Below are 260,899 nucleotides of genomic sequence, written 5' to 3' on the forward strand. Positions count from 1 at the left end.
AGAAAAATGGTAGATCCTTAATGAAGAACCATTCAGTTTGTTTTAGGTTAAGCTTTGCAATGATCCTGTGGCCTACACCCTCCCAACTAAGGACAGTCCTAATCTCAGCAGCAAGAGATGACACTTTTGAGAACACCAGAAGCCTCGTGCACAAATCAAATTTGCTGTGGTTCTCCTTAGCTCTTTGATGAGCACTGTTCATCTGACCTCCTCTACACACCTGTATCTTTCATCTTAAATGGGCACTAAAGTTGTAGTGGGACCAGTTAATGTAGATATTGAGCAAGTAAGAATAAGTAGTTTGTTCCACTGAATGATAGGAACCATGATAAGCTGTGTCAGTTCCACTGCAGTAGCCTCAGCACCGACTGCTATTAACCATGGATGCATGCCATAAGCAATGAGATCACCAACTGTACTTCTACACCATCTTCATTGGATGAAAGATACTATAACAGCTGCCAGGAAACAGGCCCCAGAAAGATCTTAAAGCTTTAAAAGGAACAATTTACCAGCAGGTGTGTGCAGGAAAATATTATTTTTGAATCTGCCCACCTCAAAATCTGCTTTATTATCGATTCGACTAGTCAATTCTTCTAATCTTAGATTTAGTTTGTCAGGATTTGTTATACTACTCTTTCTAATGAGAATCAAAACAATTGACAGTTTATCAATAATAAAAACAACAAAACATAGCATCACACTTTCAACATGAATGTTTCAGGCTCACTAGCAGGAAGTGGAGACAAAAGCAAGAACAAGTTGGAAATACAAAAACCACTTATAACCATAGGGGGAATTAAAGAGAAAAATGATCCATCAGCCTTCTGGATTCCAAGGCTCATCAAGTGCCTTGGCAAATTAATTCAAATGAGGGTTGAAAACCCTTCTACCCTTCATGTTCAAGTGTACAGCGCTGCGTATGTCCAGTAGTGCTATAGAAATGATAAGTAGTAGTAGAGAGAGCATTCCAAAGATGAGGAGCCAGTCGAAAAAGAAGCATCGTAGTGGTAAAGGTGCACCTAAGCACAATAGCTGCAAACCCCCCCCCCCCCCCCCCCCAAGTGCTGCTGCCCCCAAAACAGGATTAAAATACCTTGGCTGGCGGGGATACCTTCCTGAGGTGTGTATTCCAAAGCTGTGCAATAGCTTGTAGAAGCTGCCCCTGAAAGATCCCATCAAATGGGTTACTTTTGTGCATACCATGACAGTAATGAACCTCATTCTTAAGTCAGGACATGTGGTTTCTCAAATTTACTGCTAAAGCTCACTGTAGGACTTGCATTGTACCAAAGAGAGCTTCTTGCTGGAGTTGATAAAAGTAGTATGGTACTGGCTGTGCAATAAGCCCCACATTTAGAGAGCTAGTCCAATGATGACATAACACTCATCTGCTTTATCTTGTTGTCTACTGCTAACCTCTCCATTAAATAAATGCAGGCTAGAAGTAGCTTATTGTATTGTACTGCTGAAGATAAGACCTTCATTTGGAAGAGCAGTTTGTGTAAATACTGCACCCCCCCCCCTTTTTTTTTTTTTTAACAGACTGTTGTAAGCCACATTGAGCCTGCCCATGGGTGGGAAATTGTGGGATATAAATGCTATAAATAAATAAACCCAGCTCTCTAGAAAGGTAGAGTATAGCTTAAAGGGATCAGCTGCACCTTCTGTTTTAAGGCCCCTGTATAACAAGATTGGAGGTTCTGCGTTTGCCCTATTCTACAAACAATGGAGATGTTATAAAGGGATAGATGTACTGAAGTGTAATAATTTTTCTAGGTTACTGGGGGTGACTTGCCAAAATTACTATGCAAAACAAATTATGGCTACTATCACCATGTACTAATGTAAAAACATCACATGTAAATTCCAGATAACACAGTACGTATACTACATTGCTGACTAATCACCAGAGGAAAGTTATTTTGAAGGTGTCACTATGCTCCCCAAGCCTGCCCCCCACCCCAGCTCCACGGTTGATACCAGGACTCTGCTGTTGGGCTCTGCACTGCTCGGCCCCAATTCCTTTTCTTTTTAAATAACACACAGTGCTCCCTTACATCCAACAGGTGCCTAAAGGAACTCCTCCCAGGCAAGGGTGCAGGGACAAAGAGACCAGGCTCCTTCACTTGGTTTTAAGCAAAAAAAACAAAAACCCTGAAAAGTCTGTAAACCAGTTCCTGTAGATTTTTTTTTTAATGGGACCAAAAGCCAGACCACCTACTGCTGCTGGGAGACAGAAATACTGAGGTTTCGGGGGGGGGGGGGGGGGGGGGTTGCACAGCTCCTTTATAAGGTCACTATTCAGTAGTTCTCAGTCACCCTCTGCTGGTAGGAGTGCATATTACCCACTCATCGAGTATGCTCTGGAGTAGATAAGGGAGCAGTTTATAAATTTAACATATGTCCCCGTGCAGTCCACTCTCCCCCTTACTTGTAGAAACAACCCCATATAAAGAGGGTATAGTAAGAACAGTAAAAATTGGATATAAAATTAGCCATGTAGTTTAAAGAGATGAGTGGTTTTACTTATTCTATGTTGACTGCCTCTGTCCTGCCAGACAAGGCCAGTTGTGTGGTTTGTGCCCGTCAGGAAAGAAAAAAAAAAGGCTTTGGCTGGCTATTCCTCACCGCTGAGAGGTGCTGCAATAGAACCGCTCATCACTGGGTGGGGGGGGGGGGGGGGTAAGCAGATAAGTATTAAGCATTTGAATTGGTACAGCAATAGTTTTCCTGAAGGGAGCTCTTGCATCACTAGACTTGGGACTGCATTTACACAGTAATTTTTATCTTTGAGGAGCAATTTCTTTTATTCTTTCCAGATTCTGTTATTTATATTTGTTTTATTTATTTCTGCATTTGTACCCCACATTTTCCAACCTGGTGGTAAGTTCTATGTGGCTTACAGTAACTCAGTTGTTTGAGATTGACGCAAGCCTGGTGCAGTGAGATGGCCAAGATCTCCTTAGTTATGTGGTTGCATCATAAACAACTTTCCTAAATAAGTGGGCTATGAGATGTTTTCAGAATGCGAGATAGTTGTTCATGGATTTTAATTCTTTTGATAGAGAGTTCCAAGTTTTGGTGCAGACATATGTGAAACTGGTTGTAAGTGTAGATTTGTAACTTGGGCCTTGGTAGTTGGGATAGTGGAGTGAGGTAGGTTCTTGTGTTTTTGACGTGTGTGAATTGTTTGCCTAATACTAACCTTACCACACAATACCAATGTGTTTTTTCCCCGATTCAATGCTGATGTCCAGGTGTTTGTGCAATCCAAGATCCAGGTAGTGATTTCAGACAAGTTCTGCTTGAAAGGGATGACTATTGTCACGTCATCGGCATATAGGAAAGGGTTGAAGCCTTGTTTGGACAGTGATCAGGTAAGGGATACCCTCAGATTGAGTAATATTGGAGAGAGCAGTGAACCCTGAGGGACTCTGCCGTCTGCTTTCCAAGGGGAAGAGGTTGTGGTATTCATTGTTACTTGATAAGACCAAGTAGTCAGGTATCCATTGAACATTCAATCACCTTTCCTCTGATTCTGATTTTATCAAGTATTCTTTGTAAAATTTGGTAATCAACCATGTTGAATGCACTGGACATTTCAAACTGTACTAAAAGATTGCTTTTCCCAATTGAGATTTCCTTTTTAAATTTCACTAGAAATGTAATCTGAACCATTTCTGTACTGTAGTGAGTTCTGAAGCCCGATCATCGTGTAATATAGAAATTTTATTTATGCAGTTAACTAGCTGATTGGCCACTATGCCTTCCATTACTTTGGTACGTAGATGTATGGATGCCACTTTGCTGTGGTTAGAGGTGTCTGATATTTTTCTTGGTATCCTTTGGAATAGGTGTAAGTAGTATGTCACCCTTTTTCATTGGAAATCATCCTTCCTGGAATATAAAGTTCAGGTAAGGTGGTCGATAAATCGGTCAGGGGCTATTTTCTAGATGTAATTGGGGCATAGATCGAGCATGCAGTAGGCGGTGGAGAATTTGCTTACTATGTGTGCAACTGTCTCTTTCGTGAGCTGTGAGAAAGCTGTCCATGTCCTGTCTACTGGTGATTCTTCTGGGGGGGGGGGGGGGGGGGTAGTCCATTTCGTCTATGAAAATTTCAAGCTTGGCATCATCTTAGGTTAAGGATTTACTGATGAGTGTTGTTTGTTATTGTCAGTGGTTTGGTGTTGAGTCTTAAGAGCTTGTATAGTTTTTTTTTTTTTTTCATGTCTCTATAGTCTGTGCCTACTTGGTTTAGTATTGTGTTTTAGCCCGTCTTATTTTGACCTTGTACGTGTTTCTTGCTTCCCTCGATGTAGCTCTGTTGGTTTTGTTTGTTTTTCCATCCAGGATCGTTCTTTTAGTTTTCAGCTCCTCATCGTACCAAGCTGTTTTGTGCCTTCATTCAAGTTTACTTTTCTTGGGGGCTATTTCATTCAGTATGGTAGTACTTCTGCTGTCCCACTCTGAAAGGAATTCTTCAGAATTGGTGACTATCATATATATAGCTGTCCAAATTTTAGTTGGATCAACCTTACCCCAGGATTCGTATTGTTTTCTTGTTTGTGGTGGTTGGGGCCCATGTTCTTTCCAGTAGAGGGTCATGTTTAAAGTGGTTGGTCCAAGGACTTTCAGCCCAGCTTAGATTCTGTATTTTGAAGTCTATGTCCGGTGAAAAGCTATATGCAAATAGATCTATGGTATGGTCTTTGAGATGGGTTACAGTCACTGATGGTCATTGGAAGTCCCACAACTGAAGGAATTTGTAACACTGTTTGGTGCTGACTGTGCTCTGGTCTTTTAAGTGTAGGTTAATGTCTCCTATAACCATCGTATTGGAATTAGCTACACATGTGTACGAGATGAAGTTGGGTTGAGCCAATTTCCTGGGGGTCTGTAGAATATTATGCAGCATAGGTGGTTGTGGAAAGTAGGTGGTAGTTGTGGTGTTCTAGATTCTGGCGTGGCTTCTGCTATTAGAAAGGATCTATATATCAGGTCGATGCCTCTGCCTTTCTTCCCTTTTCTGGTCCAGTGCAGGATTTTGTAGGCGGGAGGGTATAGGTCCAAACACCAACCCTGTGTCTCGGCCCCACATGGTCAACATGGGGAATGTGTGGCACCTCCTCCTGCTGGGCTGGAAGGGCAGCTGATTCCGCCTGTGGAATGTGTCCCTCAACCTTTTCTTCCCAATGGCTCAGGAAGCAAGGTGAGCAAGCAGAGCTGGTCCACAAGCGTCCCCCTCTCACTCAGCTATCTTGTTTCTGCAATTGGTTGTAGTTCATGAACACTAACCTTCCCCCTTCCCCCCCCCCCCCCCCCCCCCCCCCAATTTTCAGCTACTACTTTTGAAAATGACCTCTTTCTCTACCAGATAAACTTGTTAAAAGAAAATTTAAACAGAAGCTTACTGTAGAGAGGGTAAGTCATAGCAAAAACTTTTTCAGGTACAGTAGAAGCCTGTATGGGAGTGAAAGAAGTACTTAGGAATGGATGGCAAGGCCAAAACACAAACTATGGGGTGGTGAAATCTGGGCTTAGCCCCTTCTGAAGTAGAACGTTTGTGCCTGCTAAGCCCAGATTTACTGCAGCAAAAAAGTCAGGCATTTATTTTTTGGAGACAGTGCTCTTTTTTTGCTGTCTCCTAAGCAGTAAGTGTTTCAGCATACGATAATCCTAAAGCATCAGCTGGATAATGCAGGAACACCCACTCTCTACCACTAATGCCCCCTCAAAACAATATTAAAAAAAAAAGTTAATGCATGTTTAGCCTTTGAAAACAAATTGTTATAAAAAGTGCTTTAATGTGTTTTGCTGTAAGCCTTTTCTCACATGCTAACTGTGCATCAGCGTTTAATGCCTCTTTACTAAAACAGCCCTATAATTCATTCTTTGCTTCAGTCTCTACTGAGAAAGATGTAAGGGTGCTTCCTATGCCAAAAAGATTACTTAAAGGTGATGAAATGGAGGAACTGTCACATCTTGGTGAACCTGGAATATGTAAAAAATAAAAACGCAAACTGACAAGTTAAACAGCAGCAAAGCACCAGAACCCGATAGTATATGCCCATCGGTTGAAATTGCTGATTTACTATTGGCATTAAAATGATACACAGTATCTGAAGATTGGAAGGTGGCCACTATCACACCACTTTCAAAAAGGAGACCAGGAGTGATCTGGGAAACTACAGATCAGCAAAGCCTGATATCAATGCTGGGCAAAAATGGTAAAAACTATTAAAAAAGTAAGGGGCCCTTCAACTAAGCTGTGTTAGCTACTAATGCACACCTAACAGCAAAAGATGGAGTACTGCAGGTTGCGCTCAGGCATCTTGTGGTAACTGAAATCTGCACAGATTTTTTTTTTTGCATTTCTACGCTAGGCGGTTAGCTCATTCACATTACTATAATTAGGTGGCAGGAAGTGCTCACACAGTAATCTAAATAAATGGCTGCATGCTAACAACAGTAGTATACCAAATGCAATAACAGAAAACCAAAAAAGTGGATTTAAATTCTTTGCAAGAGAAGGCTTGTAACTGAATTTGAATTTTGAAGGCCGATTATATTTGAGCTAAATATGATGTATTCCATTGCATGTTTATCATATAGCAAGCACATCTTGAATATTGATTTAAAACTGTTCGTGTCTGGTACATGTAAGTACCTAGTCAACAATAAGTGGACATTTTGAGAATAAAATTTTTTAATGTTTTGCAATGTTAAGTGAAGGGGTTTTTTTTTTCCCACCGTTTGGAATTTATTGTGCATTGTTGTCTGGTCTTGTATGCCTTATAGAAGCAATTTGAACATTAGTACATGGCTATTAATGCAAAAAAAAAAAAAAGGCAAATTGGTTTTTACAGTCATGGTAAAAAATAGTGTGCGGGAAAGACTCACTCACATAAGGGTGTTCGAAGGACTATTTTTCCTGCATCTTAGTAAAAGGACCCCTAAATAAATAACAGATAAAAATCAACATGGCTTCAGGCAAGGAAACCTTGCTCACCAATTTGCTACATTTTTGTGAAACATGAACAAACATGGCTGAAGGTGAGCCAGTTGATGTCAAAAGCCTTCTGAAAATCTGGGTACACTAAGGCCATCCTGAGGAAATTAAAATGTCTTGGGATAGGAGACCATGTTCTGTTATGGATTGAGAACTGGTTAAAGGATAGAAATGGAGAGCAGAGATAGCCAGTTCTATAAGGAGAAATGTGAATAGTAGAGTACCACAAGGCTCATGTGCTAGGACTAGTGCATTTTAATATTTATAAATGATCTGGAAATGGCAACTGAGTGAGGTGATCAAATTTGCAGATGAGACAAAACTATTCAAAGTTGTAAAATTTCATGCTATGAGAAATTGCAGGAGGACCTTAGGAAGCTGGAAGACTAAGAGGGGCATTTTTGAATGGGGGTGCCCATCGCTAAAGGCGTGGCCAACCATATTTTCAAATGAGATGTGCATCCATCGTTCATTTTGAAAATACGGTTGGCCACGCCCAAATCTCAACCTAAATACCGAGATTGCCGGATTTAGAAATGGGCGCCCTTGGTTTTCTCCCATAATGGAAATCGATGGTGCCCATCTCAAAAACGAACCAAACCAAGGCATTTGGTTGTGGGAGGGGCCAGGATTCGTAGTGCACTGGTCCCCCTCACATGCCAGGGCACCAACCGGGCACCCTAGGGGGCACTACAGTGGACTTGGCAAATTGGTCCCAGGTGCATAGCTCCCTTACCTTGGGTGCTGAGCCCCCCAAAACCCACTCCCCACAACTATACACCACTACCATCGCCCTAAGGTGTGAAGGGGGGCACCCACATGTGGGTACAGTGGGTTTCGAAGGGCTCCCATTTTCCACCACAAGTGTAACAGGTGGGGGGGGGGGGGGGCATGGGCCTGGGCTGCCTGAGGTATACTGCACCCACTAAACCTGCTCCAGGGACCTGCATACTGCTGTCATGGACCGGAGTATGACATTTGAGGCTGGCATAGAGGCTGGAAAAAAAAAGTCTTAGTTATTTTTTTGAGGGTGGGAGGGGGTTAGTGACCACTGGGGGAGTCAGGGGAAGTGATCCCCGATTCCCTCTGGTGGTCATCTGGGCAGTTCGGGCACTTGTGACTTGGACCAAAAAAAAAAACGGACCAAATTTTCGCCAGGTACACCCATTTTTTTCCAGTATCGGCCGCAGCCGGCCATCTCTTAACCACACCCCTGCACGCCCCTGTCCCACCTTCGCTACCCTTCCGACACGCCCCCAGGAACTTCATTGGGGACGCCCAAAATCGGCTTTCGATTATGCCGATTCTGGTGCCCCTGAGAGAAGGGCGCCCATCTCCCGGTTTGTGTCGAAAGATGGGCGCACTTCTCTTTCGAAAATGAGCTGGTAAGTATCCAAACGGCACATGAAATTTAATGTGGTCAAGTCCAAAGTGATGCATATTGGGGAAGAATGACCCAAATTATATGATGCTAAGTTCCACATTGGGGGTCACCACCAAGGAAAAGTAGTTAGTTGTCACTGACTATACATGAAAGTCTAAAGAGGTTAGGGCTCTTCAGCTTGGAAAAGAGATTACTGAGAGGATATGTGCTACAGGTCTATAAAATGCTGAGTGGAGGGGAACAAGTAAAAGCAAAATCAATTGTTTACTCTTTCAAAAGTACAAAGGCTCCATGAAGTTACATAGTAGCACATTTAAAACAAATAAGAGAAAATGTTTTCACTCAACATCTAGGGCCTGTTTACTAAGCAGCGCTAAGGGCAAACTGGCATTTTTAGCACATGCTAAAGCCACCCATAGGAATATATGGGTATCTCTAGTGTTTAGCGAATGCTAATTTTAGGCACCTGCTAAAAACACTAGCACGTCTTAGTAAACAGGGCCCATAGTTAAGCTCTGCATCTACAAGTGGTAAAAGCAGTTAATGTCGCTTGAGGGGGAAAAAAAAAAGGTTTGGTCAAAATTCCTGAAGAAAACATCCATAAACTATTATTAAAGGTAGACCCAGGGGAAGCCACTGCTTATCCCTGGGGTTTAGTAGTATGGAATCTTGTTTTTTTGGAGATCATTTACTTGTAACCTGAATTGGCCACTGGTTGAGACAGGATACTGGGCTAGATACTGGTAAAATTTAGTTAAAAAAAGGGAAAGGGGATGGGACTTGATATACCGCCTTTCTGTGGTTACAATCAAAGCAGTTTACATATTAAATATGTAATTATTTTGTACCGGGGCAATGGCGGGTTAAGTGACTTGTGCACAGTTGCAAGGCGCTGCAGTGGGGAATCGAACCCAGTTCCCCAGAATCAAAGTCCGCTGCATTAACCACTAGGCTGCTCCTCCACTTAGGACTTGTCTCAAATTCCCACTAATTGACAGTAGTGTCAAAAGGAGGACTATTCAAGGGTGTTGGGAACCACTACCCTATCCAAATGTGTTAGAAGGTAATTTGGAGTGAATCTCTTCACCAGCCTGTTTATAGTATATTTTTATTTTGCTTTCAGCCACATAAGAAATATAAATTTGTAAGAAAATCTGCAATTAAAGTACAAGTTAATATATTACATGATATGAAGCTACTGTACAAGAGATACAACAGCAAAAGCTGGCACCCAGCTAGAGAAATTATTGGTTATTTGACCATATGCACATAAGCAGGAGGATAAAGAAAATGTCAACATGAACACAAGGGCTTTATTGCCCACCTCACTGTAGGGAATTCTGTCCACCTTCATGACAGAGCCATTCCAAAAAAAAAATGCATGTAGATCTGTATATATCAAAACTACATACATCATTCAACCAAAAAAAGAATAAAAATTACCCACAGAAAAAAGCAGGCACAGATCTCTGCAGGTAATTTCTCCAGTGGTAATAAAATTCATCCATTTAGTTTTGCTTTGAATTATAGTAAAACCCTGGCTGTTAAGTTTGCCCCAATTCTTGATTGCCTCAGAAACTTTCAGTTGGCTGGTGTTAATGGTGTCTTCCTTGAAGACCGTCTGGTTGGTGCTGGGTGGATCTTTCTTCCAACTGGAGATTCCACCTTCCACTTCTGAGGCTTTGAGGCACTGAAAGGAACCAAAACATTGAGAGAGAAGACAATGAAGGGAGTCATTCAGCTTTACAAAACAGTGATTTTAATATACATGAGAGGCCAAACCAAGCTATACTACTACTACTCCTATTTAGCATTTCTATAGCGCTACAAGGCGTACGCAGCGCTGCACAAACATAATAGATAATGCTTGTTAAGAAATGTAGTAACCTATTCCAAAAAAGGAGTTACTGATACCCTCTCTTCCTTACATTAAAATATTTTAATGACCTGTACACTTGTTGTTAGTAGATGCGTGTGGTTTTTTAGTCATGTATATAAAAATGGCACTTCTTGTACATCATGGATACTCATGTTCACTGTCCTGACCTACAGTGAGCTGTATTTACACTAGTACCTTTTAAAGCGCTTAGCCATTCTTTCATAAAGTAGGATGGAAAACTCCATTTTTTATTAACACTATTCAAAGTATCCACATTTTCCTTCTGTTACCTAAAATGCATTAACCCTATCACATAAAGATAGTTCATGGTTGAAAATTAAAACGGGCATCACTACTGGTTTATTTTCGGTGTTTAGAAACAGCATCTCAAAAATCAGTCCCTTCCTCAATCAGGTATTTGCTTTCCATGGAGCACTTGTAATATACTGCTGTGGTATTGCAACAACAGGCATGAAAAGGTTAAGCCCCAACTATCATAGTTATATTAAAAACAAACAGAGCATTCTGAAAGTAGATGTTGCTTCCAAAATCAGCAATTGGGTTCATTTGCTTTTCTTTTTTTTAAATAAAAAACAGTCCTGAAGCAGGAGTGATTTCGGCAGGGGAGACAAGATGGCAACAGAGAGGAGGCATGTTTTAGAGTTCTCAATCTCTTGAACAATTCCGAAGGAGAAGTACTTCTTCCTACCTTAATGGGGAAGTGGAAAGGGAAAACCAGGGCAAAAGCCTCCTCTAACCTCGGTGGAAGTCTCGCTATTCGGCACATGACTTTGGAGTCCAAACACTGGGAACACAGGCACCTGCTTTGATTGGATCCTCTGTTTCGCACGAGGATCACAGTTTTGAGGCAGTCTCGTTAAGCCTGCCTCTCCACACAGCTCCCACGCAACCAGGAAGCAGAATGGTGTCGGCAGTAGAGCAACGGAGTGACTCCCCTGAAGTGGGAACGATCACTCAGGCAACTAGAGGAGGTCCTGCCGGTTCCTCAACCCCAGAAGAGGTAACAACTATTGGTAATGTGAGGGTTGATAACTCTACACTTTCCCCCACTGTGGGAACTGCTTCCAAGGGACACGGAGGGAAACAAAGACCAGCGGTGGTAACTGTGGAAGTCCTGCGGGAGGCCATTCAAGGTTTGAATACATCACTACTCCAGGTAACGAATTAATTTAAGGAAGGAATTGCTGATCTGAAACAGTCTCAACAATTCCTGTCTGGGAGAGTTCAAGTGCAAGAAGAAAAATCTGAATTGCAGGGAGAAGATATTAAAAAATTACAAAGTTCCATAGGAACAGTTATTCATGAGAGAGCTATTCTGGTTAGGAAACTGGAATATCTAGATAATCAAATGAGGGGAAACAATTTAAGATTTCTCAGTTTTCCAAAATCACCTTTGATTCCTGCACTAGATATGTTGAAAAAATATTTTGCTGAAGTACTGGGGGTTCCTAAAGAAGGGTTGCCACCCATTGTAAAAGCTCAATATATTTCTGGAATTAAAGCCTTGTCCACGGAACCTCAGTCAGAATTAAATTTAACAGAATTCTTGGAAAGTTCTTTAGAAGTAATAACTGAAAGAACAACCCTCCTTGTAATATATTTCGATTGTTCTTCAGATATATAACTGCACAATTCTTGGGAGCTAAGAATATTTCCTGATTTAAATAACATGTTAATGTTTAATTTTGAGAGTTTTTAACAATGATACATATTAAGTAGAATTATAGTTAACCCACTGTTGTTGTGTTTAGAATTCAAGACCCCTGATGACGCTTTTATAGCGAAACATGAGCATGTTGGGTCCTGGTCGTATGGTGGAATACTATAAGAACAGGAGAGATTGAAACTCTAATACAAATGTAACAACATTTTCAAAATATATATATATCTGGAACATATGATACTGCTAATAGTGAAAATGGATAGTTTTGGATGTTACTGACTGACATCATCAATGGTTGTTCAAGATTTATCACTAACGTTACAACGGTTTGTTGGAAAAAAGGACAGAACTATTTTACAAGTTGGTGATTCAATGAGTCTGATTTGAAGCAAGGCTGAATCTTGTGGGAGACTCTGGAGCAGTGGATTAACACATGACTAAAGAGCTATGATCACACATTGATGTAAAAGATTGCCAGATATATGCTATTTGAATGTGTATTGAAAGAGTATTGTGGAGAATTGTTTGGTTTTAAATGTATTGGTGTATGGATTGGTTAATAACTATGGGTTAAGAGAATGGATTTTATTTTAGGATAATTGTATTGATCTATTAATAAAGAAATATATTTTAAAATGTTAAACAGTTACTAGTGAGTAGTTTGTAATATAATGTGTAACTAATTATAGAGTTGAGACCTAGATTGTAATTCTGATTTAAATAAGGATACACAAAAAAGAAGGGAGTTCATGGGATTGAAACCAATAATTCTCGCTTTAGGCGGAACTTTTCTATTAAAATTTGCGTGTAGATGCTTAGTATCCTTAAATTTGATTATGTTTTTTTTTTTGATCCAAAGAAAATGCAGGAATTTATTGTATCTAAAGAAGGGGGTAGTGGTCTTACTCTGAATGCTCCAACAGGTTAATAATGCTGAAAAACGTTAGCAGATGTTAGGTGCCTCCCATCGCTGATTGAATTTTTTTTTAGAAGTTCCTTAATTATTATTTCCTTGTACCTGGTCTCAGAAATGTGGACAAAATTAGAAGTTTAATTTCTTCACCTTGGTTAAAGGGTAAATCTATCTTATTCAATTGTATATTTATTTCAATGCATTTATGTAATATGAATGTAAATAATGAAACTCATAAATAAATAAATCTTAGTCCTGCGGGTAGAAAGATTAAGATAAACACGGCTTAGCTCACTCATTTTAACAAGCAATTTTAAGACATTTCCATAGGAAAAATACAGTGCTTAACATTCAAAAAAAGTGTTTTTTTTTTTTTTTTAGAAATTATCCCTGATATGCAGGTAAACTTATGCACATAAACCCCCAAATTCTATAAAAGTCACTAAAAATCGTGCATGCAATTTAGTTGAACAAGCCAATTAGTGCTGATAATTTGGATTTTAACAAGCAATTATTGGTGCTAATCAGAATTAAAATTTACACACGGATCCATAAAGGGGGCACAGCAACTTGGGGATTGGAGTATTCCTTTAATTTATGCATCGTGTTATAGAATAAAGGGGATACCTGCCTAATTTAGAGATTTACAGCAAGGTTTCATTGGTATAAAGGGTTGTGCCTAAATGCAGTTGTGATTCCTAGCTTTAAGTGCTGTTTAAAGAATAGTGTCCAGCATTATTATTTTTGTGCTGATTTTTTAGGCACCAAAAGAGTATACAAAAATTTACCCAGAGGGGATAGGATTATGGTTAGCTTTTTATGGGCAGACATTGGTAAATTAACCTAGAAAATGTGTGCAAAAAGCGGGTATAAATATACACAAATTCTCTGGGCTTGATGTCCAAAGCACAAGGACACTTTTGAAAATTTGCCAGTACCTAGTTATGGCAAAGTATACACATACTCTGTTTTTCCACAGTTAAGAAGTCATTTTGCCTACTCCACCTGGCTCACAGTATGGAAGGCATGTGGGCTAAAAGCTGAAAGTACTGCAGGTGCTTTGTGACCAATGTGATCTAGCAGCAACAAGAAAACTGAAGTGAAGCATTAAAGAAGAAAATGAGGGGACTTCCAGTGACATCACTGTCCTCGATGGAAGCCTGATTTTGTAGCTCCCGAACAATCCAGCTAAAATAGCGAACTTTAGCAGTAAATACGACGTATTTTGACTCTTTCCCGCTGATAGAACCTCGACCGAAAGGTAGGAAGGGAGCATGACGCAAAAATTAAAGAATTTAGAGGCGAAAAGCGCGATGCGCAGTAGCCAGCGTACATCTAAAACACCCTCGCGCCATGTCTCACCACACCTCGAGGAGGCCTCAGATTTTGAGTCGGAAAGATCGGAAGAAGACACAGGCAGTGTGAGGAAGTCGCATTCTGCTCGTTTGCTAATGGATTTAAGAAAGGACTTAGCTCATATGAAAGCGGACATAGTAGAGCGCATTGATAATTTAAGAGGTGAACTTAAAGAAGTAGGTACCCGTATTGAAGATTTAGAAGTGCGGATGGATGAACACGTGGAAGTAGTACAACAAATGCATCAGCGTGAGGAAGGAATTACAACGCAGATGTCTGAATTACAATATAAGCTAGACGACATTGAAAATCGCAGTAGACGTAAAAATTTGCGATTTCGCGGGGTACCAGAAGGAGAGACCCAGGAAGAGGTCCTGAAAATTGTACAAGAGGTCTGTGGACAACTCCTAGCAGCACAGCCAGAGACGCCTTTACCAGAGGTTGAGAGGGCCCACAGAGCACTGGGTAAACCGCAAACTAACAGACCAAGAGACATTATTGTTCGGTTTTGGAAATTCTCTGAAAAAGAGCAATTACTTGCCTTAGCATGCCAGCAGAAAGAACTGATGTATAATGATACTTTGATAACAGTATATCAAGATCTATCAGCAAATACGTTGCAATGGCGTAGAGAGATGAAACCAATACTGGGCACTTTGAACAAACATAACATTAAATATCGATGGGCCTTCCCATTTGCCCTTTGCTTTGTTATAGCAGGCAAATCACACCGAGCACGCACTGTAGCAGATGCGAAACAACTTCTTCAACTGGCAGGCTTAATGGAGATGGAAGCTGAGGAGACAACAGCGGCCAACAAGGCGCGGGATAAAGTTCATCAATGGAAACAAGTCTTCAATAAAGCAAAGAAACCGCGAAAGACGACAACACGATCTGTGACATGATCTGGGACAATACTAAGGTTTTGTTATTCATGATAAGAGTGCACCCAGAGAAGTGAAAGGGAAGATGCACTTGTATTGAATTGGAGGGTCGTATTTCAGGGATGAAGGGAAGTCAGGGAATCGGGCTGGGAGAGAGGCTGTTGACCTTGTTGGGAGTTTAATGTGGGTAAGTGTGGGAAGTTTTCTTTTTTCTGTTTTCTGCATTTCCCACATGGAATACATTGTTGGGGTAGGGGAAGGGGAAGGTGGGTGGGGGGAGTTATTCTTCTTCTATGTCGATAAGAGGGAAAGATTCTATTATAGGTGCTGGTATATGCTGGTATATGCTGTCTCTACTTGAAGGAGTTAAATGTTATCAGATTTATAAATAATTACCTGGAATGTTAAGGGTTTGAATTCTCCGAGAAAGAGACAGTTGATATACCAAGAGTTAGCCAGATTGCATCCACAGGTGGTAATGTTACAAGAAACACATTTGAAACGAGCGCATGAACATTTGTTTCACCCTGCCTCATATTCAAAAATTTACTTTGCCTCTGATATTGCAAATAGTAAGAAGCGAGGAGTGGCTTTACTCTTTCATGATAGTATACCCATACAAGTTCAGCAAATTAAGAGAGACCCAGCAGGGAGATATCTTCTCATTCGGGGAACGTTGGAATCTAAGGAATATACTTGGGGATCCATATATGGGCCAAATGCAAGCCAAACCTCCTTTTTAAAAACATTAAAGAGAAATATTAGACCTATAGTAGGAGGCCAACTCATATTGGGAGGTGATTTTAATGTTACCATGGACCCGAACTTAGATCGATCGGGATCTGTCTCCCGAGTGGATAGAACACTGGCGGGTCAGATGGCTACATGGGTGGAAGAGATGGGTCTCTTTGATACATGGAGGGATGGACACCCCCTGGACAGGGATTACTCATTCTACTCCTCAGTACATGCCACATACTCCCGTATAGATTTTCTCTTCCTAGATAAACTACTGGGGGGACAAGTGAAAGACACACAAATTGGAAATATCACTATTTCAGATCATGCTCCTTGTGAGGTACTACTGTCCTTCTCTGGGATAGCAGATGGACAGAAAAGGTGGACCTTTAATAACACTATGCTAAAAAATGAACACATCTGTGCAGATTATGTGAAACTGCTTAAAGAATATTTAAACTTTAATCTGGATTCAGGCCCTTCTATTGCTGTTGTCTGGGATGCTTTGAAAGCGGTATCACGTGGCCACTTTATGACAGTGGCGGGTCACCTTAAGCGACATCGGGAATCGCTGAAGCGGTACTGGAGGGGCAAGATTGAGGAGTTTGAGATTATCCATAAGCAAACAGGCTCATCTAGGATATATAGATCTCTTCAGGAAGCGAGGCTCCAATTAGACGAGCTGCTTCTTAGAGATCTTGATTTTATTAATGAGAAACTCCGTCTCCATGCATACAATGGAAGAAATAAAATTAATCGTCAACTGGCACTTCGTTTACGTAAACTTAGGATGGACAGAAACATATTCCGGGTTAAAGATAAAAGGGGCACGACTCTTTCCACATCTCAGGCTATCGGGGAGCGATTTAGGGAATTTTATGCTGAATTATATACTAAAGATCCCTCTATACAAACTACTGCTATCCAGGCATACCTAGAGGAAATAAATCTTCCAGCTCTGCTCCCGGAGCATTGGAGCAAATTGGAGGCTCCGATAGAGGTTAAGGAGGTACTTAAAGCTATCAAGACTCTGAAGACAGGCAAATCTCCGGGGGTGGATGGATATACTGGAGAATATTACAAAACATTTGCTCCATATCTCGCACCTATATTGACAGAGGTTTTGAATTTTGTTAGGGAAGGAGGGAATTTGCCTCCAACCATGAAGGATGCATGGATAGCAGTTATTCCCAAACCCAATAAGGAGGTAACTGAATGTGCTTCATACCGTCCAATTTCTATATTAAATGTGGATGTACGAATCCTAGCTAAAGTAATGGCCACTAGGTTAGTAGATATTTTACCAACTCTAATACACTCTGATCAGGTAGGCTTTATAATGGGCAGACAAGCCTCTGATAATATTAGGAGGACGATGGATGTCATATACTTGGCGCAACAACAAAAGTCCTCATGCTGTTTGCTAAGTATAGACGCGGAGAAGGCCTTTGACCGGGTGCATTGGTCTTTTTTGCATTCGGTCTTACAAAAGTTTGGGTTTGGACCTATGTTTAGAGGGTTAATACAAGAATTATACACTGCACCTAGGGCATGCGTCAAGATTAATGGTAACTCTTCCCCCTTTTTTGAGTTATCTCGAGGAACTCGTCAGGGTTGCCCTCTTTCCCCCTTATTATTTGCTCTTGTACTGGAACCTTTAGCTCATAATATAAGATCCAATCCTGCAGTCCAAGGATTGAAGGTGGGGAGGTGGGAGTCAAAAATTGCTCTCTTTGCAGATGACATTCTGTTGACCTTAACCTCTCCCTTAACATCTCTACCAGCAGTGTTTGCTGAGATTGAGTCATATAGCCAAGTATCAGGCTTTAAAATTAACTATGCAAAGACTGAGGCCATGGCAGTGGAAATGGAGGAAAGAGACTATCAGACCTGCTGTCAGACTTACCCGCTGACCTGGGTCAAGCAGGGATTGCGGTATTTGGGGGTGGTACTTACCTGTAAATTGAATGACATGAGTGCAGCCAATTATTTGCCCTTAATTAAGGAAATTAGGAGAGATTTAGATAGATGGGACCCATTACATCTCTCCTGGTTTGGGAGAGTGGCAACTGTGAAGATGAATATTCTCCCACGTCTGCTTTATCTATTTCAGTCTATACCACTTCCAATTAATAACCATATGCTTCACTTGCTTCAAACCAGAATAGAGCACTTTATATGGCAGGGTCGTAGGGCTCGTCTCCCTAGGTCCCTTTTATATGCAGCTAGGAAAAGTAAGGGTGGATTAGGGGTACCACACTTGGGGTTATATCACAGAGCTGCCCAAGCGAAAGCTGCGATCGAGTGGTTCCATGAGTCAGACCATAAGCTTTGGATTAGGATAGAGCAGTATATGATACAGAACCCACTAAGGTTGGGACAAATATTGTGGCTGGCGCCTAGATATCGGTATTTACCTCAACCCTTAAATCCGATCATTCAGTACACCTTTTCTTGTTGGGACAAATTAGAGAGAATGAAAGGATTCTATGAATCACGCCTAACACCCATAGCCTATAATGCAGCATTCCCTCCTGGATGCACATTGTCTCCTTTTATTAAATGGCGGAAAAATAGATTGATATGGTGGGGGCAGTTAATGAAAGATGAGCGCTTCATTACATTTGGGGAGTTGGCTAGTGAATATGATTTACCTCAGCAAGATCAATATGCATATAATCAGATCATTCATTTCCTTCAGACAGCAGGTTTGAAGCGCAAGCTAAGTGGGGAAGTTACATTTTTAGAGCAACTATGTGTAGAAACTGAAGAGTCCAAGGGACTGATCTCCAAGTTATACAGACATTTGAGGGACTCCCTGGGGGTTAGTTGTAGACACCGGGATAAGTGGGAAAGCGAATTGGGAGTGACATATACCCCTGAAGTATGGCAACAGATGGAGCGAGCCTCAGTCCACAGCTCTCGAGCAGTCAATATCCAAGAAAATTGTACAAAAGTAATATATCGGTGGTACCTCACTCCGGCGAGGTTACATCATATGTATCCTGGGACATCGAAATTATGCTGGAGAGGATGTGGGCAGATTGGCACAATGGGACACATTTGGTGGTCCTGTAGAAAAGTACAAGCCTTTTGGAAATCAGTACGAGGCAGGTTGCATGGATGGGTGGAGGGTACCATACCATGGGATCCGGCAGTGTTTTTATTTAATAAACCGATCAGGGGGCTCACTAATCAAGGGAGCCAGCTGGCAAAACACTGCTTCAATGCAGCTCGATTGCTGATAGCACGGATGTGGAAACAGAATGGATGTCCTTCAATACGGAGATGGTGCAATTTGGTGTGGTACATAAGTAGTATGGAAAAATTAATGGCTAAGGAGAATAAAACCCTAGCAAAATGGGAACAGATTTGGGCACCAGTGACCAAATCGTTATCGTAGACATGGATCTTGGAATCTTCTTTAGGGATGAGACATGGAGAAGAGGGGGGAGGGGGGTGGAGTTCTTTGGGGGCAATGGGGATATATAAAAGGTTTAAATGTTACAAGAAATGTTATTGCTTTTTATGAAAATTGCATTAGGAGTCTTTATGTACTATGCAAATTATTATGAGAGGAACCTGTATGATAAATGTCTGTAAAGTTTTGAGTTGTACTTTGTGGTTTCACTCAATAAAGATTCTTGTTAAAAATTAAAAAAAAAAAAGAAGAAAATGAGGAAAGGAATAACTCACAGCTTATCAGGGGATGTCATACAGAGAACTTCTTGTTGCTGAGCTTGGGATTGATCTATAAAATAAACCAAAAAGCAAAGGAATTAGAAAATGCTGAACTGAACAGTAGATGTGAAACCCAGTTACCACCCTTTTTACCTTTTGCTGAAGAAGGGGTGCGTGTCATGCTGATGTAACTGACCCCTGCACCAAAAGTCACATTACTAATGGTCTCTAAAAGAAAGAATAGGTTTTTACTATTACTTACGACAACATTTATTTATATATTGTCTTCTACCTTTAGCTCAAGGTGGTTTACAAAGGGAAAGCATTACAAAGAGACATTGCATTCCTAAAAAATAGCAAACCTATAACATAAAACTGAAGTTATGAAATCAATTTTGGGGGTTACTTGATTAGTATCATTTTGAGTATCACAATGGCGGAATTAGGTCTTGCTTGATCATTTCCTTTCTGTGGGTCCCTTCAAACCACTCCAGAAGCATGGGTATATGCTCTCCTGTCAACAGATGGTGGAACCACCAACTTAATGATGTCACACTATAAGTAATCTACGCAGCTCCTAACCAATCAGTATGTCGATAAAGCAAGAGGTGATTTAAAAGAAAAAAAAAACTTTAAAACCAGGGCACAAAACAACTGAAAACTAATTTACAACCTGCAGTCAATTGTAAACCCCTACAGCGGCCCACCACAGATGGACTAACAGCATTATACCACCTCTACTTTAGTTCCACATTCTCTTTTTTACATTCTAGAAGAACTACAGGTGGGTTCTAGAGTAGTCTGGAGTGGCTCAAGGAAAGACAATTAGCAGACTAAGACCTAAATTTATCCTCATCATTCCTCCAGACTAGTCCATACATGTGGGAAATATTAAAGCAGCATGCTGAGGGTGGGATCCAGCCAAGTCTGCTACTAACACCTCAGCTCTAAAGACTGCATCCTGGCAAGCCTATACATACATCCAACCCAGTTGGGTCAACCACCACAAATGCAATGACAAATGGCCACCCTCTCTATTTCTAACATGTTTGATTTCTAGTAGAAATTGCTTTCAACACTGTGGGTACCGAGCCAATACATATGGATGCTATGGCCTGCTGGATTAAGGAGGCCAACGTCATTTTATACACTGCTTCCCCTTTCTTAGGCCCTCCAATCAAAACAAAAAGGCGGTCTGAACAAAACTTTTCCCATGCTCTGCAAACAGCACAAGACTCTTTGAACGTCCAACCTGTGAAGCCTGCATTCTGGTCATTATCTGCTTCCCTAAATACTGACTTGGCACCACACCACCTACAGATGGAAGGATGGAACTGGCCTAAGCACCACCTTCTCTTTGGCCATCACCAAAAAGAACTCCTTGCAGGACAGGGCCTGCAACTCTGAAATCCTCCTAGCTGAACTGACAGCCCCCAGAAACAGTCTCCAAAGTAGCAGCTTTCAGTGAAATATCTCCAAGGGACTCAAAAAGTAGCTATACCACCACCAACAGGCCCGAACTCAAATCCCATCACTGCGTGCTGAGGAGGGTGCACTACTACTACTACTACTATTTAGCATTTCTATAGCGCTACAAGGCGTACGCAGCGCTGCACAAACATAGAAGAAAGACAGTCCCTGCTCAAAGAGCTTACAATCTAATAGAGTTTGAAATCATTTTCCCAAAAAACTTTATTAAAATATCACCAATACATCCAAAGACGGGAAAAAGTATGTCTTACCTGATAATTTTCTTTCCTTTAATAGCAGCAGATGAATCCAGAAACTGGTGGGTTGTATCCGTCTACCAGCAGGTGGAGACAGAGAACAGTGAAAGAAGCCAGTGATCCTGGATGTCCAGACCCTTCTTCCTTCAGTATATTTCACATCACAATGCAGAAAACAGACAACAGAAGTGCAAACCTTCCTCTTGAATGAAACATCAGTCTTGAACTATGACTAGAACATGTCTGTCCCATCTGATTTTTTTCTTTCCCCAATATGGGTTTGGTCATTTTTTTTTTTTAATACTGCACCTGAACCTCAACAGGAGAAAAACACAGAGCACGGCAGAATGATAGGGAGGTATTCTGGATTCATCTGCTGCTACTAAAGGAAAGAAAATTATCAGGTAAGACATCATTTTTCCTTCCACAGCGTCAGCAGCAGATGAATCCAGAAACTGGTGGGATTTACCAAAGCAATTCCCTATCGAGGGTGGGAAAGCCGCCACCACTACCTGGGACCAAACCATCGATCCAATCCGCACATCACCCCACACAATCACATCGACTCCAGAAAGCTTTGAAAAAGAAAGCCAGGAAAGCCACAAAGCTGCTCTCCAAATCTTCCCCAGGGAAAGGAGCCCATCTCCACCCAGGAAGCAGCCTGCAACTGAGTTGCACAAGCTTGCAACCCTGCAGGCAGAGACCGCCCCACCAAGAGGGACATGAAATTCACCACCTCAGTCAGCCATCGAACTAAAGATGCTTTAGCCACCACAAAACCCCGCCAGAAGAAAGAAGGAAGCCCAAAGAGGTGAGCTGAACGGACCTTAAACCTCGACAATAACCGCAGGATGTCTACATGCACATCCAACAGTCGAAGCTGAGAGAAGAAAAGGAGGCTGATGTACAAGGCCTGCAAAAACAACACTATCTGCACCATCACTCCGGACTCCGAAATCTGCAAAAGAGGAACTCTAACGCCAATGCCCGGATCAGTGAACCCTGACGATCTGAAGCCATAGCACCAAAACCACCGCCGCCAAGGGAAGATCCTCATTGGAAGCGAGCCACAGCGGCTCAAGCAGCACAGAACCCCCCCACATCCGAATGGTCCGCCAAGGAAGGGCTGAAGACTCGACCCCTGAAACATGCCAATGCTGCAACCTGAACCAAAGAAAATTGCAGGCTAATTCCTTCTGCAACTCTTCCTGCAGAAAAAACAATATTAGTGCCACTGACGCCCGAAAGAGTGACCAAATGTGACCTGTACACCTCCCTACAGTGGTTCGCCTTAGAGGTATCTCTCAGATTCCTCTTGCCAGTGATAAGAAACTGAGCGCTATCTAGCTCGAACCAAGGTGGCAAACATCGCATCAAAATAGCTCTTCAACAATCTCAACCTGTCAAGAGCCAAGCTGTACAACCAAAATGGAAGGGAACCTTCAACAGCACTGGCCTTTGTTGCAGGAGACTCTGCACCACTGGAATCCGAAAGAGCTGGTCCACAAGGAGCCGCATGAAAGCCACGTACCAAGACAACGTGGACAACCCGGAGCAACCAAAAGCACTACACATCGGAGCCAACTGACGCGGAGGACTTTCAGGACTGTGCCACCTTCCATCAGAATAGAAGTCTTCTTAATGATGCAAATACTAGCTTGTCTACCTTTGGAAGGCATACCTTTTCTGCAACTGAACTGGATATAGCCTAGCCATAAAGCTTGCCTCCTACAAGTAGTTCCATTCTACTGCTATTATCGCCTGTGAACGGGAAGGCCTTGGATGGCTTCTTAATACCCTGTAACAGAGAGTCCTCCACTGGCTGATCTTTGGAGATTCTCAAGGCTGAAAACAGCTGGGCATTAAGGAAGAGCAACTCATCTCTACAAGATTCTTACCACAAAGAATCACTCCCATCAACCTTCCTGGGGGTTTGTCTGAGGCCCATCCAGAAGCCCCATAGGTCCCAGGGACTCCTGTGATCATAGCAACTTCAAGTCATCCAAAGTTTCTTCAGATGCAATGTGGGCTCTCCCCCTTTACATTTGAGAGGGTCTCTGTGGGCCTGATGGCCAACTCTTCTATGCATGCACAGGGTCTTCTGTCTAAAGAATAAATTTTGGGCCAAAGACCTGCCCCAGAGCCAGATCCACTTCCTGTCTGCTGGACCCCTGCACTCTGTCAAATCTCCGTGTGGCTGAGCACCAGGGGCCTTTCCTGCCCAAACCTCAACACCTGCTGATCCCAAACTGGTGCCAATACCTGTCTGTCATGATTGTGGCCGTGACCCCCCACCCCAGATTTACCTTATTTCTGGGGGGGTCAGCTTCTTAGCTGGCTTCTGTTTCTTCTGTCTGTCCTTTCTGAGCTAGCTCTGTCTCTGTGTGCTGGTTGCTTCCAGCAGCATGGCTCTAATTGCTTCACTATACTGCACCTGAGTGTGTTGCCTGAGTTAGCTCTGTCTCTGTATGCTGGCTGCTCTCAGCATAGCTCTAATTGCTTCACTATACTGCAGCTGTGGGGGTTAAGCCTCTCTGTGTTTCCGTATGCTGGCTGCCTGTGTCTGGTAGTTGTGACATCATCAGGCAGGGCCTTGATAAGGAAGTGGTATTCCTTCCTTCAGGGCCTTTGCAACATTTGCTTGTCGTTTGCTTTAGATAGGGGTGGTGCAGTGTGCACTTCTGACTTTGTGTCTAGCTTCCCTGCTTGCATTTGCTAAAGGTCCAGGTTAGTGTGGGTGCAGTGTATACTTTTGACTTGTGTTTAGCTTTCCTGCTTTTCCCTTGTGGCTCCCCTGCTTTCCCTTTTGAAGCACTTCTGTTGGTTTGGTGCTTAGGAAGCACCTTTGGTAGGTTAGTGCTGTGGCGCACTGCTTTAGCTTGGTGCTTAGGAGCACCTGTGTTAGTTTATGTGTTTTGCTTCCCTGCTTTCTCCCTGTGACTCCCCTGTTTCCCCTTGGTTAGTTTAGTACTGTGGGGCACTGCTGTAGTTCAGTGCATAGGTGCACTGTGTTTAGGAGCACTTCTGTTAGTATGGCTTAGGAATTCTTCTGTTGGTTTACTGTTAGGAGCACCCCTGTTAGTTTAGGGCATTGGAGCACTTGTTTCCAGCTTGTTCTAGTATCCTGTCCTGGGGTTATCCTGTATCCAGTAAGTCCTGCTGGCCGATCGAACCCAGGAGCAACTCCTGGGGGGGGGGGGGGGGTTTAGTGGATAAGTGCAGGTGAAGCAGTGCAGACCAGTCCGGGGTGTTCCGGTCCAGTGTGTTCCAGTCCGGTGCGGACCAGTCCGGTGTATTCCAGTCTGTGTGTTCCGGCTCGCTGGGCGGCGCCTGCAGTCCTTGCCTGTGCCAGTGTGCTAGCCCAGTGTTGGTTGGTGGGTTTTGCCTGCTGCTGTCACTCCTCGTCAGCAGCCCAAGGGCTCACGTTTGCTCCAGAGCCCATCCCCGCGGGCTCTGAACCTGAGAACCTGACACTGTCAAAACCAGGTCCTTTACTATTTCAGGAAACTCAACACTACTCTGATTGCAGACTGCCTCATTGACACATGGCTGTTCATCTGCAGCTTTGCCAAGTTTGGCAGCCACACCCAGGTGACTTATTGTAAACACATCACCAGCCGCTTGAAGAGACAGCAGTGTGGCGAGTGCCACAGATCATACAGCACCAACCACAGACTCCCAAGGAAGCCATACTGCAAAGGAAGCTAAATGCTGGCTGCTCTACTCTCGAATCTGCTGCACCTAACGAGCCTTAAGACGAATTGTCTCCCCTCCCAATTCCCCCGTACCGAATCTCCGAACTACCCTCGGTTGCTGCAGTAGACAGCAATCATCTCTTGCTTTCTGCTTGCTCTTTTCTTCTTGTTAAGACTTGTCCCTGGGATAAATGCAGCCCATGTTCCTCCTAAGGGGAACCACCTCCTTCTCAGGATGGGGGTGGGGGACACAGACAACAGGGTTTGGCACTCCTAGTCAAAACTGGGGCAGCCTCACCAGACCACACCCTCAACCTCTTAGAATTTTTTTTCCCTTCTTCCTTACTCAAGAGGAACTTTTCAATCCTGGATATAGGGGTCTACCAGCTAAGGCCTACCAGACCAATTGAGACTGCACAAGATGCTCATCTGCTGAAGACTAAGAAATACTGACTGGTTAGGGATAGCACAAGATACTTACAGTGTTCCATTAAATCAGTGGTTCTCAATCTCTATCTGCTGGCAGAAAATCATATACCCATGTGTCTAGACTGGTCTGGAAGGAGGGTGAGGAAACACTTTTTAGTTTGTGTTGCAGACACACAGAGGTTGACATTCAGCATGATTTAACTGAATAGGAGGGCTCTTACCTGGTTAAATCATGCTGACCGGCTCCAATATTCTGTGGCACTTAACCAGATAGTGCCACTGAATTTATCACGTATGACCACCATATCATCCAGTTAGCCAGGAGTCTAGGCACAGAGCAGAAGTGGAGCTGGAAGTTAGCCAGGCACCACTGATATTAGGTACCAATGCCCAGAGAACTACGTATACAGCAGCCCTAACTTGCTCCGAGGGCTATCCATGTACAGGAGCCAGCAATGATACAGATATGTGACCGTCTCTGGGAAAACATGACTAAAGTCACAAATCCATTCTGAACTTTAGTAATTTTTGAGAAATTGAGCATTAAACAGCCATATATTTGAACTTCTGAAACTTATTTTTTCGCACAAAAGATGGGTATGAACTGTTGTGTTACAAATTGTTTGCTCTAATAGAATTAATTACAACCTCATGCTTTCTTTCTGGTGACTTTAGTCATGTTTTCCCAGTACTGGTTCTGAATATTTGGTCTCAGTTCTGTCTGCAGTGATCAGTGCTTCAAAAAGAAATGCTGACTGCTACAGGCGGAATATCAACCGGTAGTAGTTTAACAAGTTATAGTGACCAGGCTTGTGACTACAGAACAAAAAGCAAAAGCTTGGGCAATAACTATGTGAATCTTAAACCAAGAGAGAAAAGCTCAGACGAATTGAGTGGATACATCTGAAGATGGACATTAGGGGCGAAAGAGTAAAAATAATGACTGAACCCTGATCAGTGAAAATTAAAGCTCCTGAGAGGTCTAGGAACTGATGTTTTTAGCCAAACTGAAGTCAATCAGGAAAAGTGAACTGCACTTAATCAGAGAAGTTTATGGTTTGTGTGTTCAATGCACAGGTCCAGAGAGTAAACAAAATAAGGTCTACCATGCGTTCACAATACATGCTATAGCCCCCCCCCCCCCCCCCCCCGAACATGAGAATAGACAGGCTATCACATCACACCTAGCTTTCAAATTGTAGTCTCTTCAACAAGAGATAATGGGTCTCACAACTGGCTAGTGTTCCTCTTCCAGGCCGGTAAAAGAGGAACTCAGTGGGAAGTGAACCTGTGATTTATAGGCCATGTTTAAGTATTTTTACTATTTGGAAATGGATGAAACAAGAGCAAGCAGAAAACAGTGCTTTTAGCCTGAAGAAAGTACCTAGCCCATGCAACAAGCAATGGCTCAGTTATACCTTTCACAAAGTCAAAGCATAAGAAAACAAAAGTGCTGCAGATATGGTGAATAGGGAACCTGAGGAGGTAACACTGATATTCTGTTACTTACGGTCAGGAGTGCTTATTGCTCGACCCCCCTCTGAAATCCTGGATCCATTAGACTGCTGGAGGTCTAAGCTGTGTGTGGATCCTGGAACACACAAGACAGCAAAAAGAAGTTGAAAGCAAAGATATAGTCTCCCCTAGACAATTCTGCACACAGCTCCTGAACTTGTAGCATTCTCCACCTTGTATATTTGCCTGCTGAAGCACCAAAGACTGTACCTTGTTTGCTGCTGGCTCCAGCTTCTGAAAATGGGAGGGCAGGTTGTGCTCCAAAGCTCTTACTGCGATGTTTTTTAGTGCACTCTACAGCCTTCTTCGCAGAGTTCAGGATGGCTATTGTGCTCAGAGACATCTGTCTGATAAAGAAAGAAAAGGTCATGTCATGTCTGAACAATTACAATGCAAGATAGAAAGATCTCTTCCTAAGCACCTCATGCATACTAACTGCTAGAGTTGTGGAAGGAAGACCAGCACCTGAAGATTGCATGTAGAACAGTTAAGACTCTGCTACATTATTCCTTCTTTCTCATCGAGGAAGGAAATGAAACACAACTTCCACTCACTCACATACCTAGGTCTAAATACTGGTGTTTTCAGTATGCCAATCTGAAGTGTAGCCAGTGCCATATGAGGTAGTGTCCTCTGGCGTGGGGTAGAAGGCTCAGCTGCTGGGGAAAGCCTTCTTGTAGGACAAGGCTGAGGAGGTTGGTTCACACCAGTAGCAGAACTTACTGCATTCAAACTATGTGGGGACACCTAAGGAAAAGGAGACATACAACTTTTCTGTTTTGTTTTGCATGTGGAAGATAATTTTGTTTAAAAAAAAATAACTATTTTCTGTACTCTGTATGGATTAAATAGTAGGGATCTCTGTTTTCCCCACACTGAATGAAATATAAATAAAATGCATCTAAATTGTGTCATAAAACATCATATTTTCCATACTCAAATACAGCTTCTGGTCCTGTAAGAAAAGAACTCAGCTGGGGAAGAATTCATTTTACTTGGAGTGGGTATATAATGGAGAATGCGATATTCCCTGCTAATTCCCTTCCCTTTAGTCCTTCCAGACCAGTGGATTTATGCTCCTCTATCAACAGATGGAGACAGAACACCCTATATAGGGATCTATGCAGCACTCATTTCAGCATAAACAGATTACTAAACTAAGATTCCCTACCCAACAAGGGGGTTACAATTAATCAGTTACCAATTCAGCCAATTTCTGCAACAACTTGAACAGTCAGTTCCCCCTCCACAAAAGGGTCCTCAGAGGAATCCTTCCAACCCTGTAACAAGGAGCTAAGACAGAGCAGGGAAGAACAGACTAATATGAGTCTGGATTGAGTTGGAAGGACTCAAGGAAATTAGCAAGTAAGATCTAAATTTATCCTTCCTTATTATCCCTCTGAACAAGTTCATATATGAGAAGTTTCCAAGATCTAGCTATTTAGGAAGCAATCCTGCTAGGCCAGCATTCAACATACTGGCACCGAAAGCTGTATCCTCCCTTACATGCACATCCAGCCTGCAAAGTGATGAGTAAGTGGCTTCAGTACAAATATTCTGTGGGGAAACCAATCTACTCTGCCCAGACAACTGCCTTAGCTTGGATAGTGTGCACCTGGATATTCTCAGGTGCTTCTTAAAATGCACATCAGCACAATACCCTGGCTTAAGCCAACAGCCTATCACAGCCTCTGAAGATGTTTGTCTCTTCATGAATCTGCCAAATAGCACAAAAGAGTGGAATACCCTCCTGAGGTTGGTGGTGGAGACAAAAACGATGATTGAATTTCCAAAAGGTATGGCATGAAAACAAAGTATCCCTAATTAGAAAGAGGATGGTATTAAAACAAAACTTAAATGACTGCATGCATGTTGATGTGTTGAGTGGTGCTAGACTGACTCTAGCGGTGAAGAACAAAGACCATAACTAGGCAGACTTCTATGGCCTGTGTCCCATGTATGGCAAGACAGATTAGAATATACTGGAGGGGGCTTTGCTCAGCACTGTCCTTAAATCCCAAATACTGAAGTTGCTGTCAGACATCTATGATTTGTGTCCCTAAAATACTACATCATTAATTAATCATGAATTGATAACTGAGTGTGACTGTTGAGCAGACTGTTGTATTTTGTTTTAAATGGCAGTGAAGATTCTAGGGAACTCCATCTGCTGGACATGGGTTGGGTCTTGCATCAATATATGAAGCCTATTTTGGCCTTTTGCATGTCATAGTAAATGATGTCAGATGAAGACCTAAATGGTCCATCCAAACAGATCAATTGGTTAACTTTATAAGAAGAAACCAACTTAACAAATGAACATTAACAGGTAAGACCTATAATGCTTCCTTTTTGACTTGAGTCCCTTCAAACTAGTTCAGACACTCCAGTTTATTCACTCCTACCAGGAAGACTGCGAACCACTGACTTGTAACATCCTCCCATAAGTATCCTATGCAGCCCTCTATCAGCCAGTTTCAAAGTAGTAGCAAAGAACTTCCCCTCTTAAGAAACAACTGACAGACAAAACCACAATATGCCCCTTTAAACTCTACCTCCTCTGCTTCTCTGAGAAAACAGACCAACTGTTCACCTGTAGGTTTACGTTTAATAAAATTTGCTAAAACTGCCTTTTTTACAAAATGGCATTGTTTCCCTACCAATGAGCTGTGTTCCAAATCTCTGGGAATTGTCACAACCACAGCAACTACCAAAATGCTATCCCTTTCCAAGATACTTCCTCAACTCAACTGCTGCTCTCCTTTGAATACACCTGCAACACTGCTGCTACTCCTGCAGCCATAGGCTACACAGCACTTGATGCACTTGACTGGCCTCAACGTGCTCTGGCACACCACCCACATTGCTCTCACCTCATTTGCCAACCACAGAATGTCAAACCAGGTTTTTTTTTTTTTTTAAATAAAATACAAGAGAGAAAGTAGGAAGGGAGGACAAGAGCAAATCCCCAGGTCGAGGACGGCTGGGGAGGAGGGAGAGTTTTGCACCCCTAAAGCCCCAAAACCCAGATTTCACCTGATCTTGGCCTTCTTGTTTGGTCCATATTACTCCTCAGCCTTCTTCACCAAGACCAACCGCACAGATATGCTCATCCACCATTTGCTGGAGACAGAATACTGGAGTGGTGAGGGCTGCAAGGTCTCTATATAGGGTATCAAATCAATTCTGTCTCCATTTGCTAGTAGAAGAGCATAAGCTCATGCTTGTGGGCTGATCTGGTGGGACTATAAGTTTTTTTCCCCCTATTAAAATACCTGAGGTGTTCCAAGCGTAGCATGAACCTCTGTACTTGGCTCTGTATCTGCCTGCTTTTCCAGCTCTTGTTCCCTCACCAGCTGCTCTTCGTATTTCTTCATATCATATTCTAGCTCAGCTGCTAACTGTTTGTCCACAGCAAAGAAGTCCTTAATTTCATTTCGATAGTCCTGCATCACCTCCTGGAAAACATTTATTTCACATAAAATATTCAAATATTTCAGCCTAGAACACCAGGTTTCTAAAAGGAGTAATGCAAGCCACCTCCTTTGTGTTCCTGACCTCAATCCTCAACAAACTTAAGATTTATAGTTCCCTTCCACTATTGAAATAAGAGGAATAGAATCTCCTCCTCCTCTCTCACCCGCAGACAATTCATTAGGTCTCTTAGAGCTGGAATCCTTTTCTGCTCCAGGAAACTCTTCAAGGAGGTGATGATAGGAATAATATTCTCAATGAAGTTCTTCTTTTGAACCTGTATTTTGCAACAAAAGCAGAGAAAGCATTTGGATTGGGTTTACTGGCCATTTATGATAAAGAGTTTGGAGAAGGTGGGCCTTTGTTTGGAAAGTAATAAGAAACTGGAAGCCTTTACCCAGTGGAAACTGTATATGGGCTGCAGGAAGCACCTCTTGCATAGAACTACTTAGTTTTTGATTCTTAAGGATTATGGCAGCCTCTGGCCTGTTAATAAGGACCTTAGGTACAAGAAGAGTCTGTTGACCCTGCTGCATTTTGAAATGGAAGTGTGAAAAGGGCTTGAATAACCACATTCTCCTTTTGGCTATTTGTAATAGAAACTGCAGAAGTCAGCAATACTTTGAAGTTGCAGCAGGTGCTACTTGGAATTGCTGCTTTGTGACCAACCATTCCATTCTTCACATCTATTGAAAGTAATAACATGGGCACACTGTCCTGGGCCTCCATATCATATTGAGGACTCATTATCAGAAGCCTGCCTACACAATACAAAACTCAATTGATGGGGATGAGTCGAACATGGGATTCTGTCCATTAGAAAATTTGTCAGTATTCTAAATTTGGTATCAATCTCCAAGAGAGACTCTCACCTGTAGGATCCACCCTGTGTGATATCCTTAACTGGATTCAAGTTATCCCCATTAAATGCACAAAGTAGGGTAATCTAGGTTAAAAGAATTTTTCTTCTAAATTTTCCTTAAACACACCCTCATATTTGTGCCTTCCAGACATCAAAAGCAAAGGAAATACTCCTCCATATTTACTTTTTTGATGTTTGTGTTTAGTAGGAGGCATCTGTTATACCACAACAATGTAGTCAGTTATGTTTTTTAATTATAATAGCCTTTCAATTAAATTGCTATACAATTAAAGTCACAAATTGAAAATACTTCTCATGATTTTATAATGAAGACATGTCTTGGACTCAAAAGCAATAGCAGAATTGACAGAAATTCACCTGGGAAATAAGTTTCTTCTGTGCAACCTGCATGACAGCATTGGCCATGGCCATTTCATCATCATCATCTGGCTGGATATCCTCGCTCAGCTTTGATCTCATAGCTGATAGTTTGATCTCCTTGCAGCTTAGGACTTCAAAAGTGTCAGACAGCAAATCATTGGCTTCCATATCCAAGGGAAGAATTCCATCCACGAAGCAGGCTATGAGGAAAATGGGGAAAAAAGAAGCCCTTCTACTAATCAATACAGAGTTCTAACTAGTCTTAATACTGCCCTAATCAGGAATCTACAGGTTAGGCCCCAGAAGTGCAGCTCATACTCAGTATTACTAAAGTTGTGATTTCCTTATGTTGGACCAACATTAAGGTCTATCAAAAGCCAAGGACGCATGTGAAGTTTCAGGACAAAAGAGGTAGTTTTTTCAGATATCATACAGCACTGGTTCTCAAACCTGTCCTGTGGGACCATCAGCCAGTCAGGTTTTCAGGATATCCCTAATGAATATGCACGAGACAAATTAGCATGCCTATCACCTCCATTATATGCAAATCTCTCTCATGCATATCCATTAGGGATATCGTGAAAACCTGACTAGCTAGTGGTCCCCTAGTACAGGTTTGACAACCACAGGTATAGAGGGTAATTTTATAACAGGATGACGACCAGGCAAGAAAGGCAAAGATCTTAGTATCTGTTTTATAAAAAAGAAAATATACATGCCCATGTGTTTTTATAAAACACCCTTCCTAAAATTTCCAGTACAAAAGTACTCTTTCCTCAGAGCAGCTATACCTGTGCACAAATACGCCAGTAAGACTTGGCATCTTTGTTTTATAAAATATGCACGCAAGTGTTGATCCCAGCTCTCTGCCCCCAGGAATGCCTATGTATGTAAAAGGTAATTAGACATCCTCATTTACATGTCCCTTGCATGAAAAAATGTCGTACTAGCACTTACACACGTATATGTACACTTACCTGTGAAAGTGCTAGTAGGGGGCCCCCACACTATTCTATAAATACCACTTTACTTGCATAGCATATATTTGCAAGGACACATGCAAGGGCAAGACTCCTGTAACACACATAATTTACAGAGTACTGCAAATTATCTGCAGTCCTGCCACATTTAGGTGCCCACACTGAGGCCAGCTTTATGGGTGATTTAACTTTGGTTGCCTAAATGTTAGGTGTACTGAAATCAAGCTACACCACTATTCTATATTAGAACCTGGGCACCCAAGTTCCATCATCAAATAGGTCTCAGCACACATCATTGGGTATCTACTTTTGTGTGTATATGCCAAGGCAATTGTATATGCATTCTACTGCATAAAATGCTGTTCTATACAAGTCTCTTATTAAAAAATATATATATCACCTTTGGAACTGCATGGAGCTGTGCTTGGGACAAAACAACCAAAACTGCTTAAAAGAAGCTTCAGTGACTGGGACAAAATAACCAAAAGAACTGCTTAAAAGAAATAAAACACAATGCAAGGCTTTACTCTAGCCTTGGAGAATGGTAAAATTTGGACTTACAGGTTAATCCTCCCCGCCACCTCCTACCAGACTGATCCAAGATAGATGGGTTATGCTTGTCTACCGTCTGATTGAGACAGAGAAATACTGATACAGCATGGTGCCCTATAAAAAGCAGTGTTTACAAGCTTTTATTCTGTCTTCAGCAGATGGTAGACAGGCATAACATATCCATTCTGGACTGGTCTGATGGATGAAAAGGAAACCAAATTCTCAAGCTGGAACAGTTCTGGGAGGAAAGTATTCAAATGATGTAAAGATGTAGTGATACAGCACAAGTTAAATATACTATAAAGAAAGGACTAAGAGACTAATGCTGCTTAAAGCAAAGAAGTCTTTAATATGGAGACCTAGAACAGGTTCAAAGTGCATCACCATCATCTTTCAGACTGCTGTGAGAAAAGCTGAGAGGTCAGACTAACACTGCCCAAGTGCAAAGGCCCAAGTGCAAAGCCATAAGTCTCCTGCCAGACATTCTTTTAACTATCTAATACATTAAAAGTGGTGGATTCTCTCTATTCAGACACATAGGGTTTTTTTAAACGTGTTTTGTCGGTCACTGCTCCTGTGATTACCTAGGACATTTTGACTGATCTTGGTGGTGATGCTAAACCTCTGCTCATCTGTGAAATGCTCCAGCAAAAACTTATAGATCTTCATTCGCTTCTCTTTATTGGTCTTCCCTTTCAAGGAAAAAAGATTCTCCTCCCTGTTAAGAAGATCAAGATGTTAGCAAACCAGATTGCTGCCAGGACTGAGACCAGCATATTATGCCAGGATCACTGGAATGAACCATTAGTCAAATGCACAAAACCAAAACCACCTTTAAGTGACATAATGAGCTCTGCAACATCTGTATGCCAAGGCTTAAGATCACTTGTGATGATTTTATACTCACCGTTCAGACTGCGGAAATTTATTGTACTTCTCATGTTTCTCATAGCTGTTAAAGTGGAAAATGCACTCTATGAAATGCTGAGAGAACATGACTGGATTTCTCTTCAACAGCAAGTGTACCAGGCAAAATTCCCCAAACCTGTAATCACAAAGAATGGAGGCATAAACTCAGAGTACATTCACTTTCATGGTGATTTTGGGAAGAGCAGAATAGAATGCCAGAAATAAGAGACCCAACCAACATTTACTCAATAGGCTAGAGCTGGTTATTCAAGAGGACAACAATCCAAACCCTTTCTACAGGTAAAATACTGCTTTACCCATCAATATAGGCCTTTTTATTACTGCTCACCCTGTACGTGGGTTAAAATATACGTTTTTAAATTTTTACCAGAGGTTCCCTGGGCAGGAAGTATGAGCATAGCTTTGATTTGCCTTAACTGGCTTTCAAGTATGTTCTTTAGGCAAAGAAAATTAACACATACATTTCTTTTACTATGGCTGCTCCATGGGTAGTTTCATTATCTCAACATAAAGTCTCAAAGAGCCAATCCCACAATCAGGTTTCACCACACTGAAAAATCTCCCACCGAACAATATAAACTGAAAACAGTATTTAAAAAAAAAAAAAAACCAAAACATCTATACCATGCCAGTTTTCACTTGGGGGAGTGTGTGGGGGGGGGGGGGGGGGGGGGGGGGGGGGGGGGGGGGGAGACGCAACATGTCAAGCAATCCTCAAACTAACAATACTACAAAGGCCATTCAGAAACTGGCAGCTCTGCATCAAACAAATCTGCCCATGCCCAATTTATAGGTCATTCTTAACATTCCACAGAATATTCTGCTTTAGTGTTTAAAACCAGCAACTGTGATGGAAAAAGAAGCCGAAAGGTTTTATGAAGTCACACTGGATAGGAAGGAATTTATTTTACTATGTGTTATTCTTACCTAGAGATGTCAGAGTCTGGATCTACCACCACACTGATGAACCTAAAGAACAGAGAACCTTTCCACTTCACAAAATCTTCCTGTAAGCAAAGCACATAAGTCCCATCATAAATCATTGTTAAAACCTGAAATCATAAAAAAATGCCCCTAGAGAAGTAAAACAGGTTCAGCCCAAACTATTTACTAGACAAGGTCAAATCTCTACAACTCAGTGGGTAACTGAGCACACAGAACTTACATAAAGATGAATGTGTGCTATCCCATTCATGTTGCGTTCTGCCAAAATGCATATTTAGCGGCTGCAAAATTGCTATAGCTTGTGCAAAATTTAGTTTTGCCTCAAGGGTCACTGTCTCCTCACCTGCAGAAGGTTCGTCAGCATGATGAGAGTTTGCTTCCGGATGAAAGGATCCTTATCCCGCAGGCACACAGAAATATTGGGGATGTACCTGTCCACCATGGTGGTGTACCGGATGCATAGATCACACATCACAATGACGACATTATTACGAATAGCCACATCTTCACACACCTCCAGCTCCCGCGCAAATGCTGCAATACATTTCTTTGCCAGTTCTTCATGCTGTAAGCACAGTTTTCCTATTGTAGAACAACCAGCACTTGAATAGACAGTTTCTTTACAGGCCCTCGATTCCCCCTTTTCTCCTTGGCGCTCTTCTGTATGCCTTTAAGTCACCTACTAGCCTGAGAGTATGGGGGTGGGGGGGAAAGGGACAGAAATACCTTTTCCCAGCTAACATATCTTACCCAGTGTAATAACGGCATGTGCTCTGATAAGTGGAGACATAGTGGATCCTCTGAACTGAGATAATGGCTGAGAAGCTAAGACATCATCATCTGATGGAGGGTTAGTTACTGCCAAAAGAAAAAAAGAAAATTGTGACAACCTAGAACACAGAATATCCGAGTGTTTTACGAAAGGCTGAAGGACACTTACACTGTGAAGAGGCCAGGATGGATTGGACCAGAAGGAAGACTTGCTTCTCCACTCTGGCTGGGCACAGTTGGGCGGCCTCCCCAAGCATGAAGAGATGCCGCACCTAGAGCAAAGAAAGCAATAGCATAGTTCTCTGAATGTGCTTAGAGGGAGATGAATGCATAGAGCCACTACACACTAATTTAATTTATTTATAAGTGTTTGATATTACTGCACATCTCATTGACTGTACACTGCTCAGCTGCACAATGGTCAAAAAGGAGGAGGAGGAAAATGCAAACAAGAAAGGGAGAAGAAAAAAAGGAGGGAGCAAAATCTTGATATCTGGAATGGCAGGTTAAGGAGAGGAAAGAGGTTTAGGAAGGATCATAAGCACTCAAACAGCCATGCATATCGACAGGCTAGTTTTCCTCTGTTTCTGCTCCATCCTATATTTAAACAGGTAGGGATCACCTAACAGCCAAGCTGTTCCTTTAGATCAGTGGATGAGCGATTTGGGGCACAGACAGTTCCAAAGATCAAATCTTTAGCTCTCCAGATTACAAAATATAAAGTGGAGAATAGAATCCTCATGATGCACATTCATGAAACATATATGAAAGGCATCAGGGCTTACCAACAGTTCCTCATCCAGTTGGCCACCTCCATTTTCTGTCAGGATAATGGGGGAGATGTACTTCTCACAGGCAGACACGAGATCCCCACACACTTGGTTCAGAAGCACCTATGCACATGTGAAAAAACTGCATTCAGACCTCTGTACCTTTACAACATCACTATTGCAGCAAAATAACCTCTAAGGAGAAATTAGATCTTACCTACTAATTTATTTACTTTCCTTGAGTCTCTCCAGACCATTCCCGACAAGTGGGTAATATGCTCTCCTACCAGCAGAGGGGGAAAGGGAAATGGGACTTGATACCGCCTTTCTGAGGTTTTTTTTTTTTTTGCAACTACATTCAAAGGGTTTACGTATATTCAGGTACTTATTTTGTACCAGGGGCAATGGAGGGTTAAGTGACTTGCCCAGAGTCACAAGGAGCTGCAGCGGGAATCGAACTCAGTCTCCCAGGATCAAAGTCCACTGCACTAACCACTAGGCTACTCCTCCACTCGTTAGGGAGACTGAGAACTATTGAATAGTGACACCTGTATAAGGGACTGTGCAACCCTGACATGCTCAGTATTTCGCATAGCTAAGCAGTAATAAAGAGTAGGAAACAACCTAAAACAGAAAGTGTAACAATCAACAGAACCCTAGGAAAAGAAGTGAGCACCAAAAATAAATACATAAATATATATCTGTACTATGACACTGCAGCTCCCGCTACCCCCCCCCCCCCCCCCCCCAACACACACTCTTCCAGGACGGGGATCGGGAATGGTCTGGAGAGACTCAAAGAAAGTAAATTAGCAGTTATAAATTTCTCTTTCCTTATCGTCTACGCCAGACCATTACCGAGTGGGAAGTACCAAAGCAGTACTCACCAAGGGTGGGAAAGCCCATGATCAACACAGAAATGCCAAAAGAAGCATCCTGCTGAGACTGAACGTCCACCTTATAATGTTGGATGAAAGTGCAGAGAAGACCAGTAGCAGCCCTGCAAATATTGGAGAGGGATAAGCGAATGCTCCACCCATGAGGCGGCTTGTGCCCTTGAAGAATGTGCCCACAACACTGGCAGCACAGTCTTACCATACAGCAAGTAAGCAGACAAAACCACCTCGTTAATCCATCGAGTGATCGAGGCCTTAGATGCTGTCTGTACTCTGCATGGCCATGCAAACACAAACAGACGGTCTGCGGACAAATTCCTCCGTTTGGCGCACATAGCAATCCAGTGCCCTACAAACATCTAGCTTATGCAAGGAGGAAGAAGCCGTTTCCTCCCTCGAAAAGGAAGGCAAGGAAATCGACTGATTAACATGAAAAGGGGAAAGTACTGGCCTCAATAACACCTTCTTCTTGGAGAACACCAGAAAGGGCTCTCTACACGACAAAGCATGCAACTCCGAAATACGCAGTGCCGAAGTGATCGCCACCAAACACACCACTGAGAGAAAGATCCTTAATAGTGGCCTGCCAAAGAGGCTCAAACGGAGCCTTAGTTAAGGCAGACAGCACCAAATTCAAATCCTAATGGGGAACGACCAGACGGATAGGTTGGGGGGGGGGGGGGGGTAATCTCTTGACCCCCTGGAAAAACAAAGACATCTGGCTGGAGTGAAAAGGAACACCCATGCAACAGGCTCCGAAAACAAGATAGAGCTGCCAAATGCACCCGAAGGGAAGACGACAAATCCTTTTCCAAACCACACAGAATCTGCGTGACTGAGGCCTGAAGGGGGGGGGGGGGGGGGGGCACCTGTTTGTCCTCACACCAGTCTTCAAAAATATGCCAGACTTGAACATAGGCCAGAGAGGTGGACTTGTGAGAACTTAAAAGGATATGAATCACCCCCAAGAACTAACCCTTTTCCAGCAACTGTGCTCACTCAACAGCTAAGCCGTAAGCGTGAATCGACCCAGGTCGGGCATTAGAATAGGACCCTGCTTCCAAAGTCCGTCCTGCAGAGGAAGACGAAGTGGACCGTCCACTTGCATCTGCACCAGGTCTGCATACCAGGGACGGCGACCCCAGTCAAGAGCGACTAAGACCACCAGACTGCTATGTCCTTGAATGCACTGAAGAACACAACCGATGAACAGCTACGAAGGAAACGCAAACAGCAGACCCTGTACAGACTAGGGTGACCCAAACCATCCAGCCCCTCCGACAACTATCCCTTTCTGCGACTCAAAAAAATGGAGCCTTGGCGTGCTCGGCCATGGCCATGAGATCCATGACTGGAGGACCCCACCGGTCGACTGAGTTGTTAAGCCACAGGAACCAGATTCCACTCTCCCTATCAAAACGATGCCAACTGAGGAAATCAGTCTCCTGATTGTTGACCCCTGCCATATGCGCCACGGACAGCAATCACAAATTCTGTTCCACCCAGGTCACGAGAAGGGCTGACCTGTGCCAACCAAGGGCTCTTCATAATTGACATACGTCACTGCCGTCGCACAGTCCGACAGGACCTGCACATCCCGGCAGCGTACCAGTCGTTTTTTTTTTTGTTGTTGTTACATTTGTACCCCGCGCTTTTCCCACTCATGGCGGGCTCAATGCAGCTTACATGGGGCAATGGAGGGTTAAGTGACTTGCCCAGAGTCACAAGGAGCTGCCTGTGCCTGAAGTGGGAATAAGAAGCCCCTTAGGACTTACACCCTGTAATAGAGATCCAAGTGTGGGTTCTCTAACATTTACAACCCAACCTAGAAATCCCAAATGGGCCTACCAGACTGAGTACACTGCACAGGCTGCACACATCTATCCTCTGCTGACACTGAGAAAATACTGGTTAGTAGAAGGTCTGCACAGGCTACTTGTATAAGAAGTTTTAGTGTTCTCAGTCTCCCTCTGCTGGTAGGAGTGCATAACCCAAGCGTCTTGAATGGTCTGGAGGATTGCTGAAGAACAATCATTTAGCATGGCAACTTATTTTGTATCACAGCAGAAATGTCTTATAACTTTCTGCATGAATATGATGCAAAACTATTCTGTAGAGAGAGCTTCTGAACTACACATCTTGATAAAAGGCCTAGTGAGAGGCTCATCAGGTATCAAGATGGCCACAGTACTTGTTGTGGTGAGCTCAGTCACTGTTAGAAGCTTTACCTGGACATTCTCCAGGGTATCAGCATGCGCATGACACAGTTTCTGCAACGACTCCACTGCAGGACTGATTACCTCTGGGGGTGATGAGAACTCCATCAGCCAGTTCTTTACATCATCTGGAAAAAGTCAGGCAGTCATATACATTTTCCAGGCAAAGGGAAAAAAACAAAATGAGACAGCAGTGCAAAATGAAAACGTTTACCAATCAGCCTCCCTCTGTGGTTCTGGGGCAAGTGCACAGCCACATGGCCTATTACACACAGGATATGGCCAGTGGTATTGGTACTGCCATTTTTCTGCCTGCAAAAACAGCAGAGAGAGAGGGGGGGTGGTTATAGCTCTAAAAACAAGGGCAAACAAGGAAGGTGAGACTTCATGTACAAGAACAGCATTTATGCCTAATTATACCTAATTTGTCAGTACTGAGAGAATAAGTACATGCAGAATAATAAAAATGTTCTGTGCACAGAATGTGCTCTACGGGATACCGATGCCTCAATCCCACTCTCCAACTGTGATGTATTTAATGTGAAGAATTATATTTATATGGGAGGACTGCTATGCCAGAACAGAGAGGAGGACATTGGGGGTGGGGGTGGTGGTGGGGACCTCAGTGCCCCCTTACCTCGAAAGCTTCTAAATGAAAGCTACTTTTGCAGCTCCATTTCCAAGTTTTTACTTCAGTCTTATGGCATAGGACAGAGGTTCCCAAACTTCCCAGGCAAAGGCCACGTACGTCATTTCAAATAACCAAAAATGCTGTGGGTCCCACTAGGTGTTTTACCGAGCAGCAAAGGCCCCCATTAAAATCTGTCCTTTTTAGCAAGCTGAAATGCGAAGGAGAAGGGGAAGCAATGTTACCAAAGGTATCTAAAAAAGGTAGATGGACCCTGCCATACCTTAGGCAACCTTACCATCTGCCTCCCTCAGTGAATAGCAGGGTGGTGTGTGCGCGCATACATCTTTCCTACATTCCTCCCGAACACTCTTGCTCAGTCTACTTCCCCATCCCCCATGAGTTTTCTTGTCAGCAGGACTGGGAAACCCTCTAGCACTGCAGTTTTCTCCTAGCTGCTGTAGTGGGCCACAAAAAAGAAAGGTAAACTTTGTTCCAAGCTGATCTGTCCATAAGCAGGGAAACTGTTGGACCAGAAAGACATGCTCTGTGGGTTCTAGTTGAGGAACTCCTGGAATAGGTTATCACTAAAAGCCCACTCTAGATAGGTGCATGAACATTGCGGGTGCTGAAATCTGCACTTTAGAATCAGACTCCTGTTTTAGGATGTTACAAAATGCAGTAAATCACACTGGGTATGGTAGGAAGAATTTTATAGCAAAGCCCTAGGTCTGTTTGAAGAGATGGGGTAAAACTAAATCAACCACCGGAAGTTAAATGCTGTCCTATACAACAAAACCCCTCATGAATTATTTTAAATTTAAGAAAACAAACTGCACAAAGACTCTCAGATGGATGTTCAGTGAGGTACTATAACATGAGACCTTAACTACAGACATTCAGTTTTAACAGTTTTAATATATTTGAAAGTGATATGCTATGGAAAATTCATGAAGACAGTGAAGACAGGGGTCTTATACCTTCGGATGCTGTCCCAGGTGTCCAGGATCTTGGTGAAGTCTAGTTTGGGTGAAGATCCTGCAACCTTGGCCAAAAGCATCCAAGCTGGTACAGTATGCTCCGTTTCCGTGTGAGAGATCAAATTACTGATGAACGTAGAAGAAAATCGGTCTTGTTTTGACCATATGTGAAAAGCCTTGGTTAAGTAGCGACTGCAAACAAAGAAAAGGAGATATTTTAAAAAGAAACTTTCCATAGTCTGATTTCTAATCATCAATAGTATGAGTCAAGCAATGACGGAATAAATTTTATCTTCCTATTCATTACTTGTTAATTTCCTTTCCTTGAGTACAGCTAGACCAGTTTAAACCAGTGTGTTATATCCCCTGACCAGCAGAAGGAGGTAGAGAAACACAGCTTCCAGCGACATCACCGATATAAACAGCAGGTGCAGCCTACAGCTATTCAGTATAGACCAGGGGTTCTCAACCCATTGCTCGAGACATACCCAGCTAGTCAAGTTTTCAGGATATTCAAAATAGATATAAATGAACATCCTCAACTGTATGCAAATCTACCTCAATTTAAAAAAAAAAAAAAGAAGTGGCAAATTAACACATTAAGTCTCAAGATATTCTCCCATATGTTTAGCTGAAGTACTTTCCCCAAACTTCAAAACAACTTGTGGCGTACAAAAAAAAAATCTTAAAATGGAAAAAGCCACAGTTCCCTCACCTCCACCTGTTGCAAAAAGCTTACAGGGTGAAAAGGATCCTCGTGCCTTGGAAAATATTTGTGTCTGAAAAATGCTGAAGTTTAGTCATACCTTCAGAAAGCTTTACAGCGAAACTTTGCCCACAGTCAGTGTGATTAAAGTTGAATAGTACTCCGTTCCTTGAAAGCTAAGTCATTAGACTTTTTTTCCTTTATCGTTAAAAGTATGTTGATCCAGAAATTGCATACAAGTAGAGTACTAAATAACCCTTCTGAAATGGCTTTTTATGCCTATGAGTGTTTACCCTCATTAAAATCCTTTTAACTCTGTAAGGTTTTTACAACAGCTGGAGATGAGGGAACTGAGGGTTTTTTCCCTTTTAGGATTTTTTGTACTCCACAAGTTGTTTTGAAGCTTGGGAAAGTACATCAGCTAAACATAAGGGAGAGGATCTTTGAGATTTAAGGTAAAATTATGTATCATACCTGATAATTTTCTTTCCATTAATCATAGCTGATCAATCCATAGACTGGTGGGTTGTGTCCATCTACCAGCAGGTGGAGATAGAGAGCAAACTTTTGCCTCCCTATATGTGGTCATGTGCTGCCGGAAACTCCTCAGTATGTCGATATCAAAGCTCCATCCGCAGGACTCAGCACTTAGAGAATTACACCCACAAAGGGACACTCTGCCCAGCTCACCACCGCCGAAACGGGGGAGGGGAATTAACCCAGCTCATCCCCACACAAGTGGGGGAGGGGAATCCGTCCAGCTCATCCCCGCGAAGCGGGGGAGGGACACCACACCCGCCGATGCGGGGGGATCTGGCTTATCCTGCAACCGCAACCGCGGGAGGAGCTGACTGACCCTAACACCGCTGAAGCGGGAAGGGTACAAAGCTGCCCTACAGCCGCACGAAGCGGGAGGGAGTGCCGGCAGAATTTAAGTCTCAATCCAGCCCCGTAAAACGGAGGGGAGAGGAATGCAGCAGCTCACTGTAACACAAATTCGTCTCAACTCTTGAAGAATTCATTGACAAACTTGAACACGAAGTCCTCCTGAACAGGAACTGAAGACTAAACTTGAACCTGAAATGCAACCAGAATATAAACAATACAGATATCTGGGAGGGACTATGGATTGATCAGCTATGATTAATGGAAAGAAAATTATCAGGTATGATACATAATTTTACCTTCCATATCATCATGCTGATCAATCCATAGACTGGTGGGATGTACCGAAGCAGTACTCACCCAGGGCGGGACATTGAAATCCCTGACCTCAACACTGAAGCTCCAAACCGGGCCTCCGCCCGTGCCGCCACAGTCAAGCGGTAATGCTTGGAGAATGTATGGGCCGATGCCCAAGTTGCCGCCTTGCATATCTCTTCCAAGGAGACGGAGCCGGCCTCTGCCATCGAGGTCGCCTGAGCTCTAGTGGAGTGAGCCTTCAGCTGGATAGGCGGCACCTTCCCCGCGGCCACATAAGCCACTGCAATGGCTTCCTTGACCCATCTTGCCACTGTAGGCTTAGCAGCCTGCAGACCCTTACGAGGACCTGCAAACAGGACAAACAGATGATCCGACTTCCGGAAATCATTGGTCACTTCCAAATATCTGATGATGACTCGTCTCACATCCAGATATTTAAGAGCAGAGTATTCCTCTGTGTAGTCCTCCCTACGAAAGGAAGGGAGACAGAGCTGCTGATTCACATGGAAGCGAGAAACAATCTTGGGCAGGAAGGAAGGCACTGTGCGAATAGTCACTCCTGCCTCAGTGAACTGCAGAAAAGGCTCTCGACATGAGAATGCCTGGAGCTCGGAAACTCTTCTGGCTGAAGTGATAGCCACCAAAAAGACTGCTTTCAACGTCAGGTCTTTCAGAGATGCCCTCGACAAGGGTTCAAAAGGCGGCTTCTGTAATGCTCTTAGCACCAGGTTGAGATTCCACGCAGGCACCACCGAGTGCAGAGGAGGGCGCAGGTGATTAACTCCCTTGAGAAAAGGCACCACATCTGGCTGCGAAGCCAGGGAAGCACCCTTCAGGCGGCCCCTGAAGCAAGCCAGGGCCGCTACCTGGACTTTAAGGGAACTGAGCGACAGGCCTTTCTCCAGACCTTCTTGCAGGAATGCCAACACTGAAGAAATTGGAGCAGTGAATGGAGAACATGAGCCTGCTTCACACCACGCTGCAAAGGTACGCCAAACCCTGGCGTAAGCAGTAGAAGTAGAGCGCTTCCTCGCTCTCAGCATAGTGGCGATGACCTTGTCTGAGAAGCCCTTCTTCCTCAGACGCTGCCGCTCAATAGCCAGGCCGTAAGACCAAAGGGGGAGGGATCCTCCATCACCACGGGACCCTGATGTAACAGACCCTGCTCCACTGGCAGCCGCAGAGGATCGTCGACTGAGAGCCTGATCAAGTCCGCATACCAGGGACGTCTGGGCCAATCCGGACCCACCAGGATTACCCGGCCCGGATGCTTTGCCACCCGGTCTAGCACCCTGCCCAACATGGGCCAGGACGGGAACACATAGAGGAGCTCTTGTGTCGGCCACTGTTGGAGAAGAGCATCTACTCCCAGGGATCGAGGGTCCCGTCCTCTGCTGAAAAAGCGCGGCACTTGGCAATTGGCCGATGACGCCATCAGATCTAGGCTCGGCTGGCCCCAGCGCTTCGTGATGCCCAAGAACGCCTGAGCAGATAGCTGCCACTCTCCGGGCTCCAAGGTATGGCGACTGAGAAAGTCCGCCTTGACATTCATGACTCCGGCAATGTGGGCCGCTGACAGCTGTTCCAGGTTCGCTTCCGCCCACTGGCATAGATTCATGGCCTCCTTGGCTAGAGGGGCGCTCTTGGTACCTCCCTGGCGGTTGACATAGGCCACAGCCGTGGCATTGTCCGACAGGACCCGTACTGGCTTCAACGCCAGTACCGGGATGAACTCCAAAAGCGCCAACCGAATGGCTCTGAGTTCCAGGAGGTTGATAGACCACTTTGCCTCTGCAGGAGACCAGAGCCCCTGCGCTGTCCTTCACAAGCAGTGGGCTCCCCAGCCCGACAAAGAGGCGTCCATCGTGACGACAATCCACTCCGGGGTCACCAGAGGCATTCCTGCAGACAACTTGTCTGTCTGCGTCCACCAGCTCAGCGCCTTGCGCACTGCTGGGTCCAAGGGAAGGCGCACAGCATAATCCTCCGACATCGGAGTCCAGCGCTGCAGCAGAGAGTGTTGTAGTGGTCTCATATGAGCCCTGGCCCAGGGCACTACTTCCATCGTGGCCGTCATAGAGCCCAACAGCTGCACATAGTCCCAAGCCCGAAGAGGAGAGGCTACTAGGAACTGGTCCACCTGAGCCTGAAGCTTGACAATCCGATTGTCTGGCAGGAACACTCTGCCCACTTGGGTGTCGAATCGAACTCCCAGATACTCCAGGGACTGAGTTGGGCGCAGCTGGCTTTTCTCCCAGTTGATGATCCACCCCAGGGAGCTCAAAAGAGCAACCACCCGGTTCACAGCTTTGCCGCACTCTGCATAAGAGGGGGCTCGGATCAACCAGTCGTCCAGATAAGGATGGACTTGTACTCCTTCCTTCCTCAGGAAGGCCGCGATGACCACCATTACTTTGGAGAAGGTCCGCGGAGCAGTAGCCAACCCGAACGGGAGGGCTCTGAACTGGAAGTGTCGGCCCAGTACTGCAAAACGCAGAAAGCGTTGATGAGGAGGCCAGATGGGAATATGCAAGTACGCTTCCTTGATGTCCAAGGATGCCAGGTACTCCCCTGCCTTCACTGCCGCTATAACAGAGCGGAGAGTCTCCATGCGAAAGTGCCGAACTTTCAAGGCCCGATTGACCCCTTTGAGGTCGAGGATAGGCCGTACAGAACCTCCTTTCTTTGGTACCACAAAGTAAATGGAGTAACGTCCCTTGCCAAGCTGATTTTCTGGCACCGGAACGACCGCACCCAGGCAGATCAGATTGTCCAAGGTCTGCTGCACTGCCACAGCTTTGGCCGGAGACTTGCAGGGAGAGAGTACAAACCCGTCTCTTAAGGGTCGGCAGAACTCTAGCTTGTAGCCGTCTCTGATGACTTCCAGCACCCAAGCGTCTGAAGTTATTGTGGTCCATTCGCCCAGAAACGAGGACAGCCGTCCTCCAATCTGCACTGGGGGGTGGACCAAGGCCCCGTCATTGGGTACGAGACCCTGGGGGAGGACCGGAGGGAGCACCTCCGGGACGGCGGTCTCTGCGAAAGGAATGCTGCTTGGGGGAGAAGTTCCTCTTGAAGGAAGAGGAGGCAGAAGAGCCCGACCTGCCCGGGCGGTACCGACGTGCTTCCTGAAACCGTCCTCTGGAGGTACCGGGGCGAGTACTAGCCCGAGCCCTGACCTCTGGTAACTTCTTGCCCTTAGACGTGCCGAGATCGGTCACGATTTTGTCCAGCTCGACCCCAAAGAGCAGCTTGCCTTTAAAAGGCAATTTAGCCAGGCGGGATTTAGAGTCGTGGTCAGCAGACCAATGCTTCAGCCAAAGCCACCGCCGCGCAGAGATTGTCTGAGCCATGCCTTTAGCTGAGGCCCTCAAGACATCATACAGCAAGTCTGCCAAATAGGCCAAGCCTGATTCCAGGGCCGGCCAATCAGCCCTCAAGGAATGATCCGAGGGGGAAGCCCGCTGCACCATAGTCAGGCACGCCCTGGCCACATAGGAGCCGCAAACTGAGGCCAGCAAACTTAAAGCAGCCGCCTCAAAGGACGACCTTAAGGCCGCCTCCAATCTTCTGTCTTGGGCGTCCTTTAGGGCCGTGCCACCTTCCACCGGCAACGCCGTTTTCTTAGTCACCGCAGTGATTAAAGAAGCCACGGTAGGCCACAGATAGGCCTCACGTTCACTTTCAGGCAAAGGATAGAGGCGGGACATAGCCCTAGCCACTTTAAGGCTCGCTTCCAGGACATCCCACTGAGCCGAAATTAAGGTGTGCATAGCATCATGCACGTGGAAGGTTCTAGGCGGGCGCTTCGTCCCCAGCATAATGGCAGAACCAACAGGGGCTGAGGGAGAGACGTCCTCCGGAGAGGAAATCTTCAAAATGCCCATGGCCTGCACTAACAGGTTGGGCAAATCCTCTGAGCTAAAGAGCCGCGCTGCAGAGGGGTCGTCCGCTCCATCCGAGCGGGGATCCGTCTCCTCCAAGGAATCCGCAAAGGACCGTTGGGAGAACTCAGAAACGCTGCCCTCATCTACATCGGAGGAGACAAAGCCCTCCAAGGCCTGGGAATCAACCCGAGGGCGTTTACCTCCGGGGGCCTCAACCTCTTTACCAGACGAGGGAGCAGGGGCAGCGTTTTGCATAAGGAAGGCCTGATGCAGCAGCAAAACAAACTCGGGGGAGAAACCCCCCAGACTGTGCACTTCCGCAGCCTGGGCTACAGCCCTAGACGCACTCTCAACCGGCGCTCGCACGAGCGGGGGAGAGACATGCTGCGCATCCAAAATGGCGTCCGGCGCGACACTCCGCGAAGGAGCCGCGCGGGAAGAACGGCGCTTAAGTTTAGCCGCTTTTGTGCCGTCGCCCAAATTAAGGACGTTCATAGCATTAACGTCTCCCACCTCAAGGGCGGCCCAAGAAGAAGCCGTCCGAGCAGAGTGGCCGGCCAAGATGGCGGAGGCGAGCAGCGGGGGATGGGCGTTTATGGCGGGAAAAACCGCCACACCGGAGGAAGGACCGGGACACTCATCGGTCACGAAACTGTCACCCAACAAGGGCGAATCAGACTTTAAGACCCCCGCATCCCCTCTAGAAGCGCACAAGCGATCCGGGGAGCGACTCTTTGCGCCCTCGCCCTCCGACGCCATAGGCCACGTGGAGATCAATCGGGGAACCCCCTGCCCGCTATAAAAAGGTAAAAATTACCTGCTTTCCGCTCCGAGCTGTAACGACCTGGTGTCCCAGTGAGTAGCTGCAATAAACGTTTAAATAAACGTCGAAATAAACGCCTTTAAGGACGTTCAAAATTTTTTTTTTTTTTTTTTTTTTTTTTAACGGAGCCAGCGGGAGGGGGGAGAAAAGGAGGGACCTGGCGCCACCAGGTTTGCACTTGCTCAAGAAGAGCCCTGAACCCCAGGCACTCAACAAAACCTAAAAATTAGGCTTGGAGGCCTAGCCAGAGCTGCTGCTGTGTGTGACCACCACCTGCTGAGATAGAGAACATACTGAGGAGTTTCCGGCAGCACATGACCACATATAGGGAGGCAAAAGTTTGCTCTCTATCTCCACCTGCTGGTAGATGGACACAACCCACCAGTCTATGGATTGATCAGCATGATGATATGGAATGTGCAAATGTACCTCATACATACTCATCATGGGTATCCTAAAAACCTAACTAGACAGGTGTGTCCCGAGGACTGGGTTGAGAACCACTGGTATAAACTAATGAAGCTCATAAGACAAGAGAAAACTCAAAAGGATTCTCTGAACCTCTGTAGATAAAACTCAAACCACACTTAAGTAGTCTTCAGCTATAAACCAGCTCTGAAGGAAGTACTGCACGGAAGCAGCATAGCCCAACAGTGAGGTACTCCCCAACCCCCCCCCCCCCCCCCCCCCCCCCATCTTCCAGGGCAGGATGGTGGAGTGGTCTAGCTGGGACTCAAAGAAAGGAAATTAGCAAGTAAGCATAACATTTCACCTTCCTCATCCATCCAGATAGAAAGTGAAACTGCTTAAGCTGGAGAGGGTAACGGTGTGTCAGCCTGACTAGCATCACTGTGTGGAGAGAAGGTAGGGGGCTCTAGCTCTCCCTCATCCTGTTAGAGGAGACACCAGGTGAGTGCCTGTGGGAGATCACTGCCATGCCCACTCAGCGTTGCAGCTGCCCAAGTTTCAAACACTGACTGGTCCCAAGTCCCCCAATTGTGGGGCAGGACCATTGAGGGTGAGTCAGACAGGCTCTGGAAGTGGCTGCTTGGGCTGCCTCATGACCAGGGCGGCTGACTGATGCCAACCTATCAACCACAGATTTGTGATTTTAGGTGGGAACCATGGCCATTTTGGAGCCTGGCTGCATAGCTCCCTCTTCAGAACAGACTCCTGGTGGATAAGGACTGGGAGGGCTCTGCAGAGACTGCTTGGTGGTCCACTTGGGCCCCCTGAAGGCCAATCTGGCCAACTTGGGATTTGGGCTTTATGCTAGCTGCAGCCATTTTCAAGGGGCTTGGCAGCATGGAAGGAGGGAGAGATTCTTGGTCTTTTCCCCGAGGGGTGTGTTGGGACCACAAAGCCAACCTCCCTCCCTGGGTCCTAGAACCTCTGCCCCCACCTCCATCACAACCACCACCACCACCGCTGCCCCCCCCCACAACAAGCAAGCACAAGGGCAAGTCAGTGGGGGTGGGGGTGTCAGACAAAATGGAGGGCAGCACGACTCTTAAGGACCCCCTGTAATCAGAAGATTTGGGGGGGAGGGGAGATATTGAGGCAGCTCTTCAGTTCAGGCGTATCTGTGGGGGATATGTGGCCCAGTGATTACAGCAGCTCCCCTCTCCCTAGATTCAGCTTGGCTGGAAGGGCAGCCTTCCTGGCAGACTTCCTTTATAATCTAACCCACGTGTGTTTTGAGCTGGGTTGCCTCTTTGGTGGGAGCTCATTGTCTCTGGCTGCACATATTGCCTTTTTACTCTGTCCTTTAAGGGTCACTTGTTATTTCAGAAGTGTATATCACAGAGACCATTGCAAGGCGCAAACCCTCTATATTTCTAGTTTATTTTAGTATAGCTATAATGCATTTCTCAGCTGGGAGCAGACATAAAATTGCAAGACAGCTAGAAATGTATTTTTTTCTAGTAACTACCCTTCTAAGGCAGTAGAAATTTGTGGTTTGACATTTGGCCTATGCTAATGTGATAAGTTGCAGGTCAGCAACCAAGAGCCAGAGACTCCTATGACTAAGGACACCTGCAGTATCCAGATAAACAATCAGAAGGAGAATCATGGGATAGGAGGTAGTGCTCTATTGTGGATTAAAAACTGGTTAAAAGATACAAAACAGAGAGTAGGGTTAAATGGTCAGTACTCTCAATGGAGAAGGGTAGTCAGTGGGGCTCCCCAGGGATCTGTGCTGGGACCACTGCTGTTTAACATATTTATAAATGACCTAAAGATGAGAGTAACTAGTGAGGTAATTAAATTTGCTGACGACACAAAGTTATTCAGTCGTTAAATCGCGGGAGGATTGTGAATTACAAGAGGACCATACGAGACTGGGAGACTAGGCGTCTAAATGGCAGATGACGTTTAATATGAGCAACTGCAAAGTGTTGCATGTGGGAAAGAGGAACCTGAATTATAGCTACATCATGCAAGGTTCCACGTTAGGAGTCCCGACCAAAAAAGGGATCTAGGTGTCATCGTTGATACGTTGAAACTTTCTGCTCAGTGTACTGCTGTGGCTAAGAAAGCAAATAGAATGTTAGGTATTAGAAAAGGAATGGAAAACAAAAATGAGGATGTTATAATGCCTTTGTATCGCTCCATGGGGCAACTGCACCTCAAATATTGTGTTCAATTCTGGTCGCCGCCTCAAAAAGATATAGTGGAATTAGAAAAGGTGCAGATAAGGGCGACGAAAATGATAAAGGGGATGGGACGACTAACTTATGAAGAAAGGCGAAAGCGGCTAGGGCTCTTCAGCTTGGAGAAAAGACGGCTGAGGGGAGATATGATAGAGGTCTATAAAATAATGAGTGGAGTTGAAAGGTAGACGTGAAGAGTCTGTTTACGCTTTCCAAAAATACTAGAACTAGGGGGCATGATATGAAGCTACAAAGTAGTAAATTTAAAACAAATCGGAGAAAATATTTCTTCACTCGACGTGTAATTAAACTCTGGAATTTGTTGCCAGAGAATGTGGTAAAGGCGGTTAGCTTGGCGGAGTTTAAAAAAAGGTTTGGACAGCTTCCTAAAGGAAAAGTCCATAGATCATTATTAAATTGGAAAATCCACTATTTCTGGGATAAGCAGTATAGTGAATGATACATACCTGTAGCAGGTGTTCTCCGAGGACAGCAGGCTGATTGTTCTCACGACTGGGTGACGTCCGCGGCAGTCCCCACCAACCGGAAAAGGCTTCGCGGGACGGTCGGCACGCAGGGCACGCCCACCGCGCATGCGCGGCCGTCTTCCCGCCCGTGCGCGACCGCTCCCGCCAGTTGAATGACAAGCAATAAAATATGAAACACAACTCCAAAGGGGAGGAAGGAGGGTAGGTGAGAACAATCAGCCTGCTGTCCTCGGAGAACACCTGCTACAGGTATGTATCATTCACTTTCTCCGAGGACAAGCAGGCTGCTTGTTCTCACGACTGGGGTATCCCTAGCTCTCAGGCTCACTCAAAACAAGAACCCAGGTCAATTGAACCTCGCAGCGGCGAGGGTATAACAGAAATTGACCTACGAAGAACAACTAACTGAGAGTGCAGCCTGACCAGAATAAATTCGGGTCCTGGAGGGTGGAGTTGGATTTACACCCCAAACAGATTCTGCAGCACTGACTGCCCGAACCGACTGTCGCGTCGGGAATCCTGCTGGAGGCAGTAATGAGATGTGAATGTGTGGACAGATGACCACGTCGCAGCTTTGCAAATTTCTTCAATAGTGGCTGACTTCAGGTGGGCCACTGACGCTGCCATGGCTCTAACACTATGAGCCGTGACATGACCCTCAAGAGCCAGCCCAGCCTGGGCGTAAGTGAAGGAAATGCAATCTGCTAGCCAATTGGAGATGGTGCGTTTCCCGACAGCAACCCCTAGCCTGTTAGGGTCGAAAGAAACAAACAATTGGGCGGACTGTCTGTGGGGCTGTGTCCGCTCCAAGTAGAAGGCCAATGCTCTCTTGCAGTCCAATGTGTGCAACTGACGTTCAGCAGGGCGGGTATGCGGCCTGGGGAAGAATGTTGGCAAGACAATTGACTGGTTAAGATGGAACTCCGACACCACCTTCGGCAGGAACTTTGGGTGGGTGCGGAGCACTACTCTGTTGTGATGAAATTTGGTATATGGAGCATGAGCTACTAGGGCTTGAAGCTCACTGACCCTACGAGCTGAAGTAACTGCCACCAAGAAAATGACCTTCCAGGTCAAGTACTTCAGATGGCAGGTATTCAGTGGCTCAAAAGGAGGTTTCATCAGCTGGGTGAGGACGACGTTGAGATCCCATGACACTGTAGGAGGCTTGATAGGGGGCTTTGACAAAAGCAAGCCTCTCATGAATCGAACGACTAAAGGCTCTCCAGAGATGGCTTTACCTTCCACACGATAATGGTAAGCACTAATCGCACTAAGGTGATTCCTTACTGAGTTGGTCTTGAGGCCAGACTCTGATAAGTGTAGAAGGTATTCAAGCAGGTTCTGTGCAGGGCAAGAACGAGGTTCTAGGGCCTTGCTCTCACACCAAACGACAAACCTCCTCCACTTGAAAAAGTAACTCTTTTTAGTGGAATCCTTCCTGGAGGCAAGCAAGACCCGGGAGACACCCTCCGACAGACCCAACGCAGCGAAGTCTACGCCCTCAACATCCAGGCCGTGAGAGCCAGAGACTGAAGGTTGGGGTGCAGTAACGCTCCGTCGTTCTGCGAAATGAGAGTCGGAAAACACTCCAATCTCCACGGTTCTTCTGAGGACAACTCCAGAAGAAGAGGGAACCAGATCTGACGGGGCCAAAAGGGCGCTATCAGAATCATGGTGCCGCGGTCGTGCTTGAGCTTCAGTAAGGTCTTCCCCACCAAAGGTATGGGAGGATAAGCATACAGGAGGCCGGTCCCCCAATGGAGGAGAAAGGCGTCCGACGCTAGCCTGCCGTGTGTCTGAAGTCTGGAACAGAACAGAGGCAGCTTGTGGTTGGTCTGAGAGGCGAAAAGGTCCACCGAGGGGGTGCCCCACTCTCGGAAGATCTTGCGTACCACTCTGGAATGGAGCGACCACTCGTGCGGTTGCATGACTCTGCTCAGTCTGTCGGCCAGACTGTTGTTTACGCCTGCCAGGTATGTGGCTTGGAGGAGCATGCCAAACTGGCACGCCCAGCGCCACAGCCCGACGGCTTCCTGACACAGGGGGCGAGATCCGGTGCCCCCCTGCTTGTTGACGTAATACATTGCAACCTGATTGTCTGTCCAAATTTGGATAATTTGGCAGGACAGCCGATCTCTGAAAGCCTTCAGCGCGTTCCAGATCGCTCGGAGCTCCAGGAGGTTGATCTGCAGATCCTTTTCCTGGAGGGACCACAGACCCTGGGTGTGAAGCCCATCGACATGAGCTCCCCAACCCAGGCGAGATGCATCCGTCGTCAGCACCTTCGTGGGCTGCGGTATTTGGAATGGACGTCCCAGGGTCAAATTGGTCCGGATGGTCCACCAGAGCAGTGAAGTGCGGCAACTGGTGGAGAGGCGGATGACATCTTCTAGATTCCCGGTGGCTTGGAACCACTGGGAAGCTAGGGTCCATTGAGCAGATCTCATGTGAAGACGAGCCATGGGAGTCACATGAACTGTGGAGGCCATATGACCCAGAAGTCTCAACATCTGCCGAGCTGTGACCTGCTGAGACGCTCTGGTCTGCTAAGCGAGGGACAGGAGGTTGTTGGCCCTCGCTTCGGGAAGGAAGGCCTGAGCCGTCTGGGTATTCAGCAAAGCTCCTATGAATTCCAGAGACTGGGTTGGCTGGAGATGGGACTTTGGGTAATTTATCACAAACCCCAGCAGCTCCAGGAGTTGAATAGTGCACTGCATGGACCGGAGGGCTCCTGCCTCCGAGGTGTTCTTGACCAGCCAATCGTCGAGATATGGGAACACGTGCACTCCCAGTCTGCGTAGGTATGCCGCCACCACCACGAGGCACTTTGTAAACACTCGTGGGGCGGAGGCGAGCCCAAAGGGCAGCACACAATACTGAAAGTGCCGTGCGCCCAGGCGGAATCTGAGATACTGTCTGTGAGCTGGCAGTATCGGGATGTGAGTATATGCATCCTTTAAATCCAGGGAACATAGCCAATCGTTTTTCTGAATCATTGGCAGAAGGGTGCCCAAGGAAAGCATCCTGAACTTTTCTTTGACCAGGAATTTGTTCAGGCCTCTCAGGTCTAGGATGGGACGCATCCCCCCTGTTTTCTTTTCCACAAGGAAGTACCTGGAATAGAATCCCTGCCCTTCCTGCCCGGGTGGTACGGGCTCGACCGCATTGGCGCTGAGAAGGGCGGAGAGTTCCTCTGCAAGTACCTGCTTGTGATGGGAGCTGAAGGATTGAGCTCCCGGAGGACAATTTGGAGGCAGGGAGGCCAAATTCAGGGCGTATCCGCACCGCACTATTTGGAGAACCCACTGGTCGGAGGTTATGAGAGGCCACCTTTGGTGAAAAAATTTTAACCTCCCCCCGACCGGCAGATCGTCCGGTACGGACACTTTGAGGGCGGCTATGTTCCCGTGGATCCAGTCAAAAGCCCGTCCCTGGCTTTTGCTGTGGAGGCGCAGGGGGCTGCTTAGGCGCACGCTGTTGACGGGAACGAGCGCGCTGGGGCTGTCCCTGTGCCTGACGAGGCCTTCGGGCCGGCTGGTTGTACCTACGCTTTGCAAAAGAATAGGGTGCAGCCTGCCGGGCCCGGGAAAAACGTCCACCTGCTGAGGTGGATGCTGAAGGCGCCCGGTGGGAGAGCTTGTCGAGAGCGGTTTCCCGCTGATGCAGTTGGTCCACCATCTGCTCGACCTTCTCACCAAAAATGTTATCCCCCCGGCAAGGGACGTCGGCCAGTCTCTGCTGGGTGCGGTTGTCCAGGTCAGAAGCACGCAGCCATGAGAGCCTGCGCATCACTATACCTTGGGCCGCAGCACGAGATGCCACGTCCCATGTGTCATAGATACCCCTGGACAGGAACTTTCTGCACGCCTTCAGCTGCCTGACCACCTCCTGATAAGGCCTGGACTGCTCCGGCGGGAGCTTATCGACCAGGTTCGCCAGTTGTTGCACATTAGTCCGCATGTGGATGCTCATATAGAGCAGGTATGACTGGATGCGGGTCACGAGCATGGAGGATTGGTAGGCCTTCCTCCCAAACGAGTCCAGAGTGCGAGACTCCCGCCCCGGGGGCGCCGAGGCGGTATCCCTCGAACTCCGTGCCCTCTTGAGAGCAGAATCCACGACCGCCGAGTCATGGGGCAACTGGGGCCGCATTAACTCTGGGTCAGAGTGGATCCTGTACTGGGACTCTGCTTTCTTGGGAATGGTGGGGTTAGTTAACGGTCGCACCCAGTTCCGAAGCAGTGTCTCCTTGAGGACATTGTGCAGCGGTACCGTGGAGGACTCTCTAGGTGGTGATGGATAGTCGAGGACCTCGAGCATCTCGGCCCTCGGCTCTTCCACAGAGACCACGGGAAAGGGAATGCTAATAGACATATCCCGCACAAAGGAGGCAAAGGAGAGACTCTCAGGAGGTGAGAGCTTCCTCTCCGGTGAAGGCGTGGGGTCCGAGGGAAGGCCCGTAGACTCCTCTGAGGAGAAATATCTAGGGTCCTCTTCTTCCCCCCACGAGGCCTCATCCTCGGTATCGGACATAAGCTCGTGGAGCTGAGTCCTGAACCGGGCCCGGCTCGACGTCGAGGCACCGAGGTCTCGGTGTCGTCGAGCGGTGGATTCCCGCGCCGGCGGGGACGGAGCTCCCTCCATCGACGGGGACTCCACCTGCGTGGCGGTCGAGACCGGCGCCGCAAGCGGCGGCGGTGTCGACGGCCCCGGCGCCGGGCTAGAGCTCGCCGGCGCCACAGACATCGGCGCCGAGGGTGCAAGCACCCCCGGCGCCGGCACAGCCTGGCGCATCAGCCCTTCCAAGATCCCCGGAAGGATGGCTCTGAGGCACTCGTCCAGGCCCGCTGCCGGGAAAGGCGGTGGGGCCGGTAAGGGTGTCGGTGCCAGAAGCTGATGGGGGCCAGGAGACGGCACCGAGGTGCCGGAACCCTGACGCGTCGGTACCTCCACAACCGATGGGGACCTCTCCTCTCGCACCGAGGGCGACCGGTGACGACGCTTCTTGTTTTTCTTTCGATGCGCGTCACCGGCGCCGGGAGGTATGGAGGAGGAGGAGGACGATCCCCCTCGGTCCCGAGGAGCCGGGTCAGACAGGGTTCGGTCCCGTGGGCCACGGGCTGAGGGAGTGACCAGGGCCGACTGCCCACGCGGCCGCTCACCTCTACCCTCGCCGGCGGACCGGCGGGCCGACGGGACCTGTTCTCCTGGGGTCGATGCCATCGGTGCCGATGTCTCGGGCATCGATACCGGTACCGAAGGACCGGGCGTCGATACCGATGCCGTCGAGGTCGACGTCGAGGTCGACGTCGAGGGGCCGGCGCAAGTTCCAAAAAGACGGTCCAGCAGAACTTGCCTCGCAACCTGAGTCCGTTTCCGGAGACCGAGACACAGGGAACACGACTTGATATTGTGCTCCGGCCCGAGGCACTGGAGGCACCAAGCATGGGTGTCGGTCTGCGAGATCGGCCGGCCGCAGCGACCACACTTTTTAAATCCACTCGGGACCTTCGAGGACATCGACGGAAAAATCGCGTCGGCGAAGTCAAAGTCGTCAATGGTGGCTGAAATCACACCTCGAAAAAAGAAAACGACCGTGCGGCCACTAGGCCGCAACGCGGCGTCCCCGCTGGAAACGAGGGAAAAAAGGGAGCGCGTGCTCCACACGCTCAGGTTTTTTTTTTTTTTTTTTTTGAAAAAGAAACCGGTAACAAAACGAAGAGAAAAAGCAACGATCCGCGTAAACGCGATCGAAAATCCGGCGGCTGAAAACAGAGAGAGCGGCAAAGCACAACTCTCTCCAGACGCGGGAAAAAAAGGAACTGGCGGGAGCGGTCGCGCACGGGCGGGAAGACGGCCGCGCATGCGCGGTGGGCGTGCCCTGCGTGCCGACCGTCCCGCGAAGCCTTTTCCGGTTGGTGAGGGCTGCCGCGGACGTCACCCAGTCGTGAGAACAAGCAGCCTGCTTGTCCTCGGAGAATAAATGTTTTGTACTTTTTTGGGGATCTTACCAGGTATTCGTGACCTGGATTGGCCACTGCTGGAAACAGGATGCTGGGCTTGATGGACCTTTGGTCTGTCCCAGTATGGCAATACTTACGTACTTATGTAAGCTGGTGTGGGTGAAATTGTAGGCTCAGCAAGAGGGTGTGTGTGGGGGGGGGGGGGGGCTAGCATAATGACTATGCTTAACAAGGACATAGGTCAAACCATTCTCTAATGAAAACTTATGCTTATGTGAATGACAGGCCCTAGCTGTACATGCTATGAGGGAATAAATGATAGAAGTTGGAAGATGGTAGAAAGTGCTAGAACAAGATTCACTATAAAAGGAAATAGAATATTCTGGAAAGATGCATATTTATTAGGTAGGAAGGATAATTATAATTAAGATAATGAAGAAAGGAAGAAAAAAAGTATTTAAGAGGAAACAGAACTGAGGATGGCGAGCCTCAATGTGCCTACACTAGTAGGTGGACATACTGACAGCTCCCAGGGAAAATTCTGTTCGTTATTTACTACATATTATACTCTATTGGGATTTTATTTGTTGATATTTCAATAACTACTGATTGGCTTGACTATTTGAATGAACATTTATTATGTCTAATACTTATTTAGGAGCCAGAGTTTTTCTTGCCTGGGGTTCTGCCTGGGGAGCAAGGGTCCACTACTGTATCAGAGGCAAAGACAGTAGTACAGAAGCTCATCAAGGACCTTGGTGAGGCTCAGCGTAGCTTCTTCCCAAGGCGTCTGCGGGCCTGGACCAGGATCACTTCCATGGCTGGGAGATTCTGATGACTCAGATGTCTTTTGCTGGGGGGGAGGGGGCGCTCTGCCTTTTTTTTTTTTTTTTAAATAGGGCCCCAAGGACAGCACAACCAGAACTCCCACTGCCACCCAAGAACAATCTTCCAGTTTCTCTCACTCCTATAGGGTCAGATGGACTTCACAAGCTTCCTCACCTACCATCTGCTGCAAACTGATAAATACTGGCTGGCTGTAGACTGAAACATGAAGATGGAGGACCACAGTTCACTAAGAAGTGCCAAAAGTAAAGAGGTTAAATGCACTGTTAATCAGAGATAAGGGTGTATAGAGAACCCCCCTATTGCTTCTAAAGGGAGAGGGGGAAGCTGAACAACTTCAGAAGAGACAAAGAAAGCCCTTCTGGCAAAAGAAAAACACTTTAGAGTTCAGTTCTTCTCTTTTATAATAATGCTAAAATTTATTAGCGTAAATAAATGGTTACAATAAAAACTCCCAGTATTACAGAAAATTGAATTCTTATTTATAATCAGTTCAAATTTCAGTATAAGGAAAATAAAATCTCTCTGTTTCTTTTGGAAGCTTAACAAAATCTGACTGCCACAAGATGTGCTTGTCAGATTACCGAAGCCTAATTTTGTCCAATCACTTAATGCCTTTTGGTGTTCTTCAACTCTGACCTCTAAGGTCACCTTCACATAATTCTGCTTCTTTGGTATTTTTCCCAATTATCCATCATTTGCCCTTTGTAACATCCTTCCCTCGAATACTTATCACTCATATTTGTCCTCCACTGAGAATGTCCCTGTGTTATGTTTAGAGCCTGTTTGACGCAAACAGACACGTTAAAGTTTATGGCCCATTACTAGGTGTCTGAGAAGACCAAGAAGACACAAGCTAGCTAATTGCCCAACTAGATCATAAATAAGGGATAAGTTATATATACAAAGCTGGCTGATCTGCAAAACCAGACAGCTCTACACTAAACAAAGGTGAGAAGGGCAAACAAAAGGGTAGGAGACATCTGAAGGTGAAAGTTGGACATTGAGAGAGGAGGGGTATGAAATGAGGTTGAAACATATGCACAATGGACAGCAGAAGGAGGTGGAGAAAAGTGAAGCAAAAGATGGGAATGAAGGAAGTGATGGAGAAAAAGAGATACAAGGAAAGGTAAAATGGAAATAAAGCCAAAACCATGCCAGCCACATCTATGGTTATTTGGATATAGAACATAGGCAATGCCATGCCACTTTGTCCTGTGCTGAAGAAGGCATTCCATTCCTATGTCTAGTCAATCCAGAGATTGCACTTTTAGATGATCATGACAGTAATACAACCAAAATAGACCATAGTTGGATTCATTTCACTTTACTATCTATCTGAGAGGTATTGCATGGCGTCTCTCCTACTGATCCCTGTGCTTATAAATACTCAATGGGGAAAAAACGTTTATTTATAAAAGGAATTCTTGGGGCAACTGTTCTATACACCAGTCAGATGCTTATGAAGTTATTGCAAAACTAGCAGCTCACAAAATGGACAGCCGTCTGCTCTCCCTTCCAGTATACTTTTCCAGTGCCAGGCAGTGACACTTCAGAAAAGAAACCCAATATATTAGTATTGATGGGGCAAATGTTCAGAATGTCAATCCAAGTAAACAGGAGGTGGCTCAGAAGAATAGTCAGTATACATTTAATTTCATGAATTGTCTGCATGTTTAGCAAAAACCGTGAAATCTTAACTCAAAATTTCCTGCTTTGCCACCTCATCCACACACTGTATCATACATTTTATCCACCTACCTAAGCTCGTATTTCTCTGTAGTTAAGAGAGTAAGCAAGTCCCAAGCCAGCTTCTGGCTGCTGTCATCCTGGCTGAACTTCTTATAGTGCTTAACATGCTGTAGAATGAGCTGATCCAAGCATTCCAGAGCCTTCTCCTGAACAGAGTTTTCAGAGTCAATCACCACAGGAACCACACCTGTCAGCCAGGTCTTCTGTATCATGATGTTGTGTGACTGAGCCTATCGAGGTAGAGAGAGGATCCAGACATATGCTTGAGTACAGACAGCAGCCATAGATTCTGCCATAGCACTAACCTTATAAACTCGTGTTTGGTTGTTCTATAAGGATGGACAAGCCTGCTGCCTACTCATAACAGAAAACAAATGGGGGAAAGCATGCAGAGCAAGGCTCTTAGAATTCTTTCCAACCTCTCTGCATACGTTGTGTTTTCTGGTGAATATTTTAGGGATAGGATGGTGTGCAACTTACGGGCATATTTTGTGGGTGTAGGAGCGTTATGCCAAGTAGTGGAGCAGCTGCAGGGACTAGTTATTGGATGTAGGGTAGTTTGCTGTGTGATGGATTTTGGATTGTAGGGACAGTTTGGGAGAGTAACACAGTAACATAGTAGATGACGGCAGAAAAAGACCTGGACGGTCCATCCAGTCTGCCCAACAAGATAACTCATATGTGCTAATTTTGTGTATACCCTACTTTGATTTGTACCTGTGTTCTTCAGGGCACAGACCGTATAAGTCACTATCCCCGCCTCCCAACAACCAGCCCCACCTCCCAACCACCGGCTCTGGCACAGACCGTATAAGTCTGCCCAGCACTATGCCTGCCTCCCACCACCGGCTCTGGCACAGACCGTATAAGTCTGTTTGGGAGAGTAGAGAATGAGTCAAGAACTTTGAAAAGGTATAATTCTCTAACTGCTTGGTTTCACACTATGTGCATTTCTATGCTACAGAAGTTGAAAGTCCTTTTCACTTAAAAATGCACTGGACAATTTGTTTTTTGAGTGGGGGTGTTCTCTAAAACCCCTGGAACAATTTAGTCCATTTTCAGACTCAATGTATCTTAATACCTCTTCCTTCATGCCAAGTTTCACCCATTCTGTCAACATTTTCAGAGAGTTATTTTAACCCCAGACTAGAAGAATGCATGAGAAATTTCCAATATATGCAAAATGTCTCAAGTAAATTCAATGAATTTGAAAATTCCTCCCAAGACTTAAGTTGTCAGGAACAAAATGCACTCAAGAAGCCCATCCCTTATGCTCCAACAGTTCATTAATGGGAAGGATTGGTAGCCGCAGCATAGTATATAGTGCATTTTCTTCTTTCTTCACACCCACACACCCATACAGCCTTCTTTCCCCTCCTAAAATCCACACTCCCTTCTTCACCAGCCCATCCAAGTACAATCTTCTTCCCATTTTTTCCATCCTACCTGCTCGCCTTTACACATTTTCTCCTCACCCTCCTTTTTATTTTTTCTAGCCTAATGGAAGTCAGAATTATGCAAAAGGGGTCAAGAATATTTTTCTGTATGGGGCCATTCAACAGAATGGAATGAAAACTTGGCATGATGGGGAAAACCGGTAAAAAGACAAATCAAGTTTGAAAATTGACTAAATTCAATTGGGGGATTCAGGGAATAAAGCGTGGGATGAACACAGAGTATCTCTAATTAGAAAATGAAAGTTAAAACCTAAATGGCTGCATGTATGTGGATGTATCAAGTGATGCTTAGATGGCGATTACAGCTATGATGAATTAGGCCGATACCGGGCAGCAACTTTAGTGGCTGGAACATGAGGAAAGTGCTGGACAGACTTTTACGATGTGTCCCACAAATGAGAAGACACATAGGCTGAAGTGGGCTTCAACAGCAACTCCAGCAGTTGGAACATTAAGGATAGGGCCAGACAGACTTCTATGGTCTGTGTCCTAGAAATGCCAAAGAAAGACCATGCTCAAGTATATAATATCACATTCACTGTTGATTTAATTATTTATTTGCACATTTATACCCCACGTTTTTCCCATAGTTTGCGGGCTCAAAGTGGCTTACAATGCACTGAATGGCTATTGCCAAATCAGAGGTGATATGGTTACAATCAAATTAGATAGAATAGAAGATACAGGGAAAGTAGATAGTAGGGAAAGGTTAAAAGAGACTAAAATGGACCGTAGATATGTTAATCCGTGGAGTAGGCTCAACCTCTTATGACTGGAAGAGAGGTAAATCAACTGGACACATCAAGATGACCCTGCAAGATGGAAATGGAGTCGAAATCCACTCTAATAACCGACCACTCCTGCTCCCATGGCAACTGGTGCAGTGACCCACACACTCTCCGACATCTGCAATGATAAACAGCTGAGAGATAAGTGGAAGCCGATATTCAAATCATGCCGTCTTCGCAGCTGGAATCCGAAGGGCAGCACTTTCCAAGAGGTCCCAACGGCGACGAGATGATACAGGGCCACAGCACTAAAGCCCAGGCTGATAAGAGTATGGAAGCCATTCACTCCTTCCTTCCTCCTCTTCTTACTCTCATGCTCCTTGGAGCGGCCACTATCTGATGGCCGCTTAGAGCCTCCATGTTGTTTGGCTTCTTCTAAGAACTTATCCAGCCCAAAGGGATCTTCCTCAAACTGAACAGGTGCCTCCCGGTGTTGCTTAAGTTCAGAGCCAGAAAACTCCTTGTCAGGACAAACCTGTTTGTCTTCATCAGAGTGTCTAGGTCATCGCCAAACGTGTCTTTATCTGCATTTTTGCTGGGTCTGTAGATATTCTGAGCCATTTCTTTACCACTTCTCCATGGCTGGTCATAGACATAGTCCTCATCTTCCCCTCCAGCAAATCCACTGTCCATGCCCTTACTCTGGTTGAAGAGCCTTTGATCATACTGAACTTCATTGGATGTTCGGGGATTAGGTACTCCTAGAGCAACAAGTCAATGACATCTCGTTCTTCATTTCGCTGTAGCCTTGACCTTTTATCAGGGGCAGCTCTAGAAAGATTGCGGTCATGCTATCTCTCTTTCCGACGATCAAGGCAGATTTCATCTCGCTCCCGCACTTCGCCATCCTCTTTCTCTACATGAGCTTTGATTACAGCTCTTCTGTCCCTAGCAATCTGAGCCAACTCGCACAGCTTCTCCTCTTTTTTCTCTTTTCCCTTTTGAGACATTTTTCTTTCCACCTGAGCACACATTTCCACTGCTTCTCGAGCCTTCCTGTCAGCAATATAAAGAGCCTCGGCAAGTTTAACAAAGTTTTCATTGATGTGCACCGTCTGAAGGCCTCTGTCATCTGCAGCCAGACACTTATCCAGTGGAATGGTGTATCCCTTTGCATTTTTCCAGTTTGAAATACAGGGAGGAATCTTCCACTCCTGTTGCTCCTTCACTGTCATCTTTCTGCTGGGTGAATGCATGACTGGTGCAGGGGGTGAGGGGGGCCCACGAGGTATTTTCTTGTTAATCTCGAATCTGGGTGGTTCCATTGGGTCTTTCTGCATCTCCACCATATGAATCACCCTCTGTTTGGCTCCTGAATTAAATGCGACACCCTACTGAGATGGTGTATACCTGATGTATTGGACTGGGGCTAATTTGTCTGCTGCCCGAACTGGCATGGCCGCAGCCACCTTCTGACACACAGACTTCTCTAGGGCCTGCCTTGTTTTTTCAGTCAACTCCTTGATCATCTGGCCTCTGCAGGTCCGGATCATCTTCATTCATAACTTCTTTAGGAACCAGATCAGTGTACATGCTGTAAATCACCTTGTCTTTAGATTGTCCTTGACGCACGATGGATTCATATTTAATTTTTCCCTCTGCATCCACCTGGACAGCCAGAGCATTGGACATTTTCTTCTTCCTCCCCATAGCTAGGGGGTATTGTGCCAGATGAATCTCTGGGAAAGCACCCCCATCTCCAAACTCCTCCAGGGAGCGGGGGATCCAACCATATGAATTGATAATGTGACTATTGGGCAGACTGGATGGACTGTTCATGTTTTTATCTGCCATCACTTACTATGTTACTGTTAATCCTCTCTGCTCCCGGGCTGATGCGCAGACCTCAGCTCTGACACAGACACAAGCATCAGATGTCACCTGACCTACTGGCATGTGCATGTGGCGACCTCTCAGCTTACAGTGCCAGTGAATCAGGACACGTCTTACATGTGCACACCAGTGTTCCAAGTTCCAGCTTCCTTTCCTTCCTTGCCTGCAGTGCTGCGGCTCAAACCCAGAAAGAGACAGAGCGCCGACTGGAAATTTTTTTTAATGTACCACTAAATTCTTGTGGGACTGAGTGGAGCCAGGTTAAATTATTGCGAGGACGGGTGGGGACAAGTTAAATTCTGGCAGGGACAGGTGGAGATGGATAAAATTTCTAAGATTTCTGTTCCCGGGCAACTCTCTTCTCAGGACTCAGGTGGTTAGGATTGCCAACTGTCAGACTTTAAAAAAAAAAAAAAAAAAAGGTGGTCAGCAGAATGTTACATTAATATTCAGAAAGAAGGAGGTTGGGTAATATATCTGGACATTTATCCGTGTTTAAAATCTCTATCTACAGTGCTCTATGGTACAGAGTTGCATGGGAACAGAAATCTAACCCATCCCCACCTCAAGTAATCTTCTCCATCCCAGCCCCCAGCCCGCCCTGCCGCAGTCACCTTGATCCCTCCCAAGAAAGCCCGATTCTATAAGCAGCAAAAATACTAGTAAAAGTTAAATCTGTATTCTGCTAACATACAAAATTAAGACACACATATCCATGAGCAGCATATGTCTCCCTCTTCTCTCCATCCCCTTCTATCCCATGTGTTCTAGTTCTCCATTTCCCTTCTCCACTCATTCATGTACGTTACCAATCTTTTTTTTTTCTCTTCCCTGCACCCGCACTCCCTCCACCCTTTTTACCAAGGAGGTTAGATAAAACAGGAGACAGGGTGAGACTATTCAGCCTGTTATATGGGCTGAAACCAGTAGGCAGAAATTGCTGCCACACTGGTTCACTCAAAACAATAGCAAATGGTATTGAAAACAACAGCAAAAAAATTAGAAATAAGGGACTTTTTTTTTACATTTATATCACACATTATCCCAAGCAAACTCTGGTTTAATGTAGTTTACGTTGGAAAACACAGTGAGACAGAACAGAATTTAGTCATATCATAGGAGCAAGTAGATGGATATGTCTGAAACATTTAACAAAGTTGAGATTAGCATATCATACCCAACTGGGCATTAAAAAAAAAAAAAGGCAAGTGTATTTTATAATATACCACTGCAATCCACAAAACAAAGTAGTTCCCACATGCTTTTTATTTCTTTTGATGATTTAGGCACAGGGAAAAAAATTAGATTTTAAATGCTCCCAGGTTTCAACCCAATTCATGTTTAATGTGGGATATAAGTGTCATAAATAAGTAAACAGATAAATAGAAATGCTGAATATTGAGCACCTGATTCTCATAACATGATGTCTGTTTTAGTGGCCCTTTGCCAGGGAAAAAAAAATCTCTGAATGAATATAACAGTGCTAGGGTGTCCCTTTAACCAGTCCCCAACAAATGACACACTGATTACAATTTATAACAAGTTACAACTCCACCTATGAAAAGTTATTCCATTATTATGCTTCCTCTGTGTACATTTTATTTTATTTATTTTTGTTACATTTGTACCCCATGCTTTCCCACTCATGGCAGGCTCAATACGGCTTACATATTGTATACAGGTACTTATTGTATACAGGTACTGGAGCAATGGAGGGTTAAGTGACTTGCCCAGAGTCACAAGGAGCTGCCTGTGCCTGAAGTGGGAATCGAACTTAGTTCCTCAGTTCCCCAGGACCAAAGTCCACCACCCTAACCACTAGGCCACTCCTCCAGAAGCCGGCATGTTTGAAAATATTAGTGAAATTAAATAAAAATGCTGCCAACAATAAAGAATGAGAACATGGATGCCGCAGCTCATAGGTTTGCTTGCTTTGTTTTGAGTGTACAGTGATGACAGCTGCGCGAGGAAGGGGAAACAGATACTACAGATTAACACTGTTGTAATGTTGTGTGCTAAAGAATGGGCATGTGGTTTATTTGCTGTTTATTTTGCATTTTTCTAATAAAAATTATACATTAAAAAAAGCGGCAACAGCGAGAATCAGTGGCAACTGGCAGGAAAGAGTGGGGATCTTTTCTGCCACAAAGAATCCACTAGACCACCAGGTCTGCTTGAGGTATGCGCTGGAAGGGCACCCTGTGGCTCAAGAGAGGGGCAGCAAAGCTCGGATCGCCATGCATTTCTGCGGGGACCCTGCAAGGCCTGGGTCCATCCCTGCGGGAATCCCACCATCCCCGCTCCCGTGCAGCATTATGGCACATGGAAGCAACAGTGCAGGTAGTTCTTTTCCCACATCTCCATATGATAGAGATACCGTGGCAGTTAAAATTCCAATTGAACCAGCACACTCAGCTGTGCTCTCATTCTTACTCTAAGTGGTACATTTCTATATAATTTTAAGGCACCATGGTGCTGCAGCTCTGAAGGCCCAACTGGATCCTCTCAGCTAAATACCAACCCCGACTACACACGCTTATATGACTGGGAAGATGTGGACTGTGCAGTGTATTATAAGTTCACTCTGAAGTCAGTAGTTCTCAGTCTCCATCTGCTGGTATGATTGCATAAAACCAAACATCTGAACTGGTCTAGAGGGATGCTAAGGAATAGTTTAAACAGGATGTTTCTCACTTCATAGAAACATATTCTATGGCAATATTCATCTCATATTAAAACTAAGGCATTAATCATTAATCGAGATTTTAAAAAATGAATCGCATTGCATTGTCTCCTATTTCCTCCAATCATCTCTTCTGCTCTCTTCTACTCCCAACCCCTTTCCTCGGCGCAATCCGATATTTTCCCCAATCCACGATTCAAAATCACCCCTCCCCCCCAGGTGCCAGTGTATCTTAAAGGTGTTCTTCTATTGATCTTTGCCAGCGGTGCATATGCTGCCTGCAGCCTGGTCCAAAGTTCTCTTTGACCTATCCCGCCCATGCAGAAACAGGAAGTGAACTAATCCAAATTAACATAATCTGGGCATTTATATTCCGCTTTACATACAAGACTCAAGGTGGATCCCATAGCTAAAAGACAAGTGAGTAGATCCCACCAAATTACATCCGGGCATTTATATTCCGCTTTACATACAAGACTCAAAGTGGATCCCATAGCTAAAAGACAAGTGAGCAGATCCCTGCAAATTACAATAGATTAGCCAAACTAAACCTATCAGCTGATGGGTCCATTAAGTATTGGTGAAACAGAAAAGTTTTTATTACCTTTCCAAAACTATAATAACTAGTAATCTCAATAAGCTTGTTGGGTAGCTTATTCCAGATCCCAAGACCCCGGTTGATAATAGATCTATTTCTGGTAGACATCCAACGACATTTTGACACAGGTGGCACAGTCAGTCTAATCTCCTGCAAGGACTGAAGATTTCTAGCCGCAGAAAACACAGAGATGGCCTTGGAAAGATAGTCTGGGATCAGACTATATAAAATTTTTAAACACAAACATTAAAAGTTTAAAATGAATTCTAGCTTGTACCAGAAGCCAGTGCAATATGATTAAATAGGAGGTAACATGATTCATAGGTCTGCCACCAAGAATAAGCTAGCAGCTGCGTTGTGCACATCATGCAGACGACGAATTTGAGCAAAAGGCAAGCATAACAGGACCATACTGCAGTAATCCAATTGGCTAGTAATGGTGGCCTGCAAAATTGTTTGTTATATGAGATAACTCCAGGAATGGTTTTAATCTCTGAAGAAGCTTTAACTTAAAGCTTTTCCTAACTACATTAATATGCAATTCCATACTCAAATTAGAGTCTAAGGTCACCCCGAGAATCTCAATACTAGACTGAGTGAAATATCTACACCTGACAACCTAACAGGTGCAGTGGGGGTCACCCCATCACATCCCCCTACCGACAAAAGATTAGTTTTACTTGATCTTCAAATAATTCATTTACATCCAATATGAAATTTTATCAAATATAAAAAAGACATTCGCTTGGCAGTTTCAAAAAAAATTGAGCGAGACTGGAAAAAAACAAGGTGATTTAATTGGCATGAGAAAGAAGCAATCTTAAGTGATCTCAAGAGCTGATGGAATTCACTCCAACATAAAATGGGACAACAGGGAGCCCTGAGGAACTTCCCGTTCCATTATTGAAAGAAGAACCAGTTCCAGACCACTTGCATACTACAATGTTGCAAAAATCCCATAAACCATTTAAGAAGCTGTTCCCCTATGCCCATATTGGACAATTTCTTCAAAAAGATATCATGGTTGACCAAATCAAAGGCCACTGACACGCCCAACTGCATGATCACTTGTTGGCATCCCCTTATCCAAATTCTGTCTAAGTTCAGTCATTGTTGCCAAAAGCACAGTCTCAGTACTAAAGCCAGGATGAAAACCGGACTGGCATCCATCCAAAATATTAAACCGAGGAGATGGGACAGGCCAGCGGGAAAGCTTTGCAGCAAGCACAGGCAGCATATGTGCAATGCCTCTACTTCCAGGGACCAACATACCACCTTTAAAGTAGGCTGGAGGGGGGGAAGGGGGGAGGAAGTGAGCTGCAGATCCATGCGCAGAACTGGAGAAGCCGCTAATGGAAACTATGGCCAAGGCAGTGAGCTCCAGCAGTCACAAGAAGAGCTTGATGCTGCTCACCACCAAGTCTGTGTCGCTGCTTACAGGGGAGGGGAATGGGATTTCACATATCGCTTTTCTGTGGTTACAATCAAAGTGATTTACATATTATATATAGGTATTTATTTTGTACCTGAGGCAATGGCAGGTTAAGTGACTTTGGAAGGCTAAGTGCTTTGAAAATGAGCCCCTTAAACAACTTTAAATGTGTGATTAATCGTGATTAAAAATGTTAAGTGAAATGCAGCCATAATTAAAACAACCTTCCCTTGATCAACTCTCAACAGCAAACTTATGTCCTATTTCTACCCTCTCATTTGCTTTCAAATTTATAGAAAAAGTTATACATTTACAACTGTAAACCTTTCTAGTGGGGGGGGGGGGGTGGGAAGCCCAATGCACTTCATCCAAGACAGTCAGGATTTTGCTCTTATGTTCCACATAAACCTTCCTCCTTTGATATATAAGCTCAGTTTGAATCAGGCAGAAATTATTTCCCTTCAACCTACTGCAACCTTTGATCTGGTTGATTCATCTTTACCACTGAACCACATGTCTGCACTAGGAATAAAGAGAGTCCAGTACCAGACAGGTTTTCTTATCTCCAAGACTGCAGTACAATAAAGCTTGGCCCTCACTGACACATGTTCTTCCTCATGGAGTTCCCAGGAACAATACTTTCCTCCTACTTTTTTCAATTTATTCTTAATGTCTCTAACTTCTATTTTCCAGAGTCTAGGACTTTACGGATATATTTTGCAGACTACATACAGACTTTTTTTTTTCCACAGAGATCAGTTCAGCCCAGACCTCACTTAATCTTAAAATATATGTCTAAACAGCGGCCCTCTGGTTCTCCCAACATAGGATGAAATTAAATCCTTCAAAGTCTAAAGCCCTACTTGCCCCTACTGTTACCTTTATGTCAAGGTGGCGAATTTTAGGGCAAATGGTCAGCTCTTGAGGGTCAGATCACAGTAACAAAAAGAAATACAGCTCTCAATCCAACAAGATAAAAGTCCTTTTCTTTACCGGGCAACCTGGTCTAGTTGGGTTAAATATTAAGAGTTGAGATGGTTTTTTTCTCGTACTGTCCCATAGGTAAATAGTGACAGCTATTTTCCAGACTAAAATATGTAGTTTTTACTCAGTGCTATTAGACCAAGGTGACAGTTTCTTGGTGTACCTCTTTCAGCCTTGAACATGGATGCAAAGTGATTTACAACAAAATATTGGCAAAAAAAGGAGGGGGAGAATAAGTGCTAGTGCTTTCCCGATTCCTCCAGGCCAGTCTCATGCTTCTCCAAAGGTAAATAGGTGTGTGCATTTATAGCTGGTGCTCTCTCTAAAGAAGAGGTAGGCGTTCAATAGAATAAAACTAACCTCATCTTGAGTCTTCAAAGGAAATTGGAGAAAAAAATGGTTTCTAAGTTAAATATTGCTTTTATAGAAAAGATGTTACCAATAAACTGTTGAACAAAATGCCTCTTGAATTACACATCTTTCATAAAGCACTTAAAAGCTTGGCTTTACCCATAATGTCAGTATAGTAGATATACTGATGTAGGTGCATGGATTTTCATTAGGTTTTATTTGACAATCAAGGGGTTAGGTCGAGATAGGGAAAATGTCTAACTAGAAAATGTTAAAATGTTTTGTTAAGGATGATGGGAAAGGGAAGAGTTTAAATGGTGATTTCATTTGTAAATTGCTTTGTTTTCATTAATATGTAGATGGTATATAAAATCTTTGTATAAAATAAATTATTTATAAACAAAGGCCTAAGATGACAAAAAGTAACTGAATATATATTATGACAAAATTCAAATTTTAAATTGAAGAAGTTCTAAATAAAATATGCTATTAGAATAAATTCAGTGAAGTTTTGCAAAATAGTACAACTTCAACAATATTTCACCTTAAACCAAGTTCTAAGATAACATATTCCTGTAAATAGAAACTATAAACTTCAAATCAGCAATGCTGTAGTGCAAACATCAGGTAAGTATTTTTCTAGTCTCTCCAATAATGTGACATTTTTCATACAAATCTTCTTCTGTCACGGATCTAGATCATGTGTCTTTCAAAAGGCACCCTTTTTATGGATGTCTTCAGCTTGTTCTCTCCCCCTTACTTTGGGAACTTACTAGCCTAACTTGAAAAACAAAACAAAAAAAAACAATAAAGACCACTTTGTGTGTATAAGTCTTTCCTATGTGTTCCTCAGAATCTGCTTTTCTAGTACAGTGGGAAACCTAACCCTAGAAATAAAAAGTAAAATTGAAAGTCTCTAGATAAACCCCTTCAAGCAGAGTTTGCTCATTCACTCCAGTCCACAATGCACAAAGCATAGCACTACTTCAGTTCTACTGCATCACACTTCAGGTTAAATGGTACAGGAACTTCTGTGACTTAATTCAAAATTTCCCTCTTCAGTCCAATTCTCCTGTACATAGCCTCTAATGTCTGCTAGGCTATCCCTTTGCAGGACTACTCAGTCTACCAATACTGCCAGGTTTAATTAAATTTTGGTTCTTAAACCAAGCACAGCACTTCTAAATTTTCTCTGGTTTTACTTAAGGGCCCTTTTACTAAGGTGCGCTGAAAAATGGCCTGCGGTAGCGTAGACGTGTATTTTGGGCATGCGCATAATCATTTTTCAGCACACCTGTAAAAAATGCCTTTTTTAAATTTTTGCTGAAAATGGATATGCGGCAAATTGAAAATTGCCATGCGTCCATTTTGGGTCTGAGACCTTACCACCAGCCACTGACCTAGCAGTAAGGTCTCGTGCGTAACCGGATGGTAATGATCTATGCATGTATAATGCCAAATTACCGCCCAATTACTGCTCGTGCCCAGAAAATAAAAGTATTTTCCAGTGTGTAGCGGACACGTGTCAAAAATGAAATTACCACAAGGACCACGCGGTAACTCAAAATTGATGCAACTTAGTAAAAGGGTCCCTCAGACTAAAATCCAACATACAACTGAAAAGCCAATATATTTTATTTTGTGAGAAAATTATTAGCTTCCTCTCACAAACTCCATGCCTCTTCACATGGATCATACCACCTCTTTCTTTTGAGATGCAGCACCCCCCCAAAAAAAATAAAATACTGATGTTTCGCAAACCTCTTTCAGTCATTGCCTTTTCAAGCAGAGAATTCCAGTCTCATCCCCCTGCACTCAATACTTTTATTTTTCTTAAACACGCTTTAAAATTCTCCTTTTCACTAAAAAGAATCAAATAAGAGTACTGCTGTTTCAAATGCCAGTCCAAACTTTCAGCAATTAAAATATGTTTCCTTTCTCTGTCCTTAAAATGCTTTTCTATGCAGGTCAGGTCACCTCTCAAACACAGCCATTTCCTGTCTGCACTGCTCTGTGTCATGAGATTAAAAAACAGCTCTCTCAGCAGCCAATCAGAGCCACGCATTTTCTCTTTTCTTTTTTTCCCTGGTCTTTCAGTGCAGGCAGAGAGTTACACAATTTAAGTCTCTTCTAAAACTACTGCTCTCCCCAGTATCAGGGTCATGTCTCCCTTAGACCAAGGAAGAGTAGTAATTTTAAAAGACCTACATTTATAGCATAAACCAGGTTTTTTTTTTGTTTGTTTTTACAGGTTTCTTAACAAGAACAGTTATGTTTTGCTTGTAACTACCAAAACATGTGCTATTTATTTTCCCTTTCACCATCACCACATTTTTTATTTTAGGAAAGCAGAGAAGCTAAGGCACTGAGAAATTTCTCAAACTTATACACCAGAGCTTCCCAAACTGTGGGTCAGGACCCCAAATGGGGTCACAAAAACTGCATTTGGAGTTATGACTTGGGTGAGCTCACCAGATGAATCACTAGACTGCATCTCTGATGGCCACATTTGACCATCCCCATAGAGGTAAGCACTGTTCTATGTTTTCTTCCTTACCTTAAGGAGGTCAGTCAATGACTGCAATGCTTGTTTTCGGACCGAGATCGCAGGGTCCCGACAGCGATCCTGTAGGACAGATAAATCCTCCGATGTGCATGAGATCAAATTGTACTTTAAAATATTCATCAACACCTGGAAACAAGTAATAAAGCAAAAAAAGTTATATACAAGAGAAAATCAGAGAATAATATTGTGCATGTGGTAGGTCAGTAGGAACTTTTTCACACTCTACAGAACCAATTTGGCAGACATGAAATGTCAGATGGTCTCATCTGTGTTCATATTATAAACATGATTATTTATAAATACTTATGAAAGACCCAGGACTAATATGGGCAGAAGTTATAAGTCTGAACTAACATGCAGATTACTATTGTTTTGGCAATTAGATCATACTGCATCAGAGAATAACCTATCTATTTTGGGGGGAGCAATGTAGAGTTCTGAAGAAGCATGGACGTTGCAGGCCAAGCCCCTGATGTATTAACAGAACTGCATGTGGAGTTGGGAACTACAGTATACTGGAATGTCATGGTAAGTAAGAGGGAAAAAAATAGTTACTTGTCCACAGTTAAGTGTTTCAAGGACAGCAGTTCAGTCATAACTGGGTGATGTTTAGAAATGGAAAGACCTACACTCCAATCTTATGCAAGAAGCGTGCACTATCACCATTACCTTGGTGAAGGTTCTTAGCATAGTGGCTAGCATAAACAGGTAGTGATAGACCATCACTGCAAACAGAGAAATCACTAGAGTTCTTCTTTTATTGAGACATGCAAATAGGCTTCCGTGAGGTTGGAGGGAACTGAGGAAGTCTCCTCATAAAAGATGACAATGAAATGTAATGTCTCCACTTGGAAATGGGGAATCTTGAAGAAACTGTTGACCTTTTTGGAGATCCAAATGTGCCAGAAGGGGTCCCCTTTATTTGGCACCACAAAATAGAAGGAATACCTGTCCAGTCCTCATTCCTTTTAGGGCACTGGCATTATGGTCTCCAGATACAGATGGGCCAATGTTTCCTGGACTATGGCCCTTTTGACCTGAGACCCACTCAGGGTTCTACAAAGGTCTTCAGGAACAGGTTCCCAGAGAACTCCCAGGCATAGCTTTTCTTGAATAATTTCCAGAACCCAAAGGTGGGATGTGACACCAGCCCACTGAAAATAATAGACTGGCTGAATTTTGGAGCAGACCAGCTGATCTTCGTGGCAAGTGCCCCTTGCGGACCTGATCCTTCCTCGCAGGTTGCTTTCTTGCTCCCCCCAAAAAGAGAAACCGGGTGATGCTAGATCAGGTCAACCTTTTAGCCTCCCTACCCCTACCCTTATTCGTTGAGGCCCTTGGCATTCTTGAATGATTCTCCAAGAGCTGCAGGACTCGGGACTTCCCAAGGTCCTTCATCAACTTTTTGAGCTCCTCTCCAAAGAGAAACAGCCCCCCCCCCCCAAACCCCTAAGAGGCAGCTTGTACAGATGTGCTTTAGAGGCCAAAAGAATTTTGGTTTTGGTGGCCTGAAATTCGGATTCGGGCTTGTTTCAGTTTTGTCTAGGAATCAAACTGCTGTGCTGTAAGCCCCATTCTTCCCGCCCCACCCCTCCCGGAACCACATGTAGGCCCTCTTCAGAGGGGGCATGCTCAATCCCCAGTTGCTCCTACCCATGTCGGCTCCACTGAACAGAAATAGCTGGAGGATGAGTCTGGAGCCAGCATGGGAAGCCGCAACTGTGAAATCGCTCCTATCCCGATTAGCCACTAGACCAGCCAAAGCGGGGGGGGGGGGGGGGGGGGGGAGGGGGGCAGGGCAGGGGAAGAGTTGTTTTGGTTGCCTTCTAGCATGCTTTGGAGGTTGTACCCATTGCTTAAAAGCTGAGACACGGGAACGGACACTGCAAATGCTACCGCCAAGATGGCTACTTCTAGGTGCTTCAGTAAGGCCCAATTGCTGTTGAAGTTGCTGCAATTGCCCAGATACCATTGCCCAGGTTCCTAGTTTTGAAATCCTGCTTCAGCGACACCTCTATCTTACAATATTAAGGATCTTTCAGCACTGTTCCCTCTTCCACCAGAAGAGTGATCTTATCTACCACTGTCACCAAGGCATTGGTCTTAGCGAGCTTCAGCAGACTGCCATGCAATTGCTGGGAGAGGAGGGTAGAGTTTGGCCATCACACCAAATGAATTAAAAATAACATTTTTTAAAAAGGTAGCATATGGCACATTCTACTCTACAGTCAATCTCCCAAGTGAGCTGAGAGAACAAACTCCCTTGATCATTTCCAAATGTGTCAAAATGGGGGTCCGACTCCAGCGTTAATGGTGACTAATCTTCAACGTCCAGGCAACTCACCATCTGCGAGATAAAGGGGGTAGCTATTCTCTGAAGAATAAAACACATTCCTGAGGATGACTCCTTCAAGATCTGACTCCAGATGTACTCCCCATGACAGACTTTTTCCTCTATCAACTACCAAGACAGACAAGATCGAGTCTTGCCCCAAACGGGAAGAATTACCCCCAGATTCTGGGACTGTATAAACCAATGGAACAGGAGAACTCTGTACCAAAAGACCACCACCATTATCAACACTTGGAGATAGTCCCAGGCTTTGGACTGTCTTGCTGCCAGAAGTCCCAGATCTGCGACTGCAACTTCAGACTTCTCTCCTGTTGAGTGTTGAATCAAGCACCCAAGTAACTTCAGGGTCTGAGGTGGGACCAAGTGAATCTTGGAAAACTGGATTATCCATCTCAAGTCATGCAACAATCACATGATCTGTGCAGCTTTTGCCTTGACCTCCTCAAAGGAATTTTCCTGGTTCAGCCAATGTCCAAACAGGGATGAACCAACATCCCTCACCTTGAAGTGTGGCAGCTACCACCACGATCACTTTGGATAAAGGTCCTTGGTAAAGTGGACAGCCCAAATGACATAGCCTAGAACTGAAAGTGCTGCCCCAATACCATAAAACATACCTCCAGTGTTCTGGACAAATAGGAACATGCAGATGGCCTTAGTGAGATCCAAGAAGTTAAATTCTCCTCACCAACCTCAGAGTCTCCATCTAAAATCCAGGCACCCGCAAGGTAGCGAATGATACATACCTGTAGCAGGTGTTCTCCGAGGACAGCAGGCTGATTGTTCTCACAACTGGGTTGACGTCCACGGCAGCCCCCACCAACCGGAAGAAAACTTTGCAGGCGGTCCCGCACGCAAAGCACGCCCACCGCGCATGCGCGGCCGTCTTCCCGCCCGTGTGCGACCGTTCCCGCTCAGTTGAATGACAAGCAAAGGAATGAGTAAAACGCAATTCCAAAGAGGAGGAGGGAGAGTAGGTGAGAACAATCAGCCTGTTGTCCTCGGAGAACATCTGCTACAGGTATGTATCATTCGCTTTCTCCGAGGACAAGCAGGCTGCTTGTTCTCACGACTGGGGTATCCCTAGCTCTCAGGCTCACTCAAAACAAGAACCCAGGTCAATTGAACCTCGCAATGGCGAGGGCATAACAGAAATTGACCTACGAAGAACAACTGAGAGTGCAGCCTGAACAGAATAAAATCGGGTCCTGGAGGGTGCAGTTGGATTCAAACCCCAAACAGATTCTGCAGCACCGACTGCCCGAACCAACTGTCGCGTCGGGTATCCTGCTGGAGGCAGTAATGTGATGTGAATGTGTGGACAGATGACCACGTCACAGCCTTGCAAATCTCTTCAATAGTGGCTGACTTCAAGTGGGCCACTGACGCTGCCATGGCTCTAACACTATGAGCCGTGACATGACCCTCAAGAGCAAGCCCAGCCTGGGCGTAAGTGAAGGAAATGCAATCTGCTAGCCAATTGGAGATAGTGCGTTTCCCGACAGCGATCCCCTTCCTATTGGGGTCGAAAGAAATAAACAATTGGGCGGACTGTCTGTGGGGCTGTGTCCGCTCCAGATAGAAGGCCAACTCTCACTTGCAGTCCAATGTGTGCAACTGACGTTCAGCAGGGCGGGTATGCGGTCTGGGAAAGAATGTTGGCAAGACAATTGACTGGTTAAGATGGAACTCCGACACCACCTTTGGCAGGAACTTAGGGTGAGTGCGGAGTACTACTCTGTTATGATGAAATTTGGTATAAGGAGCATGAGCTACCAGGGCTTGCAGCTCACTGACTCTACGAGCTGAAGTAACTGCCACCAAGAAAATGACCTTCCAGGTCAAGTACTTCAGATGGCATGAATTCAGTGGCTCAAAAGGAAATTTCATCAGCTGGGTGAGGACGACATTGAGATCCCATGACACTGCAGGAAGCTTGACAGGGGGCCTTGACAAAAGCAAGCCTCTCATGAATCGAACGACTAAAGGCTCTCTAGAGATGGCTTTACCCTCTACACGATAATGGTAAGCACTAATTGCACTAAGGTGATTCCTTACTGAGTTGGTCTTGAGACCAGACTCTGATAAGTGCAGAAGGTATTCAAGCAGGTTCTGTGCAGGGCAAGAACGAGGTTCTAGGGCCTTGCTCTCACACCAAACAACTCTTTTTAGTGGAATCCTTTCTAGAGGCAAGCAAGACACGGGAGACACCCTCAGACAAACCCAACGAAGCAAAATCTACATCCTCAACATCCAGGCCGTGAGAGCCAGAGACTGAAGGTTGGCGTGCAGAAGCGCTCCGTCGTTCTGCGAAATGAGAGTCGGAAAACACGCCAATCTCCACGGTTCTTCGGAGGACAACTCCAGAAGTAGAGGGAACCAAATCTGACGGGGCCAAAAAGGCGCTATCAGAATCATGGTGCTGTGGTCTTGCTTGAGCTTCAGCAAAGTCTTCCCCACCAAAGATATGGGAGGATAAGCATACAGGAGGCCGTTCCCCCAATGGAGGAGAAAGGCATCCGACGCCAGTCTGCCGTGCGCCTGTAGTCTGGAACAGAACAGAGGCAGCTTGTGGTTGGTCTGAGAGGCAAAAAGGTCCACCGAGGGGGTGTCCCACTCTCGGAAGATCTTGCGTACCACTCTGGAATGGAGCGACCACTCGTGCGGTTGCATGACTCTGCTCAGCCTGTCGGCCACACTGTTGTTTACGCCTGCCAGGTATGTGGCTTGGAGAAGCATGTCGAACTGGCAAGCCCAACGCCACATCCTGACGGCTTCCTGACACAGGGGGCGAGATCCGGTGCCCCCCCTGCTTGTTGATATAATACATTGCAACCTGATTGTCTGTCCGAATTTGGATGATTTGGTAGGACAGCCGATCTTTGATGGCCTTCAGTGCATTCCAGACCGCTCGGAGCTCCAGGAGGTTGATCTGAAGATCTTGTTCCTGGAGGGACTGCACTCCCTGGGTGTGGAGCCCATCGACATGAGCTCCCCACCCCAGGCGAGACGCATCCATCGTCAGCACCTTCGTGGGCTGCGGAATTTGGAATGGACGTTCCAGGGTCAAATTGGTCCGAATCGTCCACCAGTGCAGCGAATTGCGGCAACTGACGGACAGGCGGATGACATCTTCTAGATTCCTGGTGGCTTGGCACCACTGGGAAGCTAGGGTCCATTGAGCAGTTCTCATGTGAAGGCGAGCCATGGGAGTCACATGAACCGTAGAGGCCATAAGGCCCAGGAGTCTCAACATCTGCCGAGCTGTGACCTGCTGAGACGCTCTGGTCTGGGAAGCGAGGAACAGGAGATTGTGCGCCCTTGCTTCGGGAAGAAAGGCTTGAGCCGTCTGAGAATTCAGCAGAGCTCCTATCAATTCCAGAGATTGGACTGGCTGAAGATGGGACTTCGGGTAATTTATCACAAACCCCAGTAGCTCCAGAAGTTGAATAGTGCACTGCATGGACCGAAGAGCCCCTGCCTCTGAGGTGCTCTTGACCAGCCAATCGTCGAGATACGGGAACACGTGCACCCCCAGTTTGCGTAGATACGCCGCAACCACCACGAGACACTTCGTGAACACCCGTGGTGCAGAGGCGACCCCAAAGGGCAGCACACAATACTGAAAGTGCCGTGTCCCCAGATGGAATCGGAGATACTGTCTGTGAGCTGGCAGTATCGGGATGTGAGTGTAAGCGTCCTTTAAATCCAGGGAACATAGCCAATCGTCTTTCTGAATCATGAGTAGAAGGGTGCCCAAGGAAAGCATCCTGAACTTTTCTCGGACCAGATATTTGTTCAGGCCTCTCAAGTCTAGGATGGGGCGCATCCCCCCTGTTTTCTTTTCCACAAGGAAGTACCTGGAATAGAATCCCTGCCCTTCCTGCCCGGGTGGTACGGGCTCGACCGCATTGGCGCTGAGAAGGGCGGAGAGTTCCTCTGCAAGTACCTGCTTGTGATGGGAGCTGAAGGATTGGGCTCCCGGTGGGCAATTTGGCGGCGTGGAGACCAAATTCAGGGTGTATCCGCACCGCACTATTTGGAGAACCCACTGGTCGGAGGTTATGAGAGGCCACCTTTGGTGAAAAACTTTCAACCTCCCCCACCCCCCGACTGGCAGGTCGTCCGGTACGGATACTTTGATGGCAGCTATGTTCCCATGGATCCAGTCAAAAGCCCGTCCCCTGCTTTTGCTGTGGAGGCGCAGGGGGCTGCTTAGGCGCACGCTGTTGACGGGAACAAGCACGCTGGGACTGTCCCTGTGCCTGATGAGGCCTTCGGGCCGGCTGGGTGTACCTGCGCTTGCTGTAGGCGTAGGGTGGAGCCTGCCGGGCCCGGGAAAAACGTCCACCTGCAGAGGTGGATACTGAAGGCACCCGGTGGGAGAGCTTGTCGAGAGCGGTTTCCCGCTGGTGTAGTTGGTCCACCAATTGCTCGACCTTCTCGCCAAAAATGTTATCCCCCCGGCAAGGGACATCTGCCAGTCGTTGCTGGGTGCGGTTGTCCAGGTCAGAGGCACGCAGCCAGAAGAGTCTGCACATCACTATACCTTGGGCCGCAGCTCGAGATGCCACATCACAGGTGTCATAGATACCCCTGGACAGGAACTTTCTGCACGCCTTCAGCTGCTTGACCACCTCCTGAAAAGACCTGGACTGCTCCGGGGGAGCTTGTCGACCAGGTCCGCCAGTTGCCTCACATTGTTCCGCATGTGAATGCTCGTGTAGAGCTGGTATGATTGGATGCGGGTCACGAGCATGGAAGACTGGTAGGCCTTCCTCCCAAACGAGTCCAGAGTGCGAGACTCCCGCCCAGGGGGCGCCGAGGCGGTATCCCTCAAACTCCGTGCTCTCTTGAGAGCAGAGTCCACGACCGCCAAGTCATGAGGCAATTGAGGCCGCATCAACTCTGGGAATGAGTGGATCCTGTACTGGGACTCCGCTTTCTTTGGGATAGTGGGATTAGATAATGGCTTCAGCCAGTTCCGAAGCAGTGTCTCCTTAAGGACATTGTGCAACGGCACCGTGGAAGACTCTCTAGGTGGTGATGGATAGTCGAGGACTTCGAGCATCTCCGCCCTCGGCTCATCCACAGTAACCACGGGAAAGGGAATGCAGATAGACATATCCCCGACAAAGGAGGCAAAGGAGAGGCTCTCAGGAGGCGAGAGCTTCCTCTCCGGTGAAGGTGTAGGGTCAGGGGGAAGGCCCACAGACTCCTCTGAGGAGAAATATCTGGGATCCTCCTCCTCCCCCCACGAGGCCTCCTCCTCGGTGTTGGACATGAGCTCTCTCAGCTCAGACCTCAACCGGGCCCATCTCGACTGCGAGGAACCACATCCTCGATGATGGCGTTGAGCGGTAGACTCCCACGCCGGTGGGGACAAAGCTTCCCCCATCGACGTCGACTCCACCTGCGTGGCGGTCGACACCGGTGCCGCAAGCGACGTCGGCGTCGGAGGCCTCGGCATCGGGCCAGAGCACAACGGCGCCGGGGGCGCAAGCACCCCCCCCCCCCCCCCGGTGCCAGTAGAGCCTGGTGCATCAGCCCTTCCAGGATTCCAGGAAGGATGGCTCGGAGGCACTCGTCAAGGCCCGCTGTCGGGAAGGACAGGGGGGCCGGTGTGGGTGTCGGTGCCGGAAGCTGCTCGGGTCCAGGAGACGGTACCGAGGTACCCGCGGACTGACACAGCGACACCTCTTCAACCGAGGGGGAACGCACCTCCCGGAACTGCCGCTTCCTGGGCGTCGAGTCGTCCCTTGAAGTACCGGCGCTGGCAGTCCCGTGCGCCGTGGGCGACTGATGACGGTGCTTCTTTGCTTTCTTTCGATGCCCGTCATCGGCGCTCGGCGGAAGAGACGAGGAGGTGGAACCCCCCAGCCTCGAGGAATCGGATCCGACAGGGTTCGGTCCCGATGGCCCTGGGCAGAGGGAGTGGCCAGGGCAGACTGCCCGCGCGGCCTCTCACCCCCGCCGTCACCGGCAGGCCACAGGTACCTGTACTCTTGGGGTCGGTGCCAGAGTCGGCGCCGATTTCATCGACATCGGTACCAGTACCGAAGACCCGGCCGTCGACACCGATGCCGTAGAAGTCAACATCGAAGGGCCGGCGCAAGTTCCAAAAAGACAGTCCCGTAGAACTTGCCTCGCCACCTGTGTCCGCTTCCTTAAGCCGAGACACAAGGTGCACGTCTTGGAATTATGCTCCGGGCCGAGGCACTGGAGACATCAAGTGTGGGTATCGGTCTGCGAGATCTGCCGGCCGCACCGACCACACTTTTTGAATCCGCTCGGGACCTTTGAGGACATCAACGGAAAAATCGCGTCGGCGAAGTCAAAATCGTCGATGGTGGCGGTGAAAAGCACATCCGAAAAAGAAACGACCTTGGCCGCGACAAAGCGCCCTCGCGGCTAAGAACGACGAGGACAACTCCTTCTTTTCTTTTTTTTACGAAGAAAAAACACACGGAACGCGTACTCGAAACAAAGAAAAAGCACAGCTAGGCCGCAATCTGGTTTCCGGGGCTGACAAAGAGAGAGACGGGTAACACATCTCTCTCCAGCGCGGAATAGAAAAAAACTGAGCGGGAACGGTCACGCACGGGCGGGAAGACGGCCGCGCATGCGCGGTGGGCGTGCCCTGCGTGTGGGACCGCCCGCGATGTTTTCTTCCGGTTGGTGGGGGCTGTCGTGGACGTCAACCCAGTCGTGAGAACAAGCAGCCTGCTTGTCCTCGGATAACTTGTTGATTTCCTTCAAGTCCAATATTGATCTAAACATTTCCTCCTCCCCTGGAACCACAAAACAGGTTAAGTACCTGCTCATGTCCCACTCCTCTTGTGGCACCATAACTATGGCTTTCAGCCGCAGCAAAGGGAGATTCTATAAAAGCACTGGAAAGGGAACAAGCCAACTCGAGAGAATATCTCTCATAAATGACCTCAAGGACCCACTGGTCCAATGTAATCTGGACCCATCCCTGAAAAACTACTTTAGCTGACCGCCCACCGGTGGTACTAGAGCATAAGCCCTCCAAAACTTATTGGGAACCACAAGCACCTCCTGTGCCCCCCCCCCCCCTCCACTTTCCCTTTAACCTTCTCTTTGGCCAACCTGAAAGGACTAATCCCTGGAAAGAAACAGACTTCATTGAGAAGCCCCTGACTTTCATGGGCAATGCTTCCAAGCTTCCCAGAAATGGCCCTTTAACAAAAGATGACTCAAATCTTCAGCCTATTCTCCAGGAGCCTGAGGACCCTGGACTCTCCAACATCCTTCACCAGTTTTTCCAATTCCTCTCCAAACAGCAGTTTCCTTTTAAAGGGAAGCTTACTGAGCCATATCTTTGATGCCACATTGGCCAACCAATTTTGGATCTAGAGAAGATAGCACACTGTCACGACTGTAGCCATGTTTTAACCAAACCTTATATCAAATTATATAGAGCCCCTGCCGCCAAACAAGCTGGCTCTAACAGTCCTCTCAAGGACTCCAGCAGGTGTAGAGCCCAGCACAAACAGAAACACACAATGTAACTTCTGCAAATTGCCACTTGTAGAGACAGGAGACACCTCAAAGACTATTCAAAAGTCTAATGGATCCTTAAGTACTGCACCTCATTCTACCAGAATGGTTGTCCTGGTAGAATGTGACTTAGGGCATCCACTTGAAAGCTATGTATATCCTCCTCCTCTAAAACCACTGGATAGTGCCTAGCCATAGATCTACCCACCTTCAGGCCTGTATCTGGCATTTCCCACTCTCCCATCCACAGAGAAATCAAGGACATGATCATGGCAAAGACCTTGGCCAGCTTCCTAATGCCCTCAAGCAAGGGGTCAGCAGTGGTGCTGCCCTCTGCTAGCTACTCTTCCAAGACCTTCAGTACTGATATAACATGAAATATTAAAGATGCAAGCTCATCTTTTTAGAAAATACTATTATAGCATCCTCCTGCAGTGGGACTTCTCCCTCCTTCCTCTGCAAAGCTTGAGAGATCTCCTGTGGTTCCTCCAGCTGCGCCAAGGAATCTGCTGACTCTAAGGATTGTCTCCTCTGTGCCCTCTTCCAGCATCAGTTTAGGTCTTTTAATGGATGAAAGGCCATTCCTGAGCTGCCACTAGTCTGAAGTGTAGCTACTTAGCAGGTCCCCTGCTATCAAGCCCTTCTGAAGGCAAAGGCCTTGTGCATCAACAAAACAAATTCTGAAAGAAAGCCTACCCCAGAGCTAAGGCCCTGCCCTACCCTGCAGCCAAAAGACAAGGAGCCCTTCCTCTGGAACCCAGAGAGCTTAACACTGTGGAACCCTCCTCTGGACCCTGTACTACTGTATTCAGACAAAATGGTGGCTGCTTTTGCAAAAAATGCTGGTTCATCAGCTCCTCTGGTCCGCCAATGTGGGTGGAGTCAGCTACACATACTGCAACAGTAGTATTCTCCCCCAGGACCAAGATTCTGTCTGCCTGGCGCTCATCACAAGTGCAGCAGATGCTAGTAGTGACAGCTGCCTCAGGCCTCATTGATTATGCTGTACTCAGCCTGTGCCACCATTACTTGCTCTCTTAAGTCTTCATGGTCCATTGTCATTCAACAAGTGTTTACTACATTTAAGAAATAACCAAATTGTCAGAATGGAAAGTTAAACTAAAGAATGTTTTTTTTATCAGACTAGTTATTAATAGAACAAAAAATATAAGCTGGCCTGATGTACCACTGGTAGTACTGTGAGCTACCATGAGGAGGAACTTTGGTTTCATTTCCAACTCAGGTCTTCCACAATGGAGGTCAGTTAGGGCTGGGGATCCTGCAAATGCCAAATGTATTGTACCACAGTGAAAGGAAGTATCAGTCCTAAACCAATGGTGGTACCTAGTAGTACCAGGATCTTAGCTCAGACATGAGCCCAGGCTGAGAACTGCCATTCTGGTTTTCCAGAAATCCACAATGAAGTATGCATATGACATATGCATAAATGGAGGCAGTATATGCAAATGTGTCACATGCATATTCTTTACAGACATCCTGAAAACCCCTGGCTGGATGTATCCCATTAGCTAGGTTGCAAATTACTGAACTAGAATAAACTTAGGAAGGAACATAAAATTTGGAAGGGGAAGGGAAGAATCCCCAGATACTAGCACATTGAGTCTTACAGTGCCAGATCTGTTAGGTCTACGTAGGTCTATATCTGAAATGACCCATGTTTGAAGAAAAGTGGTGGCTAATTTTACCAATATCATTCAAAACTGGCACAAATATTTGAACTTTAAAAAAAAAAAAAAGATTTTCTGTTCAGTAGATATGCACCATCCCCAAACATCAGTCTTCAAAAGTGATAGGCGAAGCAGGGAACAAACATCAAGGGATTTGAAACCACAAACAAGTTAGTAAAGAGAAGGCTGACCTGGAGTGCAGCCTTTCTCACATTTGTCTTTTCATCACCTGCTCTCAGGTGCAGCATAGTCACAATTTCCTTCCCTGTACAAAGAATGACAGAAAAAAAATTTTTTTCAGAAAAAAACCTCACCCAAAGACTAGGTTTGCTCTGCTTCCTATTCTGTGTGTTAGGCTAGAACAGCATGTACATGGCTTATCAGGCCTAGCAGGCATTCCCACACTGGTTCAAACTGTACAAAACACCTAAAACATTGTAGGCCTGGACAACAGCAAGCTGGCCCAGAAAGTCTACCTGTGATACTGACAGAGAAACCTAAAATGAGGACATCTAATCTGGCCAGTATATTTCTTTTTACAATGCTTTAATCACCAGATGATCTTTGGCAAACTGTAATACTTTACAATTGACTTCTATACTTGTTATTATTTTGGCCTTCATTTTTAAGGTCTATTTCCCCAAGGGTTTTCCAATTTGGAGTCTGTGGGGGCCAAGCTTTGTAAACAGCACCCTATATAAGAAATCAAAACTTTTTAAAAATGTTACTCAAGTTGTGGAACATAGAAAATTACAGCTACAAAGCAGTGTGGTAGCCAAGCTAGTCCAACTTTTGTTGAAGATGATGTTAAACAATTGAAGAATTTTAACAGAGACTATGGTAAAGGATAAAGAAATTCACGAAAGAAAAATAGAATATTTGGAGAACAATGGAAGGAGGAATAACCTTAGGTTTTTGAAATTTCCTAAATCTCTCTTAATTTCAGCTACGGATATGTTAAAAAAGTATTTTAATGAGATATTGGGGATTCCTATGGAGGGTTATCCCCCCATAACGAGGACTCAATATATTTCAGGGACTGTGAAAGATCAAAAAATACAACCACAGGTTCCTACAGATTTAAATCTCACTGAATTTCTTGAAAACTCTCTGGAGATAGTTACAGAGAGAACTACGCTGATTGGGTCTTTCGTCCTTGAATTGGACAGAAACAACATTTTAAGACTATTTTCGCCATTTAAATGATTTATTCCTGGGGCAAAAAATTCAAATTTTTCCAGCAAGAAGCACTCAAAAAAGAAGGAAAGAATTTATATTGTATAAAACTAGAGTACTTAACATGGGTGCCACTTTCCTGCTAAAATTTCCTTGTAAATGCTTCATAACCTATGAAGCGAATAACTATATATTTCCCCCCCTGAAACTATTACAATTCATTTCATCTAAGGAAACTGTTAGTTCACCTGTAGTTTCGCTTCCCTAATAAGAGTGCTGTAACGTTGGCTGTAGAAATTCGAGTTGCCCCTTCCATTATATTCTTTTTTGCTTATTGATTGTAATATTTCCTAGTATCTTGATCCTATTATTGGGGACAAATGTAAATCTAGTATTTTATACTTTAACCATAGGGTTGTAAGTATTGTTGTTGTTTTTTTTTACCTTTAAGTTTAATTCTGATATTTCTATGTCTATGTGTATGGATGTAAAAATTAATTACTAAATAAATAAATAAAAAAGTAATAAATAAAAATAAAATAAAACAATATATGTTAGCTAGTCCAATTAGAAAAAAAGGTGTCATCTTATCTTTTTTTTATTTCTATTTATTAGCTACAAAGCAGAAACTAGGTACAAGGCTAAGCTAGCCTGTGATTGCTCCCTACAAATACCAGCCAATCTTTGCAGGAAGCCAAGTTCCACAACATTCCAGAGCGACTAAGGAAAACCATTCTGTTCCCCAGATAGGAATGTTCACATAGTCTTCAACTATAATGAAACCTTGAGGCTTGCTAGCACCAATAACTAAGCCAACTGAAAAAGTTATCAAAAGAGGGAAGGTGGCACAGATGCTCCAGTTTGAGTTACCAGCCATCAGCTCCTTAAGTGAAGCTGCCAGAGTCCCCCCCCCAGTAGAAATTACAAGAATGCCATGTCACAGTGTGGTGCAATATTGAATGTTATTTCTAGCCTGCTTATAATCGAACGAGAAAAACGCCCAAGTTCCGACCTAAATCGGGAGATGGACGTTTATCTCACAAAAACGAATAACGTGGTATAATCGAAAGCCGAACTTGGACGTTTTCAACTGCACTCCATCGCGGAAGCGTACAAAGTTGACGGGGGCATGTCGGAGGCGTGGTGAAGGCAGGACTGGGGCATGGTTATCACCCGAACAGAGATGGGCTAGAATTTAGGGCACTTTTCCTGGACCCTGTTTTTTCACGAATAAGGCCCCAAAAAGTGCCCTAAATGACCAGATTACCACCAGAGAGAATCGAGGATGACTTCCCCTGACTCCCCCAGTGGTCACTAACCCCCTCCCACCACAAAAAATGATGTTTCACAACTTTTTATTTTCACCCTCAAATGTCATACCCACCTTCCTGGCAGCAGTATGCAGGTCCCTGGAGCAGTTGTTAAGGGGGGGCAGTGGACTTCAGGAAGGTGGACCCAGGCCCACCCCCCCCCTACCTGTTACAATTGTGCTGCTTAATGCTTAGTCGTCCAACCCCCCAAACCCACTGTACCCACATGTAGGTGCCCCCCTTCACCCCTTAGGGCTATAGTAATGGTGTAGACTTGTGGGCAGTGGGTTTTGAGGGGGATTTGGGGGGCTCAACACACAAGGGAAGGGTGCTATGCACCTGGGAGCTCTTTTACCATTTTTTTTGTTTTTGTAAAAGTGCCCCCTAGGGTGACCGGTTGGTGTCCTGGCATGTGAGGGGGACCAGTGCACTATGAATCCTGGCCCCTCCCACGAACAAATGCCTTGGATTTATTCGTTTTTGAGCTAGGCGCTTTCATTTTCCATTATTGCTGAAAAACAAAAACACCCAGCTCACAAATTGTCGAATAAAACATGGACGTCTATTTTTTTCGAAAATACGGTTCAGTCCGCCCCTTCACGGACCCGTTCTCGGAGATAAACGCCCATGGAGATAGACGTTTTCGTTCGATTATGCCCCTCTATATGTGCTACTTGCAGTATTGTTCTGCTATTTTTACTGTTATTGAAATAGGGATTATAAAATTCTCTCATTCCACAAATCAGTATCCAGACTTTATTTCAACTAATATTTATCAGTGACCTGTTGCAATAAAAGTCTAGTGCACGCATAGTGACTGAATTAAAGAAGATATGAAATCATGGTGATTTAAGGTGCAGCTAGTACTGCTTAAACAGGTTCAGTGCAAAACCTTTGGGAGAAAGATTTTGTTTTTTTTAATAATTTTCTGGATGAATATTTGATAGTAATTTTGAGAAGTTTTTTTTTTCCCCTTGACCTATGATTGAAAATGCTCCCACCTGTTGAGCTTTGTGCACTATGGAGCCCTTTTACTAATCTGCGCAAGTGTCTACGTCCGCCAAAATGGAGTTACCACCCGGCTACCATGTGGCTGTTGCAGTAATTTTCTATTTGGGGGTGTGTCCGATACTTGCATCTGAAAAATAATTTTTATTTTCGGACGCACACCAAGTGGCATTTGACGCGTGTAGGTCATTACCGCTCGGTTACCACATGAGACTTTACCACCAGGTCAATGGATGGCGGTAAGGTCTCAGACCCAAAATGGACTTGCGCCAATTTTAATTTTTCCACACATCCATTTTTGGCAAAAATTTTAAAAAGGCCTTTTTTTACAGGCGCGCTGAAAAATGGATTGGCGCACGCTCAAAACCCACACCTACACTACCACAAGCCATTTTTCAGCGTGCCTTAGTAAAAGGGCCCCTAAATGACTGGTGAGCGTCTGTATGGCAAGACCTTTTTTCTCCACTTATTTTTAAGATGGTTTCCATTACAGTATTCCCTTTAAGTTGTGCATTTGATTTTCTTGATTTCAATTACCTCAACACTGACTGGATAAATGTGATATCAGGGCACGCTAGGGAGGTAAAGTTCCTAGATGAAAAGGACTGCATTATGGAGCAGTTGGTTCAGCAAGAAAGGGAACAATTCTAGATCACATGACCTGGTACAAGAGGTAACAGTGCCAGGGCTACTTGACAATGATCATAACATGATCAGATTTGATTTAATAACTGGAATAATTACACACAGGCAATCCAATACATTGGCATTTAACTTTCAAAAAGGGGACTAAGATAAAGAGGAAAAATGGTAAAAAAAAAAAAAAAAAAAAAAAAACTTAGAGGAACATCTGCAAAGGTCAAAAATTTACATCAGGCATAGATGCTCAAAAATACCATCCTGGACGCCCAGACCAGATACATTCCATAAATTTTAAAAGGCAAAAGGCAGGCCAAAAAGCCGGCATGGTTAAAGCGAGGTGAAGGAGGTTATTTGAGCTAAAAGAACAACCTTTAGAATATAGAAGGAACCAACATAAGGAAAGTCAAGTGCAAAGCACTGATATGGAAGGCAAAGAGGTTTTGAAAAGAAGCTTGCCTTGGAGACAAAAAATATATATTTATTACTTTTTCTTTTTTTTAGATAAAGTGGAAGCAAGAAACAGATAAAAGGATCAGTTGAACTATTATATGATCAAGGGTTAAAAGGGGCACTCAGGTGGCAGAAGGCCACAGCAGAGAAACTAAATAAATTCATTGTTTTGGTCTTCAGAGAATGATGTAACGGGAGATACTGTGCCAGAAACGGTATTTAATTGTGGTGACAAGCAAAGAGGTGGAAGACACCAAATGCTAATCCAAGGATGACCAAAAGAGTCCAAAGTCTCCAATAACTTTCCAAAAGCAACAGTTTATTCTCCAAAAATGAAATACAGGATACGTAGACATCCATGGCCCAAGCACGGGCCATGTTTTGGCTATTGGTCTTCCTCAGGGGTCCTGCCAACAATGCACTGAACCATGAAAAAAACTGCCAAATATAAGAAGCAACCTTTCCTTTAAAAAGCAGTGTAAACTTCCGATGAGGGCTCCAGATGAACAGAGTCTTACCTGCTGGTAGGCGTGCACAACCCATCAGTCATTTCTGGGCCGGTCCAGAGGGATGATAAGAAGGAAAAATTAGTTCTCACCTGATTTTCCATTAGTACCAACAGATCAATCCAGAGACTTGTGGGTTATGTTCCTCTACCAGCAGATGGAGATAGAGAGAACCTCAGAGGTTTGCTATATGTGGTCCTGTGCACCACCTCAACCTCAGTATGAACAGTACCAAAGCAGTGGAAGAAAGAAAAAACTCAAAAGTAAAACTCTCCTGCCTCTATGAGATGACATCACAAACCTCAACCACAAAAGTGGGAGAAAAGACGATCGATAAACCGCCATCGCTGCTCAACTATCACTAAACATATCTTTTTTTCTTTTTTAAATAAACCACATGAAGAAATACTTCCCCGACAATCGAAAATCCAAAACCGAAATCCCGTGGAAACAAACAGGGTGGGCATTTGGATTGATCTGTTGGGACTAATGGAAAGAAAGTTAGCAGGTAAGAGCTAATTTTTCCTTCCATAGCGCCCAACATATCAATCCAGAGAGACTTGTGGGATATACCAAAGCAGTCCTCAAGTAGGGCTGGAGAATCCCAACCCTGCGGAAAGCACAGAGGCCCCAAAGACCATGTCCTGTCCGGCCGCAACGTCCACCCTATAATGCCAAGTGAAGGTATGAGCTGACGCCCACGTAGCGGCCCTGCAGATATCATCCAAAAGAAACCAATTGTGACTCTGCATATGAGGACGCCCGAGTCTGTGTAGAATGTGTCCAAACCTGTAACGGGGGCGATTTTCCGGAACAAATGTATACCAAAATTATGGCCTCCTGCAGCCAACAGGCTATTGTGGCTTTGGAGGCCATACCTCCTTTCTTGTGACCCCCAAAGAGCACAAAAAGATGGTCTGAATGTTGAAAATTAATATAACCTCCAAAATACCTAAGAAGAATATGCTTCACATGCAGGCAGCTCAAGGTCTGGGAAGTGTTCAGGGTAGTCTTCCTGGCGAAAGGTCGGTAAATAAAACTTTTTTTTAAAAATTATTTCTTTATTCATATATTTCAATATATCATCACAATACGTGAATATGTAATCGGCATTTATACAAGAGGCAAAAATAAAAAATAAAAGGAAATATCATTAACAGCCTTTCTGTCCACAAGTTTAGGAAATTTAGAATCCAAGAATTTAGAATTTAAAGTAAAACATATAGCAATAATTACGGACTAGTGGTTGCAACCTCTGGTTCAGACCCCAGCCTGCATTTAGGGAGGGCACACAACATTCAATTCCACTCTAGCATCTAGAAATTGTTTTAACTGTTTTGGGTCTACAAATTGAAACTGTTTACCCTCAAGCATTACATTACAATAACAAGGAAAACGTAATATAAAAGTTGCTCCCAGTGCCACCACCCTAGGGCGGAGTTCCAAAAAGGCCCTCTGTCTCATCTGTGTAGGCCTTGAGAGATCAGGGAAAATACGAATTTTTGAGCCCAAAAACAGATTTTCTAAGTGTCTCAAGGAAAGCCTTAATACGGCATTCCTATCAGGCTCCAGCACAAAAGTAACAAGCAGAGTCAACCTCTGAGTAATTATCTCCAATGACCTTTCAAGGAAAGAAGTAAGATCCATTCCTTCCCCTGCTATCGGGGGATTTTCTTCCACCACTCCACCACTCCTGATGTAATAAGCCCGAGTAAGGGGAGGCAGTGAGTCCTTATCCATTCCAAGAATAATCAATCATATATTTTTTAACCATGTCCAAAGGGGAAATTAAAGGCGATTTGAGAAAATTAAGAAACCTGAGATTAAGTCTTCTAGCCTGGCTTTCCAGGTACTCCAATCTTTTATGTAGGAAATTATTATCCTTAACAAAAGCCATTTCTACAGATCCCATTTCTTGAATTTTAATATTCACAGTCTCCAAATCTAAGGTTTGCTGTGCAGTCTTTTGCGCCTGAAGCAGGGCAGCCTCAGAAAGAGACTTTAAGTCAGAAGTATTCATTTTTATAGTAGTTTTCATAGAAGTGTGAATGCTGTAAACCATATCCCATAGTGACTCTAATGTCACAGTTGCTGGTCTATTCACACCACTAATGGCTGGAGAAGGGTGAGGTTGATCTTCAACACGAGCAAGTTTAGAAACTAAATCCTGGGGCAATACCTTTGAAGCTGATTGTAGCAATAGTTCTCGGCGTTGAGATTCAGCCTCCGTTACTGCAGACACTCCCTCAAACAGGTCGAGCTGAGCCCTTTCGGCTTCCTTCCCTGTCAGAGCTGCCAGTAACTCCCCTCCAGGCTGGGGTGGAGCAACTCGTTCCACGGGGCTCAGGGAAGCCCCGTTTCCATTCTCAATCGACGCCGAAGCGCCGAGAGTTGCAGAGGGGGGTCGAAAAGCCCTGAGGACCTGGTTGCTGTCTGAAAAATTGCAAAGTTGTCTGCCTCGTCGCTGAAGAAGTCACAGGATCTGAGGGATGTTCCTTCACTTTTCCCCTCCATTTCCCCATGCTTGATGAGGCGACAGAGGCACTGAAGAGGACCTACAAACAGACCAACTTCCAGGAGCTAACACAGGTGCGTCCATTGGATCCCGGCAGTAAATAAAACTATTGACCCAGGTGAAAGCGAGAAACCACTTTGGGCATGACCAAAGGAACTGTCCTAATAGACACACCTGCTTCAGTGAACAGAAGAAAAGGGTCTCTGCAAGAGAGTGCCCGTAACTTCGAAATTCTCCCAGCTGAAGCAATCGCCACCAAGAAAACCATGTATAAGTGTTGCTTTTCATAATTGAATAATAAACCTAACGTTACTGATGCAAACTCAAGTCTAATCGATAATCAAAACAGAGAGTGCTTAGTGTGTCTTTCCAGTAGAGTAGGTTTCAAAGGAAAACATACAGATCAACGGCACAGCAGGGCCGCCTCACGAATTAAGGGAGAACTTCTGGTGCCCCCTTGCCTGTTCACATACGCCACTGCCGTCGCATTGTCTGAGAGAACTCGAACAGAGTAGCCTCTTAACAGGAAAAGGAACTCCCAAAGGGCTAGGTGAATTGCCCGCAGGTCCAGACAGTTGATGGATCAAGCCAAAACCGTCCGGGACTGTCTGAGGCAGTGGGCTCCCCAGTCAGAGAGCAACGCATCCGTAGTCACTATTCTCCACTCTGGAGCCATCAGAAGCGACACCCTTCAGGAGGTTCCCCTGAACCAACCACCAGAGCATTGCTTGGCTGAGACAAGAGGACCACAGCACCCTGATCGCGTAAACCTCTGAAAGCGGAGACCAACGTCTGAGCACATGCTATTGTAGCGGTCGCATGTGGTTTCTGGCCCATGCAACCACCTCCAATGTGGATGCCATGGACCCCAACACTTGCACGTAATCCCATGCCCGAGGGGCCGGTGTCCGGAACAGCACAACTGGGTTTGCAACTGCAGTGCGCGAGCAGGAGAGAAACCGTCCCCGCCCAGGTATCGAAACACAACTAGATATTCCAGGGTCTGCAAGGGTTGCATTTTGGGAAGTTGATCACCCATCCAAGCTTTTGCAGGAGGCTGACCACTCTGACGGTAGCTCATTGACTCTCCTCGTAAGATGCCCGAACGAGCCAGTTGTCTAAATAGGGATGTGCCTGAATCCCTTCCTTTCTGAGGAAGGCCACTACCACCACCAAGGCCTTGGAGAATATTCGAGGCATAGCCTTGAACTGGAAATGACGTCAAGCACTGCAAACCAAAGAAACCGTTGATGAGGTCATATCAGAATGTGCAGATATGCTTCCTTGAGATAGAGTGATGTCAAAAACTCTCCTGGTTGCACCGCTTCAATAACGGAGCGAAGAGTCTCCATATGAAAGTAGAGGACCTGCAAGGCCCTGTTGACGAACTTGAGATCTAGAACTGGCCTCAGGGAGCCACCCTTTTTTGGAACTACAAAATAAATAGAGTAGTAATCAAGACCTACCTCTGCCGGAGGCACTGACTGAACCACCCCAAGGTGATGCAAACTTAAAAGGGTTTGTTGAACTGCCCGAACTTTGGCGGAGCACTTGCAAGGAGACTTGAGAAAGGAGTTTGCTAGATTACGAGCAAATTCCAGTTTGTATCCGTCTCAGATAACCTCCAAGACTCACTCATCTGATGTTACCCTGGTCCACTCAGCCAGGAAGAGAGAGACAGTCATCCCCCGATGACCGGCGGGAGATGGACCAGGGCCCCATCATTGGGAATTTCTGGCAGCAGGTTGGCTCCTTGATCCGGCAGCAGTGACCCGCCGGTCACTGCAAAAGGGCTGTGGTCTTTGGACAAACCAGGTCTTCTCGAAGGAGCCTCCACAGCCAGGGCAGTAATGCCTGGCATCCCTAAATCTAGCCCATGGAACTGCCGCTGTAGCTGGTCTAGGCTTATCCGCTGGGAGGCGCTGGCCCTTGGATTCACCCAGGGCTTTCACAATTTTGTCTAGATCCTCACCAAAAAGCAACCTACCCGGAAGGGCAACCTCGCTAAACACTACTTGGAAGCTATGTCCGCTGCCCAATGCCAAGGGTGTGCTGCGACAGAGGAACGTGCCTGAGAAAAAAATGGCACCTGCCGATGCACTGCCTACACTGAGGCTCCCACCGAAAAGTTCCCCGGTGCTTCAGCAGGTTCGAGGCAGCTTGCTGCCAACAGGCCTCGCAATCTCCTGACGCTGCTTCTCCAGCTCCCACACCAGGAGCAGCGTTTTGCCGCTTCAGAGGGAACAGACATAATCAGACAAAACACCTCCACACAGTCCCTCACACACCCACGACATGCCGATTAGAGACGCTGCTCAGTACTCCTGTCTGATCAATTCAAAGGAGAAATTAAAGGCACAGCCTACCTTTTTATTTTTTCCTTCTAGGCAGGAGAGAAAGAAATCCGCACACGGATGGGCTAACGGCCCTGGACAGACTGAGGCCATGTCAGCGGGGGACCAAGAGGGACCTGGCACCACCAGGTGTACATCAGTGGCCTGCGGACAGACCCTCAACCCCTATCCAGGCTCGACCAGGCCCCTAAGGACACCAGGAGCCAGATCAATCCAGAGCTGCACAGGTACGACCCTCCACCTACTAGAGAATACCAAGGTTGAAACGGCTGCACAGGACCACAAACAGCAAACCTCTGAGGTTCTCTCTATCTGCACCTGCTGGTAGAGGGACATAACCCAGAAGTCTCTGGATTGATCTGTGAGACAGTATGGAACACCAATTTTTTTTTTTTTTAAGGGTTACAGAGGTGACCCAAGAAATTATAGAGTGGTGAACCTGACACTGATGCCAGGCAAAATGGTAGACTATAAAGAACAAAACGTAGACATGGGGATTGGTGAGGCAAGATTTCCCTTGTCTAAATACATGTTTGCTTTGTATCTGCTACATTTCTTTGAAGAGGTGAACCAACATAATGATAAAGGTAAGCCATTGACAAAGTACCTCACAAAAGACTCCTGAAGAAATTAGAAAGTCATGGAAGAGGATGTAGTGTCCTATGGTGGATTAAGAACTGGTTAAAAGACAGAAACAGTAGGGTTAAATGGCAATATTCTCAATGGAGAAGGGTAAATAGTGGGGTTTCTCAGGTACCTGTGCTAGGACCACTGCTTTTTAAGATATTTATAAATGATATGGAAATGGAACAATGAGTGAGGAATAAATTTGCTGATCACACAAACTTATTCAAAGTTGTTAACTCACAAGGGAAAGGGGATGGGAATTGACATATCGCCTTTGTATGGTTACTGTCAAAGCAATTTACATATTATACAGGTACTTACTTTGTACCCTGGGGCAAAGGACAGTTAAGTGACTTGCCCAAGTCACAAGAAGCCCCCCTTAGGCCATTAAACCAACCATTAGGCTTACGAGACTGGGCATCCAAATGACAGATGACATTTAATGTTAGGGGTGATATTAAGGATGTATTATGAAAATGATAGCACCCCCAGTTCAGGAGGGAATATCAAGAGTTAAGCATTAAAAATGTGAAACAGATAATTTTAAGACAGAGCAGGACAGATGCATTTAACCTAGTTACAGACTGCTGACACTTGCTGAATTAACAGTTTCAACAAGTTTAAGTAATGAATGTTTTGTTTAGATGCTGGGAACTGTCACTAAGAACCCGCATGTTTAGAAGGGAATAGGAAAGTAAGAAAGAAATATGCAGATGTCTGAGCATGCAGATGCAATATGGAATAATGTGTAAGTTCCGTATTCCTATAAATGTTAATCTTTGCCGGAATGATAATGATTTACCAAAATAGAGAAGCTGTCTGACCTTTGCTCTTTAGAATGCTGATAAAAGCATTTATTTCATCAAAGTTTGTGTCCCATGATTTGTGATGTAGCCAGTTAATTTATGACTTAATGCATTCTTAATAAAAGAGCAGAGGACCTGAGGGATTATGAGACAGTTCTGGGTGGCCTCACTGCCATTTTGTGAGGCCCTCAGTTCTCTTTCCCAAAGCCCTTTGATCTGCACTTTTTTTATTGGTGGTGTGCGTGCATTTCTTTCCCTTGGTCTCCTAGAGATTGAAGTAAAAGAGCCGGATATTTGTCCTGCTCCGATGGGGTCTTAGGCAAACAATAGCAAGTGCAAAGCGATGCATGTAGGGAAGAGGAACCCAAACTACAGCAATGTGACACAAGGTGTCATCATCAATTTATTGAAACCCCCTGTTCAGCATGCAGTGGCAGCTAAGAAAGCAAATAGGATGTCAGGAATTATTTGAAAAGGAACTGAAAACAAAACATTATTATGCCTTTGTATCATTCCATGGTGCAACAGTATCTAGAACACTGTGTGCAATTTTGGTCACTCCATCTCAAAAATATATATATAATGGAATTAGAAAAGGTACAGAGAAGGGTAACAAAAGTGATACAGGGGATGGGATTACTTTTCTACAAGGAAAGGCTAAAAAAGCTATGGCTATTCAGCTTGGAGAAGAGATGGCTGAGGGGAGATATGATAGAAGTCTATAAAATACTGAGTGGAGTGGGTAGACATGAATTGCTTGTTTACTCTTTCCAAAGATACAAGGATTAAGGGGCACACAATGATTTGTATTAAATTTACTACTTTGTTGCTTCAAAGAAAATATTTCTTCACTCAACATGTAATTAAATTCTGGGATTCACTGCTAGAGAATGTGATAAAAGCAGTTAGCTTAGAAGGGTTTAAAAAAAAAAGATTTGGACAATTTCCTAAGAGAGAAGTCCATAAGCCATTAAGATGGACTTCGGAAAATCCTCTGCTTATGCCTAGGATAAGCAGCATTTGGGATCTTGGCAGGTACTTGTGACCTGGATTGACCACTTTTAGAAAAAGAATACTGGGCCCCAGTATGGCGATGCCTATGTTCTTATGATGCCAATGAGCAACATTTCTGAGAAAGAGTGTAAGGACAGATTAGAAAACAGGTAATGAGGCACTACAGAATGAATGCATTTCTATTTAAGAGAAGCCTAAACACATATTTAGAAATAAATATAGAACCAATGAAGAGGGTTTAGGGAAGTGTAATGACACTGGCAGAAGAGTCCTGCAACTGAACTTTGAATACAATTAATGCCTGGCAACCCGTGTAAAGGTAGAAAACTAGATCCTGTGCCATCAATATGCAAATCAGTCCAAACTGGTTAAACTCAACCTTAAAAACGCACCATCAGACATGGAGCTGTCACTGGGATCCGTCACCTCCAACGTTTTGAATGTTCCCTGCGACTTCTGCGGGAGAGTGGAGGAAGTGGCTACAACACAGACAAAACAAGCAAGTAAAATATCAAGTTATACACTATTTCCTGGGACCTGCATCTATTACTGTTTCTGACGCAAGACATTAGTTCGCACACAAAAAGGGAAATAACCAGTCTGAGAAATATATCGCTATAATCAGGGACCCCATCTTCCCATTTCCTCTATTTGCAGAGCAATATTTCAAATCACAGTCCTAACAAAAGTTACATAAGTATGTTTTAAACAAACTTGCAGCATCTTCATCCTTTATTTGGAATATCCTTGGAGCAGAAACATTTTGCATATTCTAATTATAAGAAAGAAAAACTCTTTACCTTCATTACTGGCAAGCGAGTTTTCTGGAGAGGTGCCTGTTCCTCCTAAGACTGTAAAAATAGAATCTGAAAAATCAAGAGGACCCAGAATCAAAAGGGGGTTCAAGGCAGCTTCTGTCTCTGCCCCGGGGTATCTAGTCTAAAGTGGTGAGACATCTTAACCTTGCTTCATCTATAGCACTAATTCTGCAGGACTTTAAAAAGTGTCTAAAGTATTTGATATTAGCTCAATTGTTCTACAAGTTTGGGGTGAACTATGCTTTAATTTCTTCATCCACATTTCATTCCCTGAATACCATCCCATTTACTAATCTAGAGAACCCCCAGTCAAATTGTATTTTAAATGTCATTTTATACTGATGGGTTGATAGGCATTCACATGAAGGCTCCTTATTCTCTGCTCCTCAGATACTTACTTCCTTGCAAGACCATTGTCCTGCCCTCTACAGAGGACATTTTCATTTCCAGGCACTGAGCAAAGCAGGAAAGGGCTTTACTGCGGACAGTGGGTGCCTTGTCCGAGCAGCGGCCCAGCACCATAGACTGAATCAGGAACTTATGCTGTAAAAATTTCTGATGTTCTGGAGGAACAGAACCATCCAGTTGTCTCTCAGATAAATCCAACAGAGCCATTACAACTTCCAAGGCAAACACTCTGTATGAGATCTGTGAAATGAGAACCAAGATTAACTAAATTTGTGCATTTAGAGCAGATTTTTTTTTAATACACACAATGACTAGAAATGTGAACTAGTTCTGGTCTTATTTAGGCTCTTGCAATAGCAATATACAGCATGTATCCCATAACAATAGAGGGCCCTCCTCAGATGAAATGAGCCTATTTTACAGGTTAGACACTAGGTGGGGCCCTTTAACTAAAAGGCAGTCAGGTTTTGCAGTTATTGCACTTTAACAGCAACAATATGTAGTAAGTGCAAAGGCTGTGCAGTAATTGTCAGGTGTGTGCTCAGTATGTTCTCTGCAGTTACCACAGTGAAATGTTTTCTCCAGTGATAAGCAGGATCTAAAGTTGAAGTAATGCATCTTTACCTTGGAGGAAATCAAAGGAAACCAATAAGGTAGACCTGCAAATAACTGTCTATTGAACTTTCTAATATCTCAGTTAAAGTCCAAACTGTCCACAGAAACTTCCTCAAGTAAACATTCTCCTTCTGTGACCATGTCTTCTGCAATTTTTGTGATTATTATAAAAAAAGTGTCAAATTAACACTGAAGAGCTATTTAAAAAAAAAAAAATGGGGGGGGGGGGGGTAGACATTACCTGGGTAAAACTGAGAATCCTCGTTGAAATATCCAACAGTGTTCAAAATTCTCAGGTTTTTTTAATAGTATACATTTATGTTTAACTTGTATACCGCCTTTCAGACGAGAGTCAAAGTGGTTCACAATGCAAAGAAAATCAAAAGGAAAAGGAACTACATTAATAAATAGGATAGTGGAAGGATAGGACATGCATACAAAAGGGAGGGGAAGAAAAAAAAAAAAAAAAACACCACTGCCAAGTCCAAACCAAACTGAACTGCACACAGCTGGGAGGCTAACCAGGGAATGCTTGCCCAAACAAATGAGTTTTCCTGGGTGCCCGGAATCGAAGGTAGGAGAGTTCACAGTGGACCTCCAGAGGGAGGGAGTTCCAAGGGTGGGGGCCAAAAAAAGAAGGCTGAATGACATGCGTCTTCAAGTCTAGTCACATGTAGAGGAGTGGCTAGATGGTACCCCAGAGAAGTCCGAAAAGACTATAGGGCATAATAAGAGCAGCAAGGTAAAGGGGGGTGCCCTGATGGAGAGTTTTGAATGTCAGGCTAAGGATCTTATGAATAACACGATAATGAATGGGAAGCCAGTGGTACTGCTTAAGAAGTGGTGACACCTGATCAGAACAGTGAGTGTGGGCAAGTATGCAAATGGCCAGGTTCTGAATGGTTTGAAGTTTCTTGAGAGTGAGTACAGGAAGGCCAGTGTAAACCACATTGTAATAGTCTAGCTTGGAGGCAACTAAGGCATAAAGAAGAGTAGCGGAGCTACCACCACCTAGATAAGAGCGAATCGACCAGATCAAATGTAGGGAGTGAAAACAAGATTTGGTAACTGCAGAGATATGCAGACAAAAGGTAGAGGCAGGGTCCAAATGAACCCAGAGATATATCGAAGAATCAATTACGTGAATAGGGGAACCCTGGAGAAAGAGCACCGCAGAGGGGAAGGACTGATGACCAGACTAACCAAATCAGCAATCTTATCTAAACAGGCTTGAAGTAAGGAAAAATCTAGGCTAGCGGGATCCTGCGAAGAAACAAGACTTCATCCACACAGATATAAACACCAGACCTGAGACTCTTAAATCAGAAGGGCAAGCAGACTAAGGAAAACGTTAAAAAGCAGGGGGATAAAACCGAACCCTGGGGAACACCACAAGTCAAAGGAAACGTGGTGGAGGCTGCATCTGGAAGAGAAACATGGAAAGTCCTATGACTGAGAAAAGATGAAAACCATGTCAGCATTGGCCCAGTAATCCCCAGAGAGAGGAGTACAGTGACTCACAAGGTCAAACATTGCAGAAAGGTCTAAAGAAATCAGTAGAACAGCCTTACCTAAATCGAGAGAGGAATAGCAATCGTTCAGCAGCAAAAGCATGACAGTTTCAGTAGTGTAAGATTTACGGAAACCTGCTTGAAAAGGGTGTAACATTAGTAGCCGTGACATGTTGAATGAAGTGCATAAACACAAATCTTTCCATAAGTTTAGCCAGGAATGATAAGTTAGAAACAGGATGAAAATTGGCAGCCAGCAACTTATCCAACGATCTATTCTTCAAAATGGGATGGACACTCACAGACCCTAAGGAAAGATTGTTGATGACTACAGACCTTGCCAGAGGACTCAAACCATATCTGGATTCCAAGAGCCACTTTATCCTGTAGAGGGACTTGAGCACAGATCAGATGGAATCCAATGTCACTTTCTTGGATTTTACCAGTGAGAACACAATAATGTCCATGGCTAATGCCTGGGTTACGGCCATACCATCCAGTGTCAGCGTTGAGCCCAAAGCCATTTCAACTGAAAGCAACAAGGGAGAAAATGGGAACAGACCACCCACAGAGTGTAGTGCTTCCACTTCCAGAACACCCAAAGTTCCAACTGTGCCATCCCTTGACCCACCAGAGAACTGCAGGGCCAGTGGAACTGAGCTAGAGGGAAACCAAAAACAAAATCAGCACCTCCCCTCACCTCCAACAGAGATCCGGTTTTCCCAGCCCCCACCCCCCAGCGTTACCCTCGCATCTGTGAGCGCCACCTTCCATTACAGTGCTGTCAACAGAGTCCCCTTCTGAAGATGGGCTAAGTGCAGCCACCTTGTTTGAAGCATCCAAAGCAAACATCATAGTTCTGGTACATTGGGGACCAGCGAGACAAGATCAACTGCTGCAGGGGATGCATGTGAACCCTAGCCCAGAGGAACACATCTGGCATTGCTGCCATGGATCCCAGACCTGCAAATAATCCCATGTGTGAGGATTTGCAAAATCGAAGGAGGTGGCGAATCTGCTCCTGAAGCTTTAGTCTCCTATGACCGGGAAGAAAAAAACAGACTTGGCAAATGTTGAAACAAACTCCCAGATATTCCAAGGACTGAGGGACGCAACTGACTCTTGGCCAGGTTGGGCACCCAACCCAGAGACTGAAGGAATGTGATCATCCGCACAGTGGCCGACACTGTCTGACAAGGAAGCGGCCCAGATCAGCTAGTCCTTCGGATACGGATGAACCCCAATACTTTCCATCTGGAGGAACACTGAAATCGTTATCACAACCATAGAGAAGGTTCTGGGTGGCGTCGAAAGCCCAAAGGGTATTGCCCAAAACTGAGGGGTCGATGTTCAAAGCTTACCGGGCTAGCAATGTCTGATTTAACCTAGTTCTAGCCAGTCTAGTGATCATGTTATTCAGCATTTAATTCACAAAGGTGTTCTGCGTGTTTTTTAATAGTCAGGGTAGCAGCTAACAAAAATCCTATGCAAATGTATTACAAAGAACTCATTAGTATTAAAATGAGCATTCCGAGCAATGCACAGAAAAGAACACCTTCCTTTAACATGCAAAATTTTCCATCAGGTCTGGAGCTGTCGATGTGTGAGGGAAACTTCTGGGAAGAGCGGTACGCTTGCATTTTTCAAAAGCAAAACTTTTCGGAGAGCAAAGAACAGAGAAACAGTCAGGGATTGGGCGGTGGGGGGGGGGGGGGCTTTCAGCAAGGAGGAGAATTTTTTCAATAGCAAACAGAATCGGAGAGGAGAACAGCTTAGGGGTGGAGAAACAAGCAGATAGACAATCAGCTGGGGAAAACCCCTGTGATGTCAGCTGGCTTGGGAACGCTTGTGTCAGCTGCAGGGGCTTTCAGCAAGAAGGAGATTCCCCAATGAAATCATCATGGGGGGGGGGGTCACAGGGAAGGCAAGTAAGCTGCAGGAGGAAGGTGGAGCCAGCACCAGAGCACTGCAAGGGAAAAGAGACAGGACGAGAGTGACACCAGCAAACACTGCAGGGGAAAGAAAAGAAAAGAGTAAACCAGCCCTAGCACAAGTGCAGAACAGGGACACTTACTGAGAAAATGTTCTCTGCACACGCTAGGTGCTTTCCCTACTGAGCAGCTTGCTGAAATTGTATGAAGCTCATTTGAATTTGATTTCTTTCGAGCATCACTTGCTATTTCCAAATCGGTAAGTTCTACCAAGGATTAAACACACACAGTTTTTAACAGGGACTTTCAGAGCCCGATTAACTAAAAAGTGTTAGCCTAGCACCACAAACCTTAAGAAATGCTGGTATGGTGGCCAAATGGGAAATATGAAAATAGGCCTCGAGATCCAGTGAAGTAAGAAATTCCCCTGGTCTCACCGCTGCTATCACCGAGCGCATGTATGAAGCTGGTAAACCCAGAACAAACCATTACAATAATCAAAATATGATATAACAATGTTGCAAGCGTTAATCTACCATAATATAATGTTTCAAGCATCTAAAAGAATGCAATTTGAAGAAAGCTCTTTGAACAACTGCCTTGATATAAGATTGCATTAAAAGCTTTGAATCTACAAATATACCCAAGCTCAACTTATATTGAGATAAGAATCTACCACCTATTCTGCAAAAGCTGGAATTAAATTGAAACTATACAGTTTTTAAGGGATTCAATATTTGTTATGTGCTATCCAATTCTGTATCACTGAAACACAGTAAGCAACATGATCTAAAGTTTCAGATAGTGAATCAACCAGAATTTAAGAAAAAATGGCAAATTATTGGCATAGAGTCTGCAATATATAGATGGGAACATATAAATATTAAACAAAAGATAATGCTTCACAACAAGGTACGCCCGTATTCAAAGAAAATCAAATGGAACAATTTCCATTAGCGACAAACTTGCTGATTTACTAGGAATGCACAATCAGCAAAAATTTGTTTCTATTCTGTTCATTTCAACTTTATGATTTTCAGATTTTTTTTGTTTACTTTCAAACACTTGTTTTAATAAACATTTAAATGCATGCTATTTAACTTAATGTACGTTTAGGCACAAAACATAGCTTGTGAGTCCACTAGGGATAAAGTGTTTTGGTTATACCACAGAAAGGCAGGGTATCAAAACTATGACCCTTTACCTTCATTGGTTAAAAGCATATTTAAAACAATTTAGAATGCCCTGAATTTAAGGTGCACTAACAAAACATGCATCCCTATCACTTACCCATGCTGGAAATTGTTTTCTTTTTTTTTTTAAGGAAAGTTTTCCCCAAATCTAGTTACCATTACAGCTATCTTTCATGGATTTAGATGGCCAAACTACTGCACACATTGATCTCTCTGAATCAGAGAAGACCAAAGATATGCTTAAGAAGGTACCAAGGGTTTCTCACCTTTGTATTCTTTGAGTACTTATACAGCCAAGCAAGGAATCCAGCGTATTCAACACAAGGCAGCTTACATAAGAGCTTCACCAAGGCATGAGCTGCATGAGTACGATATTCTGACTTATCTGAGGACTGAAACAGAAAAGCAATATATATAGTGTTATTTTTCTCTGCTAACAGGCTGTTTTCTAGAACATACTACTTGACCTAGACAAGATGATTAGATAAAGACTATCAAGCAGCCTGATTCAGGCCAAGTCTTAATTCTTCCTTCTTTGCAATGAAATAAGGAGAAATTAGGTCTTACCTGATCATTTTCTTTCCATTGCTCCTTCCCACTATTCCAGAACATGTGGGACAGTTGTGTCCATCAACCAGCAAGTAAAGATAGAGACTGAAAATTCAGCCGAGACATCGCTCTCTTGGCATCCAGTCCAGCTCCTCAGTATTTATGTAGGCAAGCAGTTAAATGAGAAACTCAGAATAAACACAAACAACCTTAAACAACTCGCTAACCTAATACTAACCAGACAAGCAAACATGTGCAGATCTCTCTTCTCTGGACAACTTGCAGATGACAAGAGATATGCAGGAAGCAGCATGCAAGGTGATAGTCGTTATTTGACCCATTACTTCACACTGACTAAACATCTCAGAAACCTTGGGCGGTCCTCTGTAACAGTGGGAAGGACTAATCAAAAGAAAATTATCACGCAAGACCAAATTTCTCTTTTCATTACTTAGCTTCCCACTATTCCAGAACTTGTGGGATGTTCAAAAGCAATCCCTAGAGTGGGTGGGATCCTGGCACTACTGCCTTGAGGACTGAAGCCCCCAAACTGGCTTCCGAGCATGCTACAACATCCACCTTGTAAGTGCTTGCAAAGGTATGCAGTATTGACCACGTCACCAACTTGCAAATATCTGCCAGAAACAGTAAGTTAGTCTCCACCCAGGATGTTGCTGTACGCCTCTAAGAATGAGCCCACAAGGTCCGAGAAGCCTGCAAGCAAATAAACTGCCACGATAGTCTCCTTCAGCCATCTAGTAAGTGTGGGCTTGGAAACCGTAAGGCCAAGCCTCTATTTACCAAAAAACACAGTTTGTCCGATTTGTGAAACTCACTGCGACTTCCAGATATCTAACGAGGACTCTATGCACACAGAGAAGCTACAAGGAAGAAAACTGAGTCTCTTCACCCTCTCTACGAAAGAATATAAGCTCCACAGATTTGTTGAGATCAAAAGTTGAAACCACTTTCGGAAGAAAGGAAGGAACCAGGCACAGAGCGACCCCCCACCGCCGAAAAGCAAAGAAAGAGATCCCAATGAGAGCTTGAAGCTCTGAAACCGTATGTGCCAATGCAACAGCCTCCAAGAACGCTGTTCTTAACTTAAGATCTTTCAAGGAGACCTCCTGAAATGGCTCAAAAGGAGGCTTCTGAAGAGCCCAAAGGACTAAATTAAGGTTGTACTCTGGACACGGCACATGAACGGGAGGCCATAAGCAGTCCCGCTCCCCCCCCCCCCCCCCCCCCCAAGAATAGAACGATATTGCAGTGAGCCACAAGAGATGACTTCTGTAGCCGGCACTGGTAACAGGTCAAAGCCGCAGCCTGAACTTTTAGAGAACCTAACGCCAATCCTTTCTGAAGACCTGCCTGGAAAACGCTAGGATGTACGTGATCTGAGCAGAGAAGAAAAAGTCCACACTCAGAACACCAGCCCTTGAACATCCTCCACACCCCCACATATGCCATGGATACAGAGCACTTCCTAGCCTGAAGCAAAGTAGCAATGACTGAATCAGAATAATCTTGTCTCAATTAAGCCCTTTCAATAGCTAAGTCATAAGACCAAAGGGGCACGTATCCTCCATGAGCACCGGACCTTGCTTCAGTAGGCCATGTACCTGAAAAAGACAGAGACCCCTGTCCAGCAAGTCAGATCAAGTCAGCATACCAGGCCTCTGCAGCTAAAAGAATTATTCAACCCTGGTGCAACGCGATCCTTTTCAATACTTGGCCTACCATGGGCCAAGGAGGGAACACATACAGCAGATGTGCCTCTGGCCAGGGATGCAGTAGGGCATTGATCCCCATCAAGCCTGGTTCTTTGCAAAGGCCAATGAACTTGGGCACTTTGGCATTCCTTTTTGTCGCCATCAAATCCAGAAGCAGACAACCCTCATCGGTCCACCATCAGCCCTGACCGGATAGCTCCCATTCTTCCAGGTCCAAGGACTGCCTTCTGAGAAAGTCTGCCTCCACATTCAAGGACTAAACGATGTGAGCAACTAAAGTCACTTAACCCTCCATTGCCCCAGGTACAAATAAGTACCTATATACAATATGTAAGCCGCATTGAGCCTGCCATGAGTGGGAAAGTGTGGGGTACAAATGTAACAAAAATAAAATAAATAAACCGAAACTTTGACTGCTCTTATTGTCTCCATGTGAAAGCGGGCCACTCGGAGGCAGCAGTTTAGACCTTTGAGATCTAAGACCAATTGAAATGTGCCTTCCTTCTTTGGGACAATGATATAGAAGTATCTGCCTTATCCCTGTTCAGCCTGGGGAACTGGAACAATGGCCTGAAGACCCAGCAAGGAATCTACGGTGGACTGAACCCTCAACAGCCTTGGATCCCTTTCAACAAGAAGACTACAAAACAGAAGAGTGACCAGGCAGGAGAACTCCAACTTGTAATATCCAGAACCCATGGGTTTGTGATTTTGGCCCACTCCTCCCAAAACTCCTGAAGACATCCTCCCACTGGAGAAAGCAAGACTGGACCAGCCTCGCATCATTGCAAAGCTCGGGAGACATTGGGCACTCTAAGAAGACTTCCTGTCCACATGAAAAGACTGGCATCCCTGAAAGCGTAATTTCTGACCATATTGCTGAAGACCATGCCAGTACTGTCTGCTGTCTTGAAATCAAGAGCCCCTGAAGATGGATAACCAGAAGCTTTTGGCTTATCCTCTGGCAACCACTATGGCTTAGTTTCACCAAGTTACTGAGACCTTCTCCAAATAGCCTTGCTCCAAACTTTGATGCTGCATCCGCTACCCAATGCCGCAACTAGAGTTGCCAATGTGCCATGACAGGCAAAAGGCATACTGTGGGCCATAACTCATAACATTTCATAAATAGCATCCACCAAGTAGGCCAATCCGTTTCCAGCTGTACGTCTTGTGTTACCAACTGCTGATGCCACTTCAGGCATGCTCTTGCCACAAACGAGCTGCACACTATCACTTGAAGACCCAAAGAGGCCATTTCAAAGGCTTGTTTCAGCGAGCCGTCTAGCTTCCTATCCTGTAGGTAAGGCAATGCCCCCTTTCACCGGCAAGGTGGTCTTCTTAGTCAGCCACTGCCGTAACTAGGGAAGCCCACTCTGGGAAGCTCCAAATTTCTCTCTCTCTTCTGGGAACCAGCAGGTTGAAGCGAGGCATGGCCTTCCCACTCTCAGTGCTGCGTCTGGCAAGACCCATTCTGTTGTAATCAGATCCTGAATGTCTGGATGCATCGGGAAGGCCCGAGGACCTCCAAGCCCCCTCAAGATCGACGAAAATGGAACTCTTTGACACTGAAGCAGAAGGCTCCTTAATGAAAAGCACTGCCGATGATTCCGAAATAAGAGTACTGAGCTCCTCTTTATGAAACTGCCACAGTACTTGCAGATCTTCTCCCTCCTCAGACAGCTCCTTCAACAATGGCTCATCTGAGTAGGCCAAGACCACATCAGATAAGGAGGGAGAAGCAGAGATAGCCTCATCTACCCCACTCCTGGAGATCTAAACGATATCCCTCAGGAGCTGGAGGAGCAGAGGGGCAAAAAGCTGAAGAACCTTGCAGCAACTTTGACTGTCCCTTCTTCAGTAAATAGGCCTAGTATAAAAGCAATATGAACTCTCATGAAAACAAAGATCCTGATGCAGCTGAATGCTCTGTCAGGCCCTGAGGTTGCAAAGCGGCAGCTGTGCTCAGTACGTGGTCAGCCAGAGGCTGCTCCTCACTGCCACTTAGACCTGACAAAATAACACCCACACTGCACATCAAATTACGCACCGGCCCTATCGGAGAGCCCGAAGACCCCGGCATATTTGGATGAAGTGCCAAATCCTACGATGTGCTACCACCAACTGTTTCCTCTGCATCCTACAGAATTCCTGGCTTGCACCGACGCCAGCCAGCAGGTCCCACAGCGGGAACACCGCTTAACTGTCATCTTCACTCACCTGTCACCAGCACAGCACGTGTCTCCCATGCAGTGAGTCAAGATCCCTCTCCTGCACAAAGTAGAAATTGCAGCCCTCCAAGCGGTTCCAAGTCAAACTTTAGTCGGACCTACCATTGCCAGCTTCTCCAAATCTTACCACAGATGAGAACATCTCAGCATTAATACTCTGTCTCACGCTTTCCAGCAAACATCTTTCCTTTTTTCTTTTTTTAAGGTTGTGCTGGAAAAGGAGAGCTCCATAGGAAATAGGGGAGAGGTGAAGGGAGAGAAGTACATTTGAAGGGCACCACAGACAGGGATCTGGAGACCTCCAGATATGACTCTGCAGACCAAGTCACCCGCAAAGCTCAACTGGGGACCAGTTGACCAACTGGACCATTGGCAAAATCACTCAGAACCAGAGGCTGAAAACTGTGTCCACACACCTGCTTTAAGATCGATCTCTACCTGCTGGTTGATGGACACAACTGTCCCATAGGTTGTGGAATAGTGGGAAGCTATGGAAACAGAATTTAAAGACAGTGATACATGATGGAATGTGGTTTAACAGGAAGAAATAGCATTTTGTGTATTCAGTGACAGTTGTCATCCCCAATGGAGAAAAAGCTAGCTCTGGGCATAAAACTAGAAAAAGCTTACTGTGATTGATAAGGACTGAGCTTTACAATAGAGAAGTACAGTACCTTGGCACAGATGTGCTGCAGCAAGATGCGAAGCAGGGGAAAGATAGCTTCCTTCAGGTCATCTACCAGATAACTTAAACAAAAAAAGAATATGCTGTCAATGTAAACACTAGGTTCAACAGTTGAAGGCTCAGAAACAAAATCCAACTACTCTAAAGAACAGTGATCCATGTACAAAAGGTGTTTAAAACTTTATAAATGGGTTCCCAACACCAAGAAAGATCTTAGTCATCCACTCAAAAGTAAGGCAACATGAAGTCAGTGAAAGTAACTAAGCAAAACACTGATGCTGTAGAGTTCCTACAAAACAATGAAAGGAATTTAAGGTGCCTTCTACGAGAAGAGACAAAACATTTCCAGAACACAGGTAATGACTTCATAACAAAAGTAAAATATTTTCCGGCAACAGTCCACAGTATACTGACTCATCTTATTCAGGGCACTACTCAGACAGTTGTAGTGGAGGAGTGGCCTAGTGGTTAGAGCACCAGTCTTGCAATCCAGAGGTGGTCAGTTCAAATCCCACTGCTGCTCCTTGTGATCTTGGGCAAGTCACTTAACCCTCCACTGCCTCAGGTACAAACTTAAATTGTGAGCCCTCCTGGGACAGAGAAATATCCAGTGTACCTTAATGTAACTCACCTTGAGCTACTACTGAAAAAGGTGTGAGCTAAATGTAAATAAATAAATACTACATTGCAGTGTTCTCTGTACTATGCTAAGCATCTCTCAGACAAGGTGCTTTGAGTCAGGCTGGTCTAATTTTCTGTAGATTACTGCTCAGTTTGTGTTGGGGAGCTTTGATTGCCCTAGAACACATTCCACCACATATGATATTGGGGACACTAAATAATTAAAGCTTCTAGTAATAGTTTTACAGATTCTGTTTCATAAAGTTCTTTCTTGCATGGTATGTGGCATTGTAGACATATCAAGGTATTCTGGTCAGCTCTCTCTCATTTTTTACAATTGGTGCTAGGACGCCAAGTAGTCCTCTCTTTTCAAAGGGTGATGTTCAGCTCCATCAGTTTATGGAGATCTGGCACACAAGGAGAAAAATATTTCCTAAATAAGTCATGTGTTTTGGGGAAGAAATGCATTCTTAATCATTGGGTATCGGACAGACCTCCCTCCTACTGGTACTGGAGGAATAAAGTTGCACAAGCTCATATTATGGGAATCCTGTGGGGCACATCAATCTCCTAATAGGCAACAGAGATTTCTTGCGGTATAGGGGGTCATATTTGAAGAGGATTTCGCCATTGGCACGCAGCCAAGTTCTGAATAGTTTTCGTTGGTAAAGACAGATGGTACACACAGGAACCTGGGAGGAGAGGGATGGGCGGTTCGGGTGCAGGGAGGAGGGAAAGATTGTATGAGGTGCTCTATAACCTTGATGGTGAGAATACGACTTTGCTGATAATAGGTTGTTTATGATTTCAAATTACTGACTATTGAATATGTTAATGATCAGTTTTGTTGATTCATCAATAAAAATGCTGTAACAAAATAAATGCAGAAGCGCCAAATAGTAAGAGTGCTTTAGATTTACAGCTTATTCAGTAAGTTAAATGCAGTTGGTCTGTTATATAAATGTTCTCTATGAATAGAAAGGGAGGGGGGAACAGATATTTACAAATCTGGAAACAGCTTATTGCAGTTGCTCTTTAATGAGTACAGACTATAATTACCTCTTTGTAGATTCATTTGTAAAAGCTTTATCTTTGTACTGTTTTCAATAAAAAACGTTGAAACATAAAAACAAATAGGAGGTTTTCACTCAATGAATAGTTAAGCTCTGGAGCTCTTTGCCAGAGGAAGTAGTAATAGTGGTTAGCGTAAAGATTTGGACAAATTCCTGGAGGAAAAGTCCATAGTCTGCTACTGAGACAGACGTGGCGAAGCAACTGCTTGCCATAGGATTTGTAGTATGGAATGTTGCCACGATTTGGGTTTCTGCCAGGTACTTGTGAGCTGGCTTGGCCGCTATTTGGAAAACATGATACTGGGCTAGATGGACCACTGGTCTGACCCAGTATGGCTACTCTTATCCTATATAATAATCCTCACCGTCAACATTCTAAAGTAGCTGCCTGTGTCCGTGGCTCCGTAGCCAGGCTGACATCACTCACAGCAACACGACAAGCATGGCACCGCAGACAACCCCCCCCCCCCCCCGGCACATCACCCAAGCCCCTCCCCCCCAGGCGCATCAACACCCCCCCCCCAGGGCACATCAACCCCCTCGCCACCCGCAGCTGCCAGTTCAAGACCCCAACTCCCTCCCTCCGATTTGCAAAGACCCCCCTCCTTCCGATTTCCAGACCCCCCCTCAAAGTTCCTGACCCCCCTGCCGCAACCCTCTCGAGCCCCCCTTCCCGCCGCCAACCCTCGCATACCTGTGCTGGCGGGGGACCCCAACCCCCGCCAGCCGCACGAATGTCAGACGCACGAACACAAACTGATTCAAACTTAATCACATCATTCGTCCATGCCACGCGGCCAAGAAAAGGACTTCGGTTGGCGGGGGTTGGGGATCCCCCGCCAACACAGGTACGCGAGGGTTGGCGGCGGGAAGGGGGGCCCAGGGGTCTGCAAATCGGAGGGAGGAAGGCAGGGAGGTGGGGTCTGGAACTCACAGAGAGGGAGGGAGGGGTCTGGAATTCGGAGGAGGGGATGAGAGGGGAGGAATGCACCACCTATACAAAAACTTTTTTTTAAAAAAAACAGATGGACGACCCTGGAACTCGGAGGAAGGGAGGGACGATGACCCTGGAACTCGGAGGGAGGGATGACGACCCTGGAACTCGGAGGGAGGGATAACAACCCTGGAACTGGGTGGGAGGGAGGGGTCCCAGGCACACACACTCTCTCTCTCTCAAAAACACACACTCAACTGATAAGGGATGGGGTGGGGGGGGTAATTCATTAACCATATACTCTTAAAAAAATTCATGAAGTTTACTGCGAAACAAATTTGGATGTCTTCAGAAAAGAAATGTGCGAGAATCTGGTGCTTCTGTTTGACTTGAAAGTTCTGTATTTGTACACTGTTGACCTGGTTTCAGAGTCCATTGTATTTTATTACTGTTTAATAAAGACTTCATATAAATAAATAAATAAAAAAAAGACACACACTCGCACACAGTCTCACTCACTCTGTCATGCACACACACTCGCAAATTCACTCTCTCTCTCTCTCTCACACAGTCACTCTCACACACACTCTCTCAAACATACACACTCCGAGGAAAACCTTGCTAGCGCCTGTTTCATTTGTGTCTGAAACGGGCCTTTTCTACTAGTGTTCTTATATTTCACCCTAAATCCTTCTCTCCTCTTCCCTAATTTTTATTTCTGTGGATATCTCTCATATCCTCCCCGTCTCCTCAGCTCGTAGCCTTGGGGGTCATCTTTCTCTATCATCTCACCAATTTCATCCCTTCCTTTCTGAACACACTACCAAAACCCTTATCCACACATCACCTCACACTTAAATTACTGCAACTTGTTTCCTCATTATGTCTCCCACTAAACCATCTCTCTTCCCTTCAGTCTTTTCAAAATTCTGCTGCAAACTTATCTTTCACCAGTGAAACTACTAAACTAGTATAACCCCTCTCTTCGTTACTTCATTAGCTCCCCTATCCATCTGTATACAGTTCAAATTCTTCTTACTTACAAATGTATTCATTTTCAAGTTTCTCAGTAACGCTAGTCTCTTTTCTCCCGCTAAACCCCTTCCCAGCAACTCCTTTCATCAGGTAAATCACTCATCTACTACTACTTATCATTTCTATAGCACTACAAGGCATATGCATCCACTGCCAACTCCAGATTCCATTCCCTCCATCTTGCTACATGGAACAAACTTTCCAAGTTGGTATCTGTTTCAGGCTCTATTCAAATTCAAGATAAAGTCCAACTTTGTTGAGACTACTTTTAGCTCTTAACTCCTTATTCACCTGTTCAGGGCCCATGTTGTAATCTTTCCCATGATAAATTTTAACTCTTTAATCCCTTTTTGTTCTGTTTGTCTGTCTCTCTTGAATTGTACTCTGTTGAGCAGGAACCATATCTTACATGTTTGTGTACAGTGCCGCGTACATCTACTAGTGCTACAGAAATCAGTAGTAGTAGTAGAACACAACAGCATTCAAATTATGCAGACTAGAAGAGCTTTTGAGTTCACCTGATAAATCGGATCGCCTGGTTTCTGGCACTGATCACCTGGGGTGAAATAGTAAGAAGAGTTTGGCTGGATCCTTCTCCCCCTCTTATCATCAAGATGACACTTAATATCCGTTGAAATAGGCGGCGGATGGTCTGGATGGAAAAATATGGTTTTAAGTAAATATGTCCATTCTAAACACTCAGGACTTTGCATTCATAGGAAACAGTACAGTAACACTTCACTGTGTGCAAAAAAAGAGAACATAACCAAATTGTGGCATATCTTGGATAATGACTAATTATATCTGGTAAATTTCCTTTCCTCAAGTACAGCCAGACATATGGTTTTGCTCCCATGCCAGCAGATGGCGGCAGTTAACACAAAATGGTCGGATCACGCCATATAGGGTGCCCTTGCACTGCTGGATGTTGATTTTAGGTTATATGTGGATGACAGGCTCTCTTTTTCATTAATAGGGTATGTGCAGTCATTGAAACTGATTTGCTTATTTGAGATGACCGCCAAATTATTTTCCACCAACCAGTTAACTATCAATTGGTGTTAAGACAGAAGTCATTTTTTTTCCATTTTCAAAAAAAAAAACGTATTGAAAGTTATCAATAATACATCCAATAGAATCTAAAGATCAACAGCTATAAAACACAAAATCTTCCAAACCCCCATTCCCCAAAATGCCCCAGTAAGGTCTCTCTCCTAAGACAAAAGCACTCAAAGTCTCATGTATTGCTCCAGTGAATATAATACAGGCAAGCAGTGTTTCAATAATCCTCAGTTCTGTGGATTGGACCTCCATGTTCGATAACAGTCCCAGATCTGTAAGTTGGCCATTCTTAACCACTGTTAACTCAGACATTAAGCAAAGATAATCCAATTTACGTAGATATAGTGAGCAGGCTGGTATTGTCGTACTCTTCCAGGCCGCTGCCAACCCTAGGAGTGCTGAAGACTTTTCTTTTTTTTTTATACGAGGCCACATATTCTTCTAGTTCAGTTCTTACAGAAGGGCACACTGTGTTAATATAGAGTAAGATACATTTGGAGGTCATTCTAGATTCTAGTCATGTCTTAATGTCAGCCATCAAGTGACTAAAATTTTCCAAGGTGTATTTTTAAAGTTAAGATGGGTTCAGTAATTGAGGGCCTTGTTGGAGGTGAAAGATTTTACAGAAGTAATTAAGACCCCTGTCTTCCCATATTTGTATTAAATATGATTTATATGGCCTTCCTACAATAACACAAACCATTGCAGCTAGCACAAAATGCTGCAGTCTGCACTGCTAGTGGTTTGGGCAGAATTAAGCACATTACTCATGTGTTGAAGGAGCTTCACTGGCTCCCTTTTACTACGTTCAGTTTAAACACTTTTACTTAATAGGCTGGGGAGAGGGAAGCCAAGGGTTCTGCCTGGTGAGGAAGTAGGACAGAGTTTTGCATCTCTTGCTTGAGCTTAAGTTGGGACAAAAATGGTTAAAAAAAAACAAGTTTTTACCTTTCTGGTATTTTGGAAGGTCGTGTCCAGTGGTATCTAAAGCCACCCCGACTGATTTGCATTGGAGCTTTATTACAACTGGATCCTAAGATAATCATAAAGTTCAAATAACGAAAATATTAAGGAAATCTCTATTTCCTGACCTCTGTGGGACTACTCTGGTTAGATGTCCTCAGTCTGTTCTTTAAGAGCCTGATTCTGTTCCCGCTTGGTAGCGCAGAAACCACAGACGCCCATTTTAGTTTCAACTCCAACCTCTAACTTGATCCAATCGTCTCTCTTGCTTTGATAACATTAGCTTGATATTAAGACATTTTTCCTTTTACTGTAGTTTAAGTCTCTCGCTAATTAGAGATGTTATAGCCCCTCCCCCTCTTAATATAATGGAGAAATTAGACCTTACCTGCTAATTTGCTTTCCTTTAATCCCTCCGGACCGGCCCAGGAAGGCGAGCACAACCCATCAGTCCAATCCTGGGCCGGTCCGGAGGGATGCTAAGGAATGTGATTTTACTCATTTCTTGAGTATTGTGGTTTAATATTCCTTGTCGTGATTTGTTTTTTTGTATGATTTCTATAATAAATATTTACTGTAAAAGTTAGAAATATAAAAATAAAGGAGAAATTAGGTCTTACCTGCTAATTTGCTTTCTTTGAGTCGCTCCAGACCATTCCTGACTAACAGGTTTATGCACTCCTACCAGCAGAGGGAGACTGAGAACTACCGAATACTAATACTGTATAAGGAACTGTGCAACCCTGACCCCCTCAGTATTTCCATAACAAAGCAAACCAGGTAGAACCCAAACAGGGAACCGGAACTAGAACAAGAGCCCCCAAAAATTTCAGGGGAGAAAGGAGCACCAAGATGTCCCATCGTGAACATGTTCACAAGGCAGCTCCTTGTGACTCTGGGCAAGTCACTTAACCCTCCATTGCCCCATGTAAGCCGCATTGAGCCTGCCATAAGTGGGAAAGCGCGGGGTACAAATGTAACAAACAAAAAAAAACAAGTAGAGACCTGTCCAAATGCAGCTCCAAAGCCACCACACCACTCCTATGCTACCTGGGTGGGTTGTGGGAATGGTCTGGAGTGACTCAAGGAAAGCAAATTAGCAAGTAAGACCTAATTTCTTCTCCCTTATCGTCTGCCCCAGACCATTCCCAACTAGCGGGAAGTACCAGAGTAGTACTCATGATGGTGGGGAAAGGCCCTGGACTAAACACTGAAGACCCAAAGGATTCACCTTGCTTCACCTGAATATCCAGCCTGTAATGCTTCACAAAGGAATGAAACAACAATCAAGTTGCTGCCCTGCAAATATCCTGTGGAGAAATAAGCGAATGCTCAGCCCATGTGGAGTGAGCCTTCAAAGCTTGCGGCATACACCTACCACTGAGCAAGCTGAAGAAATGGCCTCCTTGACCCAGCAGGCAATTGATGCTTTAGACCCTAATTCATCTCTCCAAGGACCACCAAACAGCAGAAAGAGCCGGTCTTCTTCCAAAATTCCTCCATCAGGCGAAAAAAGCACAGCAGGGCCCTGCAGACATCCAGCTTAGAAAGAGACTTGGGTGACTCGTCCGGGACAGCAAGGACACAGACTGATTTACATGAAAAGGTAAAATCAGCTTAAGCAGGAATGAAGGGATTGGACGTAAGGACACCTCCCTTGAAAAAAAACGAGGGAAGTGTACATAAGTTTTAGCTATAATGTTCTACTTCAGGTACGCTGCACTATTTCCCAACCCCCATCTCTCTTTTTCTATCAGCCACATGAAGAAATTTCTGGCTGGTCACAAACTCTGATGGGACCTCCCGTTGCTAGGGCAACTCACCTACCTGGTATAACTTGTTACAAATGTAATTTACTGAGAAGAGGTATGGCAAGGACACCAATTGCAAGTCTCCAGCACATATGCAGCACCTATGATTAGTCCAGGGTAGAGGAGAGGTGGATGCTCACACCACAGCCTATAAAACCATGCTGCAGACAAAAACTCTGAAAAACTGGCCATGCTTGGAAAGAGAGTTTCAGATCCGTCCAGTGGCCTATTTTTTCCCGAAGGGGGTGCTCTCCCCCCTTCATAGAAACTAATTCTTTACAGCTAAGAATCTTTCATTTGTTCTTTCTTTATGTTCTGTGACCTTTGTATGAGGAATAAACTGCTGCCTGTAGGACCAATACTGAGATATCAAAGGCCTGGCTCAATATGAGAATCCACCACAATCGTGGTCTTTTTTGTCACTTCCAAGACAACCACTTCCACTAAGGCAGTGCTTCTCCACCCAGTCCTTGAAGAACACCTAGTCTCACCAGGTTTTCAGGATATCCACAATGAATATGCATGAGATATATTTGCATGGTATGTACATCTCATGCATATTCATTGTGGATATCCTAAAAACCTGATGGGATTAGGTGTGCATTAAGGACCGAGTGAGAAGCCCTGCTCTAGCGGGTTGCAAAGCTTTGTTGTCCTCCTGAAGGACTGGATAGTGCCTCACCATGAACACCACATCTGGAGCTTTCTGTTCCTCTGAGATCATGTCCCTGATCACTTAGCGCATGGGGAAGGACTAGACCTGCTTCCGTATACCCTGCAATGAAAGATCCACCTTCTGGGAGTTGCCTTCCTTACACTTCTTCAAAGGTTGAGGACCAAGGTCAACCATGCAATGAGGTCCTGCTGTTCATCTCTATGGAAAATACACACGATGGAGGGGTCCTCCCCAGGAGGCAACTCCTCTAACCAACTATCCACCAAGGTATCTTCTAGACACTCCATCATCTCCTCAGTCTTGTAAGGCACCTCTTCAGACTGCACCAAGCCTTCATCCTAGAGTCATCTAGTCCAGCCTCTGCCTCTTAGGCTCACCAAGACCTTCTGGACCATGTGGCCATCAGCCTTCTTTAAACAGAAGGCTTTATACATCACCAAGAAGAATTCTGGGGAAAGCCCCTCTCCATACAAGGGTCTCCCTCCTTACTGCCTAATGACCTGGGAATAGCTCCACAGCATTTAACCTTGGCATTTCCTCAGCTGAGCGAGCCATCTTCAAGATGGTGACACCTGGGTTTGGCGGGAATTGACACCATCTCCAGAGTTGCGTCATTAGCAGCACTCACTGTTACCACGCAGTCCTCCACATTAGCAGTCTCTACTACTGACACTGTACTCCGATGTATGTCACAGAAGCAGTAGCCAGATCCTTCAACCCCCAGGAACATTAGCACCAGGACTTACTACTCATCTCTGCAAAGCTGCCTGCCCAAAACACCCAAGTCACACTTGCTCCTCCCTCCACAGCCCGCAGACTAACAGACTTCTCCAGACCAAAGCCAGATGCCCCCCTTCCCCCCCCCCCCCAAAAAAAAAAAAGTAGCAGCTGTATAGGTACAGGTGCTTTTTTATTTTTAACTGCTCATCTGTTAACAGCTGTATCTGATGGAGCACTCGCAGTCACACCCCTCCCCCCCCCCCAACACCAGGGAGAGGGAAACTGAGGTACAAAGACTCCTTGGTCTGGCTAGCCCCAGGAGGGGAAGGGTGGGGGGAGGAAAGCACCAGGCCGTCCAGGTATAATCCCACAGGCAGGAACTGGGCTACATAGACTTCTGTCCTGAGCCCAATCAGGGAATTCAAACCCCAAAGATCTACACTTTTTTTTTTTTTTTTTTAAAGGCTGCCCCCAAAGTGCCCAACCAGACACCATTAACTAACCAGCCTACCTGGAATAGATCTAGACTGCACAGGTTTACCCACGCCTACCACCTACTGGAGACTGAGAAATAATGACTAGTCGTGGACTGCACAAGCGGATAAGATCACTCAAGTCAGCAGTTCTCAGTCTTAATTTGCTGGTAGGAGTGCATAAACCCAAGTGTCTGGATCAGTCTGGAAGAATGCTAAGTTAAAAATTCTACATTAGGCAGTCATTTGCCTATTTTGTTTCAATGTCCAAGTCAAAGAAGTGCAATATATAAAACCTTGTTGAATGGAACATTTTCCTATCCATCAACACATTGTTGGAACTTACTACCATTATCCATTTGGCAAATCTTCCATTACTCCTCTTTTAAAAGAGCTATCAAAAATTATTATAATTTTTAAAAATATTTGTGGACTGTTTAATCTTTTATCGATTATAAACTGATGTATTTTCAACAGTTGTCCTGCTTCTTTGCACTGTTCACCACATAGAACTCTTCAGGGCTTTGCAGTATAGAAGTGTTAATGTAAGTTCCATAGTAACCTATGGAACTTTGTAAGGCTAAGTGTAAGTCCTAGAATTCTGTATCAGATAGGCAAGATACAAATACTAATAAAATAAAAAAAAACGTATTTCCTACCAGAATCATATTTTAAAAGCTGTCAAACACAAAAAAATTAAGGTACCAGCAGATCATGGAATCAATTACCACCTACCTGGTCTCCTTCCCCATGAAGTGGTGAACACAGTAATCTGAGCCCAAGGTATGCCAGTTCTGGTACATACTTCATTTGGTTCACGTTTCTAAATTAAATTAAAATCCAAAAAGCAAATAAGCAATTACTTTTAAAATATGTTCTCCTAAATTAGTGCTAAAAACTAATCCTCTGCAGACATAAGTTTAGTGAACCCTGCTCAAATGTGAGCAGATCTCCAGTGCTAATTAGAATCATCAGTTTTTGCTGTGCAAATGACAAAAGGAAAGACTCACAGAGATTCTGATAAATCAAATTCTCGCTCAACAGGCTCAAAACTCGTTAGCTCGATGAAAATCTGTTGGAACAAGAAAGAAGAGTGTGAGGCTACTTTTAGTGGCAATTGCTAGGATCATTCCAAGTCCCACTAACCTCTATATCCTGCAAACAGCAATACAGTCCATCTTAGAACACCAAATCAAAGAACATTCACCTATCCCTCTCCAGCCATGACATCAATATACATTGCTTATGGCCTCTATTGTTTTTCTTGTAGAACTGGTTATTAGAACATCTCTCTCAGGACGCCATCTTCCATATACCTGTATACAGTGCTGCACACTCTGGGGTTTCTCTTTCAAAGCGAATTTGGGAAGAAGTTGCAAGAAAATTTTCAGCAAAAATAAAATAGCATCTCGAATTTCAAGGAGATCCCTGGCTGAAAAATATGTTTCACCTTGGTTCTCATCTTCTTCAAAAATGTCTTCCATCTAGATTAATCAAGGAAGAGGGGGGGAAAAAAAAGTGTGTGTGTAATTATTTAAAAAAAAAAAAACAAATTTAGCCACATGGGGGGGAAAACATCAGACATTCATACATGATGATGTTAACTTTTCTTCTTCCTTAAGTTTTGAATAAAAATGATGGAAACATAAAAAAAACAAAAAAAAAACTTGCCAACATTTTTTACTTCTACATAAAGCAAAAATACTTACCTGTAGCAAGTATTCTCCGAGGACAGCAGGCTGATAATTCTCACAAGTGGGTCGACGTGATTTAAAAGCAAAAATGTTTTGCTAGAGCCTTCCACTGAACGCCAAACCGCGCATATGCAGAGTACCTTCCCGCCCACTGCGCATCAACCAATTAAGATAAAAAGCAAAAAGTAAAAAGGACAACTCCAAGGGGAGGTGGGTGGGTTTGTGAGAATAATCAGCCTGCTGCCCTCGGAGAATACCTGCTACAGGTAAGTATCTTCACTTTCTCTGAGGACAAGCAAGCTATATAATCTCATAAGTGGGGTATCCCTAGCATCCAGGCTCACCCAAAACAACAAACATTGGTCAATTGGGCCTCGCAACGGTGAGGACATAACAGATTAACCTGAAACTATATACAAACTACCTGAGAGTGCAGCTTGGAACAGAACAAAAAAACGGGCCTGGCGGGGTGAAGTTGGATTCTAAACCCCAAACAGATTCTGCAGCACCGATTGCCCAAACTGACTGTCATGTTGGGTATCCTGCTCAAGGCAGTAGTGTGATGTGAATGTGTGGACTGAAGATCATGTTGCAGCTTTGCAAATCTCTTCAATGGAGGCTAAGCGAGCCACCGATGAAGCCATGGCTCTGACGTTATGAGCCCCTCCAGAGTCAGCCCAGCTTGGGCATAAGCGAAGGAAATGCAATCTGCTAGCCAATTGGAGACTGTGCGTTTTCCAATGGCGACTCCCCTCCTGTTGGGATCAAAAGCAACAAACAACTGGGCGGACTGTCTGAAGGGCTTCATCTGCTCCACGTAAAAAGCCAATGCAGTCTTGCAGTCCAAGGTGTGCAAGCTGCTTTCGCCAGGGTGGGCATGAGGACAGGGGAAAAAAATGTTGAAAAGACAATTGACTGGTTTAGATGGAACTCTGACATCACCTTCGGCAGCAACTTAGGGTGCGTGCGGAGGACTACTCTGTTGTGACAAAACTTAGTATAAAGGTGCATCCACTACTAGAGCCTGAAGCTCACTGACCCTACGAGCTGAAGTAACAGCCACTAAGAAAATGACCTTCCAGATCAAGTACTTCAGATGGCAGGAATTCAGTGGCTCAAAAGGAGCTTTCATCAGCTGAGTGAGAACGACGTTGAGATCCCATGACACTGGCGGAGGTTTGACAAGAGCCTTTGATAGAATCAAACCTCTCATGAAGCGTACAACTAAAGGCTGTCCAGATATAGGCTTACCTTCTACACGTTGATGATAAGCACTGATTGCACTAAGGTGAACCCTTACAGAGTTGGTTTTGAGACCAGAGTCTGATAAGTGTAGAAGGTATTCAAGCAGGGTCTGTGTAGGACAAGAAAGGGGATCTATGGCATTGCTGTCACACCATACAGCAAACCTCCATTTGAACGATTAGCACCTCTAAGTAAAATCTTTCCTGGAAGCAAGCAAGACCCGGGAGACACCCTCCAAGATTCCCAAGGAAGCGAATTCTAGGTTCTCAACATCCAGGTCGTGAAAGCCAGAGAATGGTGGTTTGGATGCAGAAGTGACCCCTTGTTCTGAGTGATGAGGGTTGGGAAACACTCCAATCTCTATGGTTCTTCGGAGGACAACTCCAGAAGAAGAGGGAACCAAATCTGACGCAGCCAGTAGGGCGCAATCAGGATCATAGTCTTATTTGAGTTTCAGCAAAGTCTTCCCCACTAGAGATATGGGAGGATACACATACAGAAGGCCTGCTCCCCAATGTAAGAGAAAGGCATCTGACGCTAGTCTGTCGTGGGCCTGAAGCCTGGAACAGTATTGACGGACCATGTGATTGATTTGAGTGGCAAAAAGATCCAGCAAGGGGGTGCCCCACGCTCAGATCTTGCAGACTACATCTATATTCAGCAACCACTCGTGAGGTTGCACTACCCTGCTCAGTCTGTCGGCCAGAATCCCTCGGCACCCCAGCACCATGTGACGAAGGAAAACGGTGCTGATGCTTCTTAGCCTTCGCTTGATGCACCTCACCGAGACTCCTGCATGCCGTCGAGGACGACATCGAATCCCCATGTCTCCTCGGGGTCGGGTCCCAGGTGGACTGCAAAGTAGGAGACCTCGAGGCGGGTGGAGACCCACTCGATGCCTCACTACTCACAGCGTGTTGTGGCCTCTCAGCAGCCATGCCTGCCTCTACTCTACATTGATGCGTCCCTCAATGCCGACGCCCTCGATGCAGATTCCGACGTCGAAGGACTGGACCGAGCCCCAAAAGGTTTCTCTTTGGGCTTCTCAAGCCCTTTTCTTCATACAAAGACAAAGGACACAACGAGCCGGGCTATGGTCGGGCCCAAGGCACTGGATACACCACGAATGGGTATCTGCTGGAGATGGTCCGGTTGCACTGAATACAGCGTTTGAAACCACTAGGAGTCTTCAATGACATAGAAGGGAAGACTGCCCTAGCGAAATCAAAAAAACGCGATGGTGCCAAAAAAAAGGACATACAAAGGGGAAAAGAAACGACCGAGCAGGCGTAAGGACAGCCGCAGTAAAAAGAAAGGAAACTTAATGCGGGCCAAAAATAACTAAGGAAATAAAGAAATTTTTTTTTTTAACAAGGGAAAAAAACAAAATATAAAAATAAATGATAAATGGAAAGGCGTAAATAACCCCGAATGAGGCACAAAAAGAAGGCTTTTGCCGGGCAAACACGGAGCAGCAGTGGATCCTGCTACTCCTGACGCAGAAAAAGAGAAACTGGTTGATGCAGTTGCGCAGTGGGTGGAAAGACACTCTGCAAATGCGCAGCGGAAGGCTCTAGCAAAACATTTTTGCTTTTAAATCATGCCAGTTCCTGGGCCAACGCAGACTTCGACCCACTTGTGAGATTATAGAGCCTGCTTGTCCTCAGAGAAAAATACATACTATTATGTAAGAAGATATGCAAAACTGGGTCCGATTGAAAGGCTCATCAAGTTCAGTACTGCTATCTACAGTGGCCCATCCAGGTCACATGTACCTGCAAAAATCTCAAAATACACAGATTCTATGTTGCTTACACCCAGGGAAAAGCAATACATTTCTCCAAGTCTATCTTAATATTTGACTTTTCTCCAAAATCTAAATCATTTTTCAACCCAGTTACACTAACAAATTTTACCACATCCTCTAGAAATGCATTGCAGAGTTTAAGTGGGAAAAAAACCCCTCCGTTTTAAATGTACTACTTGGCAATTTTATGGCACGCTCCCCAGTCTGTTTTTTTTTAAAGAGTAACCCACCAATTTTCATTTACCTGTTTCACTCCATTCATGATTTTACAGACCTCAAATTACAACCTCCTCTCAGCTGTCTCTTCTCCAAGCTAAAGACACTTAAACCATTGCAGCTTTCCTCAGAGGAGCCTTTCCATCCCACTTATTTTGGTCAACCTTTTCTGTATCTTTTCTAATTTCACTATAGTGTTTGAGACAAACTAGAACTGCACACAATTCTCAAGATGTTATTGCACCATAGAACAAGAGACACATGAAATTTTGTTTTATTCTCTATTCCTTTCCTAATAACTTGTTAACATTCCATTTTCTTTTTTTGGCCACTGCCAAGCAATAAGCAGAAGACTTCAAAGTATTGTCTTTTATGACACTTAGATTTTTTTTCCCATGGTTGTGACACCTATTGAACCTAGCATCGTCTTGCTATAGTTTGAGTTATTCTTCCCTCTATCACTTTATTTGTCTATGTTAAATTTAATGTGCCATCTAGAGGCCCAGTCTCCCAATCTGCTTTAAATGAGTGTGTCTTCAATTACTCACTCCTTATCACTTTTTTCCCCCTATTTCTAGAAATGGTTCATTTTTGATAGCCCTGAAGAAAATCTCATTAACACGACTTACCTCTAGGTTTTCTCTCCTAGTTGGCCTTGCCTTCTTCCTGCCTCCATGTTGGTCATTCTGAGAGCTCTTAAGTAAATCTTTCTTCCTTTTCCGATTTGAGTCAGACTCCACAGGCCAGCTCTCTCTCAGAACACTGAGAGATTTATCAAACAGCACTGGATGGAATACCTGGTTGGCTACACTGCCTGTAGAAAACCAGAATGGTTTTAGACACAACTTTTACTGGCTCTCTAATTAGTCCAGTTTAATAAAAAGAATAAGTACAACACACTGGAAAAACAGGACTCACAGAGAAACTGTGTCCTCTTATACAATCAGCTTGTACAGTTGCAGCTAGCCATGAAGCAGAGGATTCCAGGGTTAAAAGGGAAAAATAAGTGTATCCAAGAAAGAATAGGAAGATACAATTTGCCATACTAGGTTAGACCAAAAGGTCATCTAGCCCAATATCTTGTTTCCAACAGTGCCCAATCCAGGTCACAGGTACTTGGTTGAGTCCCAAAAGGTAGACAGGACTCTATACTGCTTATCCAATGGATAAGCAATGGGATTTCCTCAAGTCTATCCCAATAATCTTTTGCCAATTAAGTCCAAGAGCTTTATTATGCATGGAGTGCTTACGAGTAGTGTGCTTCAAAAGAACTAACTGTAGAATACCTATAAAAACAGCAAAATAAAATAAGTCTCCTCCCTCCTGATTTTAGTCAAATTACCTTTCTTCATTCTCTTTACTTCCCTTTTTCAGCCTGTTCAGATAAGATGTTCCTAAACAGTTGATTACTGGGTTCGAAACACTTACACGCAAGTTAAAAGATAACCTTTGTTATGAGCAAAGCAAGAAAACCAAAAGCACTGAGTGGGACAGTACGAATGTAGCATGTTAAATGATTTTAAAAAACAAAAACACATAGCTAAAACAAAATTGCATAAAAACTATCCAAACCTCTCCGATCTCTTTGCCAACATTGATGGAAACCTTTGTGGAATATGGTGATTAATCAGTCTTAAAGTTAAATTTTGCAAAATCTTTGGCACTGGCCTCTCAAGAACAGGTTCATAATTAATGACAAGGTGTTTTCCCCCTTAGATGGGCAGGTCACTCTTCTGCTACCTAGGTGTCCAGCTGGCCATGAGACCGGAGCAGATTTACCGCATCAATGTAGACCGTATGCTGCAGAATGCCTCTAAAATGCTGTTAGGGTGGAGACACCTTCCCCTTAGCTTATATGATAAGATTCAGTCATTTAAGATGACAGAAGTTCCTCACTGGGTTGTACATCCTGCAGATGTTACCTATAAAACTTTTACAAAAAAAGATGTTTGCAGTCCTTATAAACTGATCTCTAAATTTTGCTTGGGGGGAGGGGGGGTACCTTTAAACCAAAACTACCTTTTCAACAGCTTTTCAGATCTTTGTCTGAAGGAGAGCTTGGGTTGCCGGATATTAAAAAGTACAGAGGCGTGTTTGCTCAATCATCTTAGTGACTGGCTTTTAGATCAGCAGGAATATATGCCTTTAATACTGGAGAAATATTTCTTTCATCCTTGGCACTTGAGATATTTACTGCATGCCCCTCTCCAATTACTTTCCCTGATGATGCAGAGCAGTGGTTTACTTCGACCACTGTGTGCCTTGTGGAGAGATATGCAGAAATTAGGTTTTACCCTGCTGCTCTTAAGACTGCCGCCCCAAAGGATGCATCTGACCGCGCAGCAACATCCACCCTATAATGCTTGCTGAAAGAATGCAACGACGACCACGTCACCGCCCTGCAAATGTCTACCAGAGAAGACAAAGATGTCTCTGCCCACAACGTCGCCACACGTCGCCTAGTCGAGAGGGCCTTCAAACTCAAAGACGAAGCCTTCCCTGCCAGGAGGTAGGCAGGCACCGCCTCCTTCAACCAGCAAGCAATGGACGCATTGGAGGCCATTAGGCCCAGCTTCTGTTTACCGAACAAAACAAAATCTATCCGAGCAACAAAACTCGTTAGTCGCCTCCAGATACCAGATAAGAACTCTTCGAACATCCAGAAGCCACAAGGACGCATACCGGTTCCCCACATTCTGCCGACGAAAGGAAGGCAGCTCTACCAACTGATTAAGATGAAATTCCATGAGCTTGAGCCCAAGGGACTACCTCCATGGCCGCTGTCATGGACCCTAGAAGCTGGACGTAGTCCCAAACCCGTGGCCTGGCGGCCAACAGAAGGGAATGTACCTGCCTCAACAGCTTCACCCGCTGCGGGTCGGTCAGAAAGACCAGCGCCCGCTGGGTATTGAATAGAGCACTTAAGTAGTCCAGGCGCTGAGAGGGGATCAGCCAGCTCTTCTCGAAATTGATCACCCATCCCAAGGACTGAAGCAGCCTGACAACCGTGGAAGTTGCTTCCAAGCTGTCCTGGTAGGACGACGCGTGAATTAGCCAGTCGTCCAGGTAAGGGTGCTCTCGAACATGCTTCCGGAGGAAGGCTGCCACCACTACCATCACTTTGGAGAAGGTCCGTGGGGCCGTAGCAAGGCCAAAAGGGAACGCCCAAAACTGGAAGTGCTGACCCAGTACCGCAAAACGAAGAAACTGCTGATGGAGGCCCCAAATTGGAATATGAAGGTACGCTTCTTTGAGATCGAGAGAGGTGAGAAACTCGCCCTCCCGCACGGAGGCAATGACGGACCTGAGGGTTTCCATCCGAAAGTGCTTAACCCACAGGCACCTGTTGACACTCTTGAGGTCCAGAATGGGCCGGACCGTGATTCCCTTCTTAGGGACCACGAAATAGATGGATTACCTCCCCTGTCCACACTCATCGAGCGGCACAGGCACAATGGCCTGAAGAGACAGTAACGCCTGAACGGTGGACTTGACTTGTGCCTCTCGGACAGAACCTCGACACGGAGACTGTAAGAAGAGAGGAGCAACCAAGCAGCAGAATTCTAATCAGTAACCGTTGCGCAGGATGTCCAGCACCCACTGATCTGAGGTGATGGAGGCCCACGCGTCCTGGAACGCCTGAAGACGTCCCCCAATCGGACTGAACACGTGGACCAACGGACCATCATTGTGACAGTCAGGCAGGAAGACCTGTCTGACTTGACTTGCTGGTCCCCTTCCTGTCCCCCCGAAAGGACGACTGACGCGGCTGAAACTTAGGCCGTTGCCCAAAGGCCAGGTGACCTGGTCTGTATTTCTTACTGTCCTGAAACCGAGGACGAGAGAACCCAGACTGCTGACCAAACGACCTAGGCCGGTCCTCAGACAGCCGCTAGTGTCTAGACTCTCCGAGCTCTTTCACCAGATTACTCAAGTCCTCGCCAAACAGTAACTTCCCCGAAAGGGCAGCTTGACCAACTGGGCTTTGGACGCCGTATCTGCAGACCACACCCGGAGCCACAATTGTCACCTTGCGGAGACCGCCAACGACATACTCTTGGCCGAAGCCCTAAGTATGTCGTACACTGCGTCCACTAGATAAGCGAGACCTGCCTCCATCCTAGCCGCCCGCGAGCCACTCCTGGCCCCCGACCTTTGATGCCATTGCAGATACTTCCACTACAATGCAGTACTTGCAGGTACCGCTAATCCCGACCCCCCTGCGCAACAACGGAGTTTCTCTGCCATCGCGCTGCACTGTTATGTGGAAGTACCGATGCTACCCTCTCCCCCCCCCCCAGCAGGAATTCACACTAAGGCAGACCCAATCCCAGAGCCACGAACCAAAACAAAGCCGCCACATGCAAAGGCGGAGACAAAGCTGCCCTGCACATTCACTCAATTTATTTTTTATAAGATGCGGCTGCCTCTCCTGGTCCTCAAACTCCTCTTCCCTTGAAGAGGTAAACTGTCCAACATGCGGCAGGACGCAGCACTACCAGGAGACAACAGGAGGACTTGGGGGAGGGACCTGGCCACCCGAGTGTGACACCACTGAGGTTGTTAGAGACCCCAGCAGGCCTCAGCCTCCAGAACAAGGCAAAGAGATACCAGTGCACAGAAAGAAAAAACTAAAAGTACCCCATAGCCTGCCAAAGACACATTGCACTCAAAACTTTTTTTTAACTATAAAGAAAGAAAGAGAGCAGAAAGCAAAGTGACTAAAGGACTCACCACCTTCCACCTGCAGGAGACTAAGGATACTGAATCTATCTCTATCTAGCCAGGGCTCTTACTAGCTCTCTAGTCAGAGTTCTCAATCTCCACCTGCTGGTAGGTGTGCATAACCCAATCAATCACATTTTGGACAGGTCCAGAGGGACGCTAAGGAAACATTATTTAACATAAAAACTGTTCAAACCACATTTTGATACATATTCTACAGGGATTTAATTCTGTGACAATTTCCAAGTTATCATATTACCTAAACAGGATTATATGCATCTAAACAAAACCTTCAGTCAGTTTAGGAACCCCAAGAGGCATCTAGCTCTCACCTGGAATCCCCAGCAACTGGAAATAGAGGGCAGCTGAATGCAGAGCATAGAGTCGCTGTACCACACTGGCCTTTTTATTCCCAACCATCTGGATAAAGTGGTGTAATACTGCAACAAGCGCCTTGTGGGTAATATTACTTTCTGCAAAAAGGGTCCAAATACTCTGGGGGGGGGGGGGGGGAAGAAAGAAAACAAAAAAAAACAGTGAAGCGGGTATAAGTTTAGCAAGTAAGGTCTGGAGCATGAGAAAGGAATGGACTACTAAGGATGGGGAAAGCAGTGGCGAGAGTGCAGAGGCTAACAAAGGTTAAAATGAAAGAGTTAAGATGCTACTGCATGAGGCCCCCCCCCCCTTCCTGTGAGACCCATGGCATGCATTTTTAACTTTAGATCAACAAGAGGACAAGAGAGTATATGACTCGCAAAACACAAAGGCAAAACTTCTCTTGTATAAACTAATAATATGCCCGTTTGAAGATGTACGTGGGGGAGACTACAGGACCCCTGCGCATACGTTTGACAGCTTAAAAGCTGCCTCAAAAGACTGAGGAGGGAGGCACCAATTGTAGAGCACTGTCTAGAACATGGACGTACTTTTGATTCACCTCATGTCTGTGCTGTAGACCATATACCGGAGGGCTCCCCAGACAGAATGAAAAGATTACTACAAAGGGAACAATGGTAAAATTATGTATCATATCTGATAATTTTCTTTCCATTAATCATAGCTGATCAATCCATAGACTGGTGGGTTGTGTCCATCTACCAGCAGGTGGAGATAGAGAGCAATCCTTTTGCCTCCCTATATGTGGTCATGTGCTGCCGGAAACCCCTCAGTATGTCAATATCAAAGCTCCATCCGCAGGACTCAGCACTTAGAGAATTACACCCACAAAGGGACACTCTGCCCAGCTCACCACAGCCAAAACGGGGGAGGGGAATCAACCCAGCTCATCCCCACACAAGTGGGGGAGGGGAATCTGTCCAGCTCATCCCCGCGGAGCGGGGAAGGGACACCACACCCGCCGATGCGGGGGGGATCTGGCTTATCCTGCAACCGCAACCGCGGGAGGAGCTGGCTGACCCTAACACCGCCGAAGCGGGAGGGATATAAGGCTGCCCTACTGCCGCACGAAGCGGGAGGGAGCGCCGGCAGAATTTAGTCTCAATCCAGCCCCGTAAAACGGAGGGGAGAAGAATGCAGCAGCTCACTGTAACACAAAATCGTCTCAACTCCAGAAGAATTCAATCAAAAAAACTTGAACACGAAGACTCCTGAACAGGAACTGAAGACTAAACTTGAACCTGAAATGCAACCATAATATAAAGAGTACAGATATCTGGGAGGGGCTATGGATTGATCAGCTATGATTAATGGAAAGAAAATTATCAGGTATGATACATAATTTTACCTTCCATATCATCATGCTGATCAATCCATAGACTGGTGGGATGTACCGAAGCAGTACTCACCCAGGGCGGGACATTGAAATCCCTGACCGCAACACTGACGCTCCAAACCGGGCCTCCGCCCAAGCAGCCACCGTCAAGCGGTAATGACTGGAGAAGGTATGAGCCGATGCCCAAGTTGCCGCCTTACAAATCTCTTCCAAGGAGACGGATCCGGCCTCTACCATCGAGGCCGCCTGTGCTCTAGTGGAGTGAGCCTTCAGCTGGATAGGCGGCACCTTCCCCGCGGCCACATAAGCCGCTGCAATGGTTTCCTTGACCCATCGTGCCACTGTAGGCTTGGATGCCTGCAGACCCTTACGAGGACCTGCGAACAGCACAAACAGATGATCCGACTTCCGGAAATCATTGGTCACTTCCAAGTATCTGATGATGACTCGTCTCACATCTAGATATTTGAGAGCAGAGTACTCCTCTGGGTAGTCCTCCCTACGAAAGGAGGGTAGACAGAGCTGCTGATTCACATGGAAACGAGAAACAATCTTGGGCAGGAAGGAAGGCACCGTGCAAATAGACACTCCTGCCTCAGTGAACCGCAGGAAGGGCTCTCGACATGATAGCGCCTGGAGCTCGGAAACTCGTCTGGCTGAAGTGATAGCAACCAAAAAGACTGCTTTCAACGTCAGGTCTTTCAGAGATGCCCTCAGAAGGGTTCAAAAGGCGGCTTCTGCAAAGCTCTTAGCACTAGATTGAGATTCCACGCAGGCACCACCGAGTACGGGCGTAGGTGATTAACTCCCTTGAGAAAGCGCACCACATCTGGCTGCGAGGCCAGGGAAGCACCCTTCAGGCGACCCCTGAAGCAAGCCAGAGCCACTACCTGGTCTTTAAGGGAACTGAGCGACAGGCCTCTCTCCAGACCTTCTTGCAGGAACACCAACACTGAAGAAATTGGAGCAGTGAAGGGAGAAAGAGAGCCTGCCTCACACCACTATGCAAAGGTACGCCAAACCCTGGCGTAAGCAGTAGAAGTAGAGCGCTTCCTCGCTCTCAGCATAGTGGCGATGACCTTGTCTGAGAAGCCTTTCTTCCTCAGACGCTGCCGCTCAATAGCCAGGCCGTAAGACCAAAGGGGGAGGGATCCTCCATCACCACGGGACCCTGATGCAACAGGCCCCGCTCCGCTGGCAGCCGCAGAGGGCCGTGAGAGCCTGATCAAGTCCGCATACCAGGGACGTCTGGGCCAGTCCGGACCCACCAGGATTATCCGGCCCGGATGCTTTGCCACCCGGCCTAGCACCCTGCCCAACATGGGCCAGGACGGGAACACATAGAGAAGCTCCTGTGTCGGCCACTGTTGGAGAAGAGCATCTACTCCCAGAGATCGAGGGTCCCGTCCTCTGCTGAAAAAACGCGGCACTTGGCCAATGACGCCATCAGATCTAGGCTCGGCTGGCCCCAGCGCTTCGTGATGTCCAAGAACGCCTGAACAGATAGCTGCCACTCTCCAGGATCCAAGGTATGGCGACTGAGAAAGTCCGCCTTGACATTCATGACTCCTGCAATGTGGGCCGCTGACAGCTGTTCCAGGTTCGCTTCCGCCCACTGGCATAGATTCATGGCCTCCTTGGCTAGAGGGGCGCTCTTGGTACCTCCCTGACGATTGACATAGGCCACAGCCGTGGCATTGTCCGACAGGACCCGTACTGGCTTCAGCGCCAGTACCGGGAGAAACTCCAAAAGCGCCAACCGAATGGCTCTGAGTTCCAAGAGGTTGATAGGCCACTTTGCCTCTGCAGGAGACCAGAGCCCCTGCGCTGTCCTTCCCAAGCAGTGGGCTCCTCAGACCGTCAAAGAGGCATCTGTCGTGACGACAACCCACTCCGGGGTGAAAAGAGGCATTCCTGCGGATAGCTTGTCTGGCCTCAGCCACCAGCTCAGCGCCTTGCGCACCGCTGGATCCAAGGGAAGGCGCACAGCGTAATTCTCCGACACTGGAGTCCATCGCTGCAGCAGAGAGTGCTGTAGAGGTCTCATATGGGCCCTGGCCCAGGGCACTACTTCCATCATGGCCGTCATAGAGCCCAACAGCTGCACATAGTCCCAAGCCCGAAGAGGAGAGGCTACTAGGAACTGGTCCACCTGAGCCTGAAGCTTGACAATCCGATTGTCTGGCAGGAACACTCTGCCCACTTGGGTGTCGAAACGAACTCCCAGATACTCCAGGGACTGAGTCGGGCGCAGCTGGCTTTTCTCCCAGTTCATGATCCACCCCAGGGAGCTCAAAAGAGCAATCACCCGGTCTGAAGCTTTGCCGCACTCTGCATAAGAGGGGGCTCGGATCAACCAGTCGTCCAGATAAGGATGGACTTGTACTCCTGCTTTGCATAGGAAGGCCGCAATGACCACCATTACTTTGGAGAAGGTCCGCGGAGCAGTAGCCAACCCGAACGGGAGGGCTCTGAACTGGAAGTGTCGGCCCAGGACTGCAAAACGCAGAAAGCGTTGATGAGGAGGCCAGATGGGAATATGCAAGTAAGCTTCCTTGATGTCCAAGGATGCCAGGACTCCCCTGCCTTCACTGCCGCTATAACAGAGCGGAGGGTCTCCATTCAAAAGTGTTGAACTTTCAAGGCCCAATTGACCCCTTTGAGGTCGAGGATAGGCCGTACAGAACCTCCTTTCTTTGGTACCACAAAGTAAATGGAGTAACGTCCCTTGCCAAGCTGATCTTCTGGCACCAGAACGACCGCACCCAGGCGGATCAGATTGTCTAAAGACTGCTGCACTGCCACAGCTTTGACCGGAGACTTGCAGGGAGAGTGCACAAACCCGTCTCTTAAGGGTCGGCAGAACTCTAGCTTGTAGCCGTCTCCAATGACTTCCAGCACCCAGGCGTCTGAAGTTACCCTGGTCCACTCGCCCAGAAATGAGGATAGGCGTCCTCCAATCTGCTCTGGGCCATGGACCAGTGCCTCGTCATTGGATACGAGACCCTGGGGGAGGACCGAAGGACGCACCTCCGGGATGGCGGTCTCTGCGAAAGGAATGCTGCTTGGGGGAGAAGTTCCTTTTGAAGGAAGAGGGGGCAGAGGAGCCTGACTTGCCCGGGCGATACCGACGGGCTTCCTGAAACCGTCCTTTGGAGGAACCGGGGCGGGCACCACTGGCCCGAGCCCTGACCTCCGATAACCTCTTGCCCTTAGACGTGCCGAGATCGGTCACAATCTTGTCCAGCTCGACCCCCAAAGAGCAGCTTGCCTTTAAAAGGCAACTTAGCCAGGCAAGACTTAGAGGCATGGTCAGCAGACCAATGCTTCAGCCAAAGCCAGCGCCGTGCACAGACTGTCTGAGCCATACCTTTAGCCGAGGCTCTCAAGACATCATACCGCAAGTCTGCCAAGTAGGCCAAACCCGATTCCAGGGCCGGCCAATCAGCCCTCAAGGAAGGATCCGAGGGGGAAGCCCGCTGCACAATCGTTAGGCACGCCCTGGCCACATAGGAGCCGCAAACTGAGGCCTGCAAACTTAAAGCAGCCGCCTCGAAGGACAACTTTAAAGCCGCCTCCAATCTTCTGTCTTGGGCGTCCTTTAGGGCCGTGCCACCTTCCACCGGCAACGCCGTTTTCTTAGTCACCGCAGTGATTAAAGAATCCACGGTAGGCCAAAGAAAGGCCTCCCGTTCACCTTCAGGCAGAGGATAGAGGCGGGACATAGCCCTAGCCACTTTAAGGCTCGCCTCTGGGAAATCCCATTGAGCCGAAATCAAGGTGTGCATGGCTTCATGCACGTAGAAGGTTCTAGGCGGGCGCTTCGTCCCCAGCATAATGGCAGAGCCAGCAGAGGCTGAGGGAGAGACGTCCTCCAGAGAGGAAATCTTCAAAATGCTCATGGCCTGCACTAACAGGTTGGGCAAATCCTCTGAGCAAAAGATCCGCGCTGCAGAGGGGTCATCCGCTCCATCCGAGCGGGAATCCGTCTCCTCCAAGGAATCCCCAAAGGACCGTTGGGAGAACTCAGATACGCTGCCCTCATCTACATCAGAGGATTCAGAGTCCTCTAGGGCCTGGAAATCCACCCAAGGGTGCTTACTTCCGGAGGCCTCAACCCCTTTATCATACAGGGGAGCAGGGGCAGCGTTTTGCATAAGAAAAGCCTGATGCAGCAGCAAAATGAACTCAGAGGAGAAACCCCCCAGACTGTGCACTTCTGCAGCCTGGGCCACAGCCCTAGACGCACCCTCAACCGGCGCTCGCAAGAGCGGGGAAGAAACATGCTGCGCATCCAAAATGGCGTCCGTCGCGAAACTCCGAGAAGGAGCCACGCGGGAAGAACGGTGCTTAACTTTTGCCGCTTTCTTGCCGTCGCCCGAATCAAGGGCAACCATAGCATTAACGTCTCCCACCTCGAGGGCGGCCCAAGAAGCCATCCGAGCAGAGTGGCCGGCCAAATTTGGGAGGGGGGGGGAGCAGCAGGGGATGGGCGCTTATGGCGGGAAAAACTGCCGCACCGGAGGAAGAACCGGGACACTGACCGGACTCCAAACTGACGCCCAAAAAGGGCGATTCAGGCTTTGAAACCCCTGCATCCCCGCTAGACGCGCACATGCAGTCCGGGGAGCGATTCTTCGCGCCCTCGCCCTCCGACGCTATAAGCCACATGGAGACCGATCGGGGAACCCCCTGTCCGCTACAAAAGGTAAAAATTACCTGCTTCTCGCTCTGAGCTGTAACGAACTGGTGTCCCAGTGAGCAGCTGCAATAAACGCTGATATAAACATTGAAATAAACGCCCTTAAAGGACGTTCAAATTTTTTTTTTTTTTAACGGAGCCAGCAGGAGGGGGGAGAAAAGGAGGGACCTGGCACCACCAGGTTTGCACTTGCTCAAGAAGAGCCCTCAACCCCAGGTACTCAACAAAACCTAAGAATTAGGCTTGGAGACCTAGCCAGAGCTGCTGTTGTGTGTAACCACCACCTGCTGAGATAGAGAACATACTGAGGAGTTTCCGGCAGCAGATGACCACATATAGGGAGCCAAAATGATTGCTCTCTATCTCCACCTGCTGGTAGATGGACACAACCCACCAGTCTATGGATTGATCAGCATGATGATATGGAAACTGGGATTTTCACTTTAAAAACTGAGGAACCATCGGGATTGAATTTTAGAATAGACTGGAGAAGTTTCTTTTAACATTTGATTTTCTATATATCATAAAGAAGAGACTCCGTGGCCATGTTTGTAGAGATCCTGGTGGTTTCAAGACAAGATAAGCTCAGTGTTACTGGCAAGTACTTTGTTGTTTGTTTGTTTGTTTGTTTTTTTTTAACTATATTGTTTCAGTGTTAATTCTTGGATCTTTTTGCTTTGCACATCTTGTCACTAGAGATTTTTTATTGTTTGTACTTTGCTCGTCTGAGATGTATGGTTTGAGGTTTTTTTTAATTGTTTAAACAAAAATTATAGATGGTCATGCACCTTGATACAGCCCACAGTAGTGAAACTTTGGCCAGTCGGTGTGACTGACTCTTTGCACGTTTGTGTCTACCACTAACTCAAAAGCTAAGTGCCTTTTTTCACATTTTTGGGATGGATTCATGAAAAATTAGAACTTCCTGTGGAGTTTTCAGCAAGATTTAAAAAGAAAGATTTTTTACGCCAATGAAGAAAGTTTTGACCCAATTTATTTCTTCTTTACCTTGTCAACATATACTGGGTGGAGGTTTGGGCAGAGGCTTTTTCCCTCTCTCATATTTTGTTTGCACTCCACAGAAATATAGCATTATATTAAGTATCTTGCAGTTTATACAAGAAAGGTTTTGCCTTTGTGTTGTGTGATGCATTTTTAACTAGCCACGCAATTTTAGATTTTTTAAAATATATATCCCTTAGTTATACTATGAGGCGTATTTTCAAAGCACTTAGACTTACAAAGTTCCATAGGCTACAATGGGACTTTGTAAGTCTAAGTGCTTTGAAAATGAGCTCCTATGTCTTCTAAATGTTTCAGTCATTAAAACACAATCCTTGCACAGGGTACAGCAGAGTGAAGGTAAAATTAGTAGTTACCTGATAATTTTCTTTCCATTAGTCCCAACAGATCAATCCAGAGACGAGTGGTATATGTCCCTCTACCAGCAGGTGGAGATAGAGAGAACGTCAGAGACTTACTACCGTGTTTCCCCGAAAATAAGACACTGTCTTATATTAATTTTTACTCCCCAAGACACGCTAGGTCTTATTTTCAGGGGATGTCTTATTTTTCAGGGAAACATCGGGGTTGCCCCCCCCCCACCCTCCGTCGCTCCCGGAACTAACCTTAAATGCCTCCTTTCACCTTCACACTCGCAGCAAGCAGCAGCAGGGCAGGCCACTCCTTCCTTCCATGTCCTGCCCTCGCCTGACGTAACGTCTGCGAGGGCGGGGCACGGAAGGAGAGATCAGCCCTGCTGCTGCGAGTGCAAAGGTGAAAGGAGGCGTTCAAGATTAGTTCCGGGAGCGACGGAGGGCGGCCTTGTCCGGCTCTCGGCGGCCCTGCTTTAAAAGAAAAACTTTGCTAGGTCTTACTTTGGGGGGAGGCTTTATATTCTCCAATTGCAGCAAGACCTCTACTAGGTCTTATTTTCGGGGGATGTCCTATTTTCGGGGAAACACGGTATATGTGGACCTGTGCATCCATCTTAGCTTCAGTATTGTTGATACCAAAGCAAATGAATAAAACCAAAAGAGAAAATCCACTCCTGCCTCTATAAAGCCCATGGAAGCTCTTCCTCCACTGCTCCTGCAGGAGAGAAACATCCAAAATTGCCGTCGAAAACTTGCCATTGTTTTATAAGGAACCTACAAAATCCAAAGTCATCGAAGGGCGGGCCTCTGGATTGATCTGTTGGGACTAATGAAAAGAAAATTATCAGGTAAGGACTAATTTTACCTTCCTTAGCATCACACAGATCAATCCAGAGACGAGTGGGATGTACCAAAGCAGTCCCCTAGTTGGGGGGGGGGGGGAATCGCAAAATCAGAAGCAGTTTCCAAAGACTTCGTCGGTGCCAGACTCCAGAACAGAGGCAGAACAAGGGACAAGCCCCTGTGCCAGCAAACCTGGAAAACTTCAGACAGCGACACTGCCCAGAGTCCTCAACCGACATGAAAAAAAACCAAAAACAAAAAGAATGCGACTAGAATCAACAAGTCCCTAGGACCAGAACATTGAACTCCCCCAGAGCAAGAAGCCACAGCCACCTGACAAAGGGGGAGTCCCGACCAAGACAGCCATCTGACAAGTATTCCCGGTCAGCCATGACCGCCATCATGAAGTAGACCTCGGCAGCCAGCAAACAAGAAGACTGGTGAACCCCTGAGAGCCAGCTAAGGAGAGAAACCGAACCTACAGGGATGACTCAAGACGCATCCGCTATAGGCCAGGCAAGGTCCAGTACCCAGAGCCGGTACAAAGGCTGACATCTAGAAAACTGGACAGGCTATGCAGCACCGTACAAGGATAAACCAGAGCAAGGAACAGGCTCACTCCCCTGGGAAGGAGCAAGGCTAGCCAGCAGAAATTGACCGTAGCCCGACCACCAGGGCAAAGACCAAAAAACCCCAAAATCCAGGAGAGCCAATGAGACAACTAGCAAAGATCCCTAGGACAGCTACCCTTGGTACTCTGTGATCAAGAGACCGCACCAGCATTAATGTCCAAGGGCAATGCCTTTCTGGTAGATCTAGAACCCAGCTCGACAGGCAGGGAATGAGTCAGACTAGACCAGGAACAGGGCAAAAAAAACCACCACACCCCAAAGTGTGGCCAGGCTCCACTCCTGGAAAAGGAGTTAAAGCCACCTGCGAGACTCTAACCCCCAAAAGGAAGCTTGGAGAAACGGCAGAGGCCAACCTCTGAAAACGAAGTACAGTCCAACTCCAGCCGAGGAGCCACAGCATACCGTGGGGACGGAGGAACCTCGACGCCAAACGGACAGGCAGGTACTGAAGAAAGGACCAGTCCCCACTGCCACAGACAGGTAAATCTGACCCGAAGGAGCAGAGAATAAATCCAACCTCCAGCATCACTGCACAAACCCAGTATCAGAGGTGAAGATCGCTACCCTACCCCCCCCCCCCCCAGGATCATCGTCCATCCAGACAGCTGGAACCTCGACTGACAGCGAGAAAGCTGAGCTGTGCCGGCAGACCAGTGCCAGACCCATAGAACCACAGGGAAATAATGATAGCCCGAGAGAACCAGCTCCAACTAAGCACTGCATGAGAGACCATCCCCAGCGGCAGACACAGACCAAAAACCCCCTCTCTAGAGGAGAAGTAATGCTCGGCGCCCGGAGTTGACCGGAGACGAAGACAGTCTCAATGACCGAAGCTGACTGGAAAAGAACAAAAGCTGTCCTAAGCCAAAGCAAGGTCCGGCAGTCATAATTGTGTGGAGACAGAGCAATTCTCGGCATCCGGAGCTGTCCATAGAGAAAGTAAAGCTCCACGCAGGAGCTACTCAGAAAAAAGTTCAACATCTGGGAACAGAGTAGCGCCCGATGTCTGGAGATGAAGCCGGGTCCAACTACCCAACTGGAGACAGAGAAATGCCCAACGTCCAGAGACAGCAAAACGCCTGACAACCCGGAAACCGAGCAGGGCTCCACGGTGCATGACCTGACAACCGAAGGGTGGGGGGGGGCCCCCGACGGCCGAAGACGGAGCAAGTCTCGATGCACGGAGAGAGCAAGGTCCAAGGAGAAACATATGACGTCCCCGAGCCAGAACCAAGCCCGACTTCCAAGCAGTGCTCCCTGTCCAAACACGGAGCAGGACTCAACTATATCTTTTTTAAGATGCGGCGACCAGAATTGAACACAATATTCGAGGTGTGGTCGCACCATGGAGCGATACAAAGGCATTATAACATCCTCATTTTTGTTTTCCATTCCGAAATGCGGGGGCCGGAATCGCACGCCCCCGACGCTGCTCTCCGGTTCCCACACTGGGAGCAGCGTTTGACGGACTCCAATGGGGCTGCCATGATGCCCAGAAAAAAAGTAGAGCAGAGAAAAGCCCCCCAGTCCAAAACCACAGAGACCTACCTGCCTGCCTTGCAGCAGACTCCTGCTCACTGTGAGTGCACCACACAAAAGTGTGTTTAAAGTCCCCATTGCTTCCTTTTTTTTCTCCTCAGGAGACTAACACTCACTGTCCCAAAAGGACCAGCGGGAGGGGGGAGAAAGGGAGGGACCCGGATCACCAAGTATCCCTGTTCAGCCTAGCGAGCCCTCAACCCCACTGGGCACCTCAACTCATCTCGAGGGAACGGGCGAGGAGGCCCAATCCAGAGCTGCAGAGTTATGACCATCTACCTGCTAGATAGAGAGAATACTGAGGTTTGGCTGGCTACACATGACCACATATAGAGCCTCAGAAGTTCTCTATCTCCACCTGCTGGTAGAGGGATACAACCCACCAGTCTCTGGATTGATCTGTGGGACGCTATGGAACAGAGAGTGTAGCAGAGGGAGCAGCTTCATGGAATGGAAAGGAAAAAAAAAAAAAAAAAAACTTAGAACAGCACCCAAACTCAGGAGGAAAATCCTGCTGGGGACGGGAAAGCCGAGAAGAACCCCATGAAAGAAACTGGTTTCTCTGCCTCAGTAGTATGATTCTGTAAAAATGGCAGCGTTTCCCCACTGAAACCGACGCTAACTGGGTTCCAGCACCGACGAGAGAAGAAACCACAGCAGAAACAGAAAGCTGGCATGTCTGCCTGAACCGAGTGGCTCTGTAAAAATGGCAGCATTTCCAGCCAAACTGAATCCGATGCTAACTGGGTTCCCACAGCAATGAGAGAAGAAACCGCGATAGTAACACAAAAGTCAGCGTCTCTGCCTGAACCGTGTAACTCTGTAAAACATGGCGGCGCTGAAGTGAAGCCGAAGCTAGCCAGGTTCCCACAGCGCTGAAGAAAAAAAATGCTGCATTAACAAAAGAAACTGCCAATACAGAGAAACCACTGGGAGCTGTCTGACTGCCCCTAAATGACCCTGTTCCACAGACCCCAAAATGCCTCAGTTTCTCTGCCATAGCAGAGACAGGTGAACTCAGCTTCCCGCCACCCCCCCCCCCCCCCCCCCGATACTCTCCCAAGCGAGGAAAGACAGCCAACAAGCAGCGAACTCAATAAAAGGGTACGGCTGCAGAAGAAAGGCAAAATAGAGCTGCTTTGCTTGTGTCATCCTTTTTTGTTTGTTTTTTAAATCTCGGAACCAGCGTGGCTGTCTCTCCCAGCTCTCAGGACACCTTTCCCACGAAGGGGCTGAGGCAGTGCCAAACCAAAACTTCAGCCACCTGAAGATATAGGCAATCAAACAAACATTTGGGAGGATTTAGGGATGAGGGACCCAGCCACCAGAGTTTAGCACCCCCAAGGGCCTCAGCTTCCAACTTCCAGAGAAACACCGGAGCACAGAAAATAAATAGAATTATTTTGCAGTAAAACCAAAAGGGAGAAATTAGAAAGAGACTGAAGTGCTCACCTCCTTCCACTTACTGGAGAATGAGAATACTGAATCTCTCTAGCTAACCAGGGCTCTTATTGGTTCTCACAGGAGTCTCAGTCTCCACCTGCTGGAAGGAGTGCACAACCCATCAGTCACATTCTGGGTCGGTCTGGAGGGATGAAAAGGAAGTATATATATCTGGTAGATGAATACGTAGGAGGTTGCAGGGCACCCTCGGCCCTGTATTCTATGGGTAGTTACCAACGTGAGCTACTACTGGTATTCTGGCACAGGTCTCTTTCTATGCAGCTATCTAATTACTAAAAACTAGGGTTAATAGCAAAATAATGTCTTAACGTTGGACCAATTTGATAACTCCTCCCCCACTTTAGTCCGTAATCAGGTATGAGGGAGAGGACAAGGGAACTGTTCCTGTGATTTTTTTGAACCTTGGCAGAATGACTCAGCTGGCATACTAGTTGGCTACATTTTGGTACCCAAAGGTCACGCTCCTAATGATAGCTTACATTTATTGGCTGTAAACCAGCATAACATCTAAAATTAGGCACTTTTTTTTATCAGCCAATAGGCCATCAATTATAAAAATTAAATGAAAGATACTCTATGCAAAGATCATGTTTTAATGACTAAGGAATATATATATTTTTGTTAGTCTAAAATTGTATGTCAACTTAATAGTGGGGCTGAATGTCATAGTATTTTAACCTTTTATTAAAGACCTTTGTTAGCCTCTGCGATCTCACCACTGCTTTACTCATCCTTAGTCTATTCCCTTCTCATCCTCCAAACCCTACTTATTATCCTTCTGCCAGCCCAGGCCCCTTCTCATCCCCTAGCCCACTTTATTCCCCCACATGATCTGCTTCTCATCCCATATCCATCTTGCTCCATATCAACCAACTGATGCTCTGGTGCCCACCCACCCCAAGATAAAACTTCCGTCTCCTTTGTGTTGAACAGTCTGGAAAAAGAACAGCAGTGCATCAGTTCAAAGGGCTGGTTACGCCCTAGATGAGAGGATGGAACAGCCTGAATACTGTCTTTCAGTTCAAACCAATAGTGGAGATATATTGGCAAACTGTTTTCACTTTGTGTGCCTGTGCCACTAGCTCCACCTGTGATGTCAGGTCTCAAGGAGAGATGGACAAACATTTGTGTTTATATTTTCACAACATGCTTTAAAAAAAAAAATGGTAAGCAACTATCCCAGCCAACACACACAAATGTGACTCGTGGTGGATCTTAGTCTGAAGCAGAGGAGTAGTCAAAAAGTTATAGCTTTGGCCTGGGAACCAAGGAAGTCAGGGTCCAAATCCAACCAATGATCCTTGTGATTTTGGGCAAGTCAGTTAACTCTCCATTTCCTCAGTTACAAATTTTGGAGCCGATATTCAAAAGGCACTTATCCAGTCAGCATCACTGAATATGTTCTCTGATCACCTCAACACTGTCCAGACAGTGCTGGGATGGTCTGTGATAGAGGCAGAGATTGTCCAGTTAGCAGCTATATTCATACCGCTAACTGGATAACAAACCAGATAAAGCTAGGACAGCACAAAAGGCTGTCCTAATTTAATCCAACTGGTGGTCTGAGTATTGCTCCTAACCAAATACCATGTTGGTACTGAATCTGGATATTCAGCACCAGCTGGTATCCATGTATTGGTAGCGAATCCAGTTTCATTTTAAACGTGGTGGCCAGCATTTTATTTAACCACTGACTGTTACAGTTTAATACTGGGCCCTTAGATTTTAAGCTCACCAGGGACAGGAAAATATCTACTGTACCTGAATGTCTCTCTCCTTGAGCCTTGAACTACTCGTATAGAAGCTCTTAGGTTAAAAGGCTGCTACCAGAATGCACAGTGGTTATCTCAGGGTTGCACTTTTGAAACTTCACATGTCAGCCATGCCATGGGTACATAAAGACTAGCAGACTTTGCACTAGGGCAACGTCAATGGCCAAACCCATATGTGGGAATTTCAAAGTGATTCAGTTTAGAATGGACTTCAAAATGATTCAAGAGATTTAATACATCTCTAAGCATCAACTCCCATTTATACACCTTGAGGGCGATATTCATAACTACTGCACATTGCACTGAGAAAAAAAAAAAAGTATAAATCTATCACACGCAGAATGGGGTTTAAAAAAAAAAAAAAAACACTTCTTGATATTTCAGTTGTTCATTTATCTTTTTTTTACCACAGTGGATTCAAGTTCTTCAGTGGCAAATGGATTCAGGCTCTCATGCAGTTTGATAAAATTCTCCAGTCCGTTCTCAGTGATCTTTTCTTCTGCTCTGGAATCTAAAGGCTCTGTTTCTGTGAAATCTAGCTCCCACACTGTGTCCACCCACGCTAGAAAAGAGCAAACAGAAAGACATACAGTCAAGAGATAGCATTGTTCATGTCCCCACTGCATATAGAGAAACAAGGATTTAGGGGCAGAGGGCAGGTCACATAATTGAACTTAATGGTAAATGAAGCATCTTCATACAATTCTGCAGCTTGGGGATTTCAAAACAGTAGTACAAACTACAATTATTTCAGTTACATAGAAATATAGAAAATTTAAGGCAGATGGGCCTAACCTATCTGCCCATCCATGCCATCTACTATTCTTTCCTCTCCCTTAGAGAGATCCTATGTACCTGTCCCAAGCTATCTTGAATTCAGATACTCCATCACCTCCACGGGAGGCCATTCCACAAACTCACCATCTTTTCCATGAAGAACTATTTCCTCAGGTTATTCCCTAAGTCTGTCCCCTTTCACCTTCATCCTATGCCCCCTCATTCCAGAGCTTCCTTGCAGTTGAAAGAGACTCGTCTCCTGTGACTTTATGCCATGGAGGGATTCAAACTTCTATCTCCTGCCTTTCTTCTAAAATTTTATATATATTGTCGTCTTTAAGCTGTCCCCATATGCCTTATGACGAAGACCCCTGACCACTTTAGTATCTGCCCTCTGGACCGACTCCATAGTGTTGGTATTTCTTTAAAGGTGCAGTCTCCATAATTGTACACACAGTATTCTAAATTAGGTCTCACCAGTCTTATACAGAGGCATTAACACCTCTTTTTTTCATTATGGCCATTCCTCTCCCTGTGCACACATGCATACTTCTAGCTTTTGCCATCACCTTTTCTACCTGTTTGGCCACCTTAAGATCATCACATATGATCACACCGCCCTTTCATAAACAGAAGTACTTCACTCCCTTATACTGTACTGTTCCCTTTGGGTTTTTGCAGCCTAGATGCATGACCCTGCATTTCATTTTGGTTCAGAATTTGGCAGCTTTCTTCAACTTGCCAGGTCCTTCCTCATGTAAGCCACACTGGGGACTGCATCTGCACATGCCAGTTCAAATCTCAAAACAGCTGCCATGACTGAGGATCGCTCTCATCCCACTAGGCCACTAGACCACCAGGGCTTCTATGTTAGGCCCAGGGAGGGCGGTGCAGCTTTCTGTTGGAAGAGGGGGAATGTGCCACAGGGCATGCAGATGACTTTTTTTTTTTTTTTTTGGGGGGGGGGGGGGGGGAGAAAACTGTGCTATACCAGTTTTGGTTGCCCTCTAACCTCAAGCACATTCATTGTGGGTATCCTGAAAATCTGACTGGAAACAGTTCCCCTGAGGACTGAATTGGAAGTCTGTTCAGTTAGGGCAGGGGTTCCAAAACCTATCCTCAGTAAAATCCAGGCAGTCAGTTTTTCAGGACAGCCACAACGAATATGCATGTGTGTGTCTACCACAGAGGCAATGTAAGCAAATCAATCTCATGAATATTTATTGTGCATATCCACACTGAGTTAGGGGTATTAGACTAGAGAACGTGGTTTTCCTAGTTTGTGCCAGTTGGTCCCTAGGCTATAGAATCAATTATACTGAGGGCAGTGCTGGGATGGTTTGTGGACAGAGGCAGAGGTTAGCCAATTAGGAGCTATGTTTAGGGATAGAAATGAAGACCAGGCTTTTTGTAATGTATGCCCTTTTTTTTAGGTTTTAATTTTTCTGCAAAGGTCAGCGAGGAGGAATGAATCTTCATTTCTTTTTTTTTTTTTAACTTTAGATTTTTATTGACTATTTTTCCAAATTTTTAAACAGTTGTAACAATCCAGCCATATGGTATATATCTTCTTATGTTTCCCTTTCTGTACATTATCTCTTTCTATAAACTCGTCCAACTAACTTGTGTTACAGTCATCAACAAAACTTGTTTAGTTTCACACATTTCTTCAAACACAGAACCCTCCAACCATGGTTTTCCCTTTGTTAACTCCAATTTAACTATTCACCTTTTTCGAACACCGGTGGTGGGATCAACCATGCCCCCTATAGTTCCCCTTCCCTTCCCTAGCCCCCCTCCCGCTCCCTTCCAACCCTTAGTCTCTAAGTACTCCCCCCCCCCCCCCCCCCCGGAAAGTTTCTTCAATCCCTCTAGAGTCTCTCAATCATTTGTTGAAGTCTTGTCCATCCCCTTTTACGTCTGAGCTCTCCCTCCCTCCTGTAGACCGTTAAACGTTCCATATGCCCCATAAGTCTCACTTCAACCTTCCAATCCACTATAGTTGGGGGATCCACTGATTTCCAGCAGCGTGCAATAAGGCACTTAGCTGGAATCGACTTCACTTCTTTTAGAAACCTGAGCACAACCGGACGCAAAGACACCACCCTGCCTTGCACCAAGCCTTAATAACATTCCAATGTTGTGACCTGCAACTTAAGGAATGCTTATGCCAAACCTCTGTCCAACCTTCTTGCAAGAGCTCCAAAATCCCTCCTATGGAGGATCCAGAAAGGGAGAAACTTCCAGTCTTGACACTATGCCTCAAAAATGCACCAGACCCTATCCTAAGCCAAGAAAATAGATCTCCTTCATGATTTCAACATGCTAGATATCACTTTCTTTGAATCTCTCTCTTCCATAGTCACTTTCTTTCAAGAACCAAGCTATAAGACAACACAGAGGTGAATTCAGCATTCACACAAGACCCTGCACCAACAGATCCTCCATCACCGAGAACCTCAAAGGAGCTCCTGCCACCAATTGCACCAGATCCCCATACCATAGTCTTCTAAGCCAATCTGGGGTGACTAGCACCACGGGACCCCTGTGGCTCGGCCCAACAGCAGCCACAGAGGAAACATGGAGAGGAGACAGTCAGAAGGCCAGCCCTGCACTAGAACATCAATGCCTTCCAACATGCACAATCTCCTGAAGCTGAAACATTTTAGCACTTTCTCAATTACTGCAGATGCCATCAAATCCATCACTGGGCAATCCCAGGTTCAAACTATTAGGTCAAAGGGCTTGCCACCCCAGACTCCAAACACTGGGATCCTGAAGATAGAAAATCCACCTGACCATTTTCCACGCCAACTACATGTGCGGCAGACAGATAGCATTTTGCCCAGGACATCAGCGCTGATGTCGAGAGCTACCTCACTCACCACTTGCTGACTCCTTGTTCCTCCCTAGCAACTCACACTGCCTTGCCCTTGAAGAATGTAAGAGTTGATTCCATTGCTAATCGGGCTGTCCAGATCTCTACTCGACTGATCAACCAACCAAAGGGACTCATCCGGTGACCAAAGGCTTTGTACCACTGTCACAAGTGTCCACTCTGAAGGCTCAAAGCTTATGTCCCTTTCCAAAGTGGGGCTGTGAAGCCTCCGCATCTGGTTTCAGAGCGGTAACCTTGCATCCAACTCCTGTGACTGAGGGGACCAAAAAGAGAGCAGAGCCTCCTAGAGTGGACAAATGTAGGCCCCGACCCATAAACCAACTCTAGCGTCACTGCCATAGAGCCCTGCACCTGTAGATAATCCTGGGCCTGAGGAGCTCTCACACTGAGAAGGGAGTAAATCTGACCCTGTAAATTTAATTAAAAAGTTTATATCCTGCATTATCTTACCATTCTATGTGGGTTACAATAAAACATATAATAAGTAAAACGTGTAATAGCAGAAAAGATGAAATAGAATAAAGTCAAAACAAGCTAAAGTAATTATAAAACAGCAAATCAACATGGAAAGACTTAGAATAGTCCAGTGGTTCCCAAACAAGGTCCTGGATGCACACCAGGCAGTCAGGTTTTTAGGATACCCAGAATGAATATTCATGAGAGAGTTTTGCATGCACTGCCTTCTTTGCATGCAAATCTCTCACATGAATATTCATTGTGGGTATCCTGAAAACCTGACTGGCTAGGGTGCCTCCAGGACCAGGTTTGGGAACCACTGGAATAGACTTTAAGATGTTTTCTAAACAGAGTGACATAACTTATGCACACTGGCTGGCAGCAGAAATCTTCCCCCGTCGTGTATCAAACCAGACCCGCAGACAGTCGATCACCTGCGGTGGTTTCAGGTTGCTCTTGGCCCGATTAACCACTCAGCCCAGAAACTCCAAGAGCTGTACCACCCAAGCTATTTACTCTCCTGAAACGACTTCGCCCAAGTCAGCCAATTATACCAGGATGCCCTCCTTTTGCAGGGACAATGCTACAACCACCATCACCTCGGACAATATTCGAAGAGCTATTGTCAGACTGAACAGGAATGCACAGAATGGATAATTCTGTCCTAAAACTACGAAACAAAAGGAACTTCTGGTGCCCCTTGAGATAATCCTCTGTTAAATCTAGGAGGTAAGTAATTCCCCTTTCTGTGCTTCCACAATAATAGTGTAGTATCTCCATGTGGAACTGGGGAACTGAAGAGCATGGTTGATCCTTTTGAAATTGAGAATTAAGACTTAACTGTGACCTTTTTCTTTGGTACCACAACTTAAAATCAAGTACCTCCTGGTACCGCGCTCCCTCCACAGAACTGGAACCACAGCTTCAAGCTGTAAGTCTCCACAACTGCTCCACCTTTCATCAGGATGCACAAATTCTAGGGCGTAGCCATCTCAGATGACTGAGGACCCGGTCTGAAGTAATCTGGGTCCACCTCAACCTTGTTCACATAGCCACCAGCTAATGGACCCCGACATCTTTACTGGGTCCCCCCATCCTCAAAGAATAGACTCCTCAGGAAGAACCCACCTTGCAGATCTCGCATAGGTTACACTGCACCCTGGACTCAAACACACGGCATCCACAAGTGAGACAGCACCAGGCCCTCTACATGCTTATTGGGGCTTGCCAAGAATTGCAGAGGTTCTCCCACTGCCTCTCCACCACCCAAGACCACAGAGGCAAAGGTTGTTTGGGTTGCCAAAGGTATCCCAGGCATAGGCGCCGACTCCGTGGGTGCTCGAGCACCCCCAACATTTTCCTGGCCGTCAATCACCCGAAGTTCCGGTTCCAACATCCCCAGCCCGACCTACCCGCCCCTCTTCTCCCTCGACAGCCCTCCTTGCCTTCCTGCCGCCCAGCCAGCGCTTAAAACTCATTTTACCTGACTGAAGTCCTGACTGCAAAAGAAGCAGAGTAGAGCAGGCTCACCTTCAGCCTTCCCCTTCGCTCTCTGCATCCCACCCTTGCGGAAACAGTAAATGAGGGTGGGACGCTGAGAGAGAAGGGGAAGACTGAAGGTGAGCCTGCTCTACTCTGCTTCTTTTGCAGTCAGGACTTCAGTCAGGTAAAATGAGTTTTAAGCGCTGGCTGGGACTGTTCAGGGAAGAAGTCCTGGTGCAGGTTGCAAGCAGCCTATGAGTGGCGCTGCCACTGCCCAGGTGAAGACTGCAGCAGACAGGATTTTAAGGTATGGGGGGGGGTGGAATGCACTGCCTGTAAAAAAAAAAATTTTTTTTTAATTTAGCACCCCCAATCATTTTGAAAAGTTGGCTCCTATGATCCCAGGAACAGCTGGTACAGGAAACATACACTGTGCTATTAGCCTCCTCTTTTTTTTTTTGGCTATTACTGCCTGTCCTCAAAGGCACTCAAGGTTTCCCCTCCCACATTAGAGGAAGCGAAGCCAAGGAACACATTCAAACTCAGCCCGGAGCTCTGGGAAGAAAGTAAAAATGAGATAGACAGGGGGAGGGACCTAGCCACCTGGTTGTAACACCCCCAGGGCTGGAGAGGCCCCTGGCCCCTACAGATCTCAGCCTCTCCAGTTGTCATTGACCCTAAAACAGAACCAAACCAATGGTCTTCCAGGAACCCACAAGCTCCCATGGTCTTACCAGACTGCACAGGCTTACCACATCTACCATCTGCTGGAGACTGCAAAGGACAGTTATAGGTTCTCAGTCTCCATCTGCTAGTAGAAGTGCATAATCTAAGCGTCTGGACCAGCCTAGAAGGATGCTAAGGAATTAACAAGTTCAAAAACCTGCCACTTGTACCACAAAATATTCTATACTCAGTAGCAGAGGATGTAAGCCAGTGACCATGAAGATAACAACACTGCACTCCAACTTTCCAACCTCCAGACATTCCCTAGCAAGGTTCAAATTAGGGAGTTGCACAGGGCCAGAAATCTAAACCATCCCCTGTGGAATCTAACCTGTCCCCACCACAAGTAATCTCCTCCATCCCACACCTTGACCCCCCCCCCCAAGAAAGCCAGATTCTATAAGCAGTGAAAAAAGTGGTAAAACAAATGCATTTTCTTCTATACTCTGCAAAATACATTTAAAATATGTACCTTTTCAAAAAAGCAAACATCCATAAGCAGCATATCTACCTCTTCTCTCCTCTCCATCCCCTTCAATCCCATATGCTCTATTGCCCCCTTTCCCCTTCCCCCCTCCAATCTTTTTCCAGCCCCCTTCCACCCTGCAACCACACTCCCTCCACCTTTTTTACAGCCCCCTTCAACTCACGACTCCATCCATCCATCCATCTCCTCTCCCCTCCAGCACTGAGTCAGGGTGCCCTTCCTGGACGTACCTTAATGCACCTTGGTGGACTAGTGGCCTCTTCGAAGCAGGAAAGATCCCCACTCTTTTCTACCTGCTGCCACTGATCTGCTCGCTGCCGCCACTTATTTAGAACGGCTGCCAAGACTTCAAGCGGTGGCCTTGCAAGACTTCCATGGAAGTCTCATGAGGCCGCCACTTGAAGTCGCAGCAGCCATTTTGATGAAGTGGCTGCAGCACAAGGATCAGCGGCGGCAAAAAGTAGGGATCTTTCCTGCTCCAAAGAGACCACTAAACCACCAAGGTGCATTGAGGTATGTTCGGGAAGGGCACCCTAAGGCTCGGGGGGGGGGGGTAGGCTCACCTACACTTCCATGGGAACCCCGCAGGACCTGGGTCCATCCCTGCAGACCTGAAAGGGATTCCACTAACCCCGTTCCCATACAGCTCTCTAGTTAATACCCTGTCAGGCAGACAATTAGTTCTGTTCAGCAACAGCACTTCACCTTGATCATCACAGTGACCCATACTATCACCTATTTTATTGCTTCTTAGCCAAGCTGCTTTGGTTGATTGACAATCACTGTGGTAGTTTACTGAGAGGTATGGGTATGAGTAGCTGTACATCAGTATAGGTATAGAATTTTGTGTCAAATTGGGCTCCTCAAGAATTTAGATTATAGAAAACATTTGTGTGAACATATGCTTACACAAATTGAGGATTCCTTGATGTATGAAAAATATTTTTACAGGTTTCGCTATAGTAAAAAGTTGGAGAATCACAGGCCTAATACCAAATTAAGAACGGACAAAAGGCAAACTCTGCCTGAACCCAAGAAAAACAGAGGTTCTATGGCTTCCTAATACAAGTGGATAGGTATTTGACTTGAAACACCATTTACAAAGTATGAACACCCCCAAAAAACAGGGCTGTGGAGTTAAATTCAGTAAAAAATGTACCCACTCCAGCTTCAAAATGAAAACTTACAACAGTGAATTGCATACTTTCATTTGACAGCATGTTTTTTGTTCACATTCTTTGTCTAAGCTTCAAACATACTTTGTGCATAAAGAAACATCCTACATTTCTGTAATTAATAAATTTTCTCTTAGATTTGCTATACATATTAGGAGTTGGGGTTTTGACAGTAGACAAATAGAGGAGTCGGAATCAAAGGTTTGGTGTACCAACTCTCCTGACGTGCGGTTTTAGGCAGGGATGTGATCTTGGGAGGCTGCTGGACTCATCACTTACTTTAACCCTGCAAAACGTAAACAACTTTTATAAACTGCTTCTATCACTGAGGCAATTACAAAATTTTTCTCCATATATCAAGAGGCGAGTAATCATTGTGGGTCCATGACAAGATACTATCACAGCTAGACTACTGTAACATCCTGCATATTGGTCAAATCAGAAAAACTTTGCAACAACTCCAATTAATCCAGAATGATGCAGCATGGCTGAAAGAGTTGGCAAGCAGCATAATCACATCACACTCTTCCTACAAAAACCGTAGTACCCTACAACGACAAACTTACCCATGATTTTCAAGATCCTCAAATAAAATGGGCCAGTGCACTTAAAGAATTAGTTGGCTCTCTACATATCTTTGAGGCCTATAAGATTCCGTCAAAGTGCATCAACTATCTGTACCCTCGCCTAAGGAAACTGTATGATGCGACACCCACCAGAATGCTCTCTCAAGAGCTCGCTCCCTGAGTGGCTATACCTAACTCAAGGCTACCTGTACTTCAGCAAGCAGGTGAAAGCCTGTAGTGATTGAACTAGTTTGCCACATCTTTTAACTAAGGCCAATTCCACATACCTTATTCAGCTATACATATAAATTTACCTACAGTTCAGACACCCACTTATTTCTCCCATGCCTTTGTCCTACCCATGTTGTCTATCATTATGTCTGAACACCACTTGCCCCCAAAGACATAATGAGCCATATCCATGTAATATGGACATTCTAATATGATACACTGTCAGCACAATACAAGCTATACACATTGTAAAAAAACACATATCTATGTTACAAGAATATTATTTGGATTCTGTGGACATGTTTCTGTTATGTGAATGTTCTACTGTGCTGTTTTAATATGTACTAGTAAAAAAGGCCCGTTTCTGACACAAATGAAACGGGCGCTAGCAAGGTTTTCCTCGGAGTGTGTGTGTTTGGGAGAGTGTATGTGAGAGTGAGTGTTTGAGAGTCAGAGTGAAAGTGTGAGTCCAATCCATGCTCCTCTGTCACCTGGCCCCTCCATTCATCCCTATCCAGCAATTCCGCTGTCTCCCTGAGGCCTGCCCTGCAATCCATATGCATCCATGGCCATCTGTCCCCTCCATTCATCCCTATCCAGCAATTCCCCTCTCCATGAGTCCTGCCCTGCAATCCATATGCATCCATGGCCATCTGTCCCCTCCATTCATCCCTATCCAGCAATTCCCCTCTCCATGAGTCCTGCCCTTCCAATCCATGCCCATCCATGCTCCTTTGTCACCTGGCCCCTGCATTTTTCCCTATCCAGCATTTCCCCTCTCTGCCTGAGGCCTGCCCTGCAATCCATATCCATCCATGGCCATCTGTCCCCTCCATTCATCCCTATGCAGCAATTCCCCTCTCCCTGAGTCCTGCCCTTCCAATCCATGCTCCTCTTTCACCTGGCCCCTCCATTCATCCCTATCCAGCAATTCCCCTCTCTGCCTGAGGCCTGCCCTGCAATCCATATGCATCCATACCCATCTGTGCCCTCCATTCATCCCTATGCAGCAATTCCCCTCTCCCTGAGTCCTGCCCTTCCAATCCATGCCCATCCATGCTCATCTGTCACCTGGCCCCTCCATTTTTCCCTATCCAGCATTTCCCCTCTCTGCCTGAGGCCTGCCCTGCAATCCATATCCATCCATGGCCATCTGTCCCCTCCATTCATCCCTATTCAGCAATTCCCGTCTCCCTGAGTCCTGCCCTTCCAATCCATGCCCATCCATGCTCATCTGTCACCTGGCCCCTCCATTTTTCCCTATCCAGCAATTGCCCTGTCTCCCTGAGGCCTGCCCTGCAATCCATATCCATCCATGCCCATCTGTCCCCTCTATTCATCCCTATCCAGCAATTTCCCTCTCTCCCTGAGTCCTGCCCTCCCAATCCATGGCCATCCATGCTCCTCTGTCCCCTGCCCCCTCCATTCATCCCTTTCCAGCAATTGCCCTCTCTCCCTGAGCCCTGCCCTCCCAATCCATGCCCATCCATGCTCCTCTGTCCCCTGCCGCCTCCATTCATCCTTTTCCAGCAAGTCCCCTGTGTCCCTTCCATGACCCCCCCTTGCATCCATGCTCCTCTCTCTCCCATGTCCCAGCCTGGGCCGCCCTCTTCTTCCCCCCCCCCTTCGCATCCATGGTGTCGTTTCTCCCGTGCCCTCCCGCTCCCATTGTTTTTCTTTTGTGGCCACCCTCTTCGCTCCCCCCAACATGGTTTTTATTTTTTTTTCTTGTTTTTAAATGTACCTCCGTGGCGTTTCCGGCAGCGAAGCGTCAGGGAAGGAGGCGGTGCTCCCGACGTCTAGGTTTCCCTTCGCTGTGTTCCGCCTTCTTTTGACGTCATCCTTGACGTCAGAAGAAGGCGGAACACAGCGAAGGGAAGGCTAGACGTTGAGAGCTCCGCCTCCTTCCCTGACGCTTCGCTGCCGAGCGTTGCGATTGGATGAGTGTCATTGCTCCGCCCTCGACGTCATCACGTTTGACGCGTGGGCGGGGCAGATACAATGCGATCTCACCCCCTTCACTTTTGGCTAACAGAGGCTTCATTCGAACGTTGGAGGTGCGTTTTATATAGAGAGATATTTCTGATAGTGTATCATACTAGCACTATTAGGATTTAATTTGACTACAGTTTATCTCATTGTATTTTTTGAACATTTTAGAATTATTACACTGTTAACACAATGTAAGTTGTTTAATGTCAAGCAGTTTAGCAGGTTGAAAGTAAGTCCAATATTTTTCCATAAGATAACAGGAAATTCAGTTCCTGATTTAAAGCAGTTTCATTTCTTAAAATTTCTATTCTTCATTCTGCTTTTTGTCCCCCTGACACCAGCTTACTAAGAGAAAAAAAACGAAAGAAGGGAGACTTTACCCTATCTTGCCTGTGTGAGCTGTCAATGCTCAGAGAGGGAAAGGGAAATGGGACTTGATATACCGCCTTTCTGAGGTTTTTGCAACTACATTCAAAGTGGTTTACATAGTATATACAGGTACTTATTTGTACCTGGGACAATGGAGGGTTAAGTGACTTGCCCAGAGTCACAAAGAGCTGCAGTGGGAATCGAACCCAGTTCCCCAAGATCAAAGTCCACTACACTAACCACTACTCCTACATCCTAGTGAATATCGTGGAAGCTCATGCTGCTCTGTGAGGAACTAAACCCTAGTGTTTATATAGGGCACTGACTTCTTGCCTCTAAAAGGAAGGAAGCTAAACAGAAGAGAGCAGAAAAAAACAAGCCTTTCTGGCAAAGGGAAAACACTTTAGAGTTTAGGTTTCCTTTTATAATAATGCTAAAATTTATTAGAGTAAATAAATGGTTACAATAAAAAATATTTTATCCCATTATTACAGAAAATTGTATTATTTATCAGTCCAAATTTCAGTATAATGAAAATAAACTCTCTCTCTCTCTGTGTTTTCCCTTCGGAATCTGTCAGATTGTATCCAGAGAAAACACCAAGGACGATATTCAGAGATTGTGATATTGTTGTTTTATGTGAATTTTGCTGGTGTATTTTTTTCCTCCCAAAGAGCACATATTTTTGAGAGCTGTTAGTTTGGGTTTTCATGATAAGTTTGGAGTATTATACACCTAGAAATACATAATCCAAATATCGCGGAGGCAAATTTCAAGGGAGATTAAAAGAGTGAGATTTCATCTTCCCTCCCTACTTTAGCAAAAACAAAAAGTGGACCTGTGTGAAAACCGATTACTATATTAAGCTGTCCAATTTTTAGGCTTTGTAATCTAACCAACTACTACATCTCCTTTCATTTTGTCCCTTGTCAGGAGGGCCTAAACTCCCATTACAATGTAAGGATTTTTCCAAGAATAGTGAAAACAACCGATGGACAATAAAGGCAGATACAAACCAATTCCTCCTAGAATGGGATGACAGATGCAGATCAATATTAGACAATATCGCCCCAATCCAAACCAGAACCTCACACAGAAAGAACTCAACACCATGGTTCCATGAAGAACTGAAAAAACTCAAAACACAAGTTAGAAGGTTAGAACGTGTGTGGTATAAAAAGAAAGACGACCCCACAGTTAACGCCTGGAAACAACTTCAAAGAAAATATAAAATATACCATAAGACAAACTAAAAGATTATATTACAAAACCGAAATTGGACCAAACTACAAGGACACACAAACTCTACCAACTCGTGAACAAACTACTAGATATCACACCAATCACAACCAACAGTAAAGATACACCAGGAGCAGACAATCTCGCGAGATACTTCAGTGAGAAAATCGTACAACTGCGACTTAAAATACCAGTTAGTACCGCCGATTACGCCGTACTCCTTGACTGTCTAGATCCAGACCCTGGTGTTTACCCAGCAGACAGAACCTGGACCAACTTCGAGATATTATCGGAGGATCTCATCTCCCAAACGCTCAAAAGATTCGCCAAATCTCATTGCAAATTAGACATATGCCCAAACAACCTTATGACATCTGCCCCTCAACAATTTATAACAGACCTAACGAATCACGTGAACTATATGTTACAAAATGGATTCTTCCCGAAGGAGAAAGGAAACATTCTACTCACCCCATACCCAAAGATGCAAAGAAAAGTGCTAGTGAACTAACTAACTACGGAAGGGATGGTGACCAAACAACTCACAAACTATCTAAACAAATTCTCAATACTACATGACTCCCAGTCAGTACTAGTTACTCTCATGAATAAATTCAAACAAATGATTGCAACTAGCAAGAACATACTACTTCTACAATTTGACATGTCTAGCGCCTTCGACATGGTTGATCATGGAATACTACTACATATGCTCGAATACTTCGGAATTGGAGGCAATGTTCTCAATTGGTTCAAGGGGTTCCTAACCACACGATCATACCAAGTGACATCTAATTCGACCACATCAGCCAAATGGATACCTGAATGCGGAGTTCCACAGGGATCCCCCCTCTCACCGACCTTATTCAACTTAATGATGATACCCTTGGCCAAACTACTATCAAACCAAAACCTCAACCCATACATATACGCAGACGACGTAACGATCTACATCCCATTTGAACAAGATTTAAAGGAAATTTCCAATGACATCAACCAAAGCCTACATATCATGCGTTCATGAGCGGATGCATTTCAGCTGAAACTCAATGCAGAAAAAACCCAATGCCTAATACTCACCTCTCAACATAACACGAACAAATTCACAACCATTAATACACCAACACTGAATCTTCCAATCTCGGACACCCTAAAAATTCTTGGAGTTACCATCGACCGACACCTAACATTTGAGAATCACACGAAAAACACAACCAACAAGATGTTCCACTCAATGTGGAAATTAAAAAAAAAAGAGTAAGACCTTTCATCCCAAGGACAGTCTTCCGCAACCTGGTACAATCAATGGTACTCAGTCATCTAGACTATTGCAACGCACTCTATGCTGGCTGCAAAGAGCAAATAATCAAGAGACTTCAGACAGCTCAAAACACTGCAGCTAGACTTATATTCGGTAAAACAAAATATGAAAGTGCTAAGCCCCTACGAGAAAAGCTACACTGGCTCCCACTTAAAGAACACATCACGTTCAAAATATGTACCCTAATTCACAAAATCATTCACAGAGATGCCCCAGCCTACATGTCAGACCTGATAGACTTACCACCCAGGAATGCTAAAAAATTATCCTGCACATTCCTTAATCTTCACTTACCCAACCGTAAAGGTCTAAAATACAAACTAACGCATGTGTCAACCTTCTCCTACTTGAGCACGCAATTCTGGAATGCGCTGCCGCGCAGCTTAAAAACGATCTATGAACTAACTAACTTTCGCAAACTATTGAACACCCATCTCTTTAACAAGGCATGTCACAAAGATCAAAAAATATGAACACCTACACAAATATCCAGAATTGTCTTACAATATTTGCTTGTTACACTACTATCATGTTTTATCATTATCATGTTACCCAAGATCTTTCTGTAATACTAAATGTCTATTTTCTTATGTATTTCCACCATTCATGAGCCACACTGAGCCTGCAAAGAGGTGGGAAAATGTGGGATACAAATGCAATAAATAAATAAATACGTACCATCGCTCAGATACCCCTGCAGCGCCCATAGCTCCAGATTCTCAATCAGCTGTGTTGTTACCTTTCCTCCAACCATTTTTCTCCTGGTAACTTTTGCAAGCGGCGGCGGCGACGTACGCGCCGTTAAAATCCACGCGCCCAAAACATTGCCGGCCCAAACCGACCAATCCAAGCCTAGTGGGGCAGGGCAAGCTGAGGACCCCTTGAAACCAGCCAATCCAAACCCGGCGTTCTGACGCGCTTCCGGAAACGGCACGGGGACGTTCTTCCTTTCCAAAGTCGGCAGATAGTAACGAAAAAGTTTAATGACGGAGCCGGCATGATCCTAGCTGGACTGAGGACAGTGGGTAGAGCTTTTCGCCATATTGGCCAGAACAAAACAATTGCTGTTGAGGTTTATATTCTTTTAATTAAATTGCCTATTGGGGGGGAGTTTTCGAGTGGTCTGTGAATGGGGGTAGGGTTATATTCCAAATATTTTTGTAGGTGCTCTAGAGCTTGCTTTGTTATTTGCAATGCTGTCGTGTGGATTTCACTGTTGTGCTGTATGTCTTTGTAGTGTGGATTTCAGTGCTTCGCTATATGTCTTTGGTTTCTTTTTTTTATATAGAAATATCTCTATTGTCATCTTAAGAACAAATAAAGGCATATAGTGCAACACTGAAATCCACACTATAGTATTGTTTGACAGGGTTTTTTATTTATTTGAAAGCTTCCCATTTGTAACTGAACTTTTTATTATTAGTAGTACTTCTGGGGGGGGGGGGGGGGGGGTATTTGTAACGCACCTTTAAAGTTAAGGTGCCTTAAACGCAAAAGCACTATAGAAATGATAAGTAGTAGTACATTCCTATAAGCGTGTTAGTGTTTGATGTGCATTTAAAACACTAACGCGCCATTTAAATTAGCAACTTGGTCTCTCCAAAATCATGCAGTCTTGCACTCCAGCAGACCATGCAGAACACACTTGCTGCCAGCCCAACCTTAAGCTTGGAGACCAGTTTTCCTTGTGGCTTAACTGGGATTAAGCCACTTTCACAAACTTGTTTTACACAATCATGCACTTGGTCTCTCTAGCTCAGTCTTAACTGCAAAACTTTTAAAAAGCACACAAACAAACAAAAATCAGATTTAGTTCTTTTTTTTTTTCTCTGCTCAAATCCAATAGTGCTAATGCGCCTGTACATTTCTATAGGCGCATTGGTGACTCAACTTTAAAGGCACGTTAAAATTGCAAACGCGCCTCTACATTTCTATAGGCTCATTGGTGTTTGACGTGCCTTTATGAACACAGGTGTTAATTTGGTTTGAATTATATATTCCACAAAGCAAATACATAACCATACTACTCATACTCCAGTCCTCTCCCCCACATCTCTCCCAATTGTCCTACTCCTTACAACTCTATTATCTCTGTTATACTTCGTACCATACTCTGTGTACCTTGCACCTTACTTTGTGTTATCTCTATGATGCTCTGTACCATATCCTGTAAGCCACACTGAGCCTGCTACCAAGCGGGAAAGAGCGGGGTATAAATGCCATAAATAAATAAGAATATGTGTAGAGAGTATTAGGAATTGGCAGTATCTATTCTCTCTAACAGACTTGTCGTTTTCAAGTTTACTACTACTACTACTATTTAACATTTCTAAAACGCTACCAGGGTTGCGCAGCGCTATACAATTAAAGAAGGACAGTCCCTGCTCAAAGGAGCTTACAATCTAAAGGACAAAAAGTGCAGTCAATCAAGATTGAGGCAGTCTATATTTCCTGGATAGAGGTACAATGGTTAGGTGCCGAAAGTGACATTGAAGAGGTGGGCTTTGAGCAAGGATTTGAAGATGGGTAGGGAGGGGGCTTGGCGTATGGGCTCAGGGAGTTTATTCCAAGCATAGGGTGAGGGAAGGCAGAAAGGGCGGAGTCTGGAGTTGGCGGTGGTGGAGAAGGGTACTGAGAGGAGGGATGTGTCCTGTGAGCGGAGGTTACGGGTAGGAGCGTAAGGGTAGAGAGGTAGTGAGGGGCTGCAGATTGAGTGCATTTGTAGGTTATTTTTTGTTTGTTTGTTTGTTACAATTGTACCCCGCGCTTTCCCACTCATGGCAGGCTCAATGCGGCTTACATGGGGCAATGGAGGGTTAAGTGACTTGCCCTGAGTCACAAGCAGCTGCCTGTGCCTGAAGTGGGAATCGAACTCAGTTCCCCAGGACCAGAGTCCACCACCCTAACCACTAGGCCACTCCTCCACTCCTAGTAGGAGAAGCTTGAACTGTATGCGGTACCTGATTGGAAGCCAGTGAAGTGACTTGAGGAGAGGGGTGATATCAGCGTATCGGTCTAGGCGGAAGATAAGACGCGCAGCAGAGTTCTGAACGGATTGAAGGGGGGATAGATGGTTAAGTGGGAGGCCAGTGAGGAGTAGGTTGCAGTAGTCAAGGCGAGAGGTAATGAGAGAGCGGATGAGAGTTCGGGTGGTGTGCTCAGAGAGGAAAGGGCGAATTTTGCTGATGTTATAGAGAAAGAAGCGACAGGTCTTGGCTGTCTGCTGGATATGGGCAGAGAAGGAGAGGGGGGAGTCAAAGATGACTCTGAGGTTGCGGGCAGATGAGACGGGGAGGATGAGGGTGTTATCGATTGAAATAGAGAGTGGAGGGAGAGGAGAAGTGGGTTTGGGTGGAAAGACAGAGCTCGGTCTTGGCCATGTTCAGTTTCAGGTGGCGGTTGGACATCCAGGCAGCAATATTGGATAAGCAGGCCGATACTTTGGCCTGAGTTTCTGCAGTGATGTCTGGTGTGGAGAGATAAAGCTGGGTGTCGTCAGCATAAAGATGATATTGGAAACCATGAGATGAGATCAGCGAGCCCAGGGAAGAGGTGTAGATTGAAAAAAGAAGGGGTCCAAGGACAGATCCCTGAGGAACTCCAACAGAGAGCGGGATGGGGGTGGAGGAAGATCCATGAGAATGTACTCTGAAGGTACGGTGGGAGAGATAAGAGGAGAACCAGGAGAGGACAGAGCCCTGGAACCCAAATGAGGATAATGTAGCAAGAAGTAAATTATGATTGAAAGTGTCAAAAGCGGCGGATAGGTCGATGAGGATGGAGTAGTGACCTTTGGATTTGGCAAGGAACAGGTCATTACAGACTTTAGTGAGTTTACTTGAATATATGGGGACAGATTATAGACGGGCAGGTATTGCATGATCCTAGATTTTATGATGCTCTTTATAATATTGAAGTGGGGTACATCGATGATTGTAATGATGATTACTATGCTTGCCAGATTTTGCTTCCTCCAATTCTTTGCAGCACTACGTATGCGCATTAAACGCTAACGCGCCTGTAGCCATGTATAAGTGCCTTCGCATTTTCAATGCGCCTTTAAAGTTGATGCGCATCTAACACATACGCACCTGTAGTAATGTATTGGTGCGTTAGTGTATAATGCGCCTTAACTTGATGTTAAAAAGAGCGAACGATGCCTTGTTTGCTACGGCAGGTAAGAGATTGGTTATTTTCCACTCAAACCCATACTCCACTTGAATATGAAGAAGCTTATTTTGCTCTGTATAATCTTATAACGCTACTACATACTCAGAACAATATGCTTCCCAACAGAATTAGACATAGTGTGCTGTTGCTGCCCATCAGAGACGCGTGGAGATTTTTAGGAAAATTACTGGGGGGAGACCCATCTGTCACGGAACTATTGACAATTAGGGGTAACCCAATGTTCTTACCAGGACTAGAGAATTGAACATTTATTACTTGGGAACGAAATGGAATAGCTAATTTGCAGGATGTATTATGGGACGATGGGCATATAAAAAAGGTGTCACAGCTACAGACCATAAGGATGGCAAGTTGGAAGGACCACTTTGCGCACTATCAATTACATCATTATGTACGTACTCTTAACAGAGAAGTACTCAATAAGAAATTAGGGGAACGAGTTATTTAAGTTCTATGAGGCAGTTTCTGAGAATGCTGCATCCATTTCCAACATACATTTAAAACTGTGGGAGTTGGTGCCTGGGAGGGAGATAGATCAGCTTCAGAAACAGTGGGAAGCAGATCTGGGAAGAGAACTGACAACATGGAATATTATTACACAAATAAAAGATATTCCCAGGACAATAGAAGGGGCAGGCCTTAGAGAATGCGCATTTCGAATGCTACATAGAGCTTATTTCACTCAGGTGCAATTGTATAGATCGGGAGGAATCCAGACAGCTACCTGTTTGAAATGTAATAGGACAGATAATACACTATACCATGCGATCTGGGTCTGCCCATTAATACAACGGTATTGGAGACAAATAGCTGCATTCTTGTCTACTACTGTGAACAGTAAAATTGAAATGAATCCACTGATGTTAATACTAGATATACGAGATACATATCCTAGATTAAAAGCAGACAGAATAATGTTTTGCCGCAAAGTGTGCCTGGTGGCTAGAAAATGTATAATGCAGCACTGGACTTCAACACATCCACCAACCTTCTGGCATTGGCGCAACCAGATACATCAGCTGCTGACCTGGGAAGCAAGAGAAGCGAAAGGAACACACAAACGAAAAATACGTTTTCTTAACATTTGGGGATGTTACTTGGATGGGATGACTCAAAGAGGGAGAAGCCGAATTCTTAACACTATGTAACAATAATTAAATTAATTGTAGTGGATCAATATACATATAATAGGCTAAGTAGGGAGGGAGGGAAAGATATCAGTATATAATGATAGATTGGATAAATAGTATTGATGTGAACATTGGATATTAAAGCGATAGAGAGGATAGGGAATGGAATTAGAATAATTAGGAATAGCATTAAAAACATGAGACATTAATCGATGATCTCACTTTATTACACAATTCTTTAATTCATGATCAACAACTTAAACATCAGCATGCTAAATCCCAAAGAGGGGGATGGGTGGGGAGGGAGGGAAGGGGGAGGAATATGTAAAATGATGTTGACAGAAGTTGATGTTATACTTGGTTGACAGAGTTGTATGGTTACCAAGATATGATGTAAAGTATAATGACATTGCAAATATTCTAATAAAAATGTTGAAACATAAAAAGAGCAAACGTGCCTATACATTTCTATAGGCTCATTGGTGTTTGACGTGCCTTAACGTTAAAGGTGCATTATGGATCCTGTAGTCACACTGCCCACAGCAACTTGGTCTCTCCAAAAATCATGCAATCTTGCAAACTAGCACTCCAGCAGAACACACATAATGCCAGCCCAACCTTAAGCTTGGAGACCAGTTTTCCTAGTGGCTTAACTGGGATTAATCCACTTGCACAAACTTGTTTTTACACAATCATGCATGTGGTTTCTCTACCTCAGTCTTAACTGCAAAACTTTTAAACAGCAAACAAACAAACAAAAATCAGTTTTACTTCTTTTATTTTCTCTGCTCAAATCCAAAAGTGCTAACGTGCCTATACATTTCTATAGGCCCATTGGTGTTTGACGTGCCTTTAAAGGTACGTTAAAAAGTGCTAACACGCTTACACATTTCTATGGGCACATTGGTGATTGACGTGCCTTAACTTTCAAGGAGCGTTAAGATTGCAAACACGCCTCTACATTTCAGTTGGTGTGAAGGTGCGCTGTGGATCCTGTAGTCACACTGCCCACAGCAACTTGGTCTCTCCAAAAATCATGCAGTCTTCCACACTAGCACTCCAGCTGAATGTATAGGCGCATTAGCGTTTAAGGCGCCTTAAATTTAAAGGCATGTTATAAATGCTACTATACATTCCCACCATTTAAATTAAATATCATTCAGTTTGGAAATTAGAATTTATTCTAGTCTCTTGCCAATCATGCTAATAGAGTACTACACGTATCATATAAGTAACAAAATTTCTAGGAATGCCAAAAGCGCATTAGAAATTACTCCTCCCAAGGTACAATGACGTAGTTTTTTCAGTATTGGGATGCTGGGGTCATGGGGGGGGGGGGGGGCAAGGAGAGAGGAGCTGGACCCATGGTTGGGGCTGGAGGGCAGGGAGATAGGCGCTGGGCTCGTAGGAGGGGGCTGCTGGAGGGAAGGGCAGAGGTGCAAGACCCAGAGCTGCCAAGGGGGCCAATTTTGGAGAGAGAGATTTTGGGACATGCCTGCAGTCCTGTCCACCCAACTTCCAGGCTCCACTCCCTGGCACACCTCAATTGCAGTCTTCTCTTCCTCCAATTCTTCACTGCACAAGTAAGCGCGTTAAACGCTGACGCACCTCTACATTCCTATATATTGATCGCTTTTAGCTCTATAGACCGGCTGGTCTGGAGCTCTTTGAGGCTTTTTTTCTTCCCTTTAACATTAAGTGCTTTATTTTCACATATTTTCTGGCATTATAGTAGGTCAAGTATACTAAGAGACATGACCATGTTACCCCATTTTTAAAGCAGTTGCATTGGGTACCTATTAAATATCATCTTTAGTTTAAGGTGCTCTGTATTACTCAAAAAGCCCTGCACTTAGGTGCTGCATTCTATCGTTTGTCCTTAACAATCCCTTACACGCCTGCCCCCGCATTGCAATCCCTCAATGCTCACAGGCTGGTTCTCCTATTTCCTAAATTGTCCCGTTTTGAGTCAAAATGTAATTCAGCTTTTTCTTCTTATCCCCATTCCTGTGGAATAATTTGACATCTTGCATGCATTCAGATCTTTTGTTTCCTAAGTTTAAAATCCCACTTCTTCCAGTTTGCTTTTGGAGTTCTTGATAAGTACAGTTTGGTTGGTCTGTGGACTAATGCATCCTTGGGTGGTGACTGGTGTTTTAACTTTTCTTTACCTTGGGTGTGTGATTGTACTTTTTCCCATCCTAAAAGGTAACTCTTTTCTGTTAGGGTTTTTTGTTTGTTGTTTTTTTTTTTTTTTGGGGGGGGGGGGGGTATTTGTAAACTTCTGTGACGTATATCCAGAAATGGCAGTATAGTAAATTGTTTTAATAAACATATTTTATTTATTTGGACTTATTTACCACCTTTTTGAAGGAGTTCACTCAAGGCCGTGTACAGTAAGAATAGATCAACATGAGCAATACGTAATTACAGCAGTAAAAATATTCAAACAATACAAAGTATGGCATAGTATACTACTTACAATGTCAACACAATACATAATAGAACATTTTAATTGATAGTGAAGGGTAAAGCAAAGATGGAACATATAGATAGGTAAGAGTATGAAGAGTTAGAAAGTAAGGTGACTAATTTAGTGAAAGTTGCACATGAGGTCAGAGAGATGGTTAAATATTATCTCAGCTAGGATAGGAGTGGATAAACGTGTCCTACTGCAGTTTATGCAGCCCATGTCACTCCTTGTGTGTGTGAGTGAGACTAACAAGTTAGTTACTTCTTCCTTTAAAAGCCTGGTTGAAGAGCCAAGCCTTTACCTGCTTCCTGAAGTAGAGATAGTCTGGTGTTAAGCGGAGCCTTTCAGGCAGTGCATTCCAGAGTGCACAACAAATAGGCATAGGAAGATATTTCTTCACCCAAATGTTGCATGTATTCTAGCCAGACAGTAACGTCTCAGACTAAATATAAACCAACTGAGAGAAAAACTATGGCACTGGCGTTTCAGGCTCAACAGTCTCTCCAGCTGGCTGCCCTTCACATCTGCTGTCTCTTCTAGAACTTACTCTTTCTCATACTTCAGTATACATTATCTTGGGGGTGGGAGGGGGCGTGTATTCTTTAGTTATTTAGCACTTCACTGACCCATGTCCTTAGAATAAATTTCAGGTTTAGAAGTATTTAACAGGCAGAGTCAAAAATACCTATAATTTACATAGCGGGTCAAACTATAGGGAGACCTGGGTTTGAGCTTAAGCCAACTACCTCTGGCACCGTGTTGTTGCTGCATGCCTTAATTCAGGCCTTAGGCCTGTACAGTGTATTGTCCTGTATTTACTTTATACCAATAAAGAGGAGCAGTTTGTGGCAAGGAAAGCATTTACATATAATAATGAATCACTGCCATGCAAAAACACTAACAGAACACTGCATTCACTTTATACCAATAAAGATGAGCAGTTTGTGGCAAGGAAAGCATTTACATATAATAATGAATCACTGCCATGCAAAAACACTAACAGAACACTGCATTCACTTTATACCAATAAAGATGAGCAGTTTGTGGCAAGGAAAGCATTTACATATAATAATGAATCACTGCCATGCAAAAACACTAACAGAACACTGCATTCAGATAAGACAGTGGGCTCTTAACTATGGGGAGGATCACAAGGACCATACAAGCTTCTTCTTTTTCTTAATTAATATTATGCACAATAAATAGGCATAGGAAGATATTTCTTCACCCAAATGTTACATGTATATTTTGGTTACCCTGAAAATCTGTGCCAGTGGGGGAGGGGCGGGGAGTGCCATCAGGCTCAAAATAGGAACCATGGAGACAGTCAGCAGAAGCTGGAAATGGGATGTCTTCCTACAGGATTACTGTCATAGTAAAAGAGAAAAAACTAAACCATTTGGAGACACCCTGCTCACAAGAGAAACCATTTAATGCAGTAGACGCCTCTTTCTATGATTTAATATTAAATCAAACAACACTCATCTTCACCAAATTTATTTAATATTAAGCAGAACTAAACAAAGTTAACAGAACATTTTTTTCACAATTTATTGTGATAATTTTTTTTTTATATATAAAAGAAAAATCCAAACATTCAGCAAGATAACAGTATCATCCCTACAGCATGGATCTGAGTTATAGGTTCTCATTCTGTGTACAAACCTTTAAGACAATAAATAAAAGGTTAAAAACACACACACAGACCAATGCATCAGTGCCTAAAAGCACAGTGGAAAACACATATGACGAGGTAGTAGGAGCAAAGTAATCCTGTAATCTCAAAAAGGGTTACCAGTAAATCTATTTTCTAGCTCGTGGACTTCCTGTGACACAGATATCTTCATCAAAACATCCATCATTTTCATCGCATTTTTTTCTTAACGTTTTATAGTTGATGAATAGGGAGTCCTTTTACTAAGCTGTGGTAAGCACTAACTCGTGTTTACCGCAGCTTACAAGGGTTTAGATTGTAAGCTCTGTCGAGCAGGGACTGTCTCTTCATGTTCAAGTGTACAGCGCTGCATACGTCTAGTAGCGCTATAGAAATGATAAGTAGTAGTAGTTTACCATAGGACACACTAAGGCATCCAAAGGTAAAATTTGCAATTTATGCATGCAAACCACACACTAAAAAATAAATGCTTATTTTTTTCGCAGAGGAGGCAGGTCTGGGGGCAGAGAGTGGGTGTGTCTGCTCTAATCAGTTAGCGTGAGAGAATGCAGATGCGCTTCCTGATTAGCGTGCGAGCTCTTACTGCCTATAAAATAGTTGGCTGTAAGGGCTGATGCACTAACCTTTAATGGCCATACAAGGACTAAATGTTGTCTTCATTGGCACCGAGGGACCCCAATGTTGTACCTCAAGTCGAGGCAAAGAAGCACAGACATCGGACCCCTTTGAAGCATGGTGCCAGAGAAAATTGGAGAGTCATGGGATAGGAGGTAATGTACTACTGTGGATTAAAAACTGGTTAAAAGATAGAAAATGGCGATTAGGGTTAAATGGTCAGTATGCTCAATGGGACAGCTGCTTTTTAACTTATTTATAAATTATCTAGAAATGGGAGTAACTAGTGAGGTAATTAAATTTGCTGACGACACAAAGTTGTTAAATTGCAAGAGGATTGCAAAAAATTACAAAAGGACCTTACAAGACTGGGCATCCAAATGGCAGATGACATTTAATGTGAGCAAGTGCAAAGTGATGCATGTGGGAAAGAGGAACCTAAACCCTGACGCATTCATTGGTGCTAAGCCATATCGATTACTGCAGTGGGTTGTACGCTGGCTGTACACACTATATTCTGAAGAAGCTCCAGACGGTTCAAAACACCGTTGCCAGGCTTATCTTTGAAAAAACTCACTTTGATAGTGCGCGGCCTCTCCGTGAGCGTCTTCCCTGGCTACCCATCAAAGACCGTATTGAATTCAAAATCTGTGCCTTAACACATAAGATCATTTACGGAGAAGCACCAGTTTACATGTGTGATTTGATAGATTTACCTCCCAGAAATTCATCGGTGTCATCTCGTATTTATCTCCTTCTGCACTACCCTTCCTGTAGGAATCTAAAGACAATCTACGCTTCTTCCTTTTCGTTCATCAGCCCGCACTCCTGGAATGCTTTACCGAGACTACTGAAAGAGACATAGGATCACCCAACATTTAAAACATTACCAAAGACTTATTTGTTTAGTAAAGCTTATCCCAAAGACCTCATTACTTTTTAATCCCCTATTTCCGTTTTGATTGATTTCCCATTTTTTGCCTTCTGTCTGCTTCCCTTTTGTTGTTCCTGTTTTCCCATCCATATTCTCCTATTTAGCTGCTTTCGTTACTGTATTTGTTAATTTTCTATAATTATGTTTTGATGTATTAACTTTGTTAGCCACATTGAGCCCGCACTAGCTGGGAAAATGTGGGATATAAGTGAACCAAATAAATAAAACTATAGCTATGTAATGCAAGGTTCCACATTAGGAGTCACCGAGCAGGAAAGGGATCCAGGTGTCATCGTTGATGATACATTGAAACCATCTACTCAATGTGCAGCAGTGGCTAAGAAAGCAAATAGAATGTTAGGTATTATTAGGAAAGGAATGGAAAACAAAAATGAGAACATTATAATGCCTTTGTATCGCTCCATAGTGCGACCGCACCTTGAATATTATGTGCCGTTCTGGTCACCGATCTCAAAAAAGATATGGTGAAATTTAGAAAAGGTACAGAGAAGGGCAACGAAAATGATAAAGGGGATGGGATGACTTCCCTATGAGGAAAGGCTAAAGCAGCTAGGGCTCTTCAGCATGGAGAAGAGAAGGCTGAGGGGAGATATGATAGAGGTCTATAAAATAATGAGTGGAATAGAACGGCTAGGCGTGAATCAGTTGTTTACTCTTTCCAAAAACACTAGGACTAGGGGGCATGCAATGAAGCTACAAAGTATAGGAGAAAATATTTCTTCACTCAATGTGTAATTAAACTCTAGAATTTGTTGCCAGAGAATGTAGTAAACGCAGTTAGCATAACAGGGTTTTAAAAAAAGGTTTGGATAGCATCCTAAAAGAAAGGTCCATAAGCCGTTATTAAAATGGACTTGGGGAAAATTCACTGCTTATTTCTAGAATAATCAGCATATAATGTATTGTACTGTTTTGGGATTTTGCCAGGTACTTGTAACCTGGATTGGCCCTGGATTGGCCACTGTTGGCAACAGGATGCTGGGCTTGATGGACCTTCGGTCTGTCCCAGTATGTCAATACTTATGCACTTATGGCATTGTCGGTACCTGAGAAGCGTTGGTGCCAAGAGGACTGCTCCTCTGTGCAGTTGGTACGAATGGCCACTAATACAAAAAGTTAGAAAATCAGCTATTTTATTGCTGCACTAAAAATGGCCTTATTGCGCGTTAGGGAATGCTGAGGCCACTTTTTAGTACAGCTTTGTAAAAGGACCCCCTATAACAGACCGCTATTTAAATTGCTGGCAACACACCAACCTACATCCGAAAGCAGGTCACTCTCTATATTCTACAAAAGGGCATCAATATATCAGCATCCCTGGATCAGCCCAGTCCACTATAAATTAGGGCAGGGGTGGGCAACCATGGTCCTGGGGTGGGGGGCCACAAACCATTCAGGTTCTCAGAGAAGCAAGCTTCAGAAACAGCCTTGGAATTTCCAAGAGAATTTATTCATGCCATTCTTATTTCTATCTCAAACTTAATGCATCTGGGCAGAGCTTTAGTATTCAGTGTTTGAAGAAGATAGGCATATAGCTGATGAAAATCATTGCACACATCTCAAAAGGTAACTGTGCTCTTCCCAAAATTACAAAATAAAACACAGAGAGCAGAACCTGACATTCTAGATAGGACAATTTATTCCCTCTAAACATTTGATGTAGGAAAAGACAACATTACGCATTAACATATCTGAAGCATTCCTCAACAAGATACAAGACATAATTACTTCCAAGATAGATAACAGCTGTTCAAATTCACATTTGTAGAAAATGCTTGTTACTGCAGTTTTCCAGAGAACAGAAATGATAAGTAGTAGTAGTAGAACAGAATCTGGTGTCCCTGATCATTCACCCATTCAGATGAAAAAATAAATTGTTTTTTGTTGTTGGATTTTTCTTTTTTTTTATTAATTGTTTATAGGACTGCTTTTCATTGTAAGGTTCAGGGGACAGAGGCAACCCCGAATCAACCCCAACTCTCATCCCCCTATACAAACTTTCCCCGCCTCCTCTGAAGGCTGGTAATTGCCTTCAGAACAGGTATCCTTTTCTTCTGACACTGCATGGCTCTCAATGGAGATTCCACTTCAGTTACATACATTTGAGAGGGGGGGGGGGGCGTGGTTATCGAACTGTGTTAGAGTACTCACCCTTGTTATTTGCCCCTTAAAGCAAGTTAAAGGGCTCTTAACGCTGGTTGGGGTGCCTTAAACACAGTGGTGATTAGGTCACCCCATGTTACATGGTATGGTTTATATATTTTTTTAATAAATAAAATAGTAATGATATGCAAACACACATAAAGCAGCTCATTAATATGGAATACTATACAGTGGCTGGAATTATTTTACTGCCCAGTAACTTTGGACAACCAAGCATCCTTCCTCAATAGCGATAGAAAGCCTCTCCCCCCCCCCCCCCCCCCAGGGTTTCTCTCAAATCAAGGACCTCTCCCCCACACACACTTGTGCTGCCCCAACCAGCAGGGCCCCCTAGTGGCCAGCCCTTCCACCCCCCCCCCCCCCCAACCAAAGCCCCTGTCTCAAGGCAGGAACCCCATCCTCCTGAAGGGCCCCAGGGCTGGCATAATCTAAATCCTTGGTAGTGCGAGGAGTTGGCGCTCTCTTCTAAAATGATGCCGGCAACTCCTAGTTGTAGCTTTGCGATACTACCACTAGGGTTCATGTTTCCAGATGGCTTATTATGGATTTGATATACTACCTAATCTGACAGATAGGTCAAGGTTGTGTAACAATATAATAAAACTAAAGTAAAAACAAACAGGAAAAGAACATCAATTTTAAAGCAGGAAAGGCAAATAATAGAAAGGTAAGGACATGAACCGTTTTCTGCATATCCCTGATATCTGGTCATAGAATCAGTCCGGTGTCCAAACAAAAAGCCTGTTTGAAGACATGTATTTTAAGACAGACCTTGAATTTCTTAAATGACTGCTCTGTGATGTGAGACTGTTAGGGGTCACCAACGCCATTTTGAAAGAGGGCATTAGCAAGGACAGGAGCAACTGGGGATTAATCGTGCCCACGCTAATAGACACCAGAAATTTAGAATAAGATAGGTCTGGGAAACAGCTTTGTTGTGGGAGGAGACACTTACAGTTGAGGGGAATTGGCCACATACAGGGACCTTAGGGTTGTGGAAGTTTGGTTGGGGCAATATGCTCTGGCCACTCTAAAATGACATTCCCAGGAAGTGTGTTGGTCCCTTTAACATGCGGCCCTGAAGCACTGGGCCATGGCTTCACAGCCTGATGCTCCCAGTACAATAATGCTGCTTGCGAGGTGGCTAACAAGCAGCGTCATTCATTTACCACATAAGTTAAACAGGCTGCAGTAACCTTGCTAACTTCCCACCTTAGTACAAAATCTAGGTACTCTGTTCTTGTTGAGCAAAGAGGAAAATATTTTAAGATCCACACAAAGCACCAATAAAGTTGTTTGTATGTTTGTGGCAAGGCCCATTTTCAGCTCAACCTTTCCTCTTTTCTGAAAAATGTAGTGCTCTTTAGATTTCACAACATACACAGCAAGAAGCAATTTATTGATAAAGCATTCAAAGTTAGATTTTACAAATAAATATAAGCTATAAGCAATTTAAATGACTATGTATAGTTTATTTTTTTTAACACAAGTATTGGGGAAGATTAATTAGATTTAGTATTCAAGTCATATAATTTTAAGGGTTTGTTGATTTTTTTTTTTACATATTTTGTGTGACCTCTCAGTGAGTTTGGTCTCACAATCTTGTAAAAATAACATGGAAGTACAGTCACCACATGGCTCAAATGCCACGCAGAGCTACGTTTCCAGAAGCAGTGCAGGCAGAATGCCTCCAGAGGTTAGTGAGGAGAAACATGGTCAAGCAAAGAAATGGGATTAGCACACCCTTACACGCGTCTTTCCTGACACTCAGCCCATTTCTTACATGCTTGTGAAAAAGTCTTTTTAGTATTAGTTTCATTTGTGGCCATGGACTAATGTTACCACTAGCATGCAGCCATTTTAAAGGTGGGAGCCCTTGCCACCTCCTGCATTAACCCTGCGGCAACCAGTTAGCTGATGTGCATGTGCTAAATAGTTATCGCTTCCATGCTATGACTATTCTCCACTCCTGACATACACCCTCAAAAAAAATATTACCAAAAAAACCACGTGCTTAGGATGCACACTGTGGCAAATGTAGCACTGTAGCATGTCCTGCGTTAGGTCATTTTTGCTGCGTTAGGCACCCCTTAGCGCCTAACACAACGTTTTTTTAAGGCACCCTAACAAACTGAGAGGGTCTATTACAAAGGCACACTAGTGTTTTTAACACATGCTAAAGATTATATGCGCTAAACGCTAGAGGTGCCCATAGGAATACATGGGTATCTCTAGCCTTTAGCGCATGCTTATGTTTAGTGTACGCTAAAAACGCTAGTGCATCTTTGTAAAAGTGGCCCCTGATGACTCATGGAAAGCTAACTTAGAGGGAGTGGGGAGTGGAGACAGAATGGTGAAGGCTGACTGGTGGGAGAGGCAGTCAAGGTTGAGACTAGCTTGGCTCAGAGAAGAAAGAGAGCAAATGGGAGAGAATGGCTGAGATGGTGTGTGTTGGGGGGAAAGGCTGAGGGAGAGGGTTTATGGGGCAGACTGATTTAGTTAAATGAGTTGTTCCTCTGGACCAATCTTATTATTGAAGAAAACCACTCCCACAGCCCCCCTTGTCCAGGACACTGTCTTACAACGGGGGGAAACCCTTCAACGTGAGAGTCAAGCCCAAAGTAACACATTATAAAAATAGGAAGATTGCCAATTTATGGTTTCGGCGGATTACATTTAAACATACATAATCATAAAAACACAATTAGAATCAATGTAGAGGTTTCAGCTTTATATAGACCTAATTTCAGGTTGAAAGCCAAATAACAGATACACTAGCTCTTCTGTTTCTTAAAGCAATAAAACTAGCAGGGAAAAATAGGGTTTTGGTCTTTTGGAAGTAGAGACCGCTCTCATAATGCCACTGTCCACTACGTTTTAATAGAAAGCAGAACAAACACACCTAGAAGGCACTCACATTATTGAAAAGTTGAAAATCTAAATATTTAACACACTTTTAAAAGTTCTTTTTCTCCCCCCTACTAAGGCACATATTGGCAATGCCAACCCAGCCTATGATTAGGCTGGAATAAAAATTTATTTTTTACTCCTATATACATATGTACAAAGACTTTGGAACAATGGTTACTGTTTTATCCAGGCCCTGACTGTGCTCTGATACACCAGTGTCCACCTAAATTATACTGCCTTTAACACTCAAATCATGACTCTAGGAGAAGGTTATTGTAATAATGCAAATACATTGATTTCTCTCATTGAGGGGTCCTTTTACTAAGCCGCGGTAAGAAGTGGCCTATGGTACTGTAGGTGCGTGTATTGGACAGGCGTCGGGCCAGTTTTTACCGCGTCCACAAAAAATAGGTTTGTTTTTTAATAGGATGGGAAAGGACCTGTGGTAAAAATGAAATCAGCGTGCACCCAAAACTGGCCATCGCCCTTAATGCCAGCCATTGATCTAGCGGTAAAGGTTAACGTGCCACACACACGGGGACCAGTTGGCGCATGCCAAGTGTGATTACCGTTGGAATCGGCACACATAGGAGGAAATAATTAATTCCTGCGTTATGGGCACGCGCCAAATCTAAAATTACCACAAGGAAGGTGCACTGGCCTGGCAGTAGTTTCACTTTGGCACATGCTGCAAGCGCGGAGAGCCTACCGCAGCTTAGTAAAAGGGCCCCTTAGGGCTGGATTTACTAAAGTGCAGTAAGGTTCTGCAGTTACCATGCAATAACTGCAAACCTTTGCATTAACTTTTGGGGGCCTGCCCAGCATTTTCCCATACAGTAGACAATAACAGTAACCATGCATTAACTGCATTGTATACAATGCACCATTGTTAGCTCTCTTATTGAAATGGCATGCACTTGTCCATGTTATTTGCTGCATCACAGCTAACACGCACTATCTCTGTGTTAACTGTAAGGCGTAGTCCCTGCCCTGTTCCGCACGTGCTAATTCCTGCGTTAACTACTTAGGCCCCTTAATACATTAACCATCTGAAGTACACTCTTTCTAATTCACATATTATAGGCTGCACCCAAAGAGTACCAGAAAACTGTTTTTAAACAGAGTCATTTGAAGCAAATCAAGCCAGGGTGCAAAAGGTTTCATACATTAAATGCCCCTTTCTCTCATGTTGTACAGTCTGTCTCCATATAGGACTTAGATCCAAACACAAACTTAGGCAAAGAGATGCTAAAAGCATTCTTTAGTCCCACATTCACATCTGAATTGGAGAAACAGAATGTGACAAAGAACAAGAGTGATGATGTTTTAGTGTCCGAGGAAAACAATTGTCAGATTAACCATAAAATCAAATTACATTATTTTTCATAGTTTCATACTATGAATTTTGAAGAGTAAATGCCCCATATTTTCTAATGATACGAAAAGTGCTAATAACCTGTTGCAACAATGTTCGACAATAGGTGGAGCCCTCCCAACTCTTGTGTTTTACTCATCAGCCATTATCTTGCATCCCTAACCCTCTGTGATCATGCTTTTATTACCTGGCCTGCAACAGAGTACTTGATTTTTAGCTTACACTACCATTCACTGCTCCCCCTAAACCAAAATAGCAACATGGAAGTCATCATCCACTAAAGATTTTCTTCTATTCTGGGCATGGGAATCAGAGTCCTTAAAGATAAAAGTTTACACTAAATAAAACAATTTAAAAACCACACACACTGCATAGGCAGACTAAACAGGTTGTGCTCTTGCAGCAACATTCTATTTTTATACTAAAATACATTTTTGTTTAAAGGTACACTCTACACTTTATTTACAACACGTACTGTTGGATGCAAGAAAGCTCAAGGTGTTCATTTCTTCTCATGTTTATAACCTCTTTTAAAGGAATAGAGGGAATGATGACATGTCACCATAGGAGCTGCCTTCCCTGCCTCTTCATGCATTAGGTCCAAATTGACTGTGCTAATTGCTAAAGTAAAAGGCACAAACCTCTACAGGTCAGTTAACATGAGTTAAAAATACAATGAATGAAGTTTAAAAAATGCTTTTATATCGTTTTTCTGTTGTCTACTGCTCAATATATGGCTTTTATATTGTCTTCCTTATATACAACGTTATAATCACCCTTTTTTAATTAATATGTTATATTTATAACCTGTCTTCCTATCTTTCAATTAGTTCTTTACTTGTTTTCAATATCACCACTCATATTTGTTACTGTGCTTATTGCTAATCTGTAAGCCCTTTACATTTCTGATCATTTCCATCCTGCAGTCACAATTTTCTTTACTCCCTCCATTACTGCATCAAAGTACTTTAAGTCTGTTAACATTTTAGAGGGAATGTCAATATTGAACCAACTGGCACTAGGAACCTGGTTACCCCCCCCCCCCCCCCCCTCCACAAATTGGTTTAACAGCCGGCACACTTGTCTGATAACAAGGAAAATCTAAATCAAATCTTTTCATGCTGGATGTAAATAAAAAAATAAATAAATAAAGACCCATAAACAAGACTTTCAGGATGGTTACAGAAAACTATGGAGGTCTTTTACTAAGATGCACTAACGTTTTTAGCTGGTGCAAAATGCCAAGATGCCTATTATATTCCTCTCTCACGTATTTTGTTTTACTGATTTTTAGCGCAAGCTGAAAACGCTAGCGCACCTTAAAGACCCTCTATGAGAGCGCCATTGCCAATCACTCACACTGGAAATAATGAAAAATATGTTTATCAACCATATTTTAAAATCTGGCCCACTCAATTACCAATTTTGTCTCCTATATCATACCTCTGCCACTGCTGGGATAGAAACGGACCACATACAACTACAGCCAGTGACATCATTCAGTCATAAAAGAAGCTGGAAACCCTCAACATACAGTAATTGTAGGTAAAGGCTTGAGAAGAGAAAAACTGAGCTATGCTTTACAAAATGTTGTGTTGGTCCATTCTGTGGTTCTTTTAATAAGAAGGGCAGCAATGGGGGGGAGGGGGATAAAGAACAAGAAGCCTTAAAGCCCATACCCTTTCCTGAGGATGGTACACCACAAACTTCCATGAGGGTTTGTGCCTATAGTGAATGCCAGTGCAGGCAGAGGAGCATGAATTCTAAACTATGCCAAGCCGTGGGAGTCATGGATTGTCAGAAAAGGCGGACAACTAGCCACTCAACCCCCTCCCTCTCTGCAAGTCTAACAAGCCTCGGTCACCTCTAATATCAGAATCACCCCAGACTGTCAAACACCACACAAATCCCACCCTGACTTGGTAGGCTGCACAGTATGGGAAAAGGACAGGAAGGAGAGAATCCTGACACAACACAACTGCTGTGCACCTACAGAAAGAGAACAGGAGTTTAAGAAGAGAATAAATCTTTAGAGACAATATCACCCTAATGCTTTACATGACGCTTAAAATTACAGAATATGTACGCAGTGTTACAGAATAATGGAGATGTGCGCCTAATTTAGGTGTGAAAATTAACACCAGGTTTCAGTTGGTGTAAACTGGACACAGATCCCAGCGCCAAACACTATTCTATAAACAGCGTCCAACTGAGTGCCATTTATAGAATAGCACTTTGTGCTAATATTTGTTTTGACACCCAAAATTTGGGCACCATTCATAGAATTTAGTCCTATGTGCTTCACTCAGTACAAATGTCCCGAACCTTCCTTCACAACTTTCAAATATTCCTGCATCATTCCTGACACCCACAGTTCAAACCCATACCAGGTTCAGCTAAGACGATGAATAAATCACTTAAAATATCAGATGCCTCTGATCTCATCTTCATCCCTGGTCTTTTATAATCCTCATCATCTGTTAGTTTTAATATCCAACTATTTCAGCAGGCACAATACTTACTAAAACTCCCATACCCTACAAAGATATATTTTTGATGTAATAAACTTTAATGTTACTTAAAAAAAAAAAAAAAAGAAATCCCAAAGGGTTTGTTATTTTGATTACAAAAAAAAGCACTTCATATTAATCTTAAAACATCAGGTCCATGTGGTGATCTTTAAGAAGGAGGCATAGTTAACTAGTCTTCGAGCAGCTGGAGGTGGTCTTCTCTCTTTCTGTCTTAAGAGTGCCTCAAAATCTTTAAAAAACATTACCCGAGTTATACGGCACCATCTCTTCAGTCACTATATTCATATTCAGTAAGTACTCCAGACCATCCTCAATGCTTTTGTATATAAGAAAACAATCCACTGAGATCTGTCCATGCTGAAGATTCAGTTCTTGCCAGCAAGTAACAACTTCACAAGATATTTTCCGGACTCTGCCTCTGTAAAACCAGGGTGGCTTAGTACAGATAACTTAAATAGAATTCAAGAAATACACTTGCTGGTTGCCTGCAATGTGGAATTTGAAGACGATAAAAGTTCAGGCATCTCTTCTTAGCCACCTTTGAAACAAAGTGGTGTGCGTCATTGTTTCAGAAACAAAGGGAAGAAATGCTATCCCAACTGTCCTCTCAATGGAAAGAAGTCACGACCAAGTGGGTTTTAAAATCTGATAAAAACAGAAGAAACGAGCTACACATATGAAGCTGCATACATCCTGTCCTCACATTTCCAGGACTACAGTCCTGTCTGGTCTGTGATCCACTTCCTCAATGCTGTGATCCTGGTGTAGAGTCCTGGTTTGTTGCGTCTAGCACAGCCTTCTCCCCAGCTGACCACGCCCGCCAAGTACATTCGGCCATTTGCCTCCTTGCTTGACAAAGGCCCACCAGAATCTCCCTGAAAGACATACCAGTAATATATGATGAAATAAGACATCATTCTATTAAATTCAGCTTCAGCTGTCTGAATGGAAACAAACCAAAAAAAAAGTCACCTTTTTAATTACAAATCTCCTTGGTTCAGTTTGTTCCCTGCCATCTTTTTCCTTTACGCCCAAGTGTTGTTTTTCCTGTTCTTTTGAGCTTCCACCTTAAATCAGAACATGGCCATGGTGCCATGAACCTTAAATCATGTATTTTTGTTAACCCCTAAATTTTTATACTCGTATCTCCCAATCCATTTAGCCAATTTCATAACTGCAACAGTCTGTAGCCAAAGGCCACAGGCTGCTGTTTCCTAACCCTGGGCATCTCAAAGGAAGGAGGTTGCATTTGGTGATCATTTCCAGATTTCCCATATGGTAGCCTGCTGCACTACATTGAAGTCCTCAAGTTGGTCTATATGGCATCATCCTTAAGATGAATTAACATAGAAACATAGACAAATGACAGCAGATAAAAGACCATATGGCCTACCAGTCTGCCATCCATAGATTTACTATCCCTAGGATAGACAGCAGAAGACAGAGTACCTATACTAACTGCATTTTAATGTATTTCATGAGGAAGGAAATTTCCAAAAACAATTGAGGATAACTATCAATCTTCCCACATAAATAAGCTGCCTGTATTTTTTAGCCACATTTAGAAACAGATGTTCCTGTGGGGCATTATAGGTGGGATAGGAAAATAACTCACACTGATAACCTGTTTAAATCTACCTGTGTTATTTCTGAAGAAAATCTGTCTGCACAAAATGCATGGATAAAGGTTTTTGCAGGAAAAGTGTATACTCCCTCTTACTGTGCAAAGCTAGGGACTCTGCCCCAGTGCAACAGGTTGATAATTGCCCCCTCAGTGTCACATTAAAGAACTAGGCTACAGAATAAAGAGAATTCTATTTGAAGTCTGGAGGAAAAAAGCCCCCTTACCTGACAAGCATCAATACCTCCGCTGAGATATCCAGCACAAATCATCCGTGTAGTCAGACCACTCAGGAATTTGCTGCATTCAGTCTGGTTGATGATACGAATTTCTGCCTTCTGCAGGACCGCAGCCCCTTCTTTACCTATTATGACCACAACGGGGGAGGAAGTGCAAACATAAACAACTGTATAGACTGCTTGTTTCAGTGGTGCAGAGTTAAGAGGATGGTTGAGGGCATTGAACTGTGTGTGCATCAAGACAAATCCTAAAATGTTAAGTTAATGCAATGTAGTAACAATATCAAATTTTATATACTCTCTCTACCCATAGCTCTAAACAGTTCACAATAAGCAACCCAGTGGCTACAATATTGGCAAAATACAATTATAAATTTATTTTACAAACTCAGCTATTTTGAAAACCAAGATTTTAGCAGTTTACGAAAACATAAATAATTAATTTGGCTATGAATGTGTAAAGGCAAAGAATTCCAAAGGTTTGGAGTCACTATTGTAAAACACTTTTTAATATGATTTAGTTTAGTTAGATTTGCTAAACTGCCTTTCGCAAGCATATACAACAAGGCGGTTTACAGAGTCGCAATTACAGCTCTTCTGCATATTTCTCCTAAATGTGAATATCGTATATTCAGTCTTGTCAGTAACAATATGATCTAAACATGAAGCTAAACCATCACAAAAGGCTTCAAGGATCAAGGTCTTATTTAACCCTATTCCAACTGACTAGGGTACCATGGGACTCCCAGCATATTTTTATGTTGGGCTATTTTTGTGCTGTAGCAAATAATCAGGTGGCATTTCAGCAATTTGTTTCCTAGTTATCACTCAGTGCAGCATTGTTATTAGAGTGCATTTTGGTGCAGAAATACCCCGTATCACTATTTGAATTAAAACATGTTTTATTAACAATTTTGTGTTTTACCTGTGCTGCTGGTCACTTACAGTCTTCATAAGCAATATGGCAAGAAGAGTTAGGTTTAGCACTTCAGATGCTCTAAAGCTCATTTTGGAGGAAGCAAAGAGAATAGCAAGTGACGACCATGTGTCAGAGGAGTCTCTAGGCAGTGATACTGAAACGGCAGTTGACTCAAGACACTCAAGTTGTGTAAAATTAAGATTGTGATATCTTTCTCATATATTTTTGATAGTCTCTGCAAGCACTGAATAGAGGGTCCTTGTCTTCCCCTGCACGACCGGGCTCTGCAGACACTTGAGCTGCACAGTGCAGGAAGTTGGGGAAGTCTTGCAGTTTCAAGGGGAAAACATCCACCGTAGAAGTAAAAGCGTGGGGGGAGGGAGTATGTTTATATTCTGACTTGACTATAAGCTGAGACCCCAATTTTTGGGCTTTTTTTGAGGCCCAAAAATCTCAGCTTATACTTTATATGGTACATGGGCAGGCTAAGGGCCTGTCTCCAACCTATGCGTATAACTTATAGAATATTATAAGATATAGTTTTGTACTTCAGGAAGATTTCTCACACTTACCATCTTCTACAGTTCTGCCCCATCCGGTCACCCACAAAGATTTCCCCACAGGGAAGTCATAGGTGGCATCTGGTAGGCAAATTGGCTGAATGGTGTTGCTGTACTGAATGGTATTCTCCACCTCCAGCACAGCTACGTCATGGTCATAGTTGTAATCATTAAAGTCACGATGAGCAATGATGCGTTTGATTTTCATTGATACTACATCATTGCTGTTCATGTTGTTCTGGCTATGAAGCCCCAAGTAAGCTGTCCACTTGGTGGGATCAGAGTATCTGCAGAAAAAAAAAACACAGTGTACTGTAAATTCATTTCATATGCTATAACATAGGTTTTGAGGTATTTTAAACAACAATTCACCTCTGCTTGTGTGAAATCAATTATCTAGTCCAATACTACCAGGCAAGCCTGGCCACAAGAGACAATACACAAAAATTAGCCTGCCACCTAATAATTTGCAGAAATTATTTACGGGCCATGTTTTGGCGTAAATACGCCTGTGTCAGGAGTCAGAAACATCCTAAGTTTCTTATTGTTTCTCACAGTAATTGGAAAAACCAAACAATATAACTGGTCTTTCTATAAACACAAAGAGTATCAACATAATCTTGATGCTTAGTAAATGTGAAAGAATATCATCGGTAAAGGTTACCGCCAAACGATATTTTTTCACATTACTAAGCATCAAGATTACATTGATATTCTCTGTGTTTATAGAAAGACGAGTTATATTGTTGGGTTTTTCCAATTACTGTGAAAGAAACAATAAGAAACTTGGGACATTTCTGACCCCTGATGCAGGCCTGTGTCAAGTCACATTCTGAATACATTTTCTTTATTGTCCCAGTCTTGAAGGCCCTTGTGTGCTTTTTTTGTTTTGACCTAATAATTTACAATCCACTTTGTAACAAACAAACCTGAAGTTCTCTTGCCACCTTATTCAATCATCTGAAGCAAGTTACAAAGTGCCTTCATGGAACCCTTGATAATTCTAATTAGACAATCCCTCTCATCCCTTGGGCAGCAAAATAGAACAGTTCTACCACCATTCCTACAGCATCATGACCCTGGGGGTAACTCTCTGTTTCTATTTCTGGCCCTCTCCTCTTCATGAATTGCATCCTCCTTTACAGAATGCTAAAAATGAAGAGAGCACAGGAGAACCACCTTCCCCAACCACGGAAATGTCTTCCATAAGGATGCAGGGACCAGTAAAGACATGAAAATGAGCTCCTTGAGAAAGATAATAAGTAGAGACTATGGGAATCTACCTCCATTTTCTAGTTAATCTTATTAGGGAACTACTCTCCCCACCCTCACCTTTTTCATATTAACATTCGCCCAATGGCTAACGCTCACCTCTGTCCTCCAATGTTTTGAAAACAATGTGCCGCTGACACCAGCCACTTGTTTGAGACCACAGAGGCACCACAGATGTGTTTTCCATCTATTGAGGAATGCAGGCTAACCTGCCACGGCCACTCTCCTACATATGCATCAACACCACCTACAATTCGACCCTTTGGAGTGATAAGTTGGATCCCACAGCCTGTTAGAGGGAAAGATTGGGGAAAGGGGTAGATGGAAGCGACAAGAACATAAGAAAGATGATAGAACCTGTTACTCACTGCACATGCATCGGACAAAGGAACTGATCATCTAGAATTGTCCAAGTACTCACAACTGAGTTGCAAATTGCAAATATATATGAATTCAAACTCCCACTAGCGCTTATCTTGGTGTTCATTTTATGCATTTTTATCTAAGTACTATCCATAAGCTAACTTGGCACAATCACACATATTAAAAGATTAACAACAAGAAAATATCCCTTACATTAAAAAAAATAGTTAACCAACTAGGGTGAGGGTGATAGCAATAGAAACCAAACAGTAAAGCTAAGACAGAAGAACAATTTTCTTACTAATTTGTATGTGGGACTTACTTCAATACACTAGGTTCTTTCATCCCACCAATGCTTTTTGGAACTACTACCACCACCACCCCCCCCCCCCCCCATACGTTACTGAATCATTTCTATGATTTTAATGATTACTTTCAAGGCATTTAAGATAGTCTGGAAAACCTATCTTCCTGCTCTCACGAACCCTATGTGTTCTTTGCTCCATAAATGATCATCATTTAATTCTTCCAGGCCCTAAGCAAGCATGACTTGAAACCACAAGACACAGTTGTTTCTATTCTTTAGCTCCTGCTACTTGGAATAAGTTACTGTTAAGTATCCCTTCTTTGAAGGAGTTTATAACAGCTATTAAAACTTGACTTTATGGCCAAGCATTAGATATCCAATTTTCTCTCTCTCTGGAACTATATGTGTAGTAAGATATTTGTCAAATTTCTTCATTTGAATGTAATTTACCTTGGTGATGATTGAGTCTATCCCTGTGTATGAATGTATCCTGTCCTTTATAAAATTGTAGTTCCTTCTGTTTCTTAATATTGGATTGTACACCACCCAGTTGTGTGTGCCAGTATGGGCGGTATAGAAAGTTTAAACTGTAAACCAGGAGCGGACTGAGGGTGGTCTGGCCCCCGAGCATTGAGGGTGGTCTGGGCCCCCCGCCCAGCCGCTGCCCAACATGCCCCCTGCTGCCCCTGCTGACGCCCCTACTGCCTCGGTCCTACCTGAGGGATCCTAGGTAGGCTGGTGACCTTTGTGTGTGTGGGGGGGGGAGGCAGCATGTTATTTCCTGCCCACTGTGCTGCCGCTATTCCCCCGCCTGCCAGAGCTGCCATGTTTTCAAAATGGAAGCTGAGACTTCCGCAGGGCGTCTCAGCTGCTGTATTTATAAACATGGCGGTGCCGGCAGGCGGGAGAATAGCAGCAGCGCAATGGGCTGGGCAGGAAAGAACATCCCCCACCCCACCCCCGCTGAGGCGACTAAACATGCTGGGCAGCTGTGGGTCCTCGGGCACTGCCCGGTTGCCCAAATGGTCAGTCCGCCCCTGCTGTAAACTGAATCACAGTATTACATGAGGCCAAGATAGGCACTATGTAAAAAGCACCCTTAGACACATTTATCATTCTCTAAATTTGGATTGCTGATTCCATATGATTTTTGATATCTTAGAAACTCATGATGGTCTCAAGATGAAGGACCAACAAAGAAACAATGTGACTGGCCTTCCTTTCTGGGTCATATTATGATCGACCAGTTGTTTGAACTGGAATTTGCTTATGTTTTTCTCAATAGGCAAACCTTGATTAGATCACTGTATGATACAGAACTACCACCAAGCAACTAATATTCAGGATTTTGGTTTTCATACACCTTCCATTCATTAGATAACTAGATTCCCTAATGCACAAACAGCAGCACTTACAGTCCCTTTCAAGCAGAACCACCACCATTATGGAACTCATCCAGAACCACTTACTGCACTTTTCTTCATCTGAGCCATCAGTACAGTCCTTCTTTCCATCGCACTCTGGGTTCTTCTTGTTGATGCACTGGTTGTTCTTACATTTGTAGGTATAATCTTTGCAGCTCACTGGGACCACTGGGGCAGATCAGAGCAAGCAATAAGAAAAAAAGGTAAGACCTAAAAATACAGAGAACAACCCAGCTTCCAGGATGGAGCACACAGCTTTGAAACTAGGAGAACCAATCAGAATCCCAATGCAATATTGTTTGACCTTAAGCAGTGGGTCAAAGTCTTTTCCCTAGGTTTTACCTCTTGCTCCTATCATTCTGCATTATAGTACAAATTTCTCACAAATTAAGTACAGAGATAATGGCCCATTGTCTGTGTTTCTATGAATGCTGCCACACAACTGAATTGCTATCTATGGGCATTATTTAAGGGTAGACACCTGCCCATGTTGCCACCAATTGGGCAGCAGTTGCCTATTATCGGGGCTTTGTGTATTTTTGATGTGCCAATAAATGTCCAGGGAACCAGAGGCTGGAAGGAATCCTGTCCCAGACAGTTGACCTTTAACATATCATCATCTACTTTTCCACCCACTAGAGTTGTCATCCAGTTGCATTTCTGCCAATTCAGTTCAGACTTTATCCCAGTGTGGGACTGGACTTCAATCCCAAAGTTTCTTATATAAATCAAAGCTACAAGTCCACGCAGGTGGGATAAAACAAGGACTGATCAGGCATGTGGCAATCCTGCTCCCTACCTCTCGAGGAAAACTTTTAAACAACCAATTGCCAAACCCCAACGGAACCTTCATCCAAGATAATCCTGTCAGCAATGCTGATATACCTGAAGAGATCTACCTCCCTTCTCTATATCATTTCCTTACCTCAAAAAAGGAAGAATTTTACCTTAATATCATCTCACCTCATTATTAGCCAGGCTTCAGGACTGACAAGCCATGCATATGAATATATTAATAATTAAGTGTAAATAAATAAATGTAAACTAAATACCATATCTCTGAAATCCATTCCATGCTGTGAGCAACAAAATAAAATACAAACACCTAAACGCAAATAGAAAAACCCTAATACATCGATAAATCAGAGCAATCCTATTAGTCACCCTCCCAAAGTTGTCCTCAATAGAGTACAGAGAAGTCATTCTATTTGTCTTACCCACGTCACAGCCAAATTCATCAGTTCCATCTCCACAGTTGTCAACTTTATCGCATTTCTGGGCTTCAGGGATGCATTTCCCATTACCACACTTGAGTGTCATTGCTGGACATTCTGAAAAGGAAACAAGTATAATTCCTTGAGCTCCCACTCTGCTTCCCACATAAAGATGGTACAAAGAACTGCATTGCCTATTTTGAACATGCTTCTACTTGTAACGCTGTTACTGTTCATGGACAGCAAATCTGGAATCTTCAATGGATCCTTTTGGCTGGACACTGTTGTTAAGGTAATATAGCGTGCAAATCAGGTGTAATTAGTTTTAACCTATATTTTTAAGCTTCCTAAGTCTACACTTAGTTCATTTATGTCTCATACTAAAAGTTTCAACCATATTTTCATTTGGGTCAAATATTTTCAGTAACAAACTTGTTTCACTGTGATTTGAGTGTGCATCATAGCGCACAGACCAATCAGTGTTTCTTCATCAAAACCCGAAAGCTAAAATGGAACAAAAAAAAAAACAATTTCACTGGAGGGAGTTCACGTCTCTGGAATATAAGAATCACCAGAAACAAAACAATATGGGTCTACAGAAGTCCCAAAGTGCAACCTTCTGGGCTTAGCAAGTTAGACAGATAAACTGATTAGAAACAATATGGAAAAACGAAGAGCAGACCGTACCTACCAAAGCATGGTCTTTATTCACTACCCACAATTCAGGTACTACACACACATGCCTGACATGGCCATGTTTTGCCTGGGGGCTGCATCAGGGACAACAATTACTGTTAACATATAAAAATAAGTTAGTATATATGGACTCTCGGTGGAAAAATTGAGGTGGTGGGTGGCCAACACGGGCAGCAATGTAAATAGGCTGCCTGTGGCCAGCCCTACCAGGGCCTGTCTCCTATGATTTGCTTTCTGTAATGTCATTTCCTGTGGGAAGATGCAGCAGAGGAAAGGCTCTGGTGTACATTGATGCCGCTGCTGGTCACCTGCCATAACTTTGGAGGAAGGGGGGGGGGGGGGGGGAAGAGTAATATCAGATACCAGAGAATGGAGTCGAGGGAGACAGAGAGATGCCCTATAGTGGAGATGGAGAGTGGAGGACAATAGGCAACCCTCTGCCATTGGGCAGACCTGGGAAAGAGTTGAGGGGGCTAACACCCAGGGTTGATGGGGGCTGCTACAAGTCTCTGAGCCATGCAATGAAGAGCAGTGATATAGGGGGTAATTTTATAAATGTATATGATGCCTCTTACAAAATTACTGATTATATACATGCAGAGACACTACTTTTACTTTTTACAACAAAGATTAGATACTTTCTAAGTAAGGGGTAACAAGCTGTGCTTTTGCAATTCGATGCCTCAGCTGCTTTTGATGCTATAAATCATTCAATACTTCTCAAATTAATCGAATTAGAATTGTCAGGCAAAGTGCTCGCTTGGTTTGAACAATTTTTGAGACATAGATCTTATAGTGTGCAAAGTTATAACGGAAGATCATCTAGCTGGAATCCTGGGTGTGGTGTGCCTCAGGGCTCACCAGTCTCTCCATCTCTGTTCAATATCTATTTAAGCTCCTTGGGTCATCACTTCCTGGAAACAGGAATCGCATATTGTCATATGCCGATATTTTTCTTCTCTGCCCAGTACTAGAGACCTTTGAGAATACCTTACACTCTAAAAAAATATATATATAATTTTTTTAATTGATAAATGGGCATCTGAACACTTTCTGAGATTAAACAGAAGACTAAGATTCTATGGTTCAGTGATACTTCTATGATCACAGACGATATGTTGACATTATCCTTTGGTGAAATTTTGAAAATTAATGATCATTCTAGAGTTCTTGGGATGATCCTGGACTCAAAATTATCCTTTGAAAAACAGATAAATGCATAAAGTTAAAGGGTTTTTCATAGGCTTAGGCAATTAGATCATCTTTGCGACAAGAAGATTTTAGGGTCCATATTAGGTTTAAAATTTCATACCTAATTTATAAGTCAATTTTTGGGCTAAATTCAACAGAGTTGAATGATCTGTTGGTAATTCCATCTTCTGGGAGAAATTTGTGTTTTCAACGGACCCTAGCATTGGGTTTTCCATCTTTGAAGAATGTTAAGATTAAAATCAATTTACGAGGGTTCATTTCCTTTCTTGGGTGCACATTATTGGATTGCCTACCTGTGAACTTGAAAACATTACCATCTTATTTACTTTTTAGGAAGGGGATAAAAACATATTTATACAATAACTGATCAAAGTCTTAAGTTATAATACTATTAATGCTCTTGAGTGTGTTTTTATAACCTGTCTCTATTGTTGAGAATTTGTTAGATTGTGAACTGCTGTGAATAAGACATAGATAAGATGCATTTAGGTGCAAAACTTACACCAGCCACGTAACTTATAGTAGTCTAAGTTACTAGCATAAATGTACAGCCCTCCTGTAAAATGAGCAGGGCATGCAAATAGATCTCATCCATATTCATTGTGGAAATCCAGGTTTGAGAGCTACTGTTTAGCACATACCTAGCTGCGGACATTTACACCAGGTATACAGGGCAGGGGTAAGTGATCGCACCTTACTTTAGCATTCTATAAAGACAATAGGCACCTAAGTTTCTTTACAGAAAAGTCTTGAAATAAATACCATAACCAGAGAAATTCCTAGATGTCCTGTAATAGAATTTCCATCAGTGTCTGCCCTCTCCCCACCACTTCTACCCCACTCTCACATACATCCCAAGACCACAATGCTCATCAGGACACACCAATCAGATAAAACAACTTCTAAAACTAGAGAGCAGAGCAGATGACCATCCAATTAGGTTAATGAAGTTTGGGAAGAGGAAGAGAAGAGAGTTTAACTCACGGCAGTCAAGCTCATCACTGTTATCCTCGCAGTCCTGCACGTTATCACACAGCCAGAACTTCGGTTTGCAGAGCTTGCTTTGCTTACACTGGAATTGGTCTTCTGTGCATGCTGCGGAGAAACCAGAATAATTTAATATACTCATTTACATTTGATGAGAGAATAAAAGGAGTGTGCACTTTATTTTTATGACCACAGCATCAGTTTAAAAACCTTCTCTCCCAAAGTTTATTTTTAGCCATTCATGCTAATCCTAAACTTTTCATATGTCAGGGTAAAGTTGGAACGAGATTCGGACAAGGATTAGCACAGCTAGGTGCTGGACTGCTTGGACTCCAATTGTCAAGGAGGTAATAAATACATAGAGTGTCTTTCAAGAACTTGTATCAACACACAAGGGTGGGGGCAAACAGATTCCAAGAAACCAGCCAAAGAGTAGGAGCATCAAAAAAAGTTTATTGGGACCCAACACGGTCTGTGTTTCGGCATGCAAGCCTTCCTCAGGGGTCAAGATACTGTGGACTGCAATGACGCTGCTGAGAATCTGTTTGCCTCCACCCTTGTGTGTTGATTTTCGTTTCTTGTGGAAGGCGGGACCCCCCCCCCCCCCCAACTTGCCATTTATAACATCGTTGTGATGTGAACAATGGGAGACTTCATTGCTTGCTTTAACTTCTAATTAAATAATGTAAAATATTGGTAGGTATCCTCTCCCATTAGACAGAAAAAAAGGACCAGTCAGACACACAATCACAGAAAAACAAAGGCTGAAACAGACCCTTGGAACAGCTCATCATCTCCTTCCCTTCCATAGATATCTACTTATTTATTTATTTCAAGGTGTTTCATATACTGCCCTTCATTCACCATATCAGAGCGGTAATTAGACTCTCTCCCAGACTGCACCAGTGCTACCTAGTGTCTCCCTTTCTATATGATATCTACCTCGAGCCTCTGGCTGAGCTGCTCTGGTCAATGGACACAAAATTCTATATCTATGCTGATAATGTGCAACTACTCATACCCATTGAACCAGATCTACCCACAACTTTGAATAAACTAATTGTCTAAGTGCAACTCAGGAATGGGGAAAAAAAACAAACTCTGCCTGAGAACCAAGCAAAACAGAGATTATTTGGGTACCTAACTTCAAAATACCTTTTGGGCAGTATGAACTCCCCCTAAAAAAAATCACAGGTCAGAAATCTTGGGGTACTGCTAGACTCACTCACTCTGATCCCGCAAATTCAAACAACCTTTAAAAATTGTCTCCATCACCTGCAGCAGCTATAAAATCTCTCTCCATACATTGAAAAGGTGAGTCCGACTACTGTGGTCCATGCCATAACTTCATAACTAGACTACTGTAATGCCCTGTACACTGGTCAAACCAAAAAGTTTGTATCAGCTCCAGTTAATTCAGAATGCTGTAACATGGCTGACAGAAGACTGCAAAAACTACACTGGCTACCAGTACTTTACAGGGCTAAATTTAAAACTCTTACGTTTGATTTTCAAGGTGCTCAGACAAAATGAGCCAGAGTAAAGAATAAGTTAGTCCTTTACACACCTTTGAAACCTCTAAGGTCCTCTCAAAGAGCATCACTATCTGTGCCCTCATCAAAAGAAATTGTACAATGTGACACTCGCCAGCGAGCCTTCTACAGCCCCAATGCTCTGGAACTTAATCTCAGAAGGGTTACATCTAACTCGAGACTACCTTTACTTCAGTAAGCAGGTGAAAAATGGGCCTTTAATACATATGGTGACTGACTATACACTCATTCTGCCCCTAGATTAGCTTACTACACACACTGTAACTTATAAGGAACTGGTCTATCTTAACAGTACAAAGAATTTGCCTTGAGTTTAGCCACCCATCTTATCCCAATCAACTCTGTACTACCCATCTTGTCCCCATCTATATATCCACACTTGGCCCCTCAGCTACATGGTGAATTGTATTGTAGAAAAGCACTAGCATCATATCTATCTTATTTGAATGTTTTAATTAGTTGTTTCATTGGTATTATGCTGACATTGTATTATATCTGTTATTTGAATGTTCTTCCATGCTGTTATGGTATTGTTTGTATTGTACTGACATTTATCCTATTTCTGTTACATGACTGTTCTGCAGTGCTATTAAATGTGTATATTATTGATACGGTTTCATGGTAGTCCTTTTATTAGGCTTCAAATTGCTGTTTCCTAGTTTACTACTACTACTTACCTCATTTATTGTATTTATATTTGGTCATTTTACTATTGTTAACAAAACTAAGGTTTATATGTTAAAAACTGTACCTGCTGTACACCGCCTTGGGTGAGTCTCTTCATAAAGGCTGCTAATAAATCCCAGTACTTAAAATTGTGGTCACAGCATTCAGCAGCACTCTTTGGTTAAGTGCCAGTAAATATCTGCTCTCAGCTTAGTCTAACCAAGCACGCTTCCCTCCCGCCCGATTAAACTTTGTTGAATAAAATACATAAATTTTAACTTGGGTTTTTATATAACATTTTCCACCATGCTCTATTTTTGTCTTTGTTCACTGTCTCTCTCTATTTTTACCCTAATCTTAATAGCTAACAAAATCAGTGAAGCTTTTCAATATCCCAATGCTCGCTGAGGGTAGGGTTTCCTAACTTACTTAAAAATATATAAAACTATGAATGAAATAAACCCAGCAAACTCACTGCATGACACCTCATCGCTGAAATCTCCACAGTCATTCCAGCCATCACACTGCAGGTCTTGCGATATGCAGCGTCCAGTCTTGCAGGTGAACTGGTTGGGACATGCTAGAAAAAGAAACACACATGATCAGTCTTGGAGTTCTTAGTCTCTAGTCAGGGGCATAGCCAGACAACTGATTTCAAGTGGACCTCAGCCCAAAGTAGGTGGCCTTGTTAATGCGTGCTAAAAATAGGCGAACACTAAACGTTAAAGACACCCATAGGAATACATTGGCATCTCTAGCATTTCACGCGCGCCTATTTTTAGCGCACACCAAAAACACCAGCGCCTTAGTAAAAGACCCCCTAAGTTAACTGGACAAACTGGACCACATAAAACTCAGTCCTATCTTTGTCTGGTTTCACATAACCAGATAATGGATAGCCAGTCACACAAACCCAAATATCCAATGCCAGTGCTTGGGCATGGCCTGGCATCGAATAGCCAGGCACTACACTGCTGGTGGCTAAAAAGCACTGACCTCCACCGGCTGAATATTTACCCCATATATGTCAATTGTCTTCCTAATTCATTTGGATAGGTGGAGGACGAAGAGATACAGTGTTCACAAAGAAAAGTCAGTTCAATGGAGCAGACAATCTAATCAATGTGAACGTGACTTCATGTGGCAGATATAATCCCACCACGACTGGATGTGGGAATGAAAGAGAGAAGATCAAGAGAGATAAAACATAATAAAAGTCCAAGGATACCCAAATCTGTGTACAAAACTGACTTTTTGTCCCAGCCAGACCAATATAAATGAGCTTCTCGTTCCCATATTAACCATATGCTGATTACTTACGGTTGCTCGCTTCATAAGACAAATACTCTGCCAGGAATCCTGTGTCCGTGTACGATTTGTCAGAGTAGAACCGGACTTGAATTTCGTTGGTGCTGCTTGCAACCACAAACACAGGGCGTTCGCCACAGTACCTGGAAGCAGAAGAGAGGGGGGGGGGGACAAGAGCATCTGTCAAAGTAGTGGCAGAAGGACTGACACACTGGAAGAATAGCAAGCACTGTGCACTGTTTTGCAGAGGAGTGGGGGGTTTGATCCCCAGATGCAGTTTCTGCTCCTCAGGCTGACTAGGGGACGCTGCAGATGAGCATTCACAACACCTAAGCTAGAACCAGAGGGACTAAGTCATTGTGGAATGGTGACATTTACCGACTACACTTAGAATCCACATTAGTTGAATTCTGAAGGAAAATGCACATTTATGGTCCCTTGTTGGGGACTGTAAAACAGATAACTGGACAGAGTTGGGAGGGAGGTATAAAATTGGAGGAAAACCCTAGGTAAGTAGAAATGAAAGCTCACAGCACTATATTTCAATAAAGACTGTCTCAGATCATGCAAGAGGCCTGAAGGGGCAGGAAGAAACAACCAAGCTCCAAAAGCACAATTAAGAGGAGTGAGAGAATCAGAAAAGAGTGCGAGGTTAACAGGGAAGACAAATATTGACTTATCACACAGCCGTTTGTATCATTATCCAACTTTCATCATGAATTTAATCAATCATATGTGAGCAAGTAGTGTTCCATTTGTACTGTAAGATGTAAGAAACTGAACCCAGAACTGATTTACCCAAAAAGGGTTTCCCCAGTCCTGGGTTTACCCTACTGCATCCAGAAATGTGTAGTCTTGCTTTTCTTAGGGAATGTAATTGGGAAATCAAAACTAGAAGTCCCTGCATGCAATGGGGCACCAATCCTGTTAGGCAAACCGGGATCCAGTTAGAAACCCTACAAGTCCTTTATGAAGTTCGTAGTTAAAATTGTAAGCAATATGGACTCCATGTATACAGAATAATAGCTTTGGTAAACATCAACTACTCCAATGTGTGATGCAACAGCAACCGCATCACTCAAAAAGAGACCTTAAAAAAGGTGAAGGGCAGGTTGACCCTAAGGCAGTGCTGTACACCATCTCGGCAAAGGAACATGGGTCTGATTCCCAGCTTAGGTCTCCAGTCCTGTTTGCTTGGGACGGAGGATGCTACAGTAACAAGGTGCACAGTCCATGCAGGAAAAGGAATCATACCTCATTCACAACAGCAACACAGCTAGTGACTGAATTTAAGGCCCATGATTGCAGAGACCATGATTACTGCAGTAACTAAGTTCAAAAGAATATAAAATAGTAGCAAAAAAAAAAAAAATCTCTTGGTATTTGCAGGTTCATGGTGGCAGATACCAGACCTGGTTTTGATTCAGCTGGAAGCCTAAAAGGAGCAGAAGGAAATCAAGCAGAGGTCCTAGGAGGTCTCTCCTCACCTTTGGTTGTTGATCTCCACATAGTCCTTGGTACAGGAGTCCATGGAAACTCCAGGATCTGCCACATAAAACATTTGAAAACGTACCTTCACATTCTTGTTATTGGGAACCTACATGGAGGTGGGGCAGGGAGAGAAAACAGAACACACAACTCAGCTGAGGTAAATATAATAGAGGCTTAATGTCTTCTTGAGAAAGGAACGAAAGTTGTTTAAACATCTAGAGACAGGAAAGGGCATCCCTAAAGGAAGAGCTAGAGGATGGAGAGTACTCTTTCCAAAGACTTTGTGTTCATCTCAAGCCACAGCAGTTCTATGCCTTTGAGAAGAAAAAAAATACCCTTCCTAATTACCAGATACTGAATGCTACTTAGCTACTAACTGGAGCTTCAGCAGAATTGTAACAAAAAAATAAATTTGGGGGAATGTCCACAGCCAAAATACAAGTTTTGTTAGTCTTCATTTTTAAACCAAGCTTAAGAAATTTTCATGTGGGTTTTTTTCAGGTTTTAATCACATATTTGTGTTTTCCATGCACAATGCATGTGCACACAAATTAATTGTGTACGCGTTAATTCATAGACATAAGCATGCACAAGTGATTTGCAGGCATTTTAAATTTTTAGGTGCCCACACGAACTGAAAACATACTCATGAATGCACATCCCTAATAATTTGAGGAACCAGCTTGATACAAAGGATCTGGGTTTGACTCCAGAACCCAACGGTAGGCTGACTGGTGCAAAGGATGCTCCAAGTCTGCTTTCTCAGCCTTGAAGCGCAGTAGTCTCAGTCATCATTCAAGGACCCCACGCACTGGCCAGATATACGCTTCGTGTTAGCCAGGTTCCACAAGACTGTTGCTGTGATGGATGGGCTAAGTCAGGAGACGGATATAAAACTTAGAAGAAAATATCCTGAATAGCTGCTAATGGTGCCACGGCAGCCAGCTCCAATCACAGTGGAAACGAAAAAGAAGCAGGAATGACTCCTGGCCAGTTAAATAACCTTAAGCCAGCTAAGTGCTAATATTCACCATGAGATAGCCGGCTATTTCGGCTGGACGTTAGCACTTAGCCAAGTCACCGGCTATGTCACGTGACATAGCTGGTTAGCGCCAATATTCATTGGCTGACCGGCTAAGTTTAGCAGTCAAATAGAACCACATAAACAGTAGGTCTATCTTTGGCCGCTATAACTTAGTCGGGTCAGCCAATAAATATTGGCTTAACCAGCTATGTACATAAAAACCCAGAAATTCAATGCTGGTCACCAGATACGGCCCGCCTCTGAATTTCCTGGTTATCCGCCAACCGTGGGAGCTAGCCTGACTAACTTCAGTGGTCTGAATGCCGGCCCCAGAGGCCCATCATTAGTATTTTGGAACTGAACAGCCAACTACCACCTGGACTTGTTGATCTTAAGGTACATTTTGGGCAGTAGAACAGCAGGTAAAATGCCAAACAAGAGAATACGTTGTTCTTTTAAACAAGGCTGATGGTAAAAGACAGCAACCAGGATAATTGCCCTGGGCCCCTATGCCACAATTTTGTTTAGGTCTGTGGTCCTCTGACCTGTCTTGGAGGACCACCAGCCAGTCAGGTTTTCAGGATATCCCTAATGAATATGCATGAGACATATTTGCATGTCACTTCTATTATATGCAGTTCTCTTTCATGCATATTCATTAGGGACATCCTGAAAATCTAACAGATTTGAGAACAACTAGTTGAGACTTATACAAGCAAAGAAAGATTTGACAGTTGTTTTGAAACACTGGCAGCAGCCACTAACCACTCCACCACCTTATCCATAGTGAGTGTGGAGTGGTTTAGAAAGAGCAGAATGATTATATGAAGACTGAATGATATTGTGACATACCATAGCATCAAACACCACATGTCTAAATTGACATGCACCAAGATTTTTAAACCAGCTTCAAACCAAGCTGCAAAATGCAAGAGTGTTCAAACATCAAGGAATGTAATACAATTTGATTTTGAATCAAATGTGATAAAAGATAAATGAAATCTAAAATCCAAAATTACCTGCCTCCATTGGTCTGTACACCATTTAAACACATTTTAGTAGAAATGAAGGTACATGGAAGGGGGAGGGAGGGAGGGGATGTCTCTATCACTATTATACCTGTATGTTCCAAATGCATTCTATGTCAGGAGGGTAGTGTGCAGGGTAATACGGAGTGGTAATAGTCCCGCTTTCCTGTTGTAGTGTTCCACCACATACTAGAAGAGATAGAAAAATGACTTAAGGGAACCCAAGTCTTGCATACCTTCATTCATAGTTAAGACAGTTAATGGCAACAAAAAGACCAAATTAGCCCATCCAGTCTGCCCAGTTAATACCCAACTATTTAGGGTACATAACCATAAAAATAACCCAGATGCAAAATACAGCACCATCTTCCACTTCCTCTCCCCACCCCAACCAAGTATAGTTATACCACTGCAGGTTATCCCAATGGTTTGGTTTTTTTTTTTTTTTTTTTGGGGGGGGTTGTTTGGAGGTTTTTTACTACCCAGCATAGATGCACTCATTCCCCACCCAATGTCTCACCACCAAACTACCAATATTTGCAATTACCCAAACAGCAGAACTGGCAAGCTGTTATTTAAAAGATCCAGCACCTCAGATACCTGTGGACCTCCTGGACAGTAACTAGCCACCAACAAGCTCCCTGCGCCACCTGGGTTAACTGACAGGGAACTATAGCCTGCAATGGTCACTAGGTTGTGCCTCCATCTTGCATTGTCCTTACTAACCCCTTCTTTTTGCCTCTACACTTGAGGAAGTCAACAATGAATTGTTTGCAATACCATCGTTCCCTATGCTGTTGGTACCAGTACCACAGAATATGACAACCGATGAGGACCATTTAGGCCCATATCATCCTATTGTAATAAATAGATCTCAACTGTCCCACACTTGTCCCTTCCCCACACTGCTACTTGGGATTATCTGTCTTTATCTTGTACTTAACTCTTATTGTTTTTCTCACTTTCTCTTTCTGCTGGATACACAATTCCCTTTGCACTCTAGCATCCTGCTGGACACTTTTCTCATCTTGAGATCAGACACACTCAGTCCAAGATTTCTATCCTGAACAGTCTACATCAGCTTTCCCTCCCCCTTGAAATAATCATGTACTGCTCCTAATTTTTACTAGGGCAAGATATTTAAAAAAATAGTTTTAAATACATTTCTCCACAGTTCTATGTGAACCCTTTAATCTCCAAACGGTGCAGAATCTAGCCCATTGCCATACTAGCAGCCCATCCCCAAACTCATCTTCATCAAACACTAAACAGAGTTTAGCATATCTGCTTTTAACGCATCACTCTCCATATACAGCTCCTTTTTACCTCTGGTCTTACAATCCCACATCTGTACTTCCTCCTTTCACCGAATCAAGTCTTGGCATCTCTGGGGTTGACATTCAGAAGATTTGTCCTTATTACTTCACAAGTTATTCAGACAAATCTTAGATTTTCAAACTTGCAGCTTGCTCAAATTTTAGCAATTAAAAGTGCATGCCAGAGGTGCCAGGGCTGGATTTAATATTTTGGTGCCCACAGATAAGAGCAGACAGCAGATCCCAGAGAGCAGACAGGAGGGGATGCCAGAGATCCCAAAGACTAAGAAGCACAGAGAGGTAGGCTGTGGTGCCTCCTTTAAGCAGCACATCCTCATGGCCCTAAAAGCAGGCAGGTGCAAGCACCTCTTAGGCTTGGCTCTGATATTTTCAAATGTTGGCACTCTAGGCAGTTGCCTATGTGGCCTATGCCTAAATCCTGGGCTGAGGGGGTGTCATTTGCAGTTATTGAGACCACAAAATAGCTGCCTCCAGTTAACCAGTTATTTAGCCTACTGCTCTTCCAATCACCTTGCCACTATCCCTCTTAAGGTAATTAACCAGAACTCCCTCACTGGATGACAAGCGATCCTAGTCCAGTTACTTCAAATGGACAAGGTCCCTGCATTGAGGCGGAACAGATCAGCAGGGCTCAGGCATCATCAGGTGATACAATAGGCATGGATGTCATCTGGTCTGCACAGGACCATACTACTTATTTCTATAGCGCTACTAGACGTATGCAGGACCATCTCAACATCCTATTCTATTATACTTTGTTGTAATTAAAAATGCATGTCTTGACTACCAAAAAAAAAGAAGGTACAGCTGGGCAACACTTAAAATCATGTGGATTATGCATGCACCAGACCTAGGTCTTCAGCAAATCTCATTTGTTCCCTGGATATGGCTGCATTTCAACAGTATTAGGTTGTGCTACTGTGTTAGGTTGCGCTATTAGAAAGATGCATAATTCTATAACTGGGTGCCTCCAATTAGGTACCTGGAGGGTGCGTAGTCAGAGCATATTCCAGAACAGGTACTTAAGTTCCTGTATATAATACTAGCGTAACCAGCTATCAGCATGCCTCAAGTGCAAAAAAGGAACCAGAAAGAGAAAAAGTCCCCCGCGCACTAAGTCACAAAACAATGTAGGGGTGGACACGGTTCTCCCACACAAAGAGCCAAATTTATTGTTAAAACCAGTCATCGAAAGACACCACATATGTGGGCTGTGTTTTACTACTACTACTACTATTTAGCATTTCTATAGCGCTACAAGGCATACGCAGCGCTGCACAAACATAGAAGAAAGACAGTCCCTGCTCAAAGAGCTTACAATCTAATAGACAAAAAATAAATAAAGTAAGCAAATCAAATCAATTAATGTGAACGGGAAGGAAGAGAGGAGGGTAGGTGGAGGTGAGTGGTTACAAGTGGTTACGAGTCAAAAGCAATGTTAAAGAGGTTTTAGCAGTGAGAAGCTGCCTGCCTCAGGGGGTCACACAATCTGTACGATGTTGTCAAAGGATTCAGATCGAAGCAGTGGTGCACAGAGGGGAACAAAATCTCAGCTCACTCAATATTGCCACGCTCAGATGCATCAGGCGGTATTCTTAAACGCAGGAAAGCTTTTGATGTTCCCGCGTTTAATACCACCACTCGATATGTTTAAGTGCGGCAATATTGTGTGAGCTGATATTTTGTTCTCGTCTCTGCACAATCCTTTGACATTGTAAAGATTTTTTTTTTTTTTTTTACATTTAGACACTCCCATTTATATCAGAGCTGGTACAAGTGCCTGTGTCTAAGTGAAGCAGGAATCTGTGCAACTTACATTATTCTGTAAGTTATGCTTGTGTGAGCCCTGCATATGTCCCTCACCTATGCTCTGCCCGTGTACGCGCCCTTTGTAAATATGTGCTAAATGTAAGCTAGGCAGGCATTGGCAGAATACTAGCATTTACGCATCTAAGTGTGAACAAACGCCCATAAATGCTAAAAATCTCAACATTCTAAATGTTTATGTGGGTAAACTGAGTATATTGGGCAAAGATATTTACAGTAGGGATGTTTGTACATTTATGCATAAGCCATGCTAATGCATTACATAAGTACATAAGTATTGCCATACTGGGACAGACCAAAGGTCCATCAAGCCCAGCATCCTGTTTCCAGCAATGGCCAATCCAGGTCACAAGTACCTGACAAGATCCCATTAATGTGCAATCAATGTGTGTGCATTATATAGTTCTAATATGTGTTACATTTTTATTACAATGAGGGAGGGCCCTGTTTACTAAGGTGCATTAGTGTTTTTAACGCACCTACACTTAGCGCAAGCGCTAACCATGTAGGCACCTATAGGGATACTGTAGGCAAGTACATGGTTAATGCGCATTAAAAACACTAACGCGCCTATAATGCTGCTTAGTAAATAGAACCCTGAATGTCTGAAGCAAACTGCAAAAAAAAAAAAAAAAAAAAAAGTTTGAAAATTGGGAAGTAGGAAAAAAAACAAAAAACGTTAGCTGGTAAACTATACGATGCAATATGAGTTGAATATTTATATGATGGGACCTAGATGGAACTGTACAGCAAATACCTGTGTTTACTTGAAAATTGTAATTACCTTAAAAAACTGGAAAAGTGTATTTTTAAAAAATGTATTTTTAAAAACCCAAATTTTTAAAACCCATGCACATCCTTAATTTGCAGGGATGTTTGGGGGGGGGGGGGGCATCTAATAGCTCCTTCTTAAATTTATCTAAGAATAACAGTCATTTGCTAAATGCAGAAAAACTAGTGAGAATCTCTTGGTAAGAAATGGGCAGCTAATCATGGGCTATTTACCAAAAACTCTAACTCCCCCCCCCCCCAAAAAAAAAAAAAAACACACACTTGTCCCAATAATCAGTGGATCTAGAACCTGTGACTTTAGTTTTGCAATCAGGACCCTATAGCGTTGCCAGATTAAAAACTATCCTCACCAAAACCACCTACAAATGAAAAAACAATCCTACAAATTTTTCCCCAACTTACATGAGGTCTTGGGAAGCTGGAAGAATTCTGCTCTGAATCCAGGATAGCGTCCATGAGAATCGGAGGTGAGTGTGACAAGCATAACATTCTGAGATGACAGAAAGGTAAGATTGTACGACGGAGGGTAACTTCCACAAAGCCTGGAAAAAAAAATGACAAATACTATCCAGGTACAAAATTATTCACTTTTACCTCTCCTTCAAGCAGAGGCTAAAGGGTTAATAAATGGCAACTTTTTATACAGTGCCTTTCACACAGGTCAAACTCAAATGTGCTTTAGAAGAGAATGCAGAAAGTCACAAAGCCGCATCTGGGATGGATGACTTAGGAACACATTTCTGGCATGCAGCATACAAGCAGTGTGGCAACTTAAAAAATGGTGAAGGATCATGGACCCTCCCTGCCCCATGGCCTCTCTACCCAGCATCCATCATGCCAACATTCTCCAATTGCAGATCCCATTCCCCCAGACAGACCCCGACACCAAATCCCATCACCCAAAAAGATCCCAGCTCCCGATGCCACAAACCCACCCCAACATTTTTTATTTTTGTTACATTTATACCCCGCGCTTTCCCACTCATGGCAGGCTCAATGCGGCCTTACATACTGTATACAATGAAAACCCCTTCCCCCCCCCTCACCTTGGGACCTACCTGAGGTCATCCATGGTAGTTCAGTGAGTCTCAGGCAGCAGTCACCCAAGTTAGTTCCATCCTCCAATATGGCACCTCTGCCCCCTAGCAGTACTTTCATGGTTCTATGACACCATGAGGAGTACCATTAGATTGCGAGGAGCCAGTTTTGTAAGGGAGTGACTGCTGCTGCCTGGGTCCTGCTGAATTACTACTCATGACTCCAGGTAGGTCTGAAGGTGAGGGTTGGGGTTTTCATTTAACGGGGGGGGGGGGGGGGGGGGTTATTTTATCATGAGTTGGGGACTGTTTGGAGGGATGGGGACTTATGTTTGGAGTGATGAGGGGGTGCCACCACAATGGTTACTTGTTATTTATTTATTACAGTGGATCCGCTTGCATTGCATGCGGTGCCTGATCGCTAAGAGCGCATGCGATATCTGGCACTGCATGTAACATAGAACCTGCATTGCATTCCCTGACTGCCCTGTGCAGATTCAGAGCACAACGCCTAAATTTACTGCACATTACTAAACATGCAAAATACCACAGCTTAGTAAAAGGGCCCTTTAAAGTGCACTAAATTGATTTAATACACTAAAATCCTAAATGTCACTCTTTTTATTCACTCAATAGTTGGACGTAGGGACTTTGACCAAAACTAATTTTTATATATAAATATAAAATAGCCTCAACAGCCCAGGGAACCTCTCATTAGGACTCCACTGAAATGGCCAACATCATAGGCTCCTACCCACCTTCCGAAAAAAACTCACAGAAGTCAAAAAACTCCCAAACAATGCACACTTACGGGAGAAAAAATTCTGTGAACAAAAAACGGAAGGCAGAGTATCTTACAATATCAAGCAAAGATCAAAGTCTCCACACCCTTCTACCGTGAATATTGATGGATCTGAAAAATTACAGTATCCATTACTGACTTTCTTGAAAATAGTGAACTGAAGAAGGAGCTATAAGTTGGCGTCCTATATGAACGTCCGCCATTTTGAGGCATTGGTCGCGGATGGATTAAAGAGAAAAGAAAAAAGAAAAAACATTTTTTGTTTTTGGGATTTCTCCTGATAAAGGTTGTGAAACAGTGGGGGTCCCTTGCTGTCGAGAAAGTTTGAATACATTGCGAGTGAGGATGATGAAGAAAACTTAAAGGATAACGCGAATGTGCTAGATTGTAAGCTCAGACCCACTTGAAGATCAGTATGAGAAATCAATACTGATCTCAAGAACTTCTTGTAAGTGTGACTGTTAAGATTAAGGCATCCCCTCGAGAGACCACTATCACAATTTGTGAATCTGGATTATGCACGACTTTAAAGGAGCGACAATACAACAATTCAAGCTAAGTCTGATTTTTTGAACTTCTTAGTCATTGCCATGTGATAAGTGAGTGTTATAGTATTTGTGTTGTGGCTGATGCCCCTGATATTCTTCAGTTCACTATTTTTCAAGAAAGTTCAGTAATGGATACTGTAATTTTTTCAGATCCATCAATATTCACGGTAGAAGGGTGTGGAGACTTTGATCTTTGCTGATATTGTAAGATACTCCGCCTTCGTTTTTTGTTCACAGAATTTTTTCTCCCGTAAGTGTGCATTGTTTGGGAGTTTTTTGACTTCTGTGAGTTTTTTTCGGAAGGTGGTAGGAGCCTATGATGTTGGCCATTTCAGTGGAGTCCTAATGAGAGGTTCCCTGGGCTGTTGAGGCTATTTTATATTTATATATAAAAATTTAGTTTTGGTCAAAGTCCTACGTCCAACTATTGAGTGAATAAAAGAGTGACATTTAGGATTTTTGATATATTTTACACTCTTTTGCAGTTACAATAGTGTGATAATTTAATATACACTAACCATTTGAACTAAGGAGTGCCAAGTCAATTAGTACGCATTAAATCCATTTAGCATGCACGAAAAATTCCCTATTAAAATAAACATGTGAAGCTAATACCAAAAACCTGGGGAAAGAAATTGTGGGAAAAAACCCAAATCTTTCTCTTGCCTTTGCCCAACCCTACTCACTAAGATTTATAGGGAAAATGTTTTATCTGCTATAATATTTATATACTAGGGCATGAAGAAAGAGCAAAACCATGGATTAATGAACGTTTGCATTTCTCTCTGTGACACGGCCAGGACGTGGGGGAAGGACCGTTGTCACTACACTGGCAGTTTTTATGGCCAAGAAGTGGGTCTAGGGTGTGTCTCAGAGAAGCACCTCTCTAGCCACAGAGGTGGCAAAGGATTCTGCTGCAGCCTGGGCAAGATGTATCCAGGGAAGGAGGCCAACAGAGACTACAAATAGTGAAATTTTCAAAGCCACCCATCCACCCTCGCCTCAACCAATCTGAAAGGTTGGAAATGCCCAGTAACTTACTGCACCAATGCATGGGGCTCAACAGGGCTCAGCGAATTGTACACCTTTACAAAGTCCTGTGGGGGGGCTGCTTGCAGGTCTGTAGGGCAAAGGTCTTGAAGTTGAGGCTGATAATGTGGCCAACATCCTGCTCGCAGAACCCACTGGCAATGGGCATTGTTGGGGTACTGGCTGTTGGGAAACCCTGGTGTAGAAAAGGTAGTCTTACACCTGGACTGGCATGCAGAGAAAAGTGGCAGCTATCTGTTCAGGAGAGAAAAAAAATGACTTAGTTGCGCTAAAGATGAGAATTTGTTTTTGTTTTTTAAAATGTTTTACTAAACTTAGGGGCATGTCACAGTCCGTGGCCCCTTCAATGAGACATCCAGTAAAAGCAACATTTAAGGACCAGTGGTGATGAAGTTTATATTCACATATATTGCGAGCAGCTGTACACTGGAAACTCAATTCACTTAGTTCTCAGATTACTATTTGAATCTGTGCCCAGCCCCCTCAGCCATCCAATTAAAGAGCTGACAGAGCTCTTTATAGCTTCACCCACCCACAAGCCTTATAATTCAGAATGAAAGAGCACAGCAATATAGTACCTAAGCTATCCAATCTATGTATCTGTAAAGGGATGAACTCTCCGCACTTCTAGATCAACTGGAACCAGGGCTCAGATCTGGTATCATGAGCCTTCATTCACAGCTAGCCAGCAATTTGTTTTCCTTCTGTTCCTCTCAAGATTAAACTAACACTACAGCACAGGGGCTCTAAATAAAACAAGGGCATAGCTACATGGGGCCCAGGACTCCCAATTCCTGGCTGAGGTATTGCTAGGGTGTGTGCACTAGGCCTAGCATATAGCCCATTCACCCCCCTCCCCCCTCCCACTCCTGTGCTCTGGTATCCTCTCTTCCTTCCCTCCTCTCACAGTCCAGAGTCTCTCTCCTTCCTGTGCCCGCCTCCAGCACTGCAATCCTCCAACTTTTAGCAGTGTCATCAAGCAGCATCGCCTCTGCCAGCCCTGGAAGCTTTTTCCTTTGCGTAACCTCCTGTTCTCGCATAAGCAAAACTGTGATGTGCTTGGAGATGTTGACCAGACTCAAGTCTATTATAACGGCAAAAGTTTAAGTTATGGGATAATGCAACTTTATTTAAAGCGTCAGTAACTTCCACATTTCCATAAGCAGTATGTGGTTTATGTTGATGCAGAACTGTTACTTAGAAATCTGTAGTCAAGTGCACTCTAAGGCATATTTCGGAGTATACCAAACACTACTCCTACCTATACGCCTAGTGTTCCCCCTTCCCCCATGTTAACTCTGGACACCCCCCTCAAAATGTCAGGTCTGGCTATACCACTGAAATAAAAGCCACTAGGTGGCATCATTTTATAGGACTATCATCATCTCCCCCTCAGGAGCTGAAACTCTGTCTGTGTTCCACCTCTAGCACTCTCATCTCTCCCTTACACTCCTCCCTGGGAACTCCGTTCACTGGGTAAATCTCTCTTATCTGCACCCTTCTCCTCCACTGCTAACTCCAGACTCCGTTCCTTTTATCTTGCTGCACCATTATGCCTGGAATAGACTTCCTGAGCAGGTACGTCAAGCTCCATCTCTGGACGTCTTCAAATCTAAGCTAAAAGCCCACCTTTTGATGCTGCTTTTAACTCTAACCCTTGTTCAGAACCCTTATTTTATTCATCCTCACTTTAAATTCCCTTATCTCTTGTTTGGCCTGTTTGTCTGTCCTAATTAGATTGTAAGCTCTGTCGAGCAGGGACTGTCTCCTTCATGTTCAAGTGTACAGTGCTGCGTACATCTAGCAGCACTATAGAAATGATAAGTAGTAGTAGAAGACCTGTACAGGAATCAGTCAGAGCTGTCCTGACAGCACTGTGTAGCACTACTACCGAGTCACCAGAACTGTAAAAAAAGGTAGATTAACATGACTAGACTATTTTAGCTAAGTAAAGAGAAGAAAAGCTCAAGCCCCTCCCCCCACCCCAACAACTTACTGTCTTTGAAGTCTTAGCCATTTTAGGGTCTGCCGCTGTTGAAAATAAATGCAAACATCAATTTAATAATCAACCACCACCACAACATGGACATTACTACACTAGATAAATCAGAAACAAAACTGAACACACTCATTGCTCTGCCCTGGCACATGGACAGAAAATTCTTTTCATGGGGCAATCCACAATTTTAATTTAGATTTGGTATTATAGTATATTGAAAAGAGACTTAACAGTAATGATCGCTACAGTCCACCACTTAAACACTAGAGGGAGCCAATGCTGCATCTCTGAGAACTGGGAAGGAAGGTAGTGAATTTATTCATTGAATAGTGCTATCAGTTATATGCAGTGCTTCATAAATACATAAATAGATAGCCCTTTCACATTTTGAAGCTTAATATCTATAACAGACAAGAAATACAGACAAGGGTTTTCATGTTAACACTGCAGAGCCAGTCACAACAGTAAGGTCCCTTAAGAAACTATTTGACGAAGTATTTATGGTTGAGGTAAGACAGCCATGTGGAGGAACAATTAGGATTGTGTTTTTAAAGCAGTCTCAAAGAGGTGCACTTTCAGGCCAGATCTATAGTGGCAAGAGGATGAAGGAAGCAGGTGTGTTCACCAGCTATTCCAGTACTTGGCTCAGTTCTCAAGTCTATGTTCAGTGATGGATATAAAAGGGAATAAATACCCAGTGAAGCTTGGGACAAGGGCTGTATGGGGGAAATGAAAGGGGAAGAACAAGATGCTGCAGAGTGAATGTACTTGTAAGAGAGTATAAGCAGTTGAATTTATGCAAAGTTGGACAGGAACCAATGTACCATATCAAGCGGAAAGATTACATGATCAAAAAGGCATTATAGGACGATTAATAATGTAGACTGTAATATAGAGAGATCCTTCAGTGGTAGACCTGCAATAGGAGGCTGCAGAAGTCTAAATGGAAGACTATGAGAAAGCAGGTAAGAGTTGTAACAGTATGTTAAGATAGAATAAAAGATGGATTTTGGAAAAGTGAGAGAAGAGAAGACGCAGCACTTTTTGGCCATATTGTGGATGTGCACAGTGAAGGAATGGGAGTCAAAGAATACCCTTGCTTGCAGACCAAGCAGACTAGGAGGACAACTGTGCTGCTCACAATCATTTAAAAAAAAAAAACAACAAGAGAAGTAGCTTCCATTTTGGCCATGCTGGGCCCAATATTCAAAGGATTTATGCTCCTAATTTAGAAGCATCACTCTTAAAAGTTAGGACTATAACTCTCAAATTAGCCTCTCTGAAAATTTACTAAAGCCAAATGCCTAAATTAAACTCAAAATTTCAGTCGACTCTTACCTGTAGGAGCATGAACAGTAAGTAGCAACAGGGGCAGATTTAGGGTAGGGAAAATAGATTAGATTTAGATATTGCCCACTTTGTGTACAACGATGTGTACATCCAGTGACATTAAATACTCACTGCTACCAAATGAATATCAACAACCAGATGGGAGCTTAGCAGCAATTTTCAGCACTAGGCTCAAACCCAGGCAAATGAATGGCAGCCCTAAATTTATAGGCGTAACTTTTGAGATCCTAAATTAAGATGAATTTTCAGTTGAAAGCAGAGCACAAATTAGGATCCCAGCTCTTCCCCACACCCCAAATATTCAGCACTATTTAACTGGCCAAGAATGGCTCCTGGCCAGTTAAATAGTGTTTAGTCAACTGCTAATATTCAGAAGGAGATAGCTATCTCCACAGAATATTTATGGTTAGCGCCAATATTCAGTGCTGGGTTTAAGCGGTTAAATAGGACCACATAAATAGCAGTCCTATCTTTAATCACTAGAAGCTTAACCAATTAGTGCTGAATATCAGCTTAACTGGTTAAGTTCCAGTGGCCAAAAATGAAGCCAGATATTCAATGCTGGTCACTAGAAATGGCCCCCGGCATTGAATATCCAAAGTCACTGCTGACTGCAGCACTTCAGTGGGCTGCCATCCCACCAGCTGAATATTGGCCTCACTATGATTTAACAAGGATGGAAGAGTCAGGTAGCGAAGTTAGACATGCAGCTAAGATATGCAGTTGGTAAGAGCTCCAGCAAAGAGGCCAACATGGTACCAGACATCCTGAAAGTATCAAATCACCAAAGAAGAGAATAAGAGTCCAGGATGGAGCCCCAAGGCATGCCAACTGAAAAATGAGAGCAGCAGGAGAAGATCCTCCATAAAACACAATGAAAGTGTGTCGGGAGAGAGGAAAGACAATCAAGATAGTCTCAAGTGAGGACAGGGTGGTGTCAGAAGTAGCAGATGGGTCATAGGAGGGCAAGTCCCTCAGCCTTGAGGTCAGGAGAGGACCTTGTAAGGGCTGTCTCTGTGGAATATAAGCAGTAAAATCCAAGTTGAAGTGGATAGATAAAATCTAGATATTCAAGAAAATCAAGGCAGCAGAAATAACTCACTAAAGTATTTTGGATAAAAAGGAGAGGAGAATGAGGGTCATCAGTGCAAAAAGGCTCCACAGCAGTATAGCCACAGCATATCTGAAGGCAATGGGAGGAGGCTTTTAAGAAAGCGGTAATTAAGGATGTGACAGATGGCAGGGGATGAAAGAATCAGGGATAATACTAAAGAAGTGAGTGGGGATAGGAATGGAGAAGGTGAGCAGAGTTCCACTCTAACTCCAGAGAAGATGGAGAGTGACAGGGTTTGAAGCAGAAGAGGAATAATGTGTGTGTGTAGGGGGAGGGGGCTGTTAATAGAGGGCTAATGGCAAACCCAAAAGCAATTTTAGGACTCTCAGCATGAAAAAAAAAAAAAATTAGCCATGTCCTGTGCAAAGATGGCAAGTGGAAGTGTGAAGAAAAAGTAGCTGTTTCAGGAGCAAGTTAGAAGCGATAGGACAGCCAAGTTGTTGGTCAAAGAGACACAACAGGCTTGTGTGATAAAGGTGATAATTGACTGGAAAGAGATGAGGGTAAATTTGAAATATTTGAAATCAACATATCATTGAGATCTGAGCCAGAAATGTTCTCAGAGTAGGCACAGGAATAAAGGAAAATAACCATGGAGGTGAACCAGGGTTATGGATTGGCCTATTTCACAGTGTAAGGAGAGAGATGCATTAAAGAATCCAGAGCAGAGGAGTGTACAGAGTTAAGAAAAGACTGCCTTCACTTAAAATGTTGATAAGATAGGGGGAGGGGGAGGAGAGTAGTAAAGAAGCAGTGGGGTCAATTTCTTGTATGTTTCTAAAGAAGTTGATGATGACTGGCTGACAGTGGAAGGAGGCTGATAAAGTGTGAAAGATACCACGTTATTGAGGGATGGAAAGTGGTGAATAAATTGAGGGTGTGCTGTTAGAATAAAAAACAAGCTGAGACAATGGATCCTACCCAGAAATAAGATCAGGAACTGGGGGAAAAAGCCGAGAAAACATAAGGATTAGAGAGGTCATCAATGTGCAGATTTCCTACCAATAAGGAGAGAAAAGAAGACTCAATGAAAAAGGAAAAACCAGGAATCACAGTCAGTGAGAAATGAAGGAGGACTTATCAGGAGATCTGTAGATAGAATCTACTAGAAGAAGTAGTGGGGCAAACAGTCGAATGAAATGTCTGCCGTTCAGAGTTAAAGAATGGTACTGAGGAGAGTGAGGGGTTTAAAATCTACATGAGGGAGAAGGAAGAGCTTCACACCACTGGCCAGTCAGGTTACAGTAACATCCCCTATCTCCTCATGAATGAACAAGTTTCATCACCTGAACAGCTCAGGAGTTATCGCCTGCTTAAAAATTGCTCTCTTCTGTTTCTAGTAACATATTTTGTTACCAGCAACACAACAGTGATCTCAAGAAGCCTCTTCGCATGTGAAGTGGTGAGGTGCAAGAGGGATCTTAAGTATCACAGGCACCAAAATGCATGTGCTCTTATAAGGACCCCTTTTAGGGTCAACTAGCTATAAAGCATTATGTTGAAACATATTCCTTATTCACACAGCTTTAAATATCTAGTTTTATATGGCTGAAATTGATAAGAGTTTCTAACCATTCTGCAATTGGGCAAAAATTTTGAGTTCCACTGAAACCATCAAGGTCAGGGCATATCTCCCACATTAAAGACATATTCTAGAGAAGGTCAATTCTATCAGAACTAGGTCATTGTATATTTACCAATGCTTAAATTCCACCTCCTCCTACATTAGACATAAGCTAGTTACCTTAACATGGAAGTTGATCCTTGGTGAGTACTGGGATAAAGGATGAAGTATGAAAGCATTTAAATTACAATAGCAAGATGGTACTTTAGACCACCAGTTATGGCTCACAGTATTTTCCATTACAGAATTTGGTTACAACAATCTGGAACTTGGCATTTCTTGCCTCAACTAATTTGCAACATACGTTTAGACTGGGATCCAGAAAAGCCATCCCACTGAAAGTATTTATAATGGGGCATCCACAATGATAGTTAAATCAACCCTACTTTCATCCCATCTCAGAACCCAATAATTTAGCAAATGAGAGAACAAGAGACTTTTGGGTCAGACAACAACTTACGGTATGCTACAAATGAATCGACTTGCAGAAGTTGGGACCCTCTCCCTAGAATGTTCACAGGCAGCATTGGTTGGTTCATAGCTTTTTCCATAGCTGCTTCTTTAAACCTTGGAACAGTGAACTCTGCCCAGTAATAGGCAAGGACGCTACCCTCACTGCAGGAAGAAGAGAGAAGTGTTAGTATCACCAAACAGCAAATTGAGTAAGAAAAACAAACCAGTCACATGAAGACCCTGGAAACTGCTCACTGTGTTGAAATGAGCAGAGATTTCTTGTAGCCTTTGTAGACAAGCAGGAGTTTAATGGGTATGGAATTTCATGTATTCATGTGGAGGAGAGGTAGAGGAGACAAAAAAGGGGGGGGGGGGTTCAAAAATGGGGAGACAAAGAAGGGATAGGAGGGAATATTAGAATAGGAAAAGAAGGAAGATTCTGGGATACAGAGGGGGAGAAACCTTGAGGGAGGGAAAACGGGGAGATCCAGTCACCCTCGGTCCCTAACTTCTCTTTCCCACTCCTCACCCTGATTCTTTTCCCTCCCCCTTCTTCTCCTCTTTTTTCTGTGCCCACACATACCCCTCTCCATCTCACATACTGTCATATAATCCCATCCTCTCACATCTAGCACATCTCACCCCCACCACATTCCCCATCTCCCAGCCCCTCCTTCACATACACCCACTTATCCCAATTTCTCTATCCTAATTCCTTCCCCATCCTCTTCCTGCTCCTCCTACCCCCTCCATTTCCACCTCAACTCCCCTCTCTTCAAATAACAGAAACTATTTTTTCAATGAACACATAGTTAAACTCTGAAAACCTCCGTACCAGATGATATAGCGAAAGCACTTAAATGTAGCTAAGCTTAAAAATAATTTGGGCAAATTCTTGTAGGTAAAGTCTTTAAACCTTTAAGAAGGTAGACCTGGGGAAAGCCACTGTTTATCTCTGGAGTTAAGTAGCATTGAATCATGCTGCTTTTTGGGGATTCTGCAAGATACTAACTAACTTCCGCAAATCTTTGAAGACACATCTCTTCAACAAAGCCTACAAAGAGAACCCATAGCCTCACAAAACTACCTCACCAATCCTTCCAATCTCTAAAGTCCATCTTCCATACTATCCTAACATCTTTCTTCTCTCTTCCCTTACCTTAATCTCTATACAATACTAAGTGTATGTGATATCATGGAATGACAATGTCATGACAAACTCTGTAAGCCACATTGAGCCTGCAAATAGGTGGGAAAATGTGGGATACAAATGCAATAAATAAATAAATAAGATACTTGTTTCCTGGCCTTGGCCACTCTTAAGGACTACTGGGCCAGATGGGCCTTTGATCGGACCTAGTATGGCACTTCTTATTGTCTTATGAATCATCTTCATGTTCTCCATCCCCCCATGCTAATCATGCAGCTAGAGAAGAGAGGGCAGAGGAGGAGGAGAAAGAATTACACACTGCAGTGCAGCCATCTTCTCCTATCATTGCTCATGGCCCAATTTCTGGTTTCAACTACATAGTGCTGTATGGGTGGGACTAGGACTTGATATACTGCCTTTCTGTATTTTTTTTTTTTCGCAACTACGTACTTATTTGTACCTAGGGCAGTAGAGGGTTAAATGACTTACCCCACAAGGAGCTGCAGTGGCAATCAAACCCAGTTCCCCAGGATCAAAGTCTGCTGCACTAACCACTAGGCTACTCCTCCACTCAGTGGTTCAAATCAGCAGCCAGGGTGGTAAATAAATCCTAATAAATAAATATGGAATGGAGGAGTAACCTAATGATTAAGAACAGTGGGCTGAAAACTAAGGGAGCCTGGTTAAAGTCCCACTTCAGATCCTTGTGATCTTGGGCAAGTTACTTAACCCTCCATTGCCCCAGGCACAAACTTAGATTATGAGCCCACTGTGGACAGGGAAATACCTACTGTACCTGAAAGTAACAGGCTTTGGACTACCTCTGAAAAGATATGAGCCAAAACCAAATAAATGATACCTTCTAAAAAAAATTATTCCAAGGAAGTTTGTTTTTTTTTTAAATAATTTTATAGTTTAGTCATACTGTGTATCCAACAATTATTCAAAAACGAGTTTTGGTTCAATGTGGCCTTACATTAAACAGTTGTTAGAGATTACAACTGATTCAAATTACATTGACAAAGTTGTATGATGCTGTGTTTTACAGTGGTTGCAAGATAACTATTAGTGTGTATGGAATAGTCATTGGGTTTCTTGAGAAGATATGTCTTAATTCATTTCTTAAAAGAAAAGATGTTAGTTTAGTTAGAGGTTGTGCTGTGTATTGTTGCTCTAGAATGATTAGTGCATATTTACTCATAGATTCCTGAAAAGGTAAGTCTTTAGGTCTTTTCTGAACTGGAAGTAGTTCATGATGCTTCTTATGACTATAGGAATTGAGTTCCACCATTTTGAGCCCAGGTAGCTAAATCTCGCCATGTAGGTGGATTCGTATAGTACATTTTTGCAGTTGGGCAGGTGAACTATTAGGTAACCTCTGGTTCCTGAGTTTGTATTTCTTGGTGATAGCTTGATCATGTCTAGCATATAGTCCTGTAACATACCAAACAGTATTTTGAAGATGATTGTGCTGGTTTTGAAAAATAGTCTGGCCTTGATTGGGAGCATTATGAGTAGTGGGATTGCTCTATCATATTTCGACTGTGTTTTGGACGGTCTGCAATGATTGTAGTAGGTTTTCTTTGCAGCCTTCATATGCTGCATTACAGTAGTCTAGTTGGACAATATCAGCGTCTGTACTACAAGATGGAATGACTGTAAAAGACAAAGTACATATCACTGATGTGTTTATTCCCTTTCTAATGCCTAAGTGAGGCTCTCTTTGTGTGTGTAATTAAATATTATGCAATGGTTAAGGGGTTTGTTAGCTGTAAAAACTCAAGACATATATACAATAGCAGCCCATTTGTTTTTCAAACTAAGGATCTCAGTATTAAAATGAACAACGTTCTGCTTACCTAAAGGCAGTAACCTCACAGCCCTTGAAGTAAGGTCCAAGATCCGAGTTGTCCAAATACGTGGTCGTAAGCTAAAAGAGAGAGAGACATGTTGCACATGAAGACATAACATTTTGCATCTTCCATGTTAGATGTCATCACTTGAATATCACCAATAGCCCCAAGTCACTAACTAGGTACAGGCACTGAGAAGTGCCCATAACTGGATTACATGCTTTTTACCTCAGAAGATACCAGTCCAAGATGTAGCTATATCAGCTTAGAAACTTCTTACAAGTACTTATATACCACCCAACACAAAGTTCTAGAAGTCTACAGTCAAATACCATTTTTTTAGACCAATAATCCACAAGCAAAATAAATACTAAACCATATAAAAGATTGCAAACAGGATCATCAATCCTTCTCTAAAATCTGTCAAACCATTCTCCTTATTTTGTGCCCTGTTTACTAAGCCCGTGTAAAGGGCTGTTTAGCATTTTTAACGCACGTTAACCATGTATGCACATAACAGTGTACACGCCTACAATATCCTTATAAGTGCCTACACAGCGCGTGCGCTAACTTTAGGAGCGATCAAAAATGCTAATGCGCCTTAGTAAACAGGGCCCTTAATGATAACTTAGTGCACCAAAAAGAGACATTCACAATTTTTAGTTCTTGCACTCCCTGCCCCCCCCCCCCCCCCCCACTAAGCACAAGGAACCTCAAAGTTATTGGGACTGAAAACACAGATAGTGCAAAAACTGAAGCTTATGCAAAAACTGAGGCTTGCTTAAGATTAATGCTAACAGAAGCGACATTGCAAGCTTAATAAACTTAAACAACAGTACCAGCACCTTAAATTTAATTTGTGCAAACACAAGCAATGCAAAGAAATCAATGCAGGTGTGATAGGCTCCCAGCATAGAATATTGAAGATTGGCCTTAGTGCAGTATTTTGCATCAATTGCGAAGTGCAATATTAGGTATAAGAGCTCATTCCTTGGATTTGTAAGGATTCTTATAGTAAAGAACATTAACAATGGATTAAACGGCTGCTATGTGGTGGGAAATGGTTGAGTGAATTGGAAGAACTGATAGTAAAGATTGCCATACAGTTTTAATTTTATTAAGAATTGAAAGCTTAGACATGGTTTTAAGGACTGTTCTGTAGGCTATAAAACTCTGCATTAAATTAAATTCCAACAAAAACAAACTTTAAAAACCTGAAGGTATCCTTGGGGCTGTGTCCTGCAGGGCATATGCAGCTGCAAGGGGGAAGGGTGCCCAGGGGTTATGTTTCAATTATAATTATGTGAAAAATAAATTTAAAAAAAAAGGGGGGTGGTTGTGAAAGAGACGAATTATATAATCTACTAAATTCAGTTTCTTTTGATGCTTCTTACTGTAGCATCAATTCAGAATACTAATCACCCTTAATTTCACACAGGGCTGTAGCCACCACTTTGCAGACAGGCCCACCTAACTCAGCAACTCTAGTGTGAACCAGAAAGAGGAGAAAAGGAGACCGTGACAACATCCACAGAGACAAGCGCCCAGCCATGTTAACCTCAGGCCCTCCCAAAAGATTAATCTGCCAATGCCACTGGTACCCTGGACTGCAAACCTCCTTTCAGGTTTACTCCTGCATCACAAAGGTACAAATAAAAGACTCAGGCTATGCACACTGGAGAAAAACAAGGTCAGTTATCAAACATTTTAAGAATAACAGAGCACACAAATACCAGCAGCACCAGATGAAATCACGAGGACACGTAAAAGGAAGGGGCCCCAACTCTCTGCTTTTCCAGCAATTCTTTAAATCCACTGCCCTACAGCTCCTTCATACCCACCAGGCCTTTAACTTTTTCTGCAAGGATGGTGAACTCTGGTGAGCTGGAGTTTTCATAGGCATCGATGAAGTTGACATTGGTGATCCTGAGGTAGCCTGTGTAGATCTTCTGGATTGGCACTGCTCGGTCTAGGAAATGGCATTTTAAAAGCAATAAAAAAAGGTAAGTAAGCACCCACCAAGCTCATCTCTGCTATAAAAGATGGATTATACAACTCCCTATATCGTGATTTATTCATTTTGGAAAGGGAGAGGAGGGGAGGGATTTTGCATTTAGCTCATGCCTTTTTAAGCTGTAGCTCATGGCAAGTTACATTGAGAACACAAAATTACATATTGTACCTGAAAGGCCTTACAATTTAAGTCTGTACCTGAGGCAATGGACAGTCTAACGGACTTGTCCAAGATCACAAGAAGCTGCAGGATTTGAACCAGGTTTCCCTGGTTCTCAAGCAGGGGCACAGCCAGACTTTGGCAGGAGGGGGGGTCCAAAGCCCAAGGTGAGAGGGCACATTTTAGCCCCCCCCCCCACCGCCAACTTTGATGACCCCTGCCGACGACTCTGTTGACCCCCCTCCCGCCGCCAAACCTCCCCTGCCATCGCCTACCTTTGCTGGCGGGGCACCCCAATCCCCACCAGCCGAGGAGGTCCTCTTCTTCCCGCGAAGGCTTCGTTCTGTTTCTGACATCCTGCATCAGACTCACAGAAACAGAACAAAGCCCAGGTTTCGTTCTGTCTGCACGTACAACGTGCAGAACGTCAGAAACAGAACGAAGCCTTCGCGGGAAGAAGAGGACCTCCTCGGCTGGCGGGGACTGGGGTCCCCGCCAGCAAAGGTAGCCCACGGCAACGGTGGGGGAGGGTTGGCACTGGGAGGGGGGTCCAAGGCCAAACCTACGGGGGCCCAGCCCCCCCTCTGGCCCCACGTAGCTACGCCACTCAAGAAGAACAAACACAAGGGCCTTTTACAAAGTGTCGGTAAGCCCAACGTGGGCTTACTGCACGTTAAATCAGAACTACTGCTGGCCCAATACAGCCACCAGTGGTAGTTCCATCTTTGAGTGTGTGCCGGAAATTTTTTTTTTCCTGTGCAACGCTAACCTAGCAGTAATCGGACATCGCCACACTCTACCCAGTTACCGCCACATTACCACGGGAACCCTTACCATCACTTCAATGAGTGGCAGTAAGTGCCACCCCCCCCCTCCCATGACCATTTTTTTCAGGGGTGCTTTTTATCCGCTGCATTAAAAGGGCCCTGGCACTGTGTGAAAAATTACTCCACAGGGTCCTTTTTCCTGCAGTTTAGTAAAAGGACCCCACAATGAGGAGATGCAGTCAACTTCCAGAACCAGCATAAACAGCTCAAGTGAGATGACCCGACATGGCCGTGTTTCAGCAAGAACGGTGCCTGCATCATGGATTGGTAAACTCTCACAATGTGGATTGCTGGTGTACTAAAACAATAACACAGATACAATTGGTCAACTGGCTTAGCACTGTGACCACCAATAGCACCATGAAAACAGTAAGAAATATACCGCAGTGCAGTTCAAAAGCTGCAATTCTTAGTGTTTTCATGGCTCTTGTGGAGATCACAGTCACCAAAGTCAGCTGACGAAGTGTTACTGTTTTACTACACCAGCAATCCACGTTGTGAGAGTTTACTGACCCCTGGACACAGGCATCATTCTTGCCAAAACACGGCCGTATTGGGTCATCTCACTTGAGCTGTTTATGCTGGTTGGAATAAAGGCTGTCTGGTTCTGGAAGTTGACTGCATCTCCTCAAAGTGTTTTTTCTTCTCGATTTTCTTTGGGAGGTATTTTAACCTTCTCTTTCGCCTTTCTTCCCTGTTCTCAGCCTGCTGTACTAACCATTAGGCTATTCCTCCAGCTTTTTGAGCAGGGACTGTCTCTCTTTGTTAAATTGTACAGCGCTGCGTAACCGTAGTAGCGCTCTAGAAATGTTAAGTAGTAGTAGTAGTAGTATATTAGCCCAATCCAGCATAATCCAATCAAAGCAGATTGCAATACAAAATATCCATAACAATCATGCCTTAACAGCACAGTAACATAGTAAATGACGGCAGATAAAACCTGTACAGTCCATCCAGTCTGCCCAACAAGATAAACTTATTTTACATGGTATGTGATACTTTATATGTGATACCCGAGTGATTTGTCCATGCCTTTCTAAGGGCACAGACCGTAGAAGTCTGCCCAGTACTGTTCTTGTACTAAGTTCTGAAGCTAACATCAAAGCTCCTTAAAATTTACACTTCAGCCATCCTTATCTATTCAGTCATGATCAGGGCGTAGACCGTAGAAGTCTGCCCAGCTCCCATTTTGTTTCCAATTACTGGCGTCACCACCCAATCTCCGCTAAGATTCCACGGAACCATTCCTTCTAAACAGGATTCCTTTGTGTTTATCCCACGCATGTTGAATTCCATTACCATTTTCATCTCCACCACCTCCCGCTGGAGGGCATTCTACATATCCACCACCCTCTCCGTGAAAAAATACTTCCTGACATTAGTCCCGAGTCTGCCCCCCTTCAACCTCAACTCATGTCCTCTAGTTCTACCACCTTCCCGTCTCCGGAAAAGGTTTGTTTGCGTATTAATACCTTTCAAATATTTGAACGTCTGTATCATATCACCCCTGTTTCTCCTTTCCTCCAAGGTATACATGTTCAGGTCAGCAAGTCTCTCCTCGTACGGTTTGCAACGCAAATCCCATACCATTTTGTAGCTTTTCTTTGCACCGCTTCAAGTCTTTTTACATCTTTAGCAAGATGCGGCCTCCAAAATTGAACACAATACTCCAAGTGGGGCCTCACCAACGACTTGTAGAGGGGCATCAACACCTCCTTTTTTCTGCTGGTTATGCCCTCTCTACACAGCCTAGCATCCACAGCCGTCGCCTTGTCACATTGTTTCTTCACCTTCAGATCCTCCGACACCAAACACCCCAATGTCTCTCTCCTGAGTCAAGTTTACTAATTTCTCCCCTCCTATCCGGTATCTCTCTTTTGGGTTTCCGCACCCCAAGTGCATCAGTCTACACTTCTTGCCATTAAATTTTAACTTCACTGTACTGGCAGAGCCTCACATATATGGATACAAGTATTCTGGAAACTCCCTGTTAAAGGAGGGCACATTAGTGTGCTCTTGTAACTAGCAAATCACAGGAGTGACCAGACAAATTGCATATTTTGTGCACGTGTACTCAGTACATAGCAGTGGAGGGTAGGGAGGGTTATGGGTGGGGAGGAAAAGTTAAATTGTTGATGATATGATTGTTCTTATGTTCATGTTTGGACGATTTGGACTTGTAACATGCAATTTGTAGAGCCTGTTGCTTATTCACTTTCAATTTCATCAATAAAAAATGTTGAAACAAAAAAAAACTTCACTGTAAGTAATAATGTTACATTATTTCTTTTTTGTATATATTATTTTTAATCGTTCCCTTGAAAACGCCGTGTTGGAGAAACGTGGCCCCACGTCAGGAATAAAATGGAACATCGATTTTAATCACAGTTCACATCAGCACTAGGGTGAAGGTTGATCAGCAGCAACACAATATGACCCATCATTGAAAGTCTATACGCCTGCAAAGATAAGTGAATCTATTTTCACACTATTAAGACTGATGTTAACAGCAGAAAAGGGTTTTGAACATGTAAGGCAGGTAGGCAGGAACAGTGCTGTGATGGTTGAACGTTGCTGGCTGACACCGTATCATATGGTTATTTGGCACAACAGCAAATACTGAGCACTGCATATTTAAAAATTTAAAAATAATATATACAAAAAAGAAATATAACATAATTACTTACAGTGAAGCAAAGATGGTAATTGTTATAACTCATTGTATCATCAGAGCCAGCTTGTATATGAAGGATCCCTAATTGACATATTGATTAAATTTTAACTGCCAAACCCTCGACCATTCTTCTAATGTTCGGAGATCTCATTGTTTCTACTCCCTCCAAGGTATCCACTGTATTGGCTATTTTCGTGTCATCTGCAAAAGGCACACCTTTCCTTCCAACCCTTCAGCAATATCTCCCAAAAATATATTAAAACAGAATAGGCCCCAGCACCGACTCCTGAGGAACTCCACTGCTCACCTTCCTTTCCTCCGAGCGGATTCCATTTACCACCACCCTCTGCCACCTGTCGGTCAACCAGTTTCTTATCCAGTTCACACCACTTTCGATCCTAAGTTCAGCCCTTTCAGCTTATTCATGAGTCTTCTGTGGGGGACCGTATCAAAGGCTTTGCTGAAGTCCAAGTAGATTACATCTAGCGCACGTCCCTCATCCAGTTCTTTGGTCACCCAGTCAAAAAAGTCATTAAGATTCATTTGGCAGGATTTTCCTTTGGTAAAGCCATGTTGGCTCGGGTCCTGTAACCCGTCGGTTTCTAGAAAGTTAACTATTCTTTCTTTCAGCAGCGACTCCATTATTTTTCCTACCAACGACGTGAGACTTACTGGTCTGTAGTTTCCCACTTCTTCCCTGTCTCCACTTTTGTGAAGAAGGACCACATCCGCTCGTCTCCAATCCCGCAGAACCTCTCCCGTCTCTAAAGGTCTATTAAATAAATCTTTAAGAGGTCCTGCCAGGACCTCTCTGAGCTCCTTCAGTATCCTGGGATGTATCCGATCCAGCCCCATAGCTTTGTTCACCTTCGGACTCTCCAGCTGTTTATTTTTTTTTTTTGTTACATTTGTACCCCGCGCTTTCCCACTCATGGCAGGCACAGTATCCACTCCATTCCCAGATGTTCCCGCGGCAGCCAACCGCAGTCCTTCTCCAGGATTTTCCTCTGTGAGCACCGAAAAGAAATAATTGTTTAGCACGTTTGCTTTATCTTCATCACTCTCAACATAGCCATTCTCATTATCTTCCAGGCTCACAATTCCACTCCTATCTCTTTGCCTTTCTCCAATATATCTGGAAAAAAAGTCGTCACCTCTCTACATCTTTTGCCATTTTTGCTTTCGCTAGCCGTATTTCCCTCTTCACTTCTTTCAGTTTAATCCAATAATCTTTTCCGTGATCCTCTTGTTGCATTCTTTTGTATTTCTTGAACAAAGCCTCTTTTGCTCTTATTTTTTTCAGCTACTTGTTTGGAGAACTTTTGTTTACTTTCCTCACAAAAAGATCAGTCGCCATATTTATAGCAGCCTTTAGCTTGGACCACTGTTTTTCCACTTCTCCTACGCCTTCCCACGCCAACCTTCTTCAGGTATTCCCCCATTGCATCAAAATCAGTATGTCTGAAATCCAGTACTTTGAGTTTTGTGCGCCCGCACTCTGCCTTCGCTCTTATATCAAACTATACGGTGTGATGATCACTATTACATAGGTGGGCACCCACCCGGATATTGGAAGCACTACCTCCATTAGTGAGCACTAGATCCAGCATTGACCCTTCCCTCGTGGGCTCCGTCACCATTTGTCTGAGCAAGGCACTTTGACACGCAGCCACAATCTCCCTACTTCTTTCCGATTCCGCAGATGGGACGTTCCAATCCACGTCAGACAAACTGAAATTTCCCAACAGTAGCACCTCCTCTTTCATACCAATCTTTTGAATATCTTCTATCAGATCCTTGTCTAACTTCTCCGTTTGCACAGGAGGTCTGTAGATAACTCCCGTGTGGATACAGGTTCCATCTTCTCTTTCTAGGACGATCCATAAAGGTTCTTCTTTTCCCCAGGTTCCCCGCATTTCAGCTGCTCTGATATTCTCTCTCATAAACAGAGCCACTCCTCCACCTCTTCAGCTCTCTCTATTCTTCCTAAAAAGATTATAGACCGGTACGGTCTCATCCCATACATGAGAATCATTGAATCATGTCTCCGTAATAGCAACAATATCCAAGTTTTCTTCAAACATCAGGGCTTGCAGCAACATCTCTAAATGATTATAGGCTCCCTATGATGGGCTGATAGTAAACTGATATAAAGATATGAATGGGCAAAGAGCTGGCAGTCAAGCTCAGCTGGTACTGGTGGGGCTCACAAGGAAGGTTACGTCAACAGTTTGGTCTGGCTGGCAAAACTATGGTGATAATGAGGATATGTAGTAGGTATCAAAGTACGTACAAGAAAAGGAAGAAAGGACTTTGTCTTCCTTCAAAATGTCTGTCCAAACTAGCCCCTGTACATTGAACTAACTGTAGGGATGTTTAGCTGGAAAGTTAACATTAACCCTGAATATATGTAGCCTGATTTTACTTAGAATGAGATAAAAAAAAGGCTAAGGGTCAGAAACAGGGATTCTCTGCATCAGATTCACTAATTACGGAGTCACCCACTGTGAAAGAAAGTGATCATCATCCTTCTCATGTCCCATGGGCCAACCTTACTGACCACATACTGCACCAAGCATAGGTCAACAAATCAGGGGCATAGCCAGACACCCAAGTTTGGGTGGGCCTGGACCCAAGTTGGGTGGGCATAACTCCGCCTTGTCCTACAAGTGATTTGGTTTCTCCCTCTCTCGCCTGCATGCCATATGGTCCTTCAAACATCCCCTTGCTCCCGTATACCTTTTAAATAACAGATTTTCACTGGCAGCTAAACAGTTGTTGGGAGTTTTTGGCTGGTGGGGCTTGGGGTCCCTGCCAGCCACATTATAGGTGTGCTGCTACTTGATGGGCCTGAATCTAAAGTGGGTGGGCCTGGGCCCACCCCAGCCCACCCTAGGCTACGCCACTGCAACAAATTCTCAAATGCTTAACAATTGGTTTTACTGAATCCAACAAAAAGCATGTGTAACCCTAATTACAAATTCTGGCAATAACTATAATTTTCTTCATACTTTTTCTTCTCACATTTATATATTACTGTTTCACTATGAATCTCAGGCTCACTTGGGGTTTGTACATGGTATCAGGCTCACTTGGGGTTTGTACATGGTATCAGGAATGGGAGCTAAAATCAGAGTAAGGTGGCTTACTTGCACATCACTCTGTATTACAGGGGAATCTTACAACCAGCAGTTGAAGTGATTCAGTTATTGCCTTTTATGTGGGCAAGGGAGATGAGAGTAAAGAGGACATCTATTAATGGTCTTTTATTGTATAACTTCCGTTCCCATGCATTGTCATATTAGTAGTTTGGGTTTTTCTTTAAAATGGAGGTGGAGGGGGTTTATCCAAACAGAGGTTACTGTAAAGGATTGCTCATAATGTCTTAATCCAGGCTCTCTACAACTTATAAACATATATAAACATATCCATTCCATACTCACAATTGAAGTGCCAAACCAGTAAACCTATCACGAGTGACAGGAACAAGGCACTGATCACTACCGCCAGAATCATGACCGATCTCTTCGGACCTCTCTTCTCCACCTTCTTACTGTTCATGGTGGGTAGAAATTCCACCTCTTCTTCAAACCCATTCATTTTCTGTCCAGGAAAGCACAAGATGTGCATCAGTTAGAAAACCTTTTTCAACATCTCAAGTAAAGAGAGATAATTATGTATAGAACCACATAAAATCACAAGACAAGTGAGATCAGGCCACAACTGTAGAAGAATCTTAAATGAAGATATATATATTTCTAGGCTGTGTAGGAAAGTACAACAAACTCGGGCATGGTAGCCAGAGCTATATAACCCTCTACTAAAGCCCTAACTGCTGGTTTCTCAATAGGAAGATAGCACAGCAGTCAGAGTTCAAGGTCATGCATTATACCCCCTCAGGGAGATCAGCAAACCCATATTTATAACATCCTCACTACCACAGCGCCTGCCCAGGGAGTTGGTAGCTTCACCATTAATCTGACGGCAGTCTGTCCACCCAGCTCTGGAAGCGGTAACAAAGTAGTAAAGTAAAAGCCTGAAGCGCACCTGTGAGATATAGGAGCAGCGTGGTAAGGTTGGGGGCAGGGTTCAGTTAAAAAAAAAAAAAAAAAAAAGAGAGAGACATTCAAGCCTGTCATCGGACTCAAGAAAATAAGGGCACAAGCAGAAGTCATGCAAAACTCTGCATAGCAGTAGAAAGTGAAAACAGGCAAATGAGATAGGCCTTGAAAATATGTTTCTCTTAGCAATATACATGAGATCTAGCTCAGAGCTTCCCAAACTCTGGATCAAGACCCCAAATTGTGGGTTCTCCATTATTCTATGCCTCCCGGGGGGGGGGGGGGGGGGGGGGGAAATCACAATTTTGTTTGGCCATAATCATGAGGTCAGAGCCACAAGAAGATTGGGAAGCACTGTACTTTGATTTATGAAGCAAATTGATAGGGTGTATACTAAGCCATAAAGGAAAAGAGGGTGGGACTTGATAAACCACTTTCAGTGGCTGCAATCAAAGTAGTTTACATATTATATACAGGCACTTATTTGTACCTGGGGCAATAGAGGGTTAAGTGACATGCCCAGAGTCACAAGGAGCAGCAATGGGAATTGAACCTGGTTCTCAGGCCACTGCACTAACCATTAAGCTTCTCCTCCCCTGATACACTATACCCCTCACAATAATAATAAATACAAAGCAGAAAGGAAAGCTATTTTTTATGCATACACATACAAACACATAAAAATTGAGAAAGATGTGTTCTCCCTCCTTCCTCATAGCTGAAATATTTCAGTTGACAATCAGTGAAAGCCACAGAATGATCCTAGTTCCAGCCATGAGGGACTGGGACCTTAAACTGTCACACAAACTAAACCAGCCCCTCAAAAAAGGACAATTCACAGCAAAGATAAGACCAAGTGGGAAAAAAAAAACCCTGACAAAACACAGACATTTGTGCTTCTCAGATTCTTCCTCCTCCTCCCCCAAATCTACTGCAAATTTAAAACTGCTGGAGTCTTTGCCACCACTCACACTGGAAAAAGAGGGCTTGATGAACTTCAGGTCTGATTCAGCATGGCGATTCTTATGTTCTTAAATTTCCAAATGGTGAACAACATTCATAACGTCCCTCCCCCACCCCAACCAAGTTTATTTATTACTTATTGAGACTGGGACACCTAGCAAGAAGTTCCAAGAATCCTGACTCACAGATAGATCAAATCATGAAGATAGTGAAAGAGAAAGACTGGATCACTAGCACACACTGAAACAGTTTCTGTGAAACATGGGTTTCATCATGTATCACTCTTCCCTTCCTTGTTTGTGCCTCCGCCCACATTCCTCCAAGCAGAAGCAAACTTAACCACCCCTAGCCAATAAGACAGCAACTGGCAAAAAAATAAGTCCTTTCATCTTATTACAACAATCAGCCTCTCCGAAGTCCTAGACAATATATATACATATCAGCTAAAATGTCCACCTTCCAGTTTCCCCTTCCCTTATTTTTTAAGAAGTTTTTCTTTTCCTATAGCCTTAAGGAGTTCCCTTGTCATCCTCACAGGTCTTGCAATAAGAGCAGAAAAGCAGTATATTAAAACTATTTTTTTTGTGGGGGGGGGGGGGGGGGTGGAAAGTGTCCCACGTGGCCACATTTAAATTGGATCCTCCAGAAATCCTCATTTTTTTTTTTAATACAATACTGAGAGGCAGACTTGTGAGGGAGAGTTTCACTTGACTGGGTTCTGAGTCAGAAGGGGAAATAAATCATTCTCTACAAATCCCAGTAAACTAGCAATACTGGTACTTCAGTACAATGCATTCCTTCGAAGTCAAACAAACGTGTTTGCTGTGAAAAGGAACGATTTTTTAAAATTTAAAATTTAGCTCTTGCCTATACAGCAGGACATCAGACTCGCAGAAACAGAACAAAGCCTTGCGCCGGAAGAAGAGGACCTCGGCTGAAAAAGGTAGGCGACAGAAGCAGCGGGGGTCAAGAGGGTCATTCACAGGGGGGGGTCAAAGTTGGTGGTGGCGACGCCGGGGGGGGGGGGGGTTCGGCATTTCAGTGACAGTCTAACAGGATGAGGGTGGATAAGTGAGATCTTTCACTTATACTGTCATCTACCAACATTTGCTTATTTCCGATCTGACGAAGAAGGGCTACCTTCGAAAGCTAATCAAGAAATGTATTATGTCCAATAAAAAAGGTATCATCTTATTTTCTTTTCCATGTTTTATTTCTATTGATTACCTTTAAAAGTGAACTAACACGGCTACCACACCTCTCTCTACTCAAGATGGTTTATTTTTGAAAAACAGGTGTTAGTTTGTTGTCAAGAATGGGGTAGCTTCATTTCCATGGAAATCTTCTTGTGGGGTTCCGCAAGTTTCTCCTATTTACCTCACACCTAAATAACATCTATATGAGCTCACTTGGAAATATTGGAGACTAGTGTGAAACTTCTGTCATATGCTGATATCTTTATGGTTATTCCGGTGAATTTTTCTCGAGGTGTTACCTTTTCCAAGATTAATAATTGCATAGAGAAAATTTGCTGCTGGGCCTTTTCTTTCAAGGTTTTATCAATACACTCCTCTCAAGTTCATTACTTCATTATATCTTACTTTTTTTTATGTATATAGAGTACCATTATACAAACATATATTTGTTGTTTGGTGTACCATGTATAATATACATGTTTTTATGCAGATACGTTTCTTTTAGACCATATTTCTCCATTTCATTGTACCAAAGTTCATTGACCAACTGAAGTTTTTACATATCCTATATAATAAAACTCATCCTCAACGTTCTGAGGACATTGACGTCAGTGTCACTTCCTGCGGGCACTTCCTTCGGGTTCAAAGGGTTCGTGGTGGTGAAGCCACCGAAATCAGTGTCTGGGCCCCATCCTCGCGTCAAACGTGATGACATCGAGGGCGGAGCAATGGCGTCAGTGGATGAAGGTGGCGTGCGTTGACGAGGTGCGGAGCAATAGCGGTCAGTGGCTTCACAACGCCGAAGGGGTGGGTAGGGACGGGGGGGTTCGGGAGGAAAACCTTGCTAGCGCCAGTTTCATTTCCTCCAGAAACGGGCATGTTTTACTAGTTTTATATAAAAGGTCAGTTCCTAATTTATTTTTATTCTAATTATTTAAGAACATGTTCTTTTTACCTCATTTTGGAAAATTATTATTTTATCTCAATTTTGATTTCTTTATGTATATTTTATGTATATCTTAACATTTTTTTTGTGTCAGTATCTTATATTTTATTGTTATTTAGTTAGACTCCTGAAGCAGGCTAACAGCCAAAACATGGTACTATGTCGAGTCTTCATCAATAAACTGTCTATCATCATTTGAAGTCTCCTCATTTGATTCTGGTTTGCCTGGTCTATTTCACACTCTTTTTGTGTTATTTCTTCATGGGATCTCAGTGTTCCTCTGTCCCGGCAGACTTTCACCAATCTTCCTGTCAACCCATGTTATTTCTTATCTACACATCATCTGGTCTATTCCCTAGACCTAATCTTTTAAGAACAGAAGGGTTGCCCTACTGGGTCAGACCAAGGGTCCATCTAGTCTAGAATCCTGTTTCCAACAGTAGCCAGTCCAGGTCACAAGTACATGGCACTGACTGATGGTTTAACCTTGCAGTTTTCTTTGAGATTTGAAGCAATTTCCTTTACATGGTGCATGAAACTGTGGAGAGAACAGCAACTACTCCAGATAATCCTGTACGCCATTGTTCCGTCAATCTGGGCATTGGGTGATTGTGCTAGCACTAAGTGTGCTGGGTACAATTAAAGTTAAGTGGTCGCTTTTTATATTTTCCTATTCTATTGATACCATATTTACTTAAAAAAATAAAATTTAAATGAATAAAAAAAGGACACTTTGGCAAATGATTGATGTAGAATTATAAGCTTTCATTTGGAATAGCTGTGCTCTATAAGAGATCTTATAGCTTTTTCTCTATTACCATCTAATGCTGTTGTGTCTTTAGAAAGAGTGTTTTTCAATGAATATTTACTTTTATGTAATATGGTTTGCCACATTTCTTCCCTGTTTCTTGATTATTGTTTTCTGAATTTGAAAGGAGTATAGTTTTCCCTCCCCCCCCCCTTTTTTTTTGGTCTAGAATCCAAGAAGTAGTTAGCTTCCATGCTACGTATCCTCAGGGATAAGCAGTGGCTTTCCTCAGGTCTCCCTTAATAGCATGTGGACTTTCCCTCCAGGAATTTGTCCAAATCTTTTTTAAACCAAGCTTAAACAACTGCTTTTACCACTTGCTCAAGCAATAAGTTCCAGAGCTTAGCAACGCACTTGAGTGAAAACATATTTCATCCTATTAGTTTTAAATGTGCTACTATGTGACATCATGCAGTATCCCCTAGCTTTTGTACTTTTTGATAGAATAAACAATCCATTCACATTTGCCTGTTCCACTTGTAAGAACATAAGTGTTGCCATACTCGGACAGACTGCAGCAAGACAAAACAAGTGAGATAAGAAGTGGAGGAGTAGCCTAGAGGCTGAGCATTGGACTGATAAACAGGGAAGCCCAGTTCAAATCTTGCTGTGGCTCCTTGTGATCCTGGGTAAATCACTTAATCCTCTATTGCCTCAGGTACAAACAGTGGCACTGGAAATGAGTAATGTACCTAAAAAGTCACTTTGATCTACCACACAAAAAAAAAAAAAAAAACAGTGTAAGCTAATTCCAAATTTAAAAAGAAAAAAAAACACAGCAGCAAAGTGAAATTGCAAAGACCCTGGAGTAAGAATTACCACTGCTACTAGAGAAATATACTCTAAAGCTCCATATCCATGTACAGGGACTCAAGGACTGTGCTTTCAGAACTGTTCTCCCCACTGGAGTGGACCCTACAAGCCCTGCTCCTGGTCAAGAAGTAGCGAGTGCCAGTGGCGTTCCTAGGGGGGCTGACACCCGGGGCGGATCGCAGATGCACCCTGCCCCCCCCCGGATGCAGCGCGACACCCCCCACGAAAGAACCCTCCCCCCCAGGTGCACGCCGCTGGTGGGGGTGCCGCGCACCTGTCCTCCATTCGTTCCATGCTTCTTCTCTGCCCCAGAACAGGTAACCTGTTCCGGGGCAGAGAAGAAGCATGGAACGAACGGAGGACAGGCGTGCACGGCCCCCCCCCCCCCCCCCAGCGTCGTGCACCCGGGGCGGACCACACCCACCGCCCCCCCCCCCCTTAGGAACGCCACTGGCGAGTGCAATGAGAGCATGCTACTGTCCACAAGGCGGGATTGTTCTCGGCAAGTTGCTGGGCAAGCTACAGAAATTAGTGCTGGACTGCAGTTTGTGCAACATATTTCCCTGAGTTTCTTCTGCTTCTACTTCTAGGAAACCTTTACTGATTGCTGCAGAATGTCAGCTGTGTCCACTGGTTGAGTAGGACAGAATCTATCATATAATGGTATAAAAGTTCAGATTTTACAGTCACACCACTGGATCCTATCCCCAGTGCACAGCACCCACATAGTTTTGGCTAATTTTAGCCTTGTAAAGAACCATTTTAAAAATCTGTTGTGTAGACATCTCTCCCAATCCCCTTTTGTCTGGGTTTTGGGACAATTTGCTTTCCGGTCACTTCCCATTTTGTTTCATGATAAAAACGATCTGCAAATTGTTCTGTTAGATGGGATGATTTTCCAGAAATCTAAATTTTCCAGCATGAGATGAACAGACACAGCTCTCTGATGCAACTTCCTGTGGGCAGGACATGGCAGAGGAAAGGCCTCACCGGCTAGTGTGGCAGCTTTCAGGCTGTCTCTGCTACAATCCCTGCTGCAGTGTGTGGAGGCTGGGAGTGAGAGGATCAGGTCATGCAGCTACAGTCAAAACAGCAAAAGGCATGCTAGAAATTAGGAACAGAAAACAAAACTGGAAATATCATAACGCCTCTATGTGGATCGGTGGTGCGATCACACCTCATGTACTGTGTGCAATTCTGGTGAGGGCAAGCAACTTTATTTTAGGACAACCAGCCTACAAAACATTGAGACAAACCAAAAAACAGGTTAATTGCAACTCACAATTTTGGAGGGGGAATCAATGCCTACAGGCAGCCAAAGGATTACATCTATCAGAGCTCTGGGTCACCCTCTCTCAAAAATACACAACTGAAGTAGAAAGTATTGAGAAATGCAACAAGAATGATAAACAGGATGGAGATGTTAAACAGGTTAAGATTCTTCTCCTTAGGGGGGGGGGAAAGAGAGAAACTGAGAAGATATACAATCTTGAGCTGAGTGAACAAGCTAGCACAGACAGGTTATTTATCAAATAATTCTGGCTGCATATTTAAAACAAATTTCAGAATGTGGTGTAGAGCAATATGGTAGGTGAATTTTAAAAAAAGATTTAAAACTAGCTTCTGAAGGCCAGGTTAAAGAATTTTTAGCCAGGGGGCAGAGGAGAAATTGTCACCTTTTATTTCTGTCAATGTGTAAGGCCTTTAACCTCCAGTCACTAAAAGTGCAGTGGGACGTGTTTATCCACTTCTACCCTAGCTGAGATAATATTTAACCATCTCTCTGACCTCATGTGCAACTTTCTTCAAATCAGTCACCTTACTTTCTCTTTCTACTTTCTTACCCATCTGTATGTTTATTTATGAACATTTATACCCCACTTCTTCCACATGAAGCAGGCATGATGTTACAACTTTGCCTTACCCTTCACTACCAATTATAATGTTCTAGTACATATTGTGTTGTCATTGCAAGCAGTATACAAGGCCATACTTTGTATTGTTGTGCGAATATTTTTACTGCTCTAATTGCCTACTGCTCATGTTTGATCTATTCTTACTGTACACCGCCTTTAGTGAATTCCTAATAAATAAAAAGTATTTTTCTCTCTCATTACTGGACGATAATCTATATATAAGGCACCACTGAAGCCTCCAGCCGGAAGTGTGAAGCGCCAGAGATATCCGTTTCCCCATGAGTGAAGGAAAACAGCACAGCACGAAATCCCACGAAACAGTGAAGGACTCAGAGGGGGGAGGGGAGAGAGATGCCCTCACTCTCTCTGTAACAAAAACACAGAACAGCAGGAAACAACACTGAAGGACTGGACTCGGAGGGGGGAGGGAGAGAGAGAGAGGGCAGAGGGCAGGGACACACACACTCCCACATGCACACTCTGAAGAAAACCTTGCTAGCCCCCCCCCCCCCCCCGTTTCATTTGCATCAGAAACGGGGTTTTTTTTACTAGTCAATTTATAATCTGCCTCAGTGAGATGCTGTGTGCTGCATGGTGCCGACTGTGTTTTACTCACTAAGCATTGCTTTAACTGCTGACAAGCAACCATTGAATACAGAACCAGTTTTAACCCCTGAAGCAGGCGCATGTTGTGGGGAAACACAGCTGTGTCGGGGTTTCCCTAGTTTTCAACAGCTGAATACAATAAAGAATCATCTGGTTCCTGTTGATTGACTCCACTCCTTTCATTTGGACTTTGGTTTGCTCCATTTGTGGAGTTGTTTCCTTCCTTCTTCTTATTGCTTTTGCTTTTCCATACACGCAAGGACCACATTTCTCTGGGCCCCTTTTACCAAACTGTGACAAAAGGGGGCCAGTGCTGTAATCGGCACATGTTTTACACATGCGCCGAGGGCGAGGCGACCTTTTACCACAGCTGGTAAAAAGGAAGGTCTCGCTTTCCTACAGGGAATGGCCAGGCGGCAAGTAAAGCACTTGCCACACAGCCATTTCTGGGGGGATCCTTTATCACCACCCATCGAGGTGGCGGTAAGGTCTCCCGCTCTAACCCGGCAGTAATCAGGCAGTGGGTAGCATGTGACACTGCCCGATTACTGCCGGGTACAGTCTGGCACAACAAAAATAAATACATTTTTTGTAGCGCCAGAAATGATGGCACAGTAGGGGTGGGAAGTACCGCTGGGCTGCTGTGGTAGCCTGCCGGGACTTCCATTATAGTAAGCGGTAAGCCCACATTGGGCATACTGCCACTTAGTAAAAGGTGCCCTCTGTCTCTTCAGCCAGTCAGCATAAGGCAGACAAAAAAAAAAAACCTCTCAAACAGAAACAGCTACAAAATTCTACTCTGTCCCATGAGGTATTTACAACCGAATTCTCTTTCCTCACTTCCGAATTTTACATGAGAAAAGGCCAGTAGCGCATAGTTTAGGCAAATCGTCTCTCAGCTTCTATTGTCTCTTCTATGCCAACAAGACGCCACAACTTTGGGCACCATTTAGTGAATTTCCCCATGCTTTTGCCTCTTTTCCCCCTTCTTACCCCCACCTCCCAATCCAGTTTCTTCCTTAGGAAGGTTGAGCATGAGAGCCTCTGAGCAGAAGCTCATGAGAGTCTCAATTGCCCAATTCGTGTGTCACAACCTTTGTCCTCCACTGAAAAACAACAGAGATAGTGAATGAAATTATACCCCCATAAAGTTCCTTGGTGCCCCACAGAACATCAGGGCTGGAACACTTACTTCCCATAATCTGACACACAATTGTCACATGTACTACTAGGACATAGACGAGGGTGCTGTGGCCCAGACAGTTGTAATACTTTGCCACTCTGACAAAGTTGCTGCTCCCAGAAATTTGCCATGTTAAACACAGACCAAGTAGATTCATGGGGCCATTCAGGATTAAGTGGGATTTCTGACCTGCTCTACCCTCAGAGAGCAACTCTGGGGAAGCTACTAATGACATTTTATACTTTTTTTTTTTTTTTTTTTTATTAATATCGTAGACATTTCGGAGTTCAACCACAGCACAGGTTTTAACACAGGATAGTGGTTCCCAAATCTGTCCTCCTTACCCCAACAGCTAGATTTTCAAGATGTCCACAATCAATATAATTTAGGACAGGGGTGGGTCCTCCAGGGTCGTAACCCAGTTGAGTTTTCAGGATTTCCCCAAAGAATATGCAAGAGATCTATTTACATACAATGGAAACAATGCAAGCAAATAGTTCTCATGTTTATTCTATGGGGAAATCCTGAATAATCAACTGGGTGTCAGCCCTCAAGGACCAAGGTTGCCACCCCTGACATAAGAGGTAAATGTCCACACCTTTCAGATCCAGCATATGCAAATATATCTCATCTATATTCACTGTGGGCATTTAGAAAACTCAAGCAGTCATGGGATCACCAGGAACTGTTTGAGAAACACTGATGTAGTGGGAAAACTGCTCACGCTGCGATGTTGGAGGGTTGTTCCCTCCCCCACCCCACACACACACACAGAGCTTCTGGTATTACCAATAAAGAGAGTCTGGATCTGGGCCAGGCCAGCATAGTGAAAAGGAAAATGCTATGCATTACCATGTGTCATATTCCTTCGTTGGATTCTCAGATCAGGAATTTAGATTCCTGAGCTGACTGTGGATACAGTAAAAGCACAGTTAACAGCCCTGAGTGGAGAGCTGCAGTTATATTGCTATGATTTTATTGTGTAATTTGCTTAGAGATCGTTAACTGTATATGAAACTTCACATTGAAAATTACAAAATGGCTAAATTCGGTGGTTGAAATCCCATTCTTTTAGCTGTAAAGTTCCAAAAGAAGCAAGTCTACCTGGCTTCCAGCCCAGGTGATTACTGCAAAGACCAAAGAGGAGGTCGGGGGGGGGGGGGGGGGATAGAATTTAAGAGGAAACTTCGGATAGAGTGATGCTGAGAATGAAGGTGTCCAGTTCTGACTGAGCAGGAAATAAAGTTCTGATCTGCAGATAGTTCCTTCCCCTTGTTCCAAAAAAAAACATTTTATTTTCTGTGCCACAAATTCAAAAGCTCCTATCTTCCCTGAAGTATTAATCCTCTGCTTACAAAAAAAAATCAGAATCAATCACAGAAGACGAAACCAAGTGCAGAGCAAGAAACACCTGTAGACGCAGACTTTCTAGTGACAAGTAACCAGATATGTAAAACTACTCCACAGACAGATCCAGAACTAGAGCTGCAAAGTCTGCTCCAAAATCATGGCTGTGTTATTTCCAAATACAACAATCCTTTAAGATTCAATACAATAAAAGCACGCACTGTCTGAAACAGCAAATTCCATTCCTTAATGGTTTCTCTAATTTATGATCGGTATGGGCTTAAACCTTCTGCTTTAACAAGGGAAAATACCTGGAATGCTCAATTGATGATTAAAAACTACAAATACACCACAGATCCTTTGCCAATTGTCAGAGAAAAAAAACGCACTAGTAAGACTGTAAATGATAAAATAAGCTGTGCACTGCCTGTAGATGGTCCCCAGTTTGATTCCTGGATCGGTTCTTCTTCACATGAGGTCAGCTGGGACTGGAGATGCTAGAAGTGGGATCCCAGCCCCGAGCAGAGTCATAGACATCATTAAGTGCCACATCTGGTGACTGAATGTAGAGCTTTTTGAATAGGGAACAGAGCCAATTTAAAAAAACACTCATGGCACCAGGACCCCAGCACTGATTCCTGGGGTCCTTGTGCCATGCAAGAAGAAAGGAGAAACTACCAAGCCACAAACAAATGTTCCTTCCATAAACAAAGTATGACCCTAACATGGTTCCACATATCTTTGTAACTGTAATACATCAATGCAATCGCCAATTGTTAAATGTAAGCCACATTGGTGGGATACAAGCACGTATAAATGTAAATATATAAGAAGAAGCCCTCGTTCTCACTAAAAGTCAAATCAAAAACATAACATAGTAAACGATAGTAGATAATTAGCTCATCTAGGCTACCCAATTCTCTACCATAAACTCCTGTATTTAAATCAATGCCAGCTCTCCAAATCTCTTTTACCTGATCTTTCTACCCATTTCCTCTACCACTGCCCAATATATCTGTCAAATGTTTATAGTAAGGTCTCCACCACCTCATTCAAATTTTGTTCGAACTGATGTCAACAAAACGTGTCACATCAAGTTGTTCTTATTTCCTGAGCTATGAATTCTCTCTCAGAAGAGACAGAATTTTCAATTAGTGATTCAGTAATTCACACTCAAGAGAACACAGAGTTCAGTGTGATTTTCATTTAGAAATTGGCAAAGGGCAAGCATGGAAAAGATAATAGATAGTGTGGAGAACACAGCTGCTAGAGTAGCAAATAAACAAAACTCAGGAGGCTGAGACTCTCATGTTAACACAACAATCTCAGTGCCCTGAGTCAGACCACAAGGATCCATCAAGCATAGCATCATCGCTGACAGCGAGCAAGTCCTCAGCAGGATCTCAAGTACTTCCAAATTTGGTGAAAAATTGGTTTTCAAAGCCACATTAAAAGTTTTCAAGAGGGGCTCTGCCCTAATCTGCAATGGTAGACTATTCCAGAGAAAAAGTGCTACAAAATAATAGGTACTTTTTCTCATGACTTCATTATAGACCTGCTGAGGATTTGGTAAAATGAGTCTATGGTCATTGAGGGAATGCAGACAATGGGCCAGAGTGTAAGGGATGGTCAATAACGCCAAGTAATCAGGAAGGCCTGTATGAACCACTTTATGGGCCAAAGAAAGGATTTTGAATTGGATCCTCAAGTGCCCAGGAAGCCAATGTAGTTTCATCAAGAGAGGTAACATGGTCTGATCATCTTGAATGACATAACAGACAAGCCGCCATATTTTGAAGAATCTGCAATCGTTGTAATCCAGTATTCGGAAGACTTACGTATACCACGTTACAATAATCCAACTGAGAACATACAAAAGCATTAAACAAAGTATGTAACTCTCTGAAATCAAGGATGTTCCTCACCGTTTTTATCCTTCGAAGAGCATAGAATCCCCGCTTTAATACTGCTGAAATTTTATTTGAAAAAGTTAATTTGAAATCTATCATAACCCTCAGATATTTAAAGTGGTCAACAGGGGGTATAGGGGCATCAAACAACACAGGTATCAAGGAAAGAACTGAAGTATACTTTGCTCTTTTGTGGATTTAAGACCAAATTATGTTCAGAGAGCCAGTTGAAGAAAGCTTCGACAAACACCAGTAATTTGGAACGTGAGGACATTACCAGGCAGACTTTTACAGTCTGTGTCCTGCAAATGACAAGACATATTAGAATATGCTGGAGTGGGCTTTGATGACCATAAAACTCTTCATCTATGTACACCACTATGAGGCTCATTTTCAAAGCATAACATAGATTTTACAAAGTTACAAAGATTTTGGAGGCATCTACCGAAGGTGCTCAGAGACCAGTGGACGACAACTCTGTGGAATTATCAACAATTTTCTCTTCTGCAATGCTGAGCCCCCTGCCTGCTCTGGAGAAGCAAGCAGTAGTAGCATCAGATGCATTATGGTCTCAACATAATCACATTCATTGTGATAACCAACAATACTGCTAATTAACAGCTTTAAAGGAGTCTTTTCCTTTCCCACAGAGATACGCAAGACTCACACTCATAGCATATGATACAAATGTGATATAAAATACACACACTTGATCCTGACCCCTCTTTGCCATTTTTGGAACAGACAGTGAAATCTGCCTGGCATTGACCTTACTGTACCTCCTAACTACTGGAGTTGCTGTCAAAGCCCTCTCCAGCCTATCATGATTTCGGGACACACAATCCACACAAGATATTTCCTTATAAAAAGAGTTGTGTAAGGGCACAGGTTATTTGTTCAAGGTGCAGATTTTTATGTTATTGACTCCTGAGCAAATAAAATGTTAGGTATGAGCAGGTAGACGCAGAAATGATAAAAGAAATCAGAGACGCGAACAAAATGGGCAATGTGATAATAATGGGTGACTTCAATTATCCAAATATAGACTGGGTAAATGTAACATCGGGACACGCTACAGAGATACAATTCCTTGATGAAATCAAGGACAGCTTTATGGAGCAACTGGTGCAGGAGCCAACGAGAGAAGGAAAAATTCTAGACTTGGTCCTTTGTGGAGCGCATGATCTGGTGAGGGACGTTTGGTACTGGGGTCGCTTGATAACAGTGATCATAATATGATCAGTTTTGATATCGACCTTGAAGTAACTGTACACAGAAAGTCAAATATGTTAGCGTTTAACTTTAAAAAAGGAGGATGGGGGGGAGGGAGTGCACAGAAGGACAAGGGAGGGAGGGAGGAGTGAGGGGACGGTAATAGCATACTGACAGTGTGAATGATTGACCTTGGGGAAATGATTATTATTAAAACTGGTTAATGTGATGATATATTGTTGCACCTGACCTAAAGGTCATGTCTGTATACGATAACGGAATATTTTACTTTCGGAGAGGGGGCCACCAGAGTACGGGCTCCTTCGCGGAACAGCAACCGCTTGCTGAGGCAATACAGGCGAGACATGAGAGAGGGCTACGACCAACTGTGAATCGGCAGAATTGTACGATAACCTGAAAAGCACTCCTGATTCCTGACTCATAATGTTAATAGGTCTTCTTCACAACTGGACTATATGAGAGAAAGGGGAATAGAAATTGGGGGGGGAGGGGGAAGAGGGGAGAAAAGTCTGAAAACTTTGTTGATGACAATCTTTTTACTTACACCAATGTATGAAGTAACTTTGCAACTTTGTGTTTGTAGCGCTCTAGTTATATGTATCAGGATAATTCATCAATAATAAAAATTGTTGAAACATAACTTTAAAAAAGGAGACTATGATAAAATGAGAAGAACGGTTTAAAAAAAAAAAAAACTTAGGGGGGCAACTGAGAGAGAAAAACTGTACAACAGGCATGGATGCTGTTCAAAAATACCATCCTGGAGGCCCAGGCCATACATATTCCGCGAATTAGAAAAGAAAGACGGAAGTCCAAAAGACAGCCGGCCTGGTTGAAAAGTGAGGTGAAGGAAGCTATTAGGGCTAAAAGAAACGCCTTCAGAAAATGGAAGAAGGAACCGTCTGAAAATAACAAGCAGCAGCATAAGGAGTGTCAAAGCAAATGCAAGGCGCAGATAAAGAAGACCAAGAGGGATTACGAAAAAAATATAGCATTAGAGGCAAAAAAAGCATAGTAAAATTTTTTTCCAGTATATTAAAAGCAGGAAGCCGGCAAAAGAATCAGTTGGGCCACTGGATGACCGAGGGGTAAAAGGGGCGATCAAGGAAGACAAAGACGTAGCGGAGAGACTGAATGAATTCTTTGCTTCGGTCTTCACCGAGGAAGATTTGGGTGGGATACCAGTGTCGGAAATGGTATTTCAAGCGGACAAGTCGGAGAAACTTACTGACTTCACGGTAAACCTGGAGGACGTAATGGGGCAGTTCAGCAAACTGAAGAGTAGCAAATCTCCTGGACCGGATGGTATTCATCCTAGAGTACTGATAGAACTGAAAAATTAGCTTGCGGAGCTACTGCTAGTGATATGCAACTTATCCTTAAAATCAAGCGTGGTATCGGAAGATTGGAGAGTGGCCAATGTAACGCCGATTTTTTAAAAAGGCTCCAGGGGAGATCCGGGAAATTATGGACCGGTGAGTCTGACGTCAGTGCCGGGGAAAATGGTAGAGACTATTATTAAAAACAAAATTACAGAACACATCCGAGGACATGGATTACTGAGACCAAGTTAGCACGGCTTTTGTGTGGGGAAATCTTGCCTGACCAATTTACTTCAATTCTTTGAAGGAGTAAACAAACGTGGACAAAGGGGAACCAGTTGATATTGTGTATCTGGATTTTCAAAAGGCGTTTGACAAGGTACCTCATGAAAGGCTACAGAGGAAACTGGAGGATCATGGGATAGGAGGAAATGTCCTATTGTGGATTAAAAACTGGTTGAAGGACAGGAAACGGAGAGTGGGGTTAAATGGGCAGTATTCACAATGGAGAAGGGTAGTTAGTGGGGTTCCTCAGGGGTCTGTGCTAGGACCGCTGCTTTTAATATATTTATAAATGATTTAGAGATGGGAGTAACTAGCGAGGTAATTAAATTTGCTGATGACACAAAAGTTATTCAAAGTTGTTAAATCGCGACAGGATTGTGAAAAATTACAAGAGGACCTTACGAGACTGGGAGACTGGGCGGCTAAATGGCAGATGACGTTTAATGTGACCAAGTGCAAGGTGATGCATGTGGGAAAAAAGAACCCGAATTATAGCTACGTCATGCAAGGTTCCACGTTAGGAGTTACGGACCGAGAAAGGGATCTGGGTGTCGTCGTCGTTAATACACTGAAACCTTCTGCTCAGTGTGCTGCTGCGGCTAGGAAAGCAAATAGAATGTTGGGTATTATTAGGAAAGGTAAGGAAAAGTGAGGATGTTATAATGCCATTGTATCGCTCCATGGTGCGACCGCACCTTGAGTATTGTGTTCAATTCTGGTCGCTGCATCTCAAGAAAGATATAGTAGAATTGGAAAAGGTGCAGCGAAGGGCGACTAAAATGATAGCGGGGATGGGACGACTTCCCTATGAAGAAAGATTAAGGAGGCTAGGGCTATTCAGCTTGGAGAAGAGACGGCTGAGGGGAGACATGATAGAGGTATATAAAATAATGAGTGGAGTGGAACAGGTGGATGTGAAGCGTCTGTTCATGCTTTCCAAAAATACTAGGACTAGGGAGCATGCAATGAAACTACAGTGTAGTAAATTTAAAACAAATCTGAGAAAAATTTTCTTCACCCAACGTATAATTAAATTCTGGAATTCGTTGCCGGAGAAAGTGGTTAGCTTAGCAGAGTTTAAAAAGGGGTTAGACGGTTTCCTAAAAGACAAGTCCATAAACCACTACTAAATGGACTTGGGAAAAATCCACAATTCGAGGAATAACATGTATAGAATGTTTGTACGTTTGGGAAGCTTGCCAGGTGCCCTTGGCCTGGATTGGCCGCTGTCATGGACAGGATGCTGGGCTTGATGGACCCTTGGTCTTTTCCCAGTATGGCATTACTTATGTACTTATATTATTAGGAAAAGAATGGAAAACAAAAATGAGGATGTTAAAATGCCTTTGTACCGCTCCATGGTGCGACCACACCTCGAATATTGTATTCAATTCTGGTCGCCACATCTCAAAAAAGATATAATGGAATTAGAAAAGGTACAGAGAAGGGCGACAAAAATGATAAAGGGGAAGGGAAGATTTCCCTATAAGGAAAGGCTGAGGCAGCTAGGGCTCTTCAGCTTGGAAAAGAGACGGCTGAGGGGAGATATGATAGAAGTCTATAAAATAATGAGTGGAGTGGAACCGGTAGACATGAATCGCTTTTTTAAGCTTTCCAAAAATACTAGGACTAGGGGGCACACGATGAAACTACAAAGTAGTAAATTTAAAATTAATAGGAGAAAATCTTTCTTCACTCAACATGTAATTAAACTCTGGAATTCATTGCCAGAGAATGCAGTAAAAGCAATTAGCTTAGTGGGATTTAAAAAAGGTTTGAATGGCTTCCTAAAGGAAAAATCCATAAACTGTTATGAAAGTGGACTTAGGGAAAATCCACTGCTTATTTAAGCAGCATAACATGTATTGTACTTTTTTGGGGATCTTGCCAGGTACTTGTGACCTGGATTGGCCTGATGGACCTTCGGGCTGTGCCAGTATGGCAATAGTTATGTACTTATGTTCTGCTGTTTCTTGACATAGCATATGCTTTTCAATATGTACTTCTAAAAGTGTTCACTTATGAAGAAAAGTTGACATGCTGGGGGAGAAAGGGCAAAAGTGGGGTTATGACATGTGATACGTAGAGAGAGAAACACACAGTGCTTGATGATTAACATCTATATGACAAGCTCCTTTTTGTGCAACATACCCAACCCATATTTGCGTCATAAGCAAAACTAAAGTTCTTCACGTAATAACATTCAGCCCAAGTTTGCATGTTAACAAGATATTAGTCAACAGTAGCAGAACAGCTTTCAGAGAGAGTGATGAACTCACAAATCTGAAACATACTTAGAACTCTGCTAACGTTTTAGTAAATTGGAGGGGATGTTCACTTCCAAAATTACAACGTACAAAACAAAAGGGGGTGTTAAAATCAGAGAAACGGGGTCTTAAAACAAACAAACAAAATCTTAGGCCAGCCATGTGCTATTGTGTGCACTTTTATCTATTACAACCCACAGATACATTGTGAGCGGGTGCTTTACAACCTGTGATATGTTTACATTGACTCAATTAAAGCATATCTCAAAATCGATTGAGGCACACATCTGACAGATTTAAGAGCCACCACCAGCCACTCCAATCATAGGAGCCAACTTTTCAAAATTCTTCAGGGTGCTAAGCCCAATGGAAATAACCCCTTCCTGGACACATGATACAAGGAATTTTCTCAGTACTGGGGGTGCTGAAGAACCCATAGAGCCGGCTCCTATGACTCCAATCACAGTAACTTAACTGGATGGGTACAAGGACAAGAAAGAAACAAAGAAAGCAAGCAAAGATTTGGGGAAGTAAAAAGAACAGCCGCAGCCCCACACAGTCCTCCCCTCTTTACATTTACAAAAAAAAAGCTTCTCTAGCATCCATTGAAGAGCTACATTTGTCCAACAGGAAATACAACCCTAGAAAAGGAGGCGAGAGAGGCCAACAACCGCTTTGCATTAACAGGTTGCAGTTTACAATCAACAAACAAAAGGCCAGGAAGCGAAGGGCAGCTGATTGCACTCGGTTTACGCCACAACTTCATCTTTTAGCAGAGCAAGGATTTATCAAAAGTTTCTCCCACGTTAGGCACAAAGTACTGACCCTTCATAAAGTAAATACCCCGTATTTCAAGATACTCCGCCTGGAGCTGCCTCTCTCTCTTTATGAATTAGAGGCCTGTCCTGCAGCTTTTGGCCGAGACAAGGCTTGTTCTGGGGAGATCAACACCCACAACTAACCCCATTTATCAGCAAACTGCATCACGAGTTACTGAATTCTCCCGTAAATAGAAAAACTACGAGTCCAAGTAAAAAAAAAACCCCACCATACATTCTCAATTCTCATCACAAATCTGATGACAAGTTTACAACTTCCTTCTACCTGCCAGGTGACGAGATTTCAGGGGCTGGAGCATATTTTTAGCTCATTACTAATACTCATGTCCAAGCCCTCTCCTCTCACTCCTTCATTCGTGAGCATAAGGCGTATTTTCAAAGCACTTAGACTTACAACATTTCAGAGCAACCTACAGAACTTTGTAAATCCAAGTGCTTTGAAAATGAGTCCCACAATATGCCTTAATTGTGAGACCAGAATCCCCACCCCAGCCATTCCCGATCCCTAGGCTGGCCGGGACAAGCTCACCTCGGTCCTGGAGTCGTATTTCAGGCCCGAATCCGAGTTCTTCATCCTTCCCCTCCCCAACTCCCGGGGCACTGAAGCCGGACTCGCAATGTAAAATTGGGAAACGTTGGGTTCTTTGTTGTTGTTGTTGTTGTTGTTCTAGCTGTCCAGCCTTTGCTTCTGTTTCGGTAGATTCGGCCTCTGCCCCTGCATTCAGCTCACTTTCACCTTCCTGCTTCTGCCATCAGGCGTCAGGCCAAAACCATGTGAAACTTGTAGAACAAAGTCCTCAGGTGGGGCAGGGGGACGAGGATCTCTGGATCCGGAGCTGCTTTCCTCCACTAGCTCTTTTCCCCCCTTTGTTGTGGCTGTTTTTCTTCTTCTCAGGTGGTTTCAAGGTGTGGCTCTCTCTCTCCTCTCGATCACACAAGATCAGCCCCCTCCACGGATCCCTCCCCTTCTCCTTCCCTGCGACAGGTGAGGTCAGGAAGAGAAACCGCTCAGCAGAAGGAAGGGAGGGAGTGAAACTCTCACACACGCCCATCTGCTTCGTAAGAAAACGTGCAGGCCTGCTGGGAGAATTGTCACCTTACCCCCAGGTTAACAGAACAAGCTAGACTAGTCCTGACTTTGCTCCGTTGCGTACAAAGGGAAATCCGAACTACAATTCCATGCAAGGAACTGGGCAAAAACCAGGACGGCATCATGCTGTTTCCTTGAAGTCAGGTGAGATGGTAATGCTAGGTCAGGGTTTCCCAAATCTGTTCTGGTGACCCCACAACCAGCTGGTTTCTCAGGATAGCTAATAAATAGGCATGAGAAATATTTGCTTACATTGAGTGGCCATTACATGCAAATATATCTCATGTATAATTGTAGCTGGTAATAAGGTGTATCAATTGTTTATAGCAGAGTTATATATGGTGCAGCCTCAAATCAGGGGCGTAGCCAGACAACAGATTTTGGGTGGGCCTAGGCAAGAATTGGGTGAGCACCAAGTGTTCTTCCCCCCCCTCCTCCAAAAAAAAAAAAAAACAATCTCAGCTGGTGGGAAAATGCTTCTTTCCACCTTGGCAGCAGTATTGCACTGAAAACTGAGCAGGTGCTGGTGTCGTGAAGAGTAGCGTTTTTGTTACCATCAGGGGAAATCTTCAGCTGGCGGAGCTTGGGATTCCCACCAGTTACCACTAAACATGTGCTACTGTTGGGTGGGCCTGAGCCATAAATGGGTGGGCCATGGCCCACCCAAGCCCACCTGTGGCTACGCCACTGTTTGAAATAAATAAATCTGACAACTCCCTGACAGCAGCGCTTCTCTTAGCTATCCTCCTTCACACCACCCCTTGTCACACTCTCTTTGTAACCCCTTGCCAATTTAACCTCTCCTCCCCACCCCTTATCAAATCACTCTCCCTCGCTGACAGTTTTTCCTTTCATTTATTCATCTTCTTGTATATAAATGCTCAAAAAAGGATATGGAAAGTACATCTTCAATTTAAATAAAATAACAATAAAACACAAACATGCACCTAAACCAAACAAGAGAAATTCTGCATATAACACAAACAAAAAACTTCCCCAAGCACTAACGGTGACAATCCTCAGGGGAAAAAGATGGCACAATAATTTAATTCATAATCAAACATTTCCACCCTAATTTCCAATGATGGTCCTGCATTCTGATAAAAATATTCAGCCTGAAGTGGTCAGCAATTTTGAAGACACAGACCAGCGCAGCCTGAATTTTACCTGGATATTCAATGTCAGGCTTAACCCAGGCACCAGCACTGAATATCTGACAGTTATCTGGGGACCAGCAGCTATTTAGATAACTATCCAGACAAGTTAGGACTGCTAGGTCAGCAGTAATACATTTAAAACAAATCAGATAAAATATTTCTTCCCTCAGTGTGCAATTAAATTCTGGAATTCATTGCCATAGAATGTGGTAAAAGCAGTTAGCTTAGCAGGATTTAAAAAAAGTTTGAGAAAACAAACCTCTGGGGATCCAAGATGGCGGTAAGCTGCTAGGTCGCGTTGACTCAAGCTCCTAACATGCCGAAACGAAGAGGAAGAATAGCGGGCAGGGCTTCCCCGTTACCACCCTCCTTACCTGGTCCGATGGATCGCTACTTGAGACCGCAAGGAGCCCATAATGGAAGCGGGTTGCAACCAGGTGTAAGCGCCGGCGAAACGGAGACTTCGGCGCTCTCTGGACTTGAAGTTACTCTTAGCCCCGCTGAACGCACACCTCCTCCCCAGCCGATTGGCGCCAGTTCCTTCTTCCTGGATTCGACAGGGTCTACTCCCATTGAGGTTAGGGGCCCAGAAGAAAAACGCCGAATCGAAGCCTCTTTTGCGACCGAGGAGGGACTGGAGATCAGTTTGCCCGTGGAATCGTTGCAAACTGAGGGGAGAGAAGCTGAGGGGCGAAGTGAGGACGCTGATCTGTCTGTGAGGTTTGAATTACCAGTAGAGTGTATGACTAAACCTAAAGATGTTACACTAGAGGCTTTGTGGGACTTGGTTTCCAATCTTGGTCAAGTTTTTCTTAAGCAGATCAATGACCTTCAACCTAAAGTGAAATCTTTGGAAAGTAACTTAGGTGTACAAGATCAACAGATTAAAGACTTAAATGGTAAAATAGTTAACCTGGATCAGAGACTTCTGAAGATTGAAACCTTACAACCTATTATGGTGAAAGACTTGACTAGTCTTAGAGACAAAATGGAAATTTTTGAAAATTACACTAAAAATCACAATCTTAGATTTACTAATTTTCCTCGACTTCAGAATGTAACTCCAATAGATATGTTGAAACGCTATATGCGTGAAAATTTATTAATTCCGGAACAGAATCTGCCTCCAATGTCTATGGTTTACTACATTCCTGGGAAAGGAACCCCGGTACCTAAAGCCCCGATTGATATTTCCTTGTTACTTGAAACTTCTGACACTGAATTGGCGACTGCGGCCACGTTAGTCGCCACAGTGGTATTATTACCAGATAAGAATTTGCTCTTTCGTTTGTTTTTTCCGTAATAAAGATAAACCCTTTTTGGGTTTAAAAGTTTTACTTTTTCCTGATGTCTCTAAGGAGACTCGCCGACGAAGGAAACAATTCTTACTTCTTAGGCCTGAGGTGCTGCACTTGGGGGGTACTTTTTTTTTAAGGTACCCCTGCAAGTGCATAATAAGGTTTAAAGAAAGAAAATATGTATTTACACAGCCGTCGCATGTGTCTTCGCTTATAACCTCAGTGAAAATGGAAAAACGTTAACAATATTTGTGCTCTTCTTAGCAGCTTTTGTATAATCTTTATCAATTCCTTATACTTTGTCTCCATAATTTTTCCTGAAATCTTGGATCACATTTATGGACGAGTATAAATTTTCCTTAGTGAAGGTTTACTTTCACGTTTTTTCTTTTTTCCTTTTTTTATTATTACTATTTTACAATATTGTAAATTACTGTATACTATACCTGAACAAGAAATGTCTTGTAATATAATGGAAAAAGTTAATAAATATAAATTTAAAAAAAAAAAAAAAAAGTTTGAATAGCTTCCTAAAAGTCCATAAGCCATTATTAAGATGGACTTGGGAAAATCCACTGCTTATTTTTAGGACTAGCCGTTGAGCCCGTAAAAACGGGCTGGTATTGAGGTTTTCCTACCCCCGCAGTCACCATCGCTCCCCTCCCCCCCCCGCGAAGTCACCACCGCTTCCCCCCCCCCTCGAAGTCGCCGCCGCCACCCCTCCACCTGGCCCGGGCCCTCTCTTTACTTTTGAACTTACACATCCATTCGCCGAACGCAGCAACGCACATCAGCTGAGCTGCCCCTTCCTTCTCTGCCTGTGTGTGTCCCGCCCTCGCTGACGTTACGTCACAGGAGGGTGGGGCCACAGGCAAAGAAGGAAGGGCTCAGTGCAGCTCAGCTGATGTGCGTTGCTGCATTCGGCGAATGGATGTGTAAGTTCAGAAGGGAAGAGAGGGCCCGGGCCGGGGGGAGGGGTGGCGGCAGCAACCTCGGCGGCGCAGTTTCCCTCTCTGTCCCGCCCCCCCCCCCGTCATCACGTATTGACGCGGGGGCGGGACAGAGAGGGAAGTCTCTACTGCGCATTTGCGAGTGAGTCGGTCACTCGCCATTTATATGTTTGATAAGCAGCATAAAATGTGTTGTACTGTTTTGGGATCTTACCAGATACTTGTAACCTGGATTGGCTTCTATTAAAAACAGGATGCTGGGCTTGATGGACCTTTGGTCTGTTCCAGTGTGGCAACACATATGTACTACTTGCCCAGACAGTTGACTGGGAACTGGCACTGAATATCAGCAGTGCCTGGGTAACAGAGGCTCATTTTCAAAGCACATAGACTTACAAAGTTCCATAGGTTACTATGGAACTTTGTAAGTCTAAGTGCTTTGAAAATACACCAACAAGGTGGCCAGAGTTGAATCTGGCACTCTGCACAGGTTCCACTTCATGATTTTTTTATTTGCTTTTAGAAATTATATATTTCCCAATAATAACAAAGGAAACATTAGAGGAACATTTTACAAAAGAAAAAAATTACAAAAATAAGTAAAGCAATTCTCAAGTAGCCCACATCATGAGAGGAGGAAAACCTAAATAAAAAAGCAGCTAAAAAGAAAAGCTGCAAGAAAATGTTATACAAGCCGTAAGAAAGAAAATAATTTCTTTACAATCTAGCTCAATAACTATTTATAACTCCATCATCTCTAACCAGCTTTATTACTTCTCATGCTCCTTCAAAGATTTCTCCCAAGTGAATAGCATCAAAGAAAATATATTGCCTTGCCTAAAAGGTAACCAAACACCTACAGGGAAAGCAAAGAAAAAGGTAGTGCCCATAGCCACCACCCTAGTTTTGAAAGCCAGAAAAGCTTTCCTTTGAGCCTGAGTGTTCCATGAAACATCTGGGAAGGGCTAAACAGTCTTCCCACAGAACAACATGGTCTTCTTCCTTAAATACGATCTTAAGATAGTGACTTATCAAATTAATTCAAAAGGGTGACCAACAAAGTTGACCTGGCTAAGATGGTATCAGTGGAATCCTCAAGAAATGCTGTCAACTTAGCACTCACTGAAGGTCCATCTTCCTCAAGAGCATCCTGATGGTCACTCTCGACAACCTTCTTATTAGAAATGTAGCAACACTTAAAGAAATAGTTTCCACTTCATGATTTTATACTGGTATACTTAACCTCCATCGCTCCCTGCCAATTTTGAGGCACAGACTGTAGAAATCTGCCCAGCACTGGTCCTACTTCCCAATGACTGGAATTGCCATCGAAGCCCATTCCAGCTTTGATCCTGATCTTTCTTTTTTTTTTTTGCCGTTTGTGGAACCCAGACCATAGAAATCTGTCTGGCATTGCTCATACTTCTCAACTGCTTAAGCTGCCGTCAAAGCTGATTCCAGGTCTGTGCGGCATTAGTCATACTTTCCAACCTCTGGAACTGTGGTCAAAGCTCACTCCAGTTTTGAAGTCATTGAAGTTTTGCTTTAATTGGATTCCATCCTTTTTCTATATAATGTTCCCATGCATTCTTGAATTCCATCACCATTTTTGTCTTCCCAACCTCAAACGGAAGGGCATTCCAGGCATCCACCACCCTTGCCATGAAAAGTATTTCTTTACATTGCTCTTAGGTCTCCCACCCTACAACCTCAACTCATGACTTCTAGTTCTACCACTTACCTGTCTCTGAAAAGATTAATTTGCATATTAATACCGTTTAAATATTTAAATATCTGTATCATATCCCCCCTATCCCTCCTTTTCTCTAGGGTATACGTATTGAGATCTTAGTCTCTTCTCATATGTCTTTTGGAACAAAACCCATATCACTTTTGTTGCCTTTCTCTGAACCACCTCAAGTGTCTTTTGATCTCCTTATCGAGATATGACCTCCAAAGCTGAACACACCCCAAATGAGGCCTCACCAATGTCTTGTACAAAGGCATGAACACCTCCTCTCTTCTACTAGATATGCCTCTCTCTATGCAGACTAGCATCCTTCTGGCTATAGCCACTGCCTCCTCACATTGTTTCACTGCCTTAAGATCCTCCGACACTATCACCCCAAGGGTCCCTCTGACAGTCTGTGCTTATCAGTCTCTCACCCCTAGCAAATACAGCTCTTTTGGGTTTCTACACCCCATGTGCATCACTGTACAATTCTTTGCATTAAATTTTAACTGCCGAACATTAGACCATTCTTTTAATCTAAAGTTCTCCACTCCCTCTGAGGTGTCCACTCTGTTGCACATCTTCGTGTTGTCTGCAAAATGACAAACTTTCCCTTCTAACCCTTCAGCAATATCCCTCTCAAATATGTTAAATACAACCGGCCCCAATACCGATCCTTGGAGCATTCTGCTTCTCACCTTTCTATCCTCCTAGTGAATTCCATTCACTATCATTCTCTGACATCTGTCAGCCACCAATATTTAGCCCAGTTCACCACTTTGGGTCCTAACTTCAGCCCGTTCAATTTGTAGGAAATAGAAGCAGCGTGCTTGATCGTGGCATCTACCAGTATGCCATCTTGGATACTTCCCTAGTGAAATGTTTAGTATAAAGTTATGCACTCAACCCTAATAACATTTCAAAGAGGCTAATTTATTGAGCATAAATCCTGTAAATATTGAGACCAATAAAAATAACATTAAGAATAACAGTTCCCAAAGATCAATAATTAACTAAATGAAATAGAAAGTAAAGGTACACAACTCTTAATCACAATGACTAATCTGTCTTATCCCACTAGCCCAGGGACACCAAGACCAAGAAGATCGTAATTTACTCCTCTAAGGCTAGTGAAAACATTAAAATGCCATCTGAATGTCAGCTGCTACTTTGTATGCTGTAGGTGCTGAGGAAATGTATTCCATAATAACAGTACTATGCAAGAGAGAAATGGTTTACTTATGGAAACCAGTTTCACTTCTTTACTAGAAGGCATACTCAGCTGATTTTCTGACTGTGGGGATAAAGTTCTACCAGACACATTTATCTAGTTTGATCTGTAAAAAGAAATCAGGACCCAGCCCATGTGAGATTATCAATTCAAGGAGCAACATCTTAAAAATCATCCTAGCATTGATGAACAAGCAATTAACCAACTCTTAGACATTTTTGTTTCTGTCAAGTGAAAACCACTCAACAGGCTTCCTGGTGTGGTCATACAGTGAGATACAGGACAAACATGTTTTGTTTTTGCTGGCTTTGTCACATTCCAATGTGTCTATAAAGTAGTGGCAGACAAAAGAACAAAAAATGGGGGTTAGACCAATTGAGTTCCAACACAAGGGTACTAGTTTATTTATATCCAATTAAAAATAACTCTTGATATTAAGTACAATAGACTCTAATAGGCCCTGTTCAGATCTGCCAAGTCTCCCACTTTTGTGGGTCATCTCCCGCACTCCTGCCAAGGAGACGGGATCTCCCATTGAGCGGCTTCGAGAGCAGGAAATGACATTTTAGAAGGGCTCTCCTGCTGCCACTGGAAGGGGAAGCTACTGCTGGTGCTGCTGTGGGCAAGGCTGAGTGGAGTTGTGGATGGGGTGGGGCAGTGCTAAATCTCCTCGCATAGGAGGTCGTACCTCTTGGCAGTTCTGCCTTTTTAAATGATCCTCAGCACCTCCGTTCACCTTCTCAATCTTCCTGGGGAAAGGAGGGCAAGCAAAAGAAGTGGAGAGGTGGCACCTCAAGCTGCTCCAGGCCTAACTTGCATTTTGAACTGCTTGTGACAGAGTCTGACTCAGTTCCAGGCCACAGTGGAAGGGGGGAAAGACTTCACACCTGCATGCATGGACGTTGTCAACTATTGTCCCCTGAATCCAGACCCTGGTCTTCCATGAGAGACTGTTAGGGTCTGAGCAAGGATTACATTTCATGACATTGTGGGAAACTAAGAACCTGGATAAGGTATTATGAGGGCAAAACAGATGGTGAGTGCATCTGCAAAAAAAAAAAAAAAAAAAAGTGGAACTCCCGAAGCAAGTGCACGCACCGTTATAGAATTAATGGGATTAACACTAGGGTTCAGATGCTATAAATCCTCATGCCTAAAAGTTGGGTGTGGATGCCAGTGCTAGATGCTATTCTATAAAAGGTGTCCTAGTGGCTAGAGTGGTGGACTTTGGTCCTGGGGAACTGGGTTCGATTCCCATTGCAGGCAACTCTGTGGCATTGGGCAGCAGATGCCAGTATGGCAATACCTATGTACTTATGTAGAAGACAAGCCAGGTGGGATTCCTTAGGTTATGTAAAGCCCCTGGTTTTGGAGGGAAAGTTTCTTCTTGTACTCTTTACTGATAGCCCATATCCAGCCGCAAACTATGCCAAAACATTTCACAGGACCCCACGGTCATTCACAAAGGACAAATATTCAACATTAAGGAATCTGTCACATGCTCATCTTCCAATGTGTTATATATCATTCAGTGTAAAAAATGCAATGAAGGCTGCTACATTGGAGAAACAATTCAGATGCTAAAGAAGAGATTTAATTTACATAGCCACCATATGAAAAATGCTAGTACCAATCAGGATGTCACCTCTGTGGGACAGCACTTTACAAAACCAGAACACTGTACCAGTGATTTATTTATTGCATTTGTATCCCACATTTTCCCACCTATTTGCAAGCTCAGTGTGGCTTACATAATAACCATGGTGGCGATCGCCATTTCCAGTATAGCAGATACAGAGTGACAATGTTGAGGTTCGTGTAGGATAAACACATCAGGGAATAAGGATAAAGGGTAGAGTTGTGATCAATTTGAGTCTTAGTTTAATTGTGAGATCGAGTCATTTAAGTTGGGTCATCAGGGTATGCCTTTTTGAATAAGTAAGTTTTTTAGTTATTTCCAAAAGTTTGATACGTCATGAGTTATTTTCAAGGTGTATGGTAGTGCGTTCCATAGTTGTGTGCTTGTAAAGGAGAAGCTGGATGCATAGGTTGATTTGTATTTAATTCTTTTGCAGCTTGGGTAGTGTAGGTTTAGGTATGTGCGTGTTGATCTTGTGGTGTTTCTGGCTGGAAGGTCAATGAGGTCTATCATGTATCCCGGGGTCTCACCATAGATGATTTTATGCACTAGAGTACAGATTTTGAAGGTGATCCGTTCTTTGATTGGGAGCCAATGTAGTTTTTAGTGTAGGGGTTTGGTGCTTTCGTATTTTGTTTTTCCAAATATTAATCTGGCTGCGGTGTTTTGAGCGGTTTGGAGTTTCTTTATGATTTGTTCTTTGCATCCCGTGTAGGTTACATTACAATAGTCTAGGTAACTTAGTACCATTGATTGTACTAAGTTGCGGAATGAAGAAAGGTTTTATTCGTTTGAGTTTCCACATTGATTGGAACATTTTCCTTGTATTTTTCGATTGGGTTTCTAGCGTGAGGTTTCAATCAATGGTAACTCCAAGAATTTTTAGGTTGTCAGAATCAGGGATGGTGTAATCTGGGGTGGTAATATTGTTGGGTTTGCTGGTATTGTATTGGGATGTAAGGATGAGACAGTGTGTTTTCTCTGCGTTTAGTTTCAGTTGGAATGCATCTACCCATGTGTTCATGATTTGCAGGCTGACTTTGATTTTGTTGATGATTTCTATTGGGTCGTGTTTAAAGGGAATGTATATCATGACATCATCTGCGTAAATGTAGGGGTTAAGTCCTTGTTTGACTAGGGATGTGGCTAGTGGTCTCATCATTAGGTTAAATAGGATTGGTGATAGTGGTGATCCTTGAGGTACGCCGCAGTCTGTATTCCATAGTGATGATATGTTCGATTTTGATTTGACTTGATAAGTTCTGGTAGTTAGGAAGCCCTTGATCCAGCCGAGTACACTTCCACCAATCCCAAAATAGTCTAATATGTTTAGTAGTATTTCATGGTTGACCATATCGAACGCGCTTGACATGTCGAATTGTAGGAGAAGTAGGCTATTGCCTGCTGCGATTTATTGTTTGAATTTGGTTAGTAGGGTAATTAGTACTGTTTTGGTGCTGTAGTTGGAGTGAAATCCAGATTGTGATTGATGTAGTATTGAGAATTTGTTTAGGTAAGTTGTTTGGTTACCATGCTTTCCATCAGTTTGGTTACCAGTGGGATAGATGCTACCGGTCGGTAGTTGGTGATTTTGTTTGATTTTTTCTTTGTATCTTTTGGTATGGGGGTAAGTAGGATGTTTCCATTTTCTTTGGGAAAGAGTCCGTGTTGAAGCAGGTAGCTTAGGTGGGATGTGAGATCTATTATGAAGCATTGAGAAGCGGATTTTATTAGGTAGTTGGGGCATGTGTCCAATTTGCAATGAGTCTTGGCGATTTTTTTGATCGCCTGGGTGACTATTTCGGGGGTGAGGAGGGCGAAGTTTGTCCAGGTTCGGTCCACTGGGTGTTCATCGAGGGTTGGGTCGAGGCAGTCGATGAATTTCTCTATGTCAGTGGTGTTCTGTGGTAGTGTGTTTCGTAGGTTTACAATTTTTTCTTTAAAGTATTTAGCAAGTTCGTCCGCAGATGGGATGTCTGTGTTGGTTGTGGTGACCGGTGTAGTGGATGGATTAGAGGGATCGCTGTCTTCGCTCGGGACTTGGGCCGTTGCTTGCCCTTGTATGCCGCTCCGGTTCCATGAGATTGGACAGTGAGGTGGGGTTTGGTGGGAGCAGTGGGTACCTGTGTCTTGATCGCCAACCGCTGATTGCCGCTTCGGGTCTGGGTGAGCGGCCGACCTGGAAGGGGGATGCCTTTGCTCCATTCGTTCTCCACGTGGCTCAGGTGATCACCGCTGCTGCGGACGGGGGATGCCTTTGTTCAGTCCCTGCCCACTGTCCTCCTATGCGCTCTTCCCATGACTCAGGTGAGCAGCTTAGGGATGGGGTGGCGGGTCGGGCCAGAAGGGGGATGCCTTAGCTTCGTCGCCACCTGCTGTCCTCTGATCGTTCTTGTCGCAACTCAGGTTACTAGTGCAATGATGGGGTGGTGGGTCAGACCACAGTGGAGAGGTGGCTGGGTCGTGAGGTGGGGTTTGTTGGACGCATTGGCTGCCTATGCGCTGGTCGCTGACCGTTGATCGCCCCTGCTGCGGATGGGGGATGCCTTTGCTTCATCCCTGCCCATTGTCTCCGATCACTCTCCACGTGGCTCAGGTGGTCGCCGCTGCTGCGTACGGGGGATGCCATTCCTCCATCCCTGCTCGCTGTCCTCCTATCGCTCTTCCCGTGACTCAGGTGGGCGGCTTAGGGATGGGGTGGCGGGTTGGGTGGCTGCCTTGGGTGGTTTTTCAGATGGCTGGCGGATCCCTCCTTGGTCAGCGGAGTAAGTCTGGCTCACCATGATGACCCGCTCGGCTGCTGGGTAGTGCCTCGACAGCGGCGCGGCTCCTGGCTGGGTGGGAGCCGCGATCGGCACTCAGCAGCGGCTCTCGGCATCGGCAGCTGCTTGATTGCTAGTGGCTGTGAGGGGGAGCTCAGCAGGGTAGCACCTCGTGCAGCGTCGCTGCTCTGGCTGGGTGGGAGCCACGGTCAGGGCTTGTCAGCGGCGGTTGGGTGTTCGACTGTGGCTGCAGCTTAGCAGGGTGGGAGCCTGGCAGGGCAGCACCTTAGATGGTGTTGTGGCTTCATGCTGGATGAGGGCTGTGGTCATCGTCGTCGGCCACCGCTACACGGTAAGATGTCCGCAAGGGGCCCTAACCCTTCTGTGCACTTCTGTCCACCCTCAAGGTAAGTTCTGTGTGTGTGGGGGGGGCTGATCGACCTCCTTTTCTGGCTGAATTCCTGCCCGGGTCGACTGAGCTGGCTGCCCTCGCAACCTTTAGGCAGCCATTCTTACCAGGTAAGAATCCTGAAAGGGAACTTTAAAACAATACAGGAATGTAAGACCTTTGAAGTCAGCATGATTAAATATTTTGACACCCACCAGACAGGACTTAACAAAGATCTGGGTTATCTAGCCCATTATAAACCATAAAATTGTACTGCTTTGTCACCCTCCTATCTCCATGCATATCTCCCTGTCCCTCATCCACCGGACTCTTCCTGTCTCTCACCTATCCACCCCCATCCTGTTAGACTGTCACTGAAATGCTTTGATGTTTCACTTATATATACTGTCATCTACCAACATTTGCTTATTTCCGATCTGACGAAGAAGGGCAACCTTTGAAAGCTAATCAAGAAATGTATTAAGTTATGTCCAATAAAAAAGGTATCATCTTATTTTCTTTTCCATGCTTTATCTTGTTTTATTTCTATTGATTACCTTTAAAAGTGGACTAACACGGCTACCACACCTCTCTACTCACTGATAGCCCATAGCAAGCAGTCTAAGGCTTGTTGAGGAAGGGCCTCAAACACCACCAAGGGCTCAGAACAAAAGAAAAGAAGGTAACTCTGTATTAGAGGAGGGTTGCAGATCCCAAATTCCTGGAGGCAGTAGCAGTCTGAGCTCCAACCAGAGAAGTGAGCTGCAAAACTTGTAGAGGTGGTAAAAGCTTTTGTCGTAAGGACCGGAAAGGCAATAAACATGGCAAAGCTAATGGCCTCTCCAGGAAGGAAAAGCCAGAACTACCTGGACACTGGACTATGGAGACCCGATCAGCAGTCTGTGGAGGCTGCAGCCAGGGGTCTCTCTCGCCCTATAACAGCTTTACAGCAAAGAACCACCACCTGCTGGCCAAATAGAAGAAATACTCTTCAGGACATAATTAAAACAGGAAAATATCTAATACATTTTTTACAGGCTTAAAACACACATCCAAAAAGGGGCATGGTTATAGGTGGGGAAACGGGTGTTTCATGGGTGTTCTCAAGTTTATGCACATTGTTATAGAATATGGCCCAGTCCACATAAATCTACACAAGGGATTTATACCACACTTTCATTGATTACATGGATGCATGTAGTTTTAGGCACTGGGTTATCAACTAAGCGTATTCTATATACGGCACCTCAATCTTAAATACGCTTAGGCAAAAATGATTTCCATGCGGATTTTCCAGGCACCATATATAGAATCCTCCCTAAAGGCTTAACATCCTTTAGTAAACATACCCCTAAGTTAGGCATGAAACTTGTACTATTCTATAATTTGTGTGCTAGTCAGAAATTTGGACATACAACTTTACAGAATCCAGCCCTATTTGCACTGGTGTGCAAGTATATTTTAGAATTTGTTTAAATTTTGAACTTTCATGGACATAATAGTGAGAATACAGATTCCACCCCATATTCATCAACAGCATTACCAGCTTATCACCCACCAGCAGTGCATCAAAACAGCAAGATTCTTGGCATGCTTCCTTGTATGGATTGGTGAGACTTAAAATCAGCACTCCCATTCCTCCCTCCCTCCCCCCCCACCACCTTGTAACTGCATATTTTGCTGGCTTTGACAGGACTTCTCCCAGGAGCACAGAAAGCGAGGTTAGAGCCAATTACCTAGGAGATTAATTTGCATGGGCTTTGCTATTGCAAAGCCAGTTTCACATAAGGGCCATCTTTTATAGGTTGAGGACAAGAGATTACCCAATAACTTTTGCAATTGGAACCTGGTTGGGGAAGCTAAAGTTATTGTGTTAAATTCAATGTGGCCCGAATGATATGGATATGAAAAAGGGAGAACGGTTAGTGTCTATTTTTAGGAATACCCTGGGTTGATGATGATTTCAGTTAGAGATACTTTTACTTGTAGAGATGATGTCCGTTTCTAGGTCTGGTGCCTTGTATTTTCTACTGACGTACAACCCTCTAGGGCTAATGAGTTCAAACCGATGGCTCTGGCTGATTTGGTGCTTGCATTATTGCTAATATGTCTGAGTGATTTAAAGATATCAATCAGCCTGCCCTTAAAGAAGTGGGTGTGGGATACAAGTTCTTCCTGCAGTTTATGGAGCATTTATTGTTGGCAGTTAATTGAAACAAACTGCTGATTCTTACTCCTCAGTAAAACACACACAAGCAAGATAGAATGGAGGAAAAAAAAGACTTCAGAAATTCTGTAGTCACTTATACCCAACTTTGTGAATCACAGACTGCCATAGATCTCAAAAGATACTTTGGTTAGAGACTATGATACAGATTCCTCATTAGTCTTAAAAAAAACCTCCATTATTTCTTAGTATTTTCATGCTCTATTGTCACAAAACATTAACAGGAATACATCTATCTGAGCAATGGCGGTATCCAGAGGGAGTGCTCCACATCACTTCATCGGGAGCTGGCGATTGAAGACTCAGCTCCCGACGAAGCAATGTGGAGCACTCCCTCTGGATAACACCATTGCTCAGGTGTATTCCTGTTAAAGTTTTGAGACAATAGAGCATGAAAATACTAAGAAATAATGGAGGCTTTTTTTTTTTTTTTTTAGACTAATGAGGAATCTGTATCATAATCTCTAACCAAAGTATCTTTTGAGATCTATGGCAGTCTGTGATTCACAAAGTTGGGTATAAGTGATTACAGAATTTCTGAAGTCTTTTTTTCCTCCATTATTATACCGTTTAGCACATTCTACCTTGCTTGGCAGTTAATTGACAAATCAATACACAATAGGCTCAATACTCTCACCCTGATATTTCTTCCAACAGTATTAATAGAAAATTGGTCATGGGCACTTACTTCAGGGGCTTCTTTTACAAAGCTGTGCTAGCGATTCCCACGCAGCAAATGAGAGGAAGGCCATAGGAATTGAATGGGCTTCCTCTCCTCTGCCACACTGAGAAGCCGTAGCACGGCTTTGTAAAAAGAGGCCCTCAATTTGTTGGTCAGATCTTTTGTTCGGTCTGTTTCCAATTGGGCTGAGAAGAAAAAAAATTTCCCAAGAATGCCACATTGTTAAAATTGGGTAAGGTAGAGTTGCATGACAGAGTGGAATCTGACCCTTAATGTTGGAAAATTAGATTTTAGTGAGAGGACTAAGAAGTGAAACAGACCTGGGGCAGTTAGGGAGGAAAATTATTACTGAACACACTGCTGGTCAGATCACTTTCTGTGGTACAGGATGGCTTCATTCAGGATGCAAAGTCATGTGACAGCACAGGTGACATAAGTCAAATTCAGCAAGAGAAATGTATAGGTTGTAGTAGGAAGAATTGTCTACATCTATTTAAAAAAATATTAAGGAAATCATCCATCTACTTTTATTCAGATATATTTGTCAGCTTTGTGTACAGGTTCACAAGTACCAAATTTTGCAGCTTTCTTTGAGATAACTTCCTGAAATTAGAGTTTGATACAAAAAGATGAGATAAATGTATGCAGGATTTAATTTTCCACCATGTGTTTTCACAGTATCAGATCAGCAGGTGTGTCTGGTTCCAGTCCGTCCATTCCAGGCAGCCTGCAAGGAAAAGGAGAGCACCAGGGCAGAGCAAAGAGTAATCTCCCTAATCCAGTCCTCCCCCCCAGCAACACATTTCCACTTCTTTACTACAAATTAGGCGCTGCACATAAGTAATGGTGAGCATACAATTGTAGTGATGCAGTGGCTCAGGAAACTTTTAATACCAGAATATGGTTTTAAAAAAATATACATTTCTAGGACAAGATGTGCCCAAATGGATGTATATTCATTAGTGCTCCTTAAAAACAATGTAGCACATGCAAAATGATTTTAATGTGCATTAACCTACAATCTATTCTGTATTATCAATTTGCGCATCTTAGAAAATTCTAATTTGTAAAAAAAAAAATTTTCCTTTATTTTTAAATTTTGAAGTTACAAATTCACAAGTTAATTGTTCAAAGTAGGGAGAAGAAAAAAAGCTAAATATTTAACAATTATTACAATTAAACAAATTACTCTTCCTTAGACCATACAAGTGGGGGTGAAGGTCTAGAAATTAAAAGGAGGCTACTCAGATTTAAGGCCAATAACAATAAATTAAATACAACCTAGAAAATAAAAAGGCAGGCTCCATCGACCACTACATTCTTTAAATCTAAAAAAGCCTGCAACTACTCAGGAGCAAAATATACATACTTACTTCCCAGATATTTAATGATACATTTACATGGACATACAAGCAAAAGAGGCACCTAGTCACAAACATTCTGTCTCCAACCCAAAAATGCTCTGCTCCAATTTTGTGCTCGTTTGGTAACATCAGGATATATATGTACCTTTTTCCCATAAAACAGTGCATTAAAATTCCTAAAATAATGTCTCATTAAAGAGAGTTCAATTCCTGCTCAAACCCAATAGTGTAGCTCTCTGATTCCTCAGTTAATGATGTCTCCAAGATTTCAGCGATATTCAAAATATTCCACTCTTTGTTCCACATTCAAAGACCCAATTTGATCTCCCTTCGCATTTGACATACTGGGAACTTAACTTAAAAACATTTTATTTTTAAATTATAACAAATGTTGAAATGAAACAAAAATGTCCACAATTGCGGGGGGGGGGGGGGGGGGGGGGGGGGGGAGCATAAATGAACCAAAACCAGCCTGAAATGTTTGCTCTGTGCACACCCGTATCAGGTAGTTACAAATATGGAAGTAGAAGATGTTTCAATTAATTCAAAACATGTCTACAAAGCTTATTTGCATATTTTGTTTTAGGATTTGGTTTATGCCTTTTCAGCAGCAGCTCAAGATGAATTATATTGTCATGTTAGGTGAAGACTAAAGTAGAGCAGGGATTAGAACAGGCACTACATGATTGGATAAGGGATAGAACTTGGGCGCTAATACTGAATGCAAGATGGGGAGAGTTCAAGAAGCCTGGTTCTTGGGGGTTTCCATTTCACTTTTTGTTTATATATTTAATTTGTAGCGTCTCATTTTCAAACGAGAAGGGTGCCCATCTTCCGACACAAATCTGGAGATGGGCGCAGTGGCGTACCAAGGGGGGGGGGGGGCGGTGGGGCGGTCTGCCCCGGGTGCACGCCGGTCAGCGTCGTTGGTTTCCATGCTCCCTCTGCCCCAGAACAGGAAGTAACCTGTTCCGGGGCAGAGGGAGCATGGAAACCAACGACACTGACCGGCATGCACCCGGGGGTTCTTTCACCGGGGTGGGGGTGGGGGCGCTGCACCAGGGGGCGGGGCGCATTGGCAATCCGCCCCGGGTGTCAGCGCCCCTCGGAACACCACTGGATGGGCGTCCTTTCAGGGTCACCCAAATCGGCATAATCGAAAGTCGATTTTGGGCGTCAACTGCTTTCCGTTGCGGACACGACCAAAGTTCACGGGGGCATGTTGGCAGTGTACCAAAGGCGGGACGGGGGCGTGCTTAACACAAGGGCGTCCTCGGACGATAATGGAAAAAAGGGCGTCCCTGACGAGCATTTGACAGACTTTACTTGGTTCCTTTTTTTTTTTTCATGAACAAGTCTTGAAAAGGTGCCTGAACTGACCAGATAACCACCAGAGGGAATCGGGCATGACCTCCTCTTACTCCCCCAGTGGTCACCAACCCCCTCCACCCAAAAAAAAAAAATTTAAAAACATCTTTTGCCAGCCTCAAATGTCATACCCAGCTCCATCACAGCAGTATGCAGGTCCCTTGAGCAGTTTTTAGTGGGTACTGCACTGCAGGCCCATTCCCTCCCCTACCTGTTACACTTGTGGTGGTAAATGTAAGCCCTCCAAAACCCACTGTACCCACATGTAGGGGCCCCCCTTCACCCCTTAGGGCTATGGTAGTGGTGTACAGTTGTGGGGAGTGGGTTTTGGGGGGGCTCAGCACACAAGGTAAGGGAGCTATGTACCTGGGAGCAATTTGTGAAGTCCATTGCAATGCCTCCTAGGGTGCCCGGTTGGTGTCCTGGCATGTGAGGGGAACCAGTGCACTACGAATGCTGACTCCTCCCATGACCAAATGCAATGGATTTGGTCGTTTTTGAGATGGGTGTCCTCGGTTTCCATTATCGGTGAAAACCGAGGTCGCCCATCTCTAAGGTTGACCTTCTCAACATGTAGGTTGACCATCTCTTAGGTCGACCTAAATGCTGAGATTTGGGCGTCCCCGATCGTATTATCGAAATGAAAGATGGACGCCCATCTTGTTTCGATAATACGGGATGCCCCACCCCTTCATGGGGTTGTCCTCGGAGATGGGCGCCCTTAGAGATGGTAGTCCCCGTTCGATTATGCCCCTCCACGTTTTGTAAACAAATCTGTAGCAGTCCAACTTGTTCTCTCTACTCAATTGGACTTGTACTAGTGTTCTACAATGTTTGCACATCAGACTTTCATAAGTAGGATTGGTGCAATTTGAATTTTTCAACTTTGTGCTGGAATCATAACAGTCTGAGTGCTTTTGTGTTGCCGTTGCTGACATGAATTCAGAATTTTAACAGATTTTTTAATTACAACCACATCACCAAACACACTTCGTAACACAATACACCAACCCTGCCCCCCTAACCTTAAGGAACAATACAGACCAAACAGTTTAAATTGCTCATGTTGATTCTTCATAGTGATCACAGCCCTATCCTCTAGAACCACTATCCTACCCCCCTGCCCCAAAATCACATGCTCCAGTTACAAAATTCAGCAGATAACTATGAGCACGATGTGGCAAATGATCCCATATTAGAGACCAAACTTGTTGGGGAAAAAAAAAAAGTTTCCATGCCCAATGAGACCTCCATCCAATCTCTCCATTTAAAAAAAAAAAAAGTAAGCATTCATTCCTCCAGAATCACAGAAGGGGCAGCATTATGCTGCCAGCACATCAAGATGCAAGTTCTCACCAAGAAGGTGGCTTTCTGTAAAAGAAGGTTAGGACCTGACCTAACGCCCAAAGAAACAAAATTTGAAACAGTTGAACATCCACTCGAAGAGGCCGGCATCTGCCCATGATCATAGATAAGATAATTCAATACCCAGGTCCAAAACATATGAACCAATGTGGCTGGTTCAGCTCTGCATCGTAGACTTGCAGCCGTACTCACCAGCTGAGCCAAGTATGCCCGATAAGGAGAAATATAAAAGCAAAACAGAAATTTATACTACTGTTCATGAAAGGCTGTAGAGTTAAACGTTTCAAATGTTTCATAAGCAAGCACAGAGCATCACTCGTAACCTGTTCAACTCATAACCCATATTCCAAACACTGGCCAAGGATTCATAGTCCCAGGCAGATGTCACACACACAAGCTGATCTGATAAAAGTGAAAAACCTGCCGTAGTTGTGGGAGCCAAAAGTAAAGTTTCAGAAAGCATTTCTGCTGCATCTTCATTCAGCATAGCAATGTCCAGGGTGCGAATATAATGTTGCACTTGTCGAAAATCTAGGCAGTTAGTATCTCGCAAGCTCCCCTCCTCCTGAAGATGTTGAAAGGATTTCACGGTCCCTTCTTCAGTCACCAGATTATGAACATAGGTTAACCCATGCTGGGACCAGTGCCATAAGTAAAACTGTTGCATCAGGGTCCAAATCTCTATTACTCCAGAGAGGAAGTAGCACAGTAGAAGTACAAGGAAGCTTAATCTGGTTGCAGAGCCACTTCCAGCCTTGTAGCATAGTTTTCAAAATAGGATGTGCTGCAGCTGTCATTACTCACATGGGATACTTTGTATGAAGACAGTACAACAAATGGGTTGGTGCTTTCAACTGTTTTGCCAGAAGAGTGGGAGTAGAATAATCAGTCCTTCTATTCCAGTCCACTAAATATCTCTCAATACAAGCCATATTAAATCACCTCAGATCAGGTAAACTCAAGCCACCCCGACCAAAGGGCAAAGCTAATTGTTGAAGGGAAACTCTCAGCCTTTTAGAGGTCCACAGAAACTTAGTCAAACTTTTCTGAAAAAGAGCTACATCATGGTTTAGTTAAATACATCAGGGAAAGACTGTAAAACGTATAACATTTTTTAGAAATACCATCTTATATACGGCTACACGCCCAATAAGGGGCAATGGTAAAGCCACAGAGCAAAAATATTGAAAGATTTTTGAAGCAACAGTATAGTTTGCCCAGCAGTCACCTATTACTTTGCTAGTTAAATAACCCCCCCCCCCCCAAATATTTCAATTTATGATACACCTTCTGCAATGAAAAATCATTCCCCCAGTCAACATACTGGTAACCCCCACCCTCCCCGCCATAGCCTCAGACTTAGCAAGGTTAAGTGACAGACCAGAGACTATGCTGTGGGAATGCACCAAACACAGAAGTTGAGACAAAGATCACCACGGATGGGTGAGGACACACAACATACCAGCTGCAAGCGTCATACATTTCAACACTTCCTCACCAATAGTAAATTACTTCTGAAAAGTTACGGTACTTCTTAATGAATATATTTCCAATATTTGAAATTACAATTATAAAGTTCTCTATATTTTCTTGAGTGCTTTGGAGGAAGAGACTTATTTATTTATCTAATTTGTACCCCAGTTTCCCAAGTGTCAGGCTCAACTTCAGTTGCTCGGCTTTACTTGTATATTGTTAACACTTTATCTGCCAGGCGAGCTTCCTCATTACTCTGAACAACCTCCAGTGATGTAATCCTTGTCTGTCACTATCTATTAGAACATTAATGGAAAACGGGCACTTCTCTATTGATGACTTTTACTCTGTGGTTCGCTATACATCAATGATGTCTTCATGCTTTGGAAAGGGACTCAACAACTGCAAATGTTCTTCAAATGGGTAAACAACAGAGATCTTAATATTCAATTCACCTTAAAAGAGGACCAATCTCAAATTAATTTTCTGGATATTCTGATCAAACAAGAGGCACAAAGCTTTTCCACAGAGGTTTACACCAAACTCACTGATCGGAACACCCTCTTGCATCACTCTAGCAATCACCCTAAAGCTCCCAAGCAAAGCTTACCTTTTTCTCAACTGCTACGCTACCGGAGAATCTGCAGTCAATCTCATATTTTCAAAAACCAGGCAAAACTGCTGATAAATACATTTGAAAAAAAGAGGATATCCTCATTGCACATTGCAGAAAGCCTACACTAGAGCAAAATATAATCATCGCAACACTCTGCTCCACCCAATCACTAAAGAGTCAGAAGAACTGAAGTTGCAAACATGCATACTGAAATACACCCATGGCATATCCCAAGTCACTCGAATTATTAAACACCATTGGCAAATAATCCAAATGCATCCAGTATTTCAAGAGAATCATCTGAGGATAGCATACACTCGAGGCAAAAATTTCAGAGAAATGCTGCAAAGCCACCCTATCCATGCAATATAGCTGGACAATAGAGGCCATAAACCATGTGGAACATATGCAAGTATTGCCCTGAAATGTTAAAAATCAACACTTTTACCAACCCTATAGATAAAACTTACTTTAAAACTCTACGAACTGCACAAGTACCCATGTAAATGTAAGCTGCTCTATGTAGGCAAAACCACAAGAGCACTAAGACAACGCCTTAGTGAACATAAACATAACATCACGCACAAAAGATTAGAGGCTCCACTAGTAGCACACAGTACAACTGCACACCACGAATTCAAAGATTACCAATGCATGCTTTGCAATAGACCAGGTACAGCAGTTTCCATGTGGGGGAGACAGAGATCGGATACAGATTCAAACAGAGCAAAGATGGATATACAAACTAATTGAATGGAAAATCTTTTTATAAAAAATATCCAGCCATAAATGTTTAATTCCTAATTATGCAACTAGGACATCCCCCCATTAAATAAGGTAATTTTCTCCCTTATCAATCATGGTAATTACTAATTATTAAATTCTCAGCACCGATAGGACACGGGCAGTGGTGTCCTTTTAAAAACTAGCTGCCATCTTAGATTTCTTCCCTGTCACAATTGAATTCATGTCAAAAGAAGAGGCAAATGGTGAGCTCCTACATGCAGTCAAAATTATGCGGTTCAAAACCACGATGCTATTACAAGTCCTCTTATAACCACAAAATTTCTCCCTGTTGTTTAGGGCATCTCCTAAGGGGCTTGCAGTTTGTTTCCTGATGAAGCTATTGAGAAATGGAGTATCTCTGTAGAGCGAACCACAGAGTAAAAGTCATCAATAGAGATAAGTGCCCGTTTTCCATTAATGTTCTAATAGCAGTTAGTGACAGACCGGGATTACATCACCGGAAGTTTTTCAGACTAATGAGGAAGCTCGCCCGGCAGATAAAGTGTAACAATACACAAGTAAAGCCGAGCAACTGAAGTCTTTTCCTCCAAAGCACTCAATATGGAGGACTTTATACTTGCAACCACCAATAGTAAAGCCACTTACCACAGGCTCTGTCTGCAGTGCCATCAAAAGGGGCTCCAAAGCAAAAACAAATAATGGTGATTAAGGGCACCCTACCCTTAATGGGTGCCCTGCACCAAAGAAAAGTACTCAAGAGTCCACCACTGATCAACACCGTTGACAGAGGATTGGTATATAGAATCTTTATTACATCCAAGAAGGGTTCTCCAAAACCATATTTATTCAGTAACAAAAAAATAGATAATCCCAATGTATCCAGATATTCCCAGTGGTACAATGCCCCATGGCTGCCATAATCTTACAAATATTCCAGACTCACCTGATTGTGAATAAGATCCAGAAGTCGAGTAGCAAGGATCTTGGCCATCAGTTTCACTTCAAAATTAAGTAGTGAGATGGGTCTGTACGAGTTCAACAAAGTGAGGTCACGACCAGGCAAAGGCAAGACCACTATTACTGAGCGTTTTATATAAGGAAAGGCAGCTACTTCACAGAATGTTTTTTGTATGTTGTAAAGTAAGCATACCACTTCAACCAATGGAGACTCCCTCCCCCCCCCACCCCAAGATGTAAAACAGGTCTGGGAATGTCCCATGTGAATGAATTGTACACTATATGTTTTAAACAAAATACATGTAAGAATGACAAATGTAAAGTAAGAAATCATGGTGGGAGCAAGGGGCACGGCTTGGTTTGTGTGGCCCATCCAACGAAAAAGGTATTCCATTGCCTTTCTTCATTACTGTACCTCCCAAATTTGCATTATGGTCACTATTGGCCAAGGGATCCCACCACTACCACCTCTTGCACCAGATTCTGCATTCCAGTTGCTCTTATAAGTACATAATGCCACACTGGGAAAGACCAAGGGTCCATCGAGCCCAGCATCCTGTCCACGACAGCGGCGAATCCAGGCCAAGGGCACCTGGCAAGCTTCCCAAACGTACAAACATTCTATACATGTTATTCCTGGAATTGTGGATTTTTCCCAAGTCCATTTAGTAGTGGTTTATGGACTTGTCCTTTAGGAAACCATCTAACCCCTTTTAAAACTCTGCTAAGCTATCCGCCTACTCAATGAAAATGGTGGTTGGATCATCAGAGGGCACATTTTACAAAGTGGTACTACTGATTAGCATGTGCTGAATGTGAACTGAATGGGCTTCTTTGAATTCAGTGAACTGCTAACTGGTAG

At 44.0% G+C, this 260,899-nt stretch overlaps 2 protein-coding genes and 1 pseudogene across 3 annotated transcripts; all 3 read right to left on the minus strand.

The window, feature by feature from the left end:
- Positions 1–9,490: 9,490 nt before the first annotated feature.
- NCAPD3 (non-SMC condensin II complex subunit D3) lies at positions 9,491–155,584 on the minus strand. 2 transcript variants are annotated; one of them, XM_030221958.1, is made up of 35 exons: positions 155,463–155,584; positions 141,472–141,626; positions 127,337–127,499; positions 122,909–123,093; positions 118,634–118,801; positions 118,328–118,389; positions 118,053–118,140; positions 112,131–112,264; positions 107,939–108,011; positions 103,018–103,143; positions 97,492–97,741; positions 97,076–97,141; positions 96,668–96,754; positions 84,059–84,132; positions 72,294–72,428; positions 59,620–59,840; positions 41,286–41,477; positions 39,892–39,989; positions 39,690–39,805; positions 36,581–36,688; positions 35,965–36,067; positions 35,775–35,882; positions 35,368–35,606; positions 35,007–35,086; positions 34,057–34,194; positions 33,734–33,867; positions 31,615–31,817; positions 30,541–30,651; positions 30,176–30,358; positions 27,463–27,647; positions 27,111–27,247; positions 26,896–26,976; positions 19,688–19,762; positions 19,550–19,604; positions 9,491–10,089 (listed from the first exon to the last, which is right to left on the minus strand). In XM_030221958.1, exons 1-35 carry the CDS (start codon positions 155,536–155,538, stop codon positions 9,981–9,983), a joined length of 4,518 nt encoding a protein of 1,505 aa, XP_030077818.1. In that variant the 5' UTR covers positions 155,539–155,584; the 3' UTR covers positions 9,491–9,980. The 2 variants fall into 2 exon arrangements, with proteins under 2 accessions (XP_030077818.1, XP_030077819.1); XM_030221959.1 differs by lacking the exon at positions 118,634–118,801.
- On the minus strand, positions 61,911–67,077 carry LOC115481504 (annotated as a pseudogene).
- An 18,848-nt stretch (positions 155,585–174,432) lies between the features above and the next one.
- On the minus strand, positions 174,433–237,968 carry ST14 (suppression of tumorigenicity 14). Its single transcript, XM_030221770.1, is given in 22 exon segments — positions 174,433–175,677; positions 176,651–176,787; positions 178,154–178,428; positions 179,513–179,702; positions 181,553–181,675; positions 182,725–182,838; positions 185,614–185,724; positions 188,311–188,415; positions 189,156–189,286; positions 190,631–190,740; positions 192,778–192,875; positions 197,045–197,184; positions 200,071–200,135; positions 200,138–200,197; positions 200,199–200,278; positions 200,281–200,313; positions 202,072–202,110; positions 206,627–206,781; positions 209,629–209,699; positions 211,464–211,591; positions 218,740–218,899; positions 237,521–237,968. Coding segments are annotated over 22 exon segments (2,532 nt in total). The 5' UTR covers positions 237,566–237,968; the 3' UTR covers positions 174,433–175,515.
- Between the last annotated feature and the right edge of the window lie 22,931 nt (positions 237,969–260,899).

Source organism: Microcaecilia unicolor, chromosome 12, assembly GCF_901765095.1.
Source record: "Microcaecilia unicolor chromosome 12, aMicUni1.1, whole genome shotgun sequence".
Taxonomy (NCBI): Eukaryota; Metazoa; Chordata; class Amphibia; order Gymnophiona; family Siphonopidae; genus Microcaecilia; species Microcaecilia unicolor.

Excerpts from the sequence above, each read along its gene's own strand:
- NCAPD3 (XM_030221958.1), bottom strand. The coding sequence starts at position 155,538 with ATGGTTGGAGGAAAGGTAACAACACAGCTGATTGAGAATCTGGAGCTA. Across the intron at positions 141,627-155,462 it reads GCAGGGGTATCTGAGCGATG|CGTGGGTGGACACAGTGTGG; the intron begins GTACGTATTTAT and ends GCTCTTTTCTAG. Across the intron at positions 103,144-107,938 it reads TGCAGCACATCTGTGCCAAG|TCCTCAGATAAGTCAGAATA; the intron begins GTACTGTACTTC and ends TTTCTGTTTCAG.